At 40.6% G+C, this 260,150-nt stretch overlaps 1 protein-coding gene across 14 annotated transcripts; it reads left to right on the plus strand.

The window, feature by feature from the left end:
- Nucleotides 1–82,148: 82,148 nt before the first annotated feature.
- Nucleotides 82,149–237,751, plus strand: fat3a (FAT atypical cadherin 3a). 14 transcript variants are annotated; one of them, XR_010914642.1, is made up of 32 exons: nucleotides 82,221–82,384; nucleotides 137,865–141,191; nucleotides 168,228–168,551; nucleotides 181,017–181,078; nucleotides 185,898–186,212; nucleotides 186,793–187,003; nucleotides 188,964–189,032; nucleotides 193,604–193,746; nucleotides 199,182–199,457; nucleotides 199,774–199,984; nucleotides 200,092–202,820; nucleotides 202,917–204,288; nucleotides 208,762–208,958; nucleotides 209,118–209,271; nucleotides 209,359–209,592; nucleotides 209,763–210,155; nucleotides 212,390–212,604; nucleotides 214,050–214,187; nucleotides 217,939–218,082; nucleotides 218,722–218,919; nucleotides 219,977–220,778; nucleotides 222,280–222,414; nucleotides 222,555–222,709; nucleotides 223,060–223,314; nucleotides 224,331–224,577; nucleotides 225,017–225,170; nucleotides 227,353–228,065; nucleotides 228,737–228,850; nucleotides 231,492–231,551; nucleotides 231,923–231,958; nucleotides 234,651–234,735; nucleotides 234,815–234,934. XR_010914642.1 is itself a non-coding variant. In XM_067507260.1 (32 exons), the coding sequence occupies exons 2-31, from the start codon at nucleotides 137,882–137,884 to the stop codon at nucleotides 234,731–234,733; spliced, it is 13,392 nt and encodes a 4,463-aa protein (XP_067363361.1). In that variant the 5' UTR covers nucleotides 82,221–82,384; nucleotides 137,865–137,881; the 3' UTR covers nucleotides 234,734–234,735; nucleotides 234,815–234,949. The 14 variants fall into 14 exon arrangements, 12 of the variants coding, with proteins under 12 accessions (XP_067363363.1, XP_067363361.1, XP_067363362.1 ...); XM_067507260.1 differs by having other exon boundaries at nucleotides 234,708–234,735; nucleotides 234,815–234,949; XM_067507261.1 differs by lacking the exon at nucleotides 231,923–231,958 and having other exon boundaries at nucleotides 234,708–234,735; nucleotides 234,815–234,949.
- Nucleotides 237,752–260,150: the final 22,399 nt, after the last annotated feature.

Here is a 260,150-nt window from a genome sequence, read left to right on the forward strand (position 1 = left end):
CTGTTATGCAGATGACACCCAGCTCTACATCTCCATCAAATCTGATTCCACCCTTCCTCCCTCTTCACTCACTGACTGCCTCAATATAAAATCCATACTCTAACCTTTCTCAAATTGTACAATGATAGAACAGAAATTACTTGAGACTAAATCTACTCTAACCAAATCTGGCAGCTTTCAAATCTCTCTTGACAGTTCCTCTATCTCTCCCTCCCCTCAGGTTAAGAGTTTGGGTGTCATCCTCGACATCACACTATACTTTATTTCCCACATTAATAACATCACACGGTCAGCTTACTTCCATCTTCACAGTATTAACTGCCTATGCCCCTCCCTCACACCTCATACCCCTGCCGTACCGGTTTACAGTTGTCACTTATTGGCTTGACTATTGCAACTCACTTCTCTTTTGTCTTTCCCAAAAAAAACATTCACAAACTCCAACTTTGTACAGAATTCGGCAATGCGCATCATCTCCATCAACCTGTCACATTACCCCATTCTACAGCAACGCTTTCATTACAAAATACAGTTACTTATATCATCTATCCAACTCACTGTCCCTTCTGCTCACCTTACTACTATGGGATGCAGATCATTCAGTTGCTCTGCCCACAAACTATTACACTCTCATACTTCAAATCCAAGCTCAAAACTTATCCGTTCAGATTCTCATACTATGTATGAGTGCCTGGTCTGCACAGGTATCTATACAGATGATGTTATTGGTTGATGCTATGAAAGTTGTCCATGTCTAGTTGTTTTTTAATTTTATTGTCTTTTATTGTAATTCTTTTATCTTATTCTGGTGAGACTTACAGTTTGTCTGACTTTTATTGTATTTTATTCTTCTATTTTGCTTTTATCTGTACAGTGACCTTGAGTGACATGAAAGGCGCCTATAAATAATAATGTATTATTATTATTATTATTATTATAGACCCTGCATTTGCTGATGGACCAGTCAGATTGCTCAGTCAGTACGAGTTTTCACAGCTTAGGTTACGGATTTAAAATTATATAATGATTATAAAATTAGAGGGAATTTCATAATTTGCACCCTGACTTCCAGAGTCTAAGGTAAAAAATATGTGTTTTGGGTGGAATATGAGTGAATATGTTTAAACTTTTGCATGTTGGAGTTTGTTTTGGGACCCATGCACATTTTCATAAATCTGATTATTTTCTGGTTGTTTGTGCATAAATGGATTCTATGCACACGGCCTGACTTTTCTCTATTCATATCAGTGATATTTTGATAATCAGCTCTCTGCCACTGTCACCACACTAATCCTTCTTCCTAATGAATAATTATATGACTGAAAGTAGTTCCAGAGTCATAAATGTGGACTGGGTGTAATCAAAGAACTGAAGCTAACACTTCTACCCACAGATATTCTATTCGCTGTATCTTTTTATGTTTCCTGTATTGCGTCCGTCTTCCCTCCCTCTCTGTCTCCCTGTCTCTTTGCCTTTATCTTCCCTCCTCTTCCTTTTGAAGGCCTCAGTGTAACTGGAGAGGAAGAGGTCCACAGCTCAACATTTCCCTTGGCAAAAAACAGACTCGAACTTCAGAAGGAAAAAAAAAAACAGACAAGAAACCGAAAGGGTTTCATCTCATCCTCCCACACTCCTTCGCCTTCTCTTTAACATTTTGTGCATGTTAAATATCATTGGAGCATGACTGTGAAATGACTTTATCTTATATAATTTTGCACAGCTAAGAAGCAATCCTGGTTAAAAAGCACAACTGATGAAGAAAACATGAAGAACAGCACACAGAGCTGTCAATTCTCCCACGCGAGTGAAAACAGAGCATCTGAAGGCAAATTGACACATTACCAGGATCACGTGATTTATTCATGAGCTGAGTTGGGCTTTTTTGCTGATTGACTGATTAAACACTGGAGAAAACCATCTCTCTAGGCTCTTCTCTCAGAAATGTCAAAAAAGAGCTGCATTCCCTTTTTTATCTTCTCTTTCAGTCACTCTTCCTCCTCTTTATCTGTCTCTCATGTCTTTGTGTCACACCCCCATTCTCCTTCCTCTTCTTCTCACGCTGGTGCTCATAAAATATTGGTGACAGAAAGTCTGAGCAGTTCATTTTGTTAGGTGCCATCTGTAGAAGCAGTCAAAAGTTTGCCATGAGAATAGTGAGTCTGTGCACATTCAGTTAGGACCATGTGTGTTTGGAATATAACACAGCTTCAATCATTCATATTTAATAAGAAATCAAATTTAAAGCAGTGGATGGACTGTACAAATTTGAACAACAATTTTTAGACCTAATTTGAAAGACAAACTAACACACAGTATATTAGTCAGTTTTATACTGTGTCCGGATTAGCCAGGTTGTTAGCAAGTGACCTCCTGAAGTGTGAAAATCATGGACATTAACAGATGTTGTTTTTCCCAAGATGCTCTTCATCAATGTTCAGCTATCATCACTGGTTTGCCTATATGACTGTATACGTTTTTCCCTTCTCATAACCACACTTGCCACGTACATATGCAGAAAGGGATGAAAAACACCAAATGTAACGCAGGGCTTTGCACGTCTGAAAAATCGTCCAATATTGATGAGCAAAATGTTCTTGACAGTGGGTTCCCTGTGGGGATAAAGTAACTCTGATCTCAGATTAGTCTGCAAAACCACACAAGAATGAGAGAAAACCTATAGCTCCAGGGTTTATTTCAAGTTTGAATCATTTAAAAAAACTAAAGATCAAAGCTTGAACACCACAGCACATTAATACTCTAGATCTTGAAAAACTGCCTGTCTGTGCCAGCTGTGCTGTTGTGGTTCTGTTTGGGACAGACCAAGCCCTGCTGCTTCTTCTTCTGCCTGCCAACCCAAAGCACCATCCTGACCTAAACTGACTGGCTCATAAAAATGCAATGTGGTGTAATGCAGAGCCACTGCATTAGTGATGCACTTATGTAATAAAATTATTAAATATCAAGATAATATTTGGCTCTATTTGGTCAGTGGATTAGTATAAAATAAGAAAAGAAATCCATTTGTGCTGCATCCACATGAACTGAATGTTAATTACGATAGAGAACAGTGTAAGGAGTTATTTAACTTGTTATAACTAATTCATAATTATATTATTTTTCTTTATAGTAAAACCATGATAAGGCAAATATGAAAGGCTTAGAGTTTGTTAATTACATTTTTAAACAGGTTATTAATATCCATGAATGTTTTGTGCATTTTAATTTATTTTTTTAAATGTTATTGCTTGTAAGCCTGTTTGAATGTCACCTACAAAATCTGTAAAATAACAAGCAGTACTGTGATGACAGACAGACGTGCTGATGAAATTATAAAGGGGCACCTGAACCCACCGCACAGACTCCAGCTAAAAGCCATGTGTATGGAGGAGAGCCGGTGGTACTAGGGCAGAAGGGCAGAAAGCCACTGAAAATATTGATTGGTTCAGTTAATTGGAGTTCAGGAAGTTATTTGCTAAATTATGTCTGTGTGAAATTACATTTGAAAGCTTTACCCTTTAAATAAGTGTCTAAAGGTTTGCACTGAATGGTACACAAGTTTACTATGTCGTGTCCAGCAGAGCAGTTTTAATTGTTAATAATGAAAAGAAAAATACTTGGTTAAAAATAAACAAATCTCATCAGACATGCTCATGTCTGATGAGCATCTCTAACGTGTGTGTGCACTTAGCATAGCTGTGAATAAAGTTAAGGTGGAGATTTCTGATGGAAAGCCTGTTATGTGTCGCCATAAAATTTCACATTTCTGCTTCTCACATACACTTAAAATGTTTACTTTATTTCCTTCTCATACAACCTGTTCAATCACATCTCTAGTTACTTGGTATTGTGAAAAACACTAACTGAAGATAAAACTAACTACGCTTTAGTTAAATCCCTAAATCTTAATACTTTTCTGAGCACACAAACTAGCCCTCGTCAGTAGTCATATCGTCACTAAATTAAACAGAACTGGTTCATTTATCAGCCATATATTCTCATACTATAACACAAACTCCACCATGCTTCACAGATGTGATTGTAGCTTCAGTTTATGACCAGTTTCTCTCTTTTCTGTGCAAGTTGATTCTTGCCTCATCTGTTCAAATGTTTTCCACAGATCTGCATCAAATTTATTGCAAGCCTTAATCTGGTTTTATTGTTTTTGAGAGTTACCAGCAGCTACGCGTTCTGATATTTGCATCTGCATTGACGTTGGTAAAGTCTTCTCCCGACTGATGACTTTAGTCACCTACAATTATTTTCTGTGCTTTTCTTGATCATTTGATGATTTGCCGTCTCTCCAATAGATTTGCTTTACTTGAAATAACTGATGGTTTGCAGCAAAGTAACAGACTGCAAATACAAATTCCCATTTTCAGCTCAAATAAGTTTTTTGCATCCATTATCTGTCACCATTATCCTATTTGGGTTGCAGAGGGGCTAGAGCCTATCCAGCTGTCATCAGGCAAGAGGCAGCATACACCCTGGACAGGTCACCAGTGCATCGCAGGGCTACAAAGACACACACAAAACCAGTCGCAATCACATTCACAGGGAATTTTTGAGTCGAAAATTAAACTTACATGTAAGTTTTGAGACTGGGGGAGGAAACTCATGCAAACTCGCATCCTTCTAGCTTTGAGGTGGCAGCGCTAACCACTTGAAGGCCGTGCTGCCCCAAATCAACGGTGTATCGATTTAAATCAAATAACGAGAACGAGCAAAAACTAAGACTAGGAGATTTTGAACAGAAATGACTAATTCTTTAACATTTAAAGTCCATAGTTTTCTGATAAAATACTACAATCAGTGTGTTCATACAGTGGTTCATGTCCCGCCGTTTCATGTTGTTGGTCTCCAACACTGTAGTAGGTGTTTTGGTGCAGCCTACAGCACCACAGTGTCATGGTTGTGATAGGACCCAAGAGGCAACACTACGAGAAGCACGTAAAATGCAAGTAGCATTTATAAAGACACTACAACGGATGACAAAACAAATCTAAAACAGAGGCTAGGCCGAATAAAAGTGCAAGCAAAAACATAAACCAGGGAATTTTACAAGAAAACTAAAATACCAACATCTGAAAACAGAGCTTGAACACAACATATGACAGTGAACCAGGGCTAATGAAAACTGAGACAGATCACTAATGTGCACACCTGTAAAGAAAGTGATGGGGTAGACAAGGGGAACAAACCAAGGAAAAAAGGGGGCATGAGATGTAAACTAAATTACAGAACGCAGGGTATGAAAACTAAAAATCACTCAAACACAGAAAGGAAAACGCTGACTTGGGCCAAGAATAAAATACAAATTATTACAGAAACGTAAACCAAGAAATAACGGAGTACTAGACAGGGAAAGGATCAGTGGGGCGAGTAAGAGAAGGCAGGACAGGGACAACTAAGGAATTATCTAGAAAATGAACGTGCACAACAAAGCAGGGTGGGAAACGCTATGAGAAACAATACAGTGAAATTTAGCTAACGACAAAAACAAGGCTACAATAAGAAAGAGAAAAACCATAACCAAACTTCAGACCAAGATACAGATAACAAAAGTCCATATGAACAAGTCAGGAGCCCAAAACCATGAGACAGGAAAACTTGAAGACAGTGTGTTACATGGATTAAAAAAAGTCAATGACTTGACAGGTAACAAAGGGGAGAGCTGGGTTTTAAAAGGCAGGAGAACAGGTGAAAACAATTGTGAACAGTGATGAGTGATGAAGCTGGAGAAGTGAACTGGGGACAGGAAGTGGAGGAAAAGGGTACAAAATAAAAGTCCAAGACAGGAAGTGAATGTGAAGACAGATCATGACACACTGCTGTCGAAGAAAACAGCAAAAGGCAAATTTAATGTTCTAATTAACTTTTTATTTTGTTGTTGTTATTAAAAGCTTTCAGGTAAACCGGTTTTTAAATTTTGGGCTGAATTCTACTTGATTTTATTTTGTTTATGTCGTTGTTTTATGTTTGTATATTATCTCATTACAGGCGAACATTGAAAGGAAGTGGACAAGGATGTGGTTGGAGTTTCCTCGGGTCAAGAGCCAATAAACCATCATTTAATTCTAAAAATCAGTCAGCACATGCCAGGCCTGCAGTGGGCCATCACACGAGGAGTTTTGAGCCACCTTCTGCCGGAAACATTGTTCTTTTATTATTTTAGCAGCAGACAACAGAGGAAGTTCTGGTGTCAGTTCTGATATACATCATGCCAAATGATGCCAGTGCTCATGTTAATCAGATGTCCATCCACCATGTTAAACTATTTATCATCAGACTGTCCACTGCATTACCTTGTGCACCACTAGCCTCCTCCAAAGTGATTATCCTGGGAAGTAGTTTGTAAATGGATAAAGAAGATGGTGATGCTGATAGTGCAGCATTAATGGAAGTGTGAGGTTTGCCTCCACAGCACATTCAGCTTTTAGGAGACTTGCTTTTATGCCTGCTACTGTAATGTGTTGTTAATAGCCCATTTTGTATATCAGCCACTGTAGAACAGGACTGGAGGCCTGCGGTTCAAATGTACAACTTGGCTTCCTGTGGGTTATGTGATCCATTCAGAGAAATGTCTGAGGTTTACACACATGCTACAGTATCTACTGTGTAGGTGCTAAACTTGACTGTAAGTGAAGAGATGCATCTAACACAGCACATGAAGTGGAGAGACACAAAAGCTATGTGATGTTTCTTGATGTCTGTCACGTTTTGGAAAAGCTTCTCAGTGGGTGTCCTCACCTTGAAACACCAGCAAGGCTGAACAAATGTAAATTTCAACACGTGCACACGAGATACGTTTTCTACTAGATAAACCAGCATGTTTTCCCTATGATCAAAATCTTATAGAATCTCCAACCATTTTCGGCCTGAACATTCAAAAGCCCTGTGAGATTTTGATACGATCTCACCTGTTATGCTGCAGAAAACATGAAGCCTGTTTATGAAGGATTCAACTAATTTGCAACAGAAAATAAACAAAATGATGCAGAATCATTTTTTTCACTATATTGAGGAAACAAATGTATCTGGCTAAATCATGAGAAAGCAGGAGTGGGGCCAGTAGGATAACTAGGGGTTGCACAGATGCCCCCCCACCCCTACGAGAATGAGAAGGTAGTTGGTACTTTGCTTGAGAAAACCTAATTACTTTTATTATTTAAAATGAAGCTGGATTCATCTTTTTTCACATCAAAATTTTGAAGCTTATGCAACTATGCAGATAATGATCATTTTAGTTTTCATTTCAAGTACGAGCAGTGAACTAAACTGCTACACTGTTTAGTGTTTAAGCCACAACATTGTTGCATGGTGGGTTTAAATTAAAAAATGTTATTTCTCTTTTTAGAAAAGTATTATGAACTAGTAAATGCTGATTATCGGTTCAGATTATCAGCTCCACCTTTATCAACAATGATCTTTGACCCTTATTTTTTATTATTACTTTACTTTTGTTGCCACAATTACCATGATCAGTACTGTTTGAAATGCATTGTTGTATAAGCAGTGTACTTTTACTTTTGTACTTTAAGTAAAATGTAAAACATATTTTTAGTACTTTTACCTGAATAAGAACTTCTGCACACAGTGTATTTGCTCTGTGTGGGGCCGAGCAGCTGCAGACTGCTCAGAGTTGTCAGTCTGAATCTTACCCTGTATGACATTATAAGACCAGATGTGTTGATGTTGTGGCCAGTTGGTGTATGTTTAGCTCTGGTGGCGGCACCTAAGGTTTTGATGTGTTATTATGTGCACAACATTCCTATATCTTTGATATATATTAATCCAAGTTACTAATCACTGGCATGTCTTGCTGACAAAACAGTCGCCTGATTTGCAGCACTACTTTCACATGTTAAATATAAAAAAGTGTAGACAGGTGAACTGAGTGTCTGCGGAAGGAGGAGACGTTATGCAGCTGTGAGTCACTAATGTTACAGTGTCTGCAGAGCACTGGCATGACTAAACCATTTCCCCTTATAATTGCCCTGAGCTGATTTCTAATAGCAGATTTATTGATTGGCTGTAAAGTGTTGCAGCTCTCATGTCTATTCACAACAGGAAGAATGTTAGAGGCTCTTAGTGTGACTGTGTGTGATTGATGAACTGGAGGTCTGAGTGTTCCCATTTACATGATGCTGAGGCTTCTACTCCAAATGTGGATCATGTGACCTCTGTCTCCTGCTTGTAATATTAGTATTGATATTAGGGATGTGTAGAAACGTACAGTCAAGGAAAGGACTAGTTTGAGATTCATAAAATACTCCTCCCTGAACGAACAGTAAGTGCTCTGCAGCTTAAGTACGAGATACTTAAGACGGATGCTGCTGCATTTCAATTCAGTCATTTTTGGGGCTTTTTTTATGCTAAAGTTTGGTCAAATTTAATATTTCTTTAATAGAAAAAACCTAAATACAAACCTCTATGTGTTAAATGGAGCTGTTTTCACAATATCTATTAAATGGGTTATTTCAGAAGTCATTAGCTAAGAATCTAGGCTATGATTATAATATAATGATTTGAAGAAATTATTAATGTAAAAAGAATCTAAATATCTCACTATGAACCATTTCTTCAAAATGCATAAGAATTTAGATTTTGTATTTTTTATTAATCTTGCCAATATGATTCTATGTTACTATGATCTGTAGCTAATTGTTTAGGAGAGAATGATGTAGATAACCTGGCTCTTCTCCTTAAGAAAGACTGTTTGCTACTTATATATTACCTGTGTAGTTGAGCTTGTTAAAATAATGGCAAAGAATAGTGTGTGTTGAAATGTTTGCTGCAAAATAAGATATTAAATGAGCCTTTAATGAAAGTGTGTCATTGCAACAGACAGAAAAAGACTGTCGCTGCATTGGTTCCAGTAGTTAAATTCTGCATATTTCACATTAAAAAACAAAACGGTCTCCTGCTTAACACCATTTACTGACATGTGCCACAGAGTCAGTGGGGTTGGACAGATTAAAAATAAAAATGGTGAAATCCATGAGATGCATCTGCTGAAGGTTTGAAGTCATGTCAGCATCTTCCACTGCAAAACGGAAAGGATGAACAGGTCAATAACAGAAGAGGAAGTGCTCGGTATAGTGAAGTCAAGCATAGAAACATGAAAGAGAATACACTATATCCATTCATCTTTACTGCTTATCCCAGGAGGTGCTGGAGTCAACTGACACTGGACAAGTATGAACTGGACAAATTGGTAGCCTATATCTATGGGTGAAACACCTAAACCGCAGCAACCAGCACAACTAGCACAAAGAGACAAACTATTTAGACCTATGAGGGGTTGAGAGTTGCTAGTCATCCTAAACTAAACATCTTTGTATTGTTAACATACTGAAGCATCAAAAGGAAGCCCAAATGATGTTCTGGTGCCAGACAAAGATGGTGGACTGTCAACCTCAGGAGGCAGTACATATTACCACAGATGGACTTTGAGATGAAAATAGTTAGGTTTAGACAAAGACGTGTCTTTTCAGGTTGGACTTTAATTAATGACTCTCACAGATTGTTTTTAATAACACAACAATTAAGATCTTTGGAGGAAACAAGTATTGTCTCAATACAGCTAGTGAATGATTGCTGGCGCAAAACATTGTGACACTTTTCAAATCTAATGGCTGTGGAACAGTTGTTGTTTCTGAAATGCACCATCTTTGTTCATAAATTGCACTTGGCTTCCATTATCCTGATTACCACAAGGCCTTAAATTAAATAAATGAGTCAGTTTATTTTATCGGTAATGTTCATTTATTGAAGATATGAATGCAATTTATTTTTTTGGTTATCCCAATAGGAAGGACATGGTCATTGTAGATTCAAAGCCATTGTTAGTGATTGAAGACAAGTAAATCAGGACCTTTGTGCACAAGCTGAAACGTAACTGTGCTTATTTTAAAGCATGATATGAAGTAAATGGTTTGCACAAGGTACTAACAAACCAACAAATGACGAATGAAGCACTGAATGCAGACTAATATAAATTACGATCCAACGTGCCAGTGTTCAGCAAATGTGTCATATCTCATGCTTTATAATAAATAACAGATGGATGGTGGACAAAATTTAACTTAGTTGAAACTAAATAAAACACCTCCTGCTCCAGGTGTTATATGATCTGCTTGAAACCACTGTAGCAGCTCTGAGCATACTGAACACTGGGATAATCCTCCTGACTAGTCTCCAACTGGAGAGCATCAGCCAATATGTCTTAAGTTCTCAGTCCATTTAATCCAATCTCAGCACAAGATGTTATCACTGTCATGATTCCAATAGTCAGGATGATTTTTCCATAAACTGAAATGAGAAAGAGAAAATTTAAAATTCACATTCAAAAAAGAACTGAATTAGTTATAAAGCTCCTTAAAAAGCTCAGCCAGTGCTTCAGGGCGCTGGAAACCCCAGGTTTAAGGTTTTAGTGTTACTAACCAAATGCAATACTCAGACCCGCTCAGCATCCATGGCACCAAATCTACTTCAGGTTGAGTATAAAGTTTTAGGACATGTTATAAGTCTTCAAGCGTGTGACTGGCGAGGCAGGAAAACTACCACTGAGACCTGCTTTACAATAAAGTTGCAGAAACCCAAAAGGCACAGACTGCCGTCTCTGATGCCACCGTGGAAGTTTAGTCATCAAAATAAGAAGTTTCAACATGTTAAAAGGCTCAAAACACTGGATCATCTATAGCCCCCATCATGCACTCCCCATTCCACAATGTAGCCCCACTTTTCTTTTCCAATGAAATGTTAAAAATCATACCCAAATGAAAGGAAATGAATATTGATAGAAATTAAATGGCTACAAAAGTGACAACTAGATTTGCAGTGTTACCACAGAGACAGGCTATTTTAAAAATGACCAGCACTTCTCTCCCGTCTAAAGCTGGGGACACACCTGAAGACCAGCCAACACTTTCAAAGACTGTTTCCACCAACCTGAGGACTGTGGTCAGAAATAAATGGGGGTTCTGGAGATATGCACACCTGCAAATCCCACAAGAACAGAAACTCCAAGGGGATCCGGTGCCAAAAGAAATATGGCGGCAACTGGGAACTTTTTCTTTTTACTTAGGTAGAAAGTAAGGACAACATGGACTTAAGAGGCACATGAAGCTAAAATAACTTTTAAATGAAGCTAAGTTCTGGTAAAGCTGTAGTTGCTGTAGGTGTCCCTCAGTTGTAATGTCATCGGTTGCTGAGTCGTGAGACTCCAACTTTGTGAGTTGGAGCAGCAAAGACTGTGCCTCAAGACTAAAGACTAGAATCTTTACTCAGCACAAACAGTTTTTTTGTTCCAACCATCAACACCAACTGAGCCCGACTTGCACTGACCAGGACCAAATCATAATTGTAATTACCTGTACAACTTTTAGGTGTGTGCCCACGTTTAGTAACACAAGAACTGTTGGTGATTGGATGCTGCAGCTAACAAACTGGCATGAAGCCACAACACAGGACCGGCAGAGCTTATTATGGACGTACACAAGTAGCAGAACCTTGTTTTCAGGTCCACCATCTCTTAAAATGTGTGAATCAGTGTAAACTGTTAATCTGACTGACAAATAAACCTCCAACAACTTGCTATATATATAACACATTTTCTCTTCAAGAGAAGTTATTTTCTAAAAATAAAATTGTCAGGGGCAGAAGGAGAGTGTGGTGATGTTCAGCAATACACACATTGTGTCTTTCATCATGTTAATTCTTCAGTCACAAGAGGCTGGAGAATTAAGTAGAAACAGTTTCATGTAAAAATACTTATTCAAATTACATTTCTCTAAAACATTTGACTCAATAAATCATTGATCTACAAAGTGTCAGGGTATAAAACAGAATCGCAGTTATTATCATAACCAGGAATGTGTAATGGATTAACAAATGCAATACGACTAAAGGTAGATTCAAAACATCAGCCACATTTTTTTAAAATAAGCTAAAACCATTGATGTTTATTCATGTGCTCATGTATCCAGTGTCTGAGCAGTGAGGACAGTAAGGACAGTAATAATACAAAATGCAGCTTTTAATTTATGGATGTGTTTTAGACACTGGCAGATTCAAAAGAAAACCACGCAGGACCAATGATGGTAACTGTGCCTAAAGCATCTGGACAGTGCATTTATGAGCACATATAAAATCCAAACTATGGCCAAAGTCCAACTGACAACTGATCCAGCTGAGACCCTCTAGTCAGAAACACAAATGGCGGTTCCGTCTAAAAAGAATCTCAAACTCTAATAACACATTTCCTTAGTTCCTCTGTCCTTGTTGTTTTCCTCCAAAAAAGTGTTTTTAGTTAGAGCAAATAAGAAACAAAGCAAAAATAGTGAGTGAACAATTGTTGTTATAAAGGACTGATAAGATAATCATGACAGATCAGGAAAAAGCTGTTAGGGAAAGCCACAAGTAGCAAGCCAGAGACACGTTCTAAAGAGCGTACAGGCCATTTTGTTCCTCTCTGTCGATACGCGTATAGGTCGACGTGGATGTAGGCAGAGAATTATAGGCGCCAACGAGCAAACCTCCCAGATTTCACCAATGCATTGTGGCTAGATGTGGTTCGAACAAGCTGATCAAACTGGACAAACAGGACAGGACGTTTACCTTTACAGACGTTAGGTGTTGTGAATTGTAGAACATATTTAATTTCTGCTTGTTTCTTCATTTTCAGCTAATTAAGATTTGATAAATGTGATACTGCTCTCTTGTGGACACGTAAATCTGCTGTTTGAAGGAACCTACCCAAGAGAAGGCCCGTGTCGACTTTTACATAAGTTTAGGAGCATCAAGACCGGTACAGATTACTGGCTGCTCCTAACAAAAAACAAGGATTATTGATTGACAGGTGGGTTGATGATCACAATGATGGTGCTAAGTGAATGATGACCACATCAGTTGCATGTGGTCTGAGATGGTGAAGTTAAACAGGTGTGTAGCAGACAGACCTGAGGCTTGACAGAGGCAAAAGCTCCAAACATACAGCATGACATTCAGTAAGGATTCTGTCTTGTTTCTGAAGATTGTTATTATGGTCTTGTGTTGGTTTTGGACATTAGTTTCTGTAGCTTTGGTTTATGGACATTGTTTTTGACATTGGAATGAAAGGACACGTGAAAGAATTTTCAAAGCTTAAAAATGTGGTAGGCTCCAGACATATAAACAGAATTAAGCAAATTTTCTATGTTTCAATCATAGGAACAAAGACACAACCAAAGTCTAGGAGAATCATTTAAGAAACTAAGCCACACAATCAGCATTTCTACCAAATGATTTCAGAGTGGTCACAAAAGTGAACTAAAAAAAAGGGGATGGAAGAATCAGCATGGTGTATATGTTTTGCAGTGCAAGCTGTAGATGACCTGAATATAGATGTTCCTTTAGTCTCTAATGAGGCTGGTAGAAGCTTCTGCTATAAATACACATGTTTGATATTTACAATTTGAGATTAGGGAGAGTCTCAGCCAGTCTGGAGCACTAAGATCATCTTCCCACTGCAAGACCACTCTGTCTAGCAATCGGTTCCAAGCTGCCTAGAATCCCTCTGATTGTTGGAAGTGGAAAATCAGGGTCAAATTATCCTGCAGTGTGTGTCCAGCCTCCCAGAAGAGGTTGATAACTTCTGACCGAGCTCTCTGATCTTTGTCGCAGTTAGGTGCCTCTCTTCAATTTCCCAAAACCAGTTTAAGGCTAAGCTTACTGTAAAATCCACAAGTCTTCTCTTGTCTCTAACATGTTGGAAGATTGACAACTACTTCTACTTTTAGAAGCTTCCGTTTGTCTTAAAACGCTTCAATGATTAATGCTTCTTTTTGTTGCTATTGCTATCAATACACATTGCAACACACACATACACACAACATGATTGTCTGTCTTCTGTTAAAATAATGGACTAAAATCCAAGAATAAGACAATAATGGCTTGAAAGTAGATTTTTCTTTCAAAAGAAACTTGCAACAACCACTTGCTCTCCCCTGAAGCTGTATAAGTACTGAATTATCTGGGCTGATTTATATGAGCGGTATATTTTATTCATTTATTTCTTGCAACACTGAAGCGAGAACACTAACAGAATGGGTTAGGGAAGTAAAAACAACAGATATAGGACAGCTGCAATAGTACAAATGGACCTAAGGTGTATGTTGAGTGAACAGAAGGTTTTCTTGTGAGCATGAGAGTGTGTTTCACTCTGTTTAGTCTACGTAAAATGAAATACAAATAATATACAGCAGGCCTACTGCTACTACCATGATGATATTAAAAATATTAATAAAACACGGAGGGATAGGGAAGTGTGTGACGCATCAGCCGCTTTCTTGCTGCTTCAGTTGTTCTGTCCTGGTCACCTTATGTGCCTCTCTGTTGTCCCCCCATCTGGCCACTGCAGCAGGAAATAATGGCTTGAAAGGATGGCCACCCACCATTTCCATACCCATCCATGTCCAGGTGGTTCTTCACAGCCTACTGTGCTGCAGGCCACATGGCCTGTGATACGGCTACGATTGTCCCTGGGCCGTGACCCACCAAAGTCTGACTAATACTAATGGTGAGGGGCACACTGCAGTGGCCAATCTTAATGGCTTAGAGAGCCTGAGGCTGGCCAATGGTAAGTGGTGGGCTTGGGGTACCTCTTCTAACAGCAGATTCTGTCAGGATCCATTGTGGGCGTCAGTATAGAAATTAAGGCCCCACTAACATTACACTGTTGGTCCAAAAATGATGTGCTGCCTCCTGCATCAGCATCATCTTGTTGGGGACCCAATGTCATTGAGCCCATGATTCAGGAAAATTGTGGCAGCTTGCACGGACCTAAAGGAAGAGCTCTTCCCTTTCCGGAAAGTCTGATAACAGTATGTTATTACCTTAGATTGGATTTTGAGAGGATTATGTGTCCTTTAGGATATGGTTGATCAGCACCAGAGGAGTGCAAGGGGCATACAAGTGTGTTCATACGGGAGATTTGAAAGGTGGTAAGTAACAAAGTACATTTACTACAGTACTGTACATTTCAGAGGGAAATATTGTACATTCTACTGCATTACTACTGCAGTTAATTTGCAGATACACATTTTTAACACCAAATAGAATCAAATAATAAATGGTGATTTGTAATAATGGATTAACCACCGTCAGCATGTTAAAGTCAACTCCACCCTTAACACATGCTGTTTTTGTTTCACAACTCTTTGAGTAACATAGCACCTTTATTATTAACCAGGAAAAAAATCTTCGTCATAGTTTGTTGGTCTTCACCAACAAACTCTATGAAGTTAGTTCACCGTAAGTATTTTGTCTTTAAAAAAGTTTGTTAGTCAGCCAACGAGGACGACACCAAGAGCAAGTTGTGGAATAGTCTGGGAGGCCACATCCCAGGGCAACATCCATGAAACTAAAGGCTTATTGGGCAGCATTTAATATAAATGGTTATCAGTTCAATATCTGGAGAACTTTAAACAAAAATGATGTGCATGGCAGAGCTGCAAGTAGGCAGCCAGTGCTCCCAAAAAAGAACATTGCTCAGTGTCTACAGTTTGTTCCAGACCATGTGGAGAAGAGTAATGTCCTGTTGCTATTCCCGTTGTAGTCCCTAAAATAAAAAAAATTAAAAAAGCTTTCACACTCTAAACTCACACAGGTCATTAGTGGCTTGTGTGAGCTGAAGACGCTCAACAAAACAAGATGCAAAGCAAATCAGGTTAAACCAAAACTCAGCAAAAGAAATCAAACACCAATCACAATGTCAAACGCAATCATATGTTTATACAATACCAATTTCAAAAGTAAGATACATCAAGTTGTAACCCCACCATTTGAACTGCTAACATCAGGCTGTAATCCATCATGCACAATACAAAACATTGGAGATTTTTTAAGGAGTCTTTTGATTGCTTTTCTTTGCTAAAACCACCTGACTAATACCTGGAGCACAGTTGTTTGTTTGAACAGTGAATCAAAGTTAATGAAGTGGAACAGATTGCCTCACAATCCACCTGGTAAATTCAGGGGTGTTGATATTGCTAATGATCAAAGCTTCAGAATATGCACTTTCTCCTGAACAGCTGGTATTCATTAGTTCGAAACAAACAATTTAAGACACGAGAGTTTGGTGAATCCAACTTGGTTAGACAAATTTCAGACGGGCCTTAAAAAAGAATGTTATAAACTTTTAAAATCAGCACTTCATGAGTTTCTTCATGTTACTCAGCTGGAGGACTTCAATATGTCATTTATGCAAAAGCTGTTTCAAAAGTGACTTGAACACAATCCCATCATTTTGAAGATACTTCAAAACAGCGGCAGAGTTAAAGAACATGATTTTTTAGGTTCTGCATGGAGCCAATCAGCCATAAATCTACATGTAAATAAACAATCGACAATACAGTTGAACTCAGGTGCAGACATACGCTTGGATACGTTTGCACATATGTTTCTTTTAAACAGTCGACATAACGTTACACAAGGGGGCAGAATAGCATTTGTGAGTTTGCTGGAAATGAAGAAACAGTCAGAAAACAGAAATGTGTACACAATTCACAACCCTCAGCATCTCTAAAGGTAAATGTGGATTTCAATGATAAAATGGACCGATGAACTTTTTTAACGCCCCTTCAGGAATGATTCATTGGCAGGATGCTCTGCTGAGGTGTGGTCTACTGAACTGACTTTCACAGAAGTGCAGAGCACAAAATTACAATGACAAGAGAAAGTCTGAGAAGCCACTGGAGTTCCCTTGTTTTCTGCATTTATTGCTCAGATGAGGATGTGAAGTATTGGAATGTTCGGTACTTGAATGTTCTGGTTGTTATTTTAAAAAGCTATGAATATTGTGAGAGACAACAGGAGCCATTTCAAAGACCAAATGTGAAACTATTTCAGTTTTCACTTACCAAATAGATTGTGTTCCCATATGAAGTATAGCATGCTAGCTGACCCAGCCTTTTCTTATTTTCCTTTTTTCCTTTTTGCAAGCAAAACGTCAGAAATTGAAATACACACATCAAAACAGTCGGACCTTGTAGCGTTCAAGAGCCTTTTTTGCTGCTGACATATAATGAACTGAAGGATGGCAACTCAAAACCCAGTGAAAACTAAATAATTACACCAAAGACTGAATAAATCAGCAGTACAGCAATGGAATATATAAAACAACATATTTAAATATTATATAAAATCATTGTGATCATCTAGACAGGTATGAATGGTTATGTTTCTTCTTCTTCCACTTTTCTGTTCTTCTTCTTTGCAGTTCTTTTCCCATGTCAATCTTGACTCATGACATTATCCAATCAGCTTGTTCATGTTGTTGAGATTTGGGACGTGTGCACATCAGGCCCTCTGCAGGTTATGGTTACGCCAAATTCCTTTCTTTGCAGAGGTCCCCATTTATGTGAATTGATGGAGAAGTATTAAGTTGTGTCATATAGCTATGGAATTTTAGACATAGCTCTTTCTCAATTTTGACTCCCCACCTGGGTGGAAGTTGTCCAGCCAACTAAATTCAAGTTTGACCTCCATGCACTTTGCTTGGTGCAGTGACATACGTCTGTAACAGTGTGCAACTCCCTGCATATCATTAGTGTTGGAGTGCTGTTGTGCCAATGGGCTGTGTCTGCAAGTCCATTATAGCAGAGCGGAAAGAAGGAAAACTGGGCGGATCAGAGGGACTTAATTTTAAGTATTCTGCTTGCATTAATTCAAGTTGCATGTTGTAAAGTTAAATCCCCTTAATTCAATTCAATTCAACTTTATTTATTCAATTCAATTCAATTCAATTCAACTTTATTTATATAGCGCCAATTCACAACAAAGTCATCTCAGGGCACTTTACAGAATAAAGTCAAGATTATAAAGATATATAAAGAGAACCCAACAATTCCCCCTGGAGCAAGCCATAGGCAACAGTGGAGAGGAAAAACTCCCTTTAACGGAAGAAACCTCCAGCAGAACCAGGCTCAGGGTGGACGGCCATCTGCCTCGACCGGTTGGGGTGAGTGGAAAGGGGAGAGAGAAAAGAACAGAGCAACAAAAAGCAATAACAAAACATCGGGCAGATTGGTAGGACCAGTAGCTGCACGCTGGAAGACACACAGCTTCAAAGCCGGGGGACACCTGCAGAAAGGGACAGAGAGAGGGGGACAGAGGAGGACAAAGACAACTACGGGAGAGAACACACAGAGTTAATGACATACAGTGGTGAGAATTGCGGGGTGAGAGGAGAGGAGAGATGGTCAAGAGGAGGAAAGGAGCTCAGTGCATTGGGGGGTGGGTCCCCCAGCAGTCTAAGCCTATGGCAGCATAACTATAACTAACTATATGCTTTATTAAAGAGGAAGGTTTTAAGCTTAGACTTAAAAGTAGAGAGGGTGTCTGCTTCCCGAATCTGAACTGGGAGCTGGTTCCACAAGAGAGGAGCTTGATAGCTAAAGGCTCTACCTCCCATTCTACTTTTGGAAATTCTGGGAACCACAAGTAGGCCTGCATTCTGAGAGCGAAGTGGTCTACTGGGATGATATGGTGCTATGAGGTCTTCTATATATGATGGAGCCTGACCATTCAGAGCTTTATATGTAAGAAGCAGGGTTTTAAATTCTATTCTAAATTTAATGGGAAGCCAATGGAGAGAAGCTAGTGAAGGTGAAATATGGATTTATGTAGCGCAAATTCACAACAAGTCATCTCAAGGCACTTTACAAGCTATAAAGATCTATAGAGAGAACCCAACAATTCCCCCTTAAACAAGCCCTAGGCAACAGTGGAGAGGAAAAACTCCCTCTGTCGGAAGAATCCTCCAGCAGAACCAGGCTCACGGTGGGGGGCCATCTGCCTTGACCGGTTGGGGTTAGTGAAAAGTGAAGAGAGAAGAGAAAAGAGCAAAAGGAAGCAAAAAGACATCGAGCAGGTTTGTCGGACCAGTAGCTGCACGCTGGAAAACATACAGCTTAACTGGCTGAAGTGTAAAATATGTAACATTAATAACAGTGTCCAGCCAGCACTAACTCTCTCGCCTGCATCTGAGGTAGCTACAAACCTTTTTTTTCCTTGGCTGACCCCTGCTGTTGCAATCATGTATTTTCTCACTAATGCCTCATACTGGCTGAGCTTCCACCGCCACAGGGTGCAACTGCTGTAGCCTCAGGCTTAAGCACTATTAGCAATGTCCTGGTAAGATGGCTCGGTCACGCAGGAATAGAAACGTAAACTCTTCGGTGACATAAAGGAAACATGAACTATGCGGAAAGAATTGTCTCTGTAATTTAATCTCCTCCGTAGAGGAGAAGTCAGTGAAGATAAAGAGTCAGCATCACGTGTGGCAGAAATACTGTCAGTGTCCAGTTATTCAAATGAAGGACACATATTTACATGGTCAGAGCAGCACTCAGATCTGTTTTTCTCACCTGCAGCACACACACACACACACACACACACACACACACACACACACACACACACAGGAACACCATGAACTTTCACACCACCTTGCACTCAGACCTGTGTCTACATGTGAGTGCGTGGGACCCTCGTTCATTATCGCATGAAGGGAAGTGGTGACAGTTGTCCCTCTGCGTCTTTCTGACATTGCTTTGTGTCTCAACACAAGTGTGTGTGTGTGTAGTTCGTTAGTCTGTGTGTGTATAATGAGTTAGGTTGGTGCACTGCCAGCCCCCTAATACACACAGACACACACACTGAAGATGAAGGGCACTGCAAGGGCAGCATGACTGATGGCTGCTCCCAGCATGTATTCAGTACCATTACCTACTTGTGTATGAGCGTGTGCGTGTTTGTGTGTCTGAGAGAGAGCTCCGATTCACTGCCGTGTATGAATACATTGCTCCCAGTGTGTCTGCTAATGCTTGCATTTTCTCTGTGTCTCACTGTGTGATGGGAGCGTGTCAGTAGGACTGAGCAGCTGTGAGAAAACCTGCCTGGATGAATGGAAGTTCACGGCCAAATATGTGTGTTGCAGTTAAGTTCCAGTCGACGGAAAAGCGACAGAGTGACACGGTGATGGTGAAGAGGAAGGGATTTTTGTGGTGGTTTTTGTCTTTTGTTAAAATAGTTGCCACTGGTGAAAAGATTTGTATTGAAACTTGAGACCAGTCATGGACCGTCAGAGTCACCAACTCAGACTCTGACGTCTGTGGTCTGAGACATTCAGCAAAGTGACTGGAGAACAAAATGCTTTCCAGTAGAGGTTTGGTGCAGGGGCTTTGCAGCCCAGTGTTTAGCCAGAGCCCTTAGTATGATTTGAAAAACCCGATAATTCCAGGTACATCACTAAGGATGCGTCCAGAAGTATCTGCAAGATATATTTTAGTACAGTGCACAGTCTAATTACTTTAGACTTACAGCCCCTGATGTTGGTCAATTGGACAAAATCCCTTCACTGTTCATCTGGAGTAAAGCGTTTATTCAAACCCTTAAATTAAAGCTGACAGGCTACACTTATCCACAATTTGACTCTTTCACATATAATCCATTGTGGTGGTGGACAGAGTTAAAATAATAACTGTTTCTGTGATCAAACTTGGCGATTGCCCTGACTGGAACTATAATGTTATACAAGAGTCTTTTATGCATTTTATATATAATATTATACTTTTCACTTCATTATTGTATATGGTAATAATAGTGATCACTGCCAGGTTCATCATCTTGTGACTATTTGCTTATTGTGTAACTTTCTGGAGGCCAGTTCCTTTAATTCCAAACCAAATGTTATTCTCATTAATTCGTTGTATAGTATTTTAGCTGTTCAACATGTCGGCGCTTCCTTTTGTCAAAAATGTTACTTGTTAATGCTACATGCACAGATGCTGGATTCTAAACTGCATATTACACTTAATCTCAAGTCATTTTGAAATGAGCTCAGGCTCAGTGAAAGCAGCAGTATGTCTGGATCTTGTTAATATCTGGTCCTTTTTTTGCAAAGTAGAATATTAACTTGCGTTTTGTGGCTGCAGAAACCGACAGTGGTCTTCAGAGTTATTCCTGAGCCCATGCTGTGATTTCCACTACAGAATCATCAGTCAGTTTTTAAATGCAGAGGTGCTTGATTTTTGGTTTTGTCCTTTGTATTCAGAGATTTCACTGAATTCTCAGAATGGTGTTTTTTACACATAGGAGAAAAAAGAAAGAGTAAAAAACCGAAAAAGTAAAACTGAAAGAGTAAAAAACTGAAAAAAACTAAAAAACTTTCCCATTTCCTGTTCACGGTTCTCGCTTCCAGCTTCACCGCTCATCTTCTCTCATTATTGTTTACACCTGTTCCCTTCACTAGCTCTCCACACAGCTCCCTCCCGATACAACTTGCTGGTGATTTACCTGACCTGTGTCAAAACCTGACTCCTGTTATCTGGACTCTGTTTCCCTGAAACTTTGGTCTAAAGTTTGGTGTGTTTTTCTTTCAGTTTCTCCTAGTTGTCGTCCAAGTGTTCGTTTAAGGTTTGTGGTGTATCTCTGTTTGTAGAGTAGGTTTGGTCTTTTATTCTGGTCCCTAGTTGTTTTCTCGAGTGTTCATTTAGGTTTATGGTGCTGTTGTTTTAGGTCAATGTTTGGTCTGTTCGCATTTTGTTTCGTTAGTCATTTATCCCAATGTTCATTTTGGTTTTGTAGTTTATGTTTCATATTCTTGTTCCGTGTTTGTGTTACCTGCCGTGTTTTTGTTCATGTTCTCCTCTTAGGAGCTTTTGTTAACCCTTTTTGAGTTGTTACCTTAATAAACCTGCTTATTAGTTGACTCCCTCTCGCCGTCTCTTCACTTGGGTCCGTCCTTATACAAAACCGTAATAGTCCCTCTTGAATTCTTATCTTATGGGTCAGTTGTTCCTTAACATTTATTCCATCTGCTATTATCAGCCATTCTTTTTGTGTTGGCAGATTCGGCTTATACCATCTTTTCACTATGGCTTTTTTGCCAGCTACTAACAATATTTTCAATGAACATGTGTCTTCTCTTGAAACAATATTTCCTGTCGTATTACCAAAATACATTATACAATACCTGGCTACATCATAGCCCAGAAATTTCCTAAAAACTAGAATTTTTGCTATGATTTACACTTACTGCTCCACATTGTCTCCAACTGAAAGAAAATTGGATTAAATTCTCCAAGTATGTGATGATGTACTTGAATGTTGCAGTCTCCGTATGCAACCATTCATCTTCAAAAATACTCAAATCTAATTCCTAGAACCTTGTTCCCATTTCTCTTTTACATATATTGTTGAACTTCCTCTCCATTAGTTGCTGGTATAATGTAGATATTATCCTACATTTCCTTTAGTTATAGATTTCTGTTATAGTTCTAATTATTCCGTTTGAATCTAAATTTACTTTAAGCTTTCCCTCTGATAAAAATCCCTTAATTGTAAATATATGAAGTGGTCCTGGTTGCACTTCAACCAATTCATGTGTAATTTTGTTTGATCTCCAAAAAACTCCCATCCTTTATTCTCAGAATATTTTATGGATTTTATGAACCATATCTCATACATTTCCTAATTATTTGCCATTTCTCAATGAGAAACATTATTCTCAAGGTTTTGAACAACTAATTGTGTCACAGAGTGATGAACCTTGCACCATGCTTACTACTGAAAACTCTGAAAGCTTGTCTTCTATACTCCAGTTGTGATACTGACCCGTTGCCAGTTAACCTCATTAGCTGTGACATGTTCCAGAACGTTCTCAGCAAGTTATGCCGAGAAAATAGGGAGGCAGACTGAAGAAGTTGAACTAAAGGTTGAATCATGTGTGCGAACAGAACCTAGCATCGTGCTGCGAGTTGTACTGGATCAGGGATAGATCAAAACCTCTGGTATTGTTTTATTGGCAACTGAAGGACGCGGGTTGTTATTGGGGCTAAATTGATACGATCTGTGCAGGGACTAGATTTGTTTTTAACTTATTTATATAACAAAAGGTATTAACACTTTTTCCATCTGCTCTTCAGGGAAGCTTTGTGGGGCCCTATAGCTTGTCTGAATTCTGAAAGGTGTGTGAAAGCGTTGCTATGGAGAGTAAGAGTCACCCTGTGTGTGTATAAAAGCAGGAAATGGATCAAGTATGAATGTGTGTCTATAGGTGTGTAAACCTATAGACACACATACAGTATATATGCAGTGTGTGTGTGTGTGTGTGTGTGTGTCTTCTCTAAATGAGATGTGGGCAGCATGTCTTGGCAGGTGGTAATGGAGACCAGAAGGACTGGGCTTGCCTTCAGCTTTTCAAGGACAAAACAGAGATTAACAGCAGCATCTCCCCCACCCCCACTCCCTTTATGTTTCTATCACTCTCTCTCTCACACTCACACACTCACACACACACACACACACACACACACACACACGTTCCTTTTGAGTGTGTACACAGTATTTGTTTGTATTAAGATATTTCATAATATTTATTATATTGATTGTTGATATTTCTGTGATTTAACGATCACAGTTGTTGAAGTACAATGAAATTCAATTAGTTGTAATTATTATTGTAATTATTATTAATATAATATATATCAGGTTGCGTTGTCATTAATCTACAGGGCTCCTGATAGTTTAATGAGGGCAATTCAACAGTAACTTTAAAAGTAACAGGTTACAGTGCTTGTAACTTAACTGTTTTTAACAGCAATAACCAGTAATATATGACTGTTGGCAAATACCAACCCCGACTGGTTCTATTTGAACCAAGTGTCTAACATTGGTTATATCCTAGCAGTCTGCTTGTGATCATAAACGGTTTGTGCTTCATTGATTTTGCTCCAGACTGCATGAAAGGTGTTGGTATAAAAAATTTCCCAAGGTCACCGAAGTCACCTTCTATCCTTTAGTTAGGGCAGTTCTTGTTATTATCACAGTACTATGGCCTTTTGCTTCTGTCTACAAACATCCATAATTCACATGGCCATCAAAATGGGTAAAGAGAATTAGGAAATCGATAGGTTATTAGAACTAATACAAGTTATTTGTCCTGATTCCATTGTGCAGGGTTTAATGCTGTAACTGTGCTTGTCAGTGGTTAAAATGAGATTCCTGAGGTGGCAAAGTAACTTTAGTTACAGTACAATATTTCCCTCCAAATTGTATCCAGGTTAAAAAAGCCCCAAATAAAAATACTCAAGTTAGAGTAAAAAATGCAGTAAGATTGTATAGATTTGTATATACCGAGTGTATTTTTTTGTATGACCATAATCAAAACCTGAAGTATTTAATGCATTTTTGGTACAAAAAGACAAAGCACAAAGGTCAGAATTTGACATAACTGTGCAGAAACAAGTAATTCAGTGTAAAATTGGTAATTAAAAGTCTGATTAATCCTTCCAATGCTGGAGATTGCGATGGGATTAAGCTCACGAGACTCCCAGGTAATAATTCCAATTACAGGACCTCCTCAGGTGAGACTTATCCTCTTAGCATAGTGATGAAGAGGCTTAAAACAATAAGCAGGTCTCTAAAAATAACACTGGCAAAACTCAGGTTTGGGACATTCTAGCTGTGTCCAACTTCCATTTTAAATATTATTTATATGTGTTGTACATTTTCAGTGCACAGGAAACAACAAACTTATATAATAAATAAATAAATATAAATGAATACTTTTTTCTCTTTGGAGCTGGTTCATCACAATGTAAGTATCTTTTTTACTGCTGTTACTATAAATACTTAAAGTTTATTTCAGTGTATATTTCCATAAAGCCATCAGTGTGTTATAGAACAGTAGGGCTGGACGATTTATTACATTTACATTTACAATAAGATTTTAATCTTAGTTTTTTAAGATGTGAAGTGTTGTTGTATACAGAAATGAGTGATGCTCATAATAACTTTTTTCTTTATGGCACATTTGGTCCTAGTTACTGGGTAACAGCATATAGTATAGTAACAAATGTATGTTTAAATGAAGAATCCAGAGATTTTTTTGTCACATACACAGCAACACAGCAAGGCAGTGAAATTCATGGGTTGCTCATGTTTTGTCTTGAGTTCATGTGATTTGAAAAGCTTTAAATTAAAACCAGAACACTGAAAATGTGAAATTATTAATTCATTTATTTTAGCTTATATATCACCCAGCACTATATAAAAATGTTGTCTGTGGCTTTTCTGCTTTGTGGAGCTTGTTCACTACACCAGTGAGACCCCCGTTTTTTTTCTTTTCAGCACATCACAAAAAGTTGTATTTGCCCAAAGTTTCCAGTGTTTGTGTGAAGATCATTATGCTGTAGAGCCATATGAAAAAATACAAAATAAAAGTCAGACCAGCTTAAAAGATCACTAACTATTTCTTTGAGACGTTCTGCTGCCCTCAATAACCCCAACATCCCGCCCACTGTTATTTTGTGTTACAGTAATCACATATTGTGCTCTACTCCCCGCAGGCACAATGCCAGTGTTAGTCTAAATGTAGATTTTATGCTGTTTTCCTCAGTGCCAAAGCGTCTGTTTTACAACTTGGCACCAAACAAATGTGTTTGCAGTGATGTGGGAGAAGAGGCGTGGTTTAAGCAGTTAATGAACATTGGGTGGTGCAGGACAATTCTGGAGCTCACTTTGGATTAAAATAAAACCTACTCAATTTCTCTCCCGCTGCAAATGTGGACGCACAGCATTTTTTAGTTTCTTTACTTAGCACCAGCACATGCACAGACACCGACCTCTCTGAAATCCAAAAACACCTGTGAAGTGACGCCAACTTCTACTTGTTGTACTTTTTTATCTTTTGCAAATTAACATATGCTCAAAACACATGTGCATTTTTTTAATAAGGCTGAGAAACATTAACAATAATATCTTCCTTATGAGTAACTTCCAATCCTACAGATTTCTGTTTTCTGTTTTCTGACTGAGCTGCTCACAACTTGAACACTGGATCTTTTCAGTGTGGTTAATTAAACGACTTCATCACACGACAGAAATGATATGCAAGTGTTTTATACAGTCTCACTCACAGCACACAGCATCAAAATCTATCTGAATTTATCAGGAAATATTGTGTTTTTCTAAATAATAGATTTAATCTCATGTGAAAAGAGTAAAGTGAAATTGCCCAGAGTATATGGGTCCTGTTTGCAAACTTGTACCAGCTGTGACTGACAAAGCTGAACTGACCTCATACCTGCAATTTAGCTAAATCTATGTTCACTGTATAATGTGATGTACAGTATACAGGGAAGGTGAGTGTTACACCAAGATAACTGTTGGGGGATGAGGGGACCTCCTTCCCAGACCATGATCTATGCCAGTGGTCAATAATAGGCAGGTCCACCGACATATCGTTGAGTTTTTATTCAGTTTTGGTGGAGATTACATTTCGACCGGCGACTCTTTTCGGCGTTGTTTCTACCCACTACTCAGCAAAAGGAACAATCTACCGGTCTCTGATTGACCAGTAATCGTTGCCATCGGTTTAGGCATGAGGACTGAATGTGGTCAAGGTGTGAAGTGAGAAAACAAGTGAAATAAAAGGAGCCACATTGTAAATCAGTGTGTCGTGGCAGAAGTAGACACAGAAAACTGGGCTTTTAATGTGGATCGCACTGAAACATACGGGTTCATTCTTCCCATAGGACGCTCGAAACCACTGTGTCTCATCTGCCCTGAGAAGATGGGAATGTGAAACGGCATTATGAAACAAAATGACATTAAAAAAAATCCCAATAAATTCAGCAATTCAGCTACAAAAAATAGGCAATTGTGAGCCAACTAGAGTTTCACAGAAAATAAATATTGTTGAAACGGCATTGAATTATAGCTTTCTTCATTTGATTGGAGTCATTGACTTCAGACAGTGCAGATGTTGATACAATGACAACACTACATCATTATATATACTTTTAATGTATTGTCTAACTAAATTATTATGTAACTCAAACATCATGATGCTGCGGAAAATCTTTATGCAGACCCATGCTGTTTGCAGTTTGCTTACCTGTGCCTGCCACAGGGATTAGAGAGGGGGTTTCCTGCATGACGTTTGTTTGAATAAAAGGTTGTTTAAATTGTTAAAATATAGATAGAAATCATAGAGATGGAAAGAAAAGGAACCTGATGTGGAGAAATTTAATTTCAATTAGGAAGTAATTGTATTTGGAAAAACTAATAAGAGTAAATACATGAACAGTCAGATCTGAGTACAGCAGCACTGTCGAAGTTAGGACAGTGCTTCTCTACTGTCCTACTGTAGTGACACTTTTCAGAATCATGACAAAAAGGAAAAATCTCATAAGACGGCACTTGCGACCCCTAACAGTTTCCACTGTTTGAACGTCACATTCGCTCCTGGTCATGACTATCATCATTTAACGCTGCACCCTGTGTCTGCCAGCACTGACGGTTACAAAACCCTTTGGATTCAAGCCCCATTTCAGTTAGGTAGTCACTCATTGTGTTAGTTAATAAGGACTTAATGGCTTCAATTTCATTATAATAGTTTTATTCGTTTATCTGCCTTCATTCAGCTCATCCCTTCAGCTCTTAAAAATTCCATCGGCACTGTATTTACGCCGGCTTTTTAAGAGACGTTTCAGCGTAAAAACCACAGTTGTAAAACCTGCAACCACAGTAAATCCAGCAGAATCTAGAATCGCTGTTTAAACACTCACACAAATGATGGAAACTGAGAGTCCAGCCTCCAGCTGTGACTCTTTGATACATTCAGCACATGTGTTAGGCCAGAAAGAGGCACATCAAAAGCTGCAGTAAATCTGGCCCTGGCTGCAGTGTATGAACGTTTGACTGGCTGAGGACACAGTATGTGTGCAAAGTAGCTCTGAACGTATGTGAGCAAAGTAGAAAGCAGATAATAATAAATAAGTCAGCAGATTTTCAGTGTGTGTGCAGGGAACTCATCTTCTCGCACTCCTGCCCAGAGAACAGAAGTATCGATTAGCCTTCATGTGTTGAATAAACTCCCCGTCTCCTGCTGTTTCTCCATTTTTCTCCCCTGTTCTTGTCTGCCAGTCTTCATATCTACATTTTCAGGGCCTGGTTTTATTTGATCATTTTGTTCCACTCTTGCCTTCTCTCCATCTGCCTCTCTATTGAGCCCTGCTACCTTTTTTAAAAGCTTTTCCAGATCAGTGTCAGCTTCCTCGCTGCCTTTAATGTTAACCCATTTAATCCTGAAATTTGTCCAAGACATGAAAATGTCTAAATCATGTGTCACTAGTAACCTTTTGAAATAACCAATAATTATATGTTTTCATTTTTATAACAAAGACGGTATGAGAATGTGTCATATGGTTGGTCACAATTATAAGCTTGTTGCACGATGAATTGCTGCCTATCATATGGATTTACATGTTAAAAACCCTTATACAAAACCAATATGACCTTTTCAATCAGATCACCAAAATTTTCTGCAAGCAAAAGGAATATTAGTACCTTTTTATTTCTTGAGATTCTATGAAATTGATTAGTCAAATTATTCTAAATGACTTCTCTTTTTTGACCAGTCAAACCATTTTTGTCTGCCTGGAATGAGCTCATTAACCTTTATTAACCTAACCCGTCCCACAGAATCGGATAGTAAATGGTAAATGTTCTGCACTTATATAGTGGTTTTCTACCTATTGGCGCTCAAAGCACTTTACACTGCTTCTTATTCACCCATTCACACTCACAATCACACACACACTCACACACCGATGAGGGCTGGTCAACACAGGAGCAACTAGGTTGGGGTTCAGTGTCTTGCTTAAGGACACTTCGACATGTGACCAGAGGAGCCGGGCATCGAACCAACAACTGCAAGATTGGTGAACGGCTGCTCTAGTGTCCTGCACTACAGTCCCTTCCTAAGGTGTCAAATTGTGGGACTTTTTTAACATTCTCTGGAGCATCATATTGATGCCACTGGTACCCTCTGGCTGCTCCAGCAGCATCATTATTTGATGCCATGGGAACAACAGCGTCTCATGGTGACTCTACAGGTAAACTTTGGTTTCAGTATTGCTAACTCCACGCTACAGGAAAGACTTTATATACACACACAAAAGGTGTGGCTACAAACAGTGACAACGTCACACGTACTTCCTTATGATAGTAACCACATGTGCCACATTGTGTCACGACTATTCTTAAAACACATCTTGTACTAGAGTCCAGAGACCTTTTAATTTTAGAAACTACATCATTGCTTTACTCATCAAATTTTGAAGGGTCAGGGTTTCTACTGTACTACACTGAAAGCTCTGAGCGCCGGCCACCGACGCAAACAGGTACCCTAGGGGTCAACATGTAACACAGAAGGGACAGGACTGAGCGGCGAAATAAAGGAATTAGCCTTGCTGTTCCAATACTTTTGAAGGGGACTGTATTTTTAACTCTCTATTTGTTACTTTGTCCCTAAGTATCTTGAAACACAGGTGCTTCAGCCCATTAAACACACCATTGGGGAACATTCTCTCTACTGTATATCTTTCCTTTGTAAGGAATCTGGATAAATGACAGTCGCTTGTGTTTATTGTGACTGTCATAGATGCTGCAGGAGAAGGTGCCATTTTTTATCAGTACTTTAGATTGGATGACTAATACCTGCATAACAAAGGACTGTAATACATTGAGATGGTTAACATGGTTTAATGCTGTTATTATTTATTATTATTTTTAGTTTGCTTTTGACACCTGAAGACTGTCAAAGACTAGACAGTTCACACAAAAAGACTTCACTATCACTTCTGGAGTAGTAATCTGTGATAGGTGGGGAAAATACATGTATGGATGTGTAGGTGAGAACAAGGTGGACTATGGACCCTACAGAGGAAAATGAGGGTAAAATAACTAAATAACAAAGCTATGTTTAGGTGAAGCGTTAGTTCCTGTAGGTCTCCCTAAATTGCGAGATCATCAGTCACTATCGCTGGTTGTAAACATTAAAGATATTCAATAAAACTTTGTGAGAACAACTGGCTGAATCTTGAGACTAAAGACTAGAATCTTTAGACATCACACACTTAATGATTTTCTCTGCTGACTGTGAGCACCGACTCAAACAGACTGGCACTGACCAGGACCAGCTAGGTCCAGTCAGTCTTCAAAACCAAATCGGACTCATAATTGGCCTTACATTCTTTGTTTTCCAAGCTGCACAAACCATCTTATGAGCTTTTTGAACACTGTTCAACACACTCTCTCCAACCTTTCATTAAAACAGTTTACATAACCTCAGTGTCATGATCTGTCTGTTTAGCTCCACTTCCTGGACTTTTATTTTGTAGGCTTTTCTCCACGTTGCTGTTCCCAGTCCTTTCCACCAGTGTTACCTTTTGTTATCCCTTATTAGTGTTTACACCTGTTCCCCACAGTTCCCTGCCAGATCCCCTCGTCCTCCCTGTGTACGCACCCCGCTCGTGATTTACCTGACCCGTGTCATTATCCATGTAATCCTGCCCCCCGTGATTGTTCCCCTGCAACTTTGGTCTGAGGTTTGGTGTGTCTTCTATTCTGTTTCATTTGTTTTCCCGAGTGTTCGTTTAAGGCTAGTGGTATCTTTGTTTGTGGTCTAGGTTTAGTGGGCTTCATATTCTGTTCTTTTCCTAGTTTTCCGATTGTTCATTTAGGTTTATGATATATCTCCACTTGCCTATGTTGGGTCTGTTTTGCATTTAGTGTTCATTTTGGTTCGTGCCCTAGGTTTAATATGCTTGTTGCCGTGAAGCTCAGTGTGTTTTGTTACGCGTTGTGTTTTACTTTGTACCCTCCTGTTAGGACCGATCTTTTATTTATTTATTAGTTTACTCCCTCTCACCATTTCTTCACTCGGGTCCATCTTGATACAAAACGTGATACTTAGTCTTTAACAGTGACTCTGCCTTCAACACCTACATTGAGCACAATCGACCCTTTGAAATGCAAACAGTGTGTAAAAACTGCTGTTACCTAATATTTGAAGAAGTGCTCTTGTAGTAATGGCTTCAGTTAATATCACACATCACTGTAAAGCACTGGGACTAGAAAAAAGGACTCACAAATTTAGAAAAACAATCCCTGCTGCCAAAGTCCTTCAAAACCCAGTCCACTCTTGAAGGACTTTTGAAGCTCAGAGTGGTGCTCTGACTCTTTCTCTTCAGTTTATCTGCACTGGAAGGCTGAGCCCACTGTATTGATCTGTCTGCTATTAGTCAATTCCGACGGAGCCTGCAGGCACGACTCCTCCTGGATGCATAGTTGCACACGGGAGAACAGGTCAGTCCATAGTCTCACCTCTGCCTGCAAACTGGAAAGTAACCCCCCAACACACAAACACACATGCGCAGACACACACACATACACACACACACACACACACACACACACTGTAGCTGTCTTTGAAGGGAAGTGGCGGGAGTGGTTGTTCTGTAATTACCTTACGAAATGCAGAGACTCAGGTACAGAGGAAAAAAAGCCATCATAGTGTTTTTCTTTCATCTCTTAGGGGATTTCATGAGCTTGAAAATGTTTTGTAGGAATTAAGAGAATAGTTAATGAAAAGCAATGAATAAAACATCCCTCATTATAATGCTAAGAAGTATGTTTTAAATGTTTAAGCTTTCATGTAAGCCAATGTGTGTGACAGTGGATGGAGAAGGATTCCAACGCTTTTAGCTACAGTCCAAATGATCATTTTAACTAACAGCTACTATCTTTAATGACTGTAATGCATTATTCACACACTGGGAATACTTTCTCCTATTAGGTTCTAGTCAGTTGTGGATTTTTGATTATGTCAAAATTCAGATTTAGACTAGGCAATTTTAATAGCAGCCATATTTCTTTAATGTGCTATTTTCCTATTTTCCAAACGAATGATTTACAGTCTAAATAAAGTTTAGGTCTAAACTTTATGGCAGCTGAGAAATACCAGGGTGCAGCAACCAGAGGAAAACGAAGGAAATGAAGAAAACACCACTGCTTTGAAGGCACAACCAGCATACAGATACTCTGTATATCAGTGAGGACAGCTGGTAAAGACTGTGTACTGAAGGAACTGAAGGACGTTTTTGCCCAGTGGCCTGAGGGAAGCTAATAGTTACTTAGTTATAGTTAAGCTGCTATAGGCTTAGACTTGAAGCTGTATGTTTTCCAATGTGCAGCTACTGGTCCAATCAATCTGCCAGATGTTTTGTTGTTGCTCTTTTTCTTTTCTCTCTTCACTTTCCACTCACCCCAACCGGTCGAGGCAGATGGCCGTCCACCCTGAGCCTGGTTCTGCTGGAGGTTTCTTCCGTTAAATTTGTTTCCTCTCCACTGTTGCATAGGATTTGTTCAAGGGGGAATTGTTGGGTTTTCTCTCTCTATATTTATAGTCCGTAAAGTGCCTTGAGATGACTTTGTTGTGAATTGACGCTATATAAATAAAGTTGAATTGAATTGAATTGTAGTTGAACTGCACTGCCTTATATTAAGGTGTTTCATTGCCAGATTCCTTGAACGAATTACTGTTCACAATGTTCTATTATTGTGTTTTGGGTTTTTTTGGCATTTGATGGCACTAGATTATAATTCCACATGTCACTGGGAGAGACAACTCAGCTTAGCGAGTGGACACACGGCAGGACAAGAGAAATGGAAGTAGAGAGGTGTTATTTAGTCTCATTTAAAGACTATAAACATGTTTTTTCTCTCATTCTTCTCTCCAAGACTTCATCATACAGTTTCTCACAGCCTTCTCATACAGTTTACCGGCTATTTACACCTTAACTCTGAAGTTGTTCTGACATTTCAGCCTGTTCTCACTCCTAAAGCATCAGTCCCTTTGCATTCTAGCTGACACTTTGGGTGTCAGTGATGGACGCTTTGAGTTTTCAGTGAAACAATGAAATCCCTGACTCTTCAGTATTTGATGTCTGTAAATATGCTGTATTATGAAGTTTCATTGGGAGGTGGACAGGGTGGTGGATAGTACAACAAGGCACAGGACTTAGTGCGGGATGTTGTGCACTTTATGATTGTAACACAATGTGTAACACAATGGTTAATATAGTAAGGAAGTAGGTGCCATGTTGTCACTGTCTGTAGTGTTTTCTTATAACGTAATGTTACCCTGTAGTTGTTTTCTCTAACCCCTTGTTGGACAAGGTTAGGGTCACATGAGTTAAAGTCCTGGATGAGCAGTGAAACATCCTCAATAACCACAAGCAAATCTGGTGGCTCCACTCAATCAATGATTCCAAGAAGAGTCAGAAGCAGAGCAGAAAACAGAGCATCCTCTGTTGTAGCTGAACGGTGTCCAATCACTGATTACTACTGCAAAAAAAAACCTAAGTCCCAAGCTTTTCTTGATGAAACAGACGCACAAGGAAATATTAATACACGTGGTTTGTTCATATCCACTGAACTTCACATTGCAGCAGTATTACCATTAGTGCTCCTCTGCACATGCTGGGAGCCGGATAATCATTACAGTGTGTGTTTGATTTTATGGTGGGTTGTTAGGACTTATCATAGTCGTCAGATATCTCTAGGAGATCATGTATTGCAGCAGGTCTAGTGGCTCATGAGGAAGGAGTTATTACATGAATCTCTCATGACCCAACACAGATGAGTGGAAAGAAATGAAGAAAGGCAAACATAGTCATTCTGCTTCAGCGTAGGAACTGCATCTATGGGTAGCTCGGAAAACTGTGGGAGAGTTAGACGACAAGAGAAGTTAGTGATGAAAAATATATTCAGACCAAAGGCTATAAGTGTAGATTATCTGGCATCACCCCTCAGATTTTAGAGTTCAGTGCTTGTTCCATCTGTGCTAAAGTTTCATGACAAAGTGTTTGCATCCCTGTTTATAGAACCTTGTATGAAGTATTGTAATACTTTGTATGTCCTTCGTTTGCCTTAATAACATAATATTAATATTAATATTAATAATAGCCTCTGAGCAAAGCTTGTATCATTTTAGCCCATTTTTTGAGGCATATTTGCTCTACCTTTATCCAAATGCTTGGTTATCTCCCATGTGCAGCCTTCTTCAAATCTATTCACAGGTGTTCAGTGATATTAGGTCTAGAGACTGGGAAGACATGGTAAAACATTTACTTTATTCTTTTTAAATCCTTCCTGAGTTGACTTTGCTTTGTGCTTTGGATCATTGTCTTGTTATTTGAGCTTTTTGACTGATGGAAGGAGACTTTGCTTTAAAGTGCAAGTCCAACACACCTTTAACATACCTAGTGCCCCTCATTAAGCCTTCAGCACAATCCAGATTTGAACCAAAGTGGTTAGAGTGTGTGGGGAGGCGATGATCTCGATTTTGTTGTATATAATACTGTTGTATTAGTTCTACCCAGTGTTTGTGCGATGCCTCTGATTTCTCCTTTTGGTTGTATAACAAGTGTGTTATTTTGTGTACTATGTTGTTGACATTTTTGCAAATGTGGTGTAAAACAAAACTGATCAATGATCGGAATTTAACTAGTAACAGGATTAATGAGTTAGTGTGTAGTGAAAGCAAACATAGCAGACACTGAAAGTGAGTTATTGCTAATGTACCCTATGTAATCTACAGTGGTGAAGTATTATTATTACTTTTACACAGCATTACACTGTATTTCCAGAAACAGTTTGTTAGTTACAGTGTATTAATCTGTGAGATTGAAATCACAATGGATGTTAATGAAAACATGTTAGAATGAGTTTTTGTGAAGGAGAGAAAGGTGCATACAAAAGCAAAACAGAAGAGTCAAATGAGAACAAAATATACTTTTTTAATGAAGACAGAAACAGCCTGATTGAACGGACACAACTAACGTCTCCTGTCTCTACTTTTTCCTGCCCGAAACAGAACATCTGACCTGCCTACAGGTCCCTGTAGTTTGGGGCCTGTAACATATGCATGGTGGATGCCACTATAGTTGTCTTTGAAACCCCATGTAAGCCTCAGGAAATGATGAAAACTCTGTACATAAAGCTCGGATTACAAAGACATGCAGCTAACGGGTGACTTTGAATTTCCTCTATGTGTGAGTGTGTCCAGGTTGGACCTCACCTGCCCTTCACCTTCAACTCCACCCACCTGCTTTTTCCAGAGTTACATCACATTTAAACATATTCACATGCAAAGCAAGAATTGAAATGCTGCTGCATGCACTTTATGTATACTGACACATATTCAGATTGGTCACCGGGGTTCACCACCCCTCCAACGGCAGGGTTTATGTTGTCTAATCAGTGATGAGTCCGAGTCGTATATTTTCTTTGTTAAATGACAGGAGCTGGGTGGATGGGTGATGGGCGAAGAAGATAGAGATTAAGGTGGAAGGAGGATGAGTGTTAATGAGGTGAAAGAGCGTTGGGGAGAGAAAGTGAGATTGATTTCTCAAATTTACACCTGCCGCCCGAATCCAAGTGAATACAGAACTGTCATCTGGAGAATGAAACAGCTTTGTTGTTTTCTGCTGTTCTTAGCTAAATGAGATTGGTTTTTTCATATCTAATCCTGTCTAATCCAAATGATAGAATGACTCCATGCCAAAAAGCTGGTGATTCCAGGCAAGCTAAGCAGATTCAGAAAGGGAGTCCTCCACAATTAATCTTGATATCTATTTACATCTTATTGTGTTGTGTTATGTGCAAATATCTCTGCAGCTTATTGAAAATGTGTTGGATTTGTTTGGAATTGTTGTCGTACATGGCAGCCACAGCAGATCATGATGACGAAGATGATGATGATGATGATGTTCTCATGTTCTGAAAGAGTCAAACTGTGAAGAAGACATCTAAGGATATGCTGCCAACCTTTGAGGAGAAATGAGGACATCGAATAAAAGAGGAGATATTAAAAGTTAATAAGCAAGTTACTTTATTAGCACGTCACATTTGTTTCTGAATCATGCAGCAGTTGAAATTTACTCCAAAAGTTAATGTGTTAATTATTCCCTTCTAAAGGTTTAGAGCAGGGCTCACAAATTGCTTTTGGTCTACTCCTTCCCTCACACTGAGACTTCAGACATAATCATGGTTGCTTGATGATTTTTCATAAATGCTGTTTCAGATAATGCTAAGCTGTATGTTAAATAGAAACTTTGCATTGAATTCTGTTGTGTATGCAGCTTACAGTCATATACTGTGTATGTGTTCTTCAACCCTGCGTAGATGTCATACACCAGATTTAAAATGCTTTATGGACCTTTTGTGGCACTGTCCTATTGTGTGACAGCATTAATTAAATTTTACTGTTGGTTTTACTCTACACACTAATTATTCATTGGTACAATCTAAGAAACCAACACGTTCTAATCTGACACTGTCAGATATTCACGCTTCCTGAGGCGTCAAATTGTTTCACCTTGTACGCTGTTTGACGTATCATATTGACGGCACAGGTACTATCTGGCATTTTTGTGATTGATTTTGATGATTTTTTTCAGGGCAATGTGACATTAGAAGATAAATGACTTTAAAACAAAACGCTACAAAAAGTGACAACAGCACACACGTGCTTTCTTACTATAGTAGCCACAGTGTGAAACAATCAATAAATCAAACATCTCAAACTAAAGTCGAACCCTGTTCTCCTGTGGAAACGTCCTGTGTCCTGTTGTACCATCCACCGCCCCATTCCACTTCCCTATGACAACTTTGATCTTCTTATTTTATACCATCGATTTCGGCATCAAATACTGAAGTGCCGAGTTTTTATTTAACTACACTGAAAGCTCACAGTATCTTAAGCGTCAGCATTTACCACAGAAGGGACTGTGGCTCTTTTGAGAAGGGGCTTAGGAAATTGTTTATCAGTTTTGTCCAGGGGCAGATTGTCAGATAAATATACATTATACTTTAGCCCTGTAGCAATAAATATCGGCAGTAAAGACCCCTGACAGACCCTCAGTATTTGGTAGAGCATTAAAAACTGCATCAATTTAAAAATAACAACATAGGAGGTTCCCTTTTTCGGGGTTCTGTCTAACTGGAAGAAGCATAAACATATGATACACAGTATAATGGTTCTGTCGAGATTTCCAAAAACCCAAATGGATGGTACAATAACGAGCTTGCTGAAGACTGAAGACCCAACTTTGGGTTCCACAGAGAACAGGTGGGTTTACTGATGAGTGCCTCATCTGCCTGGAACTGGACAATTCTTCTACTTGGTCTCTACAAGGCTAATTCATGTGTTTTTTGCTCTACGCAATTTAATCGCTAAGATCAAAAAATAGATATAGGATAAAAATTCAGAATTTCAACTTTTACTCGATAGTATTTACACCTCAACATAAAGATAGCACCTTACATTTTCACTTTTCCTAAAGTATCGGAACATGTGACTGACAAGTATGTGTTCTCCAGGTTTATCCTGCTAGACTGACCATTCAACCAATAAATAGTTCCAAGTAACTGCTCTTGGTTTAAGCTTTGGGTTTTACCTGTGAAAACTCTAATTCTTGTTTAAAAAGGATGAATCAACATGAAAAACAGTGTGCTGTCTATGAAAAAGATAAGAACTAACATCCCTATCAATAAAATGAAAGAGGTCTGAATTCATACGTGCAGAGTACATAACCCATCACACAGTGCATCTCTCAAGTACAACAGGCAGGTTCTCGTCCCTCTATTGATTTATTTATAGTCAGAGTTATTCATTTATGATTTCTGGTTCCTCTGTGTGATGTGTTGTCGGTGAAGATGAAGCCCCTGTCTGTTGCATTCACACGGGAGGGTTTAATAAATGGGACTGAGCTGTCACCTTTGGGGATGGGTGGAGGACTCTAAGAGGTGAGGACATGCATGAACCCTGGATGCGGCTTACAGAAAACATCAACACGGTTCCCCTAGACTGCATTCAGTTCTCATTTATCTGCTAAGTGAAAAACGCAGCGGACGACGGGAAGGAGAGGAAAAAGACAGAGCTGGTGTGAACCAAAGTAGGGAGGGAGAGGAGAAATAGTGTCACTGTGCATGAATACAAATGGAGGAGGTGTATGAAAGGGTCAGGCTGAGCAGCAGCTGGTGTCAGGTAGTGTGCCACCAAGGAGACCACTACATTAATTTAAATGTTCTCACCACATTCATATGCATCAGTGGACATAAAGCAGACATGGGTTAGGCCAGAGGAAAGTCCAGACACAGACAGACAACATAAATGAAGGCAGAGAGGACATTATGCTATGGTTTTTAATGAGGATCAGGGAATCCTATTAGGGAGATAAGATGGACGCCCCTCTCATAAAAAAGCCATCAACGGCCTCCCTGAAGAGCTTTTTATGAGTTCTCCTCATATTATTGATGACAGGTAGGGAGGGGTTGAAGCCTCGGCCTGCAGATTTACCCATGAGGCCACTGGAGGACACAGCTCCTGGTCTCCCCCCCCCCTCAATATCGTTTCCTTGGAAGTACCGTAGCAGACATCAGGAAGCTGTGGCTCTCTTTTGTCTGCCGCTGCTGCTCTTAGACACCTTTCTCTGCTTCCAAGCTGCAGTTTAACCTTTTAGCAGTTGAACTCTGAGGGGTATCAGCTTTCTTCAGCTCCTGGTTGACGTTTTCTAATTCTTTCTTTTATTGACTGGCTAAAGAAATGATGTAAGGATGAGAGAGAGAGAGAAAGGAGGACATAGTCTGAGCTCATAGTTTAATTCACATTCCAATATTGTGGAATATTCACAGTAATGTTGGACCTGGACCAGTGTTATGGTTCATTAGTTTGTAAAGAGCCAAAACAAATTATTATAGAAATAAAACAAAATCTTCAGTCTGATTCTAATCTGACTCAGAGACATCTGTAATAGTTTTTCACCAGAACAACCTTTATCCATGGTATCCAAACAACTCAGATTATACATGATCATCTACTCAAACTGGCTGGATGTGTGGCCAGCGCATTCTCCAGCAGCCAATCAGAAGACAATCTAATAGTCAGTTTCTTGTGCTACACATACAGTAACAACACTGACTTTCTATAACAAGTCATAATGTTTGGAATCGACTCTTAAAGCTGGGCGGCCACTGCATTGCAGTTCCAAGGTCCAATTGTCTGCATGTCTGCTGCCAAAATACATGTTATGAACAGGAGTGAGCTTGTTTTAAATTGATTAGAGTGTAATTTTTCACATAATATGGCTAAAACTTTAATATTTTAAAACAGAACTTTGCTGGAGAACAGACACACATGTCTGCATATATCAGTCTTCTGCAACATTATCCTTTTATCCCTTTTTGGTCTGATTTTACTGTAAAATCACAAAATAATGACTAAAGAGTATTGAAGCTTTATGGATGTAGATGAAACTTTGATTTCAAAGCAGAGTGGGCACTGGTGTCATCCGAACAGCTTTTTACATGCTGAAGCCTTCAGCTCTCTAAACAAACAGTGTTCTGACACTAAAGTGTTCACTTTGATTCTGAAGCTGTTTCAACTTGATTTTAAACTGTGGACATCCTAGACGCATTGTCCACACATGTCCATGTAATACATGCATGGCTGAGGTGTGCAGCAGATCTGTTTACTGCTGGTGTAGGGTGCTCTTATGACTAGAGCCCCATGTCTTGCAGGATAACACACTATTTACTGTAGTGTTGTCCACTTGTGATCAGCCAACATGCATTTTAAAACCAAGTGTAAAAAAATGCAGTGCTGATCATGGCAACTTACTACAAAATACTGATATGTCCCTCCTGTGTCAACCACCACTGGCTTATTTTTAGGCCAAACAAACACCAACATCAGACAACCTTGTATGCAAATCTGATATTCCAATATTTGGAACGTTCTGCAACTTGTGGCTGAGACAAAAACATGACACAAGGGTGCATTGCATTGTAAAGTAATTAATTTACATTAAGTGAGGAAAAGACAGAGACAAGCAGGTGGGCAGAATGTGTAAAGTCAGTAGTGCAGGGAGTGGAGTGAAGGTGTTTTGCTGCCAGACTGGCTTATGTGCATTGTGCACATTGGGCTCAGGTGTATTCTAGTCTGCTGATCACACTTAGGTCTGCAGTCCTGAGGACAGACAGCAGCAAGTCAGACAAGAAGAGCTGTCACACTGCAGGAGCTGCAAGATGAACTTGGTCATGTCACACATCACACTGATTTTCTCAGTAAACAAAATGAACTGAAGCAGAAACCATGTCCCAGCCGGACCTGATATCACACTGTCAGTCTGATGACTAAGTAATTACTGTTCAATAAAAAGTCATGTGTTTGAATGTGATTGAAGCTGTGTGTCAATTCAGGGGTCGCATCCTTCAAAGGCTGACTATGAAAACAATTATGTCACAGCATAACAAGTCTGTTTCATCTTGTGAGGTTATTTATAGGGCTGTTCATATTTACAATTAGTGATTTTGCAGACATGTTTATCCTGAGCGACTTTAGTAGCACAGGACAGAGGTCACCTGAGGCTCAGCGTCTTGCCCAGGGACACTGGATTCAGGAGATGAACCACTGACCTTATTCATGGACAATTGCTCCGCCAACTGAGCTACTGCCCCGTTGTAACCTCATATTTTAATAAAACAAGTTATGTTATATGGGCAGCATTGTGCTGGAGTGGTTAGCACTGCCAACTCACAGCTAGAAGGTTCAAGGTTCTCAGTTGGTCGACTGTTTCCTCCCTAAGTCCAAAGACATCCATGTTGGGTTAACTGGTGATTCTTTGTTTACATAGGTGTAAATGGTTGTCTGTGACCCTGAGCAATGAACAGGATAAGTGGTTACAGATAATGTACAGTACTTAATTTTCTCTGGTGGAGTTTTACTGAAAGGCACCTTGGAGTCACTTTGTTGCGGTTTCTCTGCTGTGTACCCCTCTGTGGTATTGGTTTATCTTTGTGGGCATCCCTTGAGTCCACCTATCTATTAGGGAAGTAGCTCAGGCGCTTGCAACTTGGAACAGCTGGTTAGGCAAACAGGACGTCCTCTATAGACCACACTGTCTCATTTTGGTTCACCCTCACGATTGAAGGTGTCCTTCACAGGATGTGGCCACAGAATTGATGCACAGCTTCAGATTACGTTGTCACATGAATGCATTTTAGAGTGTGTCCACAAAAATCAAAAGCAAGTGCTACATTCATGTAAGCATACCTTTATCTTTGTGTCTTTTTTCTTCATCATTGTTGTTACTTTTGTACTAGTATATTTTCAAGTTGTTTAAACAGTGCAGGATGGCGTCAACATGAGAAGATTTACAGTTTTCCAGTGTAGATTTTATTGTGTCTTCAGCTCTGCCTTCAACATTTGGCAAAGCTCAGGAGCGTAGGGAAAAGACCATTTACCCATCTCTCAAAATCTGTAATAACACTTTCACATTTCCCCTGGAGCCCTCGTGTGTACTTTACTTGTCTGAGTGCCTGAACTGTTCTCTTGGAACTTGGTCTTTCACTGAGTTAGCCCTCTTTCAGTTCATGGTATCCTAACACCAAGCAACCAGCAGCCATTAAATGGCTACTTTGACAATAAAGCTTTTAATCAAATACCCACACACTATTAGGCCTGATGTCCAGTTAAATGTTAGTTTGAAAGTGGCTGGAGGTTTTCCAAGTTAACACAGCGTTGATCCACCAGCCTATTCCATACATACCTGTGTCATACCTGTGCTTGTGTGAAGCTGAAGATCTTATTAGCCGTAATGAAACTGAGATCACATGTGTCAGCCTCGGTTCACATTACAGGCTTACTGAGCGTTGACTACCTCACTGGAATCCTGTTTATGTCCCTGGGCTGCAAATAAAACAGGCAGGAAGAGGCTGTAAAACGGCCACTTTGTTGTTATATGAAGCCTGGAGGTAAAGCTCAGTCATTGCTGCCCAAGGGGCTACTAAAGCAAGAGCGTCTGGTGCTTCAACACCCCCGCATCTGAGTCAGACCTGCAAATCCACGCTTGACAGACTAATGTATGCCGACAGGATCTGAATGTTCAAAACTCACTGCGTAGGGCGATATTTCAACTTATGACTTTAACTTTGCTGCATGTGTGCAGATGGAGTGTTTACGCCCTGAGGTCGAAGCCACTATTTTATAAAACTAATTGTGGTGACATCTGGCTGTAACAACCTGATCAATCTTGACTACATTAATTACATTGCTAAGTTCATAAAGAAGTGAGAAATACACCACATCCTGTTGCAGGCATCATATGATTACAGCACAACTTTAGTGACAACTTAATTTTATATCTATAGGTGCAGAAAATAGCTGTAAAGATACTGATGTGTGACACAAACATCTCACATTTACTGTACAAACCATGTAAATCTATACTCTACCTGTGCTGTCAATGTGATACGCTAAAGGATGTGGTGCAAATTGATGCCTTGGAAGTGTCATTATTTAACACCAAGGGATCAAAAGGTGTTGGGTGTTTACCATTCGTGTTTTGCGGTGGACCACAAACTAAAGATAGCAAATGAATACCCCCCGAACACACCTGAAGAATGGCTGAAACATGGGAAAATGGACAAAGACTAATTAATGTTGCATCCAGAACTGCTCCAAGTAATGAAATAATAACGGAGAGAGCTGGATTAAATAACCATGGTTAGCATGATGTTAGCAGATAATCACACTGATACTTTTTTGCAATTTCCACTCAATAAAAGACATAATTTTGTTTTAGGCTCCAACAATTTAAGCCCAAAAGAAGTCATACAAATGTTACATTTGTGTGTGCTAAACCTTGAAGCTTCACTGAGACAAGACCCAAAGGAATTGAATTGTGATTGAATTTAATACCTGCGGAAAAGTATAGAGAGAGGGAGAAGCACAGCTCCGGGAGACATAGGGTGAATATCATGCATTGGTGACATATAAAGGGTTGGAGAGGAGAGAAAACTTGATTTGTCATTAATTACATTTTTATGAATGTACAGATGAAACAAACAGGATACAACAAATTGACATATTAATCATGTTAATAGCTGTTAGCTCTGCATCTGTATAGATACGAAAATGATAGATTTTCGTATCTCACCCTGGAAACACGTGTCTCTCCTAAAACTATGAACTAATTCTTTAACCCATGAGTCCAAGGAGTGACAACAGATGACCATGTGTGTAGAAAGAAGTGGCAGGGATGAGATTAACTAAAACAACATGAAAATGACACAGAGACCTGAACCAAAGCTCTGTATCACATCTTTAACCAGAACAAAGAAACAACCACTGAGATATACAGTAGTGTGAGGTTACAATGATGGCCTTGAAACAGCGAGGGCAAATTCTCATTTGATCGATGGCGGTGCACACCGCCCCAGGCGTTTGCCCAGCCAATTTTTTGGCAGGACTCCCTGAGGCTGAGTGCCGGGGCTGGGAATCATGAGATTAACCAGAGGAGAGCCTGCAGGGTAATGCTGCTCCCATCACTGAGACAACCTGTGCTCTGCACGCCTCATTGAACCTGAGTCTGGAGCACCGACTGTGTGTCTTATTATTCACTATCACACAATATGATCCAGATAGTGTGTGTGTGTGTGTGTGTGTGTGTGTGTGTGTGTGTGTGTGTGTGTGTGTGTGTGTGTGTGTGTGTGTGTCAGGTGGGGATTTGGGGGTGGAAGGTGTCAGTATACCCTCGAAGGACAGAGCTCTCACAAGTGGACAGTCATTAAATTTGACTCCAGGCATTAGCTTTGTTTTATTGGTATGTTTATGTGGTTCTATGGACGTAAAGTAGTTTATCTTTGCATTTATTGTTCTCTGTTGAGATGAAATTGAAGAAAAGACAAATGGTAAACAGAAAGAAATTGGGCTGGAAAGTCAAAACAAAGACTTTTGCTGGTTTGAAGCTAATGTGAATAACATACATAGTTAATAACCCTCATTGTTTGGTAGAATATTTCAGTCCTGACATACTGAGGACACCATGTTAGTGTATCTAGTGAAGGTCAGAGTTCAGATTTAGTCTGTCCTTGACTTCAGTCTTATTAAAACGCCAGTGGTGCACTCATTGCCCTCTGTGCCCTCTTCAATAGACTCCATAAAAGGAGCAGTTCGACATTTAGCTTTAATCCTAAATTATTCAAGCTGGTGTTCTAGGAATAATATTTACAACAACAGCTGATGGCTGCAGCTCTGTGAGAGCTGTGAGGGAAGAACCCAAACCAACAACCTTGACAGAGAAGCAAGTGAATCATTAGACCTTAACCCAACTTTAAATGCATTTCAACTGCTGAAGTGGAGACTGAAGGTAGAATGTCCCTGAAACAACCAACATATGAAGAAACCTGGAAAAGCAAAGATAAAGAAGAAACCAACAATTTGGTGATGTCACAGGCTTTATGTAGTTGTAACCCTACTTTCTGGATAATCAAGTTTTCTTGGTAATCTTCTTTAAGGAAAGCCAACACAGCAAGGCAGTACATGACAAATTTTACACTGTCTACATATATTCTAGTCTGCTTGGGAATGGCGGCATGGTGCAAGCTGAAGCAGCCTCTTCAGAGGTGTATGGACACTAGCGCAACCAGTTTTCATGTCTACCATCAACAGACTCTACTAAAATATAAAAATAACCGGACTAACCACGTCCAAAATGATTTTTTGGAGAAGCCACGGGACTTGCTAATAGGTTCAGTTCTTGACGTTGCCTGATGCCGGTGACCGGTCGAGGGCAAGACATAAGTGGTGTGTGAGGCGGTGGAAGCACATGCTAGGCTAAAAGCAAACCCTAGCTGACCGTCTCTCCCGTCTATCCTGCTCTCCAATGTCTGCTCCTGGATAATAAACTGGACTACATCCGACTCCAGCAGGCTACACGGCTTGAGCTGCATTTGTTTACACTGAGACGTGGCTCAGGGACAGAGATCCGGACGCTGCCATTCAGCTAACTGTGCTGCATCCTTTGGTGCCGACAGAAGCGCTGGTGGAGTTTTTGACCGTCAAATGCAATTTTATTTACCCCGCAAGTTCACTACAGTCTTCATAATAGGAGTATACATTCCGCCTGCCATCAATTCTAAGGAAGCGCTCTGTGGACCTACAGGACACACACCCTTATGGTCTGTTTATTGTCACCGGAGATTTTAACCATGCAAATCTCAAGCCAGGGCCCCTTAAATTCCATCAGTATTTGGAAAAAGAAATACATTGGATCTTGTTTACACAAACATCCCCGGTGCATATCAGGCAGACCAACGGCAACCTCACCGACATACAGGACATCAGTGACAAGTTACATCAACACTAGAAGCATAGATGATGTCACTGTCCCCAGGACAATCATCTGATGCATAAACCAGAGACCGTGGATGACTGCAGAGGTGCGTGCGCTGCTGAAGACCTGAGATACCCCCATTCAAAGCAGATGATAATTCAGCCCTAAAAACAGCAAGAGCCAAACTGTCCCTTGCCATCAGAGAAGCTAAGCACACACACACACACACACAAACCTAGAAGACCCACAGCCACTTTATGGACAGCATTGATTCAAGGCGCACATAGAGTCAACCCACGAAAAGTGGCTGGACCAGACAACATTCCTGGCAGGGTGCTCAGAAGATGTGCACACCAGTGGGCAGTTGTTCTTACCGACATCTTCAACATCTCTCTGAGCAGCACCATTGTTCCAACGTGCTTCAAGGCCACCACAATTGTCCCCATGTCGAAGAAGTCCTTTGTCCTGCCTCAATGACTACAGTCCCATTGCACTTACACCGATCATCATAAAGTGCTTCCAGTGGCTTGACACAAGGCACATCAAGGCCCTGCTGCCCTGCTCACTGGACCCTTTTCAGTTTGCATATCGTTGAAATCAGCCCAGCATTCAACACCACCATTCCTCAGCAGTTAATCGAGAAGCTGAGCCTGTTGGGCCTGAACACCTCCCTCTGCAACTGGATTCTGGACTTCTTAATGGAGAGACCTCAGGCAGATCAGGAACAACAACTCCAGCACCACCATACTGAGTACTGGGCCCCCCCAGGGCTGTGTGCTCAGTCCCAACTGTGTAGCAATCCAATCACAAGCTCCAATCACATCATCAAGTTCCCTGATGACACGACTGTGGTGGGTCTCATCAGTAAGATCAATGAGTCAGCATACAGACAGGAAGTGCAGAGTTTAACAGACTCATGTAAAGCTAACAACCTGTCTCTGAATGTGGACAAAACAAAAGAGATGGTTCTTGACCAGTGTGAGCACCCTGGCTGAACATCAATGGCTGCTCCGTGGAAAACTTCATCTGGTTCCTCAACAGCAGCGCCATCAACAAGAAATCCCAGCAGCTTCTCTACTTTCTGAGGAGCTGAAGAAGGCCCAAATCCAGCTGCGAGCTGAGAACATCATCAGGGTCTCTCTTTCCTCATTCATGGACATTTACACCACACGTTGCATCCGAAAAGCCACCAACATTGTGGCTGACCTCACGCACCCCTCTTCACCCTCCTGCCATCTGGGAAACGATACCAAAGCACATGGGCCCTCACATCCAGACTGTCTTAACAGTTTCTGACACAGTTTCCCTGCTAAATTTCTACCAGGCTTGGACTGGCACTGCACAGCTGGGGATGGGTTGTTGGGGGTTCAGTGTCTTGCCCAGAGACACTTCGTCATATGCCTGGAACCGGGGATCGAATCACTGACCCTGTGGTCCGTGGACGACTACATTACAAACTGAGCTACCGCCGCCCCACAATATTGCTGCTTGTGTTGGTTTGTACATGTGTCTTTTTTCATCATTTGTGTTAAATTTATGTTGATTCATGTAGCACCTTGGTTCTGGAGGATCGTTTCACTGTGTACTATGCAAGTTCAAGTACAACTCTAACACCCAGAATAAATTTATGACTAATATTTGTAAAATCAAATATAATCTGAAAAGAAAAACACTTTCTGAATTCAATTAAGTTGAAATTAATAAATAAAATAAAGCAAAACATACATTGAATTTATAACAACAGATAAATTGATTCTACTCATGTGTAATGTTTTACACTGCACATGTAGGAAATTCAGGAAGTATTGAGATTGGCATTAACACGTCTCGGTCTGCAGGACTCATTGATCAGAGGCCCTTAGAACATTGCATTTTTATTGTTTGCATATAATTTAGGTTAAAACAGTTCACTGCAACACCACGGAGCTGGCATTCTAAGCCCCCTCAGGGTCTTTTGTGTTTCCTGTTTTTCTTTTTTTCCTTTTTGACAACAAATAATATGCAACAGTTGGATGAGTCCTTCACTTCCCTTCACTTTAAATAAAACCTTCATAAGATGAAATGTGCCAAGACTGGAACACAAGGAAATAAGTAACGTGAGAGTGTAGATGAATGTGTATAGAAAAGAATTAGGTAGAAGCTCACACTTATATTTCTGTGATTTGATTCCACTGAGAAATTTAGAGAATTTCATTAGGATGCATCATCTCCTTTAATGGCTCTAATTGTATGTCTCCATTCTAATCTAATCCACATATCCAGCCACATCAGACCATCCATCCTACTACTCTACAAGGAAAATGTAATTTCTCTTTGTGTGTGTGTGGGGGGGGTGTGTGTGTGTGTGTGTGTGAGTGTGTGTGTGAGAGAGAGAGAGAGAGAGGGAGAGTGTGTGTATACACATGAAAACGCTAAATAATTGTTCCATTTGAAAATCACCTAAAACATGTTATTACTAAGTCAAATTTTGGTTGTTTTGGTCCAAATTCGTGGACCACTTTGAAAAATCCAAGAGGAAAACAAAGCACATTTACAGTGTGAAAGGAAATGTGACAATAGTCTTGTCTGCTCATTGGTTGGTGTGGAGCATGAACTACAAAGTAAACAAAAAGAACAATTTACTTTCTGAACCAGTGAATTATCCTATGAGTCAAACATTTCACTCCATGGAACAACTGAACAATTGGCATTTGCTCATAACATTTCCTGTAATAATTTGTTATAAACTCTGCCAACAGAAAGCTTAATGCACTTTGCCAAAACATCTTGAAAATACAGCGCACAGCACTTCAAACTACTCTGAAAGATGTGCTTTCAACCAACAATTTGGCAAAAAAAACAAATAAAAATCTGCTGTTTTGGGATTGGATATAGTTCTCACCACAAACAAACTGCTCCAGAGTTTGTTCAGAACTTTACTTAGTGCCATTGCTCAGACCTGCCCAAACTAACCAAGCAAAAATAAATCGGATTTGATTTAACTGAAGGCTTGTTGTGGCATCATTTTGACAAATTAATGCAACTCTGGATGGAAATACTGTAAATGTGGGGACGTTGTTTACATTTTTCACCAAGATCTTGTACTAATGATGGGAGAATTGGACCACTGTCTAAAGTCTTCACCAGAACATCCGAAGATTCTCAGTGGGGTTAAGGTGGCCAATCCATGTGTGAAAATAATGTCTGATGGTCCCTGAACCATTCTCTGACTGTCATTGTGAAAAATATCTGTGCCATTAGGAAGAAACGATCCATCGATGGAGGAAGCTGATCATTCAGTACATTCAGGTAATCAGGTTGAACAACGGTTAATTACTGCAGTAATTTTCCAGATGGAAAGCTCGTTCCTATTTCTTAGTTAAATCCAGGTGGTGACTAGGGAGTTGGGTACTAAGAGGAAATCCGTGTGAAAACAGCCCTCGCTTTCTTTCTGGCCCAACACTGGACCCATTTTTCAGTCCTCATCAATGAAAAGGACAAAATGAAGAAAAGTGGACATGGGGAGCAGAACAGCGTGCACTATGAAAAAATAACAGGCATCACACATACAGTATAGTCTGTAATGAAAAAGCCGGAAGATTTAGTAAAATAGGGTTTTGGGTGTGTGAATTTGAATTGGCACTGATGTGAAAGCAGGAACAAGAAAATCAGACCCACTCAGCCGCTAATGGGTTAATAATCGTAGAGTCCTGTGGAGTCTTCGAAAATCACTTCTCGTGCTTCTGCAGCTTCCTCTATAGCTGACAACACAAGTGCACTTAGCTTCCGCCCTAAAAGCCTCATGGGAATCATTGCTCTCGCTCTCCATTTCCCTTCCACCTCAACTCAACTGCTTCCTCCACCTCTGGACAGAAGCCGCCCCAGGGGAACCATTCTCCTCCTTAGCCTTGACCTTCGGCACGTTGCCGAATATAAATCCCGCTCTCTGTCGTTCCCTCTCAGCTCTGTGCTTCTGAGCAGACCAGACAGCCTCTCCCCTCCTCTCTGCATCCTTCTATCCTTTACTCATGTCATCAGAGCTACTCTTTATAACTTTCAATGAATGTGCAGGACAACGTGTTCGAACAAAAATGCTGCAATCATTCAGCAACAGTAATGTGCAGGCAAAATTGTCTTTGTTGTGTGCTGGAACATGATAATTCCCATTGAAATAGTGTCCATAGTGGATCTGTGTGTGGGTTTTAGAATTTGGGGAATTGACTTCAGTAGATCTGCTTAGCATTCAGCGTAGATGTTCCTCTCCTACACTTTCCACCTCATCCATTTGATCACAACAGTCCAGGCGACGTGGACTGTGCTATGCTCCACCTCTAACATCAGCACATTCTGTGGAGAGGCTTCAACATGAACCAGGCAAATAAAATAAAGGGAGTTATTGACAGATCCACTGCTGATTATGATGAAATTATCATTTCAAACAACATGAAGACATCATCCCAGAAGTGAAGTAGGAGCGAGCAGAAGCATAATTAGCATTTGCAGCATCAGGGAGTGGACATTTTGCCATTAGCATTTGCACATTTTGGAGCAGCCCAGTCAGAGCATAGAGCTCAGCCCAGTAGAGAAAAGGTTCAAATGAGCTCAGAGAGCCAGTCACACCCCGTCCTATGATATGTCTGAACTCAAGCAGTTCTACGAGAGAAGGGTCCAAAATTCCTCCTGAGCATTTTGCAGGTCTGATCCACAGCTACAGGAAGCAGCTTGTTTGATGTAATTGCTACCAAGGTTTCCACTTGTGTTACTACATTTTGGACATTGTGTTTGTCTATAGTTGTGACTTGGATGTAGATTAAATCACATTTTTATGACCAATTAATGCAAAAAACAGATTTCATAAGCAATTTCTTCCCACTCGAGGAGCTTTCAGACAAATGTCTCAAAGTGTTCTTCTCTGTGAAACACAGACACTAGACCATGCAGGTTTGTTCCCACAGGCTATGGGAAACTCCAATGTACAGGTTATTCCAACTGCTTTAAAGTCTAAACATTTCTACTTAGTGTGTGGAGAGCACATTTTCAAGAGATGCACATTCTAACTAAAAAAAAAAATATATCGATCTGGTAGCAAAATGAAATCATACTGAAAGTGAGCAAATCCCAGGGTTCATACTGTGTGAGGAGCTCCAGCACATCAATACAGGGCCTGGGTGAAAAGTGAGGGCTAAGGGTGGGGGTATTAGTACTGCTCACTGCTCCATACAGCCATCACACCAACACTGCTGCAAGCTAGAGGAGAGAGGGAGGTAAAGGAGGAAAAATGTAATTTCTCTTTGTGTGTGTGTGTGTGTGTGAGACAGAGAGTGAAAGACAGTCATATTTATGTGCATGTATGGGGAATGTGTGCAATGGCCTGCAGCTGTATGCTACTCCCCTGCCCCGAACCCAGACAGCTGAGGAAAACCTCAAAATGACAATTCAGTCTTACCTCATTAGTAGGCGAACAATCTGTGTGTGTGTGTGTGTTTGTATGCTTCTGGCATAGTCAATATGTTATAGAGCTGTTAGTGGCTGCAGCCAAACACACACAGGTGCAGTATGTGAGGTGCATGCAGGACTGCATTTATGTGCAGCCAGCAGAGAGACCATTTGGGAGCTTTAGTGTGTGTGTGTGTGTGTGTGTGTGTCTGTGTGTGTGTTTGGGCAAATCCATTTTTGTGAGAATCAACCTTTCGAGTGGGGACATTTTTGCAAAGTGGGGATATTTTAGATGGTTTTTTCATTTGGAGAAAAACCTAAAGAGCAATTTGGGGGTTAAGACTCGGTCTTAGTAATCTCTCAGCCCCCGTTAGCCCTAACGAATCCTGTTAGGAAAACGCAGGGCTTTACTAAAAACTAATAAAAAACACTGAATCTACAATACCAAAATACACTACATTATTAATTGTCTCTTACTCTTTCTACCAACACTAAAGAGTCACAAAATGTGTCCTGTGCCGTTCCTCCCTCTTATGGAATAGCAGGTTAGCAGAATAATATCGTTAATGATCTGTTGCCTCTTCCAAAGTCGTGTTGATCCCAACATATCCATAATCTTAAACAAACACATGCCCATCTTGTTTACACCGGATAAACCTGACAATAAACCTGCTTTGTGGAAGGTTTAACAGTGTCAGACCAGTCTCAACCATGCAGCCCTGGTTGAGCTGCTCTTAGACAATAGAAACATTGAGACCAGAGTGATGATAATAAGGTATGAATACAGATACACACTACTGAGTGATACAACTTTACACTTAGTAGTTCAGGCTATTTAACGACCTGTTAATCTGTTAGTGATCATAATCCCAGCACCTGTTCACCATCAGAAATATGTAAATATAGGAGTGCATGTGTGAACGTGTGTGTGCATGTGTGAGAGGGACATGAGATGAAACAACTTGGACAAAAAAATGTCACTTGACATGTATTTCCTCATAGTAAATGACCTGCTCATTACACACGGTGATTAATGAAAAACAGTAATATATTAGCTGTTATTGGACGTTAATGCTAAAGAGTATAAAAGCAGTTGACCTTCCTTACACTGCCTCATACAAAAGTACGAGCTTCCAGCATGTTTAAACAGCAAATTAATTGAATTTAAAGCAAAGAAGTCTCTGCTGGTGGAGGCAGGGGAAGACCTATGGTCAGCAGTGTCCTCTGCACAACACCTTATGTAACATATGTGTCTGTGTTATTACCTGCAATGTGATTACTTCATTTAGGGACGTTATGCTCTACATTACTGTTCTACAAAGGTGGTGTGATTCTCACCCTTCAATGCAGTCAGAGAGGGGCAACCTGTGCATCCTGTGCTGACTCGGTTACCCTGCTATGTGATTTCCCCTGGACACCAGGGACTTCTCAGTTCAGTGCAGGCCTGGTGACTGTAAAGAGCCATCACTGATCTAATCCACTTCAGCTTCCAATATTAGTCTTTATCTTTAAAAACAGCAGAAATTACTGTATTCAGTGTTGTGCGTTATTTAACTATTTATTCGGCTTAAACTTTAGTGGAATCCATTTTTGTGACGTTAAAGAGTAGGTTCACAATTTTCTTGCCCAGATGAACACTTCAATGAGAGTTTGTCATTTCAACAATTTGTTAAATGAAGAATGCAAATTTCACTTGGATTAAAATTTCTTCCACATTTAGATCATCTGTTTAGGAGATTTTACACGCATCACATGCTCTTGGTTTATTGATGTAATTAGGTAGTGTGGTCTGGTGTGCCAAGCCCATCTTCTAAAAATTACCTTCCTATACAACTAAACTGCAGGCGCAATTAAATTTTTCAGAGAAACATAATTCCAACCACATTATGTTTCCTATCTAGACATAATGAGAATATGTTGACATGTAACGTAAATGGCGAGTTACAGTTACGTCCTCTTCCTCTAACCCTAAGAGAAGTGGATTTCCTGCCTGAACCTCACCAGACACACGACTCAGGAATCAATCTCGGGTCAATGGCTTCACACTGCTGTGCTTTGTAAACCCACCACCCTCTCTTTCCCTTAATAAAATACAGTGTTATTCATTCAGAAAACACTTTGCATCTGAACATAATGATTAAGTCCTTTGCTTCATTCTGATGCTATAGTGTAACATGTAAAGGTTTATTGATGGTAACCCCCCCCCCCCCATGCTAAGGCTCCCCATCCACTTTGACTTGGTTGCACATGGGTCCACAGCCAGTGTTTGCATTATATCTGTGTTTCTGTGTATGTTTAACCCGTGAGCAATGACTGATTTTGTGTGTGTGTGCGTGTGTGTGCGTGTGTGTGTAAAAAGCTCTTCACAGGGCCATCAGCACCTGTCTGACACACACAGCCCTTGGCAGGCTTCCCTACCTGAACAGTGTGTCTGTCAGTGTCACACTGCTGGGTTTTGTTGGCTCATCCCTGCTGCTGCAAAGAGTGTGTGAAAGAGAAAATGTTGGATCCACATTTTGATGCTCTGCCATTTCATGCATGTGCTTGTTTGTTACCGTCTTTATTGTCACTGTGCGGCCTGTATGTTTTGGTTGGTGCGGGGGGATTGTTGCTGGTGGGGTGTGTGTGTTTTTTTGAGGTGGGGGTGGAGACAGCCACCCAGCAAAATAAAACATAATGAAAGGTAAATCTCTGGACGGAGTGAGGGGAAGAGACTGTGGGACGGAAAAAGAAATGAATCACAGCCACTTTTGTTCTACCACCATTTTCTTTTACAAAAATTGTTTTGTTTTGTTGTTTTACCAAGAAACTAATGCGATGAATAAAAAGAGACAAAGAAGGCTTCAAGCTGCCTAATAATTGCATACAAATACTGTACATTACTCTCAGGGAGGAGTTTACCAAAACTAGTTTTCTAATGGCCTGGGGTGAGCACCAACCAATCACAAGTGATTGCTCTGTTTAGAAATGAGTTTCAACCAGGGCTGGAGTGGGTTGGCTGCTGTTCAGATGCTAATCAGGGCTGTGACACACCAAGCTGGCCATCGGCTGTCAGCCAATGTTGGGCGGTTGGTGAGTGGTGGATTTTTTTTTGCTTCCACACTGTTGGCTTTTTTCCCCCTGGGTATAAACTGGTACTACTTCATTTTAGTATTTGGAGTTTTTTAGTACTCAGTGTTGTGCAGCTTTCAAACCAACACAGTAATATGAAGAGCTGATCATTTTTGAAATGTGTCTAAACTTAGTGCAATGATTTGGTAATTGATCATATGTTATTAAAATAAAGAATATCAACATATATACAGAATACAACATATGTTGCATTGACATAAGTAGATAACATGGAGCCAATAAAACATTTAGATCAGAATGCAAAACAAGTGTTACCATGAGCTAACTAACACTCACAGTCTGCTGCTGGCAGACGCAGTGGGATGTGGTTGACTGATATCTGTTTTTCCTGTCTCTTACTGCACTGTTTAAAGTAACGTATAAAAAGCATTAGACCGGACAAAGTTAGAGCGTTTGGGCAGTGTTGGAATTTTGAGTCCAACATCACAGCTACTTCTTAAAGTCAGCTTGCAAAAACCACCAGTGCACATACCAGGTCATACATTTTGGATCAGCAGTAGTGGACACCATCAAGAAGAAGAAGTCACCCTAACTGCCTGTTTAGTTTAATGAGTCAGTGCTAAGCACCAGAAGTGTTGAAAGCAAGCAAACAATGAAACCTCAAGATTATTTTCATCTTCATCTCTTCTGATCAATTTTATGATACTATAACCATCTGGAATGAAGAGACCAGCTCTGTACCACATTAATTTTTTCTGATCGTCTCCTTTTTGGATGACGTATACACACACTGGCTGGTGTGGAGAGTTCTATTCTTTTTACACAGGTGCTGAATGGACGTGCTGCTTGGATGTACTTGAAAACGCTACAGTTGTTGTCTCGCAGACAAGGGGGACATGAGACAATCCAGCAGTTTTTTACCACTAGTTTATTTAAAATGTTGGTTTGCAGAGTTTCTGCCTTTAGCGTCACCGCTCACAGTACAGAACTACATTTCCTGACCAGCAAACTGCTGTGACTTTTCTCCCCAATTACCAACTGTGAGTATGTAACCGTCATGTAAAATGAAGGAATTTGTGGTGTCAAGTAAAGCAGCTCTTTTCATGTAACTAACCAGTGACACAAGATCAGTTAATGGTGACTTCTTCCATATCCGTGCAGTTAACATTCCCATCAAGTCCCCCAGTCCTCACTGACTCTTCTTGCTGTTCATATTAAAAAAATATTCAGACCTCAGTACAGAAGCAGAATATTTAATCGATTTCTATTTGTGACTATTTTAGGGTCTTTTTGATAGAAATGAATAAATCTTTTTTCTCTCTCTCAATGTCTGGTGCACCCAAAGCACACTGCCATCTTTTTTCCTTGTTGCATGTTTCCTTGTTAGGTCACTAACTCATCCTAGTCCATCTATCTGTGTTGGGCCTTTCTCATCACATTTCCTTCAGTCTGTCCTCTCCAGCCCTGACTACAGTCTCTCAGATGGTCTTCATTAGCAGATAAAAATATAAAGTGTGGCATTTGACTGCGTCTCTTCAACATGGCTTCGCTCGTCCTTAAAAGGGTCTCACTAACTTATTGCCTCCCCCCGTCCATCCTCAGAGTCGTGCTGCCTTGCTGAACTAATTATGCAGTGTATGTGTGATTTATGTATCTATATTTTTGCAGAGAGAGCCTTTTAAGCTCTTCTGTCTGCCACCCCTTCTCTCTCCTCTCCCTCATCTCTTCTCTCTTGCTGTGCCCCAGAGATGGAACAGCAAAGAATTTATTGCTGAATATTAATTAAAGATCTTCATGTTAGAATCACTTATTCAAATTTAAACTGCCAGTGCTAGAGTGATTAGAATGATTTACATGTGTGTGATGGAAGAAACTGAAGGAATATATGGTCAATCACATCCAGTGGTTTCAGCACCTATAAATCCACCAAGGCCGATGTGCAAAACAGTGTGCATAACTGTGAGAAATAGCTTATTGCTACATATCACAGAAGGTAAACTGCTGCCAATGAATTCATGGTGTATTTGCTGCTTGCTTCAAAGTGGGTTTCAAAGTTTTGGGTTTTGTTTTTTTTTTGTGGCATTGTTTGCTTTACTTTAATTCCCTGTGAAATTCAATATTTAAAGTGAAATTAATTTGACATCAAAATGAATTAAAAATGGTATTAAAACAATAATTTATATATATTTTATTTATAAATATTTATATATTACTAAGATAAACTTGGAGGGTAATAATACACTGGAATTGATGACCAATGGTTGTATCCCTCTTCCAACCAGTCAAGTTGTAGTTAACAATATGTGTCCAGGCAGAAAACACAAACTCTAATCAATTCATCTTTGAATTTTACAATTGTATTTACATTTATACTTTATACTACTTAGAAAACGTTTGAAACACAAACACACTATTTATATTATCTTTGAATGGTTTTATTCAATTGTTTCAAAGTGTTTGTAAACAGATCACAAAAATGCAAAAATTTAACCACAATCCATTTTTAAGAATAATTGAGCACAGAAAACTGCTCAAATCAAATGTTTGTGTTAAACTTTACTTTCATCAAAAAAAAATCCTGCTCCTTGCACCAACAACTGTGCCTGATAAATCTGTGACGCTCTACTCCTGCGTTTTTTTTTTCCCTTCGGGAATTCAAAAGCAAATGCTTTATATTAAATCATGCATGTCCTCCTTGCCTGCATCCTTGATTAAAACAAGAGAGAAAAAGGTGTATGGACACTGTGTGAAGGAGACTCAGGTCAGCTGGTCTCATGGTTGGAGTTGCCAGGAAAAAAACCTGAGTGAGGTTAACAAATCGGAAGAAACGTTTGCACAAACAAGTACCAACAGTGGACTTTCGACGACTGGAACAGTCTTGTGGAATGATGAGTCAAAGTTTGAGGTGTTTAATCTGGGGACGCTTTGGCAATGAGAGAGTATGTGATCAACATTGTGTGCGAGGCCACATGGATACTACTCCGCTTTCCCTCTGGACAACGACTGATTGTAGATAACTGCACTTTTTAAAAAATCCACTCTGCAAAAACTGATCAGCAGAATGCAATGGGTGTGTCAGGACGTTACTGCAGCAAAGGGCAGTTTTTAGGATTCCAGTAATATGCAAATTTGATTTGACCTTTATTCTGTGCTTAAATACGCAAAAAAATGAAAGTGTGTGTTTTGTGATTAATTTACAACCATTTGATTAAATAACCCCAACAAATTACAAAAGTGTGTTGGTGTTTCCAAACCTTTTCTTACATCTATGAGTCCAAATGGACCCTTGTGCACCTCCTAGGATATCATATAGATCCAAAAATGGGATGCCCATAGCTTTTGCAAATGCAGAGACATAAAAACTGGAAGTAGAAATAATATTGAAGCAGAGTTATACAGGAATTATGATTAAAAACATGGAGAAAAATCACTTTTTCCATACATAAAAAAAATCAATCTCACAAAAAGGCCATTTGGACACCACAAAAAAGTGACGTAAAGACCATTGTTAGCATAACTTACAAACCTAAATAAAGCGAGGCAAACAAAATGCACTCAGAACCCAGGATCATAGTGTGTACAGCACGAACTGATTAACCATGTACACTGCCTAGAAACGTATTCATCCACTTGTTGGGAGGTTTCATAACATCATAAATCAATCGTGATCAATATAAGTTGGCGACTTTAACAAACAAGTTTCAGAAAAGTCCAAACGCTCATTTCTACTTACATATTTTTAATATTAATTGAACAAACTTTGTTTTAACTTTGACATTAATTAGGTCTTTTTCAGAATTTTCTTTTGTCAAAGTTGCCAACTCATATTGACTATGTTTAATTTATAATGTCAATAAAAGGCTGAAATATCTAAGGGGGTAAATACTTTTCATAGGTACTGTAGGTCTGATTGCACAAGTTTAAAATGGCTGAATATTTAAGGCTATGAAGTATCCCCACATACACGAATGCAAGCTTCCAGAAAACCACCTAGGAAATTATGTAAATATGAAATGAAATGAAACAAGAGGGAACTGGTGATGGTATCAAAAGCAGTGCTTTAAGTGGAACAAAAAAAAGGTTTGCCTTTTTTGTAGTGATCAGTCAGTTAATACAATAACACTAACTAACAATATCTAATGGTTGAAGCTGTTTAGCTATAAGATCCAGTGCTCAGTTTTATAACAACACTACTGATGTTGTAACATCCCATCGCAGCAGTAACAGCCTACAGCAGTATTTACATTGTAGGGCATTTCACAAATTTAACACTTTTTTCACAATTGAATGGCTGATAAAAGAGCTTGAAATAAGGTGAGAATACACGGAATAATTGAGCAACAGAAATCCCACAGCACATGGAAGACATCAGTGTAAAGGTCTGTGGTTATCTTTTAGCATTATTTTGTCATTTGCACCTGATTTAATCAAAGTGAACATGTTTGATGGTCCAGCATATTTCTACTGAGCAGTAGCACATGTGACCTGCCACCTTCAGAAGGAGAAATGTTCCATAAGCAGTTGGGCACAAGACATTATGTCAATAACTCAACCAAATGAATGTATAAATCAACAGGGACATCAGTGCACCAGCAACACCAGAAGTTCCTCTGCACTGCTGCATATAATCTCCGTCTGTTTGTGCCACGCGCTCAGACAGAAGGTGAGGTAGGCAAAGTGGATTTCAAGGTCAGGAAACATTTGGAGATCTGGTTTCTGTGAGTACACTGTTTGGTAGACTCCATCACGGCAGACAGAATATTACACTGGACCTTCAGTGATCACACAAGTAAAGCTGCCTTTTACCATAAGGCCCAGGAAGCCGTTTGCTCCTGTGCGGTGAATGCAGATTTCAGCAGGCAGGTCAAACTCAAAAATGACAACTTTTGAGAAATGTTAATGTAAAAGAAAAAGTCACCAAAAAGTACAATTTGGCAGTGCTGTGTGCTGTTGCAAATTTCTTGGTTAAACTCATTATTTTACTCTAATAAAAACAGCAATCACATGAAGGGGGACTTACAGTGCCTATAAAAAGAACTCAACCCATTTGGATGTTGTCACATTTTGAATTTAAAATAGTTCATTTGGAGTTTTCTTTTTTTGTTGTTTTCTTTTTTTGTTGTTTTTTTAACATTAATGAATGGAAAAAGACTAATGTCAAAATTAAAACATCTCTACAAAGTGATCTAAGTTCCAAAGTATTGGAACCATTTGTCTTTGCTGGACAATCAGTATATCAAAATACGAATGAGACAAAAGTTCACTTTTGTATCAGATAACCCAACTTTTAAGTGAGCAAAGGTATTGGAACATGTGAATGACTGATGTCTCGTGTTACTCAGGTGTCCTGTGAAAATGTTTAAACAATAAGTAGCATTCAATGACTGCTCATGGTTTTGCCAGTGAACACTGTATTTAAATTTTTATACGTCGACATGAAGACCAGAGAGCTGTTTGCAGGAGAAAAGCAGCCATTTTGAATCTGAAAGGAAAAATAAAATCAGAGGGGTTTAAACCTTGGTTATAACAATTCAACAATTTAGAATGTCCTTAAAAAGAAAGACTGGTGTACTGAGCAATGTACACACAACAGGTCAGCAAAAGGATGACAACAGCACTGTGGGAGCTATAAAGAAAAACAGTAACATCAGCAACAATCTCCACACAGCAGAGTAAATGTATCATAATTCAACTATTTGAGAACAAGAAATAAAAATACAATTTAGAAAGTCAGGTTAGGGTTTGCAAAAAAAGCATCTAGAACAATGTTTTGTGTATCAAAGTGGAAAGGCCACAGCAGACCCTGCTGCCTAATGACCACAGTTATAGATTTCTGAAATATAAAGAAAGAAGCTTCTTGCCTGCTCAGAGTGAGACAGCTTCTAAAAACTGAAATGTTGAAGGCCATAGATTAAGTTGCTTTAAATCTATAATGCTGAAGGAGACAAAGTGCAGCTCTAGTGCCATCAAGGCAACAGAAGTGATGCCCATCAGCTTATGCTTCATATGTTTTCTCAAAAGACCCACATTTTTCTCCAAAATTGCTTCATCTTCGTGTCATATTTCTCCTTGATCTGTTACAGAGCTGATAGACCAGTGGAGCAACAGTTTTTTCCCTTTGAAATTCTCTCCATCTATAGGTAACATTGTCATGTGTGTGTGTGTGTGTGTGTCTTGCTTCAAGGGCCAAACCCTTTCCCTGCTGTTAATCGGGCTGAGCATCCTTAACATCCACTATTTTAGTTGTTCCAGACAAGCCAGAGCGAGGTTAAGTAGCTTTGTGTATCACAATTACGGCAAAGGTGAACCAAAGTGAGGAGACCGTGAGAGGGACTGACTAAACAGAAACTCGTCAATTGATAAAAACCAATTGATTAACAGAAAATGCTACTAACAGGAGGTTACAGGAAAAAAGCTAAACATAAACATCAACTCATCACTAGGGAAATTGCTGAAGAATAAAAATAAACACTGATGTGAAGCATAAACCTGAAAGAACACACTGGAAAGAACCAAGGAAACTAACCAACAGGAATTCACCAAATGAAATAAAACATGGATGAGAAACTTAAACTAAATCAGAATGAACACCAGCGATAAAAACTCGAAGACTAACAACCTGAAATACACTAAATGAAATATAACACCGGTAAAAGACACAAGCTACTGAACAAATTTAACACGTGGGGAAAATCTCAGGAAACTAACAAAACAGAGATACGCCAAACAAATAAGAAAGGGATCGACATAAACTACTAAACAGGAATTTACCAAACCTCAGACCAAAAGATGTTGAAACACAGAGTGCAGAATACAAGAAACAGGATTCAAACTATCAGATTAATCAAGAGATTAGAGCAGTGACTGTGAGTTCATCAACAAAGAGGATTTGGCAGGGGTCTGTGGGGAAGACTGGACTTAAATAGTGAAGGGAACAGGTGCAAAAAATGAGGGATAACGAAGGTAAAGTTAAGGAACAGAACTAGGCAGAAGCTCAGAAACAACATAGGAAAAATCAGTCGAGCTGTTTACTACTGTACTGTGATGAGCACATTTCACATTTAGCAGGTGGACAGGATTTACCTTTTAGATTTACGCAATGTATCTGTGACTAGTCAAAACATTTAATTTAAGATGCCTACAACTACATTTTAACTAGTCAAAGTTTCTATTAAAGATATCTGTGATTACATTTTGACTAGTCAACATTTAAATTACAAGTGTCTGGAATGACATTTTGACTAGTTGTAATTTAATTTAAATATAATTGTTTAATTTGGCACATTTACAAAATATCTTTGTTTTTGGATGTCTCAAACAAAGACATTACTAGTCGAAATTCAATTATAGATAACTATTCAAAACTATACCTGAGATATCTGAACTTTATGTACGGCCTGGTCAAAATTAATTTTAAGATCTTTACAAACACAGTGTGTGTTTTTAGATGAAATGTTTTTTTATACCCATTTCTATATTTTTAAATGTTGACTAGTCATAATGTGAATAAAGTTATCTGGAATCCACCTTACAGATAGTCAGAATTGAATTGTAGATATCCTAAATTCCTATTCAAGTCAATGGAACGTTCTAACTAGCCAAAATGTAATTACAGTTATCTTTAATTAAAATTCGGACTATTTAAAATGTAGTTGCAGACATCATGTGGGCATACAAACATTTTTGACAAGTTACAAATAAAGTATAGGTATCTGAAATTGGAATTGTGCAGCTCCAATAAATGTTAAAACGACAATAACGACAGTGGTGTCATTTCTGAAATCCACAAAAGGGTTGTGACTAGTCAAAATGTAATTGTAGATATCTTAAACTTTCATTCTTACTAGTCAGAATTTAGTTTTAGATATCTTGTATTATACATTTGACTAGTCACGCTGTAATATTGACTAATCAAAATGCAGTTCTTGATATGTGAAATGTAATGAATGTTGGACATTTAACTGAAAACTCTTGGACAGTTAAACAAGCTTTCCATACTGCACCAGCGTTTCCACAGCCCGTTTATAAATGCAGGCAAATCAGTGCTCATTTAGATGTTGTGTAAGTCACATAAATCAGATGAGCACAGATTCCTACAATTCTTTCTTTCTATGAAAGGGCTGATAAATGAGAGCCAGCAAAATGAAAACATGCCATCTCCTGTCAGGGCTTTGTTTACTGGAGTAAAATAGGCCTGATTCAAGAAGAACAGCACTCGGTAATTTGTTTTAAGAGGCTCTGAGATAGAAATTCTTTTGCATCTCATTAAAACATTGAGGTGAAATTATAGTTGATGATCCAGTTTTGTTATTAAAAATGCAGCTAATCTCCTTTGTACTTTTCTGGAGCTCAGTTTGTGTAGTTTGATTTCCCATGAAATCCCAGCCAGCTGAGTGGAAGTTATGCAATCAAAGTTCTGAAATTAAACCAAACAGCAACCCCTTTGTGATATTCAATTGAGACTTGTTTTAATTTTCATATGGTTTGAGACCCACATTCGTCTGCACCTCACTGTGTGTCAGAAGGAAAACAAAGACAGGAAACTCCATAAACATACTGTACATAGTAAAGTATGGCCAGATTGTGCAGCCTCACCCTGACACTGCACATATTGATGTGCAGCTCTCGACGGAAATGCAGGTTCATCCTATTAATGTTGGCATCGGGTTTCTAGATAACTCCAGTGATAAAGTCACTGTTTAAGTGACAAAACAAACAGTGGGATCATTGCACTATTGAACTGTAACAAGCACAGCAGTGGAAAAACAGTTTGTCAAATAGAAATCGAATGCAGGCCCTTTATTGTATATAACACGCTGAGGTTGTCCAAATACTGAGAGACTGTTCCTTTCACTTTTCATTGTGTTTACTGTGAAAAAGCAAAACCAAGTGTGTAATATTTTTATGGCTTAACAAACAGGGGACTCCAAGAATGAAGTAAACAGGTGTGTGCAGTGTGGGCTGTTACCCAGAAGCCTTTGGGGCCAACTGGGAAACAACTGTGTCCTTCCTCATAACTGACACCCGATCGAGGCGCAGGAGGCAGAGCAGTCATCCACTAATCCCAGTGAAAGTGCTTTGAGTACCAATACATACCAGGTAGAAAAGCGCAGTCAAAGTGCAGACCACTTACATGCATACAAATTTCTGTTAAAAGTGTGCGTGCGAGAATGTGGGCTATGACCTTTGACCTTTTCTGTCTTAGTGGGAAGCTATGTCTTGTGTCACGTTGGCATTTCGAGAGCTCACATACAGAAGCAATGGTCTTAAAAATGACACCAGTGTTTGACAAACATCTCGTATTTAAGTGATCAGCTTCCCTCACTCTCTAAGGTAGTTGTGTGGGGAGTATGAACGGAGGAGATAACCTCTGGATTAACTAACAGACTGACTTCTTTCAGCATCCATCCTAACTGATTTTATAACTCCATCTCCATCTGTATGGAAACATTACCTAGATAATGATAACTGATCAGATGATTGCAGTTATGCTTTATATTAGTTAGTCTTTTTTTATCTTGATTCTGTCAGCATTAAGATTAGATCTCAGATTGCAAATGAGGTACAACGAGCTGGCAAAGAGACCATCAATCACGGTGCATCTTCGATCAGTGTCACACTGCCTACTCCAGACACTTCACCTTTTCTACTCATATTTCCATATAAATGCAGCATAAATGAGCAAATTGAACTTTGCATCCAGCTGCTTATCTGAATTACCTGTTTATTAGAGTTGCTGTGGATTTGTATAGGGAGCACAAGCTCACAACGTGAGCATCAGAGTCCAGGGGAGAAGCTTGCAAGCCCAGAGTCTTCCCTGGAGAGTCTCCAACAGTGCCAGAGTCGACCATCAACTGTTTCTCTAAGAGGTGGACATTTCAACCCTCTCAACTAAAAGATCCTTTTTTACCTTTTTTTTTTTAACAGCAGACCAGACTCAATGAATATGGCTTTAATGATACTTTTTTTCTTCAATGAATGAAGAGCCACAAAAAGGAACAGAAAAAAAAGCGTGATTAGTAAATCACTTTGGTTAACGTTAGAGAAAGATTGTGGTTTTGCTTAAGTGAATTTATATGAGATGAGAATATGAATGAGAACTGTGTTCCAACTGCTGCACAGTGACTTTTTACATGCAGATGAAATACTGACATACAGATAACATGTTACGTCATGGTGGAAATAGCTGTAGTGTGGTATTAGACAAAATGTCCAGTTAAGCAGTAGGTACTGAGAAGCATTGCTAAAAAAAGCCTGGCTAAGATTTCTTGTCAAGACTGAGGACGCTGTCACATTGTGACATCATTTCTTCACTTCTCCCGCTGTGAAAAAGACGGCAAATTGCTTCATAACCATTGCAGTTAAATTGCCTGAGAGAGAGATTAGAGCTCCCTGATAGACTCCCAGTCTCGCTGTAAATGGTTTACTGGTCTGTAAAACTGTAAAGAAGCGCCGTGCAAGTGAATGTGCAAAATCTCTTAAACGCACACGTAACGGCTATGTGTGAATGAAGTTAATTTATGCACTGCAGCTAAGCCTACAGTAGCTGAATTGCATTTGCACAAAGACAGGGTCCAGCAGCAGGATGGAAGCACCGAATGCTGCCATTGTTCTTTATATACTGTAAATCTAATCCTCATCCATCTCCATTCAGGGCTCTGAAGGAATGGGAAGTGTTTAGCTTACGCTGGATATTGAACATTTCTGGCAAAGAGCGAAGAATACAGATAATTAAGTGCAGAACAGTCCCTCCTCTTCTCTTCCCTTCCCCCCGTCACTTCACAATATCATTCTGTAGCTGGCTCCCTCACATCAGCAGCTCTCTACTTGTCACTCAGTCTCTCTTTCTACCTCATGATGTGCAGAGTTAGAATATTGCTTATACCCAGAGGTAGACAGACACTTCCTGCAGCTTTTCCTGCAGCTCTGAACCAGTTGATGAATAATTCTGGTTTATTACGACTTGGATGTTATTTAGGCTTCATTTCTAATAATAATAATAATAATTATTATTATTATTACTACTACTACTACTACTACTACAATCTGTACAGTAAGTGTAGCAACATTAAAACAAAGTCAAACAAGGGCAATCAGCAAATAGTGATATTTGAGATTTAGTTGGTAGGTTTGTCATGTTTCCTAAGTCCCCGTTCTCTTCTATTCACTTTGCATGAATAAAATAAAAGTTTCGGGTTCCAAGCAGAAAAGAGACAGTCAAAAAAACAACCATTTAAAAACAGACAGATTGTCCAGACCATTCTCATTCCTACAGCTGCAAACAGTGTTGCTTTGTTCAGTCCCTTCTCCGTTACAAGCTGACAGTAATAGATGCTCAGAGCATAACCTTCCCATGAAGTTTTGGGCTCAACCCAAAACTTAAAAACTTGTTTCTTAATGTAACGATACCCCAAAGTTGTTTTCTCTAACCCTAATCCTTATTGTGTGTATAAAGTTGTTCCCATAGCATCTAATACTGATGCCAAAGGGGACCTGTAGCATCAGTGTCAGATGCTATTGCTGAGATGCTATTGTTGCTATTGTCAGATTAGGACATTCATTGCATGGGGCAAGCTAGTATGTCTCACAGAGGGTTTGTCCCCGGGGACCACAGCAGTTTTCTTAAAAACACATTCACTTTGTGAAGCTGGTTATTACAAACAAAAAAACAACAACTTTATTTTAGGCATCAGCTGTAGTAACATGAGCAAAGGACAAAGCTTGTGACACAGTAATAGCTATAGAGCAATGAAGATGGTGTTAGGAGGAGGTCAGGGTGGAGGGATTGGAAAACATAGGACCTTTCGCAAGGAGAATGACATTTGATTCCAGCAACAAAGTGTTTAAATATTAATAAGCATTTTACAAGGTTTCTTCAACATGTTTATACTACTCATGATGACAAAGGTCTAATATGTGACAAGAGGTCGTAGAAGTACACAAACTCAATATTGAAGTAAAAACCAAAACAAACAAAAAAAATTCCCAAGTACCATTTTATAATATTTACTCTTTCACTTACATTTAAGTACATGTTCTAAAATACACTTAAATTACAAATGTATTGTACTGTATGTAACTGCTAATGCACCGTTACTTAATGGTGTCAGGCCATCCCCCATATTCATATTAATGGTTGATTATGTAAATTATGCCCTGGAAAACGTATCAAATGGGATGAGAAGCAGCTCAGCAGGATCGAGTAGCTGCAGGAAAGGTTGTATTAATTAACAAAAAACCAAACAGACACAAAACCCGAGGAAATCTACTAAACCTAAAGTAAAAGAATAAAAGAAAAGGGGGACATGGTTTAAATACTACAACCTCACAGGAAACTGGCAAGAAAAAATAACCTTCCCTTCCACCACTCAGTCACTTTGCATTTTATCGTCTCACCTAAGTGGAACCTCACACCTGTACAGGTAAGCGTGGGTCGAGCTCAATCACCTCAAAGTACATGCTACCTCAAATAATAGACAATATAAACCCTAGATATCCAATCTACTACACAGACCATGAAGGCAGTGGCAGTGCCAACATCTCCCTATATGCTATTAAATAGAAATACTGTAGTATATTTACTCTCCCTCAACTCCATACTACCTGCACTCCCTCAGCTTGGTAGCCCCCAGCCTCCCACTGCTGAGAGGGCCTAATGATGTAAACCTGCCTCTTGATCCACTCTACCTTCACAGTGGAAACGCCAAAAGGAAATACATGGCAAAATTCCAAATTCCCAACAGACCGTGAACCTAAAAAACGATACAAATACTAAACATATAACTTATCGAAGCAAAAAGATCAACTCAACAATTGCAAACAATAAATCAGAGAGTGGCCTTTTACAGATGATAACTTTTGTGTGATGGCTGAAAGCAAAGTTTGGTTTTGGTTTAACATTACATGGACTTGAGTGGAAGTTTGTGAACATAGTTAAGGAGGGATGTACTCATGTTTAGAGTTTGGAGGAAAGTAGTATCAAAGAATGTACATCTGCAAAAGGTCAGCAGAAACTAAAGCGAGTAAAATTACATTTTAGATTGCAGAATGGTAGCGGAGGTAAAGTAAAATTAGTCTAAAATGAAAACACGCCAGTAAATTTTAAGTACTAAATAATTGTACTAAAGTACAGAACTTGAATAAATGACTTACCCCTCTGCCTATGGATCATAGGACAGAGTAGAGACAAATAAGGAATATTGATATTTAGCTTGGAGGAGTTGTGATTATGCCTGAAATTAAAATATTCAAACCTCTGTCATATGAGCAATCAGATGACACTATCTGGACTGAAAAACTCTAACTCTATAAGATTCAAGAGGCTGGCAAATTCATTCCAATGGACCACGTATCAACCTACATTTTATGCAGAAAACAAAGTTTGCGTAATATAACTTTTACATTTTTTTATAAAACTGGACTGTTCTGACAAGTACACGAGTGTTAATGTGTCCTAGAAAGCTTGCCAGCAGTAGCCTGGCAACCAACCGCCACTCACTTGCTGTAGGAGGAAGGTCCTGCATCTCAGCAGCCAGCAGCAGCAGCAATACAGATTTGTTAAAATGTCTTTTCCTGTTCCATTTACTATCAGCGACGCATGCACAAATATCAGTACCCCAAATATTCACATCAACAAGCCTGCAGGCCTTGTTGCAAAAGCCATTATAATTCCAAATGAATTCATCCAAACTCAGTAGTCTTTATCTGTGGGCTCACATCCACTAGGAGTGAAGCTGTACACTCTGGTGAACATTTGAGAAAACTGTCCAACAGAACAGGATTTTAATGATAGTGGCTGCCATCCAAGAAAGACACCTCTGCTCCAAAATCAACACCTTAAACCTGGACCAAAGTTTTTAGTCGACCAGATGGACAAAGAAAAAACCTTCTGGGGTAAAGTTTATGGTCAAATGAGACAAATGTTCTTTTGTTTGGCCACAGTGACCACATGTATGTTTGGAGGAGAAAAGCTGATACATTCAACCCCAAAAATTCCTAACAGGCTCTGAGGCTTTTTGCTGCAATGGACAAACTATCACAGCCAAACTTCAAACTAACAGCTTGATGCTTGAGACTTGGAAACGCTTTCGCATTCAAACAGGACAATGACACGAAACATGCATCAAGGCAGGCTGTAGAATGGATAGAGTAGCTAAAGTAGCAACCCTGTTGAAAATGTGATTCTTCATATGATTCATGCTTTGAAGTCAGGTTTGATGATGACCTTAAAAAGCATCTGCAAAATGTTTGGTTTAATGTATGTACATTTTGAACCCATATAGAATTTTGAGACTGTGCTAATGTTGGAAAACCCCAAATGAATTGAACCCTGTCCAACCAATTCTTTGGGTTTTGTTGTATTAAAGATGTTTGTTGTGAGGTCAGAATACTTTTTCCCTGTTCAAACAACCAATTTAAATTCCAACATTACCATGACAATCATGTCCATTATGAGTGTGTCTAAACTTTTGCTCAACAACTGTACTGTATGTGTGGATATTTGAGATTGAAATACACCCCCAAACTGACAAATAACAGGGTTCAACTTTGGCAGATTATGTTGCATTTTAGCAATATATTTGATGCTCTAATATTTGCAGGCAAAGTGAATAGTGAAAAGACATACGTATGTTCCCTCAGGGTGGATGTTACTATGGGCAAAAAAAAAAAACTGTCCTTTTAAAAATTAGACTCACTGCATTTGTGCTTTGAGATTGATCATCGAATCTTTGTGCTTTTTTCTAATGCCGAACAAATACAGATTACACCAATTTCACACCAACTATCACACTTTAGTGTGGCACATGGAGATCTTTTGAAAGGTCACGGCAGGGGGGGGTTCTGATAACATTGTGAGAGCAACACTACTGTCAATAGGATGATAGCCTGGAGGGATAAGTACATCCCAATCGTCACAGCAAAATAGGGTGCTCTCTTTTGCCATCACTCTGGAAAATCCGACCCCGCCACACAGAATAGAGGCTGAAACATGACAAGGCTGTGATTACAGAAAACCACTGTGTAGATTGGTGGACAAACGTTTCAGTACAGGCGAAACTGCTCTGGATATTTAACGAAATCCACGCTAAGACTGATGCTGTGGTGATCCTGGGATCACAATCACAACTAGGTTTAATACTAAGTATGTTTTCAGATACAAGAAATTTGTCTTGGTGAGTTTGTCCACCCAGTATGACAAGATGCAAATTGAGACACAAGTGACAAGACACAAAAAGACATAAATAAACATATAGACAGTATAGAGGTACAGCAAGGAGCAGCACAGCAAGAGTTATGGCACAATATTGGGCCCAGTATGTGTCAGTGAGGGGACCTGAGTCTCATTGATGAGGTCATAAACAGTCAGGAAGATGCTTTTCTTGTAGTGTGGGAGGGGTCAGCTGTGACCTTCCCTGCATGCTTCAGTGTCCTAAACGAGGACTGACTGCAGCCACTCATCGTCTCAGCCGAGCAAATGATAGGCTGCACTCTGCTCCTGTCCTTGGCAGGGGAGGCAGTGTACCAGACAGAGACGGAGCAGGTCAGAATGGAAAGTTTATCATTAGGTTAAACTCCTTCAGTCCATCCTCAGTCGTCCTGGGGTAGAAAGGACAACAGTACTGAAGCCTCACACCATTACCACTGCTGCTACAAACAGACAAACAGTCTGAGTAATTTCATGTAAGTGGGCAAAATATTTTTGTTTTCTTCTACACCTTTCTGTAGAAGTCTTGTTCAAGTTTGGTTTTCTAAAGCTGAAGAACAACTACGTATGTCTGCTCAGAGATATAGATTCATCCTACATCTATTACACTAGGCATTCTTTTAAAAATCCTTACATTTATTCAGTTAGATGCTATTCTACAGGAATATAGACAAGATTCATGTATTTTATGTCCGAATTTTGAATAATCAACATCGGAAATGAAAAGCATTCAAGGTTTTTTTTAACTACATCATCCACATCCTATACTGAGGAGAATACACTGACACATGCAGACAGTGATTGTTATATCAAATCAATGTCAGTTTTTTTCTTTCTTTTTGTTTGTTCGCAGCTTGATAAATGACAATAAGAAAGAAAAGACTTAAAATGTTGATGTGTTTGGTTCTGTCTGCACTTCAAAATCAGTCTATTCTGTCCATGGCAGATACAGACATGCAAATTCATGCTTTTTGTCAACCAGGCCTATTGTAATGTATTGTTCCTAGGCCTGATGCATATTAGTACTAAAAGTCTGCAAATAATTCACAAAGCTGCAGGATATGTGAAATCTTTAACAGGTTCTTCTTCATCTTCACTTCTGTAAACGTTATACCGACCCCATGGTACTTTCAGATTGCAGGGCTCCTCTCCGTCACCAGAGTAAAAGAGATGTCATTAGGCTGCAGGGTCTTCTCCTGTCATGCCCCCTTCCTCTGGAATAGCCTAACTACTGGCAAACAGGTTGATTCTGTGGGGACATTTAAACCTAAACTCAAATCTCATCTACAACATTTGTCATCAGCTGTTACTGGTGTCCTTTAGGGCTCAGTCTATTAAACCTACAGTATAGTTCATGTTGTTGTCATGATGCAATCATTGAAAATTTTCTGAAAACCACTGCATCTCTCAAACCCTGTCTTTTTTATTCTCCACACACACTAGTGTCCTTCTCCTTGCCTTCTCTTTTCAAACAGCCCCTCTGTGCTGCAGCATCAATTGTCCCGGGATTTCTCTCTCCTGGTTGTCAGTGCCTTATTTAAGATCCAACTTTTTGTCTTTCACGAGTCCCAGCCTGTGCTAAACTTATTTTAATTTTGTAGGTTCACAATTTAGCATTGTTACAAATGGGACTGTGTAATTTTAAATAAAGTGTCTGAAGAGGAGATTGGGACAGGCACCAAGGCAGTGTTTCATTCCATATTAACAAGCTTTGAACCAACAAGCAAATTAAACAGTTTGACGGATTACATTCGATTATGCTACAATATTACATATACAACAGCGAGAACCCCCAGTTAGTGGGTAAACAGAACAATTATGGAGAAACAAAGATGAATAACCCAGGCTGATGTAATAACATTAGCGTGTGCTAATGTGTTAAAAAATATAAGCGCCTCTGGCTGAAAACAGTGATGCATAGCTCTGAAAGGAGCACAGGGTACTGGCTTTGTGTCAAATAAGACATTAATTATTGTCGATGCACTATCCTGGTGAGCCAGTATCAGCAACACCTAGTCAGGGATGGAGTCCTAACAGGGCCCATTGGTGATAAGTGGCACGTGGTGTGTTGTATGTGTGTGACCATGCAGAGGTGCAGAGGTGGTTTTTATGGTGCTGCCTCGGCGGATTGTTTCCTTCCTAAAAGTGATTGTCAAAGTGCTTTGTCATGACATGGAGTTGCATGGTGACATGTGTGCTTCCATGTCACAGCACACAGTGTGTGTGAAAGAGGGAGCAGTGCTGCAGAGATGACTACGCACAATGAGGGAAGAAATAACATTGTGGAGAGAGATGAGAAGAGGCTGGCTGTTACCTGAAACCCCCTGAAAGCCTTACAGCTTCACACTGTGTTGTCCAGCACTAACCAGAGGAGAAACACTGCTGAGATTCCTCAAAGTACTGCACATCAAGGCCTTCTCTGCTCTCTCACTTCATCTTTGTGGTGCAGAGCTCTGTCTCTATTCTGTTATCTGGAGCTGACTACATCTTCACTGGTCCAAAATATTGTACATGGTTCAAAAGGCACCAATGTCACATCCTGCCAGACCCATGGTGAGGCAGCAATGAATTCAGCTCTAAAGTTAGCTCTAGCTGGTTTGTGGAATAACATATGCACTGTAGAATGATTTTTAAAATGTTGTTTTAATGAAAAGCACAGTAACTTTAATAGAACTGAATTTTTTTCTGACACACATTGTACATTGTATGTATACTACTGACATCCATGGCATGATGAAAATGTTTAAATATCATGTGATTATAAAATTATATTTTACTGTTTACATTCCCTTGTTTTGCCTGAGGGGAACCATCCAGTGATTTCATAGACATTATAGTAAGTAAGGAGTTCATGTCTTGTCATTTTTACATATTCTTGAGAAAAGTAAATATTTTGTAAGCATGCTATTCGGTTAAGATTAAGCTTATGTTTACTAATAGGTGACTGAACTGCATTAAAGGTGGACTGCAGTTTTGCACTGGCCAAATCAAGAATGGGCCCTGTAGCAAATAAATCAGTATCATCAGCATAAAAATGAATTTTACGATTTGAAGTAGCAGAAAGAGTATTGTTTTTGTATACAGAGTAGAAGAGGACCGAGAAATGACTTTTGTGTTCATTCTTTAGTATTTGTATCTTTTTTTTAAAGGTTTTTTGTTTTTGTTTTGACCTTAAAATTGTAAAAATGGCTACATGTCATATTTACATGCCATGTAACCACAGCTTTCTGCTTGAGTCTAGCTGAGGACCTTTGCTGCATGTCATTCTCTCCTCCTTAATGTTTCCTGTCATCTCTTCACAAAAACTAGCAAATAAAGCATAATGACGTGATTTAAAGGAAGTCTTGATTGTATGCCAATGTTTTTGTTATGAAGGCACAGGGCGAAATGTTGGGCGTAGATTCAATATGATGTTACTTGATTAAAGAAGAAAATAACCTTTTTGATGTAGAATTACATTCCAAATAATATTTAATTGTGAAAAGTTGTACTGGCAGCAGAGCAGAGAAATCCACTTCAAAAAGTTTTTGGGCAAGGTTACCCCTTTTAACCAATCAGGGGATTTTAACATTTCATTTCTTTTTGATTAGAAAATTGTCTGCACTAGCACTTTACATTGCAATTGGTGGATCGCTGCTTGGCTTCTTGAACCACAGTTGTTCTCTTTTTGTGAGCTTTGCAAATTACTAAATGCTTAACGACTAATATACGAAGGGCTGTGCAGTTTTGCAGAGCATAGCAGAGAGGGGGGGGTGGGGGGGCGTTGGTGTTGACTTGTATATTAATGCTTGATTTAGAACCTTTGTACCTGTATTCTGTCAGAGAGACAGCCATAACAATAAATACTAATGATTGCTGAACTGTTTAACTAGTCCTAACAAAGGTCATTTGTGTTGTATTATGATAGAATTAAATACATAATACTTTAGACAGATCTCTTCCAAGTCCAGCAAAGGGCTGATAATTGTCCGGGGCATTGACATCATTAAGTGCAAACAGTATACTGCATCCGAAACTCAGATGATTTAATATTTGGTGTGTTCTAGTCTGTTTGACATGAAATAATTTTATCATACAGTTAGTGCATTAGATAAACACAGGCCTTTGTTGAGGAGTTACTTTGACTTGTTATAGTAGTTAAGTGATGCTAAATGGCACTGTTCTAATAAAGCTTGACAGTGGCAACCACAAAACATTTATTTTGCACCTGTGCATATTACTGTGAGTCAAATAAGGCCTGTTGTCAAGGTCCAGACGTACTAACAAATTTGAGTTCATTAATTTTGTAACAGCAATCTTTGTGCATTCAGAACCTGAACAGTGAAAACCCAGACCCATTTTACCAGGAAGGAGAGCTCACAGATGACCGTTCTGTTAATATTAGTCTAAACATTAATATGAGAATAAAGCTAAAACATGCAAGTTTTGCAGAATAAGATGTAAACCTCTGATTGATGGAATGGCCATCTAGACATGGCTTTCTTCTTTGTAGTGCAAAAGGGTGATAGAGTGTATTTTTATTAAGTGCTACAAATTCGTCATCATAAGTTCTGCTGTCATTATACGTACAGTATATCACTTATTTATTTTTACAATGCTGTATAATAGAGGAGGGACAATTTTACTGCATACAGTTTCAGTTCTGTTCCCTCATGTTGCAGCATTTTTCCAAGTGTTTTCTAAGTATTCAGTGTTGGTAACAGCTAAAGTAACAGTTCGTACCCGTGGTGCACACAAAGTGACACTTTATTGACTTTCCTGACTTTTTCTTGAGGTATTATTACTGCACACTACTTGAATTTGGTCTCACGTCTTGGGCTTGTCCATAATCTCCTTTCTGGCTTTGTGCTTTTTCAGCTGGTGTCCTCTGGCTTGCACAATTAGCCCCAGCATGTGTGTTGTGCCCCACCAAAACAATCCTTGGAAAGCACCGATGGAAAATAAAAAAAAGTTGTACAAATAGATGAATGAAAAGATATCTGAAGTCTTTAAAGTCTTTTTACTAAGTTTCCTAAAAAGTAAAAATGAAAATCTAAGGTTGGTGTTGTAAGACACTCCATAACCAGCAAAATAAATGTTGTAATCTCTGTGAACTTTCCCACTGCTTAAATTTGTCCTGAATTTCCCACATAGCCTGTAATTGTAGTAGCTACAGGATATCACATTTTTACAGTACTACAGGAAAAGTGCAACTCAAAGACATTCCTACCTCCCCATCCCACTCATCCGAGCTGCACAGCAGTGTGGAAAACCTTACTGACAATCAAAGTACTATCACAGTTTAGTGCTAAGGTGAACCCAAGCAAGTCCATGTATGGGTCATCTGGTAGAGGATCTAGCTGGACATGGGTGAAGGGAGCAGGCTCTAGCTAGAGACCCGCGACGAAGGCTGGGCACCTTGAGAGGTCCGACTGCAGGCGGGAGAAGATGGTTGAAGTCCTCGGGTGGCCTGCCACGACGGCTGAAGCCCTCTGACGGCCGGACTCGAGGTGGGTGGCAATGGCTGAAGCCCCACGGGGGCCGGGCAGGAGGCCGGCGACGACAGCTGAAGCTCTCTGATGGCAAAACTGGAGGTTGGTGGCGAAGGCTGAAGCCCCACGGGGGCCAGGCAGGAGGCCCCCGGCTGAGGCGAGAGCCCTCCAGGGGCCGGGCACGAAGCCGGAGTGCAGGCTGGTGGCTGAGGCAAGAGCCCTCCCTCTCGGAGACAGGAACAGGAACAGAACCGGAGGCAGTGTCGGCATTGACCCGCTCAGAGGCAGGTGCCGGAGCAAGATCAGCATCGAAGCCAGGTGCAGAGCTGACAACAGCCAACCCGGAGAGCGGAAAAGGAACAGGACCAGGAACAGGACCAGGAACAGGACAGCCTTCGACTGACCCGGAAGCAGGTGCCGAAGCAGGATCAAAGTCAGGACCAGAACCAGGCTCAGAATTGTTAGGATTGGGTTCAGGTGGACTGCTTGTGAACTCAGAAACTTGAACAGGCGGAAAATTGGCCAACTCTGAAGCAGGCACACAGTTCTAGACAGGGGGAGGTTGTGCTCATCCAAACTCCACCCTGAACGCATCCAAACCAGCCAGTATTTGGGGCACCCCATGCAGGCTCAACAACCACAATCTGGACCTGATAATCCCTTCCAATTGCCGTGCTGCTGAACAATGAGCCTCAGGATCCATGGTCTCATGAAGGTGTACAAGCAGCTGATGGATGACTGGGTATTGAGCTTGTGGTTAGCATCCCGAGCTTGTATAACTGTAGAGTCAGATTTTCGGGGGGTACTGGAGAGGGGTTCCTGGCTGGAGTGTCTGGAGGAGCTGGACCTTAGATTTCTGGCTGAGCGTTTCCTACGCACTGTGGTATCAACCACCTGTGGATCAGGAGCTGACTGGTCTGTCACATTCAGGACCGAGTCAGGCAGAGTGTCGACCGGACATCGAGCTAGCCCAGAAACAGGAGCTGACATTTCAGGTGTCGGAGTAGGTTCTACAGGAGCCAAAACGGAAACAGGTGAGCAGCTGGCTGGCTTGGATGGACGTTACTGTGTTAGACTCAGGGGTAGTGTTAGGGGCGACCCCGGGGTGTTAGCCGACCCAGAAATATGCTCAGCAGCTGGGGCAGACTGAGGTGTATCAGAGACAAGCGATTTGGTCTGAGGTTTGAGACTCCCTCTCCTTTTGAGGCCCTTAAAATAATAGGGGTCTATTTGTCGGATAGCTAAACCAGGCTCAGGGTTGTCTAACAAATACAACGGGTTATCTAACTGAGACCCAGAAGTATAGCTGAAGATGTCACCAGAACTCAATTTCCTCAGACGGTTTCATAAGGTCTCCCTCCCACATTATCACAGTTTAAGGTCGACCCAAGTGAAGAGACAGATTGAACAAAAAAATAAAATACACATTTTTGGTAACATAATCAATAATAAACAGAAGTCGCTCCGAACAGGAGGGTACAAAGAAAAACAGGTAACAGGAAACACTGGGTTACAAACAAAGACTCTACACCCTCCAACAAAAATACAGCCCACTAAACCCGAACTACAATGGAAAACAATCCTAACACTTAGAAGAGACAGATAAATGAAGAGCTAAATGAACAGAACCAAACCTCACACCAAAAGTTCCTGGGAAAACACTGATTCTCAGGAGTCAGGATTGCTAGGGTCAGGTGAATCATGTGTTCAGTATGCAGGCTGGGAGAGAGATGAGGATCCAGCAGGGAACTGTGGGTTAAGCTGGACCTAAATAGTGAGGGGAACAGGTGAAAATAATAAAGAGAGATAATGAAAGGTAAAGGTAAAGAAAAAGACTAGGAACAGGTCCAGAGGCAGGAAGTGTAATTGAAGGCCAGATCGTGATGAGTACTTGGTGTACTTCATGTACCAGAAAAAAACTGACTCTTGATGCAGGTACTACTACTTTTCATACTACTTATCTTTGTTTTCTTCTAACATCTTATTGTACTTTTTTCTTTTCTTGCTTTGATTTACAAACTAATCAACTCTGTTTTAGCCTTTAACGATGTGCACATCACTGAAAATACACATGCAGATTTGACTGGGACTGCAGTGGTTTACCGTATTGTGTTGTATATTGGTGCAAGATTCAGGTTGTGCAGTGCAAGTGCACAATCGATATTTTGATATCTTAAATGGTTTCAAATGTAAACCATTATAAGATGCTTGCTAATTGTGTTACTGATGATGTGCTCAGTTTTAAGTAAAAGCTTTTAGACCTTAAGTAGCTCATTAGACCTGACACACGTAAATAATTGTTTTTAGAGAATGTCGGCTAATAACAGAGTTAAAGAGATATAAATGCTCCCACTCTCAGATTCTGACTGAGCAACCCTGAACTTTTCTATACATAAAATGTTTAAATATGCAGCTGAAAATATTTTGGTATCTTTGCCTTTCCCTGCTTTGTCGGCATTATTAACTTTCATTTTCAAAGTGCAAAATGTAATTAAGAGCTGGAAGTTTAGGGGAATCATGGAGGTCAAGATGAGATCTGCAAGGCCAAGGCAATCTGGTAGAGAACTGCAGGTCTTAGATTCAGATTTTAAAAAATGGGAAAAAGAACATTTTGCAGGAAAATGTAGCAGACTGAGGATGGCCCACTGTTCCTCTGTTCAGCGATTCTTACACAAGCAAGACCTTAATGAGAGAGTTTGTTTAAGAAAACACCAGCTGTGTTCTCACTGTGAAATCCTACATTAGAAGTATGCAGCAGAACATCTCCACAAGCCTTGTGTGTTTGAGAAACAATGATTTTGGCTGATAAAGTCACATTTGACCAAACAAAAGATTTATTGAGGAACAGAACATTGCAGCCTGTACATGCTTGGAGTGGATCTATAATACTTTGGTTTTGTTCTCCAGCCACTCCATGTTTTTAAAATCAGATTTTTATCAGAAGAAAGCAGGGTTTACACATACAGCACACAGAACATTGGTTAAATCACCCTTTAAGCTGGTAACACACCTGAGCTAGCACTAGCAAAGGCTAACACACTAGTTTAGTAGACTGTCAAAAACCAGACAGTTCAAACATCTCGATGTTTCCACCAAATATCAGTCTTGAAGTGAGACACAGCCGACGACTGCGTAGAATCCAACACACTTCACAAGTGGTCAGGAACGACTGGAAGTCCTGGAGATAGACACACACCCAAATCCCACAAGCGTATGAAATTCTCACCAGTCCTTGTTCCAAAATTAATGTGGTTCAACTAGGAACTGCGTAAAAGATGTCGTACGGATGATGGATGTAGAAGCGAGGACTATTTAGGTCCGAGCAGTCATGACGACCAAATCAAACTCATAATTGGCCGTATAATCATTGAGTGTGTGCCGACCTTTAGCAGAGCCTTGTTGGAGCCATTCACAAGCTTCTAGCAGAACTGTGATTGGATATTTGACCGCTGTTCTTGGCATAATTTGTAGAACTCAACAAAAAGATTAATGCTAAGTTTTAATCAGACAGGCACAAAATGGACCTTTTTCCTTTTTCCTTCAACAAAAGTTGAACTTTTGTCAACTGGATGCGTTTAGCTCACTGCACCAGGGTCCTGAGTATGACCTGATAGAGCTGCTCACATGGCTGTAGACCCTTAATCTAGTAGTTATTAAGTATTATTTATTTTAATATTTAATTTGGAGAGTCAGGAGGGGCGGTTTGCTGACAGAAGTCATCAGTTGAGAAATTCACAGAATTGAAAGGATCCACAATGAAACACTGGAAGAGAGAGAGGCATCTGTCTGCTTGTCAGCCTAGAAAGCGAGTTAAAATTGGAACTGAGAGATGGGGAGAGAAGCGGGGGAGAAAGATAGAGACAGAGGGGGAGACCGAGGGAGACAGACAGGGAAGCCTGTAATTTTTCGAAGCACTTTTCTCCGGTTGCTGTGGCTCCAGCGAGCACACAACCAGCTATGTCAAACATGACAAGGAAATACAGGGCTTTCTGCACCATTTACTGAAAATAATGATAGTGGAGACAAAAATATGATTCAAAGGTCACTTCATTTTAGCCTGTTGTCATCCAGCAGCTCTATTTAAAGATCAGGATCGCTGACTGAGCTGTACATAAATCCTTATTGGAAAATGTTGGCAGGGATAATGGTCATATAAAAGAAATCATGCCGAGTATGTGCTGTGCCTTTGTTGTTAAAGCGCATGAAGAGGAAAATAAAAGGAGGATGAGAGGCTCAGTCTTTTAAGCGAATTGAACGAAGTGCTCCACAACAGTAAATTGCGAGATTCATGAGACTGTGCAGAAGCAGCCAGAGCTGGGGATGTGCAGGTCTGTCGTGTCTGTCCACAGCAAGTGGCTCAAACAAGCTTTTCATGAAAACCGCTTTAGGTATTTGGGATGAATCTTGTGTGATTTTTGATTTAACATGTGGACTTTGCTCCATGTCACCAACCTCTTCGTCAGAGGGAATCATTTTTGTTCTTCCTGATTTGTTTTACCTTTCACTGTTGCACTGCTGTTGTAGAGATTAGTGGGCACTAAAATTAATCATGTTCTCCACGTGCATTGGATGCGCCTGTGCTGCATTCTTGCTGCATCATTGCTCTGTTGGGATCTAAAATCCACTGGGATTGATGAGTCTCTTCAGTCTGTTCTTCTGCACACACATTGTCAATGTTGCATCGAGTTTTTACTCAGCGTCATTGTATTTTAAACATTACTGAACATACACTGTTAGACCTTTCTGTATTTTCTACAGTTATTTACCATATATTACACGGTATAAAACTGTAAGTCGTTGATCCAGCAAATGACTGTAGTTCTCACTGAATAATGGAAATATTTAGTGACATCACAAAGTGTATACAGTGATTTTACAGTGAATTCCTGTATCGGCATTTGGTGCTAATGGTTGTCTTATTTTTAAAAGTCATGGAACTCAGCTCATGAAAGGTTCACACAAGGTTCCACCAGTGATTTAGTGGATACAGCCTGTGAAGGGATGTGCACAAAGAGGATTTTTTTATTTTCAGAAAACCGAAAACAAAGGTAACATGTGAATTTCCTTCATTCCTAAACATTCGCTTACTGCCAACAGCTACCATTAAAAAAAGTGAACATTTTCTTTCAAAGCCTCAGTAATTATTGTCTTTATAAAACATTTGTTGTCAAAAGCAAAAAACTAATGTATGCAAATGTGTTTAGATAATTATTCTTTATTAAAATGAAGAACGTGCGGTTTATCTCTGTGTGAAAATAATCTGTTGTCTGCCTTTATATCCACAGTGTTTCCACAACCATATATTATGTTCAAGTAGTAAAAAACAGCAGTGCCTTTATTTTGTTTACTGTAACAAGTTGAATTGGTCTTTAAATATGACCAGTTTTTGCTTCTTCTTCAACACTTTCACCTAAAAACATTTAACTCACAGTCTCACACTTCTTTGGCCAGAAAGAGTCATAGCATTGGCAATAACAACGTCAGTGGCTGATGAGCAGGAGTCAGAAGTCAATTGTGGAGCATCAACCTAAGCTCCATCATTCTTATTGCTGCTGGGTAGCTTCCAGCCATCAGAGGCAGCACTGAGCCATGTTTGACTGAACACACTGTAGGCCTCACTCATTTGTCTCCAGTGTCTTCTCATTTCCTCAAGTCATTGTCTCTCTGTTAGGAGAAGAGTCAAAGACACGTGTTTTTAGAGAAATTACATGTCCTTTCCTCTGAGGCATCATCTAAAACCACTTTAGTTTCTGATGATCAAGAAACAGCTGGACCACAGATGGATCAGTTGTCACTCTGCAGCACAGCCTTTGCACAGATACTCCTGTTAAAAAAAATACTAATGATGTGTTGTTACTACTGCTAGTGCAGTGTTGTAGTAACATAAGACAGCATCTGCACATTCATTATAAACCTGTTTTGCATTGATTTTGTTGCACACATCCACCAAACCACAGTTAGGCTGCTGCTCAGCACACAAACCAAATAAGCAAGAAAGAATTAACAAGAAGACAATTTGTGTTGGTGAAATTCCTCCTTTAAGAACATTTATGAACCTGTGAGTAAGTGAAGTGTTCAGGTTGCATGATGTCCTGATCCCGAGCCACAGTATGTGAGTATACTAAGTCGGCCTCAGACCGTACTGATGTGTTGTCGATGCAGAAGGTTTGTCCCCAGGGAAAACTAACAGCCTGATATGGTCTGAGATAAATATGGAAGTCAACGGTTTGTACATTTACTGGTCAATAGTTTGTTGTAATTAAGCATGATTGAGAGTCTATTATTTATTTAGACTGATCTGAGATTAAACCTCCTGTTCCAGTCAATAACCATTAGGGTGTAATGGACAAACTGCATTTTCTTTATTGCCATTTCATTTACAGGTATAACCATCAGCCCTGTTCCAGTCCACATGCAGAATACAAAGGTAAAAGCTCATCTTAGGACAACTTGGCCTGTCACAATGGGAAAAAGCCCACATTAGGTGGGTAATAATGCTGGTTTCCTGCAAACATAACAAGCAGAAACACGAACAGTCTCGCAGCTGCCTTCACCCACCTATTTGGCACTCCTCCGCTATATTTCCAGAGTTCACGAAGCTTTTGGGAAATGGAGCCACCGCTCTGTTTAGCTGGCAGTGATTACTGTAACATCTCTGAAGAACATGTCACATCCTGAAATAAATGATCCAGTGTACTGTATATCTTTCATTTCTCCCAGTCCTCCACATTCTTCAACTGTAATTAAATATCCGCAGTGTCAGTATAACAAAATACTGAAGCGTTCAAACAAAAAGACACATAGTTTTTAGTTTTATAGTAGGAGTCAGCTGCAGAAATGGCTCCAAACCTGAACCTGATGTTAGCAGATGAAGCTCTGCAGTCTTTGTTTTAAATTAGGACTGCTGCCTCTAAATAACAGGGTCAACAGGTTTAGATGTTGATAATATACGGGGTTGGCCACAGCTATCACTAATTTAACTGCAGATTATATCACAGGGATTTTCTTTATCTTTTATCCTAATCTCAGTGTTAAGCACAAATACTGTACACAAATGAGGTAGAAGTACTCAAATTGCATGTACTTGCCAAAAAAGAAATCTACTACAATACCAAGTAATCTTAATTGAGTCTGTAAAGGAAATTTATTGTAAGTCGTAAAAAATATTGTTGTTTGGGATGTTTTGAAAACAGACACTAAAGATGGAACTGATTTTAACCATTTTTATGGGTTGAAAAAATACACATGATGTATTAGTGGAGTGTAATTTTTGAAGATTCTTTAAATAAGTACTGCAGTCAGACAAATGAAGTGGAGCTAAAAGGACAATGTTTCCCTCTGAACTGAAGTGGAGTAAAATAAGAGGAAAATAAATGGAAATACTACAGCAAAGAGTAGCTACCTTAAAATCCCCCTTAAGTACAGTACTTAATAATTATACTTCGTTATTTATCATCTCTGACTGCATATGTGAACCTTTAGTTGACTATCAGTGGGGATGACAGAGGATACTTCTGTTGTCAATGTGTTTTCTTTGCTGAATATTTAAAATATTGAACAATATCAAAAGTATAATTGAGATGAGGTTGTATCAACGTCAAATAATAATCAAATTTCATGTAATATAACCAGAAAGTGTCATGTTTGTATCAACAATTTCGAATGAAACCTTCTGTGATTAATTATCAAATGGATTTAACAGCCTTGGCTGGTGCTGACACATTCATTTGGGAGGATGATGTGAATCAGCTCTGTGTAATTTGCAGGGTTGTGAGATCCATCCAATAATAAGGCAGCTAGCCCCTGTCCCTCGTGAAGCCCATTCAATTCGGCCTATATTTGCTTAATATCAGTTAAACAATTCAATGAGTACTTTTATTAAATTATTGGAAAGATGCAAAGTGAGAAATCTAATGTTGGAGTCTCCGGCAGGCTGCGCTGTGCCCGCGCACTCCTGCGCGTGAACCGTCAGCGCCGTGAGCGCGCGTCACCCGCAGCAGCAGCAGCAGCGGCGGCGGCGGAGCAGAGAGAGCGCGGAGCGGAGCGCACGGTCAGTCAGTCAGTCACTCAGTGTCGGTACGGCGCTGCTGCTGTGGATGGTAGCGAGAGGGACGGAGCTTTTTCACCGGGATATTCAACAGCATGACCGGGTAAGTCCCGCGGGGGGAGCCGCAGTCCCAGCTGAGATACGGGGGCAAAGTTAGGAGTGTGCGGGCAAACGTGCGGTGCGAATGCGGTGGAGCGAGCTTCCACAGCCGGTGATAAGCGGGTCTCTTTCTTTCTTCCATTCTTTTTTTTATCTGTAATTCCGAGCGGGATGAGGTGGGTGACCCGAGCCTTGCAGCATGTGGTACAGTGTTTGAGATGTGCTGCAGCTGTGAGGCTCCGCGCACAGAAACACCGTGTGGAGGGAAAACAGTTGAGCGGTGGCTGCTGATGAACGGGCTGCGGGACTCCAGCTTCAGCTGCATGGGACATCTGAGAGGACGGTCCCGCTGCAGCCATCCCGACCTGCTCAGTGTGTAATTGTCGATGCTGGCTTCTTGCACTGCGAGCTGCAGAATTAAGTAGCATTAATGGAAACGTTTAGGTTGGTCCAGGTCAGAGATTTTCTATGGAGGCAGGTGCATCTCGGTGTTACTGATCACGCATCCGATACAACAACTTCACTATCAGCATTTGTCAAAAATAACAAATAAAACTAACAAGGCCTTCTCTGCACCTTTACAGCATCTTAATTACCTCCATAACACAGTAGCCCACACCATGGCACATCCCCCGCCACAGCTGGAAAGCTGTGGGAGTGAAATAAAGAAATGCTAATTAGTGGATCATTTGATCAGCTGGAAGCCTGGAAGCTCTTAGAAAAAAAGAAGAATCCTTGGATGTTCATTGTCACACTGAGGGAGTCCTGCAGGCTGTGTGTGATGGCAGTGCAGATATGTTGGGAGTTTATGGAAGCCTGTGTGTGTGAGTGTGTGTGTGTTGCTGCAGAAAGAGACAGAAGCAACAACTGGGGCTGGTCTGAAGTGTCCCACACTATTTAGTGAAAACTACTGTATCTCTTTTTCAGTGTGTGTGTGTGTGTGTGTGTGTGTGTGTGTGTAAAAGGGGAGGCTGCTTCATGAAGGTTAGCAGCAGTCAGTGAAGGACTGCTCCGTCAGGGTGGAGCTCCACCAACTGTCATTTTTATAGGGAGGTTTCTGCAAAAGCCATCAGGATGTAGGAGACTGTGATTTCACATGAAGCTTCAGGAGGTTATTCAGTTTACAGCACGACTGTGCGTACTGTACCTGTTTACCACACACACACACACACACACACACGCATACTTGTGCACATACATCTGCTAGTCTGTGTGTGTGTGGATGCCTCCTCCTCTCACCTTTCAGCAGGCAGGCGGCCAAGCAGCCACACAGCTGTCCATTCACTTGCTCTGCCGGCCTGTGTTACAGCTCCTCCTCCTCCTTCTCCTAACCTCTTTCCCCGACACCTCCTCTTCTTTATCCACCTCCTCATCATCACCTCTCCTCCATCAGCTCTCTCTCTCTCGCACAGCCTGATTGGAACTTGGCCACTGTAGACTGCATTGCTAATGTGTATTACCCAGAGTATTGGCTGTTCTCACTGCTGTTAATTTCACTGTAGCTACTAACTAGTTGCTTTTATTAGACAGATAGCAGTTTAATTTAGTCTGTGCTTTTCTGTACGCTCGGCTTCTAAATTTGTTAACCTTGCAAACCCTGTTTCTCGCTCACAGTTTCTCTTAAAGTAACAGTCTGGCATTTTCGAGAAATAAGATTGTTTGAATTTAGAAAATTCCATCCACAGCAGTGGTGCAGCCATTAAATAAGGTTGTCCAGGGTTTAACCCTATTACAGCTTCAATGAGTTCCTGGGACAAGAAGACAAGTGAAGTGAAACTGGAATAAGAGAACCGACAGAGCACCAAACTTTTTGTAGATTTGAAGATCGTAGTATTTTGAAGGTTCCTTCAAATAAGGAACGTGTCCTTCATTCCCCAAGCAACTGACGCCATGACAGGTGGACGCAAACTAACATTATCATGCAACTATATATTGTACCAAACACGATATCACGGTAATTCAGTCATATTGTGATATCAAACACAATCTGATATAACACAGTTTTGTTAGATGAGGAAAACAATATAATCTTTGTTGTCTCCAACATGCAATTGTAAATTTAGTGACAGCAACACTTGGTCACTTTGGCAGTGTGCTATAGATACAATACTGAAATTTATGCAATCTGTTTGGCTAAGAATGGAGCTAAGCATCCTAAATGGACTAACAGGAATACTCATGAATACTGCTGCAGCATCTCTATCTAACAAGCTACAACAGGTAAGTACATCTTTGTTGATTAGTTAATGAACTTCCGAGTTGTTAGATTTCTTAAGATTTTTCTTGGAATATCGTTTCCTCGTGTTGGCTCCCGTCTCACAAGGTAGGCTAAACACGCCTGAACCCATTTTCGTACTTGCCAAAAAGATGAAATTGATATGTTCCTCCTCAGCCCACTCTGCTTCAGGTTAATTAGTCTGTGTCTACACTGATGTAGGCGTGGTCAGCTTGTGTGTGTGATGCACTCTTCACCCTCCTGCGGCTGCATGGATCCTATCTGAATTCCGACTGCATCACTGCAGATAACATGTGCATGAGGGTTTGCAGAGGAGCTGCTGCACCACTACTGCCTGCAGTAGCTGACCTCTCTGTTGAACACACTGACCTCCACATGGAAGAGAGTGGAGGAGGAGGAGATGGAGCCACCGACCCCCCTCCCCTCTGCTCGTTTTGTTCTCCTTGTCCCTGAGCGCCTTGCTCCACAGGCTGCTCTGCTTGGAAATGGCATCGTTGCAACCCCCTTCTCCTCCTCCTTCACCCCCCCCCCCCCCCTCCCCCCCTGCTTTCCCTTCATCTCTGGGGTCCCGAGGGCTTTGTGAGCGTCTGTTCGTGCCAAATGCCAGCACTCTCCAGCCCCCCCCCCCCCCCTTTCCCTCTGTGTGTGTATGTATGAGAGCAAGAGAGAGTTGGGGGATTTCTTTGGTTCCCTTCTCCATCCAGGCTGGAGGGAGGGGGGCTGCCTGTTGTGTGCTAGTGCTTCATCCCCACTGTTTCTGCAATCGGCTGGTGCAGGCCTGTGTGTATATGTTTGTGTGAACGGGCCTGCTATTGTTCTCAGCGACTGCTGGAATGCAGTTGAATGGTGGCTGTGTCAGCCCAGATGCCCAGCAGTATTGTCTGTCTTTGTCATTTTGATCTGTGTACAGTCCGTTTTTTTTCCCTTTCTTGCTCTTCATGTGCATGACAGCCTGGTCTCGCCATCAACCTGTCTCTCTGTACACACTGTCTGCATGTGGATTAAGAGCCAACAGTGTCGAAACAGCATCTGGAAAACTAATAATCTAGACTCTTGCCTTGTTTGGAGGATGATTTCAAGGTGCTGTATCAGTTTACCTTCAATAAATTATGTCATTTTGAACCATTAGCGCATAACCATCGTGTTGAACACTGCCAGTAAGGTTTAATAGTTTCAACACTACATAGAACAGTGTGTGCCAGCAGGTCAGTTTCAGAGAAACAGCTACTTTTTACTGAAAAGGTGCATGTTGGGAGAAAAGTCTTAGCTGGATGCTCAGAAATGTTACACTTGGTATAAAGTTGGAATTTAGGGCTACGATTGTTTTGAACACTCTGGTGGAACCAAAGTCTCCTCAAGTGTCTTGGTGTAATTGCTTAAATTTATAAACCTAAACAGGTTTGGTAAGAATTACAAGCTGTGATGAGCTAAAATATTACATTCAAGATGTTTGCGTGTGAGAAATTACATGGAAGCTATCGATTCAATTAGTCTTTGATGTCAGTTGATGGTCTTGGTAGAAGCAAAGCAAAGGACACCAGATGAATGAAGACTGTAGGTGATTAGTGTTTAGTCCACAGTGGCATCAGTTGTGTGCGCCTGTTATTTTCTGTAGAACCCACAAAACCACAAATTCTCTAACAACCTCCCTCTGTCTGTATGTTTTCTTTTCTAGGTACCCAATCCAAAGACATCCAGGATAACTGGTGTCTGTAACTTGCCGTGAGTGTGAGTTTGGTTGTGTCAGCTCTGTGATGGAATTGCGATTTGTCCAGGTTGTTCCCCTGTAATCCTTAACAGGTTATAAGCGCTAAAGATAGTGGATGGATGGATACAGTGAACGTTGCACCTTGTCGTCATTAATCATTCAGAGAGCTGAACGACAAGCATTTTGATAAGCATCAACACCAGTTGGCAGTTTTGACATGTAGCCTTGACTTTCTTACCACAGTGCCGCTCTGGCTGCAAGGGCCTCTTTAGTGTATCATAGCCTAAAGTGCTGTCATGCTTGGTTTGCTATTAGTTAATTTGTGTAGCAGTCCCCAGTGTCTGCACTGAGCCTTTGTGTGTGTGTGTGTTTGAGATTTGTCTTTTTTAGCTATACACACACAGTTGGAGTCCAAGCAGTCTCATCTAGTGGCAGGTTAAGTATTAAGCTCTTGATTTGGTGCCAGCCTTTATATTTTATTGCTCTTGTTTTGTCAAAGTGTTTGAAATGAATCATTACAAACACTCATTATTTTTTTTCGTCGAATATTATGCTACTGTTTCCTTAAAGTGACTCAGTCATTGTAATTGCTGCCATCTTGGTGAGGACAGATTCTCAGTAATACTTCTGTGCTTTGATTTTAATGCAGTATTTCTACATTATAGTATTTCCTTTACTTAAGTACTACTTCATCTATCATTGCATATCATATCCATAATTTAAATTGAAAGAAAGAACTGTCCTAATTAATGTATCATTATTTATGTTTATAAAGTGCAGCAATTGATCGGTTCTTCTAGCTTCTCTGTCTATTATTTGGATGCACCCTGCATAACCTACAGTACAGACTAAGGTTTTGCTTAGTGGAAAACATGTCCGACCCCTGTTTCCACAGAGGAGACACTAACTGTGGCTTGTATTCTTTCACTTTATTTTCACATTTACAATTGCTACAGGATCAGCTGTTTGCTAACAGCAAGTGTGAACACATGACAGCACGACGGGGAAGGCTTGTGTAGCGGAGACACAAGTGCAGACACAAGTATTTCACTGCACACAGAAAGGTGAGAACATGGTGACTTCAGGAGCTTATAAAAAGAGACATTTCTTTCTGTGAATACAAAGGTGTTAATTAGCTGCACAGTTAATGTGAAATAATGCGTGTTTGCCCTTGTCCGTGTACTCACAATACAATAAGATCTGTAGGCAGTATTCTTCAGTTACCCTGTGCACAGCTGCCCAAGCAGTCTGCATGTTGAATGTCTCCTGTCCTACACAGGGGCTCACCTGACCACGAGCCAAAACCCCGGAAATTAAGTTCTGAATCCAACAGGTTCAAATTAATTACAGCGTGAGTCTTCAAAAGGAGCCCATTTTCTATGGCAGCTGTCTAATCAGCCAGCAGAATAATTCACAGGAAGCTCTTTGTCATGTTAAATCATGTCCACTGCTTTTCATTTACTGTGTCAGATTTAGCTGATACTGTTCCAGGACTTTTTTATTTTACATTCACGTACCCAGAAACAGAGGTGAAGTTCTTGCCAGTCTGTGCAGAAAACATCAATTAAACATTCCTTTATCCCCAAGCCACCGTGACTGTGCTGATGTGACTGGTGAATAATTGCACTTCTGCTAATAATGCTGGAGAATCATTTTAAGCAAGTCTGTGTCTGGTGACTGTAAGTTACTGTACCCAGCCTTTCAACTCCTGTTCGGTTTGCCCTGCTGCTGTATGCACACGCATATGTAGCTGTTAAGGGATCGTGTAACTGGCCTGGAGGTGTATCTAATTGGGCTAAAAATCCAGCTCCGAGCTATGAACAAGTAAGAATGTGTGTAGGAGGCAGCATGGTTACACTTTGTGAAAAGAAGTGGGGTCACTCTGTCAAGTGCCCTTATGTTTTGACATTAATGCGTAGTTCAACTTCACTCTCATTACTTCCCACATTGCTTGTCCTTATTAGGTTTTCCCTGCCGTGAGTTGCAGCACCCTTGAAATCACTCCATTTGTCTGGTTGCTCGTTTCATTTCCAAATCCCGCTACAGTTGCAACATCCCATTAGAGTTCTTCACTGGTAATAGTTGACACCTAGACAGAGTGCATCTTGCTGCAGTGCCTGCACACACACACACACACACACACAGGGGATGTCTCCAGTGTCTCCAGTGTGCATGTTTCCTCATGCCTGCCATGTGTGCCTGGCGCCCAGTGCTGCCAGAGCAGATGGGTATTGATCCCGTGTGTGGGGGGTTAGTGTTGGCATGTCAACCAGCCGCTCGCAGAGGTGTCAGGCTGAAAACCTGCCCAGCCATTTGGGCAGCATCTCCAGGAGAGGAAATATGCATTTACATGTCTTTTGTCAGTCACGGTGGCTGGAGAAACATGTTGCTCCGCTGGGTGACATTTTTCCTCAACTTATATTACTGCACATGTGCAAGAGCTCGCAAGACTAGTGTGATTCTGATAATTTGGTGTCAAATTGTTAAACTATGCCTTTTGGGATTAATAAACTGTGTTTGTCTGATATGGTTTTAATAATTGGAGCAGGTCTGAACCAAGCAATCAGATGCAGATGCTTGTGGCTTAGGTCCAATTGATGATTTGGACAAGAACAAACAAAGAATAGCCTTAAAAAAGTCCTTACAATTCTCTTTTTCTGTAACTCGTCAGCCCTTGAATCAGATTATGAAAGCCTGGACCTGCGTCTAGCACTGCTGTGTCACTAATGAACACTCCATCCTTCAAGGGCAGCAAGTTGGCTTCTGACTTGTAGCTCTGCTGCGGATCAGTTTTCCCTTTTTCAGAGTAAAAGCTGAGTCTTGTTTCAGAACAGTAGTTTGGCTCATTCTCCATAAGTCTCTCGAAACCTCAGCTGCATTTTTGTTTTCCTCTGCCGGTCCTATTATTTCAGAGAAATGCATTCCTGTAATAAGTTTGGCTGCTCAGTGGTGCGCTGTACTCTGAAATTATGCTGATAGGCCCATGAAATGGAAAAGTCCAGAAGAAACAGCTGCGTCTCAGTGGAGTTAGTCTCTCTGTGGCATCATTTACTGGCTAGCAGAGGCTCTTGTCACCCACTCATTGAGATGCAAGAAAACAGAGAGAGAGAGAGACAGAGAGAGAGAGACAGAGAGAGGCGTGCTGGGAGAACATAAAGGCTGATCTTCCTATTTCTGCCTTGGGGGCTCAAAGCATTGAATTTCAGTGCAGATCTGTGGAGCAGAGTTGCTGCTGACTTTAACAAATAGACTGTGGACGTGGTGGGTCGGCTCGGTGATACAGTGCCGACCAAACTATTGGTGACTCTGCCTCTTTTTTTCTTCTGAGCGGAGCCGCTTGTCAGTGCCAACCTCTCAATCAATTTGTGTGTAGTTGCTGAAGGTGTTCACCAATCGGCCGGCGCCTGCAGTGGCCCGATCCCTTCCTGCCTTTGATAGATGTTGTTGGTCAGAGTGTGGGGCCTTGTCGGCAGGAAATGGGGGAAATTCTGCGTTTGAAGTGGAGCGCAGTGTTGGTTTTCTAGGATCGATTGCTCGTTAGGGGAGCATTTGATAAGGGCCGGTGGAGAAAGTAATTCAGCTATGAACTCGAACACAAACTTTTACTTCTTCCCAAAATCAGAAAAAACACACTGGTTGTTGGAGCATGTTTCATGCACAGATGATGGTAGATAAAGAAATATTTGGTGTGTATGTGTGTGTGTGTGTGTGGGGGGGGATGTTCCTGCCAGCAACCTCTGACATGTTATAACAACAGATATCAGCTCGTTTGACTTTGAGTGCTGATTATCAACTGTGTGTGTGTGTGTGTGTGAGAGAGAGAGAGCAGCCCCAGTGTTGACCTTTACTGCCTGTATTGTGGCCGTAGCAGTGTTTGATGATCCATTCACATTTACATTTAGTCATTTAGCAGACGCTTTTATCCAAAGCGACTTATAAGTGAGGTACAAGGCAGCAAAAATCTAAGTCAAATCACTCTTATCCATCTTATTGAGACTGAGACAGACAGTGTGTGATATTTGGTTTTCAGCTCCTTTGTTGCTGCCTTTTGACCAAATAATGCCAGGAAACGAGGGCTCTGAGCAAAACTCGGGTTCTCAAATGTACTGAGTTACAAGAAGCATTAAGCAGTTCAGATGGATTGATTTCAGAATAAAAGACCATATCTTGTTGAGTAATTTCTGCATACAGTGGTTGAAATTAGTTTGGGACTTTTGAAAGTTCAGTTCGGATTCTTGGAATACGTTTTTTACTAATTACAATTACTTCAGTGAACCTATTTGCACTGCCAAATTGTCGACCATTTGCCTTTTGAGATGCTTATGAAATATGACTGGTTCTCATGAGGGCCTCAGAAAGGCAGCATAAAAATACGTGGGATGAATGAGTGCACGGCTTTTTGTATTTATGGCTTTCTTTTTAAAAAAGGGGCAATTAGCTGTATTACCTAAATGCTTGTATGCCAATGACGAAAATAAACTGAACTGTAAAAAAAGTTGAATTTAGTTGAATACTACCAAAGAAAGGTACCAAAAATTGTTCCGTTTTTCACGGTCCAATGTGGAACACACCACTGGAAAATTGGAACTGATCCAAGCTCCTGTCCTAAATCCAAAATCACAGCTAAAAGCAGCAAACATTTAACTGCCTCACATTCCTGCAAAACTAAAAAATGCAAGCACGCTCCTAAAATATGTTCTGTACTGAATAAAAGTCAAATTGGATTTCTCACCCAGCCCTACATGACTGTGGCACGAGCAACAGAACGGATTCTGTGAAATTCTGATTGATATGTATAAGACACAGCGCAGATAGTTATACAAGCTAAGTGAGCTACACCCCTGCGTTGATCATGTTGAATGTTTCCAGATAGACGTGAGCAGTTCCACAGAGTGCTGCTTTAGCCTGATATACTGTAACAATACGTTACCTTTAGTTAATAAAAAGGAGCACACATGGTTAGAGATTAGTTGGGAAGTTGTTCAGATTTTACCTTAGTGCTAATTAGTGCACATCTATGAGACATTTTCCCTCCAAAGTCAGTGTTTTTCTCTGTCTCTAAATACTCGATTGTTTAATTAGATGAAAACAGAGTTCAGCTTTAATTGATGTACTGAGGCATCAATAATCAGTAATAATATTAATGATCTTAGACAACATCAAACCCTGGAAAATTCAACAAAGCAGGGGGTCGGGTACTCCGAGCTTCCTCATCATCACGGTGTGCACATATGAATGATGACAAACATGCATCAGTGCAAGTCAGATGGATGAAACACAAACACACACACACACACACACAGGCTCAAATCCATCACTGCACTTGCAATAATGGAAGTAAAAAGGCTTCTGCTTGACGTCCGATGGCCATGATTATTCAGCAGCCCATCAGTGTTTTGTCTTCTCTCTGTGTTTCTCAGTACAGCCTAACCTCCTCCTTATCTTTCTGCTGCTGCTGCTGCTCTCTTTCTATTCTGTTTTCCTCTCAGCACTCAGCCCCACTCCTTCCTCTCTCTGCTTCACACTCAGTGTTTTGTTCCCATCCTCCAGCACTGACACTGTTCTTATTTGCCTCTATTATATTCAAAGCTTTTATTTCAGCACGTTGAGTCTGGGTTTGTTTTTCTCTGACTCAGCCTGTATATATATATATATATTTTTTTTTTCTTTTGTATTATTTGACTTTGCTCTACTTATTGTTCTCTAGTGATTTGACTTTGTTCTCTATTTGATTGTATTTTGATTTTATATGTCTCTCCTCCTTTATGTGATATTGACTGTTTTCTGACTGCTCATTGTTTGCCATGCTTTGCAACTTTTGTGGTTGAAAGATATGAAAAAAAAAAACACTTGGAGTAGAATAAGCTCAGAGAAAAGTAGGTTTTTCTAATAAACTGAGGAGAAGTGCGTGCAGACCTGGTTGACGGCAGTGTATGTGTGTGTGTGTATGTGTGTGTGTTATATGGATGTACTCAACCCGTGGTAGCTTTCAAATCTAGCTGAAATTGTAATTCATTTTTCTGTCAGTATATGCCATATACTTTGTCTCCTGTCCAGGGTGTACCCCACCCCGTACCCCCGCAACTCTTAACAGGATAAACAGTTTAGATAATGATGGATCATCACAACTGATGACAGTCGCCAACAGGAACACAAGAAGAAATGTCCATGGGCCAAAGCACAAACTAAATGTCTAGTTTCCCTGAACTTGTAAAACAAGTCAGTTCTGTCTTTGAAACATAGAACTGTGGCTGCTGCTTGCAACCAATTTTCTGTAACCTTGTGTGTCTATTTTACTGTGACTAATGTGTGACTGTGGTCAAGATGCCCAAATCTCCACCCAGGCTTGTATCACAGCAGTTTGTAGATTTGATGTAGGAAGAATTAAGGATAGTGTCTGATCTGTCTGGGCCCTCAGTCATAATGTCAGATGTGAACAAATAAAATCAGGTTTATAGTGGTGCCTAAAAGCTTGTGCACCCCTTAGGATTTTGTGTATTTCTGCATAAATGTGACTTACATGCGATCAGATTTTGAATGGGACACCAAAACATTACCATTAAACCCTGCTCGTATGCATGACAGTGCTGGATGACTTCAAAGTTTTAAGTTATATTTATGATAACAGAAATGTGTAAAGGGTTCATATATTCTCCAGTGCCACTGTACAATATGTACTGATTTGACTGCAGCTGTCAACATGTAAAATAAACGTGGTGTATTTGAACAGTGTGTGCACGTTTGCTTGATTGTACATGTTCTACAAAAACCTGTGCAGGAACTAAACACATACACAATTAATTCTATATGCATGTTATTTGAGTGTCATATTTGCTGGTGAATTACATCTAATAAAAGCTCACACTAGTGTCATTTTTCGACTGACAGAAATACATTAAACATCAGAATTTAAAAAAATGTCTTACCAGACTTGTGATGTCTGATTTGATTATCATCAGACAAATCAGCTCTGTGCAGCTGCTGCATTTTACCTTATTGTTCAGTGTTATATTTACAAAGTGGCCTGGCCTGGTCTCATTCATGTTGTATCTCCATTTTAATTTTATGGGCAGCATGAGAAGAAAAGCCAGACGTCTTTATGGCTGTACATTTACGAGCGGTTTCAATTAGAACAGAGGATGTGTTTCGTGCAGACATACAGGGACTGAGAGTTGGAGGTTTACTCTGCATTGTTTGATGAGTCCACACACGATTTCATTTTCCTGATGATTTGGTTGTTTTCAGCTTTTGGGAGAACTTTAAGTGAGTCATAAATCTGTGCAGCCCTGAAACCTGCCTCTGTGGCTTTGTAGCCTGAGGGCTGTGATGTCCTTTCTTTTCACTTTGGATGTGATCATGTGGGACAGCAGCTGCCTAGAGATCAGAGAGGCTTGTGACCAGGAGGATGTTGGTCGTACTCCCAGGACCTGCCATTTTCTGTGTGTGTGTGTGTGTCTAGCACCATGTGATTATGCATTGGTCGATGTTAAAAAGCATTCTCGTAGTGTCTGTTTTCAGCCGCCTTGCATCACTGCACCTCTCCTCAGTGTGTCCTCTGCAGACTAAAGCAGCGTGAGGTCTGCTGCTGCACTATATCACCACAGGTGTGATGAATTACTATAGGGAGTGTGTGTGTGTGTGTGTGTGCTGAGACCCGAGTGCAGCTCTAACCAGGCTCCAGGGACTAGAGATGTGACTTTGGCGTGGCCAGGCTCTGATAACGGTAATTACCTATTGTTGGATCCTGTACATCCTCTACTATGCGCTTGACTTGGCCATTAGTTGCCTCTGGACAACTCACACACACACAAACACTCAGACATACATACAGAGAATTAAGCTTTATTTTCTCCCCCATTCACTACTCTGGCTGAAACAGAGCAAGCCAACAGGCCAATCCTTCAGATTTGTGTAAAAGCATAGTAATTGGTCTACAGTGACTGGATCTGTCATAAAAATGAATGTGTAATTTAAAAGTGCTTAAGAACAGTGACATTTCCCCGTGTACTTCATTGCTTTTAATAATAACAGTCCTTGCATTTCCATTCACGCTGTCCTTGTATCTCTTAATTCACTCTGCATGATGTTGCGTACCATATTATTAGCAGCCTAAAATGAGTGTGTGTTTCTATCAGAGGCTGAAGAATGCAACAGAGATAGACATATTATATTTGGCCCACATATACTGTAGCTGAACCCGTCTACTCAATCAATACTAAAGTAGTGCTTTAGAACAAACTGCACACAAGTTGAGCATTTATCCAGACATCCAGGGACAAACCACAACATCTGTATTGAATTGGGCTACCACAACCTAGATTTAGTCTGTGGTCATTGGTTTAAATACAGCTACATGTAGCAATGAGGACCGTATGAGCCCAATGTACAGTAAGTTAAAATTAAGAAATAATGCTCTCTATACAATATTTATATTTATTGACAAAAACAACTAAAAAGGAAAAAAGAACACTTTAGAACACAAACAATCATTTGTATTGGGTAAAGTTAACCCAGCATTGCATCTTTGCCATTTTGGTCCAAATAGTTTGTTTTTTTTTCCAAACTTTTTAATGCACTAATCAAGTTATCAAAAACAGACTGATGCTAAATATTGTTTGTAATACCAATCATACTACAGTATTTCATACTTCTAAACATTTTTGTAACAGTCAGAGTGATGAATCTGCGTCAGCAAGGCAAGTCTCAGATAAAGTCATAAATATAATACCTGAGACATACGAGTTTTCTGTAATTGTCATGTCCATTTGATTGATTATAGTCAATTTATTCCGCAGATTTACAAACTTATATTCTTGTGGTTAATCACCAGGCATGAAGACCTGGGGTTCAATGTGTTAACTATTGTCGGTGTAACAGCACACTACCAGTAAGTGGCCTACAGGTTGCACGTAATCCTGGTCAATTCCTATACATGGAACTGTCCCACATACGTAGATGTTGATGTGCTGTTAAACATCGAACACTTCTTAACTGCAGCACAGATGACTCGGGTTCAGGTTCAAAACACGACAGAATAGTCGAGAATAAAGTCTCATCTCACATTCTGCAGAGTTTTCCAACATAACACCAGTGTCTTCTTTTAGTCCAATTAACACCATGGTGGATGCCAGCATGTGTGGAATGTGAGCAGTTTCAATTATTTTTCCAAACAGCCAAATGTAAAAGAAAACTAAATATATTCTCCACTCATTCTAGTAGGAGACTAGGCTGAGAAAACCAGCTTAAAATCATGCAGGGAACACACTCAGCAAATGTCAAACAGCCAAATTCAGGAGCCTGTAATCAGGTTTGGATCACAGTGGCGTGCTGTGGGGCATGGGCCAGGTATGCAGCCTAATGGAAACCCAACAGCAGTGTCCTGCTAACAGAGCAGGACTGAAAACAGGAGTGAGGAGGGTGAAGCAGCTTAAATTACATCCTGTACAGAGAGCCAACATAGTCTGCTGAGAAATGGGCCTCATTTCAATCTCTACAAGACCCCAGCCTCATCAGCACACACACACACAAACACACACTACTAGTTCTAGAAGGAGCACGTTCCCAATTTCCCATCTGTCCATCTTTTCCTCAATTGTTTTGGAGAAGAAAAAAAATCCCAGCAATCATTTAATGACAATCAGTATTTTAGGGAGAACTGACAGCCTTGTATGATCCGGTCAGCCTACATTCCAGCCCTTACTTGCGGTCATGAGGGCTGGATGGTGACCAAAAGAATCCAAGCAGCCGAAACGACTGTCCTCTATAGTGTGGCTGTACCCTTTGACTCTGGGCATCCAGGGGAGTTGCTGCTCCTTTGCATCAAAAGAAGCCAGTTAAGGTGGTTTGGGCATCTCATGGGGATTTCTCTGGGGCAGCTTCACCTGAAGAACCTAGGAGCCTGAACACAATGGAGTGATTATATATCTCTTTGTGCATGGGAACACCTTTGCATCCTGGGAAACATTGCTGGGAAGACGGACATTTCCCTTGCTGAACCATAGTCTGACTCAAGATAAGTTATGTAATGGATGGATGGATGGACTTTTACAGAATAGAGTCTGTGGTTCACCTCTTGCTATTGACTGTGGAGGTTGGTTGAGTTGAGGGCTAAAGACAATGTGCTTTACTGTGACTTATAGGTGACAGGCTCGGCAGGGACCTCCTCCTCATCATCTCTTGATTGTTCCTCATCAGTCTCATGATCTGACACTGTTCTTCCATGTCAGTATCATCCCTTCTTTCTTTTTCACTATGTCATGATCAAATTCTGATGGAGCACCACATGCAGATTCAGCAGTTTGATCTTTGTGCTGTGACAAAGAGAAATGTGGGCAATCGTCGATAACTTAATGATAGACCCTAAAAATGAGCATTCTCTCATTTTACATTGCCCAAAAAACAAAACAAAAAATGAATGAATCCAATTAATTCAAAATATTGGCCTGATTTAAAATGTACTCACCCCAGAGCACCGCAAAACTACTATGTCCATATGGTTCCTCAACTCAAGAAAAGTTTCTGAGTTCTGACTATGTCCTTGCAGCCACCAACCCCAAATTATTATTGATCAGTTTGTCAAGTTAGACAGAATGATTTACAAAAAGGATGAAGTTGAGCAAACAGGTGCCTTCATGGTGACTCAAGCAGTGTATTAAATTAACTAGTTTTGTACCTAATGTTTTGACCAATTGCATAGCCACTGTTCATGCACACAGGGACGGGCTTCAAGTGGATGTGCACGTTTTAGCGTATTGATTTACAAAAAACAGAAAGTTAGAGCGAGCCTTGCTAACACAGGGTAAAAGGCAAGTCATGTGTCCCTACACTCTCATGTGAGCCACCAGCTCCCCTCATCCTTCTTTGTTAGAGAGGTGTTTTAGGGGCTGTACAGAGCATAGGTTAGTTCTAGCAATCTAAAATTATTCATTCTTTCCAAATACAGCTAATACATCTGGAGAAAATGTATGTATTTTTTCACCATAGTGGACATTTAAACCATAACTTCAGTACAGAGAAAAATGTTGGACAAGTGGAAGCAATGTCAACATTTTATCCCTCAAACGATTCGGAAGTTTGAGGGATTTTTCCTATTTTTTTGTCTATTCAGCTCTAATTAAAGCCTGATCTGATTTTCCTGATATTAGCACAATGATCCAAACTTTAAAAAGACCCTCCTGTAAGAAGAGGACCCTGGTTCAAGTTCCCACTCTGCTGAAGTATACTTTAGAGGACAATGAAGCCTGGCCAGCTGTGTGTCTCCCCCTGACCTCCAAGAAGAAAAGAGGATTTTCTGTGTTTATGCACCCATTTCTTCTGTCTTTCTGGGACTGAGATAAAGGCCAGTGTCCAGTCAAGGAAATGAAAATGAAAATGTGTGCGTTGGTGTCAGCGACAAGCCGCTGAGGCCTTTCTGTGCAAATGACATTTCAGTTTTACTGCACCTTCAGATAGTAATATTTCAAACACAGTATTTGAAAAGGTGTGGATGTTATCATCTCTGAGTTTTTGGTGTGAAAGAGAGAAGGAGCGTGTGTGTGTGTGTGTGTGGCAGTATTTATGGAAAGCATACACACAGCTGAGGTATCAGGGGTGTCAGAACCCTGTAAAGACGATCATTCTTTAAGCTTCAGCTTGTCTTTCTCTGCATTTAAAGATAAACGGGTGAATTCTAAAACAGCAGCTAAACCCTGACAGGATGTAAAGGATAGTGAGCCCCGCTTTAAAGTTACTTACAATTCTTATCTGTTTAAAGTCCAGTGTTTAATGAGTACAATTGATAAAGCCTCTTGGATGAACGCTAAACAGAAAATCAGGCCACCTCAGCCACAGCTTTGTTGTCGTAATCGGGAAGCAGGCCTCACAGGTCGGGATTTGATTCCAAAGGATGGTCTTCAACTGTCAGCAAATTAGATGCACATAAACTTGATTTATAGCATATTAGCAAAAGTCTATTGTCGTCAATGTAACACTGCACTAACAATCCTTTTTGCATTTTTTTTAAACAATAATATTGAAAATATCCAACTGCTGGTACAGAAACAGAAACTAATATTTGTGAAAGACAACTGGAGAATCATTGTGTTATCATTGTGTTAATATTAAAGCATTTAGCTTGTTGGATGAGACAGGACACGATGACCTGTTAAGTGTTGGATCTAAACCATCTATCCTAAACCAAAATTCATTTAATGTGTGTTCTAGTGTTTGGCTCCTGGCTGGTCGGAGAAAACTGCAACCAAATTCCTTCTTTTCCATCTCCTTCAAAAGTAAAACCTATAATAAGTGTACTGACGTAACGTCATGTAGAATCGTCACATTCTGCATTGTATAGTTCGTCGTTCGTCTCTCTTAAGTGCTAAGCTAGTCTAGACTTGTCCACAGAGCAGTGTTGGACAGAAAGAAAAAGAAAGGACAAGAGGCCTATTGACTTTCAATGGGCATTATTGGTAAATGTAAAAGTATGTGCAATGGATAACTTGATCCTTGGTCTCTGTGGGCACAAAGTACAGGATTTTGACACCAAACATCCACCTTGACCTCCTCAACTTTAGTTTCTGAATTCCTCCAGATGTTTGATTACAAATGAAGAGATGCCACAGAAGGAAAATGTGACAATGAAACACCTGCCAACAGACTTTGTAGGAATAGTGTTACCAGTAAAACATTAGCTGGTGTAACTGCCATGTGTCTTTAACTTCTTGCAGCAAAGATTTTACCCACAGATACTGATGCTTCAAACAGGTGTCAGTCTTTGCTATGGCACATTATGAAAAGGACTGATGAGTATGAGCTTTGTCTTTCTGATTGAGGCCAGCATTCATTAGCTCATTTTGAAGTCAATGACAACACTTTGAGATGTTTTGCTGATTGTAATAGACCCCTTCCCTTGGAGTTCCTGTTGATGACGTTTGAGACTGTGTAACTGCTGTTGATTTGTTGGTGATGACCATACTGTATGTGTCAAAGGACTCTTCCTGGAAATGAACTACCAGGAATGGTGTTTTCTTCCCGTGTGACTGAACCTGGGGAGGAATGAGAAATGTATGGAGTGCTAGAATTACTGTCAGGCATATACACACTCACACACACAAGACACAGCACTAAGCTGCTGGGTCACCCATGTCCATTTATATTCAAATTTGAGTGTTTGACCCCCGAAGTTCCTCCTGCAGCAGCCTTCTCTCTGAGTGTCTGTCTCTGTCTTTGTCTGAATGGATTCATCAGGCTGGAAGCTGTTTGTTCACATCCCACTGCCCTCATTAACATTTCACTGCCCCTCTCTTGCTGCCTCCTGCTCTTTTTAGCACAATGATACACACACATGCACACACACACACACACACAGCCTGATAGTAACCATAGGCTCTGTTAGAGACAGAGAGTTGAACAACACTGCAGGAGTTTCTGTTCTTCTCCTTTCTCTCTTATTCTTTCTCACTCGCAGTTTTACATTTTTCTGCCACTTCTAACCACTGTAGCTGCTAAAGAAATGTGCAATTCAAGTCGACTACGGTGTCCTAGTTACAGTGTCTGTGACACTAGCGTAAGCATTTGTGAAACAATATTGAGTAGAGACCTGTAGCAGTGCACATTAAAACCGTGATGATGGACAACAGTTTCATTGTTCCACATGGAGCTCATGAATATTATGAAGTGTGCAAAAGAGAGAGCAACAGTAGATAATGCTTCACAATCATGGACTCCACCAATGTGTGCACACAACTGCCTCCACATGCACCATTCCTTGCCAATTGACCACCATGACATCCATGATTCCATCCGGTTGGTTGTGTACCAATTTTAGGATAAATAGATCAGCAGCTCCACTGGATAGTGTGTGGGACTCAACTATTTATTAAAAAGGTCTCTTTTAACAATTGAAGACTGGTAATAACACAAAAGTACTGAAATGGTTTTGTGCTCCTATAGAAACCAGCCAAGGTGCTCTGAAGAAGCCACCTGTGACCTACAGGTCAGTCTCCTTGCAGGCAGATAGAAATAAAGGTTAACAAGTAGGTTAGTTGAAATTATAAAAAACCTTTCAGGTGGTGTCAACAGAATAAGCATGTGGGAGTAATGAATACAGCAGTGCAGGTGTAGCAGTTACATGATCGAGACATTAAGGCCATTTAGAAAAAGGTGGGATGCATGTGAGGTCATGGCAGACTGTGAGTTACAAGAGTTAGATTTGGAGGTAAGTTTTAATGGTAATTACATTCTGAGAGCTGTTAGAAATGTTTCTCCCAGCAGATTTAAAAAATGCAATGACTCAGGATACTCGGAGGGGTCTGTCAGTGATGGTAGCAGGCAGGCAGTGCTGGTATTTGTGAACAAGTTCAGAGCCAAATGTCATCACAACCAGTGGAGACGTAATTTATTAAATGCTTAACCAGAAATTTACTTTAAGAGTAACATACCTCCAGTTCTCACTAAGGACAGTGTGTTATTCATTTCCATCTCCATTTACCATCTCACCCAAACAAGTTTTGTTTTTGTTTTGTGCAAATTGCACAGCACTGTCTGGTATTTCTCGTGATGTCTTCCTCCTACTTCTGGTTTACCCCAAGTATTTTAACAGGCACAGATGCAATTTGATCACATCAGCGTGTAGTTTGTCAGTGTGTTTCCCAGCATGCTGCTGCTAACTGGCTCTGACAGCCCTCGTCCACTGAAGGCATGGTAGAAGTCTCGATGACAGAGGACTCTGACACATTCTGATTTGATTTAGTTGGCTGATCTGCAGCTATGGGTTATAACCTTGTTAAAAGTGCGCCTGGTGAGTGTGTTGGGGGCTGGTGGAGGGTGGGGTGGGGGGGGGGGGGGGTGCAGCAGTGATGCCTGATCTGAGGCTTGGGGCCACATAGTCAGGATGAAGAGAAGAAAGCGGGACTTTGTAAATTGTATAAATTGGCAATTTCTTAGCACAGATTCTTGTGGAATGACATTGGTTTATACAGCAAAGTGAAGAACATATGTAGATAATAGGAATGGAAGGGTGTTTTACTGGCTGCACTCCACTCCACCGTCCAGGCTACCATCTCTAGAGGAAACTCTTTGATTTGGGGATTGGATTTGTAGATTTAGGCTGTCACACCTAGCTAACATGAAGGCCGAAGCTGCTGGCCATCACACAGTAAGTGCACCAAGTTGGAGGCACTGGAAGTAAAGGGAAGATACTTAGACCAGAGATGTTTTAAGACTGCATTTAAAACATTTTTCCACCCATTTAACTCCAATCATCTCCACTCCTCTAAAGCACAGGACTGTTTTGTGGACCTATGGACGTAAGTATTTTCTTGTGTCTTCCTACACTGCTCTCATATGTTGTGTCTCACAAAGTGTGCTATGGGGATTTTATTCATTCCAATGCCACTTTAAATGACTGATCAATTTTCGTCTTGAAAAAAACACTAGGATGTTTGATTATGTCTGTGTCTGAATATCCTACTCGTTGTCATTACTTCTTCATGTTACTGTTACATTTACGCGCTACAACAAAAGTGAGGAGGAATACTATTCAGATGCCCATCCCCAGTCGTACTGTGAAGCTGTTTCAGAGTCAGAAAAACAATGTGACCCTTTCTGTCAGGTTGCCAGTTTAGAAAATGTTCTCACAACATGTTTTGTTTTGGAATGATGCGAGTACATGAAGTCCAAGACATGAGGTGCTGACTGTACGAGGCCGCCTGCTGTTTGAAATTATTCACAGCACAATAATTGAGTTTTGAAACTAATTATGTCGGCATCTTAGTTTGAAATATGTAGTTTTCTTCCGAATTAATAGGAAGTTAACATGTTTCTCTGTTTTATATCATCATGAGGTAAATATCATTGTTTTTGAAATGTTACATGTCAGAAACCTTGAAGATTGTCACCTAGTAAGATTGTGTTTATTAAAAATGTTATAGTAATTAATGCAAAAATATCTGCTGATTAATTTTCGTGACACCAGTTCAAAGAATTACATTTACGCTCCTGTATTTTTGTTCACAGTTGTGTCTTTCCCTCAGCTTTAAGTGGTGAAAAAAAACAGCTTTGGATTGGCAGAGAAAACCCTGCTTATGTTCTCTCTATTTTGCGCTGCCTCTCCTCTTATCTCCCTCCTTCATTCCCCCTGGCAGTCTCCACCCACGCACTCTATCCCGTTGACTGTCCCCCCTCTGTTTTGCCATGCAGGAGATGCTCTTTTGCCCTGACGTGATGCTGCGCCGTCCTGCAGAACTGTCAGGAGAAGCAGAGAGAAATAGAGAGAGTGAGAAACAGGGAGAGTCAGGTCTAACAGAAAGAGAGACAGCCAGCAGGAGGAAGGACATGACTAACCAAGAAACTCCTAGAGCCTCCTGGCTGATGGTGACAGATTACAGCTACTGGAGGGAGTGGAGCCGAGCATATAAATGAGATGTTTAAGAAACATGAAAAATTGGCCTCAAATTGTAGCAAACAGCCAGTGTTGGCCCCTTGTTTTACTTCATAGGAGCTGTTTCCAATCCATTCTGGAGGCTCACAGTGTGGCAGAAAAGAGGCCTGGCTAGTGGCTGTGTGATAAGGAGGAGCTATGACCTCTGACCTCCAAACACCTCTGATGTGTTTACGTGTGTGTGTGTGTGTGTGTGTGTAGAGGAAGATATTTCTATGCTTTGACTGTATAAAATAGCAGAAAATTCAGTTTGTGAGGTGTTGTGAGGGATTTTAAAAAAAGTGGCACTGTGTGTTTTCTCTGCAGTGTATCAGTGTGCGTGCAACCCGAGGAGTGCAAGCATCACTTTGCAGGGCTTTTATGTTTCGTCACATTGTAAATGTCAACTCGCTCAGTGCTGCATGAATATTGACATGGTGCCGCGGTGCGTCCCCGGCTCTCCAGCTTGTCGTGGATGTTAAAACAGCCACTTAGCAACTGAGAGGCTCCCAGCAGAGCAGGAGAACGGGGCCGCCCTCTCTTTTTAAAATGCTCCGCTAAGCCACAAAACGTGAATGTATTAGTACCAGGGCCATGAATTATGCACTGTGAAGACAGAGGCCAAGTGGATTGGAGAAAGTGATTTGTATTTTTATTTCTGTTTTCCAACTTAGAGGCAAAGTGTTGCCTGGATTATGATGCAAGGTGTAGGCTTTGTTACATGAACATGCTAAGAAACCTGAGTGAATCAAAAGGAGCTTTGCAGTCACCAGCTGGATTAAAAGTAGCTGTAGCAGGTGAAGGAAACACAAATATTCCAAAGAAAGTTCATGTTATGTCAGTGAGAAGGAAATATCACACTACACAAACAACTGTGAAGTTTTTTTGCTATAGTTGCACAGCTGCTTCTAGTGTTACAGCTGTGTAATATCCTTGCTAACAAAATGTTTTCTTTTTGTGGATATTGCAGATTCAGCCACAGCTACTGGTGAAAAGCATATAGTTTATAAATAGTATTTTTTAATATATATAATCTTTAGGCCACAACACCCATTCCAAACCCCTAGTTTTCCCCTCATGCTGCTTCCTCAAATATTAATATTAATGATCCAGATGCTTCTGTCGGGTCTATGTGGTTGGATTGCTAGGTCAAGTGGTTCAACATTTTGGAGATAAAAGGTAATAGCCTGCCCTTTATGTCACCTGCAACAGTAGAAATAAATACGTTCAAACAGGTGACCTCGCAGATGACAATACAAGCAGAAGGTAAAAACACATGGTGCTCTGTCCGGTTCTTTGTTTCGTGCCCTCACACCAGCTTGGAGACATCTTGTTTTCAGTACGATCGATAAGAGTCCCCCTTTTATTGGTAAGACCACATCATCAGTCCGTGTTATTCAGCTTGCTTTAATATCAGAGTCCTTGGGTGAAGTTGGTCATTGGCAAAATGACCTTTTTAGACTTAAGATGAACGACTACGAGAAAAAACGTTCAAAGAGTAAAAATTTATTGGAGTCTCTTTTAGGCTGTTATGTACATCATGTTATCTCAAATTGACTTTCAGATTGCTATGCAAGTTGCTGAGATATGGACAACAGGATTGTCAGGATTTGAATGGAAATGGTAACACTAGACCTCTCCCATCAAACATGGGTGAAACTGCACCAGCACTCTGCACAGTGTTTATCTTGTGGTGCAGGCTGCATGTGATAGGCAGCCCTGCAGCCGAGAGCGGAGCCGGCTGAGCGCTGCAGACGGGAAACTGATTGTTGGCCTCAGTCCTCTGAGGTATGTGAGGTGAATATTTTAATATTTAACCCTGAAAGACTGAGTGGACTGGACATGCATACTCAATATGGCCTTGTTTCTCTCCCTCTCTCGCTCTGTGTATGTGGAGTAAAACTATGTGACACATGTCAGTGGACAGCTAGTAGCACCTGTCCATCACATGTCAAAGTAGCTGTTGCCTTGAGACATACTACTCTGTTTGCACCGCTACAATACACAACAGTCCTCAGTGGAACCAAAGCAAACAGTTTGACCTAATACGTCTTGAGCCCTTAGTGCCCACAGCAACCTGACGTCACACACACTTAATTAGCCTACAAGCACCTATCGAATGGATTCCATTTCTACAGCTCAAAGTCTGCAGACAAGAAGATTTTAAAAGAAAAAAAATCCAAAACTGAATGGTGTGAAGTTAAACACTGCTGCTTGTCTGCAAGCTCTGGAAGCAACTGAAAGTTCCTTTTAGAACACAAGGAGCAAACACAGAGTTGGAGTGAGTATGAAATATAAGCTTCACTTCACTTAAGTCCTGCTACATTGAGCTGAAACTAAAGAAGTGTTCATCCTTCAGCAGAGATCAGGGCATGAAGCCTATTAGGATGCAAACTCTGCAGTTGTGAATAAGTGACTGAATTGAGCTCAGCAGTGAGCTTTGATGTGAATCAACACTCTGCTGCCATGCTACAGCCCGGAGCGTGGCCGTGCATACTAAACGCGGCAGAGAACAGCTCTTTACCCCGATTCACTTCCTCACACTTTCATCATTCACTGCTGTCTGCACACCACAGGTCACCTTTTCCTTCGGAGGCTGGAGGCTATGGTTAGGATCATTACCAGTGTCTGCGGGAGCATACTGCTCTGGCCTTTTTACACGTCTGGTTTTCCTTTCTGTTCTTTGCTAATGAAGTTCACAGAAGGGAGGGGAGAAATTTGCCAATGCACTTTTCTGTTCTTGTTTCACGTTTACCATGATCGGAAACACCGATCAAACCGAACACGTATGGAAACACGACAACGCTGCTTCATATAACGCAATGTAACTGCTTTCATTTGGAAATTATTTTCGAAACTACAAATATGAATTCAATACAGCTTTTACAGTAGCTCATTTTCTTCAACTTGTCCCCAGTTTGACTCATCTATTAACAACTTTGGTACCTTAACTTGGGACCAACCTGTCATAACTGTATGTACGTTTGAAAAAAGTGGAAACTTTTTTCATGACACTAATGAAGAAACTTGATAGGAGGTGGATGGCTCACATCTGGTTAATAGCCAAACCACTTAATCGGTCAGGCTGATATCAGTCTAATGTTAAATGGTTCTGCAGGTTCTGGAAGAACTGCAAATCTAATTGGAGTTTCCACCTACCTTACAAGTCCCAGCTTTGAGTTTATTTTAAGTGGATGTGTGATGTAGCTTTGTGGTTCTCTAGGAACCTTTCTTAATGTCTCCCGAGAAACAAAACAACTCCTATATGTGATTGTCAGGGACAATCTTTGCAAATTCATCAAATATTCCCAGTCTACCAGGTGTGTGCTATAGAAATCACTTTAACACACGTCTAATGTGATCACCTTTTCTTTCCGGTGGGTTTGGTTTGTGTTTGTTCGGCTCCATTTCATGTTTGTTGTATTACGTACAGAGGGTTGAATCCAGTTGCTTGCTATGCTTTGCATGGATGTATGCATGGAAGGCTCTTTTTATCTTCTCACCTGAACATTGCAACATGAGAATATTTTCACAGAGACATCGTCGTCTAGAATAAAGCAACATAGTGACAGAGAGTAAACCCTGCTGTGTTTACAGTATGTATCAGCAGTCCTAAGTCTTCCTCTTTCTCTCGGAGCAGAAATACAGACTACCACCACCTGCTGGTATGGACAGTCGTTTCCTCTTACATGCTCGTTTCTGGCTTTTGTCAGTGTGTTCAGATGCCACTTTTTAGCACCGTCCAAGGCAACATCAGTCACCACACAGTAGGCCTTTGTTGCCGTCAGTTCTGTGATGTTACTGTAACTTGGTGTGTCTTTGCCCAAATGTCAGTCAGTCTTTTGTCCACAAATCATGAACACAACACTTTATTAGGTGGAGTTTCCATCCATTCATTACCCTTAATCACTTATCCGGTTTTGCGTTGTGGGGGGCTGGAGCCTATCCCAGCTGTCTTTGGGGGAAAGGTGGACAGAACCTTTCACACTTAAGTGCAATTTAGAGTCACTATTAGCAACATGCATGTCTTTGGACTGTGGGAGGAAACCTGAGTAACAGGAGGAAAACCACGCGTGCACTTCACCACCGTGCTGCCGATAAAAAAAAAAAGAGACCAGTCATCCTTTGAATTGCTAAAAGCCAAACTGATCCATTTGAGAATCTCTTTAAAGAGAACCCTGTCTGGAACCAGTCTTTTAGTGCACTCAGATCTTGTGGCATTATGTTTTACATTCTATTCCTGGGCATTGCTGCGATGGCATGTAATAAAAAGGATATCAGTGAAGCATACAGCCCTGCTGTGTCTAATGAGCAGGTCAAGATGATAAAGCAAGTAGAATTTTACATTTACCGCAGTTTGGTTGAAAAAAGTAATGAATGCGTGTTCCTGCTGAGACAAAGGCCAGTCGCAGCACCTCTAACAAGGTTTACATAAGTGGTGTATATTAGTCCATTACATTATGAGAGCACTCCAATCCTGTCAGCACTATGTGATTTAGAGAAGGAGTCGCCATCTGGCCCCTGAGTGGAGGGCCACACTGATGAAACCCAGCTATGGAAAATCTCATTATGCCCAAGCCGGATGTGCCCTGCAGTCTTATGTGTCTGTTCAGCCCCAACAAGACAGCTAGAAGGTGTCAGTGCCACAAACATGACAGCTTCATGTTTTTCATCAAAACTGTTGTAAAGGAGCCACCTTGTAAATGTCCTCCTAGGTTTAAGAAACCTTTAAGAGCCGCAGCGGTGAGAAAGCTGAGCTGGGCTCTGAAAGCAGCTACAGGAAATCTGTTTTAGTCGTAACGTGGCTTGTAAAGAACACATTTTAATGTATTGTAATGTATAGTCTAGAGCAGCTGCAACATGCTCAATGGTTCAGGTCTACTTTTAATCAGTTTGGAAACCTGCAAGATTTATATAAACCATTTTAAATTATATGGGTGTATATTGCTTTTTCCATGAGGGGATTATGAAAGAGTTATTGAGGTTTGCATCACTGCTGAGCATATTCCAGACTGTTGTAATGCTTAGGCTCTGAATTTGTTCAACTGCTTCAGGCAACCATTGTTTAGTTCCTTTCACCATGAAAATCTGCTAGAACAGGCCTTGTTATCACAAATAGATTTTCCTTCCATTGAAGTAAGGACCAGGTCCCTGAATACAGACGGTAGTTTGGAAAAGTGGTGAAACACTAGTGGAGCAGTTTAAAAGGAAGACAATAAAAAAAAAAAAAAAAGCTGCCTGTTGTTTTCCAGTGTCTCCACCTGCTTCATGTCACTCAACTCTCTGAAGACAGAGCTGCCTGCATGAAAGTGGGGGAAACAGGATCAGCTCCGTTTGTATGCGCATTAACATTTAACCCCAGATTCAGTGTCGCAGTTTTCCTTAACACTTCTGAGCACTTTTTCAAGCTTTCCTTTTCTTTACTTCCTTTCCTTGATTTTCTGATTAAAGTTAGAAGAGGCAGTTAAGCTACACCTCCCCACAATTTACGAACATGCCTGACCATGACGACGCTAATGAGCTACTGGGAAGAGAGGCAATCCAACATCAAACGCCATTGTCAAACTGTACAAGATGTACCCACATACACATGAAACAATGCAATTCGAAGCAAGGAAGGTTATTTGTGATAAAGTTGGCACAAATACAAAGCCAATCACAGCCACATCAGCTCCAGATACCACTACAAGCTTCAGCCCCTGTAACAACACACAACAAACCATAGCAAACTAGCAAGTTAGCAAATGTCTGTGGCAAACTAATGATCTATTAAAGGGCTCGAAAAACTCATGTCTGTTCTTTCTCCACATCCAGCAACGTTTGTGCTGGTCTTTGCTGCAGGAGCACTCTGTGTCAATTAGCAGTTACAATCTGGTGAAGATGGAACCCAACTACCTGAGGTATCCTGCATGTACATGCTGCATGTGACAAAATATGTAATAAATTGAATTATGGTCCATATTTATAAGCTGGCATTATATTGCTGCATGAGCACATTTTACAAGGTTTCCTGTTTTGCACACAGCTCCAAGCTTCCAAGCAGGTGGATTCTAACCGCTGACCCTATAGCAAAACCATTCCACAACCACACTGCCACTTCTGTCCTCCAACATGAAACCTTAAATTCTAGTGTCAAACCTAGATGAAATTCTACATCTAAACTAAGGCAGTGAGAAGTACAGAGTGAATGTGCTGAACTCAAACCCAAAGACACACTGGAGGGCTCAAATTCAAACCGGTTCTCACATACAAAAGAAGCACCAAAGTGAATACTTAAACTCTCACACTATCCAGACCCCTGTTGACTCAGGCAAACTGGATGTGGACTGATGATGTCATTGCTAAACCGTTAACATGGTAAACTGGGGGGATCGAGTCAGCCTTTGTCTGTCACTGACTGTTATTGCAGTTGGCAGGAAGGGTAGGGTTTAGATGTAGGAATGCTAGGCAGTGGGCACCGGCCAGAAGAGTTCCTGGCATCCGCTGCCATGGCAACGTCTCCCCCTCCTTTCCCCCTCTCTCAGACCTCCATTTATAGCTGTAGATAGAAAAGAGAAAAGAAGGTGGTAAGAACAAACAAAAGACTGACGGACAAGTTGAACAACTGATAGAGACAGAAGTAAAATAACGGTCAGTTTGTTAGGCCCTCCCACACTTGAACCGGGGCATACTGTAGGTGTGTGTGTGTGTGTGTATGTGTGTGTGTCCCCTCTGGGAAAGTGCATGTGGGTGTGAAGCTGTGCGGTGCTCTTAAATCTCAGCCAGTCTTTTTTCTCAGCCACTGAACTGCCATTAATCTTGGATGTTTGCCTGTTTGTTTGTAACGGATTATAAGGCGCCGGAACTAATGAGTTTTAGACCTGAACTCTCAGTTCAGTCTAGCAAAGACAGGAGGGGGAAATAGAGTGCTGATGGTGGTTGAGGGGGATGACAATGTAAAAAAAAAAAAGGGGGAAATGAAACTCCGATGGGATGAAGAGTTAGAAGGAGACAGAGGGGATAGTAGGTGTGTTTCTTCAGCACTATACCACAGAGCAGTGGAGGAGCTGTGGGTCAGTGCAGCATTTGGCTGCAGATAGACAGGATGAGTTCCACTGGGGCATGAGAGAGAGTAAGGGGCTATGTATGTGCCAGCACCAGCCTGACTGAACAGGATTACATTTGATGTAGTGTGTCCATACTAGACCGCTCTTGTTTTCAATCAGAGCGTGACGGTAAAGTCGGAGCAAAGGCTCAATCACTGCAACATTTGCAACGGTGAAATCTCAGAATCTGTTTCACTGACCATTCAGATTCACCGAAGTAAGTCAATTCAGGCAAGAGCTTTAACTTAGATCATTTTGACTGATTATGCACATCACCATTTGTTCTCAGGCCAAATGCAGCGTGTTCTGGGTCAGACCTAACGGTTGGTGAGACCAGGAAAGGCAACTCGTTTTTGCCTCTTGTATTCTTGATGTCACTTTCTTTTATCACCCAAAGCTCTTGACCTCAGAGGCCTCATGACAAAACCTGCATTGCTCCTGGTATCTCACCAACCCAGAAGTGTGGACATCATCATCATCTGTCTTCTTAAAAACTACCCTATGTTGCTGTGATGCAAAAATTAATGTCTGACACTAAGCAAAGTGATTGTAGGATGATTGATGGACATGTCCTGCATTCTCTTGGAGCCTTGTCTCTGCATGTCTTGAACAGAAGCACTTTGCAATAATCCACCAGGAAACGGAACAGTTTGTGTCGCTGCCACGTTTCTGGTTGAACATACAATGAAGCTCTAGAAAAAAATTTAAAAATTCATAGATGCCGTTGACTTTTGCAATTAATGCTCCAGTTTTGTCACAAAAACTGATCCACTGATATATTTTAGAGTATGTCAGTTTTAAAATATGGTACATATACTTGACATTTGTGAATTATTTGTTGCACGTGGCCTCATATCATAGTATTCGATTAAGTCACATCAACTCCACTAAATGTTTGCCAGGTGTCCCCCCTTCTCAAAAGAATGAAACAAAAATAATGGCTTCGTTTTTAATTTCCTGTTTTTCTGCCTAAATTGCTCATAAAATGTGATCTGCTCTTCACCAAAACCACAAATATCAACAAACACATCAATTTCCATCTGCTACTGCTGCCTGTAAACAGCACACGGACACAGTTTGAGTGGTTTTATAAGTCATGGTGGTTCTAAACCACTGTTGATGTGTGTGACGCCTTCATGACCAGTTTATGCAAGAACCATCACTTGCAATTACTTTTTCTTGCAACAGCAGTTATGCCGAGGAATTATTTAACAGCATTACTTAATTTTTGAAGCTAAAATGTCAAATAATGATAATAAAACATTTGGGTGTAGAGGATAGAACAGGAGCAATGTGAAAACCGCACTCAGGAATTTTGTTTATTCTGACAATATACAAAAGAAAATCTAAAGATTAATAAATACAAATCTTTTTTGTTTCAACCCTAAATTGCTTTCAAAATTCTTGCTTGTCCTAGATCATGGATTTCACTGGTTATTACGCTGCAGCTGTTAAAAAACAAACAACAAAAAAAACCACACAGTGAGCTGTAACCGGTAGCTAATGTTTAACAGTTTGTGCTTAACGAGGCATCCAGAGAGGGATTAGTTAATAAACCATTGGCATTTTCATACTCGTCTGTTTGTGCTATATTAAAAAAATACCAATTAATAAGTTATGAGCTGCGGATGGATAGACCATATGTTTATAGTGGCTGTAAGCAATTTAACAAAGCAAAGGTCAAAACTGCAGAGGAACATTTCCTCTAATGAGTTATTTGGCTCAGAGCTTGAACATCCACTCTTCTGCCACTCATCCATGCAGATGCGCTTCAGATCGGTTTCCATTTCCTCTCCTCTTAAGTGCTTCTCTGCAACAAGAGGAGGAAGTTAGCTGGAAATGCCCCCCCCCCCCCATCCTCCCCGGGAAGAAGACTACAGTGAGGAGCTATGAAACCATGACAGATGAACAGACATGCTATGATCTCACTGGTTCATTAGGATTCATCTGTACTGTGGGCATGTATGATTCATGAAACACCCACTGACAGTGATAGAGACAGATGGAAACATGGCCAATAAAGATGGACGCTGAGATGATACTGGAATATGAAAGTGAGACTGGCAGGTGATTGTCCTTGATAAAAACTCCAGCAACAGTAGTTCTGTTAATGCTGCTCTCATGTGTGTGTTCAAACATATGTGGCATGCAGTGATCTCAAAAAGCTCATTAACTGTGTTTACATGCACTTAAGTAACCAGGTTACTCAGATAAATTGTGTTAACGTGCCCCCACAGTTTGTACGTAACATGGTAACTGCATATGCATGTACACATGCAGCAAATGAGTAATCAGATTCCCCTTCTACCTCGGAGTAGTAGTCTCGGAGTCTTCCTGACATTTAAATATTTGTTGCTGTGTGTGTCCAAGCAGACTGAGTGGCCATCATGAGCTTTTACAGCCCCAAATTTGAAAAACTAAGGGGGAAGCAACTTCTTTAGACTTGTACAGGTCACTTTGTGGTAAATAGTAAATAGTCGCTTATATAGCGCTTTTACCCAAAGCGCTTTACAATGTTGCTTCCCATTCACCCATTCACACACACACTCACCGATGGCAGTGGCTGCCATGCAAGGTGCTCACCTGACCCACCAGGAGCAACTTGGGGTTCAGTGTCTTGCCCAAGGACACTTCGGCTTGTAGCCAGGAGCGGGGATTGAACCACTGACCCTGTGGTCCATGGTCAACTGCCTTACCAGCTGAGCTACAGTCTTCCGCCCTGTATTTACTTTTTGCTTTGAAAACACGGCAGCATACCTCCCTGTAAGGATCTCTCCTGTCTTTGTACATTATTCTGGATTAAAAGTTCGGACAAATCAGCATCCTATGATGCAGCTTTGAAAAAGGACACGTTTCATTGACCCTGCTGGACACACTGTTCACGACCTCATTATAAACAGCTCAGCTTTGATCAAACTCATAGAGAAGTTGTTAATGACATCTGCTACATTTCCAGAAAATTGTTTATTAACAGTAGAATGATAATGTTACATTTTTCCCCATTTCTCTTCACTGTTTGACAGTATCACAGATGTGCTCTGCATGATACTGACATTGTATTATGGCTGCGCCGCTACAAATGGAAATATTTGAGATGTCTTGGGCATCAGTTTGTTCAAGTTTCCCAACATTCAGCCTGACGTATTTGCTTTCTTTGGAAACTTTTGAGAATTTAAACTATGAGTCTATCAATGAGTTTGAACTGTGCTTGTTTGCCTTTGTTCTGACCAACCACACTGCTGGTTGGGCCACAGTTTACAAGGTTAAATGGAAGCGGTTAATGTGCTACTTTGAATGCAGTGCTCCCCACAGAGTTCCTTGGGCTACTTTCTGTCAACTTCTCTTTGAAAATATAGAATCGACGTGCATTAAAAACCGCGGCTCTATCAGATGCTCTGCTTTGCCTGATAACATTTCTTCACTTTCCTTTCGCTCGTCATCCGACCTGCTCTGAGCTGGCTGCTCAGACGAGTGTGAGAACTGTAAACAGCAAGAATTTATTGTGTGGTTGTTTTGTTGCATTTGTGGTTAAGCGACTGGGGATTACAGACAAGCCCATTCAAGCCTTTGTGTTGACATGTTGTGTGATGTGGTGGCATTATGTAGTTGTACGTTGTGGTGATATTGTGCGGCTGTGGTTCACATCCTTCCAGACTGTACCTACAGGTTTGAGAACAAACAATGTCTTTCTGATCTGGAATCTGCTCCTCTTCCTGTCACCTTGTTGTTCAGTGGGAAATTTGAGCTATCAGAGATGGAGGTCACAGCTTGTAAATGACAAGCGTGTGCACACACATACAAAGGGCATTTGCAATGCAGGTTTAAAAGAAACTTGAGAATTCCTTTTTAACCTGCAGTCAAGTTCCTTTCCAGATGTTCCTGCTCAATTATCCTCAAAGAAAACAGCTGTGTGTAAATGTGTGTGCTTGTGCATATGCTTCTGTGTGAATATATGTTTTATTATTATGTGTGTACAGCCCCAGGACATGACTGGATGGTAGCAGCTCGTTCAGGTCAGAAATAGAGCGTTGTGTGCTATAAATACCGGCCTGATCCTGCTTGTGTTCCCTCCACAGAAGCTCTGGTCTAAAGCCTTCAGCCTAGGCGCAATCCCACTGGGAAACTCCCTCGTTACTGCAGAGCCAGCAGTTATGCTGATGACTCTAATTTACACCCAGGAGGATCTCGAACCCTCAGATCTGTTCTAAATACCTCTTGGTTGGCTCAGGCATTGGTTTCTAGCAAGAACCAGCCTTGGGAATATCTTGTTCTTGTCCAGTATCTTTTTCTTCTCCTCTACCTTCTGGCTTCTCACCCCATCCATCTTGCATCCAGTCAATTGTCAGCCAGTCCCAGTTGGGCCCATACAGCTTGTCTCACCTTAACACAGTGTGGCTGCTATAGCTGCAGGCTTCTCTTCTTCACCAAGCAGCCCAGTCACAAATCCACCCACACTCAGGACTAAAATAGGCTTGCTATTGCCACGCACACTTTCTAGACCTGATATGTGGAGGCTGGCTGCAGTTTCTCAGTGCTGTCTGGAAGCCCTCAATACCTCTAAGCCATAGTCTGATCTAATATTCTAGCTTAGCTCTGTAGAAAGGGGAGGGTTGCGTCGGGAAGGGGATCCGGCGTAAAAACTGTGGCAAATGATCCACTGTGGCGACCCTGAACTCACAGGATAAGCTGAAAGGACAAAGAAAAAAAAACCTTCAAATTAATGTTTGACTGCTCAGACATATATTGTAGCAGAATGACTGCCAACTTGCAGGAAAATGAGCAAGTGCTGTGTTCATCTGAGGACTCGAGCCTCTGTAAGAACTTATAAAGCATTTAACAGGAGAGCATTTCTACAGCGCGTCTGCAAGTTACATGTGCTGTGAGAGATTGCAAGCACTGCTTTAGATTGTGATGACTAAAGCAGATGTGTGAGTTCTTCTGTTTTATAGCTTTTTGGCATAGACCCTGTTGTATTCTATATCTGAAAATACAGAGTCTGATCCAATATTTATTTAACAACAATAATCCTTCATTAAATGAAGCCTATAGATAATTGAGGGCCTACTGAATGGGTTTGGAGTATGAAAATGATGGGAATCATATGGGAGACTGAGGATCATCAGAACCCAAATGAAATAAATTCTTTTGGATAAATGGTGTTTAGTTCATTTAAGTTCACAAAAAACCTTTGGCTGAGTACAGACACTGGAGAAGACTTTAACAACAAATTACTCATAGAATCCATGTTCATTAGGGACATCTGAAATGATCAGTTGCATTTAAACTACAAATGAGAAGCTGCTGGAGGTTTTGCACACCTTGTACACCTTCAGAATTTAGTGAATTCATGCACAACGTCAAACTATTTACCACATTCACACTTTCTAATATTCACTCTCCAGTGTGCTGCACTGTAGAGCCTTGGTGTGAACTGCAGCACAATTGCAAAACGGATCTTGTATAAATACTTATCTGTATGATTGGCATGAACCACATCTCTGGTTGTCACATCATGACAAGAATGACTACAACAATTACACAGTTTTTGCATGCATGAACTAGGACATTGTCAGACAATGATGTCCATTGTCTTGTTAATTTAAGTTTTGGAAGGAGCGGTTGGCATCCATAGAGAGGTGAAGTGTAACACTACTTCCCTCACTTTTCAAATGATAAAATACAATCATTTGAAATAATTGTAATTGATGAGACTCATGCCTCAGCAACATGCTGATTTAAGCTCAGTAGTAATGTTGGCTTGCCCAGTTTGTTCCCACTGTAATCTGATGGCACCAAGCTGTTTTAATTAAATCCCACGTCTTCTAACAAGCTATTGCCAGGTAGCTCTGCGACAGTGAGAGTTTGGGAATGCAACAGCTCTATGATACATGAAGAGTGACTGAAGAGCAGTCTGTGCAGATATTGTTGAGTTTTAATGTAACTGGCAGAAAGTGTCTCCAGGTGGAATCTTCTTGTTCCTGTACTTCTTGGCTCAATATCCATTGTCACAGTGCACGTCAGTCAGAAGTGATAGTCCTACTCTAGGATGAGTGAACTGGTGAATTCCCAGCCTGCTGGGAGCATGTGCGTTTTTGTAGGACACATGCAGAGCATGAATGCATGCGTAGGTTATTTCTGTGTATGTGTGGTGTGAACATCAATGCCTAGAAATATGTCAGGTCTGCAGGGTGTTTTCAGAATACTGGTAGAACACTAGCCACACAGAAATCACCGAGACTCCGCAGCTGTTCGCATGTTAATCTGCTCGCTTCCATTCATATTCATGCTGACTTTCTATTCCCACGGCCGATCTGTGTGTGTGTGAGTGTGTAGAAGAAACAGAGGGATATAGGAAGTTGGAGAAAGAAAGAAAACTATTTTAAGATTAGCAGAGGAAGCAAATGAGTGATTGTGTTCTTGTTTGTTGCTCTGCATCTGTCACTCACATCTGTTTATGTATGTGCGTAGTCTCCAATGTCTAAATTGATATCCATAGTGTTGTGCGCGAGTTGGCGTCTTAACTGCAGAGCAGCAGACTCTCACAATGCATTATTCATGGTATTAGATAACACAAAGATGCAAATTGAGTCATGGAGCAGCGAATCCGCTACCAACTTTAGCTAAGACTCAACACGTTTCTCTGCTCAATAACATTAGCCCCCACTGCTTTTCATGCCTAAATCCATTCAGATCACAGAGCACTGCTAGGAGTTCTCACTGACCCCCCCACTCACACACACACACACACACACAGAGTCACAGCTAGACTGCTCTCCAAGAACAGCGTGGAGCAAACGAATGGCAAATTAGAGGAGGAGAATTGCTGGTTAAAAGTTGGTGTCAACTTAACTGACACTTAATGGACTGTCAGCTCAGGCTTTAATAGATCGATAATTCATGGCTGTCATTTTGTAGATGCTTATGGGACTGAGCTTTTTTAATTTTAGATTTGTAAAAAAGTTCAATCTCAGACCTGGTTTTGGTTTACTACCATTCAAGTACTGCAGTAGTTTTACACATGATGTGCGATACTTGATGATTGGGAAGAGGAGTTAAGGATGCCATCTATGTCCAAGACGAGATCGTCTACAGACACCACTTAATCATCCACTCACACTACAGTCAGGGTACCTCTTCCCAGTTACTTTTACGATGGTCAAGTGGGACAGCAATCCACATCTAACCTCAGCAACCTCAGGGTGTTGACAATTTAACGACTCCACAAATGAGTGATACCTGGGATGCCTACAGTCAGCAGTCAGTTAGAACTGAAGAAGCTTTTGGGATTTATGAGGTGAAATGTCTATAAGAAACTCAAGAAAGTCCAGTTGCCTTTGGGATAATATAACGTGTTGGTAATATTCAAGAGGTGTGAATACTGGTTCTTCTGTTACTTATGCATTATCCATAACACTCATCTCTGAGTGGAACCACAGGAATGTTCAAGAATAAAATCAAAGTCCTACCACTTTCCTACTTGCTAATCTGCCATGACCGGACCTATCAATCCTATTGCCGTGTTGAGTTCAACCTGAACTTTTTTTCATTACTGAAATATATGGTGAGTTCTCCAGCAACCCTGTCTCCTAAAAATTAACTGCAAACCCGATTATGTTTTCCAGAGAAAAGTAATTTCAACATCATTATGTTTCCTGTAAACATAATGAGAAAATGTTGAAATGTAACATAAATGGTGAGTTGCATATACGTTGATACTGGACATGGTAATAAAATTTTATCAGATGACATGTTTTTGTTCGCCGTAATATGTGATTCTGCCTAACAATGTCTAGTTTTTGTGACTACAGTGTTATTAAAGCATTTCTGGCTATGTTTAGGTAGATACAGCAGATGGCTAGGGTCAGATCGAGTGAGGAAGATTGGGGACTGGTGTAATAGAAGCTGGTTCCTGACCTTAATCAGACACAGGACTCTGGGATCGATCTCGGGTCTTTGGCTTGACAGTCTAGTGCTTTCTACACCCAACCACCTCCGTGCTACTCACTTTCCCTTAATAAGCACAGTTTGCGTCAAGCGCAAAATACTATGCAATTGCAACAAAAATTTAATTACAACAACAGACAACAGTTTGTAAACCTCGTCTATTTTCTCCTTGGCTTGGTTTCCTTTCACATATTGAAAAGTCCAAGTGAACCAAAATGCATTTTGATAATTGTTTTGATGCTCAATAATTAAATGGCTCTGGAGGGAAAACACAAAAATAAACACAGGAAGTAGATCCTGTTCTTTTCCTGTGAGCAATTAATTAGAAATTGCTACATGAAAAAACATACAAAAACTGCACAAATGTCATTTGCTCATAACTGTGTTGACTATCTGGGTATTTAACTAAAAAAAAGAAGACAAGTTACAACAAAATATCATTTTAGCTTTTTAGCTGAGACGTCCTATTTGGGCACAATTGAGGTTGGAGCACATTCTCACAAAAAACCTGGACAGAGGTCTCATGTTTCTGCTATGTAGGAAACTCCAACGTAAAGGAAAAAGATGTATTGGTCTCCTGTAGAAATGGTCTTCTGGTATGGCAACAGTGCAGTTTTTACACAGCCTATCTCAAGCCTCAGTTCCTCCCGGATCAGATGAGGGGTGGTGGGCAGCACCAGCTTTCCCTGCTTTGATATCCATGCTGCAGCAGAACAGATGAATTATTGAGCAGCACATTGTTTATTGGCCTCAGGAAAAACTAGAGGCAATGTAATTGTTCTCCCAGTTTGAAACTCTAATCAATCACAAAAGGAAAATGAGCTGAGAATACATGATACATCTAAGACAGATTGTGTTGGTACATGTGTGTACATGTGGGTGTGTGTCAGAAAGAAAGTTGTATTACTGCATAGATTTAAAAAGATGTTTTTCTTTCCTTATTTTTTGAATTACTCTTCTTATATTAATGTGGTGAATGTTGAAATGACAATTGTCTTTACCAGTTTTTTTTCAGCTGTGATTAATCAACTCTTATTTCATTAGTTGGTCTGTTGCTGCTGTCAGCTACATTCACTCTGTAATGGAGTGTGTGTGTGTGTGTGTGTGTGTGTGTCTGATGACATTTTCTTACACTTTAAATAGCAGACTGTTTAGTTATTCTCTCAGTCAACAGTGTAACTAATTGTGTCATGCAATTTTCAGACAGCCGACTGGCAGCCAGCCTGCCTAAAACAGCTGTAACTCAAACAAAAGGGACTATTTTCAGCAGCGGATTAATCCACATTTGGTGCTCTACTGAGTATATGGGGCAGCAGGACTGTGTATATGGGACAATAATGGAGCCCTGTGGCACAGAACCATAACATACTGTATATCAGGCTGATGGATACAAACACTATATATGCTAATACTTGTGGTTGAAGCTTCAGCAGATTTTAAATAAACACGAATCGGATGGTTTGGTTATTTGTCTGCTTTTCTTACTGCACCATGTGATTTACAGATTTGTGCACTGAATTTGGAAAAGAAAGCAATCTCTGCTGACCAATCTGATGAGTGTATTGTGTGTGTGTGTGTGTGTGTGTGTCTTGTTAGTATGCTACATTAGCATGTGAATTGGCCTCAGGCACCACTGACATGCTGTTGCTATTGACAGCCAGTTATGTTCTATTGCCCAGTCATTGTGCTGGTACACTAACTATTTACATCAGTGCAGCATTTGTTTGGCCCTTGGGGGCCGAGTCAGCAGCACATGGCCGATCTCCTCTATATGAAGATTTAATAAACGCTCAAGCTGCTACATGTGGCCCAGAAAAGCTGTAAGTTGAACGGACTAGTAAATGTTCTGTAAAATTAATTCAGTTTGGATTTATGCATCAAATAGGATAAAATTATGAACATTTTAGACATTTCAATCCCAGCCCTTGTAATTAATCACAGTCACTGTGATGCAGAGTGTCGTAGAAAATGCTCTCTGTCTGTATTTATATTAATTACTGTAGTTTTGATGTTTACCAATATGATTTGACCTATTTTGCTACACATGGGTGCATGTAGAATAGAACATGCCCCAAGCGTCAATATGCTGCTCCACAGGGATGATGCTTGACATGCTGGAACCTCACATCTGCACAGTCAATACATTTCTTTAAGAGGCAGACTTTGGTTTTTCATTGTGGTTTAGGACCAAATAACATCCTATGGTAAAAATGATACCTGCTACATTTGCTCATGTTAACATTTGTTTTGTCCCGAACTTTGTGCAATTATGTAGTGGTGGATATTTGGATTGCCATCATGGCTTTAGCCATGGGTGTAGCCAGTTTTTCTTACAACAAAAAACACCTGCAGTCCAAAATATCATTTTCTCCATTACTATAATGACAAAAGAAATCTCTGCAAAGCTCAAACCTCAAAGAAGGACAGTGTGTACTCTATTGTACATGTTGAACCCAAACATGTTTCAATCTTAAATCTTAAATCCTCCCTAGACCCTAGACAAGAATACCTTTGTGACTTCATCATTATAGGAAGTCTAGGGAGTAGGGAGGATTGCACAGAGGGCCCCGCAACTCTGAAGCAAACCCAGAAGCCAGGAAACTCTTTTAGCCTATGGCTCATTAATTTGATTGCACGACATGTTTGGGTCTAGTGCCCAGCTCCTGATTTAAGCTAGAGATTACTTTGTTTCATCTTACTTTCTTTGGTTCCAGTCTGGGGAGTACATACACATGAATCTCTCTTCTAGCTTCTAGCAAACCAACTCCTCCAGATGACATCATCTGATTTATTTATTTTTTTCAGTTCAGACCATGTCATCTAGTTGTACTCTACGCGCTTCTCTGGAACTTCTTCAGATAGAATAATCTGAACTCGAACTGTGTCATACTGTATTGTCATGTCATACATTATCAGTGTTCACAGCGCATTGCATGTTTACATTAATGCTATAATGTGCCCTCTAATCTGAACTCAGCTTTTGAGTCGTAGACGAATACAGTGGTGAGTAGAGTCTATTTGGAATATGCTGTTGAGTTATTTAGAAATGTTTGCTACAACATCTGCTCATGTTGGGTAATTGACCAGTCTGCCATTCCTGGGAAGAGCAGTCATTCCTCAGCAGGATCATTTGTTATCTCATGGTAGCACTGACATCTCCTTAGTCTTCGGGAGATATGAACACTTTTGAAAGACCTTTTTATTCTCAAAGTAGACAAATATGAGTTGTCTCACTGTTGCCTCACTTTAAATGACTAAATACTGTAAATGGCCTAAAAATAAAATCTATCTCATGCTTTGTTTCAATTTTAATTTCAGTTTCAATTTTGTTATAAGTATACATACAGAGTTGAGAAGGTGTGTGAGTAAATCTCAGGTGTTCCTGTAGTTAGCCCAGGATTCTGCTCAAAAACAGAACTTCTGTAGCACAGGGTACTGAGCTAATCCATTTGTATAGTTGGCTGCCTTGCAGGGTGAATCCAGCTTGCGATTGGTTTTATTTCCCTGTTTCCATGCTCCAGTCATCAGGAGGGAAAATGTAAATGCCCTCAGTATGTTGTAGGACTGGCCTGTGCCGCTTCAACAGCTGCTTCCAGCTAAAGCTGCTCTATTGATCATTCATCAGTCGACTTGTTCAGTGGACACCTTGTTTGACTTCCTTGACATTTCCTAACATTCGGCCTAATTTTGTGAAGCTGTTTCAGCCTTTCGAATTAGCCATTAGTGCTTACACAGCTTTTGGAAAGTTCTCAGTTAACATAACCTCTAGCTATTTAATAAATGAACTGCAGATTTGAGAGTCAACACAAACATACAGTTCAGACCTGAAGTAATAGGGCAGTTTCATTTCACTGCTTCAGGATTCAATACCTATTTCTATTGTATAGACGTTTGTATAATATCCTTTATTTCTTTTCCAGTATTTCAGTTACCTGCTCTTGTGCCTTTGGTGTGAACTGTAAGCACTCGGCCAATCCTGCAGCCCAGCGTAGGTGGGCTAGGTGTCATTATTTAATAAGTTTGCTGCCATTTTGGAATGTCAGCAAGAAGAATTTAGTGCTAATTAGGTTGTAGCTGAACTTTTGACCTGCTGCCTTTTCCGTATGTGTGTGTATGCACAGCCAAAATGTCAGCTATACACAGGAGGTGGGAACACATGGTCCCATAAAGCAATTCAATGGCTGCCTGGATACCTCCATCCCCTCCAAACACATTTAGTCACACAGAGCTATGGCTGCCAGTCAACAGCATCATGTTTAGTTTTAAAAGTAATTCCATGATCTTGTTATGTACAACTTGCCTTATTAAAGAGTTTTGTACCTCACAGTCTTTATGCTACCTGGTCTATAATAAAATGGATGAAGATTTGAATTAGAGTATGCAGAGGTGCTGTGATTGTACAGTGATTGAGTGGCGCTTATTCCATCATAAATGAGTAGCTGAGCACAGACGCTGACTTCCGAGAGCTATTTTCTTAGGTCAAAGTCGACAAATAAGTAAAGAGAGAATTTACATATGATTAGCTTTAAATAAACTGGCTCAAGACATCCCGTGTTACATATTTTCTATTATTAGTGAATAACACGGGAAACCAGAAAGCGACGGTTTGAATTGGTTTGTTAAGGTTTGTTGTTTATTATGGTTTGAAATCTTTTTACTGAGTTTAGTAACATTTATCTCAGACCATATATTACATTATTTAGAATTATGGACACTTAACGCTTCACACAAACTGTACATTTTCACTCACATCATTGCATAACCTAGTTTTGAAATGTGTCCACAGGCTGCTGGTGCTGGAATGGTGGTTACCTGTAGGCTATGTAGATGGCATATGACTTTAAGGTCCCACAATTTGTTCATGGGACCAATAGGGCTTTTTATATTTAAAATCTATATCTCCACGACTGAGTTGGGTTGTGAACTTTCTGCCATTATTACCACATGTTTGTTGGTTAATAATTCCTTTGTTTTAATCAAACAATGCTCTGTCTGGTAATTTGAGCAGAGTTGTTCTCAAGAGTAGCACCAGCGTAAAGCCGAGACTATAAAGGTAGTGAACCTCTTAGGTATTGATCTGTAGCTCCATAATAGATGTTTTCATTGGTCAAAAACTTTGGAACTAACCTGAGGCTGAGCCATGTAAAACTAACACAGACCCGGTTTGCATAAATTCATTTTCAAGGATGGGTTTAGGAGAACTTTTAGTTTTCGTAGTGTTACAGCAGAATGTGGTGGCCACAGTTTTCCTTTGTTTTCGTCCTATTACATACATGTTTCCCAGTCAGGTTCAATCCCAGTCGGGGCTCAATAATTATCTGCAAAAGCTGATCAGACAGTGTGAAGGACATTACATTGAAGTCTGTGTCTGCTGACAGCAGCCAAGAAGAAAAGCAGTGATGGAGTGTGCTGATATGTAGCATGAGTGCAAAAGCTGCTACAGAGATGAGATTTAGATCTTGTGAATGTGAGTGTGTCCACTTTATTAATGAGAAGACGACTCCCAGGAGGGAAATTTTCCATAATGACAATGATGCCCGACACACAGCATAAATCAGCTTTTAAAGAAGACACAACTGAAACTATGACCCCTATGTCTCCGTCTATCCTGTAGTACCTTTTTTAGTAGTTTACAGCTAAAGCAACAAAAGCCTCTGGCAAACAGAAGATGAAACATCTCTTCAGGTTTGTGCTGGTATCATCCATGCACAGGAGAATCAAGCATGAAAGGTTGTTATAATGTAAAAGAGTGGAACCTAATGAATGTGTACTATTCTGTTAGAGCTGGTTCATTCACAACAGTTTATTTAATCATTAATTGGTTTCATTCGTCTTAGGCCAAAGCTAAAAACAAATGGTATTAAATGGAACAGATTTGTAATTACTTAACATACTGTACTGCAACTCTACTTTCTATGGAGCAACAAGAGCTGCATTAACATTTGCATTTGCTGCTCAATCCTAAATCTTTCTTTCTTTTGTCCTCCCCCCCCCCTTCTCCTCGTCCTCCTCCTCTTCCACATCCTTCTCCTCACATTTCATCTTCCCATCCACCCCATCTTGTTTTTTGTCTCTGCTGCCCAAGACCTCTGGGGATGGTTGGAGGGACAAGGTGGGGATAGTGTTACACAGAGTCCAAAACTAGAAGAGAACAAACCACCACACACAGACACAGTCACACACACATGCACACACACACACACACACACACACACACACACACACACACACACAAGCCTTAAATGGATCATAGCTTTCAGAGCAGAACAAATGGGCCCAGTAGGAACAGAAGCAGAGGCAAGGGGTGGTCTGGACCGAGTGGGATCTCTCACGCTTATAGTGTATACAGCTCTGCAGGGAGACACTGTCTGTCTTTTTTTCTCTCTGTCTCTCTTACTCTCTCGCTCTCACACACACACACACTGAAAAAAGACCAAGTTGATTGGATTTAGTTTCCTATCATGGGGTGGAGCAGGGAGACACACACAATTGTTTTAGTGCTTGAGGTTTTCACAGACACACACACGCACACACGCACACACACACACACACCCTTAAGCTGTCCCCCTGCCTTTCTTCGGAGCCACTGAAGTAAATGGGGTGTCGAAGTCAGTCTTATGCAATTATTTCTGCTTCTCTGCAATGCAACCACTCTGGAGTGTGTGTGTGTCTGTGTGTGAGAGTGAGATAAAGGGTACGTCCTTCCATCGTAGCAGCACCCATGAAAAATGAATGCTCTCTGCACCGCTGAGATGTGCAGAGTGCGAAGCATCCCGTGCACACATCCAGTAACAGTGTTAGCAAGAGGGGGCCTGTACAGTGTGAATATGTATGAGTGTGAACCAGACTCTCTCTGACTCAACACATGTTTGGATGAGGAAATTTGCCTGAGTGAATGCTTATCCAGTTGCCAGATGACCATGATCAGGGATAGCAGTAAGGCAACGTCAAGGTCATAGCTGCTTGTTGTGCCGTGCGTGTATGTGTGTGTGTGTGTCTGTGTCTGTGTGTGTGTCTATATTAATACGACACACTTAAAATGCATGTGTGTGAGACAGAAACACTCATCTTGTGAAGTATTGCAGAGATAGTAGCAGTTGTCCTTGGTTCTCAAGTATCTTCTCTCATACCACAAAGCCTTGGAGACAAAGATATGCTCAGACTGCTCATTCAGTTTCATTATCAGTGTGTGTGTGTGTGTGTGTGTGAGAGAGAGAGAGAGAGAGACAGAGAGAGTACAATACAAAAAGCCACTTTTCAATCTGAGGGGGCTGGAGATGAGTGACAACAACAATTCATCAAGCATCACTTTGACATGTTTCTATAGCAATTATACTGAAGGAGCTACAGTTGGTAAAGATGCAAATAATTTATATAAACTCATCTGATCAGTGTGCATGGTATACTCAGTTACATTTATTGATTCAAGTCACACTGTTAAGCTGAGGGCAATTTCGCGACGTTTACAATGCTTCTATCTGTAAAGCAGCACTTAAGAAATGTCAGCTGCCCATGGATGGATTACTGAATGGGCAAGGCCCAGGGGCCCAAGAGGTCAGGGGGCCCCACTGCACAGAGTTCAGTTAACGGACATAAAACCAAACTGGAAACCTAAAATTATCCACAGAGGCACAAAAAGACAAAGAAAAAATGATAAAAAAAACTATTTACAACAGATGCAAAATGAAATAAACAGACATTAACCAACTAAAATCACATACGCAAATACAACAGACAAAAACTACCAAAAAGAGAGGAGAGCCATTTTCCTGTTTGTGCCAAGCGACCTGTTTTCTCATAATCTGCCTGAAGCCACCTGAAGATAATGCTGAGTAGCCTGGATGACATTGTAAACTTAACTATCTGTACGTTTGTTGTAAAGGGAAGAACAAAAAAAGATGTGACTTGTCACAAACGGGCTAAAGGAATGTGACAGTCGATGCAAAGATCATTATAAAATAAGTGATAAAACTAAAATCGACTCAAAGTGAACTACAACACAAAAGAAGGCAACGCACATACAGCCGGCCAGTGATCATCATCATGTGGCCTCACACATGGAATTTTTTCCAATGGACATTAACAATCTGTGACCACAAAGACTGGCCCAGTGCTCCAACTGCGCATGTGTTAGCAATAATTTACACTTGTTTCATGCAACTGAAGTATTGTTTTTCTCACTGTTCTTTACATTAATTGTGTTTTACATTTCTTTCATTTTTTTTATGCTACTCAGTCAAATGCAACAAACGAAAGAGCTCATCTTCTCACTCGCTACTTGTACTGTAAAAGACCACGTTTTAAAGTGCATGAATGTAGAATGTGCATGTGTAGACATCCCCATTTGGTATTGAAAAAGAAATGAGTCCATAGTGTGAGTATGTGTGCAACAGGAAGCATAAACTGGCCTTAATATGTGCAGCTTGCTGGTCTTTGTAAGGCCACGTTCAAACTTTACTGATGTGCAAAAGTGTCTGATGTGTCTGATGCAGCCTTGTGCTGAGAAGAAGCTTGATTTCTGCAACACAGCGATTGTTGTTAGTTTACTTTGTCATATTTGTGCATGATTTCCTGTTACTACACAATCCTGTACTGTACTTCCTCAACCCTTTTTTTAATTTTAATTTGGACCGGCACAGCACAGCTAGGGATGGGAATGGGCTGTAAGGGGTTCAGTGTCTTGTATAGCCGGGACCAGGGATCAGACCACTGACCCTTTAGTTTGTGGACAAGTGACTTTACCTACTGAGCTATAGCCACCCATTTATTGTGACCACCAATACCTGGACCAACCCTGCTCAGCTGTGTTAAGCAAGGAGCTGTGTCCAGATTCACCTCATAAGAAAATAACTAACATCAGTTTACCTGCTGCTGGAATTACTATTATTCCTGACATGTGTAAGAATGAACTCATGTTGCCAGAACAGTGTGTAAGGGCTGGGCAGGTAACCAGAGAGGACCCGACCCATTTGCCCCTCTCTCTCCCCCCCCCTTCCTGTTGCTGTGTTGAGCTGCAGGCAGGTAAGTGATTTAGCAGACCCGCACTCTTTCTTTCCATCTACTCCTCTCCCAAAACATTTGTTCTCTAATCCACCACTGCCCAGTCTCACTCTGCTCTCCCTCTGACAGAGTGCTCTGCTTGGTAAATGGGGGGGGGGGGTTCTCATGTTCCACAGCAGCTGGGTGGGGGGAGGAGCGACAGTGTGTGAAACACTGCTTCATTCTCTGCTGCCATTTTGTCCTTGTGGCAGCACTATTTGATTAACATCGGTTGTGTGTGCTTGTGTTTGAATGTGGGTTTTCCCACATAATGCAGTTGTGTGGTTTGTCTCACACACACACACAGGCAGGGTTGTCTCCCTGATCTGTGGGTAAACTAAATACTAGTTGTCGTAAAAGCTCCCACCACATAAGACTAAAGTATTTTATAAAGATGGAAGATGATTTTCATTTTCCTCTTTGGAGTTCCTCACTGAATGAGCATGATAAACCTTCTACTGTCTGAACATGGGGCAGAAGGAAAAGCCGGGATTGAAAACAATCCATTTCCAATTACAAGAAACTTAAAACAATACATTAATAAGCTGTTTTCTGACATGAAATAGGAGCCGTACATGACTCAGCTGGAGCAGACATTAAATGCACTTCACACTGCCATCGCAAAGTCCATGTAACAGACATAGTTCAGAAACCAGCAACATTAACACAACACAATTCAGTCTTTTAACATTCTAAATATTGTTTTATCAACCTTATAGTAGCCATCTCTCCTAACTATTCCATTCATATTCTTTAATTATGTTGTGGTGGCCGTGCAGTCGCTGGCTGGATAATGTTTATAGGCAACTGATTACTTTTCATTGTATTTTTTAATGAAAGAATGAAGTGTAACATTTAGGCAGCAAGTCTCTAGGAGGTGGTTTGGGCAGATTTACAAAACAGATGACAATCACAGCAGAGACCAGAGTTTCCCGCTCTCTCACTGTAGCACTTCAATTGAGTCTCGTCTGTGCTTTGGTTAAGGTTCAGGAAAGATTGTGGGTTTGGTTGAACGTAAGTAAACACACTGTGTCTGAAGTCACAGTGCATGAACTTTTCCTGTATTAAACCAAACCATCATTCTTCCTCTAACCCTAACCAGGAACTGTGAGTCTACACGAAACTGTACTGAAGTTTAATAAAGATGTAGTGACGATAAGTGCATATTATATTGTAGGATATATATATTTGAATGGAAAGAAAATCTACTGTATTGTCACTTTTCACTCAAATACTGGTGAGAGCTGATTTTAAGGGCATAGCTTAAAGCAAAAATCCATAACTAAAAACCCTGGAGGTCACATCTAGGGGTTGATGTTTCATACAAGAAATGTATAAGAACAAAAAGCACTGTCACCTCATTCCCTCTCAGAATACAGCCCATTACACAGTTCTGCCGACACATTTAGAAGTTTAAAATGAGAAAGACTTCTCTTTAGTCCACTATAAAGCAGGATGCTCTTTTTTAGCCACATAAAGTCCATGTTCTTGGAAAACTACAACAGACATAGCAGTAAAAAGTAAGTAAAGCCTTTTTTTAAACAAGTATATTTTTACAATTCTAGGTAAAATTCCATGTTTTCTTTTGTAATGACCTTTTAGGGGCCTACTGGCTCATTGGTAGAGCATTGGGTTGGGGTGCAGAAGGCCACAGGTTCAAATCCTACCCCTCCAAGCATGGCCCTGCCCAGCCACCAATGGCCAACTATTTTTGGTTGGCATTAGATCCCAAAGGTAATAAGTAGATTCTGAGCAAAGTTAAGTTTTTCCAAAGGTGCATTTGTTGTTACCTTAATATGAACCTCTCTTTGTTACCTCTGCCTGCTCCTGAGTCTTGGGATATAACATTTACTGTAACGTTACTAGTTTCTTTTGCCTTGTCTGCTCTATCGTCTCCTCTCCAGTTCTAAAAAGTCATTGGATAAGACTGAATGGCCCACTCATCTCTGCCTCACTGGGCCTATTCTTTTTAAAATAAGTCCTATTATTTTTAAAGTGAAACACTTTGCGGTCCGGATAGAAACCTCTTTGGGTCTAGACCCTAACCCACAGTATGATCATTTTTTTAGTTCCCTTTTCACCCCAAACCACTGTAGATGGAAATGAATCTGAAATCTGAGGTTTTGAAAAAAGATTTGATATCATTGTTTATCCAGTTGATGGTGACCTTTGAAGAACATCATTTTGTCATGAAGCCTAGATGTTCCTGACTCATCATCAAAAGTGAGTGATTGTTAGAGTTGATGGGCTGCAGCTGGTTTGAAGAAGACCGAGCACTGTATCAGTTTTAATGCAGCAGAGATTATAGCTACAACTATCGATGTCGATACCAGACCTGACTGTATCTGTATAGGTGGAGATGGAAAATGTGTGTGCTTTAGAGCTGTTTCAGGTATAACTGATGAAAACAGAAGTAAATATGACTGTGAGCAAGAATTTCCGTTCTCTGGGAATTTGCTTAACTGGAATATATTGATAAAGACATTACCTTTCAACAATTCAAACTAGAATCAAAGAAGTTTAGTACTCAGTATCAGCGACTACTTAAATGTTAGTATTTGTACTATAAAGGCAGTATTGGGACATTCCCAGCTACAACAATACAATATTGACTTGGGTTTTGAGGATGTGGACAAAAATATGTTACAGTACAGAATGCTAAAAGCCACAGTGTTGATTAGCTTCAACTTTCAATAGGTTGTGTTGTATTGGGTGGTGCTTTCTTTTTGAAATCTCAAGGAACTATTGTTTTACAAAGAACGAAGGAAGAGGTTGTAATGGAACAGAGGTTAGTCTGGATGTAACATAATGCTCTTAATTAAGTACTTCGATCAGTGGCGAAATCTTGATCATAAATTTCCTACTAACATTCCATCAGTACATTATAAAGCGCAGCTTGAAATAAACTAAATTGTTAGATAGTTTTCAGCATAGCGCACTCTGTTGGGTTAATTGTAAATAACATGCACTGTGGCTGCTGCGGCAGCAGAGTTTGTCCGTTGCTGCAGCCGGATGGAAATGTGACCCTCCTTCTATTCAAGACTCCCATTAATCCTCTGAAGGCCTGAAACTTCCAGTGCTGGTGTGTAGACAAGGAGATGAGGGGAAAAAAAGAAAAAACAAACCTGGAAGGCACACAGAGAGGAACCAATTAAAATCATTAGTGCTCAGTATTGACTACTTTCCACAGGATGGAGAGAGACGGGGGGAGATAGAGGGGAGGTGATGGGGGAAGAGGAGAATGAAATGGAAAGATGAGGCCCCTGGTAATTTAAATCCAGATTTCTCCACACAGTTGGAAAATAGGTTAATATCACCTGCTTTCACACTCATACTGAAAGTTAATTACCACCCACACACACTTGCTCTGTCTGACTCTCTGAAATGGAGGAGGGAGAGATTGTGAAGGAGTGATGGAGGGAAAGGTGAGGTGGGGAGAGGTTAGATAGAAAGTAAGAACAGAAGAGGGAGTGATGGGAGCAAATAAAGTAGTGTGAAAGGAAAGGACAGGAGGAAGGAAGGAAATAATTGAAGTGGGACGAGCGGAGGAGGAGCTGGGGCTTTGTGTAAGAAAAGGTAGGAGGGAGGATAAAGCAAGAGAAAAAGCAGGGAGGAGTGATGTAAGAGCAGTGGAATAAAGCTGACAATACAAGACATTACATGACTCTGTGTGTGTGTGTGTGTGTGTGTGTGTGCTGACTGAGAGAGTTCTTCTTTTGTGCCTCTCAGTATTCCAGCACTGAGCATCTGTCTGGCACCTTTCTATTGGCCAAGAACACGTCCAGCAAAATGCATTCTTGACTGTGATTGGTCGGTGTGGTCCAGCCCACTATCTCTCCCCAGGAGCCTTTACATCCTCTCACATCTCAATAGGAACCACAATGCTGTTAATTCTGTTTAGTCTAAGTTGGGGTTGAAATTAGATGGAAGAAATATGTAAGAAAAAACGGCTTGGAAACCTCTATGACCAGATTTTTAAATATGTGTAATGAACACAGATAACCTTCAGAATAAAACTGGCGCAGGAAATGAAAGCACAGCTGTCAGAAAAATAGAGTAGGAAAACATGTGTCGTCTCCCGTGTGCTGATCAGAACAGAATGAGAGGAGAATTAGAATCAGACAAGAGTCCTGATTTAATTTACTTTCCCAGTTATTGAGATGTACAGTAACCAGAAGAACAACACAAGGATTTTTTTTCACTTTCTCTATTTCCTTGTCACCAGTCATGAGTCTGAAATTACATTTAGACATTTCCCAATGTTTTATTGTTGCATATGACTTTACCACATTCAGAATAAAGCTGGACCAAAAAATAAAAATGGTGCTCACGTCCAACTGGGATCAGCCAGTGATGCAAACAGGACATCTTTCACAGAGCAGAAATTTTAGTTCAGCTTTCACAGTCTTTGAAGTTTGTAGCTTTGTAGACTTTGTATACAGGGTTTTTTGATGGATGTGGTTAAGATGCAGCTAGAGGTACAAAAAAAGCATAATATGACTATAATATGAATGTGGATGAGCTTTCGGGCTTCAGTCTGTCCCTAATATATAGACATTTCTAGCTCTGTTTTCCTGTAAATACTACATCATCAAGCCTGTGATCTCACATTTTGTGGCCTTGCTTTAGATGCCATTTTAGAAACGTTTTGTTTCATGGGTAAGAAAACAGTTTAACACCTTTATGGATTTTAGTACCTGGTCTAAAGTAGCCAGAGCCAGAACCGCAGATAATACAGTGTGGTTGTAAAACCTAACACAAGCTGAAAGAGTCTACAACACCTAACTAAAGCACCATTGCAAGTACACATTAACTTCCCATCTACATTATTACTTACCAGCACTTTGTTTTGTCAATAGAAAACATAAACTAGCTGCAATTACTTTCCATAGAAAACCTAATTGCATAAGCACTGAAATTAGCATACGTGTATAGAAACATATTTTTACGAAGAACCGCACTGCTGGTGATGAATCTCTTTGTCACTGAGAGCAACTGCTTTTACATTATACCGGTTCATTGGATTCATTGTTAGTGTCAAACTCAAATAGAAAAGTGATGCTTCAAGAAAACTGTGAAATGGTGATAAGAGAACACATTCTCCAAAGATTAGGATAACAGTTTGCTGCGATCTCTGTAGTCTGACTACCTAACTGAGCATCACTCCCAAACGGCTCCATAGGTCAAAAGTAGTCAGAGACGGTTCAGTTTAGGTCAGAGATCAGATATGTGTAATGCATTAGTTACTGGATACACTCTGTGCTGAAAAAACACTGAAGAATTCTGTTGCTCACCTCACAGTTAATTGCTCATCCATTACTCTGAGCTAGATTACATTCAACACCAAGGACATCAACTAGATAGCATTAACAGCCTAATGGCAGTGTGTGTGTGTGTGTGTGTGTGTGTGTTTGTGTGGGCTAGTGAGAGGAGATGGGGGCCGATTTCAGTGTGTGACATTAATAATTGCATTACAGGTCTGCACTCTGCTCTCTCGTATACACCAGTTGTTTGTGTCCCCATTAGCCCAGGGCTCTATATACCTTATAGCACATTAGATGAGCGTGTGCTGCTCAGTGCCAGTCTAATTAAGACGGCATCATTTACCTTGAACCGCAGAGACCAACTGCCATTAAGACACAGTTTTACTGTTAGTCCTCATACACACAGTGTTAATACATAGGCAGTCATGACCTTAACTTTTACCTCTGCTAACCTGCAGGAAGACACGTTCTAGACTGGTTCACAGGATCGACTGCAGTGGGTTTAACACAGTTAGAGCTGCCCCCTAAATGTAAATGATTTGCACAGATACAGACCCGATAAACAGCATAGGAAAAAAAAAAACTAAAACAAGTTGTTGCCTGTGTGACTGCTGTAAAACTTGTAATGAGATGCTGTTGCACAGTGTGCAGTGTCCTGCTGTTGTCCCTCTATTCCTCTGCTCATGTTGCTCATCTCACTGTCTTTAACTGCTCCCCTTTATTCTCTTTCTGTGGGGTTTTGTCCAGTATACAAAGAATACAAGGCACCATGTCCTACACGCACTCACTCTCTCTCCGAATTGATTCGTATAACTAAACCTATTCAGTTTTTGCTTTGTAACTTCCCAGATTGTCTCGGAGGTGTGTGATGATTTTTAAGCATCTTTGGAAATGTTTGCAGAAAGACAAATGATGGATCCTGGGTAACTGAGTCTTTCTCTGGCCCACTGGATGCCTTTCTGCTGATTGATGTGCTAACCAGAGTTGCCAGTTGTAATTGTAGGTGCCATTGTGCTGTAGATCTCTGTATGGATGAGATAATACACACTCGCCCTCTGTCTTCTTCTGTCTCTTCCTTCTGTCTCGTTGTGCTGTTTGTTTACTTATTCACTGCTCTCTATTCCCCATCGTCTGCCAGTCTGCCTTTCTGCTTGTCTTCCTACACTCCTTCCAAATTGAGAAGGCTGTAATTATCACAGTAGGACAGAAAACAGTCCCAGTGTTTTGCTGCGTAGCAGGATTTGGCAATGGGAGCTCTTAACTAAAAAATAACAACAACACAATTTTCACTCAGATTGTGCACGTTTGGTGTCTGGTGATTACATACAACAACACTCTACAAGTGGGTAAGGACCTGTATTTATCAAGCATCTCTGTATCACTCCTTGAAATCAGGCTAGTGGACGATTTGCAAATAAAAGTACTTTTATCTAGTGTAAAGTATCTACAAGTTAATTATGAGATTTTCGACCTGGTCTTTCAGTGAGGACTAGGACTCCTCTTAGGGAAGCATATGACACCTTTGTTTTAGGATACTCATAGCTGCAAATGATAGATGATTCGTTGTACATTTTTTGACAATTGAGGTGGAAATGCTGAAATCATTGTCACTTTTCGAGTAAAAACTACTGTAAGTACTGTAATATACAGTAACACAATGGTTAAAAACTTCAGTAGGCTTTACGCCAGTTCTATTGTGGGAGTAGGTACGTTTATTAATGTAACTCCACTGGATGAAATTATCTCCATCAGCCCTGTCCAATCACATTCTCCGTATATCAGACATTTTGTAAAATAAAAAAACGTATTAGGAGTTTTAATCTATTCTCACGTAGGACTGTTGAGGTGTTAATACTTACGTTTTATGACTTACACACACGTGCTTGGTGATGCTCGGGGCCATTGCTTTAATGTGTGTGCCATTAATGACCCCAACAACTCCAGTTAAACCAGCAATTTGCACAAAGCCCACTTGATATGTTTGGTGGACAAGTGAATGGATCTATGATGCTGTAAAAGCAATTACAGTTTGATTGAGCATGACTGAAATTGTCAGGTGTGACAGACCCAAATCAGTCCCACCTTCCTTAGGACATAAAGACCACAACAATTGTGGCAAACAGTCAATTCAAAAGTACAGAACTTGTTTTAAGTTTCCACTGAGTGTAAATTTGCATTAAGTATTGACGTATTGTGCATCTGGCTGTGTGGTGTATTTATTGAAGGGTGTAGGTTTGTTTGACAGTGAGAGTTTTAGTCCCATATGCAGCATAAAAATCCCTGGTCAAAATGAAACTTTCAAACGATGCAGGATGTAACTAGCAGCATCACCAGCAGGCCTGCCTCTCTGTTATCACTGAGGATATAGGCGTGTATTAGCAGGGTTAGAGCAGTGACAGTGGTGTGTCTGGGGCGTGGAGGCTGCTGGCTGCTGTTTGCCACACAATTCAAGGCCAATTAGCCTGTAATGAAAAGCTAATGAAAGGGTGTTAGGAGCTGACAGTAAGTGGGGCTTCTCTGTGGAGAAAGATAGTCTGTGTGCGTGTTGGTGTGTGGTGAACATTTAGCACACATGGGTTTGTGGCGTTTCCTAGTATAGAAGCAACATGGTAATTATACACCTAAGAGCAGAGAAGCAGATGAATTGAAATGATTTCAATTGCCACAGTGTCTGCAGTTTGTTCAAATAAGTATAGAAGTATTTACATCTTTAATTTCACTGGAACCACAAGTGTGTCCATCATTACACACTCTCAGTGCAACCATGTGATGCTCAGCCTGACAGAACGTTTTAGTTTAAAAACTTTCTACTAGATCAATTTCATACTTCACCTTCCTCACAGGAGTTTGTGTCAGGATAGATGATATTTGCATGCACATTTAAAAGCCAAAAATACTTTTCAGTTCTGCTGACTGGATGTGTTTCTATACTCTCCGGGCGGCCTCTGGTTTTATTTCATTTTTGTACAATTTTACAACCAACTTGTGCAAGTTTAAACATGCTTTTGGCAGATGTAGGTCAACCATCACTGTACAAATGATGTCCTACTTTCCATGCTTTCAAACACTGCTGTTAGAATTTACACTGTAAACCAACTTTCAGAAATCTTAGCTGTGAAATCAGCTAAGACTTGACCTGACTTGAAATGTAGTTTGTTGTCACTTAGAAGTAATAAACATAAGTTGTTCTGAATTGAATTCTTTTCACTTGAAAGGATGAGTTGAATAAATGAACCTTCAGGAATTTATTCAACTTGTACCCTACAATCTCAGGCCTGGAACGGATTTGAACACAAATAGGCAGCATGATTCTAGACGCTAGCCTTTAATTCATAGTGAATTAAGCCATAGTTGTTCATTTTTACTGTTTGTATTGGTGCTTAAGTTTACACAGGTACATTTAAATCGAATGAGCAAAACTGAAGCTTAGACAACAGAGCATTTTAATGAAGCTGAAGTTCAACCATATTTAATCACATGACTTCATATAAAGGTCAGCCACTCATATTTTTTTAAATTAAAACAAGTGAAGCTTTACAGAGTATTATTGCACAAACGTATAATCCCTTAAACACAGACACACACGCAAAGCTTTTTAAAATACCTGAACAATAGAAAAGGGTTTACAGCCACAGTAAAAAGAAAACAGTCGAAGCGCAAATTTGCCGCAGGGTGCAACACGCCCTCCCTGTCCATAGTCTTGGTTGTCACTGATCTCTACACCATTGTCCTAAGGGGACAGTCCAACAGCACCTCAGGTACATTTGCTCGAGGTCAACACGCTGCATATTGCCCTGAAACCAGCCTTTGAGCAAAACTCCTACTGGGAACAGGAATGAGCTCTGATGGCCACAAGTGTATGTGCATGTGATGTCAAACATAGCAGGCTTTGCCCCAGATGTGTGTGTGTTTATGGAACTTCCAAATCTGGCTGCCTTTTGGGTATCGCAAGATTGTCACAATTGAGGGTAACAGCAGGCTAAATCCAACCTCTACAGTAGTAACAGCAAAGCTGCCACAGGCTGCTACAGTCTAATGAGCATTTTCCACACGCATGCTGTAGGCTTCCAGCATACACATAATAATAAACACCATTAGGAAATAAATGGACTTTGACTGACTTGTTGGCTCCCTCCTAAGCAGCCTGGAAGAGTCTAGCCTATTGCTGGAAGACATTTTCAAAGTGAGAAAATTACTGGTATGTTGGAGCCTCGTTCGTTAAACTGCTGTGTCTTACAGATTATGTATGCAGCCTTGTCTGCTATGACCAGTGCATGTTCACAAAGCAGCCGTGAACTGATTTTGATCAAAAATCACAGCTCCTGTTGTCAGAGTCAGTAGCTACTCGACATGGAACTCAAAGTCATTAAAATGAATAAGTTTACCTTCAGATACTTTGAGGTGTTTTCACTAGGATCAAGAATCATCCTCATTCTTCCTTTATCAGTAGTAACCCTACAACCACAGACTGGATTCATGACAGGAAACTTTTTAAGTTACATATACTGTATTTGCAATGTGGTACCATAACAGTATCTGATTATACACCATGTGATATACCAAATGATGTAGTACATGTTTGCCTTTCAACATATAGTGAGAGTGCATTTATATAGTGTATAGTTAAAACTACAACTATGAGCGTGTTTTCAGGATTAATGCAGTGCAGAGGCAGCATTTCTGAGGCAACTCTGAAGCACTACCAGCTCAAGAAATTCCTCTAAACCGCCCCACTGCCCACCCCCCCTGTATCCACCCCCACTGACTGAAGTTGACACTGAGATGACAGTTTAAGGTCAGACAAAATCTGAAGGGTTGTTTTTGGCATTTCACTTGGGTAGATTCTAGTCTTTCTTCCCTGAATGACTATTGAATTCTATTTAAATGCAGGCTTAGACATTGGTTTGCATTGTTTCAGCTGAGGTGGTTTTTGGTCATGCTCACAAAGCCAAATGTTTTTTTTTTTTTTCTTTCACTCAGAAGTGAAGACTTTCAGTTTGAAACAAAACAAAAAAGTAGTCATCCAGGAGCTGTGTGCATGTATGTGTAACTGTGTGTGTTTGTAGACTGAGCTCTGCACATTAGTAGTGTGTTATTATCAGCACACTCGGACACAGTCTGTCTTTTCCCGCCCCATTTGTCCATCTTTTGTGGTGGAAACTGCCAAATCATCAAAATGCAGACCACTGTGGCACTCCTATGACCACGACATGGCTTTTACCGGATCGAGCTCTACTCCCAAAGCCCACATTGGCACATATTTGTGGCTGCCACTTTTTTTTTTTTTTTTTTAAAGAGAACAAAATGTGAACACAGCAGCTACTTGACTCTCAATTTCAAAGCCATATCTGGTTTGCTTCTGGAGATGGTCCATGGTTTTGAGAGACAGGATTACAGTTTTTGTGTATTTCAGGAAAAGGGTTATGATAGGGTCATGTTGTAGCAGCCCATCATTTTCTACTCTGTAGCTATTTTCTTTAGTGTTTGCTTTGGTGATGTTACACTCCTTATCCTAGCCATACAATTATTTTGTTCCTTCTTAAACCACCTCTGGTTTTTCTGAAACTTGCAATTGACTCTCAGTGTCCAGAGACCACACAAGGATGATGTCAGGTTTCATTTGGTTGCCTGGAAACTGCAAACACCCCCTCCTCTCCATAGTGTCAATCAGTCTTTTTAGTGCAATGGATAATTATTAGCCCAGCAGGCCTGGGAGTTGAAAGGTCAAGTGATGGATATATGGCAGGCCTTTTGTTCTCGTAAATTCTGCCCCCTTGGCTAACCTACCTCTGCCCGTCTTTTTTTGTTTCAGGATGGAGTGATGATGGGATGGATGTGAATATGGGCCAGTGGGCAGGCATGCGGGCCCCTTTCCTCAGCCTGGCCCTGCTGCTGCCATTGCTGCTCCTCAAGCCACCACCCTGCTGCAGCCAGAACACCCAGGGCAGCCCTCAGGATGGACCTCACTTTGGCTTCACTCAGGCTGTCTACCATGCCACGGTTTATGAAAATTCAGCTGCACGCACCTATGCCAACAGTAAAGTTAAAATGGGCATCCACCTGGCCCAGCGCTCCTGGGAGATCCGCTACAGAATCACCTTAGGTGATGATGAAGGATTTTTTAAAGCAGAGGAATATGTACTAGGTGATTTTTGCTTCTTGCGCATAAGGACTAAAGGTGGCAATGCAGCCATATTGAACCGAGAGATTCAGGATAATTACGTGTTGACAGTGAAAGCCTCTGTCAAGGGAGAGACCCTGCTTGAGACCTGGACTAAAGTCAGCATTCAGGTCTTGGATATGAACGACCTGCGCCCATTGTTCTCACCAACCACTTACTCTGTCACCATTGCAGAGAGCACCCCTCTCAGAACTAGCATCGCACAAGTTACTGCCACGGATGCAGATATTGGCTCAAATGGGGAATTTTACTATTTTTTCAAGGAAAAAATTGAGTTATTTGCAGTACACCCAACGAGTGGAGTGGTGTCCTTGAGTGGGAAGCTTAACGTGGATGAGCAGAGCCGTTATGATTTAGAAATACTGGCAGTAGACCGTGGCATGAAGCTCTATGGAAATAATGGGGTCAGCAGCACAGCTAAGCTTTTTGTCCATGTAGAGCGTGTGAATGAGCACTCTCCAGTCCTGAGTGTGGTCCCCCATAGCCCGTCGTGGCTTGATAAAAACCCTGTGTATGCTATGGTCACTGTTGAGGACCTGGATGAAGGCTTAAATGGAGAAATAGACTCAGTGGGCATCGTGGGCGGAGACCCGTCAGAGCAGTTTTTTGTAGAAAGGTCTGAAGAAAGCGAGTTTGCCATAAAGGCATCTGAGTCCGTGAATTGGGAAGTGTATCCATATGGCTGTAACCTAACTTTGCAGGCTAAAGACAGGGGAACCCCACAGAAATTCTCTGCCGTCAAGGTTGTCCACATTATGATCAAGAAACGTCAGACACCAAAAGCTAAGTTTGAGAGGGAGTTGTATGAAGTTAGTTTGAAGGAAATTGCACCACCAGGAACAATCGTAGAAGCTGTTAAAATTAAGCCAGAGCCTGATGATGCAGAGTATATCCTGGCACCTTCTGCTGATTCCGCCTTTTTTCAAATGAACACAATAACGGGCGTCATCTCCACCACTCGCTGGTTCTCGCAGGTGACCCAGAATGTCTTTAATCTTGAAGTACTGGAGATAGACAGTGAGCTCAAAGTTAACGTCCAGGTAACCATTGAAGATGCCAATGACAACACACCAACATTTGCCCAGTCCTCCTATGAAGGTTTTGTAAATGAAAGTGTACCCGTTGGGACCAATGTCCTTACAGTTTCCGCAGCAGATCAGGATAAAGGAGAAAATGGATACATTACTTACAGCATTTCCAGCCTTCAGCCGTTACCCTTTAAAATCAATCAGTTTTCTGGTATTATCAGCACCACTAAAGAGTTGGACTTCGAATCTTCATCAGAGAGCTTTGTGTTTATTGTCAGAGCATCTGACTGGGGGTCTCCTTACAGGCGAGAGAGTGAAGTCAATGTAACAATCCACCTAGAAAATGTAAATGACAACCAACCGTTGTTTGAGAAGGTAGCATGCCAGGGCATGATTTCTAGGGATTTTCCAGTGGATGAAGTGATTACAACAATGTCAGCAATCGATGTAGATGAGTTAGAGTTAGTGAAATATAAGATCATTTCAGGAAATGAGTGGGGGTACTTCAACTTGAACCCAGATTCAGGAGTCCTTGCACTACGACGCTCCCTTGCCACAGCCAGTCCAAAGAACGGTATCTTTAATCTTAAAATAACTGCCACAGATGGCGAGAACTTTTCTGATCCTATGTTTGTTAACATCTCAGTTGTTCATGGAAAGTCTCCTCCCAAAAGTTTCAACTGTAAAGAGACAAAGGTAGCTCAAAAACTAGCTGAAAAGTTACTCAAAAAGTCCAAAAGTAGCAACAAGCCCAAAATTGAAGAAGGTTTTATTGACCTTTTCTCTGTCAATCGGCAAACTCCCCAGTTTGACAAAGCTTTTCCTACAGATATTGCTGTAAGGGAAGACCTAAAGGTTGGTGCGAGCGTTTTAAAGGTGAATACATATGATGGTGACACAGGTTTCAATGGTCAGATTCTATACTCTATTTCAGACGGAAACATTGACAGTTGTTTTACTATTGACATGGAAGATGGCCTCATCAGTGTTTTCCTGCCCATGGACAGAGAAAAGAGAGATCGTTATCTTCTCAACCTGACTATCTATGACCTTGGTGTGCCACAGAAATCTGCCTGGCGTTTGCTTACTGTCTACATCGAGGATGCTAATGATAATGCACCCCAGTTTTTGCAAGAGGGAGGGTATAGAATTGTCATACCTGAAAACACAGCTATAGGTACAGATGTCATCCAAGTTGAAGCCACTGACAAAGATCTTGGGCCCAATGGGGAGATTGTTTATTCTGTTTTGACCAGCACCACTCAATTTGGTATCAACTCCACCAATGGAATAGTGTATGTTGCTGGCCAGCTAGACCGGGAGTTTGTTTCTACTTTCAACCTGAAGATTGAGGCACGGGACAAGGCAAAGAAAGGAAGCCAGAGGTTTTCTGTGACCACTTTGAAAATCCTATTGGAGGATGTCAATGACTGCCCCCCACTATTTATCCCCAGTGTGTACAAAGCTAGGGCACTGGAGGATCTTCCCATAGGAACAGTAGTGGCCTGGCTTGAAACCCAAGATCCAGATTTGGGGTGGGGAGGCCAGGTAAGGTACTCTTTAGCTAATGACTACAATGGATGGTTTGAAGTAGACAGGGCAAGTGGGGCTATTCGGCTGACAAAGGAGTTGGACTATGAGACCCAGCAGCTCTACAACCTTACTGTGAAGGCCAAAGACAAGGGAAGGCCCGTATCCCTTCTCTCTGTCACATATGTGGAGGTGGAGGTTGTAGATGTGAACGAAAACCTCTACGCTCCATACTTTTCCCAGTTTGCCTTGACAGGAGTAGTTAAAGAAAATGCCCGGATTGGAACTACGCTACTCCAAGTCACCGCTAATGATGATGATGCTGGCAGAGATGGAGAAATCCAGTACTCCATTCGCGATGGGAGTGGGCTTGGACGATTTGCCATTGATGAAGAGACAGGTATGTGTAATATGTTTTATACTGGCTTATTCTTGGGCTATACCTCTGTTTAACTTTGATTCTAGAGTTACATGTTCTGGACAGACATTCCACCAGTTAACAGCATCTTAACAACTGAACAGACTGCTAGTTATGATTTGAAGGAATTGGTGTAGAACTATGGTTATTAATACAAAATTGAGTCTTGAAAATATTTTTGGTACCAGATGAAATTATAAGACAAAGCCAGACAGAAAAACAGATCAGAATGTTCAGTGTAGTTACAGTATTTGGTGTTCATGAGCTTTTGTGTCCTTTAGTGCTTTAAGTCAGATGGAACCACGGTGAGTTTTGACTTGAACTTTGTGACCATCCACTTCAAAGTATTGTTAGATATTTGTATTCGATTTTATCGCTGCTTTTTATGCTACGAAGCCCAGGTGGCATATGAAAGGTAGAAGACAGGGCATAAAATATGTGTACACACAGATATAATGACTAAGAAGTGCTTACTGTAAATGTGGCACTTTTAGAGAAAAGCAGTGCACAGACACAAAAACAGTGCCTGGAGAGGAGATCTCCCAGTGGATTTTGTCACTTTCTTCACTTTGGGAAACGTTTCCAAATGTAATTGTAAAATCGTCAGAATCAAACAACGTGTCACATGAAGTTGTGGTACCACTGGTTTCCACGATACAGTGGCAAAATTTGGATTATATAATTACAAAACTAACACAATGTAATTTTATCAGTCAAATATCAGGTCATATCTTTTACAAATCAGGTTGGAAAAAATATGTAAACTTCAGGACAATCCAGGGGGACAGTGTTTTTGCACTACTGGCACTTACTGAAGCCTCTGCTGCTGTTTTGCTGATGTGCTACTCACAGTAAACCTTTTATATAGACATGACATTAGAGGCTCAAGTTTTATTCCAAGAAAATTGAATGGAAGAGATGATACTCATTTATCCAGTCTACAAATAGTTGACATTGGTTGAGCTTATCAATATGTGACCTGGGACTATTAGAGACAGTAATTATAGTCATAATAATTGCTGCATTTGCTGCACTTGTACAGTATGACATGCATTTATGCTGCTTTTTAATAGGGAGGACAGTCTTTCTTGGGTAGGTTAGCATTTCCACTGTAGCCTCACAGCAGGGGATAACCACACTGAGATACACTGCTGTGCTCCTGTTAAGTAGCAGAGTCAGCTTGTGAAGGTTTCCTCCACTGTACACAGTACGCAAACTGTGCAGAAGACCGGAGAAAAAGCAGATAAAAGCTCTTCAGTGTTTATTTCTTAGTGCGTTTTGGAGCCTCTACTTGAATCTCTGTCATTAGCCTGAATTTATTCGCAGTCATGCATTTCTGTTTATTCCAACACATATCAGCCTTATTTTGCCGTTTATTGATATATAGCTCTAACGCCATGTCTGACTGCTTTAGACAAAATGGTACATTGGTAAATTGGTGGGTGGCTTTTATTGTGAAGAAGTTATCACCAAGTACGCAGAGTTTCATTAGATCTACAGATCAACTACTTGACTCAGCAGTGGTGCATAGAAAAAAAAAAAATCCCATTAGTCCCGAACAGCTTTGGTTGTGGTCTTTCTCAGCATGTGCATCCAACCAAAAAAAACAAAATACCATTTGACCAAATCTGTCACAGTCTGAGACTTCTAAGAATTAATAGTAGTAGTAATAGAAATAGTTGTTAGTAAAAGTTAAATATCATACTAAAGTGTGTTTCATTCTATCATTCATCAAGCACATGATGCATGGCCAGTGAAATAAACTGTGGACAAAACCCAATGCTCTCAGGCCCCTGATGATTACATGACCAGTTTCTGATTGAAGATGCCCAGTACACATATATGTGCAAAATCACCCAGGGATATGCAGTCGTTAACCTGGTCTGTTTGTCCTAAGGTGTTGAACAGGAGCACAGAGGAGGGGAGGATTTATGGCCCTTGTTAGCTGAGCTTTGGCAAGCCTCATAAATCAGCCCCAAGCTGCTGAGAAACACTACAAACACAATTACAACTTAGAGAGAATTATTCTGGCATTTACACACACACACACACACACACACCAGATCTGTTAAACACTCAACATTTTTATAAGAAAATTGGGCATATTAGAGGGGTCTGGTCAACGATGGGGAGTAATTGAGCAAAAACCAACCCTAGTGTGATGGGCTGAGAAAGCTGTCATTCCAGCTATGTATTTAAGATGGAAGAATGTTTTTAATAAAGCACAAATGAAGACAGATAGAACTTTTGTGTTGTTGTAAGATTAGGAGTTTTAAAGACATTTCCCCTTTTAAAAAAGTACATTTTATTATAATGAAAGTCCAGCAGAGTCAGATCGATTTGAGCATGTGTTATTTAATCCATATCCAAAACAAACATACCACTGGACAGATATTAATAAGATTTGGACATCACCCTGATTCCCCATAGCCCCAAGGGACTAATACACAGCTGGGTTTTACTGGCTTTTTGGACTGCAAGATGATATGCAAAGTTCTTTTTGGAGGTGTCTTCCAGTCTGCTGGGAAAAATGGGCGGTCCTAACCTGTAGGGACTTGACCACGGCCTTGATGTAGGGTAGATTAAATTGTCCACAATCATGAAAATTCCTCCCCATGGTAAGATTTTAACATATTCCAATATTGCAGGTGAAGTTATGTGATGATGTGTGTGCTACCATGAGGATCTTAAATGTGCCTACATCCTTAATTGGCCTGGTGGAATGCTGAGCTCGCAGAGACAAAAAAAGTTGTGTCAGAAACCTTAACAATAAATGGTAGAAAAGCGAATTCAGTTTGTTCCACGGCCTCAAACACAATAAAATCTAATATCAAGAGGATATTATGGCAAATGTTGGGCCAACAATGGTGAAGTTAGTTTTTGTCGGTGGTTCATCTTATTTAAAAAGGGGATGAGGAGATTGGTGTGCACAGGGTCCTTAGAGTGGACGCTGTAAGTGCAGGTGTTGAATGAAAACTTGAGGTTGTTGAACACCAGTAAGGCTGCAGGATTCCTGTCTAAATGCTAATGGCAGATGCGAAGAAGGAGTTACAGTAGTCCATGCGAGGAGACCGGTATCCTTAGGAATTACAGCCTTGAATGGTTCCACATCTCATGATTTATATCCATTGCCAATGCTCGATGCTGACGCAGAAGGCAGTGTGTCCTCTATGTTGTGTAGTGGAAAGTAAAGGTGCAGAGGTCAGATTAATGAATGGCTGTGTAGCAGGAGCCTCGAGTCTGCATCCTCACAGAAATGCATTTATCCTTTACTGTACCTGTTTACTGTAGTATATAAAATGTTGACAAACCAAAACCATTTTCTTAAGCTGGGGCCTTAAGTATTAGTATTAGAAGTATTAGTTTTAATTTGTCGTTTAGTGTTTCACTCATCTTCTGTCATTATTGACAGGTCTTAGTATGAAAATCCTTTTAATTTTTTTTAAATGGAACATGAACTCAGTCTTGGCAAAACTGATCGTAGGGTGGTGCCTTGACATACACACAGTTGTTTGCTAGGTACAGTAATGTGTTCCTGTAGGGCTAGTGAACAGCTGTGTGTCATCAGCATAGCGGTGAGATGAAGTGGCAATGGTTTCCACGATCAAGAACCATTTACCTCAATATTTATGCTTGAAAATATCAATTTATTTATAGGTCCTGAACACTAGTTTTAGAAGTAAAACAAATATTTCAGTATCAGCCTTCAACAAAGTGCAAATGGGATCAATTCTCCTTCAGTGGATCGATGTCGTTTGTCCCCTGAGATAAACAAGTTCTTTATTTAGTGTATTTATTGTGCGTCTACTCTAAGCGTGCGGATCTGAGTGTAGGAGTTTTTCCTCTGATGTTTTCCAACCTAAAACAATAAGGTGGTGGGCGGCTTTATGCTGCATAGAGGAAATCATAGCCTGTTGTTGTGAGCGTTGATATATATGTGAAATAGTCTGCCAGCAGCTGCTGTAACAGGATAGTCTTAGCATTAGATGCCTGCCTTTACTTCTCACATACACACACTCTTACTTTGGAAGTCTAACCTTTCCATGTCATTCCCCGCCCACTCCGTTCAGCAGGAAGCTCTTCACATCAAGACGCTTAATCACGGTGTCACTTCTCCCTGGGAACTGCTGTGTTTTGGTGGAGAAAGAAAGAAAAGAGGAGGTGAAGGAACAATTCATGGTTCCCAATTCTGGAGTGATTCATTTTCTAACAGGCTGGGAGGCTCCAGGCTTTGTTTCCCAACAAAACCAGCATTGTGGAGAGCCTTGAATGTGCAACCAGGAGTTCATACAGAGGCAGGGATGTGAGAAAACACACACGTATACACATGGTTAATAACTGCCATTCCAGGTTGACATGTACTGTAAGCTCATTAGGTAAATCCAAACATAGGAAGTACTGACCTCTTGCAGAATTTCACTGTTTTCTTTCAACATGTGCCATTTTGATTTCTGTGTTGTTTCTGGAAATACAAGATGCCTCATTGTTGAAAAACATAAATGATTGAACATATCACCCACTGAGTCATGTTGTCATGGATTATAAATCTTTGAAAGACATGGGTTTATCTCATGATTCAAGTTCAGCTTATCTCGCTGAATATTACAAGCAGGAAACTTGGTTCTAAACTCATCCTTAGCTTTCAGATACTGACCTATTGTGAGCTGACCAGTAAAAGGTCAGGCACTGAACATCTCCTGTATATACTCTGTTGTCAGCCTCCAACTAATCAGACTTGGGTCAATTGTTGTCTTTGACAGCTCCATGAGGAGGGGTCATTATGAGCTGACCCCACAGATCTTTGCAGCTGTTGATGACGTGGTCTGCAATCTGTCCTCTGTATTTATGTGTAAATATAACAACAAATTTATTGCAACTGCAGACCTAAAATTAGCATCGACATGATGGCCAAAACATTCAGTGTCAGAAAAAGCTGGAGGGTTTCTTTAAACACTGGGTGGAAAAGTTCATAAACTCTGTTCAATAGAGGGAGTGTGAGCAACTTTGGTTTGGAACCACAACGTAAGTGTAGTTTATTGGGAACCGAGTTAAACACTTCCAGTTAGACGTGTGTCTATCTGATCCAATAATTACGATCTCCACCAATCCTGTCAATTTTTTAGAGAATTGGTATCTGCAAAAATCGTGATCTTTCCCCCACCGTACCTTAATCATTCTGTAGTTGCCCTGCACACACGGAAAAATGCAAGAAGTGAAAACATAGGCAAAACCACAAACATATTTTTGTAATCAGGAGTCTTTGCAGAGTCTTTGCACTATTTTGTAAGACAAGTTGCAATTTGTCATTCAGGCTCACACTAATGTTACTAACAGTATTTTTATTTGTGATTGACAGGTCTTGGTGTAAACATGTCATTTTTAGCCACTATCGACGCTTCACTTACTCGTTACAATGACACGTCAGTAGTCCTACCACTAATGAACGGCAAACCTATGAGTAACTCACTGTTTAAACTTCTCTGTTATCCGTAACAAGCGTCTTTACAGATATTACAAATGAAGTAAAATAAAATACAAATAAAATACAAATAAGAGCAAACAAAATAAGAGCAATAAGGCAATAAAGGTGAGTGGTTCTCAACCTTAAAAGTTCCTTGTCCTGGTTGTTTCCAAACTATCCCTTCTTCTTCCACTGCTAATCACCTCACTCAGGTGTGTCCAGTCAATTACAGGAAGCTGGAAGATACCAAATAACTTTGTTTCCACATTCTACTAATCTGTGGTATCTTCCAGCCTGAACACAACTTCCATCTAATCACCCAATCAGCAGTGGGTATTTGGAAAAGAAGCAGGACAGGGATACTCGAGGACTGAGGACTCGAAGTTTGAGAGGATCTTGTTTCAGTATGTACAGTATTCTCCTGTACTTTGTTCATCATAATTAATTTAACCAGATAAATCTAATACTTTTGAACCAGGATCTCCAGCATTTGGATGAAGTGGCTCCTAAAATATGTGTTTTTTTTACACTATACAGCTGTTATTTCAGTGTCTGACACATTTTGATTAACGTTTACTGTAGAACAGCTAAATACATGCTAAGTATCAAAACCAAGCATGGCTCCAATATCTAACATTTAGGGAATAAGATCATAAAGGGGCCAAAACACTTTGGGACATCATTGATTCATCATTGATTTTATAGGCACGTCTTAAATTTTCCCTGACTTTTCTCAGGGAGTCTTGTTCACATGAGGATTCCATGTTCAACTAAACTTGCTTAACTGAACTAACTGTTCGTAAGTTGCTCCTTTCAGATTGATAAGTGATTGATAAGTGATGTGCGTTCACAAGGACCCGCACCTTAAAATTTCCATATGAGGCTGCCTGTTCTGCTTTCTTTGTATTAAAGTATCATTCACAAGAATTAAAAGATGAGTTCCAAACAGTAGAACTTCAAGTCTGCTGCTTGCACCAAATTTAAATCAACGAATAGCAGCAAAAGATCCAAAACTATGAAAATGTTAATGGTGCACCTGTCATGATCAAAGCAGCGCGGAACTATGGCAGACATAAAGTTAGACATGAGAAAACATCTAGCATATTTCAGGTGATATTACAATGTCAGTTGTTAGAAAGGAAGATGATACTGGACGGGGACCTGCATTAAAACCCAGAGGCTGACACAGTGACATTTAGTCATATGACAGATGCTTTTTTCCAAAGCAACAAGTGGAGGAAGCGATTTCTAAATACAGAAACACAGAAGCTGATGTGATGACAATATTCTTTTCTGCATATCATTATCATGACTGAGAATTTACTGAGAAGCATTTAGGTTCATAATTTAGCATTCGGCTTGTTCTACAGTATATAGCCAACACTTTATGTTTAATCAAATCACTTTTTCACAGAAAGCTCCAAATTAATTCAAATGAAGCCTAAGAGTCTTCTAAACATGTATGTTTTCCTTCATGGAAACACAAAAAGTTTGTCAGTTTTTGAGGCAACAAAGTATTGAAGTAACCTCTGTACATCTAAGAAAAAAGATGAAACTGCTTTTATTTTAGATTAAAAACGGGAAAAAGAACAAGAACAACAAGAACAAGAATGTCTGTCTATTCTATTTCCATGGATATAAATGTGAAATGGTAAAGGCCTTCTGCAAAGGAAATCAGTGAAATCAATGAAGCTATACATAAAACATCACTGATTTCTTTCCTGCTGAGCCTACTGGACTGTACAAATACCGTTTGTCTAGTCCAGTTTGTGCTGACAGTAACACAGACTGATGCTCTGGTAACAGAATGAAAATTGGGGTTGGTGTGGATTGGATGGAATGACTTTACTATAACAGCTCACATCTGACTTTCAGTGTTAATTTCCAGGGAGACTGTTGCTCCAAAGCTCAATAATAAAAAGGAGCATCACACTGAGTTACAAGAAATCATTTACAAAGGACAGAATGTTTCTGCTGGCCTTCAGCCATGTCTTGTGGAAATTACATGTTTTCTTATCAGTGAATGTGATGATTGGTCAGTACATGCAGACACACACAGCCCTCCACTGCCTGTTTCTTTAAGGCTCACACATGTTTGACCATTAGACACACTAATCACACACTCTGCACATTACTCAGAGCTGCACTCATTCTATTATCGTAATTAGTGAATTAATGACTGCATTTATCATAATTGCAGGCTAAGAAGGAGCACGGGTGTCTTGTTGAGTGCTTTGCTGTTTTGAGGTGTCATTGGTGTCTGTGTGTGTGTGTGTGTGTGTCTGTGTGTGTGTGTGTGTGTGTGTGTGTGGCAAATAGCAGCTGGGAATGATCACGAATTAGTGAAGTTTGGATACTTATTATTGCCTCAACCCAAACTGGGCTTTTACCTGATTTTTACCATTTGATTCTCATTTTCCTTCAGTTTAAGTGCGGCTCCTTTCAACTACTACAAAAAGGATGCAGTTATAAAATAAAAATAAATACAATTAAAAGAAAATAGACCACTGAAAAACTGTCTTTTTTTAAAGAAGTTTAATAGAGATTAATCTTCATCTCTATAAAAGATCTTTAGTAGAGATGTCTCTACTAACTAACTCCATTCAAAAAAGACAATAATGTCCGTTGATCACTAAAGCTGCTGCAACCTAAAACACTTCCATCTAAGCTTTTAAGCTGCTTGACAAAAATACAGCATTAAGGGCTTGACACAATATAGGTACAGTACCAGACCAAAAACTGATAAATTTGTCTACTTTCATCAATTTCATTACCCGACCGGCTTGTCAGGCACAGCAGATTGTGAATGTGTTGTCATTGGTGAACCATGGCTGCTCTACAAACGGAGTAAAACTAGCTGGTGTCAAAATGTGATAAAGACAACACATACATACATACGCAGTTGTAGAAAGCTTTGCAGAAAGGAAATGTGGCCGGAAAGTCTGCAGCTCTAGAAAATGTTAATACATTTCATTGCAATAAAATTCTATGAGCAAGTAAAAAAAACATTTAAATTAGTTTTATTTGTTGAGATCACAAAATTTTGAATTGTAAACTGAATTGTTTTGTAATGAATCTGAATACATTTAGCACATTTTGTTCTATAATGACATCAAATATATTTATGCTGTATCTTATATTACTATTATGATATTGAATTTAAATATGTGCTGCCAGCTGGGTCATCATACATTGACATAAGCTTCACAGGCAGAAAGACTGGAACCCCAGAACTAAGATTTATTAGTTTAAATATGATACTTTGGTAATAAACTGAAAAGAGTCTGCAATAGGTTTGTGAATTATGGCTTTTGTGTGTCAGAAGAAGAAAAGCTGGATGTACTGTGACAAGTGAAAGAACCACTAAGGAGGAGGCTGGATGTGTCGGAAAAGCTTCTGATTGTGTTGTGGGCAACTTCCAATTTCCTACAAAAAGTCCTTACTGGTCTCTTTTAACTAAACTTAACAAAGTAGTTTTAATTTTCACCATGGCAACAAATGGACCTTAATAATATCTCTGAAAGAGTTTTCTTTTTAAACCCAATTCTGTATTTTTCCAGACAACCTAAATCACCTTAGTGTTGTATATCAGTATTTGTAATGCAGAGGAAATGTATTTCAAGGCAAAGAGTGACATCTAGTTTGAAGCATTAGCTAGACTATCAAACCTGTTTCCCTAAAGTAAATAGATTGGAGGATACAAGGTTCACTGCTCTTGATTAATAACAATATGAAATATGAAAATACTTGCAGCCTGAAAATGTAATGCAAACGTGGGTGTCCTGCATGACATTCACATGTGCTGCATCGCCAAAAGCCCAAAGTCCACAGGGAAAAATCCAAGTTACTGGCTTCAGGTTTGACTTGAGCTTTATTGTCTATCAGAAATACCCAATTACATGTATTTAACCAGGAAGTGGCTTCATATCTTCTACCAGAGCTCCGCTGCATGTTGTGTCTAATTTGGGCTGAAGTTGCCTTTTCCCTGCAGGGAGCAGGGCCTGGCCTCTGGCTGTACTCAAACACATGCGCATACACACGCATGCACACACACACGCATTCAAACAGAAAGTGCAGAATGTAGGCTAGATTTCCTGCACAGAGCAAAAAAAACATTGGTAATGATAGCCTGTGGTTGCCCTCACTCAGCCAACACACACACAGTGGTAGTGTATAATTTCAGTGACGGAGCAGTGTGGCATGGAAAGCAATTAGGATTAAAACCTGTGTGAATAGCCTGCACACCTCACACACACAAACACACACACACACACACCGTCAGAATGTTGTAAGGCAGGAGTGTCGATGCTGCAGTGTGTCCTCACTTCACCTGCAACACAAATAATCCTGTTCAGTTGAAGAAGTGTACATCTCACTGACTGCTCTCTCTTTCTCTTACACACAAACACACACATTGTACAATTGTGTTGCTGCCTTCATGAACAAGCCTTCAGCTATGGCTTTGGGAATCAATGAACTTGAGACCCTGTTTTTGTCCAAATCAACAGATCTCAGGCAAAAATATGGGAGATTTTGTTAAAAATCTGCCCAGTTCTTACTTTCTATATGTTGTAACTTGATGGACGTCCTGAAACACATGGCAACCTACCACCGGTTGAACATGCATGTTTCTAAGTAGCTGATTTTCTATAGAAGTCAATTTGCCTTAATATTAATTACAGGTTTTCTCACAAACCTTATGTTTTCTTTACATTGAATGTGCAGTAGAATTAAATGTGGTGAACTCTGGTGAGAACAGGCACTCTGCCTTTTTTTAGTACAGTTCACCAGCAGCACCGTGCTCACCTTGGCAACCAAATAAGATGGTCAACAACTCATTAACTCAGAGAAGTGTCCCAAAGTGGTTTGACTTCATGGTTTCAAACTGCTCATTTCAGCACCAAATAGATGATTTTTGTAAATGTTTTGAACAAATGAATCCACAGATTGCAAAATTGCATTTTTGCTGGTGATTATGTGGAGAAACAGAACATAAATAAAGGTTCTGGGAAAAAAAGAATTCTAGGGTTATCTACTTTACTGCTAAGAAAGCAAAGAACTTTTGGATCTCACATCATGTTGGCTGATTCTGCAGCACATGGTTAAAGCCAATGCCAACAACCCTTAACGCAGGCAGAAGGTAACAGTGTGGGGGTGGAAAGGTGGATCTGTATAGCACATCCAGTTTTTATGCTGATGCACACCAGTAATGTTTGCTTTCTTAATCACCATCTTTTATTCTTAAGAGTGATTGTGGAAATGAATAATTACATTTTTAAAAGGTGATTGAACCCAAACCACACAAACCCAAGAGACATAATTAAACATGATCCAGGAAGTTATAGTTTGAGTAATGGGCTTATCTCTGCAAAAATGTGTATGCTAATTTTATGTTCAGCAGCACGATGGTGGAGTGGTTAGCACTGCTGCCTCACAGCTGGAGGCCTTGACATGAGTAGTTTAGAAATAAAACTAAAAAAAAGCATTAGATCATATGGTTAATCAGTTTCAACCCATCATATATGTCTTTTAATTAGGTAATAATTATAATTATAATAATAATTATGTCCTCCCAAACATGAAGCAGCACTAGTTCATAGAAAAGGACAGAGAAAAAATAGTCAGGTTCTTTTACTTTTAATACTTTAAGTAAAAATTAAATCATGTACTTCAGAGGGTACTTATACTATTACTGGAGTACATCATTGTTTGTTTATTTGTACTTTTACTTAGTACTAAGTACAGTTCTTTAGTACATTATCCAACACTGGATCTGAAGGTGAAAATCGAAATCTCCTTCTTCTTATATTGTTTGGTCTTTTTATTTTAAAGGGCACTTTTACTTCGTCTTCCCCTGTTTTGACTGTTGGGATATAAACAGCAGAAATAGGTCATTCACTGCAGAACCAAAGCTGGCATGTGTGATGCTGCTGTATGACTGAGCACACACACACACACAAGCTTTAAAAACTACTTCCATCTTTATTGTTAATGTTGTTGCAGATCACAGGGTTGGCTCTGTGATGGATTCTGGGATATGCTGCAGTAACCAGTTCCTCTCCAGCACCACACAGATGGATGGATGTACTTTAACATCCTCATTTAGAGCATCAAAAATAAAATAAAGTCTGTCAGCCTGAATGAAAGGATTTGAGGATGGTGCAATGGACAGACGCCAGGTTTTAGCTCACTGTGAAAACAGTTTGTGCAGGAGAAAATGAAATCTAAACTAGTCTTCACACAGTATCACCAGTGGAAATTCTGAAATGCTTATATGTTCTGCACTCTACATAGTCAATGACCCCCTTTCTTCTGTTTGCGTGTTCTACTGCAGAGGGATCAAATAAAGGACAAATGCTCATTTCCTTCACACATCCCTCTCAAGTGCTCTCTCTGTACCTCTCCATCACTGTCACTGCAGCCACATTCCACTTTCATCGCATCCTTTCTGCTTACTTGTTTTGTTTTAACGTGTTTTCTTCACATATGCACATTTTGAATTTCTTCTAAATTTCTCAGCTGCCTGTTTTTGTATGTCTGGAGGTCCACAGGTTTATTCAGCGCCGTGATGAAACACCAGTTAGGAATCACAACCAGCCAACAGGGCACACACATTGCAAACAAGCCCCAGAGGAGAGCTGATTAGACAGAGGTGGTGGAGGGTGTCAGTGCTGCGGTGAGCTGGAGCTGAAAGTTGGAATCAGGTGCAGGGCAGAGGTGGGGTGTCCAGCAGTTGTTAGAAAAAAGGCATGTAGTGAATCAGGACATTTGCCTTCTATCTACGTTAAAAAAGTGTATTATTACTTAATGCTGCTTGTAATCAGTTCATCCATACGTTTATATGAAATTGTGCAACAACCTTGAAGAAATAAAAATGCTAACACTAGATTTTTACTTAATGTGTTCTTCTCGCTTAATCTCGAAAGGCGTCTTTCAGGGTTAAAAAACGATTTTAGTGTTCAGGTTAGAATTTGGGAAGTAAGGTGGGGCAATTGGCTGGGGAAGTCTTGGTGTATAGTGGTGCACGTTATACAGGCGCTTTAATGTTTTCTCCTTTACTAAGGTTTTTTTCTCCATTCTCATTCCTTCTTGCCTGTGGCTTGGACTGAATTCACACTTTCCACAATATGCAAGAAAAACAAAATATGCAGAGTCCAACAGCTGAACTTGGTAGGCGGTTCAGGGGTATCTCAGTCCCTGGTTTCCTTGAGCTTCATTTGTTTTGTAAGAGTTTGGATCATGTCCATGGCCAGCATAAATGATAATGCATAAGAATCAGGTTAAATGTTCACTGAAAAAATATCTAATCAACGGCTTTTGGCCTGTCCCTTCAGGGGTCGCCACAGCAGAACGTCTTCCGCATGTTGATTTGGCCTGGGTTGTCAGGGTTTTGTATCGGACCCAAACGCAACACTGCGAGAGGGATGTGAAATGAAAGTGAATTTATTGTAATAAACAAAAACATGGAGGAAACTAACGAATCAAACAAAAACTGGGCTGAATAGGCAGTGAATACACAACATAAAGTAGGTACATTAATCAGGGGATTCAACAAGAAACTTGTATACCAGAATATGAACACATATTCAAAAACTAAGAGATGGGGTGGACAAGGCAGACACACCAAAGAAAAGGGGCAGTGAAATATAAACTAACTTACAGCAGACACCGAATATCAAAAATGGGGGAAATGAGAAATCACAATTAAGATCATGACATGGGTTTTTACGCCGGATGCCCCCCTGCCACTGCCTTCCCATTGGTGCTCGGGACCGGCACCGAGGTGGCCCTTGGTGGCTGGGTGGGGTCAAGTGGGATTTGATCCCGCGGGCCTCTTTATCCCAACCCGATGTTCTACCCATTCAGCCCAGAGGCCCCTTGTTCACTGAAAAAATATATATTTCTTGAAGTTGAAATAATTGAGCTAATGATTTACAAGAAATGTTGTAAAAATGAACCTTTTTTTTATCTAAATGAATTTGCACTTTTTAAGTTTATTGAAATCATTTTAAACGTGTAGGTATAGCTTATGTTTCTACTATCATTCAATATATGCAAACGTCTGCATTGCAATAAAATGTGGTAACTACAACCACATTGCACGACTATTTAAATACCTACTAATCAAGTACAACAACTCATCACACAATCTTTTAGCAGAGATCATCAAAAACCAACCATCAATCATCAGTTAAGACCATTTTGTCCATGATGCACTCTGTGGGGCTGAGTGTGGGTTTTTGACTTGCAGTAATTGAGCTTGTGTGAACAATGATCAGAATGATTTTCTGAGAACCTCAAAAGTGAATGTGAATTCCTTGTGGTAGTGGAGGTTGAGCCCTAAGAACATGATGAAGGCTGTTGTAACTGAGGGCAATTGTGGGAGTTTCCATAATAACCCTCATGTCTCCCCGTGGATGGATCTTCCCTGAAGACCAAAGTGGCCTTGGTTGCCTGCTGAAGATGAGCAGTTGTCTCCATCTGTTGCCTAATCTGCCAGAGCAACAATTCACAAAATCTAATTCTGTTCTGAATCTTGTGAAATAGCACTTCAAACTAAACATGTCGTATTACACCTCACTGAACAGAATTTCTCCCATTGAGATAATGAGGAATTTGAGAATACATATTATTTTTATATCTATGTCCACGTCAAATGTTATGAAGGCCTCCAGAAAGTTCTGAAGCTATAATAACAGAAACTAAGATAGAACCCTGGGAATGGCTGTAGGCTTTCTCTCAGGGGACCCACCCTTGCTTCCCATCAGTTTAGGAGTACAGAGGACAGGAGGACATATCAAAGTGAGATATGAATCTCAGTTACAAAGGAACTTTTGGAATCCAAATAAATGCTGAGTTGACCTCAAGAGACAGAGACAGGCACCTTCAGCATAAATCTAAGGATACAATAAATACAATAATGGCCTGGTCCCACACCAGAACTTTTAACTTTGCAGTTTTGTTGGCAGTTGGACATTGATAATAATAAACCTGTGTTTGAACCAGTGGATAACTTCAGTGGAAACTGTAATGTTAGTTAACTTTTATAGTATATTATATTCAAACATTATTTTCTAGAGCAGGAACAACAAGGTCTGATGAAAGCATATTTTTAAATAATCAAACACACACTTGGCAGTTATAGGTACACAATCTAATCCAGTCCACTTCATGAAGGTTACAATAGTCAGTTCACCCTTATGATCATTTTAGAAAGTGTAGCTTTTGATACGGTTGAATTCATTCTATGATTCTGTGATTTCACCAAGTTTGTATCAGTGAAGCCGGGCTGAGTAGAAAAACACCTCTGTGCATTAACACTGTATCTTTCACTGAATTAACAATGTCGACACTGTCTAAAAGCGTCATACAAAGATGTGCATTGTCAACTTCATGAAGGTGGATTTATATTATCAAAGCATTGTAAGATCAAGACTTTGCTTGTGAATGAAAGTTTTAGCTCTATTCATCTAATAAACTCACAAATGAGTGAACAAAGTTTCATCAGAAACCTGACAAACATTAAATAATAGTGCTGATATTACTCAGTGGGTGGAGATTGAAGACTATAGAAATAGGTCACTATTACTCACTATTACTCACTATCCTCTGTCTCTGTTGCTGATGTGATTCACTGCAGGTACAGCTGGTGGAGGGAGGGGGGCTGAGACTTCACTAGAGCCTGCTCAGTTTCAAGTTAAATCACAAGTTGGTCTTAAAAGTTAATGTAAAAAGACCATTTTCACTTCAGTTTCTTAGCAATAGCATTAAGCCAAAAAGCTTAACACTGGGTCCAATATAATGATGTATATTGTGTGACAATAAAAAAAACAAAATACGTCATTACATTATCTATCTTTATTATTCATGTTGATGCATTGCAAATCCCACTTTTTTGGGGGGGAGTACGAGGCAGCTTTGTTCCTCTGCAGCAGTGTAACAAACACACACAGGGTAATTGAGAACAGGAGGAGCTTTACGCCACAGTGAGCTAAAGGAAAGATTTGTGTGGAGCAAATGAAGCGGCAGTAGAAACATCCATTCTGATGAAAACCTAAAGAGGTTATGCTCATCTATGAAAATGAATTAACATTAGCAACACAGCTACAGCTACTGAGAGGCCACAGGCAGCTACAGGGAACTTTTAAGGCGCAATGTTTCCATATGCTTTACTTAGTGCATTAGTTCTTTATTATCTTAAACCATTACACGTGTTTTTATTGCCTCTGTTGCATGATATACACTTTACTATTACAACATTACAACCAGATTATGGAAATCTTTCTCATCAATTCAATAACAACTGTGTGGGTTTCCTCCTGGTCCCGTGGTTTCCTCCCACCTTCCAAAGACAGGCGTGTTAGGCTAATTGGTGACTCTAAATTGCTTGTAGGTGTGAATGTGAGTGTGAATGGTTGTGCTGGGCCTGGGAAACACTGGAGACTTGTCCAGGGTGGACCCCTCTAGAATAGACTCCAGCCAGCTGCGAACAGGATAAGCGGTTAAAAATAAGTACTTTGCGTTTTATTAGTAGATCTCTTTTGTTCACAAAAAACCCAAAACAACTAATGTGTTCATCCATTCGTTTGGCGTTCAGATAATCACAATGTTGTGATGTCAAGCGCAGGTATTCGCTCTGGTATTGTTTTGAGGAGCCTATCCAGTCTTCACCAGGACATCCAAAGATTCTCATTAGGGTAAAGGTGGTGATTGCATCTTCTAAACAATATGTTATGCTCCCTGAACTATTCCGTTACAATTTGAACCAAACAAAACCCGACATTTTTGAACATGCCTGTGCCATCAGGGATGAAAACATCCATTGATGGAGAAATCTGATCTTTCAGTACATTCAGGTAGTCAGATACTCATTGCATCAGTTAGGGTTGAATAATTTTATCCAGCTGAGACATATTAATTAGTGCAGTAATTATCCAAAGAAAGTTCCAGGTGGTGACATTTATTGGCCAGGCAATGTTTAAAGATGAACCCTTCTCACTACCCAGCAATTCTCTGCCTCTCAGTTCCTTTTTGAGATGATTGGAGTTTTTTCATTGTTCATATTTCATCATTGCACTCATGCCAGCATATCAGTATGATGAGGAGGAGGTCTTCTCTTATTCATGGACTAACCTTTAGCTTCACTGACCCGCCGAGTTCCTCTCCCTCATGCTGATAGAGACTGCTCCTCTCCCAACATCGTGGCCCAGCACTTTATCGCACTAATGCTAGCTGGCTAATGAGGGTTTTTACCTGTGGGGTCTCAGGTGCTAATCCCTGCTCATAGCTGAAGGACTGGCTGAGGACTCATTATAACCCCGAGAGAGTCCAGCTTAACAGCAGTCTGATAAAGGCTTCCCGCTGCTCTTTTCTCACTAATAGCTCCCTCACACAACATGACTGACCTTCTGACCCCCTCACACCTGCAGCCCCCCTTTTCCAGGGAGTCACTCCCAATCCCTCCATTACCCTGCCAAACTCCACAGAAGGATGTGGCTCTTTTACTGATGCAGGGCCTGCACTGTTTGTTTAAGTTTAATGCCTGATCAGCACTTTTTACTTTTTTTTTTTGGTTGTTCTCTTTTCTATCTTTTTTTCTTTCTACTCAGCTTCCCACTGTCCTCTGGCCTTTCCTGAATGACAAATGAGGTAGCAGGTATAGAAAGCTGACTGTGGTGGAGAGAGAGAGAGACGGTCTTTCTGTGAAACTGAATGTTTCTTCTCAATGACTTTTCTCTACTTCTACTACTTATGCTCTGAGTGTCCGAGACACACAATAGCAAAGAAGTATGGCATTACACTTATTGAGTATTATGGTGACACTGCTGCAAGGCAATGCAATCCTGAGCTGGTTATATAATAGGCAGACTAATACACAAGATTCTGAAAGCGAGATACAATTACAGGTCAGACTGCAATGGAATCTGTTATGGATGTTCATGGCCTCCAGATGATGGGGTTTAGTTCTTTATTTTAGTGGAGTGCCTTTAGAATGACCTTCACGTGTTATTTTGAAGAGTACATGATACTGTGAAAGGTTATTTGCTTTTAGATTGATTGAGAAGCTGAGAGAAAAAACTTTTGTAAGACACTGAATTGACTAGACAGATTAAGATCAAAACCACAGTTTCCAAAATTTCCCGATCTTGCATCACAACCCACTTGACTTTTGTCTTCCTTTCAGTCATTAATAAATGAGATGGATATTGAGAGATGGCAAAACTGAGCTGACATTTTTCTAAACTGGTATTTCCTTTGTCAACTTGTTCTTGATGTATTTAAGTCAAGTACAGCTGTGTTGGTTTCCACATTCTTTTTATTTGTTCTGTAGCAGCAGTGCTGGTAATGGTGAGTGCTGTACTTGAGAATGTAGTGATCATTTTTTTACTTGACTATTGGCTGGGAGGTAGTAGTAGTAGTAGTAGTAGTAGTAGTAGTAGTAGTAGTAGTAGTAGTAGTAGTAGTAGTAGTAATAGTAGTAGCAGTGGTAGTAATCGTACTAAATCGTGGTAATTCCTGTAGTTGGTGTTCCTGCATTCAGGTCCATTCTTAATTCCAAAGACTTATCATTGTCTCTAAATAAAGAATAACTGCTTGAATTATATTGTAATAATTCTTGCTAGTGATTGTTATGAAGTGGCTCCTAACTTCGTCTTGTTTGCTCTGTAATGCAACATTGAAGACACATGTATGTTCACATTTAGATATTAGCATCTATTGATCAGTTGATCAATACCAAGATCAGACCAAGATAACTCAACAATTATTGGATTAGCTATCATTGAATTGTGTTGTATTGTGTTGTAGAGGATGAACCATAATGTCACAAGCATCACCATTTTCATTAGGGTGAAACGTCTTGGAAACACTTGAGTAGACTGTCATGAAATTCCTAAAATTTGCAGTCACAAAGGTCATAATTTGTATTTGTCAAGTTCTGGTTTATTACCTGTAAACTCGACGTCCCCATCAACCTCATTTGTACTTTTTTGTTTAGTGGTAATTAGCAAAGGTTAACATGATGACATGCAGAGTTAAATATTATACACAGCTGCCAAACACAGCATGCCCACAGTATGATGTCAGTATAATGCCTAAATCCAGCAACATGGCTGTAGCTTAGTCGTGTTTTAGTCTTTGCAGTCACCTTCGGTCAGCCATGATTAGGTAGATGCACCCAGCTGAAAACAACTCTGAGATTCAAACCAGTTTTTTTCCAGCCTATATTAATTATCCCTTTGTGTTCAAAGATCTTTCAGTCAGTAGTTCTTACCGTCATTTGTGGGTGTGTGCAATTGGATTAGGCCCGTCTTCGACTTTGTGGTGTGTTTTTAAAATCAGCTTTTGTACTGTATGGCTTTCAGCCTCTCCTGCCTGTGAACTGTTGCAGTAATCTTCACACCAAGCTTGTATACTGTACATGACCTCTTCATTGCAACCAACTCTTCCATCTGCCACTTTCACACTTCCACGAACTGACATGCTCACATTTTATTTTGTGTCTCTGCTGCGGATTGCTTTTTTGCTGGCATGGAAATAGTGTGGTGAGGTTGAAATGTTCAAAAGAAAAGGTTTAGTTTGAACTGGTCAGCAGAATATGTGGAGGAAAGAAAAGTCCTCTGCTGAAGGGCAGTCATCTGACAGCTCAGCTGAATTTCTCAGGTTATTAAAAGGTGAAACTAAGGATGGATTGCATGCCGAACCAGTAGAAGGGGCCCAGGGGCCACAGTGTTGGCGAGGGCTGAAGACTTGGGCATATTTGACTTGTGTATATCTCAGAAGTGAACATGTAGTTGAATAAATCAAATAAACGGTAGTGTGCTAGATGTTATCGGGATCTTTGGCCATTGGATTTGCTAAAGAAAAGATTCATATTTAGCCTTTGATCCCTGGCTGATTGAGTTCAGGCTATCACTAGAACTTCCTTCAGCCTTTGCTCAAGACTTTTTAAAAGTCTCTGCACTCTTGCTATGTATGTTTAGCAACTTACTCGACGGAGTATTCAAGAGGGTTTTCATGCTTAGAAATCTGCAGGAATGCTTCATTTCTTTCCAATAGTATTGCATCAAAAGTGTCAAGAAATGTGCTAGAAGAAACCAATGACGGAATAACAAAACCTGATATGTCTGTTGTAGGTGGTGGGACTTCGATGAAAAGTATCTAAGTGACCTTCTAAGACCTATTGAGTTTGACATTTATTACAGCTCTTTATTTCATCTGCCTGAGTACATGGCCTGTGTACTCAATATGTTCATATTATTTATGGAAAGATAATCTTGTCCTCCTGTAGACAACTCTATAGGTTTTTTGTACCTGACCAATCAGTCCCAGATCCACAGTGGTGCTAGTGTGGGTAATGCAGCCCCAACATTTTTTCATGGCCCTCCAACCCATGTGCCCATGTGAACAGGGAGCTGTTATAGGACAGAACGAGTGGAGCCCAGAGTTCGAGTCCAGTGTGAATACAATACAATACAACATTATCCAACTGTGTCTGTGAAAGAATAACACCTGATTGAACAGTCTTCTTCTTTTCCTTTGGGCTGTTTCCCTTTCAGGAGTCGCCACAGCCAATCATCTGCCTCCATCTAACTCCGTCCTCTGCATCCTCTTCTCTCACACCAAATGACTTCATGTCCTCTCTCACTACATCCATAAATCTTCTCTTTGGTCTTCCTCTAGACCTCCTGCCTGGCAGCTCCAACCTCAGTGTCCTTCTACTGATATATTCACCTCTGAAAATGTCCAAACCACCTCAATCTGCCCTCTCTGACTTTATCTCCATGATTGAACAGTAACATACTAAAATAAAATAAAAGAAAATATTTTCCTAATTCACATGTCGTGATGTTTGTGAGCACACTGACTTCACTTCTTCATTGTAGTCATGCACCTAACAACATGTACAGTGAACACTATGTACACTAAGTCATTTGGACTTCATTAAAAAAGCTGATTATTGAGACCGTTGTAATGTTGTATACATTCTTAGTTCCAGTACACAAACATGCACTTGCACACTAGTCAGTGTTTCCATGAAGCAATGTTGCAAATTCAATGCATTTGCCTGAATCTTTTGAGGACCTGCAGACTTTAGAGAAGGCAGCAATAAAAGAGAGTAAGTGCGTACGTAGTGAATTACACAGGGCCTCCACTCTGTTGGATTAGTGCAAAACCTCATCGTTGCCTTAATTAATCTTCTACTAATTCCCAATTAAGCCTGAGACTCACTTTGTCAGGCTTCACTTCCCTAGATACCCAGCAGCTCTCACAGGCTAGTTGGGCTTGAGAACCTCACACCTCAATGCATCCATGGTAGAGCCAGACCAGAAGAAGAAGGAGTCTGTACCTGAACCACGTTCAGTGATGCTTGACATATGACATATACTCAGTAACATACTATAACTGGCCAAACACATATTGTGGAATGTTGTTGTGCTCTTTGTCAAAAGGGTTTCAGAGCAGTATGTATGGAAATTGCATACCAACATATAAACAAAAGCATCATGATTTGGGGATGATTTTCTGCCTCAGGGCCTAGACAGTTTGCCCGAGTTCATCACGCTATCCTGCAGGATAATGTCAGGGTGGCTGTGAGCCAGCTGGAGCTCAACCGAACTTGGCTGATGCAGTAGGACCATGACCCTATAATCAAAGTAAACATACTACAGAATGACTTCAAACAAACAGAACCCAATAAAGATGCTGTGGAACAATCTCAAAATAGTCATCCACACCAGACATCCTGAGAATAATGTCTGAGCTGAAGCAGTACTGTTAGAATGGTCCAAAAGTCCTCCTGAATATTGTGCAGTTGTTATAGCTACACAGCTACAGTAACACAAGAGCTTGTTGTAGGTTATTGCTACCAAAGGAGACTTCAATCAGTTGTCAGAGCCAGTGGTTCACCTAGTTTTTTCACCAGCGTTGAATATGTATAGGGTGTGTTCAATAAAGACATCAAAGATTATAAATGTTTTTGTGTCATTAACTTGACCACATTGTGTTTGACTACACTTGTGATTTAGATGAACACATGATGAAAATCGTGTGTAAACCACTGGGCTTGTTGACATGGAAACAGAATGCAAATTCTTACCATTAAAGCAGATCCCCCTTTGCCAAAGACAAAAGCCTGGTCATATTGTGCATGTGTTAACTTTGGATATGTATCCCAACACTTGTAGTTCACATACATGTATTTCCAGTATTTGTCATTTGGCTTTCGGTCATTTGCAGCAGGTCTGCTTTGTTGAGGACGCTTATTGGTCGAAGATGCCGCCTCGGTCGCTCCATGCTCTCCAGTGTGTTTTATGTCTAGCGCTCCTGTGACATTTGCAGTTAATTCCACACTCTTAATTGGAAAGCAGGCTTGTAAGCAGGAGCTCGGGCTATTAAAAGCAGGATTGTAGCATGGTGCATAGCTATTAATTGTAGTGCAGCCAAGGGGCCAGAAGGAGGCACAGATGAATGAACAGTGAGGGAGAGAAAACACAGTGCAGGGCAACTCGGAATTAATTACAACTAACCTTGAATAGTCCCACAGGAAAAAAACAATGACGCACATTTTGCGTGTGTGTGTGTGTGTGTTTGGTGTAGGGTCCAGGAGAATATGCAGAGACAGGTTGAACAGTTAGAGAAAGTGAGCTTCAGTTGATGATTTTATATACTTTGTTTTTTTCACCCTGCATCACATCACTCCAGGATATGTTAAATAGTTACACCAAAACATCATGTGTGTAATTGTTACAAACTGATGCCCACTCATGACCAATACATCGCATCAGCGGCTTATCCACATAACCCCAAGGTTATAAAATAATACTGGATCCTGCTCAGCTTATTATGGACAGCAGTGCTGTGGGAATGATTTGTAAATAGTTGAATAAAATAAAAATCTGAAAAGTCCATGTGGATGTACATTACAAAATTTTTAGTCCTTGGAATCAGAGTTTAAGTCAAAAGGAATTGGTCAAGTGTGTTATTATTGCACGAGGAGCAGGCCCTGGATCAGTTCTGTGTAGGGTTCTATAGGCTGTAGCTCATGCCGAGATGGACCCACACTTTGTAGGTCCTGTGGTCAGACGAGTTCATGTTTCAGCTTGTTTTTTGGATAAATGGATCTTGGATTTCATGCCAGAGACGAAAAACACCATTCAGACCGCTATCGGTGAAATTTGATTGTATGGGAGTCTATCAGTGCCCACGGCATGGCTCATTTAAGGCACCATCCAAGTGGAGGAATGTATAACAATTTTAGAGAGACATATGCTGCCATCAAGGCGACATCTTTTGTGGGAAATCAGCGGTATTTCAGGAGGATAATGCCAGGCCTCATTCTGCACATGCTACAACAGCGTGAATACATAGACTCACCGAGTTTGTGTGCTTCACTGACCCGCCTGCAGTCCAGATTTCCTCCCATAAAAAATGTATGGAGCATTATGAAGAGAGCAATCAGACAGCAGATACTGCAGCCTGTTAAAAGGCTGAAGCGTGTATTCACTGAGAATGGGCAAATATATGACAAAGCTGCAGCAATTAGTGTCCTCATGTTTCCAAAACCTGAAAAAAGTATTGGAAGAAAATGTGGCTTTACAGAGTGGTAAACTTTTCTGTGCTAGGCATCAAAATCTTTGTACTTTTGTTAGATTAAAAAGTCCCAACATTTCTACATCTCTACTAGTTATTATGTACATGGAGAAGATCTAAATTCCCAAAATCATAGATACTATTTGGATAATAATTGACTGGTTGGTTTTATTGAGTTTACTGCTTAGACATATGTATGAACAATAAAAGGAAATAAGGCTGTAAGTTTTTATATGCAGGAAGCTTTGGGATTTGCTGGGTAGGTGTTCTCTGAGTGTAGAATTCTTACCAGGCTCTATGTTTCCTGGGGTCATGACTGTATCTCCACACTGAATATGTGTTAATTATGTGTCATAACACTCCACTGTGGAGGTGACGTGACCCTCTTTTAACACAAGTCCAGTGCAGGGGATGGAGGAAAAAAACACAGTCTTACTGTGTGAAAGTTTTTTTCTTAAGTTTAGCTTCTAAGAACAAAAAGTCAGAGTCAAATTAAGTGTTCACCTCTCAAACATTGGCTTTAAGGAGAGATTCCCGATTCTCATGTACAATATGTGATAACTGTAGTTGCTAGTTAGAATTGACATATGTGCATAGTGCACATGTCAGATGTATAAATATGATAATATGATGTATTTTATAGTCACCAGACTGTATCAGTGAATATCTATTTTAAGGTATTTGTACTTTATTTTTTCTACTTTCTACTACTTCAAACTCAAATTCACTACATTTAAATGCAAATATTGTGCTAAGTTTACAAAATTCACAAAACCCAATTTCCAGAAAAGTTTGGACAGTGTAGGTTCTAAATCTCCCAGTTAAAATTTTACTCCACTGATTCCATTAAAACAACCATTTCTGAACCAGGATGCAAGAAGGTGCTAAAAACAAATGTCAGTGATCAGCACTTGATATCTTCTACTTACAGTGTATTTAATTCAATCTGATCTTATTTTCAGATTGTAGCTTCAGGTTTTTAATATCATAAGGCTGCAACCCACAACCCCCTCTCTTCTCAAGTTTCAGATTCTATATTTTTTTTTACTTTCCTAATCATCCAGGGGTATTATCGTGTATAACATGTCTTCTACATCTTGTAGGTTTCTGATACTGTCATCTACCCAGTACTGGTAGATGGTACATTCATTAGTTCCATGTATAATGTAAGTGTGAATTTATTTACTTTAAATTTTCTTCTGTTCGAATACTAAAATATATTGTTGAGCTAATTTGAGTCTACCTCATTTTGGGCTATGGATAAACACTGTTAAGTAAAGGATTTGAGTGCTTCCTCCACCACTGCAGTATAAAAAGGAATCGTTTTTCAATAATCTTTGTTTTTTGCTCAGAACAGAATTATTTTTATTCGACAGACCAGAGTTAGCAGAAAGTATGTGAGTGTACAGAGAATTAGCTAACATACGCACATACACACCCACACAAAAGCCTATGCACACACAGATTTTCAGCATACATACAGGGGGAGGTTATTCGGGACAAGAGACACTAAAGGTGTGTGTGTGTGTGTGTGTGTGTGTGTGTGTCATCCTTCTGTAGAGTCATCCTGGAAGCAGCAGCAGCGGCAACAACACTCAGTCTAAATATCTTATGAGCTTCTCCACTTAAGCATGGGAACAAATGGAGTGGCTAAAAGCTTTACACTAACATGTCAGAGATACCTAAACGTGTGTGTGCATGTGTGTGTGTGTGCGTGTTAGGATTAGGCAGCAGCACTCATGTGAAAGCCCAGGAGGATTCCACATGGATAGAAGTGCTTTTTGAAGAGTAATCAGCCACTTAGACAATACGCCAAGTAAATATTACTGTCTAAGTTGGCTAATAAAGAACACTCAAGACGCACACACACACACACACACACAAATATTTAACAAATGTAGACAAAGACACATGCTTCCTACCACACACAACCAACAGGAGAGCAGACAAACACCCACACACTGATGTTAAGGGTCATCGGAGTTTTGATTAGACTTTCCACTGCTGACGCATCATGGGATTAAGTCATATGTTTAACAGATTGTCTTTGGCCTTCACTCCCCCATCCATCCCCCACCTTCACCCCAAATGAGTTTCACACAGGTTTACAGATCTGTCTGAAAGCCCGGTCAGGCCAGGTGTTTATGCATAAAGTCTGCATGTAGATTAAGGAAATATAGGGTTCACTTCCAACATGGGGTGAGCTGTTTGGAGCTGTGATGACCTGGCTCATGAAGATGTGAGCGCAGTGTTGAGTGACAGCAGACATACAGGGTTTGTGCATGTGTTATAGTCATTTTGTGTAACTTTGTGGAGCCTCCAAAGAGTTGAGACCCCCTGCTGTTTAGAATAATTGTTGGCGTGTGACTTCAAAATATTTAAGGATGAAATCATCTGTCCTGCTGAGGCACTAACCAGCATCATGTTACTTCAGGATTCTTATGCGTTGAGGTAAACTAATGTGAACACAAGGTTCAGTACTAGCTTTTTTCGGGAGCTACCAAATGCATCCCACAGCATTTCTGGCAACTCAATAATAACAAGCTAATTTCCATGTGTTAAAGAATATTACAAATAATTTGGAGTAAGAAGTAAAATCCAACAGCTCAACAGCCAACAGCTACATCTAAATCTTTTTCCTTCAGTAGTAAGATGCATCATTATCATTCACTACAAAGATAGGGAAGGGTGCCAATGGATAAAACCAAGAGAAGCCTTAGTTAAACACATGATGTAGGTTCTGATTTATTGTTCAGATGTTCTCCATCAATGTCATCACCACTGTGACTAACTTTATCAAACTTATGACATTTCCTTAACTATCGAGTTTGAAAGGCTCCGATTATTTTGTGCAGCTGTGAGCAGAAAGATCACAATAGAGACGACTCTGCCTGGTAGCAGTGTGCGATATTGTCCAAGATAATTTCTTAACGATGGAGGCCACCATTATCAAATATGTCAGTTACTTTGCAAAAAACAAGACACTTTGAGAGTCCACACATTCACTTTGTCTATGTTGAGTAGGATAAGCGAGTGCACAAACACGAGTACATTCAGTGTGTAGGCGTAGGAAGGTGGTTTAGTTTTAAAAGAACGTGTGTTGCTTTGAAAGGATGGTTGTTGCTCAAAAGATGAACTCGTTTCAAGAGGATGAAAAGCTTCTGGACTCCACAATAGGCCTAAACCCATCAAGGTACAAGCACAAAAATATTTCCAGTCAGCTTTAATGCAGGGGGCCTTGGGCCAGGTCTGATTACCCCCTGCTTCAGTGAAATACTTTTGCTGAACGAATACCTTAAAGCAAAACAATTAACAGAGCAACAAATACTGACGGAAATGGTAACAATCAAATTCAAACACTTGGACCCAAGATACAGACTTGGGTCCAAGTGGGTCCTAAAGACTGACATGCATTGGGTCAGAATTGAGTTTTTGCAATGCTCATGGCAAACATAAAAATATAAAAAGGCTCCTCTGGTTAATCTGAATAATCAGCAAGCACTACCTCACTTAATCTGCTTCCTACCAGAGACACAGTCTCTATGGAACCTGTGGACATAGTAATGGGGAACTACCTTTTCAGCTCATAGCAGACAGATGTTGTTAATAGTGAAACACTGTGTTACTAGTGACAGCTGTGGATATACCGTGTCATATGATGTGTTGGTGCATTGTGGTGGCAGCATGTTTGAACCGCAACATCCTCTGGCAATTACTCCCACTTCCCTCATGATTTCACTTCTTGCTGTGTTGATTACTTCTGACGTTAGATGGAAATAACAGAGCAAAATCTTTCTTCTGGCTGAAAATAGAAGTAATTGGCTGAGCTGCTGCTGTAAAAATGTGATGTGACTTTGTACTAGCTGTGAACTACAGTCATTTCTTTACTCCAGGTCACATTAGAATGAGTAGAAGTTCAGCTAAAATAAATTAATAATTACCTTTATTGTCTATTTTCCCACCAGGGGTGATCTATACCACTGATATGTTGGACCGCGAGACCAAGGACTCATATTGGCTAACAGTGTATGCAAGCGACCATGGTGTGGTTCCCCAGTTTGCTACAATTGAGGTGTACGTCCAAGTGGAGGATGTTAACGACAATGCCCCGCTCACCTCTGAGCCGATGTACCGACCCTCAGTGCCCGAGAACTCACCTCGGGATGTTTCTGTGATCCAGATTCAAGCACAGGACCCCGACGCTACACTGCCAACTGCTGCTGACAGGCTCAACTACCGTATCATCAGTGGAAACCCGCAGAACTTCTTCACTATCAACAGCCGCACTGGTGAGTAATGATGTGTGTGAGTGTGTGTGTGAGAGAGCGAGCGAGTAAGCTGGAATACAATGAGTTTTTATCTGTAGGTCTGTGTGAAATACATACAGATGATTGATATTTTGTAGGAAGCAAAGTAGCTAACAGGTTAGACAACGCTTCTGAAGGAGACAGACCTGCATGCATCTGTACAGCTGCACTTTGTCACTTGTGATTGGTCAAACTGTCATCTGAATGGATTAAACAGCAATTATTGACACTTATATCACTGAAGTGTTTTTGTAGACACTTGCTAAAAGAACATTACGAACAAAATACCCACAAACCCAAATAAGCAGAACCACACAGAACACTTTAAAAACACTGTAGTCACTAATCGCCTGTATCTTTCAGCAAAATCTCATATTTTGGTAGGAAACAAATGTGTGTGTGTGTGTGTGTGTGTGTTTGTGTGTGTGTGCTCTTAATATTTGCAATTTGCTAAGTATGTAAATGAACAACTCATCACTATACACTATACAATCTCTACAGTGTTGGATAGAAGTTGAATTGAATTCTAAATTAACATCTGCACATTGCACATTTTGCTGTTTGCTTGCTGTTAACATTGAGCTAATTTCTGATTATTATTCCTCCTATTTGTACATAATTGTGCTGACACCAATCTTAAATTTACATTAATAGTGGTGCCCTGATGGCTGTGTGGTAAGGTGCCAACTCAGCAACCTCAGCTTGCATCTAGATCTTTGTTGCACATTTAGCCCCATTTCTCTTTCCCTTACTGTCATTTAAGTTTTGTATCAAATAAGAGGAATAAATAAAAAAACAATGTCTAGATCAGGAATCTGTACCAACAAGTAAGCACAGGCTCAGTTAACTTAGTTAATCTTAAAAAAAAAACAAATTAACACTGGTGATCCTGAATAAATGGCATCTTATGAACTATGAATTAAGTATCTAAGCTGATATAGGATTAAACGTTAAGTTTTACGATTAAACGCTGTTCCCACTGCAAGAACATTTCCAAGGATCAGGAACCTCCAGGGGCACTGGTTTCCTCTACCTTTGATTCAAGTAAAGAAACTAGGTTCTAAATTTAGTTCTGGGGCCTTAGGTGTGCACCCCTAACAATCCCTGCTCAGGCAGCAGTGAATTCAGAAGGTTGTAGAACTATCAGGGTGTGGACTGCAGCACTGAACATCACTGATTACTCAAATACCGCACAGAATTTTAAACAAACTCTGCCGTGGGAGACCCCTACCAGGGGCTACCCACGGAGGCACCACCCTGTGGGCCTACCACCTGCAGGGACAGGAGTCAAGGTGGTGTGCGATGCAAGCCAGGCAGCAGGCAAGGTCGGGAGTTTGGGTGTGCTGGCCCAAGGCTTTGTAAGCTATTTCTGGAGCGATTATCATCCAACTCATTTGGCCTGGGAATGCTTCAGAATACGATCAGATATCAGGGTTAATTTACTGTTTTATCAGACCCAGACAAATGCAGGACAAGATGAGGAGTGTGAAGGCAGTATATGGTTTATTGAATATAAATGTAGTGGAGAGACAGGGCAGTGCTGAAGAGGTGACCACAGGAACAGGTAATGGCGTTGGGATATATGGAAGAGAGACAGAAGGTAGGTAACAGGCCAAACTCAGAAAAGTGTAGTGAGGGAATTCTTACAAGGGATAAATGGTGAGTAGCTCACTAGCAGTTTTCCACGGACCACAGGGTCAGTGGTTCGATCCCCGGCCCTGGCTCTATTTCAAAGTGTCTCTGGGCAAGACACTGAACCCATAAGAGCCCACGCTTGCGTCAGGGCATCCGGTGTAAAAACTGTGCCAAATCCAAGCAGAAGGTAACAACTAAAGGTGTCAGAAGAGAAACATAAGATGAAACACAACAGTCTTCAGACTTGCATACAGTCCACTTCTCATCAATTGTCCAATGTTTATAAAATCCATGAAAGAGTCACTTACTGCAAGAGGTACTAAGTCACAGGTAGACAGAGCAGAAGTCCTCCGGGGAAAAACTGTGATCCAGGGGCCAGACAAAAAGCAAACAAACAACCATAGATAAAACAGGGAAACTCAGAACTCACAGAAGAAACAGGTAACTGGGGCTTATAAAGGGGACGCACAAGGTTAGGCAGCTGATTAGAGCTGATTAGGCAGGAGAGTGAGGAGACGGAGGCAGAGGGAGATCAGAGAGGAGAGGAAAGATTGTAATGATCACCAGGGCAACACGGACCAGCATCACAGCTGTGACATCAGAGGAGCTGGATATCGTTGCTGGGGAGAAGGATGTCGGGAAAGCCCAACTAAACCAAACTCTGAATGAGTGGAAGATAATGGATGTGTGGATGCCACTTTTGATTTCTAGGACTTTTGACCTTCTCTGGAAGCACAAAAAGAAATTCCCTCAAGGACTTTTGACCCAGGGAAGTTTCCTGAACTTTTGTTTGTTGTAAAAAGAAGTAGACTGCCAGAAACATTCCAACAGAAGCAGAAATATAGATACGGGTGGAAGAAATTCTGTTGTAGTGACATCAAAAAGTGATCAAAGTGAAATATATAGAAGTAGTCAGTACAAAACCAGAAAAAGGAGGCTATAGAATGTTTGTTTTGTCTGATAATGAACAAGCTATTTTGAATGCAATGAAATCATTTAGAATGTAATGGAACGTACAGTTAAAAGTCATGTTAATTTAGTTTTCAAAGCAGCAGAGAGGTTAAAAAAAAGAGAGAGATAAGAAAAGTGGTTAATGCCTGATGAGCTCTATCTGACACAAATGTTGCATTTCTAATCACTGGAGCTAATTACCATGTGTGGATTATTTTTCTAAAAAAGACAACAGCAGGATTCATTTTTATTTCCAATTATCACCGCAGACTTTTATGTTATTCTGAGCTGCAGTGATGGAAGATGAGTGGTAAATGAGATGAGTGCAAATTTAAAGTGCAGATATAATTGTATATGCCAATGAATTCTGAATGTTTCTGGTTGATTTATTTTTGTAAACCCTCTGTCCATTTGTTACAAGTTCAAGAAAGAGAGATGATCAATTTTCCAGGGATTCGGGCTGTTGACAGGTTTTAATTTGATCCTCTGAAGTTAACTCGCTTCAGAGCAGGCTTGCTGAACAGCATAGGTTACTATGGTGATCTATCCCGGTTACCATGGCAATCTACCCCAGTTTCCATGGTGATCTACCCCAGTTAAAAAGTGACCCAAGTTAATTGGTAGGAAGAAATATGAGTTAAGTCCAAAGAGAAATATTTAACCCACCGATTTCACGCTGGAAATCCCACTTAGCCTGGCCTTGCTGATATAAATGAAGTGGACATAATAATAGAAACATTCATCAGGATAATGTAATACAGCTCAACTGCAAAACGACTACAGAATGAAATGAGAACCAAAAAAAGGAAAATGATTACCTTCATGCTGAACTGTTTTAGCTGAGTTAGTGCACAACTGGAGCTACTTGCTAGTGTACAGCACAAGTCTTGAGGGAATTCTTAGCATCGTAGTGTTTGTATGGTGTGTATGTGTGTGCTTGGGGTGATGAGAAAGGATCGACAAGAAGGTGGATGCTGGGAGAACCAACAACAACCGCATCAGCTGCAGCAGCATCGTCTGAGAACACGTTCCCACTCTGCACGCTGCCTCACACAGTTTGTTCTTCAGATAAGGCCCGTGGAAAATCTATAATTGGCTGCAGCTATATTTATCTTTACTTTAGTCAAGCTGCCTTTGCTTCGAATTTGATAATATTCCACCAATTCATCTCAAGCAACTTCTCCTTTCACCCCGTCTGCCTTTATTAAAGACATTCTTCTACTTTGTTTTTCTAATCTCATCTTTTATCTCCTCATGTTTTCGCTTTCTGTCAGACACACAGTTTCGCTCCAACTTTCTCCTTTTTTCTCTTCATAGCCATTTCTCCTTTTTTTAATCCATGTGTCTGTCTCTCTCTTGGGGTATATGGCGCATGTTGAATATTTGATTTAGTGATTATGAAACATTGATTAGGGCTGCAGATCATCCACAAGCCAAGAGAAACGCTTCTTTTCTGATTTACATGTTTCCTTGGGTTTATTTCCTGTCTGATTGTCCCTTTCACTCTATGTTTATCACCTTTTTCTCTAATTCTACTCATTTGTCTTTCTGTGTTCTCAGTGTCCCTCAGAGCAGTTATGTGGTGTCGAGCTGTAACTGTGAAGCTGCCGACACACCTAGAGGCTTTTGTTCCTCTGGTTAAGAGACATTTTAGAAATACCTTTTTTATGTTATATGTTATGTTTGGTGTTGCATAAAACCAGGGCCTATGATTGGCACATTTTCAGCAATGCTACTTTAAAGTGAGGGAAAATTAAGGCGGCTAGTCATTAAACATGAATGCAAACAGTGCTGGTTTACAGGAAAAGCAACTTTGCAAGATACTTTTGTTCTTTTCTGCAATAACCTGTTTTCTTGAACAAAAGTGAAGCTGGTTTTCTATAATCAGTGGAGGAGAAACCTGATTTCCTCAGCCATATTTCTCCCTGTAAAAAGGTTGTCATAAAAGGTTGAAGTAGGAATAAGTGAGAAATCCATATCTGATCGATGATGCCACAATGCACTGTGTGAGCCAGCTCACAAGACACAGCATCTGTACCAACACAGTGATGTCATTGAAGAGAACGAGGCAGCTGCAGGTGATGTGGTGGTTGTGCTGCTTTCACTGTAACGGTGTTGTCAAAAACCAATCAGACTGAGCCCCGGTTTACCACGACAAAACCACCAGGTTTTATAAGAACTACATATTGTGCCTGAAGCCTTCGGATGGCTGTAAAGGGAGTTAATCAGCGGAAACTGAAGGCCTGTGTGGCTCTGATTACCCAACAGCTGTATAATCTACTTCACTTTTCTTGATTTGTTCTGTGTTTATTGGTTGATGAATGTGAAATGAAGGTGAAATAAATGAGCCAGTGATGACATGTGGCTGACATACTAAGCCTGGAGAACACACTATTTTGCTGTGAATGACTTAAAATCCTTTCAGACTAATTAAAATGCTTGGTTGCATGTATTTTCCACCCTTCTTCCCATGTCTTGTCCTCCATTTGTGGCCTATTTGCCAAATCTACCACCCCAAACTGCCGCTTTTCTTCCCAATCTTACAACAGCAATTAGGCTCTTGGCTGCCAGGGTTTTTGAGCTAATGTTGCATAATCCCATTGCTACTGGTCTCCTGCTTCGTTCATCAGGCTGCTGCACACAAGGAGGAAAGCACTGACAAGTCTACAGGAAGAGTGTGTGTGGGAGTGTGTGAGTGGATTAATGTGAGAAAGGCATGGCAGGCTCTACTTGTGTTAAGCGGTGGGTTTATCCTGAGAAAGGACCACCATGAGGAGGTTTCCTTTATATAAAGGCAGGTGTTTTTCAGACACATTTTGCATAACAGCAGACAGAGACCAGCCACAAGGGGCACAAAAAAGAGCTTTTTAATGAATTAATAGCTTGTAATCTTTGGGTGATTTACAGTTGGAGTATGTCATCATTTTGAATTACCTATAGGTGTGAATGGTTGTGACTGGTCTCCTGTCCAGGGTGTAACCTGCCATTTGCCAGTGTCAGCTGGGACTCTTAACAGGAATAGGGGTTTGGGATTTTAGACCTTTCGTTGTCAGTACTCATACACACAGTCAGATGATGGGTTTGTATCTTGGTGATGCTCTGCCAGGACTTTTAAATGGCAAATGATAAACACACCCCTTCACACACACACACACACACACTGATGGTGGTGGCTCCTATGCAAAGTGCTCACCTGAACCACCAGGAGCAAATTGGGGTTCAGTGTCTTGCCCAAAGATGCTTTGACACGTAGCCAGGAGGAAGCGGGTATTAAACCGCTGACCCTGTGGTTCGTGACTGCCTTACAAACTGAGCAACAGCCACCCTTCATCTTCAGTTACTGCTTGTTTCTCGAGCCAATTCGCCTTCAGCTAGTGAAATGCAGCTGGTCAGGTGACTGACTTGGAACATTCCCCCTATTTGCCTTGGGCGGCATCTTAGGTTGATCTCACTTATATTTTGTATAAAGGGGTGATGACTCAATTCAATAGTGATTATACATGTTATAGCTACTTTGAATATAGTTACATTGAATGTCCTGAAATTATGTGTATTTACTGCCCACCTACTCCTACCTTGCTAGGTGGGGGAGGTGGGCACAGGGTTATGATCTATTCATTAACTAGGCCTGTATTTGTCTTGTTCTTATGTGTTAAAAAAAAAGAACCAATTACTGATTTAGCATTGTATTTGTCATACACGGTTTATATTTCAATTAAATTCATTTCAGTGTCATATTTAAACTTCATTGAGATACAATAATTCTTGAGTAAAACAAGACATTCCCCTGTTAAGTCAGAGACTCAAAGGGTCTCAAATTCACTATCACTGTATCGAAACACACATACACGGACACACAAACACATACACACACACACACACACAGAAGGTGCAATGCAACACGCAGTGTCAAGATTTATTGTTGGGGTACTTGTGTAAAAGTGATGTTATTGTCTTTGTTAATTAGGTTTCTGCCAAGGAGGCATTACATAACAGATGGTGTGTGTGTGTGTGTGTGTGTGTGTGTGTGTGTGTGTGTGTGTGTGTAGTGAGAGGAAGGAACTTGTGTCTGAGCAAGTTCTGTGAGCTTTTCTTCTGCAGCCAATTATAGAAGTACATGTATTTCTGTGTGTGTTGGTGCATGTCTGTGTTATGGGATTTGTGTAGGTTTGTTCAGTATTGTGATACTGTGCATTTGTGTTTTAAGATCTTGATGTGTGTATTAAAGCATGTATGTGTAATGTTTTTGTATGTGTGTGTTGCTTTCTGTCACTTTGTACACCTCCAGCTGTTATATCACATCATTAGAGACACAGTAGTTTGTGTGTGTGTGTGTGTGTGTGTGTGTGTGTGTGTGTGTTTGTGTCCTAGTTGTTGAGAGCTGTCACATTCTCATCTTTGCGGAAGTTAATAATGTGGCTAACAGATGCAGGAAGTTGAGCTCCTGGCTTGTTAGCACGTCAGTCTGTGTAGCTAAACCCAGCAGTTGTGTCCTCATTAGTCATTAGCATTTTCTCTGATTGTTAAGCTTTTATTTTGGAGTACGAGAGTCCACAGCTAAGTGGTAAACACAGACCTCATCAGTATTGATCAGAACAATCTGCAGGTTGTACCCAGGCACATTTATGCTTTTGTTGCTCCTATATGCACATTTACCAGTCTCCATAGTCCAAAATGATGAGGTCTGGAAAACTATGGTGAGCTCTCACTAAACACTGCCTGTCCTTTACTTTAATTGCGACTGCGTGGTGTTTCGGGAAATAACACATCTAAACTGCTAAAAGCTGCTTTTGGGAATCATCACTGAGTGAAAACTGGATTTTGTTGTAGTCTGCACTGCAGATTTGTACACAGTCTACAATTTTGGAAACTGGCGACGTGAGACATTAGTGGCTTCTTTAGGGCCCTTAGCATAATGAATTCAGGCTGGAGGCCAGGCCCCTAACCACGGCTTGTTTATATCAGTATGCAGCAATTATTAGGCCTTCCTTTCCTTATTGCTGCAAATGTTCAGATTTACCCAAGTGTTCCATTCAGAATAATCAACACACAGTCCCCAGAAGTACTATAATTAGGTGCAGTTTTATAGGACTTGTACTTAACTTGAGTATTTTATTTTATGGTGATTATACTGTACTTTTGTACATTTCAAAGAAAAACACACTTTGCTTCAGCTTATCTACTTATTTATTTCACAACTTCACTTACTAGTTACAAAACATTTGCTTTGTTTGATTGCTGCTAAGAGTCTTCCTCTCCTTGAATATGTACATGAATAAAACTGAAAAAGGCCTGAGCATGTTACATTTCTTCAGAAATCTTAACAAGGATCATGTGGAACAAATCTGGACTAGATTTTACTTTCATTATCAACAATATCACATTCGTTGGTTTTTAAATACTTTTCTCATGCAGTACTTTTTGAGTACATTTTGAAAAGGTACCTCAGGTTAAGTGAAGAATTTAAGAGGAAGTCAAGAACTTTTTGGGTACAATTACTTTGATTTGTCTATTGAATTTCCGTACTTCTTCACATCTATGCCACATTTCTGCACGCATTCCTCCTGTAATCTCATGTTCCTTTTTTTTTTTATCTCTGTATCATCTCCGTTTCCTTCTGTCAAATCCCTCAAACTGAAAGCTTTTGTTGTTTTGAAGATATTCTGACAACTGAGAGGATAGAGAAATCCTTTGTTTTCCCAAGAGGAGAAAAGCTAAGAGACTGCAAAGATGAAGGGGATCTCATACTGTACATTTTGAAATTCTTTCATCTGCAGTTTGACTGAGAACTTCACAAATAGTTTTGCATTGTTTAAATGCTGAGGCAGCTGCATTTTAAACAAAGTAAGTTACATAAGAAAAGTTGTCACATCCCAGATGCAGAGTTTACATACCAGAGGTAAACTCTGCAGACACTAGAGGGAATTCAGAATCAAAGCTTCCAGTGTCCAAACAACAGGAGGCAAGTCTGCATTTATCTAGAAGGATGCTGTTGTATGAATTTTTTTCTGTGCTTTTTGAAATATTAATTAGAAATTAAGACATTATCAAGTGTGTGTCATTAATTGAACAATGATTACTGTATAACGCTGAAATAAACTATGACATCTCTAAACCATCTGTAACATATATATATATGTGTATATATAAAAGTCATGTAGAGGTTGTTCCTCTCTCCACTCCACTTTAAAATCATGCTGGTTATCACTGGTTATGGTGGCAGTAGGATAAGCATTGTAGCCAAGACACCCTTCCCTGCATAACCATATTCCCCACCCGTAGAATTTTTGCTTTTTCATAATGGGATTTAACTTTTTTACAACATATCCATAAAAGACCTTCCACACTGTCTTAGGCTGGAATGTTTATTAAGCTTCTTTGGACTTATTCAATAATTAACTGATTAACGGCAAAACGACCAAAACATTGTACATTAATAAATCTTCCAGCATGAGTTATTGTGCAGAATTATTTGATGACCGTGGTTGTAATAAGGTGCAGATATGTGATCTGATTTAGCCTGTTAACAAAAGAGGCTACACAGCAGATTTACTGTGCTTGTGTTGGGGATAAGGAAGCAATGCTTGAGTGTCCACTTTGTGTCAACTTTCCTGAACTCTAAAGAATTCAGCTTTAATGGTTGATGATAGATCCCAAAGCTCAGGAGTAGATTCTGAGGAAACTAATTTTCACTGTCCTGTGGGTTTGTTTTCACCCTACCTGAACCTATTTTGTTACTCCGCCCACTCCTGAGGTTTGGGATATAACACATACCCTTACTCTGCCCCAAGGCATATTCTGCTGCTCTCACAACTGATTGGACAAAAAAGCTATCAAAGAACAACCCCTCTCTGCTAATATGGCCTCATCAGGTCCAGATCTGGACTAGAGTCCACCATTTTCTCACCCCTTCAATACTTTGTTTATTGTGGTCCTCACTATGACATGGAAAAGCAGAGTGACCACTTTTCTACATTTGAATAGGCTGAGTGACCAATTGAAAGATTGAAGAACTGATGACAATTACAGGAAACATTTGAAATATCACTATTAAGACCACATTAGAACATCTGGGTGAAATAACCAACAATTATTCCACAAAGATGTTTTCACACTGTCTTTACAGTTTACATACCAAAGTTGTGCACACGGTTGCTTTTATTTCATCACATTTCAGGAGGAACCATGCAGTCATTCTTCCCATAGCTCTAAGGACACCAACATGTCAATTTCTGTAAGAGTTAGGGTTTAGAATGCCCTTCACAGTCTTGCACAAAGTGATCCTTACTGATCCAGAACTAACCCGTTTTTTCCTCTTGCAGTCTGTCTTACCTTCATTTGCAAGTAATGCCTACGTGAATACCTTTAATCAGGGCAATGAGAGGAGATTACTCTGGACGTGATTGCACTCAGCCCCAGTTATGAGTGGGCGTATCAGGATGAATTGGTCGATGAATTGTTTAACATGTGAGCAGTCGATGTGGTTTAAATTAATTTTAAGGTAATATGTTCTTCATGGCAAGATTGAGTTTGCATTGCAAAATTCAACTTTATTTATATAGCCCCAATTTACATCAAAGTCATCTCGAGGCACTTTGGAGAATAAAGTCAAAACTATAAAGATGTATAGAGATAACCCAACAATTCCCCCTTGAGCAAGTCCTAGGCAACAGTGGAGAGGAAAAACTCCCTTTAACGCAGAACCAGGCTCAGGGTGGACGGCCATCTACCTTGACCGGTTAAGGTGATTGGAAAGTGAAGAGAGAAAAGAAAAGAGCAACAAAAAGCAACAACAAAACATCGGGCAGGTTGGTAGGACCAGTAGCTGCACGCTGGAAGACACACAGCTTCAAAACCGGGGACACCTAAGCCTATAGCAGCATGACTATAACTAAGTATAAGCTTTATCAAAGAGGAAGGTTTTAAGCCTAGACTTAAAAGTAGAGAGGGTGTCTGCTTCCTGAATCTGAACTGGGAGGCGGTTCCACAGGAGAGGACTTTGATAACTAAAAGCTCTGCCTCCCATTCTACCATTGGAAATTCTGGGAACCACAAGTAGGCCTGCATTCTGAGAGCGAAGTGGTCTACTGGGATGATATGGTGCTATGAGATCTTCTATATATGATGGAGTCTGACCATTCAGAGCTTTATATGTAAGAAGCAGGGTTTTAAATTCTATTCGAGATTTTATGGGAAACCAATGGAGAGAAGCTAGTGAAGGTGAAATATGATCTCTCTTGCTAGTTCCAGTCAGCACTCTTGCTGCAGCATTTTGGATTAATTGCAGGCTCTTTAGGGAGTTACTGGGGCATCCTGAAAGTAGGGAATTACAGTAGTCCAACCTAGAGGTAACAAATGCATGGACCAGTTTTTCGGCATCACTTTGAGACAGGATGATCCTAATTCTGGCCATGTTCCGTAGGTGGAAGAAGGCTGTTCTAGAGATTTGTTTTAAATGTGAGGTAAAGAACAAATCCTGGTCAAAGATAATGCCAAGGTTCTTTGCAGTAGTACTGGAGTCCAGATTCTGGCATCTAGAGTAACAATATGGTTGGACATCATATTTCTGAGATTTGTGGGCCCAAATACTATAACTTCAGTTTTGTCTGAGTTTAGAAGTAAAAAATTGTGGGACATTCAGGCCTTTATGTCTTGTAGGCTTGAAGCTTGATTAAGTGATTTTTTTCATCTGGTTCCATAGATAGATATAGCTGGTTATCATCAGCATAGCAGTGGAAATTTATGGAGTGTTTTATAATAATGTTGCCTAAAGGAGACACACTCTATATATGTATATACTTATATGTTTGTGTGTGTGTTTACATCCAAAAGTACTAAAAGTCGTACTCCAGCTGAATTCCGTGGCCTTCCAGCTACGACTTCTATTTAAAACTGAGATGACCAGGCTACATAATACATGCACCAATGCTGTGCTGACCTGAGTCATTTTTCTGAGTGCTATAAATATATTTCCCATTTTAGTTCGGCACTTAAGTTTTAACAGAATCCTAATTACATTTTCTTCTCTTTATGATTAACTTAAAAGTTGGAAATGGGTAAAACAAACAAATCATCAGAAATTATACTACCTAGGCCAGATACCAAATCCACATTATTTATGTCTAAGATTTCACTTAAAGACTGTGATAAATTCTCAAATAGAAAACCTTCAATTTTTTATTATTGCAGTTTTTTTTTCTGCAGAGTGACAATACTAATTCAATATTTCAAAGTTATTGGGACAAATCCATGTACCTGATTATCACTTGACACATAATCAGATGAATATAAGACACTTTTTATCATTAGGCTTATTGATGATGCTCTACTATTGTAGAAAGTATCTATTCTATAAAATAAGACTAAGAATTGCTTTGTTTCACTCTCTCTCTCCTCCCCTTCATTCATTCCATGTAGAGTAATTAGAACAATTCAGCCGTCGTGTCTGACACACACAACTAATTACCATGTCACTTTCTTCATTTGGCTTACAGACATCGCCGTATGGTTTTGTGTGTGTTGTGTGTGTTTGTGTGTGTGTGCACCTGCGTGCATTCATGCATATTTTTCTATTGTTGGGTGAGGGTTTGTGTCATTGTGAGGACATTTCTACATTGTGAGGAGATTTTGAACAGTCCTAACTACCTCTGTTTGTGAGTTAAAAGCTAGTTTGACGGCTCTGATTAGGTGAAGGTTTAAATTGGATTTAATCTTTTACTTGTAATGTTATTTGTAGTGTGGGGGGCTGAGGAATGTCACTGAATTTTCTTACAGCTGCAGTAGGACTAACGTGTGTGTGTGTGTGTGTGTGTGTGTGTGTGTGTCTGTTCTAATTATTTCCTCTGGTGTTTTCTGTCTTAGGTCTGATTACAACAACCACCAGAAAACTGGACCGTGAACAGCAAACAGAACACGTGTTAGAGGTGAGGACACACACACACACACACTCCAAAGATGGCAGCTGCTACGCAAGGTGCTCACATGACCAACCCACAACCTGGGATTCAGTATATATCCTGAGAACACTTTAAAGATTTTATAGGACTAGTCCGATGTCCTCACTCTCTTCATCTAAAACTGAACCCACTATGGCTGTACCAAAAGGTGGAGCAGTTGTCCATAAACCACAGGGTCTGTGGATTGACTCCTACTCCCTCCTGGCTACACATCAACATGTCTTTAATGGGTTAAGCGTTGATTGTGGGGTTCAGGTTAGAATAATGTTTAGATAAAGGTTAGAAGTTCCCATAGGAAAGAAAATTCTAAAGATCTGATCTTTGTCTACGTGGTTTCTCTTGGACATAGTTAAGCTTGATTTAACATCACTTTGAGATAATCAATTTCTGAAACTTTTAGTATGGAACTTTTAATTGTGCCTAAATCTAAGCATGTTCTAAATTTTGGCTCTTGAACTGTCACTAAGAATCATAATCAAACACTTTTGACTTATATTTGCTTGTGTTTTCTTCATTGTGAGATTCTTATTTGGTTTCTCCATAAAGTTTGTGTTATATACATTTAAAACATTTTCACAGATTGCAGAGTCATGTTTTTTTGTTTTAAAAAGTGTTTAACAAGTGTTGTCATCTCACACTATATTCTGCGGAATATCTTTGTTTATTCCACTTAAGTTAGATTAAGATGGTTCCATCAGAATTGATGAATTTAAAACCTAGTTTCAACTTACCCTCCTCGCCTGGCACACCAGGCAGCTGAAGAGAACAAGGTGGAAAAAGCAACAGTATGAAGACATAAGCACAGTTGCCTCTCAGGTGGTTATGAACTGCTTAGTTGGAAGGTTCTCAGACTGGACCAATCAGAGGACAGCTAGTTAAAAGGATCAAACGAGGAAAACTGGGACATAGAATGTATAAATGGAAAGAGAAAGAGAAATAATATCAGAAACTATTTTACAAATATGAAATATGACCACACTGATACATCAAAGCTTTGGACAGATAGGCAGTTTTACAATGTGGGGAAATCATATTTTTACATTTACTGCTAAAAAATGTTAGTTAATGTTGGGACTAAAGTGGCTTAGATGGTAGAGCAGGTTGTCCTTTAATTACATGGTTGGTGCCTTAATTCCAAGCTCCCCTGTCCTCAAGTGACCTCCAATCATTTGCAGTGGACAAGTCAGCTTTTAGAAAGCAGTATTTATTTAGAGTATATCTTAATTTAGCTTTCTTATCTCTGTATTTTTAAAAACCATGACTAAGAAAAGCTCTTTGTTCCCTTTTCCAACTTCATTTCCCCTAAGCTGATTTCAGCTGCAGCACATTTCTCCTTAGTCTGGTAGGAATCTAACATCATCTGTCTTCATCAGACATTTCCAACTCTCCAATACAAAAGTGTTCAGATTCGGGTGCTCTCAATATAAGAATGTGATTTAGATCTAAGCAGACAAGGGAGAGTTGTGAGCAGTACTGATAGTGTATTATGCATTATATCATTATATCCTGGATTGTCCTCCAAAAGATGGCTGAACACTTGTAATGGGTTTGACACATAATAGGTAAAAGAGGACAAACACTGAAAGCCTCAGTGTGCAGCAGACGGTCGAACACAGACACTTTTAGATGATGATGCTCTCATTGATTTGCTGGTGATAAGATAACTACATTTGAGAATCTCTTAATGCAGGTTCATATGACCTGAAAGAGTAGTTGACCAAACTGATGTTAACAGAAGTAGAACAAACCACCGGCATTCAGTTCTCTGCATTGTGACCTAAAATAGGACAGTTGGCATTGAATGATGATGACATTGGTACCATCAGTGGGTAAATATTACACACCTGAACGCAACAACGAAAGACAAGAAGTGTTGCGTGGATACCTTAAGAAACTCGACTTCCAGTTTTAATGACCATACTGTACCTATGAACATGTTGTTTGGTCCATCAAACCAACCCAATTTTAATTATTCAGATGTGAAGTCAGACAACATGTTAGACGTTAAACGTCATGGGGCTGTGATCGAAATGCATTGGGTGATTCCGGGGTGTAGGCAGTTTTGGGGGCTCAAGCTAGCTGTAGCATGAGACTCGAAAACAGTCCACGCAGGGCATCAAATAGTGATGCTGAGTCATAGCAGTAGTGCATTTCAATCAACTCTATCACAAATAGAGAAACACTGTTTTTCTCATAATCAATGAACAATGAAGAAAGGAAATAGAAAACATGTTTCAGAGTAAAGTATAAAAAGTTTAGATTACATCTTTTTTTGTGTGTCATTTCAGAATTTTTTTAAATTAATTGACACCTTTTCTAGCAATACACATCACTTGTTGCTGAATTGGCAGTTGGCCAGGTAGTGCACTGACACTCTTCAAATTGATAATGATTGGAACACAGTTTATAGTGACCAGTGTCTGTTAAGTCCATGAACTTGCCCCTTTCCAGAGGCTGCCAGGATTTAGATGAGAATAAATCACCTCTCCCATCCTCTCTAGTTTTCGACACACACACACATGCAGCACTGCCCCCTCTGCTCTTTGTTTTCCCTCTGTGAGGTTTGCATTAGCTTGGTGATAGAGCAGTCTGAAGACGGTGGGTGTGCATTGGTTTCCATTAGACAATAATGGGAAGCGGTCTCTACTCTGCTTCACCAAGATTAGAGATAAATTGTGCCACTGGCTTTCTCATGACTCATAGAGCTTCAAATGTGTGTATCTGTGTGTGTGTGTGTGTGTCTACAGGATTTTAGAAGGTCAGTCAAATGCCTTCAAGTCTCAGTATTGAAGATTAAACTTTGTCAGATGATGCCCATAAGCCCACACTCAATAAGAGGCACCTGGCCAACGACAAAGATCACAGAAGTGCAACAACTTTCTCAGAAAGTTTGGGTTTTTAACATGTTTCCAGGAGGCAGATAGCTCTTCCTAACCTCGGCCATCTTTGTACAAAGGTGCATCTTCTGCCTAAATGAAAACTTCATGCAATTATCTGATACTTCCTGTTGTGTGAAAACATGTTTTTAAAAATCTTTATTATAAAGCTATAATTTTTTTTTAACTCACACCATGTCAATTATGAATCAGTTAAGGTTCTTTGCTGTACAGTAGCTCTACACTGAAGTCAGGTGCATCCTATTTGCATTTATTTTACTTGAGAGAACTTGACTAAAGTACAGTTATAATAAACTGAATGGACAGGACATACTACAAAAAAACACCTATTTATCTAAGGTCCCACAATTTACACTGCAAATTAAGGTCCACAGAACTCTCTGTAGCCCTCTGTTACAAAATAGGATGAGGTACAGTTTCAAAAAGTGGGTATAAAATCTGAATGAGGGGTTAAAGCAAAGTTAAACAGAATTTAAACCTAGTCTGATGAACCTGGGTCTCCCCCTACAGCTGGCTGTTTGTACAGATGAATTGCCAAAGAGTTCTCATCAGATCCCACTTTTCGTTAGTTTAGTAGCTAAGGCCCTGTTCACCAGATGAACATAGTGGAACTGACTAATAAATGTAGGCAAGTTCAAAGTTTTTGTTAATGTGACATTACATTAACATGATAAATGATTCACGCTGGGTTAACTTCTGTTTAGAATATGTAAATGGTTGTGACTTTGCATCCATTCGGCAATGTTTGATCCCTACCTTAAAGTCAAACACCCGGTAAAGACAACTTGGCTAATGTTGCTGCTTTTTAAATGCTTTTTGAATGGGAAGGAACTTTAGTTTATCTGATGATGATATGAAGCAGAAAAGGCTGGTTTTCCTTTTTTCCTTTTATTTTTATGTTGGTAAAATTGATCAAATATGTATGAACAAATGTTGAGTAACCTAAAACTCGATAAATCATCATTGTATTAGCTTTAACAAACCGTATTGTCTCTAAGGACAAGAGGTTGAACAGCTGTGTAATGAAGCGTTGGTTTACATCTTAGAATGGATCTAATGGCTTTTTTTTTTACTTCGCTGACTGCAGTCAAGTGTGTCTGGATGTCTCATGTGTTGCCATCATTTATCTACATTTGTAAATGTAATTTGTTGCAATCTATCGTCAGCAGGCTAGCTGTCAGACTCTTTGTTCACAATAGCTCCAGCTCCTTGCGTCAGGCATTTTTGAAAATGACAGATGGTATTCTTAAATGAAGCCAGCATGAGGGGAAATGAACTGCTGTTGCTGTTGTAAGTCTTTGACAAGCTGAGAAGTGAGCATAATTAATATCTATTTGAGACAATAGAGAAGACTAGTCTTTGTAGCTCTTCTTTGCTTTAGCTCCACCTCTCAGTGGTCACCTCGTCTTGCACTGTTGCAGTAATAAATTAGCTGTCCAGGGAAGACTGAGGTGTTTTCATTTCATCGTATTAACCAATGACTGACACAGAGCAGAACTATCCCAGACAGATGTTGGTGTTTTAATCACATTTTAAAACCCATCTTCAAATTTTTTTCCCCCTTTTTTGGTCAATTAATGCTGTAAAACCTCAGAGTGATGCTGACTTGTACAACTGTAACTATGATTCCAGATGAGTTTTAGTGAAGCAAAGTGACATCAATCAAACACGACACTGTCATACACAAACCACAGGGTCAGTGGTTTGACTCCAGGTTCCTCCTGACCACATGTTGGGGACACAGAACCCTCAACTAATTTTGTCTTAATAGTAGCAACTAGGGATTAATAAAGTTTAAAACTCTCCATCCAAATAACAGTTGTAAGAGTTTCTACCTGCTCTGAATGTCACATTTGCATTGAATCTTTCACTCTGTTGTGACCCGGCAGGTGTTAGTGTCAGACGGTGGTCCTAATCCCAGGCAGAGTACAATATGGGTGATGGTCCAGGTCCTGGATGAAAATGACAACAAGCCCATATTTCCTGAGAAGGTTTACCAGGTCAAACTTCCAGAGAGAGAGCGGAGGAAGAAGAGTGAGCCCATATATCGGGTGTTTGCCTACGACCGCGATGACGGGCCCAATAGTGACCTTTCCTACAGCATTGTAGATGGCAACGAGGACGGGAAGTTCTTCATTGACCCTAAGACTGCAGTGGTATCATCGCGAAAGGCCTTCACTGCTGGGAGCTATGACATCCTGACTGTATGCAAACCTTCAATCAACTTTTTATATTTCAGTGTCTGGTTAGGTTTTCATTTAACCTGCTTCAGCCAAGGCTGGATTACCAACTACACTGAAGCAACAACTATCCTAGGAGCAGTGAAAGCTTGTTGTGTGTCAGCTGCTTTTTTACACTAGTGCACATCAGTGGTCACTTTGGTCTTACAAATTGTGTTCATGCTAAATAATTTAGTACCTTGCAATGTACATCCAATTCCATTGTTTAAGTGTCAATGCAGGAAGTAGTGATGCACTGCAGAAACAACAGGGACTTCCTTGTGTACTTTGTGTATGTCTGGCAGAATTTAGAAAAAAAACGTCTAGGGCCTAATTATTGAGTTTGAGAATTGCTTGTGGGGATTCAATGTAGTTCAATGTGGTTCAGACATTTTAAGAGTTATTACTGCACACAAGGTTTTACTTAATCTCCCATTACTGCTGTGCCAGTTTGAAGTTGGGCCTGCTAAATCTTTCAAAGACTTCTCTGGTTGTATGTAAACAGGAATTTCAGTAAATTTGCCTTCTATCTGCTTTACAAACAACACACAACTTGTGTCTTCAGATCAAAGCGACAGACAACGGACGTCCTCAGAAGTCGACCACGGCTCGCTTGCACATCGAGTGGATCCGTCGACCTGCTCCCTCGGCGCTGCCTCTGCTCTTCGATGAGCCGTTCTACAACTTCACCGTCATGGAAAATGACAAGGTGGCTGAGATCGTGGGTGTGGTGTCCCTGCAGCAGAGCTCCGCCCCCTTGTGGTTTGATATCACAGGTAAACGCTCCCTGTAGGTGAGCACCATCTGTGAGCCAGTGGAGGACTTGTTGTAGTGTGCACTGGGAGGGGGCACCCAGGCTCCGTGCATGGTGTGTGTTGGGCTGACAGTGTTGGTGTGTGTTGGTGTATATAAGGTGCAGCTCAGGTACTGCGTCCTCGCTGCATGATCTGTTATGCTCTGCCCATTCCAGTCACCATGGCAACAGCTCCTGTAGCTGCCAGGAGCTAAAGCAGTATAAACAGTGATAACGAAATAATATTGACTACATATCAGACCGAACAGTAAATATCTTTATTTTCCCTACTGACAGCTTTTTAAGGGACTATCCCTTTAAGAGATTTAGTGTTATTTATAAGTACCATTCATGACTTATTTAGCTTCTTTTTATAAAGTCTCTGCTTAGAGGAGGTGCTGGCTCTCTGTATAAAGAACATTCTGACAGATTTTAAAGCCAGTGTGACATTCCTCTAAGTGGGGACTGCCTAGCATAGCACACTTAAATCCCTTTGATCCGTCAAAGTTCACTTTCACCCACTTGAAAGGCTTAACCAGATTATGTCATGCCCTGCGCACTAAGCTCAATTTTTTACACATTATGCGTATTGTGACAATTCTGGTGTGGTAGAACTGATTAAATTATTTTAATAATCAGTACTTTTGATTCTAATTCTATTCATTTATAACACCATTCAGTGCTACGTGTTCACTGACAGTTCCCCAGTTGTGATGCATGTACTGTGGGCCCAAGTCAGCCCAAACTAGATGGACAAGAAGGACCAGGAAGGACTGCGGTTCCCACAATGCACCATCCATCTTTCCTTTTGTTGTCACTGAGCAGTGACAGTCAGTGTGTATCCAGCTGGAGATACCTTCTGGCTCATGCTTCTAGCTCTCGTAGCACTCTCCATCTCCTTCTCTCCATGTCTGTGTCCACCTCTCTTTCTCTTCATCTCTCTGTCTCTCGCTTTAGACATTTTTTTTTAATGCGTAGAAAACAGTTTATCTTTTCAGTGTTTTTGTGGGAAAATATAAATGGACTACTTCTTATTTTATGTGTGTACATCTTGCACACATACCATATTTAAAACAAGACTAAATACAACAGAGAATGTGACATGTTGACATCATGCCATGTTCAATTCTGGGTAAAAGAAACTGTCTTTTAGTCTGACGCATATTTTAAGAAGTCTGCACATTACCAAAGCAACGCAGTACATATTGCATAATACTTTTAATATAGACACTGTAATTAGTAACATTTTGCTATTTACTTTATGGATTATCCCGCTAAAACGTTCAGAAACCAAACATGTAAACTGAAACTATTCAAATGACTGATGCCTGATGACAGACAACTAGCAGTATCTTTGTGCAGAAAAAAGGTGCAAAACAGTAAAAGTTGCTGGATTTTTGTCGTGGCTTCTCCATCTCTTCCCCCAAGAGTTGAACAACTTTTTTGTGAAGCCAAAAAAAAAAGGTGTGCAGGCACCAATGGTAATGCAGTGTGACAGAATATTATATTCTCTCTACTGTACTAGTAGTCATATTGAAGTTGTATTCATATATGTATAAAATGACTAATTGAAGTGATTAATTAGGACATGTTTAAATAATGTAGAGTGAAGTGTCCATAAAGTGTTGCAGCACCTGTAATTGACTCAGTAGATTGGTCCTAAAGTAAACTGGCTCAAATTTTCTTTTGACAAATGACCGAATGTAACAGAAAATTTCCCAGTTCAAACTACTAGTTTTCTTTTAATTGACCTCACAAATAATTTGATGCACGTTCAGCTCAACAGAAGCAGCTGCTCTATCTGTCCTGTCCCAAAGGTCTGTCTCCTGTCCTGACCACCTTTTGCTCATCACATCCTCCTCCTGTCCTCCTCCTTAGAGCCTGTCTGTCCCTTTTGTCTCACCTTTTCTCTCCTCTCTCTCCTAATGCTTCATGCCTGGAAGGTCCCAGGTCTTTCCGTGAGATGTTCTATATTCTGCAGAGCGCTTGTGGCAGGAACTGTTCCTCAGAAGGTATCTCACTTCCAACTTCCAATACCGTTCTTTGCTGTCTTCTTTTCCTTTCTTTTCCTTTTTGTTTCCTTTTTTTTTCTGGTCGATCATCATCCAACCCTGTGCTTCCCATTGACGCTGCTGACTTGTTTCTGTGATTAGTTGCTTGGACGAGTGGAATAAACCACACAGTGCTTTGTGTTCATGAATGTGTTCGTGTTTATGCTGTGTTTGTGTGACTGTGTGTGTCTGTGTGTGTGTTTCACATTATTGGTCTACATTGCAGCCAAGGTTAATTGAAGGGAGGAGGGTTTGGTAAAGAGGTAGCACAGCCGTTTTATCTGCTCCCATGGCAACGACCCCCGGGTTACCTCAGTGACAGCTCTGTCTAATGACCTGCTGTTAGCAGCACCTGTACACACATTCCTCATGGAATTAATGCAGGCACCAATGTAGAACTTTTCTAAGGCATGTTCACACGTGCAAACAAACCTCCCACTGTCTGCTGATACATTAAACAGAACTAATAGCCCCACTCAACTTTTAGAGAGCAGGGTGGGGGTTAAAGAAGCACAACCTCCTCCAGCACCCTCACATCCATCCACAAAGCACTGCTACAAACCCAGCACATAGCATTTAGTACCTAGCTGCCTGCAGGCAACATCTCGCAACCAGCAAAGTGCAAGGGGAATATTTGAACTGCATTAAAAAAAAAGGAAGTGTTACTTGAAGCCGATAGGGAAGAGGCAGAGACACATAATGAGGAGTTAATAGAGTGGACTGGAGGATGGCTAGAGCAACAGAAGAAAAGGACAGAGGTGATATAGCTGGAATCAAAGACAGGGTAGACTTCTCCAACCCAAAATTCACACAACATAACGTCAGCGGTGCGTGATGCTGAAGTATCCATCAGATACTGTATGTGTGAAGATTGCACTACGTGGACTAACAAGAAAAAAACAAGATACTTTGACTCACTGAGTAGTGCCGTAAAAACGTGTTTGCGATGCAGAGAAAAACAGTAGAAAAGAGGGCTCACACTAACAACACGGCAAAAAAGGCAAGAAACACTAAATATACATTTGAAATTATCATTGTATTAACTTGTGCAATACTTGAATCACCACTGTGAAGAAGTAATCACTGAGTGAACCCAGTAGACCAGTTCAGGTCTGGACTTTGACTCAGCCTTCCTAAAACTTCAGGATTATCTGGTAGAAAGCGGAATTCATGTTACCATCAATTATAACAAATTTCCCTGACCCTGAGACAGCAAAGCAGACCCACAGCATCACACTCATCGAACACATGGTATGTATATCCATTCATTCAACCTCTGTCCTTCAACTGATCTTTATTTAGTTAAGACAGGCCTGCAGTTCCTTGGATGTTTTCCTTGGACTTCCTAGAGAAGTTGTGAGTGATATCTGGGACTACCTTTTGAAAAACTTGGGACCTTTAGAAAGGTTTACTATTGTTCCAGATCTTCTCTATTTGTAGACTGTGTCTCTCACTGTGCATTCCCAGAACCTCAAAACAGCCTTTTAACCTTTCCCAGACTAATGGATTTCATTTTTTAATTTTATATATGGAGCATCTAAGGGGTGAACACTTTTTTCCCTGTTGACCTAATTTGTACAAAGTCAAATTACATGGCGAAGTGAGGCATTTTCATCTTTGGTGGGACAACTGTCCACCTGAGCCAATGTGTATAAAGTCAGCTAAAGACAGGCACTGCAAACTGTTTTAGGACAGAGGCCTTGGTCATTGGCTATTGACCTGTATGATTTAACAACACGTCTGTTTTGGTTTTCATCAGGGTTTGAAACAGCTGAGCAAATGATCATCCTGTAAACTTAGCCCAGCTGATTAGGTTAGATTAGGTTTAAACATGTAGGCATCCATGAGATGGGCCACAGTTTCTAGGATTACGTTGAAGTTTTTAGACTAAATACATCAAACCGTTTTTTTTGGTTGAATAAATATATGTGAGATGGAGATTAGTTCCAATGAAAATTAAAAGGTCAGTTGAACATTCCTAACTTACTGGCATTAATGTATCAATGGCTTTCAGCTGGTCCTTTCAGGGGTTGCCAAAGTAGAACATGTTGATTTGGCATGAGCTTTTATGCTGGATGTCCCTCCTGCCACAACCCTCCAATTTTTTTGCAGGCTCGGGACTGGCACCTAAGGGTGGCCCTTGGTGGCTGGGGGGGTGGCCCCTGGTGGGGTGGGATTTGATGCCACGGCCTTAAGCATCCCAACTGGATGCTTTACCCATTGAGCCACAAAGCCCCCGATGTGCTTTAATGACATCAAAATAAGTTGGTTCCTGTTCTTGAACCTGAAGAATTTAGTTCTTCTGCCTGGCCTCTTTTATTATGAACTAATAATGAACTTTTACCTTACAGCAGCAAAAATATGATAAAACAAACAACAATAAAAGCTTGATTTAAAATGTAAAAGTGTGTCTGTTGCTGTAACTGTTAGATCCACATTACCCACAGTAGCCATTTGGAGACCCCAAGATTATATTTATAGTGCTTTTCTACTATATGTTACTTGCTCAACTGGATTTGACTCAAACATACGTTTGCTTTAAGTGCAAACATACTAGACTATTTTTGCTTTTGATTGCTCCACTGCAGTCTCTTCCAAAAGGATTGATAATGGCAAGGCTAATTCATTTGCTTATGCTGTACACTGAAGACAGTTTGGGCTTAAGTTCAAAAGATGAATATCAGATTAAAGTTTAGCACATTAGCTTTTATTTGATGGTAAATACACATTGATACATTGAGCAACATTGAAGAGAGAACCTTGTACATCCAATCACTCACTCTTTGTCTGTTTGTATCTTTTACATCTGTACATGACTTCTCTTAACCCATAAATTTAATTTTTTATTTGTTGTAAAAAAATACTCCATATAGGGAAAGCAAGCCATTTTGAATTTGGGAAAAATAGGAAAAAACATCAGAGGCTGCACAAAATACAACAATTTACAATGTCCTGAAAAAGAAAGAAACATGCTGATGCAGAAAGAGCCTGTCAGCAAAGGAAACTACAACAGCTGATGAGAAAAGCATTGTGAGAGCTGTGAAGAAAAACCCCAAAACAACAGCAACATCAGCAGGTATCCTGTTGGAGCTTTTAAATAAGTACACGATGATTCACAAAAGGTTTACGAGTGTGATGTAGTAAAAAATGATCTCCTCATGATGCTAACCTTACAAGCCAGTCTTTAAAGTATAGTAGAGGTGGTGTCATTTTTGGTGCTGCTTGGAACAGACTCACTGATCTTTACTGATGATGATGATATGACCCTTGATGATAGCAGCAGGATGAGTTAAAGGTGAACAGAAACTTTTGTCTGCAAATGTACGAAGAAATGCTCAAAACGAATTGGCAAGAAAAAGACAACGATCCACACTGTCAACTCTATGGACTTCATCAGAGACTTAAGACTCACCAAGTCAATCAACACACCTTAACCCAACTAAACATAGATTTGACCTGCTGAGTTTGTCATTGAAAACAAGGGTTTTATCAAGCAACTATTGGTTTATTTTCTTTAATCTACATTAAAACTATCTATACCAGTACTTTAGGAAGAGATACATTTGTGGGTGACCTTCAATGTGTTAGCAGCTGTGGAGTAAGATAGCAGTCGCAGAGTGTGTTTTCACAGTGATTTCAGCAGAGTGGCTCTGCTGCACAGATGAGCCCAAACATCACTGAAGTGGGAGGAAGCTGACTTGTCATCTTCTTCAAATAGGTTCAACAAATGGACAGTGTACACTGTAATGGAACATGTTGTTGGGTGTGTACGTGCACACGTGCACACCAACCACACAGTAAACCTTCACTGAGTTGTAGCAGGGTGTCTAAGCTGAGATCCTGGATTTATTAGACAGAGATGCCACAGAGGAATCCGCTCTCCTATTGCTGGAGATGTTCAGTGAGCCACAAGGCCACAAAACACTTTGGACACTGGGAGAATCATCGGCCTTTAGGTTCCTGATGCTGTGATGAATGCAGAGTCAAACACACTCAAGTTCCAAATATTTATATTAAAAAGTCCGGACAGAAATAGGAACACACACAAAAACACACATGGGGGAGTGTTGTTGGTGTTGCTTGCACGGCCAGTGCTCCTGCACACCTGCGTTGTTGTGCTTTTGACTGCTGCTGGAGTGTGTGAAGCCAGTGTGTGTGTGTGTGTGTGTTTGTGTGGCGGTGGAGGTGAGGGTTTAACCCTGTCCCCAGCCAGCCATCCCTCCCTCTTGTGCACCATCGCACACTTCAAGACACATGATGGAGGAGTGTGTGCAAAAGTGGATTCCAGTCATGTGCTGTCCAGTCACTGAGATCACTGCAGCCAATGAACTACTGTCTTACTCAAATGAAGATCAGGACATTTTGGCACATGACTGAAAAACACTGCTTCAAAAATAAAAGTGTGTTGTGCATTGATGTGTTCTTCATGTAATAACTGATGTGTGTTCACAGTAAGTCTGTTTGATTAACTGTGTCTGCCCCTCCCTCTGTCCCTCCTCCTCCTCCTCCGGTCCGACCCTCCTCCTTTGGAGCAGGTGGGAACAATGACAGTGTGTTTGACGTTGAGAAGGCTGTGGGCACCATCATCATCGCCAAGCCTCTGGATGCCGAACAGCGCTCGTTCTACAACCTGACAGTGCAGGCCACCGATGGCACCAACACTGCCCAAACACAGGTACCACATCAACTTTATTTACCAGCAAGATTTGTTTGTTCATCTACTGGCTGGATCTGATTATCTTCGAGAATGGTCCCGATGGGGCAAGAGCAGAAAAAGTGTTGCACCAGTTGCCCCTCCTTCACAATTTCTGTGCTCTTAAGTAAGTAGATTTTTGATATCCTTTGTTGATCCACATGGGGACATTTTTGTGGATCACCACAAACGTTTAAGACAGAATCTGATTTCCCCTCTATTTTGGACTTTTTTGTAAAAGAGTATCACTCTAAGTTGCAGCTTGCTGACTTCATTTTTCTGCCACACATGGCACAGAGATGTGTGTTCTTCAGGAGAAGTCTACTTGGTGAAATCGGGTTCTCTACCCTGATCAAGTTTCTGTTTACATCGTCGTTAGGAAATCATCTTATTCAGGAACTGACTCTAATCAGGTTACTTAAAGGTAAACTATACAACTAAAGCTCACTGCCGCCATGAGATTCAAACTGAATCCACTCTGCTTTGCCCAGCTCTTCGTCTCCCTGCTTCACTGTGCTCCTCTACCATCTGTTGTAGGAACAGAAATGCTACAAAACTTTACTAAATGGTTAGAAGGGCAACCGTCTGGGCACATTAAGCCAACGTCATCCCAGTCAACAGAAGTGAACAGACCCACTTAACGTTTATTGAACCAGTACCTGCAGAGGAGAGTCAAGCAAAGCACAACCATTAGCTGTTTTCAGACATGCACTGCAACCCGATATGTCTCTTGCATTCTCACACCCAGGCCCTCTGGGTAACATCTAATGTCCACCTCATGTTAGCCACACATTAAATGGACTTCATCCTATCAGCTCATTAGTACAAAGTGCAAGTCATGCTGGTGATGGTTTCTATTATCATGTAATCATGTTATTGGCTCTGCTTCTATGCTTCTGCATCATCTGAGAAGTATCTGAGCTGGGACAAGATGAATACAACAATAGTAAGGTTTGGGTTTCACTCAAATGTACGAATGGAATCACTAACGGATCATTTCTGCATTTGGTGAAATATTCATTTTTATTTATACATTATTGGGGCGACATCTTCTGCACATTCCATAGTTTAAACAAGGAGAATAATCCCCATGTTTCACACATTGTCTTGTCGCCATTCAACAAGACAAAAATGCACCTTTACGCCTGAGAGGGGTCCACACACTGTTAAACAAACAATGCCTAGATCTATTATTATCCCAAAACCATGAGAGCCACACACCTGTAAGATGAGGGGAGAGTCTCCCAGATGGAGAGTCAGCATGGCGTCATGCTGCAAGGGAATGTCTCCACATTTGAGCAACAGAAGGCCAACTGCTTCAGCAGGGTTTAAATTTAGACTCGCCGGCTGGCAGCACTCAGCTCCTGTCTCCATTTCCCTCTACTACTCTCTGTATTTTCTCTAAAGAGGAATCAGTACAAATCTCAGGCTCCTTTTTTGGGATCTGTGGATAGTGCACGTTGTCTCTTTCCTTCCCCACTAAGTCCTACTCTTCCTCCTGCTGCTATTCTGTACTTTGTAATCCTTACACAGTTCACTTGGTATATTTTGGCAGGAGTATAGTCAGCACAGTGACTCAGTGGTTAGTGCTGTCAAGTCAGAGAAGGGAGGACCTGGGATCCTGGCCTTGATCTATTGCTTTCTCAAAGGAGCTTTCTAGCCATACAGTAATTCTCCCACACTAAAAGACTTAACACTGGTAGATAAAGCTAAAATTGGACTTTCCTTATCCAAGTAGCTGCTGTGAGATTTCACCCAAACATGTGCTTATCTAGCACCCAGTGTACTGTAATCAGAGCTGTGTGTCTCTGCTGTGCTCAGTATATCAAGAGTGATGCAAAAACTGCTTGATGTTGTAAACTACTGTTTTACTGGTTTATCCTGATTATCTGCAGGCATTTTTTAGGTGGTTAACCTCTGACATATTTTCTAATACTAGATGCTGTTTGAAACTGGCACCTGTGTGCCAGACCGTCACACCTGCACCTCCTGCTAATCAATATGCAAATGTAGTGAAAAGAGGTTTTAGAACTACTGCTGAGAGGGGGCCTGGTGGTTCAGCGGTAGAGCATTGGGTTGGAATGCAGAAGGCAGCCGGTTTGAATCCCGATCCCACCAGGTGTGGCCCACCTTGGTGTCGGTCCCAAGCACAGGCAAAAATGGGAAGGTTGTTATTTTTTTCACATTTTTTAAAAACATGTTTATTATTTACAACCGGTATCAGCAACCAATGACGTCACAACTGCGGCAAACCTACAGTAACAGTTCAGTTCAGCTTTACCTAAAAATACTGTAGTGTTGTTTTATGACATTATTTCATTTCCCTCTTTGGCCTCTATAGTCTACGTTGTCCTGAGATTTTGCTGCTTTTTTCATCTTTGTTCATTAAAATACAAGTTGTTAGTATGTAAGTTACTTATAAGTTAAAAAGTTTCCTGAGTATGTTTCTGTAGTAGGTTTGTTTTTCCACAGGCTTTGTCCTCAGCTTTACATTAGTCATCTTGGCAGGTCTGACTAATCAATAGTGATTAGTCTATTGATTAATCAGTAGTGAATCAAGCACACACAGGATGTGTGACACTAGGGACATCAGGGCTTTTAATAAAGAGCAAAATGTTTAAAGATAAACCCACATAGATTTATTTTTCCCTTTAAAGTCAAACAATCTAAAATTTACTAATGTAGAACAGAAATATGCAAAGAATTTCCTCTCAAATGTTAGAGCTAAAGATTACAAGTTACAAATACAACAAACTAACAGTAACATGACACTCAAAGTCAATTTTATACAACCGCTAATTGTTGCCAATCTTTCCAGACATCTTTCTCATAATTAAGATGACCTGCCAATTCATATGGGCTGATAATGACACAATAATGCTCAAATGCCTTATGGGTTGAGGGTCCTATGCAGTATCCAAGCCATTACTAGGACTGCACACTTCAAGACAGAGATCTCAGATGTTCTTCCTGGAATCTGCTTCAGTCACTTTCCCAGTTTGGGGGTCCCAGCCCCCAGTGGTCCTATTACCACAGGTACTACTTGTGCCTTCATCTTTTCTAAATCCTCTTTCTGCCCTTGGTATTTCTCAAGATTCCTTCATGTTCCTTCTTCCTGATGTGGCTTTTGCTCTACCACTACAGCCTTGTTGTTCTGTTTGTCCATAACTAGGGTTGTCTTCCATTTCCCCATTGAGTCTCAATGAAGGCTCTTAGAGTCCTGTTGAACTTGTAGAGTTCCAAGCATTCCAGGATCCATGAGTGAAACACTGAGTCATAGGCTTTCTTGTAATCAATCCAGGCAGTGCACAGGTTAGTATGTCTGGTCTTGCAGTCTGCAATGACTTTATCTACCAGTAGCTGGTGATTTGGTTACTACCAATTCCTTTCTGAGCTCTGCTGATGTATTGTATTCCTTCCATGTATTGCAGAGGCAGGTTATTGGGCAGTAGTTGGATGGGACTGCTCCCTTCTGGGGGTCCTTCAGGATCAGGACTGTGCAGCCTTCAGTTAACCATTCAGGTTAAGTAGCTAGTAGCTTGTTCAGGAGCTCATGAAGTGAGGTTAGCTTTAACTAGTACACATGGATCATGCCAGGGCCTGGTGCATTCCAGCTCTTCATACTTGAGACCCTCTCTTGGTTGTCTGTCATTGTGATCTTGTTCAGGCTCTTAGATCTTTTTCCTGTGGTCTGCTCTCAAGTCCACCAGCCACTGGCCGTTGCATTGGCCTTAGCCTCCAACCTCCATTTCCATGGAGGATACTGCACCTTATGGCTTATATAGATTTTATAGCCAAGCATGTATATCAGCTTGTTGGTCTCAGTGATCAAAGTAGGGGTTGTTTATAGTGCTGGGCTTATATCTTCTAGTGGACTTTTAGAAGGTGCTTCACTTATTCTTAGTAACTGGCCACGAAGGTTCAGCTGCTTTTGCATCAAGCTCATCTGTTGTTATTTGAGCTTGGAACCCAGTCTCTGATTGTGGGAATGATGATGATATCTCCACCCAGACCTGTCGTTCTGGCTCCACCTTGCTGTAGTATTTGTGTTGTACCTTGTCAATCTCTAGTTGTGATAGCAGGTATTACTTGCGGATATTAGAAGACTGAGCTACTAGTTGTTTCGGTGTTAATCTAGATGTTGGGTTTCAAATTATCCATAGTTCCCAGAACCTGCGACCAAAGTCAGTGGTGTCAATCCACTATGAATATTTAAATCATTTACTGTATAGTGCAATAATAACAATACATTCTTCTAACAATCCAACAATGCAATGCTTCATGTACTTTAATTGTACTCAGTATTGATTGAACTATTAAGTGTACATTATATTTCTGGTAGTGAATGAATTAATACGGAGTGATTTCAGAGACAGCCCAGGTTTGGATGTTATTGCACCATTTAATGGTTAGTATCTGTTTTTGTCAGCACCCCAGATGAATAGTGACTGTACAAAAGTAGGCTACACTGCTTGTTTATGTATAGTTACAGAAATGATTTGCTAGGGGTTAGGGAAAAAGTTGTGGTTTGGGTTACACTGACTAACATTTTAAAACTGAAACAAACTATTGCAGTTCATTTTAAAGTTCTGTGCCATCCACCCTGACTTCCTCCCTTTGCAGACTTTGTTCACATTGCTTTAACAACTGCAGCTCTTGGTTCACTACAGCTAGATCTCACTAAATCACCACACTTGGTGATACCAACCTACTCGTCTGCATCTACTGTGGGTAGTAGGTGGTTGTTATTTGCCTCATCTACCTACAGCTGCCAAATTTGTGGCTAAATAAATCTGTGCATTTATAGATTCCTTCATTCAGCTTCTCCTCGTATATGTTCTCCCTGTTGCGTTTGGTGGCTACAGTCCAGTTTCCCCACGGAGTTTGATGACATTAAAGCTACTCTTGCTTCTTTCATGCCCTGCCTTTCTGTCTGGCTCCCAACCTTCCTGTCTCAGCCTCTCCTCCTGTGTTTTCCTGAGTCATGCTGGGTTTCATCAGCAGTCATCTGTGACTCAGAAACTTTCCATGAGTCATGACACACACCAACCACCAACACCTTGCATGACTTCCCAGCAGTCTGCAAAATGACACACATTCAGTTCATTCAGCTTACGCTCTGTTACATAATCCCAATGACACTAAATATACCCAAGTATAGTAACATGAGTGGTAAAGTCGAACTCTCCGTGAAGGTGCGTGAAACCTTAATCCCCAAAAGTGTCTTTTACAAAATATGTTGACATACAACAAATATGCATTAGTAGAAAAAGTAATATGCCCAACTTAGGCCTTGTTATTAATCTGTTGGAAATGTTTGAATGCTTTATGTTGACATTTATATTTAACACATGTACAAAATATTCACTATCTGCAAATCAGTGGCTAATGTATTGTTATTGTCCCGCATGTTCTAGGTTCACATCACTGTCATGGACAACAACGACAATGCTCCCATCTTCTCCCAGCCAACCTACGACGTCACTATTTCTGAAGATACGCCACCTGACACTGAGGTGGTCCAGGTGCTAGCGTCAGATCGTGATGAGCATCACCGGCTAACGTACTCCATGCAGAGCTCCATAGACCCCAGCAGCATGCGCCTGTTCCGCATCCACCCTACCTTGGGTACCATCTATACCACTCAGAGGCTAGACCATGAGGCCTGTGCCCAGCACATCCTCACTGTCATTGTAAGATGCATTTTGGTCAAGGATGACCTATCCATGTCACTGTCACTGCCTGGTATTCAGGATTGTCTGCTAATACTTAAACTCAACATTAAGCAGTTAAATTAAGTACACAGAGCAGCAAATTACTATTTTTGAAATATGAAATTAGAGAAAATATAAACGGTAAATGAATTTGAAAGAGTTTCCAGTTCAGTGTGTATGTTATACTTTAACAGCATCCTTGGCACATTTGTGATTTTGCAGTTCCATTATCATCACTGGGTTTTTACTGATTTACAGTGGGTGACTTTTGTGTTGTTGCTTGTTTTATTCAAAGGTTAAAGACCAAGAGTTCCCCTACAGAAAGAACCTGGCTCGTGTGCTAATAGAGGTGGAAGATATAAATGATCATGTACCCATCTTTACAAGTGCTCTTTATGAAGGCTCAGTCTATGAGTCAGCAGCTGTGGGATCAGCTGTAGTACAAGTCACAGCCCTGGACAAAGACAAAGGCCAGAATGCAGAGCTTCACTATTCTATTGAAACAGGTAGACACTCAAAAACTAATTACTTACTCTTGTATGTGCTGTTTCTTTGAAATGACAACCACACTGATAGTTTTTTGTTTTAAATCTTTCTTTTTGCCTACCAACAGGGAACACTGGAAGTGCATTTTACATCGAGCCAGTTCTGGGTATCATCACTGTTGCACGAGACCTGGACTTGTCCAGCATAGGCCATTATGTTCTGACAGTCAGAGTCACCGACAATGGCTCCCCTCCCCTTTCCACAACCACTATAGTCCGTATTGCTGTCACCCTCTCTGACAATGCCGGCCCAAAGTTTCCTCAGCCTGAGTACCAAGCTGAGATCACAGAGAATGTTGTGGTTGGGACCTCTGTCACTACAGTCAGTGCCGTCAGCCAGTCTACCCTCACTTACGACATCAAGCAGGGTAACATCAATCGTGTTTTTCAGATAAATCAATACAGTGGAGTGATTACTACAGAAAAACTGCTAGACTTTGAGACCACATCATCTTACACCCTAATAGTTCAGGCTACCAACATGGCTGGTATGGCATCAAATGCTACTTTGTTAATCCAGGTAGTGGATGAGAATGATAACCCACCAGTTTTCCAGCAGCTTCACTATCACGGCAGCATCAATGAGGCAGCACCAGTGAACAGTGTGGTCCTGAACTCAGATGACTCACCTCTAGTAATCAAGGCCACTGATGCTGACCGCAACCAAAATGCTCTGTTGGTCTACCAGATTGTTGAGGACACTGCAAAAATGTTCTTTACAGTGGACTCAGGAACTGGCTCCATCAGGACCATTGCCAGTTTAGACCATGAAACACTTGCCACTTTCCACTTCCATGTTCACGTAAGGGACAATGGTAGACCACAGTTGACAGCAGACAGTCCAACTGAGGTGACAATACAAGTGATTGATACAAATGATTCACCCCCTCATTTCACTCAGAATGCCTATGAAACAGTTCTGCTACTCCCCACTTATGTGGGAGTTGAAGCTTTGCAGGTTTCGGCCACTGACCCCGACAAAGATGTCGCTACTGAGCTCACATACTCTCTGACGGATGGAGTGCTGGAGCATTTTTTCATTAAACCTTCCAGTGGAGTCATTGTGGTGAAGAACAACAACTTCTCGAAAGAACGTTTCCGCTTCAGTGTCAAAGTTTCAGATGGGAAATTTTCCAGCACGGCTCTGGTGACCATTCTTGTCCGTGAGGCTCTGGATTCTGGCCTAAGCTTCACCCAAAGCCTTTACTCTTCATCTATTCAAGAGAATGCATCAAATATCACCAAAGTGGCTGTGGTCAATGCTGTGGGAAACCGCCTCAATGAACCATTGAAGTACACCTTGTTAAATGCTGGTACGCGTTTCCGAATCCGTCCAACTTCTGGTGTGATCCAAACCACAGGTATACCCTTTGACCGTGAAGAACAAGAGTTCTATGAACTGGTGGTCGAGGCGAGAAGAGAGCACGACCTTCTACACGTGGCCAGAGTTATGGTTAGGGTCCAAGTTGAGGACATAAATGATAATGCCCCTGTGTTTGTTGGACTTCCTTATTATGCAGCTGTTCAGGTAGAAGCTGAGCCCGGATCATCAATTTTCCGGGTTATGGCTATTGATGGTGACAAAGGGATTAATGGAGAGGTGTCTTACTATCTCAAGGATGACCATGGTCACTTTGAAATCAACCGACAGACAGGTGTTCTCAGCCTCAAAAGAGCTTTTGAGTCTGACTTGTCCAATGTGGAATACCAGATGGTGATATTTGCCAGAGATGGTGGTTATCCCCCTCTATCATCAAATATAGAATTTGCCATCACTGTAGTCAACAAAGCCATGCCTGTCTTTGATAAGTCATTTTATTCTGTATCTGTGAATGAGGATGTGACTGTGCACACACCTATTCTCGGCATTAATGCTACTAGTCCTGAAGGTCAAAATATAATCTACACTATTGTTGATGGCGACCCTTTTCTTCAGTTTGACATTGGTTTTGATACTGGAGTCATAAGTGTCATCCACGCTTTGGACTATGAAGAAATATCGTCTTACCACCTGACCATCAGAGCCACAGACTATCTGACTGGTGCCCGTGCTGAGGTCGATGTTAATGTGGTGGTCCTGGATGTAAATGATAACTCGCCTATCTTCCAGAAAATGTCCTACAGGGTAGTTTTGTCGGAAACAGCCATGATTGGAACTCCAGCGCTTCAAGTTATTGCCACAGACAAAGACTCGGAGAAAAACAATGTTGTCCGCTACCAAATCTTCTCAGATGTGCATAATAACACAGATTACTTTCACATTGATAGTAGCAGTGGATTAATTCTAACAGCACGTATGCTTGACCATGAACTAGTCCAGAAGTATGACTTCATTGTCAGGGCCACTGACAATGGCTTCCCACCACTGAGTAGTGAAGTATCAGTTCTAGTTGTTGTGAATGACATGAACGATAATCCTCCAGTGTTTAACCAGCTGCTCTATGAGGCATATGTAAATGAATTAGCACCCAGGGGTCACTTTGTAACCTGTGTTCAAGCCTCAGATGCTGACAGCTCAGATTTTGACAAGTTGGAGTACAGCATTTTGTCCGGAAATGAAAGAATGAACTTTGTGATGGACAAAAAGACAGGAGTCATTACATTGTCTAGTCATCGTAAGCAAAGAATGGAGCCTGCCTACAGCCTCAATGTTTCCGTGTCTGACGGAGTGTTCACCAGCACTGCACAGGTTCATGTTAAGGTGTTGGGTGCCAACCTGTACAGTCCAGTGTTTGGGCAAAATATGTACGAGGCAGAGATACGAGAGAATGCTGCTGTAGGAACCAAAGTCATACAGGTGAGTACTACCGAAGACTTTCCTAGCTATTTTTCAGAAGAAACATTAATATTGTCGCGCTGATCGTAAAACAACTGTTTGTCTTTTTTTTTCCAGGTGAAGGCAACAGATGCAGATCCTGGAATGTTTGGTCACATTTCTTATTCCTTTGTTAATGATGTAGGCAAGGACCAATTTAGCATTGATGCAAATGGTCAGATCACTACATTGGAAAAGCTTGATCGGGAAGACCCAGCCAATAAAGACATTGTTCTGACAGTGGCAGCCCAGGACTCAGGTGGCCGTGTCTCTTACTGTACAGTACGAGTTACTCTGTTGGATGATAACGATAATGTGCCCCGATTTCGTGCCACTGAGTACCGAGCTTCAGTTAAGTCTGATGTGTCCAAAGGATTTTTGGTGACCCAGATTCAGGCTCATGATCCTGATGATGGCTCTAATGCCAAAGTGACATATTCACTTTACAGTGAGGCACATGTACCAGTGGTAGATATTTTAGAGATAGATCCAGACAATGGTTGGATGGTGACTAAAGGCAGCTTCAGCCACTTGAAGAACTCTGTCCTGTCTTTTTTTGTCAAGGCTGTGGATGGAGGGAATCCAGTCCGGCACTCACTAGTGTCAGTCTACATCCACGTTCTTTCTCCAGATGCTTTCATTGCTTCCTTCAGCCAGCATCAGTACTTATTTAACATGCCAGAGGATACCCCCATCGGTTCAGCTGTAGGGACAGTGCACCTCAACACTCCTCCTGGACATGCCTTACTCTCTGCTACCTTTGCCCTAGTTAATGGAGAGACTAGAGAAAACAATCAAGATGGGACATTTGTAGTAGAAAAGGATACAGGTGTGATCAAACTTGAAAAGCCCTTGGACCATGAGATCATCAAAGGATACCATTTTAAAGTCACGGCTACTCTACAACAGGCTAAGCTGGATTCTGTGACTTCTATTGAGGTTGAAATTAAAGTATTGGATGTAAATGACAACAAACCAGCCTTTGAGGCCAACTCCTATGAGGCTACAGTTATGGAGGGAATGTCAGTTGGAACCAGAATCATTCAAGTCCAAGCACAAGACCAAGACTTAGGGGCCAATGGTCAGGTAACATACAATCTTGGGTCTCTAATCCAGTCAGAAGGTGATTCTGACACATTGACTGGCACCTTTAGCATTGACAGTAACACAGGCTGGATCTGCACACGCAAGGACTTGGACCATGAAACCAATCCATCCTATACGTTCACAGTCGTGGCGTCAGATCTGGGAGAGACTCTGTCTTTTTCAAGTACCACCACTGTGACAGTGGCAGTATCAGACATCAATGATAACCCACCAAGGTTTCTGGAGCAGCGCTACTATGGTTCAGTTCAGGAGAGTGACCCACCAGGTGAGGTGGTGGCTGTGCTGAACACAAGAGATGATGATAGCTCCGCTGTTAACCGACAAGTCAGCTACCACATCACTGGTGAGTACAACCAAATATACAAGTGATATTGCTAGTCAAGAAAATCAACATATTTTTGGGATGAAGTGTAAAGAACTAAATGAAAATGCAGTAATCCATGAACATTTGATTGTAAATAGTACAAAGATAACTTATCAAATGTGGAAATTGAGAAATGTAAAAACCCATTTTTAATTGAATGCAAGCAATATATCTCCAAAAAGTAGCTGTGTTGCATCATCTCTTCTTGTAACAACTCTTGAGAAATCATGGATGCTTCTCAAGCATTTCAGGAGCATTTATTTCTTTATTTATTTGCATGGTGCAAACTGACAAACTGTGTTCACTGAGAGTATTTGTCAGAGGTGTTCCTGAGCTCAGAGAGTGCTTTCTACTACAGAAACATGTCTGCTTTTAATGTAGTGCTGTCTGAGGGGCCCGATGATCACTGCCATTCAGTATACGTTTTTGGCCTTGTCACTTGCATTCAGAGATGTATCTGGATATTCTCTGGCTGTATGGTATAATGAGTCCATTTTACAAGCTCTCTTTATATTAAAAACTTTATTCATTTATTGTTTTTTACTTTTACTTTCATTTTCTCTTTGAGATGTGTTACTGGCATCCAAACCAAAGTGAGCAAATATTTCAAAAAAAAAACTTTTTGGTTTCTGTGTTGTCTTTGCGTCATTCATATTCAAATATAAGCTTCAAATGATTTGCACATAAATGCATTCCATTTTTAATTTAAATTTTAAACAATGTCCCAACTTTCTTTCAAATGAGGTTTGCAATTACTGTGTTGAGTTAATGGAAAGATAGCAAACTCTGTTAGTAAGAGCTGAGTGGGTTATTGCAGGTCTTTAATGGGATGCAAATCCAAAGTCCTGTTTGAAGTAAGGTACTGTGCATGTTCATCCTCTACCCCAAACCCCACACCTTTAATTAATCCTATCTGTAGAGTTCACACAAATACACAGAATGTTGTGTTGGACATAAATGGTCCCATATGGACATAAATCCTAAGGTTTCCTAAATTGTATTGTAGCCCATCATTCTCCACTCATAGCTTAGACATAGCTGGAAATCACTGTGTGTCTCCATCTCTCTTGGCCCAGTAATTTCCTGAACATACAGCAGTCATCAGATTTGTACTAATTCCTACACCAATAAGTAGCATAAGGAGAGAAGCCTACACTAAAACAAAGGTGTGGTTTAGTATATAATTGATCAATTTTCTACGGTTGCTTCCAAAAAATGTGTGTATGCGAGCCAGCATTTCAGGTCTGACTGAGAAACAGGCAGCGAAATGTGATAAAATTTCATGGCAGAACAGCATTCAACCGCCTGTGACATTTACTCAGTTACAGTTCTCCAGAGGTCAAAGAAGTGGTAAATAAAGTTAGAGTAGACAATTTAATGCCTGCAGCACATCTGATAAAAGCTATGCTCTCAGCATAGGGTAGTCTTGATACTAGTTTAAAAAGCCACTGCATGGTTTACTCGGGGAAATCAACAGGGTTGCAATGTCAAAACATGACAAAGGCTCAAGGCACAATAAGTCAAAAGCAAAGCCTAGAAACAAACAGAAAAAAATGACTGCTGAAGCTGCATTAATAACTCCAACGGTGATGAAAGGCCTGACTTTGCTGATTTGTTGTCTGCTTACATACATGCCAGAAGGTAATAATTAAGTTAGGACTCCCCAGGAGACCAAGACGAAGGACTGCCATGCCAACGGGAGACAGGGAGCTAATGAAGTACTTTTAATAGGAAGGAAATCCTTCTCCAAATGGCACTGTAATGATCAGCCACAGAGCTGGAATGGATGACAGACAAGTGAGTGATGTGACCTTAGAGCCAACAAGAGAAAGGAGGTGGTGAGAAACGAGCTGGTGCTGAAGTGCAGAAAGCGAACGAGGAAAAGAAAGAATAAAATGTAAGAGAAACGTTAAGAAATTAGCTTTTGAAAATGCTGACAAATGTGATGTGACCTTTTTCAGGGAGAACTACTATGCTTGATATAAAAGTGCTTTGGCAAACCAAGACAGATGGTAGAGAAAAAGATTGTTTCACTTTCATTAGTTATATTGATGTACCCTGACAGATGGAAAGATATTTGATTTGAAAATTTCAATCAGCTGCTTATTTCTTTTATCTGGATGTATTATGGGCTCTGCAATTTCTTTGGCCTTTTTATGTGTGTATCAAAATACATTACCGATATACATTTCACTTCATAACGAGGAACTGTTAAAGCAGAACGTGCTGATACTGTACATGATCGTGCTGCAAGCAGGAGTCATAGGACACAATAAGCCAGGGTGACACTGTTCACGGGTCCATTTTCTACTTCTTCCAATTTTGCCACATTCTCATTCACTGTTGCACTACAAAATACTGGAGCATGGAATTAAAACACTGAGGCCCTTGGAGGCTGCTGCTCTTGTTCCCAGTTCTGAATTGTGTTTCCCACCTCTTCTCGTAAATATTGGTTTTAATTAATATTCTGTCATCTTTGCAGACTCTCGCAGATGATTAACTATAGACTCCTTCTCGTCCAGCAGTGTACAACACAAAATGCTCAAAACATTTTCTTTGTGCACTGATGTGTCAGTGTACACAAACAGTAATAAATGCACAGACTGACTCCTCCTACATTGCATGTGACAGTCGTTCACGCTTCTCCATATGTATGGAGAGTCATTAAACAGCCAGACATCTAGTCCCAATGAGTGTACAGACATCTGCCTGCGGCACTGTGCTCAACAGCAGATTAATCAGGTTGGAGGTGGATTTCATTTGTACCACACTGCCACCCTTTGTTTGACTGTTGTAACAGAGAGGTGAAAATAAGAAGCTGTTTGCTCGAACTCTATCTTCATCTCTGCAATTAATATAAGTCATGCCCTGACTTATATTAAAAGCTTAAAAACTATTCAATTTAGCTTTTGAGAAAAACTCCTTTAAAAGTCCTGCATAGTTAATAAAAGCATTAAAGTGATACGTGGTCCTTTTTGCAGTCACTTCATTGGGACATGCTGTGCTTTGCCAATTCACCAATCAGCCACAGCATTAAGTCGAGCTGCTGGTTTCAATGCTGCCTGTGCTGGAGACTAAAGAGTAATAATCTATTGTTAGAAGAGCTTCATTAGTGAAATAAAAATGGGCCTAATCAACCAGAGATTAGTCTTATTCAGGCATATTCACCACTATTTGGTCAATCGATCATATATTTTACAGAAGACTAGTAGAGACAGAAGCACAAACTGAAAAGGGTCACAGGTCCACCAAGTTACAGGTAACATCTTTGTCACACCGCACAAACTGAACTTGTTTTATTAGTGCTTAGGATTCTAATTTGGATTATCCTGTGTTGAAACGGATAAATGTTGGTAAAGTAAATGTTGATAGGTTTATAATATTATGTTATTATTACTTTATAATATATTAGTATATTAGAATCAATATATTTCCTTTATTTTTAACCTCTGTTTGCAATGTTTAGAATTACACTCATAGTTAGAGTTCTTTTGTAATTGTGATGTATTTTCCAATGTAAAGAAATAATTTTCACAAAAATGTGATATATTGTTGCCGTGTGTATACAGTGCAGGCGATGCCATTCCTCCTCCTCCAGTCTGTGAAAGAGCACAAAACTGCCTAGAGATGAATGGCTGGGGGATGGTACTTCTTTGACTTGACAGTACAGTTAAATGGGTCAGCAGCCCCCAGTTCTTTAATAAATCCTCACTGTTATAGTCCAACCTGTATCTGCTGCTACATTAATTTCTCTTTACTTTTCACATAAAGCAACAACATATAGTAATAGTAGAGGTGACTTCAAAAGGTGCAGTGACCAAAGAATCTTTTTTTAAGTGTTTTATCATGTGCATTAATCATTCCATCCAGAAAGTCACTGTGTTGCAATCACAACAATTCATTCAACCAACACCCTGTGAATTCTGCTACTTTACAATTTAAAACATGTATCATCATTTTATTAGAAAAGCTGTGAAATCAGACTTCTTCGCAATCACAAAAACATCCTGGAAGGAGTCAGATTGATGTTATGAAGTCTTAGTCTTCTAGAAGTAAGATGATGACATTCAGGCAGCAATGAGTTGAACTGTTACAAATGTTATCATTGCATAAGTACTTATTTAGGACTCTAATTACATGTGGTGTTGAGGTGAGACTTAGTGGACAAGTCTTGAGACCTAATTATGACTCCTCTGCAAACAAATGCAGAACATTTACTAAAGCTTTGTGCCTTTTGGCCAGACAAGTACAATTCTTTTTATTCTGAGTGAAATGTTTTGTACACTTAACATTATATGATGTTCTACCTTCTGAAGTACTGTGCAGGAAGCGGCAGCACTTTATGGGGAAATCAGTCAACAGCTCTATGTACTGTGGGCCTACAGATCTCAAACCTTCTTTACTGCTTCATCTCACTGTCCCTGGCTCTGTGTTTGTCTGTGTGTTGCCCAGGTGGGAACTATCGTGGTGTGTTTGCACTGGGTCTGGTTCAGGGTGAATGGAAGATGTATGTGAAGGGGCCGCTGGACAGGGAGGAACGCAATCTCTACATCATCAATGTCACTGCTAGCGATGGACTGTTTGTTTCCCAGGCAACGGTGGAGGTGACAGTGATAGACACCAATGATAACAGTCCCGTCTGTGACCAGGTGTGGAATAGTAACTGTGTGTTGTTGGACAGATGCAGCCAAAAACACCACATTTATTTGATTTAGTTTACTGTGGGTGGAGCCATGTGTCAAGACATTGCACTGACTATTTATTTCTTTGCCGTGTGTGTGTGTGTGTGTTTGTGTGTGTGTCTGCAGGCTGTGTACACTGCTTCGATTCCAGAGGACCTCCCACTTAACAGTGTGCTCCTGAGGGTTGGAGCAACAGATGCAGATGTGGGCCTCAGTTCCTGGATCCAGTACACCTTACACGGTCCTGGATCCCAGGACTTCAGCATTGACCCAGTCACTGGTATGGAAATAAAGTGGCAGACAAACCGTCCTGAGCCACAGTCACTGCATTTCTGAATGTTTCACAAGTTGTTTGTAACCTGTCCAGGTGAAGTCAAAACATCTGTCAATCTGGATCGTGAGATGACGCCCAACTATCGATTGGTTGCCCAGGCAACAGATGGTGGTGGGCGCTGCTGCCGTGCTGAGGTGTGGCTGGCTGTGACTGATGTGAATGACAACCCGCCCCTCTTTACCCTGTCACAGTACACTGCCAGTGTGTATGAAGACACTGCCACCAAAGCTCTGCTCACTCGCATTCAGGCCATAGATCCTGATGAAGGTGATAGTTTTAATGTAGTGCTTCAAATCTAATGCTTTATTTAGCCTTCAAACTAATAATTCCGGGTACAATAATTCAAAGTTGGACATGTGCGACATGACAGGAGAAGTTGACATAAAGACAGCGTTTAACAATCCAACTAGCTTCAGTACTTTTTTCTCGTTTTGCAGCAGGTCCAGGTCGTATGGTGGTCTACTCTTTGGCAAACTCTGCAGGAGGATCTTTTTCCATCGATAAGTCCTCAGGCATTGTGGTCCTGGAACGTGTCCTTGACCGCGAGGTCCAGCCAGCCTATCAGATTACAGTCCGAGCTTCTGACCAGGGTTCACCAATGCCTCTCTCCTCATTGGTGAATGTCACAATCACGGTGTTGGACATTAATGACAACCCTCCTGTGTTTGAGCGGCGTGACCAGCTGGCGACGGTGCCAGAGGATGTGGGAGTGGGCACTGAGGTTCTCAGAGTTTACGCTGCCAGTAAGGACATTGGGACCAATGCTGAGATCACATACAGCATTCGATCAGGCAATGAGCATGGGAAGTTCCACATCCACCCGCTGACTGGTGAGTGTGCAACCCACATCTGTGCACTAGTCATCCAGCTTTTATCACAGCGTGTCTATGTCACAGTGTAAAAAAAATATACATATACACTTAAAAACATCAAATGACTGTGTATAATGGCACAATGTCCTGTTGTGTTTTACACTACACAACAGTTTTCAGGTAAGCATAAAGGTGGAGGAAACCTTTATCCCATGTTAGCGGACCCCCAAAAGAGTTTAATGTTTTTAGACTGCTCTTTTAGAAAAAAGACATCGGAGACACAGTTGATTTGTTAACACAGAAGTTAAGCAAATCGACCCTGCTAATTTACATGTCTGAACTCAAATTTAGTTGCGCGACTGTGTCCAAATAATTTATCACAGTCACACACAATTACACTTTAATATGCATCAGAGTGCTGCACTTTGGAGCTCAGCTCTCAAAGCAGAAGAAGGCTGCAATTGTAATATAGGTACATTTAATAAGGAAGGAAGCATTCAACATATTTGTTAGACCCCAAAGATATGACAATGTGTTATGTGTGTACCAATCAATGTAAGAAAACCTATTATCTATTTTGGAAATAGAAATTACTGGTGCACTGTGCATTCATTGTTCGTCATGACCTTAACTAAAACGTTGCTCTGTGCATTTGTTTAAAACTCACTCACGAGGACTTCAGATACTTAGATTCTCTATCGTTGTACTTAAGACCATTCAGCTTTTTTCAGTACTTTTCAGAAAACACTCCAGTGTGCAGCCTCTACTCTCTGAAAGTAACTGGCATAAAGAAAAATGGCCTCTGATTCAATAACTATTTCTTCCACTGAGTGGTAGTACAGTGCATTTCTGCTTGACATCAAAAGCTGGCCCATCTTGCCACCTCATTGCTCTTTAGCCAATTCAATTTGGGTGAATTTCTTTTCATGGACTCTATCCAGAGCAATCTTCTTTTCAAGCTTTGCTATTTTATTTAATTTTTCTTATTTTAACAAAAAAATAAATACCTCTGCATGTCTAGCAGTTGAAGTGCTATAGCAGATATGCAGTTCTGTATTTTTACACACTTGGTGGTTAAGTTGTTTACACTGTGTGCAGGTCATATTCCTCAAATCCTAGTAGAAGCCAGTCCACCCAGCCTACAGCTTCTCAGCATAATCAAAAACAAAACAAACGTTATTTGAAATGTCAAATGTTGAAACTGAGAAATTGTTTTTTGGAAAAATTCACTGATGTGAATTTGATGCCAGACGTGTTACTGCGTTACTGTCATTTCCACTTGAGAACTATGTGGGGTTTTAATGCAGTGCAGCCATTTTTTATTAGGTATTGGATTCTTGTGCACAGAGATTTATGCTGAGTTCTCTAAATGTTTTAATGATATTATGAAGTATAGATGATTGAAATCCTTACATTTTGGAACTGATCCCTTCCCATCTTTACTTCTGAGCTTGGATGATGTTTTTAATCAATCAATCAATTTGTTTATATAGCGCTTTAAAAACAACCAGGAAACAACCAAAGTGCTTTACAACAAAATGAAAGAAAAGCAAGCAATTACAAAAACATGAATCCATAAAAGTAAGATTAAAAACAATGACAAAATTATAAAAACAATATAATTAAAATAATGTGAAAAATTAAAAGTAAAAAGATTAAATAGTTTAAAAACATAGAAAATAAGTCCTTACTACTAAGAATCAAAAGCCAGGTTGAACAAATGTATCTTCTCTTCAGATTAAAACATGCCAAGCCTGTAATGCAGCAGATGTCAGGGTGTATGGACTTCCACAGTTTTGGAGCAGCAATAGCAAACACACGATCTCCCCAACTTTTTCACCTGGATCTTGCAACTTCTAAAAGAAGTTGAGCAGATGTCCGAAGTACTCACGATATTACATGATGCCGACCTGTTGCCAAATGAGCCCACTATCTGAGATGTTTCAGCAGCTGTTTCCATAACAATGCAAATTCAAAATGAGCAGATTAAAAGTATTCAGTTCAATCCCCGGCTCCTCCAATCACAAGTTGAAGTGTCCTTGAGCAAGAGACTGAACCCCAACTTAGTTGGTCTCAGTGAGTGTTGGCCAGCTGCATAGCAGCTCCCCCATCGGTGTGTGATTGTGTGTGATTGTGTGTGTGAATGGGTGAATAAGAAGCACTGTAAAGTGCTTTCACTGCCAGTAGGTAGAAAAGTGCTTTATAAGTGCAGAACATTTACCATTTGTTTGCTCCCTTCTCACTTTCCTCAGGGGCCATTTTAGTCGCCCAACCATTGGACTATGAGACCTGTAGGGACTACTTCCTCACAGTGGAGGCTCGTGATGGCGGCATGCCACCACTGAGTGCCATCACCACCGTCAACATAAACCTGACTGACGTCAATGACAACGCACCCATGTTTAGCCGTGACCTCTACACTGCAGTGGTGTCTGAAGATGCCACCATTGGAGAGTCTGTGGTTCAGGTGGGTTCACGGTCAGAATCAGGAAGGCCCCAGAATATTTGAATAATGTTTTTATATTATTTATGACTATTTCTGTTATACCATCATTAACACTTTTCTATCAACTAGAATTTTCTTAAATTTGCTGTTGGTATTCATGGTCCCCAGAGAATAGATCACCATGATTTAAATTCGTTCCAGCAAAATCCCATATTTACAATTTAAATTTCAAAATGTAATGTGCAGGGTTCCATGATATTTGCAGAGCAAATGCCCAGAGGCTAAAGTTCACACAGCAGATACCCAAAAGAAAAACAAAAATCATGGTTTTATTCCTTCGTGTGTCATTAACCAGCACATTCTCTCTTTGTCTGTTACTGTGCTTTTCTTTGTGTAGAAATACGGTGAAACTGGTGACTTCAGTCTTTGGTGAAATGGTTCTGCTCTGTTGTAGCCTTGAAATATGTGGCAGGACTTGAAAGTGAACTTGTTTTGTGAGAGACAGCATTTAGTAGATGATGGTTTATGGAATATGAGGGTAGAGGCCATGCGCTTTAAAACTGTGTGATTCTCTCAACAACTTAACCTACACATTGGCAATTATCAGTTACTGACGTTAACTGATCTCCCAGGGTTTGATAGGCCTGACTTTACGCATTTATCTGCTGAGTCTGAGAGACAGAACAGATGGCGAGCAGGCAAGAAGCTCTGTTCCAACAGCAAAATCAGTAACACAATCATATTTTCATACACTTTCATGTGTAAAGAATTTAAACTGTAAATATACTGTGTTATGTATTATAAAATTAAAGAAATTTCGATCTAATGCAACCAGCAGATAAACTGATTCGTTGCTCAGTGGCATGTGTGAATAATTGAAATGATTGATTGGCATTAAGCAATAGTTTCTCTAAAGAGTGACTGGCTTTAGCAGGTGGTCCAGACCTGTTGTCCAAGTCTTGAACAGGCTTTTTTTAAGGATTAAGTGCTAGTTTGACTTAAGCTTTATAGTTGCTTGATCAGACTCAATGTAGAGTTAAAATTTGATACCACAATGTATTTCATTAACATTATATACAGTATAAGGGACAATATCAACGTATGCTTAATTAATCTAACCCTCCGTCGAGGGGCATAAATAGCAATTACAATGTCAGCGATTTCCACATCAGCCTACTTCAGAAGAGAGGGAAGTGAGGGCTGCTTGACTGTCAGAGGAGTCCAACCAAATCTGGAGGACTAAAATGCCGTATAAGCTCAGTATGGATGAAAACAAGTCAAGCAGGGTCATAACACCAACTTTTTGAGGTTGTGCATAGGACACGGACAAATGGTCAACATGTGTTATAATGCTATGCAACTGTAACTGAAACATTGTCTCAACCTGCCTCTGTATGCGTGTGTGTGTGTGTGTGTGTGTGTGTGTGTGTGTGTGTGTGTGTGTGTGTGTGTGTGTGTGTGTGCAGTTGGTAGCAGAGGACGTGGACAGTCGGCTGAATGGAGCCATCCTCTACTCCATCATCAATGGAGACCGAGACAACCAGTTCTTTATTGACCCTCTCAGTGGGGCCATCAAGGTCAACAAGCAACTGGACCGTGAGACGGTGAGGAACATGCACACACACACACACACACACACACACACACACACACACACACACACACACACACACACACACACACACACACACACACACACACACACACACACACTACTACATTCTGTCTAGACCAGAAATAAGTATAGAGAAGCTTTTCTCACCGCCTCACAGTCACACTTGATTTTATCAGTGAAACAGAATTTTCTATAAAAGGCTCCCTGTGATTTTGAATGTTATAATCTTTATCTAGGTTAATAGATACAATCAGAAAATTAAATGAGCAGTAGAAAATATGGAATGTTTAATATGATGAAAAAACCACATTAAACTTTAAGATTACAGCTGAAGCTCAATTTTCACAAGCTATTTGTTCTTAGATCCTGAATGAGAACATTTATAAGATTTGCATGAAAGTTTTAAGCTGCTGTTTTAAGAAGTGAAGTCTCCTTGTGGCCTTTTTAACATTTGAACACTTGTAATGGTTTGTTGCAATAAGAAACCACATTGGTCTCTAACAAAGGATCCATGGACAGACGGTGGCTTTACAGTCTGACTGAAACACACATATTGGGACTTTTGAATTCTTATTAAGAATTTCTTTCTGACATTTTATAACTAAAACAATCATGCTTTCACTGGTTTTATGACAAGCACAGTGGCCTTCAAGTTTATAATGGAACTTAATTTGCATTGTCAGTTTTGTTTTAAACTGCCATTGGATTGTGATATTTGATGAATACAGTGACTTTTAGTGCATTTATTCCTACAGTTATTTTGACTAATGATGAGATCTTTTGGTTCTGTTGTCTTTTGTTTTTTTTATTTTTTATTTATTTAGGCATTTTCCTAGTTTCCTACAGCACAAAGGGAAAATCTCAGTTATGAAAGTTGATGAAAGCTGGAATGAAAGCTGGAAGTAATATTCCATAGTAGCCTTGAATGTTGCACATTAGCTTTGCTTATACAAAAACACTTTATACATACACGTTATTTGTTAGGCTTTTAAACCTAGGACTGAATCCATCATGTTTCCAATACCACCTTGGTTTACAGTAGTTCATACAATATACATGTATATCAGTTGATCTTAATGCAAAAATGAACAGTGTGAACACTCTGAAATGAGCTCACTTATGTTTTATGGAAATAGCAGCCTATTGGCAGCTGCTGAGGTCACTGGGATCCTTGACCAGATTACAGCTGATAATGTTTGAAGACACACACACACACAAAGCAGCTCTGAAGAGGAGAACTTTAATTTGCAACAGGAAAAACTGTGGTAGCCCCCCATCCCCATGTCTGCCCCACCTTTCTTCTTTATCTCCTTATTCTCTGCAGTGCTTGAAAACTTCAGAAATGTTCATATTCCTATCATAAAGTATTCATGATTGCAGTCGATGAGCTGTCTGAGGGTGCTCAGAAAGAGAGTGCAAGGGTGTGTGGGGGATCAAAGCTTTTGGCTAATGAAAGTGTGTTTGGGGTTATCACACAGAAAGCAGAATCTGTGTGTGTGCGTGTGTGTGTCTGTGTGTGTGTGTTTGAGTGTATGTTTTTACATATGTTTCCTCCTCCTTACCCATACAGGTTCTCCTATGTTCTCTGCCCCTCTCTCTGCTAAGCAGGTCACAGTTGTTTACTACTCAGGTTTATGTTTTTTCTTTTTTTCACACGTCTCAGGCAGCAGAATATTGTTTTGTTGCTGCTGTTGCATTTCTTCTCAGCGTGCTTCATTAGCTCTTCATTATAAAGAAATATGGAGAAACAGAAAAATATCCTGCAGCAGGTTTAGGGAAGAATGAGCAGCATGCCGATGGAACAAGACGCGTGTGTGTGTGTGTGTGTGTGTGTGTGTGTGTGTGTGTGTGTGAGGGCTTTCTCAATTTCTTTTTCAGAAAACAACTTACAGTACACAAGAGCTGGTTTCGTTCTTTAGCAGGAAAATGTTAAGTCTCTGTGTGTTTACCTCTCTGTCAGAGCACAGACGGGTCAAATGCTTTAAACAATGAAAAAAGTTTTTTTTTGTTTGTTTACTTTTTGATGGATATTTGACTGTGGAAAGATGATAACAAATCGTACTTGGAAACAGAGCTGTTTGGATTGGATGCAGATAATTACTATCAGCTCTGACTGGAGCATTTATTGTAGTATCATTATCAGCAAAAACACAGCAAATCCAAATCCAATCCATACTGTCCTAACCTGCTAGCTCTACCTCACAACATTCTTCTGCTGAATAGGAAAAATTATTTATTTCCATAAAGTGGGGAAAAGTTTGAGTTCAAATACTGATTGTGCTAAATGACAAAAATCCAATTCTCTGAACTTTGACCTTTTGTGCAACAGATAATTTGTTACAGTATCAAAGTACCCCAGTTACTCATTCATATATATCAGTAATTTATGTTTATTAATGTTTTTAACCAGAGCATGCAGTATTTGGATCAAATAGATGGTGAAAATGTTTACTCCAGAATTGCAAAATAGAAGCAACAGATCAGAATTGGCATCAGCATATTAATTATATTATAGAAATCAGATCAGTATTGATCTGACTCTATCTGTGCATAGAGCATCAAGTTGGGATGCAGAAGCGACGGGATCGAATCCCCGGTGTGGGTGGGGGAGGGGGTGTGGTCCTCCTCCTAATAGCATTCAAGCTATTTTATCATGGGAGGGGGAGGGGCCAGAGAACAAAAACTTGAAAAAATGGTGTAGTTCAGTTTTACAAACAGATTAATATGATGATGAATGAATGAATGAATTCAAGAGGCAAGAGCCCCCCAAGCCCCCCAAAATCAGCGCCTGTTATCCTACCTCGAAACAAGCGCACACCCTCTCCAGGACCCAGTTCTCCTACAGAGCCAAAGGATCTTAGACAACATGTTAGCCCTCCACTTCATCCACCAGCCTCTAGGTTCCCCAGGAACCACAACTAGGATACTTTTGTGGATTTCTGCTCTGCAGACACCGTCATCCCAGCTTTACTACAAGACAAGCTCCTGCTGCTGTGCCTCACTCCACCTGCAGGCAGATCACATATTTCCTCATTGATAGCAAGCAGCACATACATTTAGCCAAACATGGCTTTGACCCAATAACCTTCAGGACCAGCTCAATTCAAGGCCATGTTCCTTTTCCCCACCAACAGCTGCATGTAAGGACCGCACTCCATCAACGATTGATGATTGATGATTACAAACTCCATGGTGTGAGCACATGATATGAACTAAAGGCATTTTCCAGCTAAAAGTAGAGATATTTTAATATAGGGAAATTAGAGGCTTTTGTGTTTGATGGCATTCAGTTACATTCACTATTCAAATGAAACCTAAAAGAAGCAATTTCGTTATCAGTGAATTCGGCCTTTAACACTCGAGAAACAGGAGATGCCTGTGGATTTCAGAGAGAACCAAGCACCACCTGTGTGGCTCCCTGATTCTGATTTGTCATTCAGTAGTGTTTCATTGTTTCTGTGGGGAAAAATGTGAAGCAAGTTCTTGTGGATTTCTTTATATATTCTAACACAAATAACCCACCCACAGCAATGGCTACTGCAAAATGAAAACAATTTATTAAACAAAAACTTAGCAGCACCATCTGAGAAGGTGCAGCGGCTACTTACATTATCGTAATGTGGCTTCATCCATTTCTTCAAAAGTCATTAATGCTCTCTCCTGATTGTTCATGTATTGCTTTTTTTAAAATTATTATTATTAACGGCTTATACATTTGTCTGTCATGTCTGTCTTTCTAGATTCCCAGCTACTCATTAGCCATCAGAGCCCTGGATAGTGGAATTCCTCCCATGTCCTCTACCGTAATGGTCAACATAGACATCTCTGACATTAATGACAACCCGCCCACCTTCTCCCCAGCCAACCTCACCACTGTCATACAGGTGAATATAATGACTAATATAATAGCACAGAGACAAAAATATGGTGTATTAGCACCCCCCAGACTGGTAACTGGTTAAATTCACTTATCAGAAGCTGGCCTTTACCTTTTGTTACTCAACAAGTGATCTTGGCAGATAGAAGGTCCCCGGCTTCAAATTTCGACCAGCTGTGATCTTTTTTTTTTTCGTGGAGTTTACATGTTCTCCCTGTGCTTATGTGGGTTTCCTCCAGGCACTTTTCCCGAGGCTCGTTCAAAGGAATATTCTTTTTGTTTTATTGTAGTGTAAAAACATATGCAAGAATTTTCAACACACATGCGTTAATTTTCCCTGTCTCCAGCTGAATAACACTAAGTGCATCAAAACAGATATGAGACGGGCAACTATTTTATCTTGTGGGCACTTATCTCTATGAGTGTAATCAAGACACAGCTCTGCTGAAGCATCAATAAGATATTTAAACTGCCCACAACACCTTGTGGAGCACAGGATTTTTCATCACATAGCAGTAGTAATGATACACGTTTCTTATCTACAGTGTTTGATTTGAGGCCTTGGAGTAGCATCATCATGCTGATAAAAAACATGATAGGACCCAAAATATCAAGAGCTCTCTTAAGATGTGTGTCCTCCCCCCAGGAAAACAAGCCAATCGGCACCAGCATCCTCCAGTTGTCTGTCATCGATCAGGACTCCTCCCACAATGGTCCACCCTTTGAGTTCCACATCCTGTCGGGAAACGAAGGTGAAGAGTTTCTGTTGGAGAAGGATGGGACACTGGTGGCCAATCAGGTCTTCAGAAGGGACCTGGCAACGGAATATGTCATTCAGATACAGGTAGATTTAAACTGCTAGAGTACTGCTGAACATCTGCTTCAGGACTTTGAGTTGTGTACTTGTTTTAAAGTATAAGTATTGTCATTTGAATGAGGTGTTCACAACAACAGTAGCTCGTTCACTCTGGACAGATGGAAACTCACTGTACAGCAAATCAGCACTGTACAGCAGCTGCAGCTGCATTTTGTGCCTCAGAGGCCATGACACAAGTAAAGATACATGAATTTTTTTTTTTTTTTTTTAAATTACGTACGCTGAACAGAAGTCAAACAAAAAGTTGGAAGAAGCGAGCAGGAGACAGAATACCATGCTGAGGAGTCTAAAATCCATGGCTTCAGAATCAGTTTGGCTCTCTTGCCTAAAAAAGGACATTGTGCACATGCACACACACAGACTGAACGGATTCTGTCCCACTACAAACCTACTTTTTTAAGGCTGTTTCAGATTTGAACAAAGTTGCCCTGTGCATAGATGCAACATTCAGCTGAAGCTAATCTCGTAACACGTTAAGCTCATAGGGACAAACAATGCACCACTGCTCAGCTCTGTGGCTTCAGGGCATTTTGCAGCACAAATGTATTTGGTTTGTGTTGCTCAGTGGTTTGTATGGCTGATATTATCTACTGTCAGCAAACCTTAGCTAGATATGGTTCTGTAATGACCATTAACGGATCAGCCATGTGTCTTATGGCTCCGGTTCGTCTGTTAACACCGTGTTTTAGCAGCGACCGGCTTTTTAAGTGGCAGTTCAAAATAAATTTACTGAAAAAAAAAAAAAAAAGGCAGATTGGAATGAAAGCACTGAATGAAGTTCAAGTACCTGCTCAAGTGCCATAAAGTAGTAAACACTCAAAGACAAAGAGAGATGAAAGCAGTTCACTCAAACACTGAAGTGCAACTGATAAAAGGAGCTAAAAGTCTTGATACATGTGACGTGACAACATTTTCAAACAATGCTTTATTAAGTACTTCAACAGATATTTACTTCTGAATGTGTTTTCTGAGAGTTGTAACATGAGGTGCTCCTCTCTTCTCCTGCTGACTGTCCTCCTCCCAGGTCACAGACTCAGGGAAGCCTCGTCTGTCCTCGTCCTCCATACTAACAGTCAGGGTGATTGAGGAGAGCCTCCACCAGCCTGTGGCATTACCGCTGGAAGTTCATATCGTCACCATGGAGGACGAGTTTCCCGGTGGTGTGATTGGCCAGCTGCACGCCACTGACGCTGACCCTTATGATGCGCTGACCTTTGGCCATGCTCCCCCAGCCCAGCGCAGCCTCTTCAAGATCAGTCCTCGTGATGGAAAGATTATCGCCCTCGGAGGGTTGGATGCAGGCAGGTACTCCCTCAATGCCAGTGTGAGCGACGGCCGCTTCGCCGTGCCCGTGCCTGTGAGCGTCCACGTGGAACAGGCCACACCAGAGATGCTGCGCGAGGCCGTGACAGTGCGCTTTGAGAGCGTGGCACCTCACGACTTTGTGGCATTGCACCTGAAGAGTGTCCTGAAGGTGCTGCAGCAGGCCGCTGCATCGCAGCAACAGGACACTTTGCATCTCCTTAGTCTGCAGCCAGTCGGTGGGACGCAACAACTGGACATGCTTGTGGCTGTGGAAACAGCTGCTGGTGGGTATTATAAGGCGGCCTACCTCACCCAGAAACTCAGTGCCTCACGGCGGCAGCTAGAAGAGGTCCTCAGGGTGTCAGCAATCCTAGATAAGAACTGCTCGGGGTTGGAGTGTCGCGGGGCGCAGTGTGAACAGAGCATCATCCTGGACTCACACAACCTGGCTACATACAGCACCCCGCGGGTCAGCTTCGTGTCACCACGCTTCCACCGCACTTCACGCTGCACATGTAGTGGTGAGTTTCACCTGCCAGGTGACCAGAATTTCTTTTTTTCTATAGTGACCCCCTCCAGGTGGTGTTGGTGACTAGTTGAACTGTTGTTGAAATTTTGTTCTCCATTAATATTTCTTACATAAGCTCATAAGCCGTAGACCTTTGCAGGCTAAATACCACAGCTTAAACAAAGAGCAGAGTTTATGGCAGTGCCAGAAAAGCCAATGTTATATTCCCTCCAATGCGTTTAAAAATGTGTTGAGCATTTTGAGTTTTGACTTATAACACCAAAGGTCAGATGCTCTTAAAATTTCAATTTGCTTTCTATGGCTTTAGTTTAGGGTGTAAATGTACATTAATGCTTTTACTTCTGACTTCCCTATATTCAAATATTCTTTAATTCTAGCTGAAAAACTCTGGAAAAGCAGGTTTTCCAGGATTAAAAACTCCATAGTGTAACATAACAAGATGATATAATCTGAACTGAAGGTTCCTCCAAATGATGTCAACAGAAGGCATTTTTCAGCTAAAAGTAGAGATATTTCGATATAGGGAAGTCAATGGGAAGTTGCCATATATTTACCCAAGCTAGAACCATAAGAAGCAGGTTAAAGGACGTCCTCACTGATTTTAAAGTGTCATCTGGCAGACATTCTTTGCGTGAACTGAAAACTTGGCAGGTAAACAGAAATTGCACTCTCAGGCATGATGACATGTTGGATAAGAGTTACAAAAGAGCAGGAATTGCTGATTAACGGCTGTTATAGGGCCTGCTAATAGTGTAGTTTAACCCAAATACAACTGTAATATATAAATATTCATGACATAATACAAAACAAGTGACAACAACCAGGCCCCTTTTCATGTAGTGCTCTAAAGTTGGAGTGTTGTTTTAGGTGCCAACGAGAACTGCTGAAAGGACAGAGTGACTTATTTAAGGTCATTTTCTAAATTATAGTATTTTCAATAATGCACATGGACACTACAACCAACAATGAGTCAGTCACTGTGCAGCCTGGATTAGCTGACCTGTGTGTGCCATTGGCCTCTATAGTTGTACATAAATGTGGAGGGTAAGCACATCAGTCAGTGCTCCATAAACTATTAAAAACATGTTTGAGGTTTGAGACCCGTGCAGAGACGTCACGCCTGCGCAGATGATTCTTGCTTACTTCAGACCACTGCACAGAGTAATAGCGATTTAGAGCTCTTCAGGGCAACATTTGGTACGAAGGAACATGTTACCCAGTGGAGAAATGTGTCTGCCTGATATGGATTCAATTATTTTTGGACAACAAAGGAGCTCTACAGCACAGATGAATGATATCACACTGTGTTGATAACATGAAAAGACAAGTAAATCTTGTGCATAAAATGCATGTGATATTGTCGCTCAGACACAGGAAATGCTCAACAATGATAACGATAATAAAAATAAAAACACTGATGTAATAAATTAGTCATTAGTCATTATAATATAGTGATAATAGTGTTTTATTTCCCTCCCTGTGTGTGTGTACAGATGCCAGCTGTGCTGTCCTGTCACAACAGTGCGAGGACCAGCCCTGTCCAGCAGACATGCAATGTGTTTCACTTGAGGCCACCAGGGGGCGATACGCATGCCAGTGTCCACCAGGCAAACTGGGAGAGTGTGCAGGTGTGTGTGTGTGTGTGTGTCAGAGAGACTAACAAAAAAGCACAGCCACAAAATTGTCATGTCTGATATGTGAAAACATGCAAAAATGTGTTTTTGATGTGCTTTTCATTGCACGTGCTCACGTTCTGCTTTGGGTGCAGGCCACTCGTCTCTGAGCTTCTCAGGTAACAGCTACATCAAGTACAGACTGTCTGATTGGCTGCAGACAGATCTGAAACTTAGCCTGAGGATAAGAACGCTGCAGAGCCGAGGAATCATCATGTACACACACACTGAACCCTGCACCATGCTCAAGGTACACACACACACACACACACACACACACACACACACACACACACAGATGCAAATGTGTAGGTTCTAATCAGTGGTACTTATTCCCAGGCATTTTTAAAATCTGGTATAGTATTATTAAGGTTTTCCTGTTATTTCCAGTCACTTGATGAAAAATTGTGTTTACTTGTTAGGCACATATGCTAATTACAATGAAAGAAAACTCTGATTCACACTTTCCATGTTAAAGATCCAAACACGAGATATGAGATGTGAGATACTGTTGTGTTTAGTGAATGTGTTCCATCAGTCTTAACAATGACTTTTCTTGAATTGATTTCCTTATTGTTTTTACTTGGTGTGCGTGAGCAGTTGGAGGAGGGCAAGCTGTGGTTCCAGCTGGCCTGTGGCATTGGCGGTGGTGAAGGTGGTGACAGCGGCGACAGCGGCGACATGTTGGGCATCTCCAGCCGTCGTATAAACGACGGCAGCTGGCACACGGTGGCACTGGAGCTGAACCGCAACTTCAGCAGCCTGGCGCTGGATGACAGTTACGTCGAGCGACGTCGCGGGCCGCCGTTCACTCAACCACTGGCTCCGGACAGAAGCGTCTACTTTGGAGCACTGGTCAGTCTACGAGTAGCTGCAGATGGAGTGGGTGCTTTCAGATTCGAACACATTGGCAGTCAATGTTAGGGCTTTGTAGCTACAGGGCATCCTAAAATGTCATTTTACAGCTAAAATTGCCGCAAGCACTCCCTACACTGTTGGTTGGTGTAGTTGAGACCGCGTAGATCCTGCGAGGAACTCAGTTACAATATCTGGTCCTTGAAGGGGTGAGAATGCCTTCCAATGTTCTCTAAGTCTGCATGAATACTAAGATATGACCAGAATTTCCTCCACCTTGCAGCTCTGCCAAGCACACTATTGGTGATCTCCTGATAGACTGAATATTCAGGTCACATTTATGCAGAAATTAAAGAACAAATCTAAAGGGTTCCCAAACTTTCAAGCAACACAGTAAATACGGTTATTGTGTGTACTTTATGCTGAAACAGAAATCATTTTATTTACTAAACTTACGATTCAATTAAAGAGAATATTGACTGATTTAAAAGTTCCCTCTTGACCTTTTGAACGTGCAGTTTTTCAGTGACTCTCATACACTTGCACAGATGTGTACATCTACCTGTGAGCATAGGTGATGCTGTACAAATTTCTGTCAGTGGCTTTGCCCTCCTCCACAGATGTACAAATAATTGAAATGCACCACGACATGCAGCAATTCAGCAGCGAGGACAGGTATGAAGACTGAGTGACAGCAGCCTTGTTTACGTCCATGATCAGTAGCAGGCTATTAAGTAAAATCAACCTTGCGAGTGATTTATGAGAAAGGAAATGCATTTGTTATGTTTTTAGAGCTCAAGGATGCTCACAATTGCTAAAACCCAATGAATAAAATGTTAATAAAAACACTAGTAATAAAATTAATATTAACACTTTTACCAAAGTTTCTTCAGAAGCAAAAACTAAAACAGGTGTTCTGTCATTTTGTGTACTGGACATTATTTCCTGTCCAGTCAGTGAGTGTCATTAGAATGTTGAATGCAGTGCAAAAGTCTTTCATGTGTGAATTTCTTCAGGTGCAGCATCCAAACTCTCGCAGCCTCATGGACTCCCAGAAGGACCCGCGGGTGTTTGAGGGTTTCCAGGGCTGCCTGGACTCTGTCATGCTGAACAATAACGAGCTGCCATTGCAAAACAAACGCTCCCGCTATGCAGAGGTGGTAGGACTTACAGAGCTGAAGCTGGGCTGCATCCTCTATCCTGATGCCTGCCTTCAGCAGCCCTGTCGCAATGGAGCCACTTGCACCAGCCTGCCCTCTGGAGGTAAGTGATGGTAACTACAGAAAACAGCACAGACACTGAGCCAGTTCAAAAATTCATTCACAGTCTTCCAACATGGAAAACCAGGACCCAGGTACATGAGAGCTAAAGTTGTTATTTGCAGCTGACAGTTAAAATCCCCACAATATTTGGGTGAAGTGAATGCAGCACAGCTCCGAGCAGAGGTGTGTGTTTGTTGTAAAACTACAGCAACAGCTGGCTTCAGTGAATTCCCACATGCCACATGTTCCTCATTTACACTGTAATGAGAAAAGCACTAACTAATTACCATGTCACTCATTTGGCTTACAGACATCGCCGTATGGTTTTGTGTGTGTGTGTGTGCGCGCGAGTGTGTGTCTTCAAATGCTTTATCTGTGTGCAATTTCCCTAAGGTGTCTGTGTTCTGGCCAGGACACTGACTGCTCTTTTGGTTTTTCAGGCTTCTCGTGCAGCTGTAACCCCCAGTACACCGGAGGGCGCTGTGAGCTTGAGATAACTGCGTGTGTTCCCAATCCGTGTCAGAATGGTGGCGTGTGTAAACCCATTGGCAACGCCTTCCTCTGCAGCTGCAGGAGAGGCTTCAAAGGCCTGACGTGAGTTCCGGTCCAATCTTCAAAAAACCTGAACTCTTAGGGCTCCAAAAGCCAGTTGTGTACCAAATTTGTACCAAACTTCTAGAAGTGTCTCTCCATGCAGTTTGATTTTTCTAGGTTTTATACAAATACAACGGAGGTGATGGAATTTAAATGGCATTGCTCTTTGACAGATTATGTTTCCCCTGAGTCTAGAACTTCTGTCTACAGAGGAAATGGTCCTTTTGACGATTATACTGAGTAACAGCTGTTAGCGGTTAGATTCTGGGTAAAGGTGCTGCAGATATTTTGTTCTTTGAAAATAAATTCCATTACCTTCCATCATTTCTGGGTGAAAGCAAACTATCAGATTATATTGATTTCAGTGTACAGATACTACACAGATACAATATCTACATAGGTAGATACTAGTGTTTTGCAGTTTAGTGAATTTACTGTTTAAAGTCCTACAGGGTGTCAGAGTTACCATAATGCAGAGTTAGACTTAGACATCTGTTAAACCTAAAGTAGGCAGTGTGTTTGATGCTGTCATTCTAAGGTTGTAGAGAGATTGGTGGCTGCTGGCAAAGTGTGAGCATTGATTTACATTATTATTATAATTATTATTATTATTATTACTGCTACTACTAATCATGATTAAACATTGTATTTATACACTATGTATTACTGAGTTCATGGCCAGTGAGTTAGTGCCTTTCATGACCACAGGGAGGCATTGTGAAATCACTGCTCAGCATTTTGTCATCCACTCCCAGCTTCCTCAAACGCAGCCCTTGTCACATCACAGTACCATACGACATTATTTCCCCACTGTCAAAATAAATGCTCTGTGACAGCTGACAGCATAGAACTCACTGATGAATTTAATCATGTGGCTCTTTCTGTTTCTCTGTCACACACATACACACAAGCCGTATACAAGCCGCAATTATACACAAGCTGATTAACTGAATTCATCAAGGCCCGATTCTTTATCAATTCTGATTTTAAGTGAATTATAATCCTTCTTTTGCGAATGGGAGAATTTAAAGGGATGAACCAGCAGAAGAGTCTCTAACACATTTTCTAAAACATTTCTACATCACACAAAGCATCATTTTTTCCTAGTCCCTGACCTATTCTGACAGAAAGTCCTTCAACACAAAGCTGCAAAAAAAAAAAATGGGATGCAGTCAACTCCAGCTCCACATAAAATACTTTAGTCCTATATGTGTGTGTTAAGTACAGAGGTGGAATTAAAACTGGTCTACTGGTCTTGACCTAATACTAAATACTGATTTATACTGAGTTTAAAAACATTATAATACCTGTTTTCCCCAAACTAGAGTCACAGGATACAAGTTGAAAATTGGTGAAGTCATGCTTTAATTACTGTACGTGTTTTCTAGAGTACTTTTACTATAGTACTGTGGCAAAAGTACTAAGCAGATTATCTACATTTTCTTTAAAGTAGTAAAAAGTAAAACTTAATTTAAAGTGGTACTTTTAGTGGATAATTCTTTAGGTCAATACTGTAGTAAAAGTGCATCAAAGGTTGCTGTGACCCTTGTCCCCCATGACATTATTAAAATGCTCTGGCCGATTGCTCGATGTTGTCTCTCACCTTATTCTAGTTTTGCCACATTCTTTTCACATCTGCACCAATTTATCCATTGCAAATATTCAAGATCTCATAAAAATTTACCCATAATCCAGCATGGCATATTCGGCATCTTTGGGAACTGTTGGATGTTGACTAGAATGTACAGGAAAGTTTTGTGGCCTGGTGGAGTTTGTAATACCTGAATTGTCGATGTGTAAATAAGGTAACTGAGGTTAAGAACTTTTAAAATCTAGAAAGGTGACTAAAACTATTCTTGTCAAAATCAGCAAAAAACACACAAAGCACCAGTTATTTCTTTTCAAGTCACCTTAAGTTCTCTTTCAATTTGGAAAGTAGCACTGCAAAGTGTTTTGATATTCCAAACACAGCGGCTTAATGATACTAAAGACAAAGGATTGTGTTGTGAGCCTGCACAGGGATTACTTCTACTGCAGTGTGTCCTTAGAACATTTCATCTCACTCGCTTGCGCTTATGGAAAGTGATCCATCTGGGAGAGGGTTACTGAGAAGTCCAAAGTTATTCATACGCTATTACCCACACCTGTCTTCTTCTCTTTCTTCTATTCATCCATCCTGCAGGTGTGAGGAAGATGTGAATGAATGCGACCGCAATAATCCAGAAGGTGAGTGTGAGAACGGTGGCGTCTGCGTCAACACTCACGGTTCCTTCTACTGTAACTGCACTGCAGGCTTTGTGGGCCAGCGCTGCGGACTGCGGCCTGTTGTCGTCCCCGACATGCAGGCAGGTCATGCTGTGGTTGGTAAAGAGGAACTGATTGGCATTGCAGTGGTGCTATTTGTCATCATCACCCTCATCATCCTGTTCATCGCTTTTCGCAAGAAGGTCTTCCAGAAGAACTACTCACGAAACAACCTCTCTTTGGTCCAAGACCCAGCTACTGCAGCACTCCTCAACAAGGCCAATGGTATTCAGTTTAAGACCCTACATTGCACACCAGGAGACCCTCTCAACCTATATGCAGAGCCAGGGCTGGGGCCCACCGTGGTGGGAGGAGGTGGTATGATGGGACCGCCTCAGGTTCCAGTGAGGCCCATGGCATACACGCCCTGTTTCCAAGGAGACCCCCGGTCCACACTGGAGAAGATGGTGGATGGGCGGAGTGTGGAGCATACAGAGATGAGCACCTTTCACCCAGAATCATCCAGGATCCTGTCAGGAACCACTAGGAGGGGGGTTGTTGTGTGCAGCGTGGCCCCCAACCTGCCGCCAGTGTCGCCCTGTCGCTCAGACTGTGACTCCATCCGCAAGAGTCCATGGGACAGTGATGAGGGTGAGTGAATGTGCTTTTGTAATGCTTGGAAACAACAAATTGTCCCTTCGTACCACGTTTAGGATAACGATGACCTGAATCACAGAGAATCAGACACTGAGACACATACAGTGCCTTGAAAAAGGTTTCATACCCTTTGAAATGTATTTTATTAGGATTTTATATGATAGACCAACATAAATTGGTATATAATTGTAAAATGGTGGGAAAATGACTGGTTGGTGGTTTCAAAATGTTTTACAAATAAATAAGTGAAAGGTGTGGAGTACATTAGTATTCAGCCCCCATGAGTCAATACTTTGTGCAACCACCTTTTGCTGCAATTACAGCTGCAGGTCTTTTTGGGTTTGTCTCTACCAGCTTTGCACATCTAGAGAGTGAAACTTTTGTCAGTGCTTCTTTGCAAAGTAGCTCAAGCTCAGTCAGATTGGATGGAGAGCGTCTGAACAGCCAAGTCTTGCCACAGGTTCTCAAATGGATTTAGGTCTTGACTGGGTCATTCTAAAACATGAATATGCTTTGATCTAAACTACTCCATTGTAGCTCTGGCTGTATGTTTAGGGTCGTTGTTGGAAAGTGAACGTCCTCCCCAGTGTCAAGTCTTTTGCAGACTAACAGTTTTTCTTATCTTCAGTATCTGCTTCTCCTGACCCCCTGACCTTTCCCAACAGGGAAGATGGTTGACATGGCAGAAGAAGTAACATGTTTCTCAGGGAGCAACAAAGGCAGTAACTCAGAGGTCCAGTCACTGAGCTCCTTTCAGTCTGACTCCTGTGATGACAATGGTAAGCCCCCCTACCCCTTTAACCCTATCCAGGACTTTCACAGTTCACTAGTGTTTAACTTTTAGATGTAACTATTTCTAATGGCCTTGCTTGTTTATTATTTGATTACGCTGGATGTCTCTTATGTTAGATTAATTTTGCTCATCAAGACCCATGCAAGAAAAGTGCTTTTCTTCATATTTGGCTTTTAGACATTTGTGAGAAAACATTGCAAACTTAATGTTTGCATTATTTATGATTAAAATCAGTAAGTTGCAAAGAATTGTGTTTTTTTTTTTTGAAGATGTTGCTTTAGCAGGTAAAATGGTAAATAGAAATACATTTAGTAAAGAAAAAATATTATTAGATTTAGACTGTGAGACAAAAGTGCATCTTCCAGACAAGACGTTTTGTTCTTCCAGATGACCATGAAAAGTGACCTACTTGTCCTACTTGTCAGGAAAAATATTATTTTAATATAATATTTTTTTTGATTATTTCACAGTGTACTCAGGATGTAATGGCTATTTTCTTTCCAAGACCAAAATATTTGTAGAACAAAACATGTTGAGGATTGGTAAATGATGACTGGCATCATAACGATTGGACATAAAATCAGGCTGCAATTACCAAATACACCCTTATTTGTTTATCAAAGGGCAACTTCACTGATTTTCTACTTTCTTCCTATGGCTCTAGTTTGGGAAATATATTTAGATGAATGTCATGAAATGTTTTTCTGCTTTCCCTATGTTAAAATCAAAAATGCCCCCAGATGACGTAATCTGGAGGAAGGTTTCGGTTCAAGCGATGTCCTCTCACTGCTCATAATATGTAGACTGTAATGGTGGTTGACCTGCTGCTCAGAACTCCTGTGGATGACATCATCTGAACCCCTGATGATGAAAAACTCCTCCGGATGACATCATCTTTTCCAGATGATGTGTCTTTTCCAGCTAGAAGCATGAACATGTTTTTAAATATAGGGAAGACAGACAAGTTTAGAAACATTAGAATACCTGTTTTCCCCAAACTAGAGTCATAAGATACAAGTTGAAAATTTGGGAAGTCGTGCTTTAACTACTGTACATGTTTTGTTTAAAATACATTGTTTTCTTTTTCTTGTTTTCTAGAGTACTTTTACTATTGTACTTAGGTACAATAGACATAAAATGCAGGCTGCAATTACTTACGTATCCCAAATTCACTCTTGTTTAAAATCAGGACAACAGCAACACTTCTTGGCATCTGAATCAAAAAGTACTTTGCTAAATACAGAGCTGGAATTGTGACAAGTTTCAAACTGTGATGATAAGCAAGAAGTACAAAAAGAAATGCAGAATGAAACATTTGTATCTTGACCATAAGGACTCGACTTATGTAAAGATAATGAAGTTAGCTTCCAGCTTCTCTGGCACCATAATTAGGCTAAATGTTCCCCTAGACGGGAATGTACTACATTTTCTGAGCAAATTCAGGATATAAAACAGTGTTCTGTAAACTGTCATGGTCATATCTCAATATATATATTTAGGGCACCACAGAGGATTAATAATGCTACACGGCCACAGTGTCCTCAGACAGCGAACCCTGAACACACAACAAAGATTCTGACATAGAATTTAAGTAATTCCTAGAAAGGAAAATTACAGTACTAGGGATCCTCTGGTGAAAAACAGAGTCTATAGTAGGACCAAAGTCCAGGAGTTTACCTGGGGTCAATGTCCTTTAGGGAACTGTAATTTGCATTTGCACACAGGGCTCGAGTTGTGGGACGTTTACGCCTGCTGTTGTATAATCTCATACTGGATCTCTAAAAGGCTGCACAGCATCAGTGAAATGCAGCTCTACTAAGTTCTCCAAAAGCTTCTGTTCCCATTAAAAACGTCTTGCAGTGGAAACATGCTGTAAGTCAACTACAAACATAAAATTTCTAAGAGGAGTATAATGTAACAAAGGCTACACCCTTATGCACATTATCTCTTTTTAGTGATTTATGTAAAATAGCAAAATAATGCAGGGATGTTTTCCCAAAGGTTCACAAACGTTTTCTCACAACTGTACATGGGCTTTAAAATAATTTCTGAACAGCATCACCATGAGCGTTTTCAAAGAGGCTTAAAGGTGTAGACTGCTTCACAGCGTGGTGTTAGTGGTTGTGGCCTTTGTGCTGGAGCTGTGTATTTGTTTTTGTGTTTCATTTTCATTGCATTATGTTGTTCTCACCTAAATTTATTTGCGATTCACCACTTTGCTTTTCAGAATGATCATGAGTTGATTTAATACGTGAATGTTGCCTCAGCCATATTCACACTGTTGCCATTGTCATTTCTGTGCTTGACTGGTGTCCGCAGATGAGGACTAAAAGAACTAAAAGCAGTTGTTCCTTTTGCACTGTTTTGTCGTCATGTGGTTGTCTTTGCCTTTGTAAAGTACATTTTCTTTGTGTAGCAGTGTTAATGATCTGCATATATACAGTATGATTAAAATCTGGGGTCGATTTGGACACAATGTTGAAGTAAACAAAATGCCGTAAGTCCTCTCTGCAGACAGGACTGGCAGTGTCACCCCCTCCCCCATCTGAGCAACACCATGATGAGCACTTTTTCACTTTGAATGACTGTATTTCAAAACTTATGTCCTCCTTTTTTCCCTCCACAAGCCTCCATAGTGACCGTCATTCGACTGGTCAATGACGCAGTCGACACAATCGAAAGTGAAGGTACCATGTCTCACCCCCCTTTGTGTCTCTCCTTTCACTCCTCCGTTCTTCTCTTACTTCAGTCTTGTCCTTGCAGTATGTCTTGAGACATCTTAAGCTACGTTAAATACACTCAGTGTGTGCTGCATACTGCATAGTTCAGAATATGAACCCTACTTGCCACCGTAGATTAGTTTGCAACATATCAACATGTATGTTTACAGATTATTACCTTTCTGCTTTCTCCCACATTGTCATAGTGAGTAATAGTGCAATAAGACCAAGCTCCAGCTCAGCTCCTGTTCTGTTAGCTCTAGTTCTCCAGTACATTTAGACACACTCACGATCAAATGCTAAAGGCAGCTGTGCTGTTTTGTTCTTCCATGTGACAGTGTCAGTCATGGACCAAGGTCAAACCTACAACAGAGGTGACTACCAAAGCCCGACACACACTCTTCTATCCCATTTCCACTCATTCGTCTGTCCCTCTAACTGCAGTGAGTAGACAAAATAAAAAAATGCCCAATGAATGACTTAAACTAACTTCTTAAAAGAGAAACTTTTTAAAAAGTGCATCTTTTTTTTACTGGCTGGAACCAGCTTAACTCAATGTTTTCCACTGCAGATATAGTGCCCATCATTGCTATGGCAATGGCTGATGAATATACAGTATGCTGGTCTTGATTCTTGTTTTATGTCAGAAAAATAAGACTAATCTAATTTAAAGGAGGTTGAAAGCAAGATGAAAGAGAAGAATCTGGAGAATTTGTTCAGGAAATATGTCTTTATAGTTCAGATCACAAGATGACTGTGGCTGCTCAATGGCAACGCAGTGGTACTGACGCTTCTTGAATGGAGGCGATGCCGTAAAAAGTACCAACTACCAGGTATTATCCACAGCTGCCTGATGGAAAACCAAAAGAGAGGAGTAGAGTCAAGCTGAGCCAAGATGGTTAAAAACTGCCGTTATTACTCCCAATGTTCCAAGTGTTTCTGCATTACTTTGAACCCTGTATTTAGATTTAAAAGGCCGATGCTGAATGCTAATTAGCAGTCCCAACCTCTCCAATGTAACCCCAATGTGAACGGATCAAATTATCCGAGTCTCACGTAAACTTAAATCCAAATTACTCTCTAGCATAAAAATACTTCCACTAGATAAAAGCCAACCATCCCCTTAAAAATATCCAAGAAAGGTAAAAACAGGCCAGCTTCTTATGTAAAAACAGTGGAAATAAGAGACAGCTTCAAGTGAGACACAGAAGTCGTGCTTGCTCTTCATTCATGTGAGTGTCATACTCTCTGTAGCTGAGTAGACCTAACAGCCTGCTCACACTCACATTTACACACAGTGAAAGTTTGGAAGAAAAATCTTGTCATATAATAATTTATTATATAAAATAATGAAAGTTCTGCTATTCACCGGATGCAAACAGCTTTAATAATGTATGTTAGCGCACACTCCATCTCTCAGCTAGAATATCTAAACTAAATTATTTTGTCTACCCCTGTATCTTTCCACCTCTGTTTATATCCAGCTGTACTTTTCATACTTCCATAACAGTGAATTCCTCTGCTCATGCTCTTCCCTGGAGCTTTGTGTGCCTAGGGAAGAGGCACACAAAGCTCTGTGTGCGTATGTATGATTTGCTGTGATATCCCACCCCCTCTCACAACCACTCATTGCGGTGTGCTGACTTATCAGCCCAGGGCGGCTCTCACCTTTCTGCATCCCACTGTGTCCCTTTGTTGGATTTTTATCTCCAGCCCAGTGATGCTACTGTTGGTACTGTTCCACTTGTTGCTTGATGAGGTTTTCACAGCCTCAGCCTTCCCATGGTTTGTGTTCTGCTTTGATGCATGGATTTGTTTTTTCTTTTTAATTTTCCTAATTTGTCATTGCTCTTCTTTTAAATTCATTCATCCTTTGCTCTTCAATGAAAGTTTTTAGATTATCTTTTTGGTCAGCAAAGGCTTTGTGATGAGTATCATCTTAGCTCCAGTGCTCAGTGTTAATACTTTACCATATCCCATTTGGTAAATGTTCCCATTTCATTATAGAGCTTAGAGTAGCTATGCTCACATCCCACTAGTGTAAGGCGATTCAAAGTGTTATCGTTGAACAAGGTAACACCTGCACACTAAATATTACCACAGATTTACATCTGGTTTTTAATTTTCATCAGGTCAACGTGCAGGATTTATCTATTATTGGTTGCCTACTTCAGAAAATATCCACCTAATAGTCAACGAGTCTCTCTTCTCAAAAGGTCCAAAGCCAGGCGGGGAGAGCCAATAATCATCATCTTGATTCAAGTGGCAACCTTAGCAAGGGTTTTATTTAGAGCTTGACATAAAGGAATTATCAACTAAATAAAGGAAAAGCTGCATGCTCTCTAAATGAATTGCATTGCTGTCACTTTGTTTAGTGGAATAGCTGGATTAGTCTACAATGTATCTCATGTCTGGTGTAGTCACCATTATAGGAGCCTCTTGTTATTTAAGTTAATTGCTATAATAGAAAAAAACCTGGTGGTAAATTCAAACCCATTTTATTAATTTAGCTCCCTGTTATCCATGTGAACGTTTTCTGATCTGGCTCTCTGTTTACAACAACACTCACAAATTCATAAGACAAAAAAATTATAATTTGACTGTTTCTTCATGTTCTGGCCACTAAAACCACGAGGATAAAACATAACTTAACATGATAGTAACTTCTGGCCTTCGGCATCAGATTGTGCAACTGACAAAAACGTAGCTATGATGACCAAGCTTATCAGTATTTTGGTGAGATTAGTCTTAATCACTGTATTAAAGATGCATATTACAGCAGTTGGATAGTGTTAAAGTGGTAACAGGGCAAACTGGAGCTAACAACTCATAGAGGGTTACCATCACTTGGCTGCACTGACCAGTTGGACAATCTTTCAGATATAAAGTGGACTCTCTCTAACATCCAGAATCAAATGTTGCTGTGTTCTTGAGCCCTTCAAACATGGCTTGACTGCTGCTGTTCATGATGACCTCAGCATGCTGTGACACTTGTGATCCCTATCCTGAAAAGTTCCTGTTGTGCATGTTAATACTCTGTGAAGACCTAACTTGTTTTCTGTACAGGTTGTGCCTTGTGACATACTTGACTTTCAATCCCGCTTTGTATTGTTGATGTTACAGAGTCTAACATGCCTGGTGCATACTAAAGGCATGTCACTGCACAGCTCCACATCTTGCCATCTTTACAGATGAGACAGTCACTAACCATATCTTATTGTACTATCCAGCATATCACTGGGACACATCTGACTGGATGCCAAGCACCAGGTTGTCCGACATCGAAGAGGTGCCAGGCTATGAGGCAGGTCCTGGCAAGGAAGTAGCAGGCCCAGCCCCCCGCCTTGGGGGTAGCACACGCGAACTGGAGTCAGACTACTACCTTGGGGGCTATGACATTGACAGCGACTACCCCCCTCCCCATGAAGAAGAATTCCTGACCCAAGACCAGTTGCCACCTCCGCTGCCCACAGGGGAGGACTATCCCGAGCCTTACACGCCACTACCCTCCAACCCACCAGTCTCCAAGGAGAGCACACTGAGCTCTGGCAGCATCGGGCATCAGCATGCAAGGCCACAGTTCCACCCCAGCCAATACCTGCCACCCCACCAGCTGCCCCTTGGGGAACTGCCCCACGGCGACTTTAGCACTTCAATGAGTGGGGTAACCCCAGGAAATGGGGACACTGATGACTCTGTGTCACTAAATATGCGACTCTCAGTTGGTGCGTCATCAGCCTCAGATATGTCAGCCCCCTGTGGGCTGGATGACTCTGAACATGGCAGTGACTTTGACAGTATGGATGAGCTTCGTCGGGGGGTGACCATCATCACTGACTCACAACAACAAACTGAGGTCTGATTGATCGACCAGTATAGGGTTTCTATGGGGTGCATAATGGGCCAGAAGGAGCATAACATCAGTGTAGATGAAAAAACATACACAAGCAGATGTTATCATGAGGGAATAAATGCTTTGTCAGCTAAGGGGAGGTTCTGCTAGATATGCAGATAGTACTGTAAGAATTGCTTTAAAATCACAAATTTAAAACCTCATTTCACTTGTACTATCTTCCCATGGTATTCTGCCCAGAAATGGGAATGTTTCACAGTTCTACAGTATCATGAACAACAACACTGAGTGTGTCAGTCCTGTCCCCCACAGTGCAGAAGAGTCAGAAGTGTCCTTCCTATACCTACAGGAAGTCATTTGTAAGGTGAAAAGAATGTGACAGAGAATGTGAATGAGAGATTAATCCAAAAGTGATGGTGGTAAAAAAAAAAATTGGAATTTAAAGAGAAGGGACAATCATGCAAGTGGAAGGGTTGTTTGGTTCCCTGCTCCTTCATCGAAGCCCATTGGACCACTTCTTATTAAAAAAACAAAAAAGACCCAACTCCCCACTTTCCTTTTTACCTCCTTAGATTTGTAAACTTTGTAGTGCTCTGAGCTTGTACAGACTTTGTAAAATATGTTTGACCGTACTGGTGAATAAATATGAAACTATATTCTGGCCAAATTTTCAAAAAGCCACTTATTTGTTTGGAAATATGCTTGCTCTTTTCCCCCAAATTATCAAGCCCCCCTGATCAAGCCATTTCAGCGATCCCAGCTGATTATCCCAAAAAGTTAAAAGTGTCAGGCCTTCCAGCTTTCTGTTTTTGTACCTAGGTTAGGTGGGAAAACCAGAGTTGCCGTAGTTGCTAATTTATTTTGTTTTTATGATCATATTTTAACTTAAAGCTACAGTATGTAACTTAGAAACAAGGTCCAAAACACATCCTAATGTAGAGAGATGACTTTAAATGACTCACTTTTAAAGTTTTTAAAGTTGAGCAGGGCTCAGCCGACCCACCAGTCAGATAATGTCGGCGATTTCTGCTTGATCGTTTTGTAACAATTAAATCAACTACCTGAAGTGTTGGTGGAGCATTTAGCAAAGCAGGGACAAGAGAGTGCCTACTCTAGCAGTTACATATTGTTGCTTTAAGTAAAAGTCATCCACAGCTGGATAATGCACTTATAAAATAAGTGTTAATTTACACGTAAATGTGAGAATCACAAATGCACAAAATGGCACAAAAACAGTTTTTCTACCCAAAAGGTTAGATTTCCTTAAGCTGTATGTGAACTACCACAGCCACTCTGATCTCCAGTCATCTTGTTTTGTGGATTTGCTTTATGTATGTTGCACTAGTGAATTGGTGTTGGCTTGCCATGCTGTTTTTGATGAACTTTTGTGTTGTAGTCAAAACTCCTGCAGGCCTTGGTGGTGATAAGTCATTATAATTGTTTATTCTTTTTAAAAAGGTGAAAGGGGCAATTGAAAAGGACACACAAAGCTGAAAACCTTTGGCAAAAAATGACTTGACAAACACCAGCTGAGTCGATGTGTATCGTGATAGTTTTTTCTCCATTTGTTTGAACCGTTCAAGGTTCTCCCACCACTGTTCCCTTCATTTCTGTTACTTTGACTTTTGTCTGCAGTTGTGGTGAAGATGCTACAAACTCTTATCCAGGTCACTAATGGCTTAGTTTCCATCTGGCCTCCAGGACAGACGGCACATCTGACTGCTTCAGATTGTCACTGTATTGTACTATAATCTGCCTGATCCACTCAGGCATGCAGCTCCTGTTATACTTTGTAAAAGATGTATGTTTGTGTTGAAACTCTGTACAGTGTATATAGCTAGGTTGTTTAAATGCAGATTTTGTAGATATGGAATTGCAATCCTGAACTGCCTTTGAGTTGTTTTGTTGGACAGTCTGATGTGAATGTGGATTGCGAGAGACTGTGGAATATCAATTATTTTCACATCCTTCCTTCTCTGCTCCAAGTTAATTTTACTCTTTAATTCTATCTGAATACCATTTCAATCCCATAGATGATGTTTGCACAGTATTAACTCCAGACATTACACCCCCAGGAAATGTTTTGTACTTTTGTTTTGTTAAAACATTTTATGAGAATGAGGGAATTTTTAAATACATTTCTAATGTTCTTTTCAGGTATGTTTATTGTCAAAGACATTAGCCAGTGTCAAAACTATGTCCCCCTATCTGCAGAAACCGAGTATACAAAATGAGTGCTTTTTTAAACTTTTTTTTAATTCAGTGCAGAAAATAAAAAAAAAAGGTTCTTGCTCATCGTGACTCGTGTCCTTAATTTTCAGATAACTTCACCTGAACAGACCATCACAGCTGCCTACTTACTGTCATATTAAATACTGTTTGTTGATACATTCACACACACATGAAATGCATTGGTACTAAATACTGTATGTCATAAAGTTAGTTCTAACAGTATCATCCACTCACTCATGTTTGCCTTGGCTAGCAGAGGAAAATGGTTTCTCGTGTCCTCACTAGTAAAGCTGTAGAGCTTAGTATAGTTTCCTACTGTGTGGAAATTATGTTGAAGAAAACACTGAAAGGTAATGAAGAAGATTAAAGGTGTCTGTTTACAAAATGCTGATAATTTGATGTTAATTCAATCAAGAGAATCTGAGGAAAGCATAACATTTCAACGCCTCGAGTGGTAACCATATCACCTTTTCAAATAACCGATAGCCAATTCAGTCAATGAACTGAATGGCAGTGTGATTAATACATACAGCCACATACAGGAAATCTTCATAATCCGCTGCAGATTTGTATTTTTTTTTTTTTAAAGGATTTGTGGTTGGAAATAAGGTGTAATATTTTAGAAGCTGCTTTGAAATGTTTCATTCAGGATCCACAGATTCAAAATCTAACTGCCTGGTTCTTTTTTGCAGTATGGGAAATATCTAAGTCGTACAGATTTACCACTGCATGCCTCAGTCAAGCCGCCGTTTACATGCATCTCTCTTCAGACTTATACACATGTTGTGGCCGATTTAATAATGTCATGGAGAATGAGGCTCAGTATTGTCACTGTGAGCAGTCTGCAGCTAGACAGCCCCATAAACAGCAAAATGAGACGCAGATCTGGGCTAAGTACACAAACTTAGCACACATCTACAAGTATTGGCCTAAAAAAAATTCTCACCTTAAAGTGCAATTTCATATATTTTAGTTAAGTAAAAGTACTAAGCAGATTGTGTATATTTTACTTGAAGTACATATGTAGAAGTACTTCACTGAAAAAACAACAACGTATGTTAGACAATACTAATTATAGTGATTATGGCAAAACATGTCCAGTAATTAATACAAAATTAGGGGTTAAAGGTCACTGCTAGTAAATATGAAGCTGATCTAAACAAATTTGTGGGCTGTCAGGTTCCTTATTGCAATTATTATTAATATTATATATTTTTTAAAAAGTATCAAAAATTTTCATTTTTTGAAGCTAGTCCTGAGGGATTGGGTGGTGATAGAGAGGTAGTGGGTTGCACAAATGTAGCTCTGAAGTACAGAAGGACAGAAATGCATTTTTAAGCACAATATGTTCCAAACGTTATTAAATTCCAGTATTTGAGTGAGGTTTGGTCTTTCAACCAGTCAGATAAAACTGAATTATATATGTCCCAAACATGGTTCATGCAACTTAATTACATAACTGGTGATGTTTGTGTGAATTTCATGAGTAGTTACGTTCTGAAATATCTTAGTGTCATGCAAGTGTGTGCTGCATGAAAATATTAGAGAAGGTACCCCCTTCTGTTTGGGTAACTTCAGATCAACAATTATGGCTGACCAATTGACCAAGTCCATGTACATTAGCATATTTCTGATACACTGTGATAACTGCAATGCTTTGAGATTACGTACCTCCACGGCTATGTAGTTCACCTAGGATACACACTAGTGCCAAAAGCTCCAGGTGTCAAGCATGTTTAGGGCCTTAGCTCTACTTTCATTATTATTAATAATTCCATTTGTCTGGGATGTAAATTGAATTTTCTTTAACTGATCATAGGGCTGACACAAGGAAAATAAAGAGGACCAGCGGCTACAGACCTCAAACAGAATTCTCTATCCCATTGTGGGGGGAGTGTTGAGGGGTGGCAGTGAGTGACAGGGAATGAAAATGATTATTATGTATGAGAATTATTATTTGCACACACATAGACCTGCACAGGTGTATATAGTATTTCATACATGGCCTTGGACATTATTCACAGTTTTAGGGGTGAACAGTTGCTGGGAATGTCACCAGACTGGTGCTGCCTTGCTCAAAAGTCTTTCAAATATTTTTCCACCTTGTTTACACTGACTAAACCTGACAGTAAACCTTCTGTTGAGTAGGTTTGACATTACCTTAGGACACATTGCAAGGATAACAAGCTCAATGTGACTTTGGAAAACCAACAGATCTGGAATAATTATCTAGCTAACTGGGCCCTGTTGTGATACAGGTTTATTGTTGATTGTTGGCAGTTGTTTCTCTTGTAATTTTGTTGTTTCTCTTGTAATTGTGGTACAAATGAGCCAACAGTTTATAGTCTAAATTTTATTTTCTTTGATGAGCATTGTTATTTTTGAATTCTTTAATCAGTCTTTTCTTAATGGTCGCCAATGTTATGTTAGTGGATTTTTTTCTGAAGGAAGATTTTGAATTTGATGCCTGGATTCCTATGGGTTTCTGTGAATATTCAGTAAGAGTTTATTTGTTTTTTTGATTTACCAGTAGATCTGATGATCAATTCTTGGCTTAACAGTCAACAAAAACACATGTTCTATGAGGGTCAAAGTTCACGAAATCCATCGAGCAATTTTCATTATTATCTGTGCAAAACTGACCTGAGAGTGGTAGAAGTGGTACTGCAAGAAAGGTAAGAAGGTTAGCAGGGCCTACTAGAAATGGTCCTCAATACCAGATTTCATTGCAGTCTCTCGGGAAATCTTTCTGTGGGTCAGAACAAAAGCTGGAATCAATGTCACACTGACACTTGAATCAGGTTGCAAAGTAAAGGGTTGGCTGTCTGCTTTGAGAGACAGTTGATTGAACTCTCCTGGTGAATTTGAAGTGCCTCACTTGAGACATTCAGCATTGATTTGCAGTAATTCGATTTATTTTGTGAGAAAGGCCAGGATACAGATTGTTGTGGTCCTTTGGATGCAGCACTGAATGAGTTTGCTGCCTTGGAGCTGGTTGCTTCTTGCATTATGTCAAAGCCTAAAACGCAGTATGCTTTTGTGCATTTAGTGTGCGCGGTAAACAGACAAGAATAAACGGTGACACAGTTGGCTTTGTCAACAAGCTGCTGATTGCATAATGATGCAAACATTATACCACAGAGCTCTGTGCGTTGTCTATTTTATCTATTTCACTCGCAGACCTCACAAATCACATCTCCTAAACTCCCATGAGCTCTTTTAATCTCCTGAAACTGTTATGCTGATTGCTTTAATGCAGGTCCTCTTTTATAAAACTACCTCAAATCTGCATGTAGACAATCCTGAAGTCTTGTGCTGTAAGACATGACCCTTGGGACACCCGCTTCCTTGTAGTAAAAACCTTTGATGGAATCATTAATTACAAATCATTGTGCATGAAGAAACAACACATGCCAATCAAGACTTTGGGAAATAAATCTGTTTTTAGAGACAAGATAAAGTTGTTGTGTCCTGGTTGTCTCCAACTCTAGGTTTAGTTGTAATATCTTAGTTAAGCAATCATGTATCTTTTTAAGCCTTGTTCTAATACATGGCAGCTGTCTCTGGCTAAGAACATAATCACTGGTAATGTAAATGTAGCATTACCGTTAGTATTACAGTTCCCCAAAGCTGAATGCAAATGTAAAATATAGTAATAAGTATAGTTTTGATTTCTGTACAAATGGTAATTTGTACCTTACTCAATTGTAAATTAACATGTTGTTAGGTAGCTAGTTTTTGAAAGTAAACCGAGTGAACATTATATTTTCTTTTAAAGCTAAGTTGTCAAAATCAAATAAGTTTACAACAGGCTGTGACCGCTGTCAATGATAGAGGTTCTGTAACTTTAGCTAACATTTGCCACCTTTAGTATTAATGTTAAATAAAACACACATAAAGACATAAAAAGTTAAAACATTTAGTATTAGCGTTTTATTATTATTCTTTAAACTATTGCTGGGGGGTCACTTTTCTAACTTTAGTGTGAGCGTAAGTTGAGTGTGTTTGAGATTTAAAAGTGCCTAAGCTAAGACTATGTTCTCTTCAATGACCCTTATTAGAATCACACACACACACACACAAATCACATTACCTGTAAGAAACAGGAAATGTGATTTATTTATATTTTTACTTAATCCTCCAACAACACTATCAGATATGCAGCCTCATAACATGATTTTTTGAAGGACAGCACCAATTCTGCGCTGCCAAACCTCAACACTTTTGGCCTTTTCCCTTATCTTACATGGTTGACTGTTTGAATTATTGCCTTGAAGTTCTTTTAAGATGGTCAGCTGTTTAATGTAGATGGTCAAATCATATGCTACAACCTCCTCAAAAAGCTCATGGCCATGTTCCCTTACCAGTGGCGCTCCATGCCAGCAGGCGAGGCAGGCAACTGCTTAGGGCCTCAGGCCAGTAGGGGGCCCCCCAAGGGCTGACAAAAGTTAACCTGCATGTGTGCAAGTTTGAAACGACACTACCAGTCACAGACCTCCTTAAGAGGACCCCAACTCTCACTCCGTTGTAAGACAATTCTGTTCTAGGCCGCTTGTTTAAACTGACTTGTGTGCTGTTATTGTCTGCCACCTTCATATTGCTGCCCCAGCAAATCACAGGGGCGACTGGTGCAGGAAGGTAGAGCGGTCGTCCACCAATGCTGCAGTTATTGGTTTGATCCCCAGCTCCTCCAGTCACATGTCAAAGTGTCCTTGAACGAGATACTGAACCCCAAATTAGTTGTTCTGGTAAGTGTTGCCCAGCTACATATCAGCTCCCCCATTGGTGAGTGAGTGAGTGTGTGTGTGTGTGTGTGTGTGTGTGTGTGTGTGTGTGTGTGTGTGTGTGTGTGTGTGTGTGTGTGTGTGTGTGTGTGTGTGTGTGTGTGTGTGTGTGTGTGTGTGTGTGTGTGTGTGTGTGTGTGTGTGTGTGTGTGTGTGTGTGTGTGTGTGTGTGTGTGAGATTGTGAGTGCGAATGGGTGAATAAGAAGCCGTGTAAAGCACATTGAATGTTAAGCCTCCTTCCCCTCTTTGACCTTCACCAACAGCCGTCACTGGACCTCCCTCACTGGTTTCATGTACACAGGTAGGAGGTGGATCAGGTTGCGGTCACACCTACCAGGGGGGAAAGGGCAGATGAGCTGGAGGCCTCTTTAACATTTGAGAACATCAGGTCAATTTTTTTTCCTTGGTGTGACAAGGTTTGCCGGTGTCCTGTACAAGAGGGGCCTGTACAAAAGTTGGCTTCCCCTTCTTCGGAGACCGTGGTCCTTTGGAGTGTGCAGGCCTCTGCTAAGGACATTCTAGGACTCTGGTAGCCTCAGCTATCCTGTACACCATTATCTGCTGGGATGTGGGTAGCACTGACTGCAAAAGGAAGAGACTGAACAAGCTAGTAAGGAGGGGCAACTCTATCCTGAGCCGCCTGCTGGACACTGTGGAGGAAGTGGGTGAGGGGAGGATGTTAGCCAAGCTGAAATTTATCATGGAAAATTTCTCTCACCCACTGCATCAGACAGTGTAGCCTCTGTGCAGACTGATACACCCTCAGTGTAGGAGCGTAACCACAGGTCTTTCATTCCCACCTCTGTAAGACTATACAACTCAACAGTTCAGCGTGTGCGCTGGTTATAAATGCTTATTGATATACTGACACGTTTAGGTTAAGGGAGGACCCAAGTGAAGAGACTGTAAGAGGGATTGCAAATAACGAGGGGCTTTATTGACAGATGTAAATAGTTTACAGAAGTCGCTCGTAACAGGAGGAACCTAGGAACCGGGACCAGAACATGAGGGGGATTAACTTAACAGATAGTAAGAAGGTAACTTAGGACAACAGGCTCAGGAAACAAATAAGACTCGGATAAACATAAAATCTAATAACAGGTAAGTACACGGAGGGGGACTAAGGAAAACTGATAAACAGAGGGAAACCAGATAAATAAGGCACAGACAAACAAAAATCACTACACAGGAAAACAACGAGGAAGTCTAAGGAAACTAACGAACAGAAAAACTAAATTAACAAGACACGGAAAAACAAAACAGCAAGCAGGCACATCACCAAAACTCAGACCAAAGGGGAAAGCTGCACAGGGTCCCAAAAACAAAAGTCCAGGAGATACAAGTGTCCCGAATGCAAGGGTCCATGAAAAACACCAACAGCTTTTACATAGAGTCCAGAGCCTGAGGAGTTGGTGAGGGTAATAATGATGACGAGGAAGACAGTAACCACGATGGCAGAGACCACATTAACAATGACAAGGATCTGGCAGGGGAGTGAAGGGAAGACTGGACTTAAATAGAGGGTGGAACAGGTGCAAACAATGAGGGACAACGAGGGCAAAGCTGGGTGAACAGAACCAGGGACAGGAAGTAAGGAGAAGGGGCCACAAAATAAAAGTCCAGGGACAGGAAGTGCAACAAGATCCTGAAATATACACTGTATATTCCACATTTCAAGTTTTATAAGTACTTTGAAAAAATGCTTTTTACACCCTACACTGTCCCCGTGAGCTACTAGTGAATTTCTCTGCTGTGGGATCCATAATGTTTGATCTTATCTTATCGTTTTTCATCCAAATAAAACACTAGCAGAAGCACACAAGCTTCTTCAATTGGAAGGGGTCAGTTATTTTCACCCACCATTTAGGTTGCTGGTACAATCCCATACAACTGGGATATACAGAGTGTGGTAAAGGCAGCTATTGTTAATAAACACAAAACCTTAGAGAATTCAGAAGTGACATATAGGGATCAAGTACAAAAAAGGCCTTGTTGTTCTAACAAAGTGGTGACACACTGGTCTTTGGAAACAAATTCCCTAATATTCAAATGTTGTTGGTTTGGTACATCACTCAGTAAACACCAAGATCAACCAAGGGGAAAATATAAGTCAGACAGTAATTACAAGCACCAAACTAGGACAGGAGATATACTGCACAAGTAAGTGCCGTTTGAAATATGTTTGTTGGTTTCTGAGGTAGCTGAGTTTCTGTCATTTCTCTTGAGTCTGCTTTGACCTAACAAAGGCACACAAATTAGTTTGGTTTTAACAAGGGGGCGGTTTCAGCTGGAACTGGACTTCTCGCCCCTCAACAGTCTGTTATCCTTGGAATTCATGCTATTAGATCAATCAAGTGAACTTTCAACGTATCCCCTCCAGGCTCAGCTCGTTCCTATCAGCCACCAGGTCAGCTGGGGAACTTCTGTGACGAGCTTCACATGCTGCTGTCCCACTTCCCTAAAGATGGCACTCCTCATCCTATTGGGAGACCTGAACATCCACCAGGAAAAACCTCAGGCGGCTGATATGTTTGCTCTTCTAAACACATTTGACCTGAGAATGGTCCCTACTCCCCCGACCAAAAAAACTGACAACAACCTGGATCTTATTCTCACTCAGAACTCCAGCACAGACATTACCTTTGTCACTCCTCTACATTTATTGGATCACTTCCTCATACAGCTCAGTCTTCATCTCTAGACCTTCACACTGTCCTACCACACCTGTAACATTCCCCCGCAATCTCCAGTCTCTCGATCAGGAGCAGTTCTATTCACTGCTCTCTGCAACTCTGCCCCCACCACAGGACCTCTCCACCCCCAATACAGATGCAGCCACAGACAGCCTCTGCAATACACTTTTTTCCTATCTGGATAGTCTCTTCCCTATGTTTTCTAGACCTGCTCATCCTTCAGCTTCTAATCCGTGGCTCACTGACTGGATCTGTAAGCAATGCACCATGCTCAGGAGTTCTGAGAGGAGGTGACGCAAATCCAAGCCTCAATCTGCTCTTGTCTTTTTTTTAAAGCGTCACCAGGACAAAGAGTAGCAAAGAATTAAATTAAATTCAAATTTATTTATATAGCGTCAATTCACAATAAAGTCATCTCAAGGCACTTTACAGTATAAAGTCAAGACTATAAAGATGTATAGAGAGAACCCAACAATTCCGCCTTGAACAAGCCATAGGCAACAGTGGAGAAGAAAAACTCCCTTTAACAAAAGAAACCTCCAGCAAAACAAGGCTCAGGGTGGACGGCCATCTGCCTTGACCGGTTGGGGTGAGTGGAAAGTAAAGAGAGAAAAGAAAAGACCAACAAAACATCAGGCAGGTTGGTAGGACCAAAGCCGGGGACACCTGCAGAAAGGGACAGAGAGGGAGACAGAGACAACTACGGGAGAAAACATACAGAGTTAAAGTCATACAGTGGTAACGATTGTGGGGTGAGAGGAGAGGAGAGAGGGTCAAGAGGAGGAAAGGAGCTCAGTGCCAGTCCCCCAGCAGACTAAGCCTATAGCAGCATAACTATAACTAACTGTAGGCTTTATCAAAGAGGAAGGTTTTAAGCCTAGACTTAAAAGTAGAGAGGGTGTCTGCTTCCTGAATCTGAACTGGGAGCTGGTTCCACAGGAGAGGAGCTTGATAGCTAAAGGCTCTACCTCCCAGTCTACTTTTGGAAACTCTGGGAACCACAAGTAGGCCTGCATTCTGAGAGCGAAGTGGTCTACTGGGATGATATGGTGCTATAAGGTCTTCTATATATGATGGAGCCTGACCATTCAGAGCTTTATATGTAAGAAGCAGGGTTTTAAATTCTATTCTAGATTTAATGGGAAACCAATGGAGAGAAGCTAGTGAAGGTGAAATATGATCTCTCTTGCCAAGTGCCAAGTGCCAGTCAGCACTCTTGCTGCAGCATTTTGGATTAATTGCAGGCTCTTTAGGGAGTTACTGGGGCATCCTGAAAGTAGGGAATTACAGTAGTCCAACCTATAGGTAACAAATGTATGGACCAGTTTTTTGGCATCACTATGAGACAGGATGCTTATAATTTTGGCAATGTTCCGTAGGTGGAAGAAGGCTGTTCTAGAAATTTGTTTTATATGTGAGTTAAAGGACAGATCCTGATCAAAAATAACTCCAAGTTTCAACAATATGGTTGGACATCATATTTCTGAGATTTTTGGGCCCAAATACTATGACTTCAGTTTGGTCTGACTTTAGAAGGAAAACACTGTGGGGCATCCAGGCCTTTATGTCTTATAGGCTTGAAGCTTGATTAACGGATTTTTTTTCCATTTGGTTCCATAGATAGATATAGCTGGGTATCATAGGCATAGCAATGGAAATTTATGGAGTGTTTTCTAATAATGTTGCCTAAAGGAGACATATATAAAGTAATAAGTATTGGTCCTAACACAGAGCCTTGTGGAACTCGATAGCTAACCTTTGTGTGCATGGAAGATTCATCAACATGAATCGCAAGCCATCTGATAAATAAAATTTAAACCAACCTAGTTCAGTTCCTTTAATCCAAATTTCATGTTCCAGTGTCTGTAATAAAATGTTGTGATCAATGGTATCGAATGCAGAACTAAGATCTAACAGAACAAGTATAGAGACTAGTCCATTATCTGAGGCCATGAGAAGATGATGAACTCTGAAGACTTTCATTCAGGATTTATACAAATTATTCCTATGAAGGTGATCACATAATTGTTTTGCAACTACTTTTTCAATTATTTTAGAAATAAAGGGGAGATTAGATATTGGTCTGTAATTGGCTAAAACACCTGGGTCAAAACAGGGTTTTTTAAGTAGTGGTTTAATTACAGCTACCTTATAGGCCTGTGGTACATAGCCTGTTTCTAAAGATAGATTGATGATATCTAATATGAATGTATCTATTAAGGGTAAAGCTTCCTTGAGCAGCTTAGTTGGAATAGGGTCTAGCAGACAGGTTGTTGGTTTAGATGAGGTAATAATTGGCGTTAGCTCAGAGAGATCTATGAGTAAAAAGCAGTCGAACAGGGATTAAAGCCTTATTGATGATTGTAGCACTGTTGTCCCTCAGGACTTTTATTTTGCAGTGACTTCCTGTTTCCTGGTCCCATCACATTGTTCCCGCTTTGCTAATAACGGTTAATCAGTTTTACCTGTTTTCATCACTTTGCCTCCTCAGTTCCTTCACCATGGTACCAGATTGTCTGCATTTGTTCATACCATACTTGTTTACCTGACTCCCTGTGTTAGTGAGTAACACTCTCTCTGTTACCAACTTTGCAAATTACGCTGTGGACTCTGAGTACTCACACACCAATGGTGTGCTATGAAGCTGGCAACACTCAACACAACTAAGTTGGGGTTCAGTGTCTTGCTCAAGTGACTGGAGGAGCTGGGTATTGAACCAACAACTGTGAGATTGGTGGACAACCGCTCTACCTTCCTGCGCCACATGTACATGTTCACTGAAAGGGATTTAGGATGTTATACCACCAAGGGTTTTTTTGGAATTATTGGATGTTGTACCAAGGACCAAGGGGATTTGGAATTGTGATCACTGTGTTACTAAGAGGATTTTAGAGTTCTGTTCTCGTCAGGGACTGGCTACGCTCCACAGGCACACTGCCAGGACCACTACTCCACTCCTCCTCGTAAGTTCCTTACCTCCCTTCCAACCTCAGCTCATTTCACCCACCCACTATATTAAGTCTTGTTTTTTTTTTTTTTTTAAGTCAGTATTAAGTGCTCATCTGTGTCCTCCCGCATAGATTGGAGATCAGCACCACCTAGTGAGTCGGAGGGCTTACAACATCAACATCCTGCTTTGCCAACAATAACCTTCTTTAATAAAACTAATTATCCTGAGAAGTCGTGTAAAGCACCTTATTGGGTCCAACCCTAAAAACTATCTCCATTACAGTTGTACGTGAAGATCTATCTGTAATATTTGGGGGGAGGATCTGGTGAATTCTTTCTCTAATAGCTACAATTTTATTCATAAAGAAGGTCATGAAGTCATTGCTGCTCAGAGCTAAGGGAAAACTAGGCTCAACAGAACTATGGCTCTTAGTCAGCCTGGCTACAGTGCTGAACAGAAACCGGGGCTTTTCTTGTTTTCTTCTGTTAATGATGAATAATATGATGTTCTGGCATCGCAGAGCTTTTTTGTACATTTTTAAACTATCCTTCCATTGTTCCGTCCCCTGCAATCTGCTGATCCAGCGGGCTGGCAGCTGTAACACCAGGTGAAGGTTCTTCCTCCTTTGCTGCTCCTGCCTGGCTCACCCCTCTTTCTCTGCTCTCTGTCTGTGTTTCCTCATCCACCTCAGTCACGTCCATCCGCAGGTCCCTTCCCCTGTTCCTGCTGCTCCAATACCACCAACTCCGGTTGCCACTTTGGCAAAATACCATTGTCTTTCAGGGCAGACTCTGTAAAGGCCTGTCTTTCCACACCTGTTGCAGGTTTTTCTGGCCGGACAGGCTTCAGCTGCATGGCCCTCCCCTTCACATAAATGGCACTTTGCACCAGCGCAACCTGCTTCCATATGACCATGTAACCTACAGCGTCTGCAGAAAGGCGGCTGGCGGGAGTAGAAGAGAGAGGCCCTGTCAGTCCCCAATTGGAAGTATGCAGGTGGGTGTTTAAACCCTTCAAAACCTTCAGCATCCGGGTGCAGTAGAATCTGGAGCTGTCGACGCCCCGTCCAGAAACACTGTACATATCATGCAGCAGAGACCACTTCAGAGAACGACCCAAAAATTCCTTTAGTGTCAGGTCTGTCACAAAGGGGTTGAACATATGGACAGAAATGATCCTAAAATTAGGTCTGTCCATGTTCACCACCTCAAACAAATGCAAGAGGTGCTCATTCGCCAATCTGTCGCACCTTGCGGTGACGGCTTGATGAGTCTCAGCTGAAACAAATGAAACTTCATAACCTGTTGCCTGCTGATGCCGCTAAATGCAGAAAACGTCCTCCACTGTCAGATTCAACTGCTCCTTGATGATTCTTGTACAAAACAAATCCCTTGGCATCACCTTCCTGTTGCTGCTCCTCCACTGAAACCTTACTAAACATTCCCACCCGAAGAATTGACTGGCCCTCCCAGGCAGCTCCCATTTCCCTAAGGCGGCCCCTCCTTTTGGCCAAGCCAATCAGATGTTTGAAATGTGATTTTTGAGTTTATTTGTTGTTTTATAGAGTTATTTAGAGTTGGGTATTTGTATTGTTTTTAGGGACTGGGGTTGGGTGGGAGGAATCTTTCCTATGTTTCATTGTGGTGTGAATTAGCAGGGTAATCAAGAAAAGTACAAGCAGGTTTGCATCATTAGGCCCTCTCAACAGTGGCAGGCTGGGCGCTACCAAGTTGAGGGAGGAGAGGTAGTATCCAGTCAAATGGATAAAATGGATAAAATCATTATATTATTAGAGATGTAGGTCCTGGCATTGTTATTTGGTAGCGGTTGCACTAAATAACATATTTATGTCTGTATGTTGTCCATTATTTGAAGTGATATGTGTTTTTTTATGTGATTGAGTTCACCCCAGGTGGTAGGGTCTACTTTGGTGAAAGCCTAAAATGCAGAGTAGTTAGATGGAGAGGGTGGTTTTATCTTCCCTCCTTTTTAGGCTTCCTGTGAGACTGTGGTTTTTAAACGATGTCTTCTTTGCTTTGATATATTTAATTTAGTTTGGTTTATTGCCCGGGATTTTGGAAAGTCGTCTTGCTCCTTGTTTTCAACGTGCAAGAGCACTTGAAATGGCTGCATTCCAGTCCAAAACCCATTGGGTCTTTCACATACCTTGCTCCCGACACCACTTCTGCATAATGTCCCAGAAACTCAGTTAATTCTTGATCTATAATGAAGGGGTTAAAGGCATTAGGTGTGATGACTCTGTAGTTCGGTCTGTCCAAATTTTCCACTGAAAAGTGCTCCAGAAGCTTCGCATTAGCTATTCAAGCTCGGCTGTCTGGGACACTTCACCTGATACAAGGGTGACGTCATAGGAGTGAGCCTGTTGGTTTTACACTGAGGAGATGTGGTTCACAAGCCAGAAACCGGGGGGTCATTATCAACAACTGACATTTGAGACAGTGGAGTCGTCCAGTGGAAAGGACAGAACAGCACGAGCTGTGCCATCAACATGGGACAGCTCGTCTTTCACTCGTCTTGATTACTGCAATGTCCTGCAAATGGGGTTACCAGTATCCACAATCAAACCCTTGCAGATGATCCAAAATGCGGCGTCACGCCTCATTTTTAATCAGCCAAAATGGACTCATGTCACACCATTCTTCAGATCTCTACACTGGCTGCCTGTAGCTGCCCGCATAAGGTTCAAAGCTCTGTCTCTCGCCTACAGGAAGGTCACCCCAGCAGCTCCTGCTTACCTCAACTCCCTCATTCAGGTCTACAATCTCTCCCAGCCGCTGCGCTCTGCCAATGTACATTTGGTGGTTCCAGGACCACACAGAAGACACCAAGGAAAAGCTCTTCATCTCAGTGATCCCACAATGGTGGAACGACCTACCAAACTCTGCACGCTCAGCAAACGCACTCCCAATAAAAGAAAACAAAACTATAAAAACACACTAAAAACAGAACTTTTCCACACCTTTCTATGCAGCAAACCTTTTTTTTTTAACTTCCTTTCTGTTACTTGCCTTTGCATCATGAAGCTAAAACACTTATGTTAGGAGTTTGCTTAAATGTTTTCTCTGTGGCTTAGATATTTGCTTGCCTTGTAAGTCACTTTGGATAAAAGCATCTGGCAAAGTGTAAATGTGCATATATTGCTTATAGTCTGCAGGGCTATTATCCACTGGCAGTGTATAACTCCAAAGACCTCCCTGTTTGCATCATTCAGTGTGTTCTTAACCCTACAAATAGATGTTCAATGTGTTTAGGAAATTCTGAGAGGATCACCTGAACATGACTACAAGAGGTCAATGGTTATTGGTAACAGACACACTTATTCTATTTGTTGTTGCTTTTTGTTGCTCTTTTCTTTTCTCTCTTCACTTTCCAATCACCCCAGCCGGTCAAGGCAGATGGCCGTCCACCCTGAGGCTGGTTCTGCTGGAGGTTTCTTCCGTTAAAGGGAGTTTTTCCTCTCCACTGTTGCCTAGAAGTTGAATTGCATTGATCCCTGTGTCTGCATATGCCACCAGGCATGTTCAGAGGTGAGTGACTGCATATATACAATCTATGGACTGCTCATGTATTTTGTATGTTTGGGAAACACAAACACAAATGTTAAGGTGTGAGCCATGTTACATCTTTGTTGATGTGCAGGAAAGTTTATGTACTATTAAAAATGTATTTGTCAATGACATGATTTAGAACATTTTAAATAAAATATCGTATTTTCAGATATCTGTGGAAAGTGATGTAAGCTTTTGCATTGTTTTCATAAAATGTCATTGTGATTATTTGGTCTCTGTGTATTGAAAGAAATACTTTAAATATTTGTGAAATTAGGACATAACATTTTTCAAGCATGTGATGTGCCTGTAATTTGTATTTAGACACACCTGTGGGGAATATAGGAATCACACGCAACCAGTTAAAATGGAGAAAAACTGAACCTAAGGCCAGTGATTTTTTTGTTGTGTAGTATGCCTGTACATTTTTCTAGATTATCATTTGAGGTGAAAACAATTTAGAGATATTTCAGAGTCACTTTTATTTTTATTTAGTATTTGAACAGCACATCATCTGTGTACAGATACAAAACTCTTACCACATGGAGACAACTGCTCCGCCACGCTGCTCTCATCACAAATTTAATAATGTGCAAAGATTACCGGCATGTTGCATGTTGTACATTTAGGGTAAATCAGGAGACTGAAATAAGATATAAACTGGGCTGGTGCTTGCTACTGAAGATGCTTGTGTAACAGCGATAGGACAGGGGTCTCTTTTTTGATATCATCACTCCTGCCTTTAAGATTACTTTCCCAAAAATGGACAGAGGAGGCAGGTGTGCACAAAAATCTGCAATGCCAAGTGGTAGAGATCAGGGTGAAGGTGTATTTCTTGCTCCAGTATCCAAGAGGATGTAGGAGTTTTGTTTCTGCCAAGTAGCGTTGCACTTCAACAGTGTGGCATCAGACACATTGTTCATAGTTCTGTCCAGCAGCATATGGTTCATATGGTTGGTTGAGGAAAAAACAAAAGGTACACAAGGACATTTTAAAAGTTGCAGGTAAATGTTCTGCACTTATGTAGCGCTTTTCTATCTATTGGCACTCAAAGCGCTTTACACTGCTTCTTATTCACCCATTCACACTCACAATCACACACACACTCACACAGCAATGGGGGAGCTGCTATGCAGCAGTCCAACACGCAACTAAGTTGGGGTTCAGTGTCTGTCTCAATGACAGTTCGACATGTGATTGGAGGAGCCAGGGATTGAACCAACAACTGCGAGATTGGTGGACAAATACTCTACCTACCTGCCACAGTCGCCCAGTCATGCAGCACAAGTTGAAGTGTTGCACATACACGTAGATGATGTACATTTTAAGTAAAGGTGTAACTTGGGTTTTTGTTATTCATACAGCATTTGGCTGCTCGAACGCTACAGTGACTGAAGAAACTCAACCACACAGTAGCCAAGGTCACAACAGTCAGTGTTTGTACAGCTAAATCCAGCTGAATTGCTGTCTGATCACATTTTCATCATTGGAGTCACTTTGCATTCTTATACTCTTCCTATTAAAAAGCTCCACTGCGGCCTGGTCAAATGCTGAGTACTGTACATATGGACTTTCATCTATAATCTCATTCAACTGGACAATCAGTGGATCCCTCTTATTATAGAGGTGCTTAAACATAAATGAACTGGTCAGATTCTTTGTAGCTAACATACTTATATGTACCTGACGGTCTTGGTCACTTCCGCCTCTTTTCGTTAAACATTGAGGCTTCGCCCAAAACAAAATTAGACTGAAATAAATAAATAAATCAGAGCCCACACGGACAGAGCTTTCTTGTGCAATAAATGCACTGCGAATCTTAGCTGGCAGTCATGAAACATTAACAGTCCCATTAATCTAATTATTAATTAGTTGAAACTGTCACATACTTATAAAGATATTGTAAAAGAGTGGTACATTGCTGTTCTTCATATTGTTTAACCTGGATTTGCCTCTCTTGCAGTGGTGCTCAACTATGTCACTATTTTCAGCCTCGGAGTAAGAGTATAATTTATGGCAGTGATCTGACTTCCGAATAACAACATTTACTCAATGTGCAACTTTAATTTCTTAGTTCTGATAAAAGTTTCAAGGGTTTAAGCAAAATAGTGTCATGCTTATGTCTCTATATAAGAGGTAGGTTACAGCAGTGTCCATAACTGAAGACATCCAGAGCTCAGTTGTTAAACCCATGTAGGGCCACAGCCTTTTACAGCTTGACTCTTACGTCCTTGTCCTCCCGATACCTTGATTTCATCGTGGCATTTAAAGCCCGCAAATGAGAGGAGTGCTAATTTGTCCAACATGCACCTTTTATGAAGGGAGATTATAAGTAGATGTAGTGTATTGATTAGCTCTCTAAATCCCTCATCGATCAGCACGGCGTCTTTAATGACCATAATCACTAAGCCTTCACCTCTTTCTGCAGTCTGAAAAATAAAAGAATATTAGTAATTTAGTTGTGTTGTAATAAGAAGTTTGATCTAATCAATTCAAACACTTAAAAACATAAGTGCATATTTCAAGCAGCTCCACCCTGGGAATTGTTGCAGATTATGATGGTTATGCACTAACTCCACATTTATCACAGTTGAATGGTTTACAAACTTGTTTCTATGACTACATGAGCAGGATTAGGAAAATGTCATTGAATTGAGAGAAACTAAGTGATCTTTGTTTCTGGGATGAAAACTCAAACTCTGAGTCAGTTACAGTGGTAAATTAATCTGTGAACCTAACCTGCTTGCTGGTGGGTTTTTTATCACCAGTCACCAAATGTATCTGTCTCCTTTCCTGCCGCTCAGTCTGTAGAAGCCGCCTGACATGACTTTCATTTCCTCATTCATACAGCGTGGGTCTGATTTACATCTCAAGATAAACATCCCAGTTGCATAGTAGCTTATTAGTTTATCATTCATCTTTACTAATATTATCACTCCATGATCAATCACTCATCATTGAGACAAAGTTTGATATTTCTCCTCACTTTTCGATATGAATATTACACAGCATGGATTCAGCCTAAAATAAAATCTATTCACTGTACATATATCACTGAATGTTGGCTTGTCTTTTTACTGCATTTAAAGATTTACTATAACTAATCACTGTAAATTAATAACATCTGTGTGATGTTAGACATGTAAGACTGATATTTAAATAATTTATCAGGCAGTAGCCTAATTAGTCATATTGTTGGAAGATTTGTATTCTAATTGTCATATCATTAGAAATTGGGAGTATTTGTGACTAAGAATGACTGTAGTACTTTAGGTGTTAAAGCTTGATTAACCACAGTACTCCAGCACTGTCCTTCACTTTCTTACTGTGAAGCTGTGACTTCTATTTGATTGGCAGCTTAGATTGCAGGCCTTTAATGAAACTGTATGAATCAAAACTCTAGCCTAAATATTTAAAAAAAAATTAGCATTCAAGCTGCAGGCTTATTGGAATATGTATAGTGCTTTCCACATATTTTATTCTTTATTTTTGTTCATTTACATTTAATCATTATCCAAAGTGACTTACAAGTGAGGTACAAGGCAGCAAAAATCTAAGTCAAGGAGAAAACATCAAAGCAAAGTCATATCAGAAAAGTGTTTACATTTAATGAGATGCAAGAAAGAGCAGAAAGGAAGTTGTTGTTGTTGTTGTTTATTTATTTATTTAAAGTGCATAGGAAGGTGAGGAAGAGTTCTGTTTTCAGCCGTTTTTTGAATATTGGGGGTGAGTTTGCTGAGCTTGCAGAGTTTGGTAGCTCGTTCCACCATCGTGGGATCACTGAGCTGAAGGGTTTTGCTCGGTGTCTTCTGTACGGGTTTGGGACCAGCAGACGTCGTTCATGCAGAGCGTAGCGTACGGGAGGGATTGTAGACCTGAATGAGGGACTTGAGGTAAGCAGGAGCTGTTGAGGTGATCACCCTGTAGGCGAGAGACAGAGCTTTGAATCGGATGTGAGCAGCTAAAGGCAGCCAGTGTAGTGATCTGAAGAATGGTGTGACATGAGTCCTTTTTGGTTGATTAAAAATGAGGCGTGCTGCTGCATATTGGATCATCTGCAAGGCTGTGATTGTGGATACCGGTAACCCCATTAAGAGGGCATTGCATTAATCAAGATATGACCAACGGCTGCAGAATGAGTTGGGTTGCATATTCTGAGAGGTAGGTTCTGACAATCACTGATGTTGATGCTGATGTTGTGTTGTGTCTAAGGTAGACATAACACAAGAAGACAAGAACTTTGGTCTTGGAGAGGGTGAGCTGAAGAACTCTCTCTCATCCAAGGAAATGTCGGGAAAACAGGCAGAAATTCCATCTGGGGAAAAGGTCAGGAAGAGCTAAGAGCTTATCCAGGCTGTTGGGTAGGGCTCACCGAAGAGGTCCCATCCCAAGGAGCACAGACCCTATCTGAACTGTAAGATGTAGTGCCAACCTCACATGCCAAGGCTGCTCAACATCCTCATGGGAAGGAACAGAGCCTCCCTCATTTAAACCGATGTCCTCATCTGCAGACGGATTGAGAACACAGGGTGGTTCAAGGACTGGTCCAATACATCTGGCAGTAGCCTCAGTCAACTGGTCAGAGGCTTTTCCAATGATGCCAAATACACAGAGACGGCAGAACACAGAACGTTTTTCTGCAAAACATGGTAATGACGCTGTCCTACTATGAGTTCGGAGCACTCACTGCAGAAATCCCAGTCCTAGGAAGACTGAGGGAACTGTTTCTGGACAGCTCACTGATGCAAACTACTGATGCAGACAGCTCATTTCAGTGGTCTGTTCAATAACGTTTTACTGTTAGCCTGGAACTGTCTACAGCAAATTATACTGTGACCAGGACAGTGAGCTTTGGTCACAGTATCATTTGACTAAATCCCTGCTCAAGCCTGGACTTTACACCAAGCGGGGACCATTACTGCACATGCCAGTTGACAGGTCGCACAGGCACAGAACCATGCTCACCCAGGGATTATGTGAAAACATGAGTCACCATTGCCAAGGGGTAATGGTGACTCTGGTAGCCATGTGACCATTAATCCAGGTAGCAGAGAAATGTCACATCCAATTAACCATAACCATGACCATGACTGTCAGCCCCAGGCAAATGCTGTCTTTGTTTTTGAGAAGGAAAATAAATTCTGTCGACCTTTTCCAGTTGTCCAACATGAGACTGAGTCAGCCAAAGCCGTAGGGTCTTCACATGGAAATGTAAAATCCCCAATGTAAAACCCCTCTGAATATGACAGATGTAGGCTCTACCTCACTAATTGAGGGCTAACTACAACATGAATGTCTGTTTGCCAGTGTAATGCTTTGCATTAGCAAAGCTGAGGGGATTACACCTCAGCACCTGCGCAGGGGAGAATGGAGCCTGTCCCGTACTAATAGTAACCTACATCTGCAGGAGGAAAGAGGATGTTAAGCAGTTCAGGAACCCGGCCAAGCTGCTTTTTAGAACCCGGGTCCTGAATTTAGCCTGACTGAAAAAACAAACGACAAACTGGACTTGTGGCAGTGTCAGCTGTCTTAGGGGGCACACCTCCACAAGGAGAAAGGAGTGTCAACACTGATACATTTAATTAACTCAATACATGCCCCACCAGAGAGGGTGTTCCATGCTCCATAAGTTATGGCCCTGTTCGCAAACACTGAAACACTGTCAGCTGTTTATCTATAAACACTGAGAATGGCTCGTAGACTTCCTATAGCTTGGCTGTGAGAAAGGATTTGTAGGGTTTTCATAGCTGAAACACCTCTGCTATATTCTAGGGATACTCGGCCGTGTGCTGGCCATAGCTCAGCACTAAAGGTATTCGGTTGGTTATTTATAGCTTAACACAGAAATATTCTGGTAGCTTTCTTTAACTCTTTAACTTTGAGGAAGACTTTGTTGGCTGTTCATAGCTTGTGATTGTGTCCCTTTGGTCAGTCATACACTACAGACAAAACACCCACTTCCTTGTTTACTCCTCATCTCTCACATCTCATAGTCAGCTGTTGCTTTAGTGGGACAACAGAACAAGACTCACTGTATTTATTTTGGCCATTTTTTCAACAATGAATGAGAGGCCTGGGGAGATTGCTGCAGCTGGATCTTTCTTAAATGCTTCTTAAAATTGCTTTTCTCTGGTTGTCCACTTCTTGTGGTGGATGTTTTTTTGTGTGCTGTTGTCGAAACGAGCGTGTGGCCTCCAAATGGCAGCTTGGAAAAAACCTACACAGGTGCTCTGTACATTATCTGTGAGGCGTGACCAGGCTAAACATTATGTCTTAAAGTCTCCATGCACCCTATCAGAACTACACACTGAAAAAGTCATTAAATGTGGTTGAGCAAGATTTTCTAATAATTAGATCTAAATTATAAACTGTGCTAAATTAACATGCAGACAATGATCCGCTGTGGCGAACCTGAACTTACGGGATGAGCCGAAAGGACAAAAAAGAAAAGAAAATTAACCTAGATGTAATTTCAACTGTGTAGATTAAAGGTCTGTATATAGACGTATGTGTTAAATGGATATGGACAAAATTGTTGGCTCCCCTTCCAGGTATACAGAACGTTTAATGTAATAAGAGGAAAAACATTTTAGGATTTAGGATCAAACAGAGTACAACAAAGTCCAAACCGAACAGCAGAGAGCACAATTAAAATAGGCTTAATGAGGTTAGAGGAAACTCTTAGTCCAACGTATCATATAAAAAACACAGAGAAAAGTCCCTTTCTGGATAAAGTTTGCCCTGTCAGCTGATCACCACGAAGCCTCTAACTCTCACACGAAGCCAAGCAACGTGATTCATGAACTTTTTGTGAGTTTCACTTTGTTTGAGAGAAAATTCAGGGATTTGGGCTCTTTAATATTTTTATAATGATATCAGGGTATTTGTTATGTTGCATGTGTATTGATGCACATTAATCATTCTTGTTGTAGGGAACCAGAATACTTAGTTATATTCACTTTTAATACCAGGTAATCGTTGAGTTACCACAAAGCAACTATTTAAAATCAGTCACACATTAAAGGCAGGAACGTTTCCAGATAATTGAAATCTGTCTTCTGTCACCAAAAGAATAAACACATCAACAGATTTAAAAAAAAAGGAAATCTTCTACACTTAGGAAATACAATATCAGTGTGCGCATGTTGTAAAAGATAAGAGTAGTTGATATTAACTATTTACCCCAGACCATGTTATGAGCAGGTATGACTTGTATGACATGGTTTTTATGCTTAAAAACATTGATGAAAGACTGATAAAAGTTGATCTGTAAGTTTGTAATGAATTTACAATGTGCACAGACTGTAAGATTCGTTACAGTTAATTCATCATAAAGACATGAAAATAGGTCTGAACACTGAAAATCAGTTGACATCAATACTTTATATTTGTATTGATAAACGATAAATTAGGTTATTGAGAGATTTGTGCTGGTTTTGCTGGGCCCGAGTCATTGCTTAATGTTTGACATCATTTATTACTTGAGTATGTGGATCTTCAAGTATCATGCTCCTGGTAATTGAAACACACAGCATTTTAAAGCTGCAGAGTGACAACATGATGTACAAATGATACATAATTATCCTGTATAAAGCAGCTCGTCCTCCCACTTGTTTTGAAGAAAAGAGAGCACAAGCCTGGTGTTTCATGTTTCAACCAAATAGTAAAATAGTTGATGATTAAATTGATGGAAAAATTGTGTTTAGTTGCCCTAATGGAAGGAATGTGGCACATGCATCCACCTGACACTTTGATTTTTTGTTAGTAAGTTTGATTTTTGAGAGCTGGAAGGAACAGATTAATTGGTGTAAGTGAACAATCCTAATAACCTCAGAGCCGTCTGAAATAAACTGAAAGGTAACCTGCACATTGTGAACATGTCACAATCCTGGTCCTGTGTTTAGTTTGTCCCCCTTTTTCCCAGCTTTATTTCCTGCCCATGGCTTTAATTTTGTTGCTCCTCCTGTCCCACTTCCTGTGTAGACTGCGTGGATTCTTTACCTTCCTCATTTGTTCTGATTTGTTTCACCTGCTCCGCTGTCCTTTTGAAGCCGGCTCTCTCCTTAGTCTGGTGCCAGTTCGTCCTGTGTCCTTTGTTCGTTGCTTTTGGTATTTAAGTTTATGATTGGATTCTTTTGTTAGTTTACACGGTGTGTAATTCCTGTTCCTGTTTGTGGAGTGATTGTTATTTGCGTTCACATTCCCCTAATTCCCTATAATTTCTCATTTACTTTGAACTTTCTCTTGTTGTCTCCTTACTTGGGTCCTCGAAACTTAAAACTAACTTACACAATTCGTCACAGAAAACAGAGCTTTTCAGGTTCACTTCATCTACTGCCAGCGTACTTCTTGTTCCAACTCTCCATAATCTAAAGCAGTAAAGGTATCAACAGTGTCTGTCTCTACAATGTGCATCTGGTGGCAGCACCTTGAAGGCATCAGGATTCTCTCTCTTGATCCAAACCCTGCATAGCATTTCTGCCT

The sequence above is a fragment of the Channa argus genome, chromosome 6 (assembly GCF_033026475.1).
Source record: "Channa argus isolate prfri chromosome 6, Channa argus male v1.0, whole genome shotgun sequence".
In the NCBI taxonomy this organism is placed as follows: domain Eukaryota; kingdom Metazoa; phylum Chordata; class Actinopteri; order Anabantiformes; family Channidae; genus Channa; species Channa argus.

Coding starts and splice junctions, on each gene's coding strand:
- fat3a (XM_067507251.1), top strand. CDS start 137,882: ATGGATGTGAATATGGGCCAGTGGGCAGGCATGCGGGCCCCTTTCCTC. Junction 223,315..224,330: donor GCGTCTACTTTGGAGCACTG/GTCAGTCTACGA, acceptor GAATTTCTTCAG/GTGCAGCATCCAAACTCTCG. Junction 228,066..228,736: donor TCCATGGGACAGTGATGAGG/GTGAGTGAATGT, acceptor CTTTCCCAACAG/GGAAGATGGTTGACATGGCA.